At 43.0% G+C, this 287,143-nt stretch overlaps 1 protein-coding gene across 6 annotated transcripts; it reads right to left on the reverse strand.

Annotated features, from left to right (window-relative positions):
* Positions 1–9,032: 9,032 nt before the first annotated feature.
* RRBP1 (ribosome binding protein 1) lies at positions 9,033–214,115 on the reverse strand. 6 transcript variants are annotated; one of them, XM_033935928.1, is made up of 24 exons: positions 213,788–214,114; positions 154,164–155,423; positions 140,149–140,297; positions 135,820–135,942; positions 112,921–113,073; positions 108,775–108,893; positions 106,522–106,675; positions 102,356–102,494; positions 86,099–86,286; positions 79,395–79,441; positions 78,595–78,685; positions 69,206–69,298; positions 63,542–63,634; positions 61,925–62,005; positions 54,316–54,405; positions 40,369–40,461; positions 35,426–35,497; positions 32,067–32,162; positions 30,151–30,234; positions 23,196–23,294; positions 18,584–18,667; positions 12,215–12,313; positions 11,497–11,640; positions 9,033–9,533 (listed from the first exon to the last, which is right to left on the reverse strand). In XM_033935928.1, exons 2-24 carry the CDS (start codon positions 155,401–155,403, stop codon positions 9,495–9,497), a joined length of 3,570 nt encoding a protein of 1,189 aa, XP_033791819.1. In that variant the 5' UTR covers positions 155,404–155,423; positions 213,788–214,114; the 3' UTR covers positions 9,033–9,494. The 6 variants fall into 6 exon arrangements, with proteins under 6 accessions (XP_033791819.1, XP_033791818.1, XP_033791823.1 ...); XM_033935927.1 differs by having other exon boundaries at positions 23,193–23,294; XM_033935932.1 differs by lacking the exon at positions 12,215–12,313 and having other exon boundaries at positions 213,788–214,115.
* Between the last annotated feature and the right edge of the window lie 73,028 nt (positions 214,116–287,143).

A 287,143-nucleotide genomic window follows, 5' to 3' on the forward strand; every position in this document is an offset into this window, starting at 1 on the left:
TAACCCCCATTTATATATCTTTTGTAATCCGTCTTGAACCGCAAGGTAATGGCGGAATAGAAATCTCTAATGTAATGTAATGTAATTGTAAATAATATGAATACTCATTACATTTCTTTCCTGTTCATTGTTATAGATCTCTTTAGTAAAAAATTTTTTAAAAAAGCAAATTATCAGCGCTAATTAGCTTGTTGTTCAATTAAAATGCATGGGCAATTTGGGTACGTGACCAAAATTTTGTGTGCAATTTTTGGCATTTTCTATAGAACTAGGGAGCAAGTCTAAGAGATCCTTTTACACAGGTGTGCTAGCGTTTTTAACGCACGCACCAGATTAGCACGCACTATAGCGTGCTAGCCGAAAATCTATCACCTGCTCAAAAGGAGGTGGTAGCGGCTAGCATGCGTGGCAATATAGCGTGTGCTATTCCGCGTGTTAAGGCCCTAGCGCAGCTTTGTAAAAGGAGCCCTAAATGTAAATAGCGGTTTTCTACAATGATGTGTAAATGCTGTTAGTTATATGAAGATTTGCCACACAAAAAAAACATGTTCTTAAGGTGTTAGCTATGGGACAACGTAATGCATTTCTTGACTAGCTTTGAGAGCAAAAAGCTGTTTCTCGGGTCAGAATAAAAATACAAGTGAATCATTCCAATTATAGGTCTCATTTTACCACACCACATTAGAGGTTTCTACCATTGGCCATCGGGGCAAATGCTCCGATGCTCATAGGAATTCTATGAGCATCGGAACTTTTAACTTGCTGGCCTGTGGTAGAAACCTCTACTGCAGATTTGTAAAAGCCAGCAATAGTCTACAATGTGAAAGGGTTAGATTGATAAATACTAAGACGTTGACAAGCAATACAATTTATGGCTCCTAATGAACTAAAAACGCAGATCTTTGTTCAGTACATTTTTATCAGCTCTAAAGTGCATTTAGAAAAATATTAAGCAGTATTATTAACATCCAGTAGTGGGTATTACAAAATAAGCTTTCATGATAATGGAAAATGCAAATTAATTACCTAATGAAAAACTGGATGACCATAAGCTTGTACAAGTATTTATTCTTGGTCTTTGAACTGGAAGTCTAGCACTGTAAATTTAGTAATATACAAGACCCTGCCATATGACTGCCATCCATGAATACTGTTAAGGAAAGGGGGCACTGAATCAGCAAAAGACATCGTGCATTACAAGGGGGGTGCTGAAAGGTTTTCAGCCGAACCAAGAAAGGAACGATGTGGAGCAATGAAACTTACAAGTTATTCCACATATTCACACCTAAGTTCCACACTTGGCATATTAAATCTGAAGTTTCTGTAACCCTTCCAAAAAAACAACTCTGGTCACTGAAATACTGTTCCACTGCTGCAATCACCTCTTTATCACTCAAAAATTGTTGCCCTTTCAACCTCTTAAGGTTTGGAAACAAAAAATAGATGGAGCAAGATCTGGTGAGTAGAAACATAGAAAATGGTGGCAGAAAAGGGCCATAGCCCATCGAGTCTGCCCATTCCAAGTACCCCCCCCCCCCCTGAATTTACTCCTCTAAAGATCCCACATGAGCATCCCATTTTCTCTTGAAATCCGTCACGCTGCTTGCCTCAATCACCTGCAGTGGGAGTCTGTTCCAATGATCCACCACTCTTTCGGTGAAGAAGTACCCTCTGGAGTCTCCATGAAACTTCCCTCCCCTGATTTTCAGCGGGTGCCCTCTGGTGGTCGAGGGTCCCACGAGACAGAAGATATCCTCTTCCGACTCGATGCGGCCCGTGATGTACTTGAACGTTTCAATCATGTCTCCCCTCTCTCTTCGTTCCTCAAGTGAGTACAGCCGCAATTCTTTTAGTCTTTTTTCGTATGTCAGATCCTTGAGTCCCAAGACCATCCTGGTGGCCATTCGCTGAACCGACTCGATCCTCAGTATGTCCTTACGGTAGTGTGGTCTCCAGAATTGGACACAGTACTCCAAGTGAGGCCGCATTTACCTGGAGTACTGTGTCCAATTCTGGAGACCACACTACCGTAAGGACATACTGAGGATCGAGTAGGGCGGATGGTCTCTGCACTGAGACCCCAGCTGCATCAAAACATCCATTGCTTTTGCCAACCATGTGAGCAGGTGCATTGTCTTGCAAAAAGAGAACTCCTTTCCGCAGCTTCCCTCTCCTTTTTTCTTTCAATGCGTCCTTTAATCGGCACAGCAAGTTACAGTAGTATTCTCCGTTAACTGTTTGGCCCCTTGGAAGATAGTCAGTCATTACAACACCTTCCGGATCCCAAAATACTGTGGCCATGACCTTTCCTGCTGACTTTTGGGTCTTGAATTTCCTTGGCCTTAGCCTGCAACAGATGTCGGACAACCAGCATAAAACAATGTGTGCATTTCTGCTCAAGAACGCTCTGATTAAGATCTGATAAACTTCCCTGACTGATATGAGATAAAAGAGAGTGGCATAATCTTTAAATGATAAAATGCGAGCATTAGATATTTATTGGCCAATGCTGAATGCAAGAACTTTCAATGTTATCAAATTAGGACAAATGGTATTTTGTCACGTTGTGAAAATGTTGATTTAGCTACATATTACACTGCTCCATCCAAATGGGGTGGATGCAATCCCCAGCTGCTATTTCAAAGTGGCATCAGCCAGCCCTCAGGCTGTAGCCCTAGTTGTACGGAAATGTACCATGCTGTTTTGCCATCATATAATAAGATGGTGCAAGAGCCAGAGCCTGTCAGTCCTTTTTCCAAACCGAGATTCAGTAGGGTAGAAGTGACTGGTGATCAGTCCTGCACCATTTGGGCTTCAAAGACCCCTGTGGGTGGGATCTCAGATGTGACCCAATGAGCTTAAAGGTGCCAAAATTGAGGTATAAATGTTTAGAGTAAATTTGGGCAATTTTTATTTTTGAAAGTTTTGTGTACTATTAGGGTCAGTAGAATGGGACCATGCAAATTTTTTCACAGCTTTTCCATGCTCTACAGCCTAAAAACTGCAAGGGTATATGATTTCTGGGGTTAACTACTTTTTTTATAGGCAAATAGTCCTCAATTTTTAAGAGACATAATTAGCCCTTACCTGAGGCTGAAATGTGGTAGGATTATAGAAACATAGAGGCAGACAAAGCCCTAATGGCCCATCTACAGCATCCACTTTCTCCTCCCCTTCCTAGGAAATCCTAATCCTACATGCCGGTCCTAAGTTTTCTTGAATTTAGACAGCCTTTGTCTCCACCACCTATTCCACACATCTAACAATCTTTCCGTAAAAAAGTATTTCTTTATATTACTCCCGAGTCTATCACCTCTTAACTTCATCCTATGCCCTCTCATTTCAGAGCTTCTTTTCAAATGAGAGACTTGTCTCATGTACATTTATGCCACATAGTTATTTAAATGCATCATCTCCTCTTTCTCACCTTTCCTCCAAAGTATATATAGAGATCTTTAAGCCTGTCTACATACACCTTTTGACAAAGACCACCGATCGACTCCATCCTGTTTATATCTTTTTGAAGGTGTGGGCTCCAAAATTGCACACCTACACTTCGCCCTCCGTATTTGCGGTGGATGCGGGCGGAACATAGATGCGAATATGGAAAAACTGCAAATAATTTTTTATATGTTATTTGCGGTTTTGTGTAAACGCCATTGTTTTTACTATTGAAACCCCAAATAACTTTTCAACCTTTGTTTGAAAAAAGCCGCTATTATTACTATTTGTTGTGGTGGGAAGGGGAGAAAAGCTTGCAAGGCTGAGGAGAATGATGATGCACAGGAAAAAAAGAATCAAAGAAGAAAACAGAAAAAAAAACAAAATCACAAATTCAAATGCACAAAAACAAAGTGGGATTGTCCTAATCAGAATGATGTGCACAAATAAAGTGTCAAACTCCCATCTGATGGTTCAAATGCCTTTACTCATCCAAAAACTCATTAACTCATCCAATGACTCAACATGTACATGTTTCGGCCAAACCAGCTGCCTCAGGAGTCTTAAAGAGTCTTCAGCAGGTGTGTCAAGAACAGTACTCGCAGTTGGGAACTATACCAAATGTACTTCAGCTGAAAAGAAACTTTATTTGTGCGCATCATTCTGATTAGAACAATCCCACTCTGTTTTTGTGCGGTAAAAAGAGAAAACATAAATAAAGACAACAGTTCCCAAACCTAAAGGTAGTGAATGCTGAAAGTTGGTGAGAAAGGCTCTCGCTAAGTTTCTAGCTCGCTTTCTCCTAACCAACCCCTAGCTGCACGAGAAGATGAGAAATGTGTGTTTTCCTTCTTGTCACGCCAAATCACTTACAAAGCTGGGAAGCGTAAAGGTAAGGCTTGTTAGCGCAGCAAAAAACATAACTACCTTCCCAACCCCAAGTCTGAAAGGATGTCGGATGATCATGAAGCGGGGGGGGAGGGGGGAGGGGATGGCAGGGCCCCACCGCTTGTACCTGCTATCCACAGTGACTGATCTGCCTGTGTTGGAGTTGCTGGGAAGCAGCGATTTTGAGGCAGAAAGCATGGAAGCAGCGATTTTCAGAGTGAATGTTGGTAAGTTGGAACTTTACTCATGATGTAATTTATGGGGGCGGAGTCAGCATCTGAAAAATCGCAAATAAGCGAAACCGCGACTACAGAGGGAGAAGTGTATTCTAAATGAGATCTCACCAGTCTTATACAGGACCATCAATGCCTCCTTTTTCCTACTGGCTATATACCTCTCCCAATCCAATCCTTTAGTTTTTATACCAAATCATCCTCTTAAAAAGAAGCTCTACTCGGTTTACATAAATAATAATGAAGTACAATCCAAACTCTTCTAGTAGAATTATTTATACAATGTTTTTTTGAAAAAGTATTGTTTTTACAGATTTTCTAAAAGTATAAAGAGAAGAAATCAAGCTGATCTCTACAGGAAGCTCATTTCAGAATGAAGTGAAGGTATACTGTATATAAAGGAATGAGAATTATAGCCTTGTACCTTTAGTCCCTTAAATGAAGGAAAATAAAATTTATACAAGTGAGAAGCTCTTGATCTCACAGTTTGTAAAGCGTTAAAGGAAATGGAATGGAGACCAAAGGCAAAAAATTCCATGTAGAATTTTAAATACTACACTTGCACATTTAAACTGGATTCTGAAATGAACTGGAAGCCAGTGAGGTGCACTCTAACGAGGAGACAGGTTTAAAGGAATGCTAAAGTATTGGCTATACAAAGAGGCTTTCGAGACCTAAATTTTACGAGGCTTTCACTAGCTCAGCCAAATAATGAAACCTTTTATCCCTTTTTGTTTTAACGTTTTTTTGTGCTTCTATTCTATATGCACTATAGTTCCTCCTGTGTTGGTTTCTAGGAACACTTAAATACGTTGGTCTTCCCTACCATACAACTAGGCTCCTTGTCTAAACCGCCTACCAGAAAGTAGATGTAGTTAGGGGTGAATCATGGGCGTGTTTGGCATGTAGGTACCGGTTTTGGACTTAGGTACCGGTATTTAGGCCAAGAGAGCCCCAGCATAAATATTGTGTGCCTGTTAGAGCGCCTACCACTGCCTACGTCCACTTTCAGTGCCACTAGACGCATCTTATAAACTATGCCTAACTTAGGATTGACACTAAACGCTATGTTCCTTGATTCCTATGGTTTAGACACTGTTTATAGAATCAGGGTCAGAGTGACTCTGAATATCTTGGCAGACTACCTCAGCACTATCTGGATAGGAGCATAGGTGGGGCCTGGGCAATCCCAGAATTTATCCAGATAGTAGGGGCTATTTAGTTTGCTACCTCGATATCTTATCTGGAAAACTAAGTATAGAAAAGGGCTGACCTAAGTTATTTGCACAGTAATCTGAATATCTCGTGTTGTCTGGATACAATCGAATGCTAACTGCATTATCTGGATACGGGTGCTGAACATCTAGATATTTTTTGGCAACCACGGCCAGTATTTTAAAGAGACCTTGATCATAATGGCTGAATATTGACTCTAGAGTTCACCTTCTAGCTATTTTTTGTCCTTTGACCGTGGGGTCTTTGGTGAGGTACCAGTGCTATGTGATACCCAGTAATTATCTGCATGCCCCATTGATATAGTTTGTAGGGGGCTTTGCTTAAGCAGTTGTGCCTAACAGTGAGGGTTCATCCATGTTTGTCTGTCTCTCTGTTAGTCCACCTGTCTGTACACATCTGTTTTCATATCTGCAAACAATTATGTTCAGAAGGATGAATTGTCAGGAGGAAACAGTGAATAGCAAGTGCCTGACCATCCAAGCAAGAGGAGCAAGGATGATATAAGGGTATGAACTGGGACCCAACCCCCACCAGCACAGGAGCTGGCCCAGAGTCACTGCCATGGGCAAACAAGAGGGTTGACAGCGGTGATCATTATGCATATCTATAACTTGTACACTTCATGCGATCGATCAGGTTCTATTAAACCCAGAACCATAAGTGAAAATACCTTTCTGGAAAATGTTTGTGAAAATTTTAAGATCACTTGTATCAATATGTGAGACCCAGCTCAGATTAGTTTGGCCCACAGACTTAGATGGAAGCATAATTTGGGCACCCGATATGGGGAGCATGATTGGCAGGCGTTGGAAACTGCTGTGCCTGTTATCCAGGGCACTTTATTCCAGGAAAATGGAGTGAAGATTACATATAGGTGGTTCTTTACTCCTGTTTGATTATATTATGTTTCCTGTGATCTCTTCCCAGTGCTGAAAGTGTGTGTGTGTGTGTGTTGAGGAACTACTGGTCATATTTGGTGGGCTGGTCCTAGGATCTCTTACTTTTCTCTATTTTTTTTATCAACTCTCACCCCAAGGTATTCTGTCCTTTTGATATTTCTTTTCTGCTTATATCCAACATCCATCTTTCTTCTGTGTCCCTATTTGTCACGTCCAATGTCTTCTCTTTGTACCTCTGCCCCTATCCTCCTCCCATTCAGTATCTACCCTCTCAGTCTCCCTAGGATGTAGAGCAGACTCCTACGTGCATAGTACCCATTAACTCCAATTGCTTGTTAGCACTTAACAGACTCTTAATTCCTTATGCCCCTACAAGAATTCTTAGGTCTAACGATCAGCATTTACTTAGTTCTCTCTCAAGGTTATCAATATGTGCCGACAATAACATCTTTTGGCTCCACAGTAATGGCTCCACAACTGTGGAATCTCTCCCTATTCACTTAAGGGAAGAACGCATGTTAGACCGATTTAAGAGTAAGTTGAAATGCTTTCTTTTTAAAGATGCCTTCAACTGCTAGCACTGTCTTGAATCACTCCTTAGGGTCGGCCCTGTGACCTTCTTTCTTATTACATCGCCCTCCCTTTTTGTCTTATTTTCTTTAAAATATTGTATTTCTTTCCCTCTTCCCTCACTATGCAAGTCTAGTTTGTGAATATATGTGGCATGTTTTGTCCCCCTGAAAGTTGTATGGTTTTTAGTTATGTACATCACTTTGAAGTTTGATTAAACAATTCATCAAATTTTAAATAAACTTGGACTAATTAGATTGTGCATACATCTGTGATTCACACCCAAATATGGGTAGGGTTTCCAGATTTCCTCTTTAAAAAAAGGACACCTGCCCCCCCCCCCCCGATCTGCCCCAATCAGCCCCCACACAAACCACTAGTCTCCTTCCTCAAGCTCGGGGCTGTGTCTGGATGTCTACTACTCATGTGCGGATGTTGATGACATATCGCATGCATGTGCATATGCATGTGACATCATCACATTGACATCCATGCCTACTCAGAGGACATCCAGACACGGCCCTGAGCTCGGGCCCCTCAAAACCTGGATAAATTGCCAGGTTTTGGAAATCCTTCTGAGCACCCAGACAGTCCTCTAAAAAGAGGACATGTTCAGGTTTTCCCAGACATCTGGTAAACCTAAATATGGGTGAACTAAACGGAATCTGGGGATTGTTATTCTATAGGGCTTATTTTCATAGGCTTGGCAGAAAAATAGAATGCACTAGATCACTAATAATGCATGATATTCATCTTTTATTAGCGTATCAGTGTCATGGGGGACTTGTAGTCCAACTTTTCCTATAGAAGTCGAGAGGAATATCGTGTTTTATTTTGTCTGGGAAAGTGATTTCATAAATCTTTTCACCAGAAAATTGATGCAAGTATTTAAGGAGGCATAGCCCCCGATGAAACCTAGAGTGAACCGGTTGGGCAGCCGTTGGGCATAAAGATAAGTGCCTTTCCTTTACAGCACTATAAGCACATTATCACTTTTTGAGCCTGTAAAAATAATTAAAAATTAATATATGCAACTCATCTTACCAAGACCGATGAGGAACACATCACCCCTGTAAAGGCACGGAAAATTAATAAGTAGTGCCTTGGGTGTTTGAGGTCTGGTAATAAAATCAACTTGATATGAGTTTGTTCTCCATCCTATTCAAGTTAGTTTAGTGAACATCTCTGAATTTTTCCTTATTCAGTAGATAAGTGCAGTAGATAAAAACCAGGACTTGATGATCCTGAATGAAAAGAAAATCAGTCTCCACCTCTAACACCATTAGACTCTACTCCAGAGGGATATTTATCAATGCTACTCATGTACTTGCAGGGTAATCAATATACATGGATATGAATAAAGGACCACTGAGCTCTTGTAAGAAATGGCTGCGGGACATAAGAAAAAGACTTGTTTTCTGAATTTAGATCCAAAATCCCTGGAATTTATAAATAAAAAATGAGAACACACAAGTTCTGATTATATTTAGTCATACATCATGGTCTACATCACTGTTTTCTTTAAGCTGAGCCGGAGCCTTCTAATTGCATTGGTATCAGTGTGTTTTTCAATCACTAAGGATGGGCAGATTTCCCTGGAGCCCTGCAGAGTTTGCCTGTCTCTAACTATTAAAACTATGATAGTGAAGCAGCACCACCTACTGGCAAGACTGTAGGTAGAAGACTTCCACTTGGCAGAACAGGGGCTTACATTCTCAATATTTCCTCCTCTCCAAAATTTTTTATAAAAATAAGACAACACAACTTTGGCAACAAGATTATTTTAATGGTATCAAAACATCCACCAAGCCACAATAAATTTCCTAGGGGCCATCTGCAATAAGTAGAGGCCATCTTCATTTCAGTTGTGTACCTTTCATTCAGCCTTCCTTTCACTCCAAAAACAAAAAAAATTATAATTGCACTGATCAATGTACGTAAAGTACAAAGTGTTCCCTTTTCACACGATCATGTATTTTGTTAATACATAAGGTAGACATTTGGATCTGGCTTACTGACACAGTCAGAGTTTTCCTAATGGAATGCAGTTTTACAAAACATCATTAAGATTCTTTTAAAAAATTATGCTTCTAATACTTTTTTACAGAAATATTTTGGCTCACAATTGACTTTATTTTTTTTTTAATTTACAGTAAGTCGAGCATATATATAAGGAATGTGTAAGGCATTTATGTCAGTTGAGTACAGGAGTTCATTTCCAAATTAATCAAACCGATGTTCCCTCTTTCATTTCACTATCTTCTTCCTGGAACAGAAATTGCATTTAACTGCATTATATTGATTACTAATCACATTGTTATTAACTGCACCGCTATTCATGATAACATAGATATATAATATAGAAACAAGCTTTAACTTTATTCATAATTAGAAGTGTACAAGTTAGAATTAATTACTATTATTTCTCATTTCTATACTGCTGAAAGGCGTATGCAACACTGTACATTTAGGGGTCCTTTTACTAAGGCGCTTACGCGTCCATTATACTCTATGGATGCATTAGCGTTTAGCGTGCGCTAAATTGGCTAGTGCGCCTTAGTAAAAGAGGGGGTTAATTGTGCACACAATATAAGTGCATGTGGTTTTTCCAGCACTATTTTAACAAGAGGATCTTAAAAATTTATTTAAAATTGGCCTCTTTTCTACATGATTGGAAATTTAATATATGATTTTTTTGATGAGCTATTTTAGAGATGCAAATTATACAAGTTATGATGTGCTTATGATTATTCTTGTATTTCTTGACCAAGGGGCCCTTTTTACAAAGCCACAGTAGTGATGTCCGTGCAGCAAATTGGGTGACAGGTCAAATGCGTGCAAGACAACAACGCGAAGACAAATCAGCAGAAAGATAATTACATTACATTACATTACATTAGTGATTTCTATTCCGCTTGTGCCTTGCGGTTCTAATACCGCGCAAAGACAATAGCGCGAGAGACAATTCAGCGCAAGGATAACTCAGCGCGAGACAATTGAGGGCAATGATAATTTCGCGCAAGACAACTGAGCGCAAGGATAACTCAGCGCAACGATAATTCAGCGTGCCTCAAAATGGCGCGTGGCGAACGAAGGGCATGCGCATGTTCAACACGTTAACACGTGATCACGTCACCACATTATCAGTATGCTCACTTATCTTGCGCCCGTTTGTCCACGCGCTGTTGTCTTGCGCGCATTTGACTATGAACCGCAAATTGGTTGCATCCCTATGGGCTGTGTCGAATTTGCCACTCCGGGATTCACTACCGTGGCTTTGTAAAAGGGGCCCTAATGTTGGTAACTTCTATTTTTTTTTTTTTTTTAATGAAATCAGGTGGAATATAAATCTCAGACTAGTACAGAATAAAAAATGCACCACAAATAATCTTCTCGCACAGCTCTGAATGAATCCAATAGCATAATTAGAAATGTTCCCATCCAGAACTATGTGTTGCACACATTGGGCTTGATTCTGTAAATGGTGCCTAATGGCACTGCTCTACACAGCTGTCAATCAACCATTAGGCGTGCTTTATAGAATCATTCCTAGCGGGGGGGCCTTGACGTACTTAGGTGTCACTAGGCGTCCTTGTGGTAGGTCAGGGTTGTTCTGGCCTAATTTACCAGTGCTTAACTACAATGCCCAGTGACACTAACTCTCTCTTTTACTAAGATGCGCTAGCTGATTTAGTGCGCGCTAAATGCTTCCCCCCCCAAAAAAAAATAGAAGGAAGAAAAAAGAAAAGAAGATTTCTTTAAAGCTTCTGAGCAGTCTGGATGCAGGCTTGCAACCTGGGAAACGTCAGCTCAATTTGGTTTTTTCTGGTCTAGACTAACATTACCAGGGCTAATATCGACAACTGCGAAAGAAACTCTCAAATGTCAAATTCTGAGCCATTTGTCCCTCTATAACAGGGCTGCCCAAGTCCAGTCCTCGAGATCTACTGGCAGGCCAGGTTTTCAGGATACCCACAATGAATATGCATGAGAGATTTGCCTGCACTGCCTTCTTGGTATGGAAATCTCTCTCATGCATGTTCATTATGGATATCCTGAAAACCTGGCCTGCCAGTAGATCTCGAGGACCGGACTTGCAGCCCTGCTCTATAAGATATGGCTATTGACCTATCTTCAAGACTTTACTGAGGTTCAAGAAGACCCAGCCAATCCACAGATGAATCAATTCCTTAAAATTCGTAGAAAGAAAGAAAGAAAGGCAGACATACCGCTTCTTGAAGCTGATTTTGCAAAGTCTGAACGGTTTCCCTCTCCTTAGCCAGCTGCTCCTGGGTCACCTTTAGAAGTTGCTGTAGTTTGGTTGCAGCTTGACCCAAATCTCTTGTTAGCTTCTTTTCTTTGTCAAGCCTCTCCTTCAAAATAATACAAATGATTATCTTCAGGATTCCGAATGAATTCACATTGCAAAAAAAATGTCTCAGTCCATATTTTAAATCTGCATTTTGTAATCTAGAACCTAATTACAGCTTCACGGCTGCACACATATGGACTTCAGACCTGCGACCACTCCAGTATCTCCGAGTTCCCTGCACCTGCTTACCGCCCCCTGCATTCTATCCCAGCAGCTGACCTTAGGTATCCTTTTGAGAATTACTCCCTTTGCAAATAGTGTGTACTATATCCCTTAAGAGTGTGTATTATTATCGACAAACAAGAAAACCACAAAGGGCCCTTTTCTTGACGCAGTTCTACATGAATTAATACCGAGTGTTTATTTATCGGATTAAGGTGTGATAACTGCAAACTCTAAAGCACTTTAGTAAAAGGACTCCAAATTGTCATGCTACTGTTGCTCATTTTTGTTTGTTTACAATTATGACCACATGGGATATGTTGTTGCAAACAATAACCCATCCTTAGACAGAAACTCACAAAAAAATGGGCGAAGCAAAATTCACTTTGCTGCATTCCTAGTTTCAGAATTACCTTAAGCTTTAAAGCCTCTTCTGTGTCAGAAACTGTAGAGTCTCCTGCAGATCTCAACTGCTCCAATTCAGTTTGTAAACTGCATATCATTTTCTGGGACTTTTAATTTTATGCAAAAAGGAGGAAAAAGAGATATTTATTTTGAGATTCAGGACTGCTTTCTTATGTCCAAGGTCAGAAAAGGCCTTTTTCTTTAGCAACTCTCCAGACCAGCATAGGATTAATCCTACAAGCGGGTATATATCTTATCATGACCAGCAGGTAGAGACAGACAAAACTTTGGAACTGTACATATCATGTGACCCCTCCCTAATTACCTCAGTCTTCTCTCAGTCCAGCAGGTGTGATGAGCTGTACCCATCTCCCTTGGTAGAGCTGTTGGAATTTGTTTAGGAATTTTTTTGTCCCTTTTTGTTGTCAGATAGAGCTTGGGTGGACCCTATTTGGGGGTCCGTCTGACCTCAGGAGTGTCAAACCCAGCGGGTCTCGAGTGTGGTCTCTCCCTCCACTTTCCTCCACCTCCCCACATTTTTGTAGAGGTGCCTCAACAGTAAGCCTGACCCCCTGGTAGTAAGGCATATTGTTTAGAGAGCCAGTGGAGTCTGTTCTGAAAAAAAAAAAAAATCCTGAGGTAGTGCCAGTCTGAAGGGTTGCTTTCCCTTTAAATTTGCTGTATTTTTTTCAACTAACCGGCACTTTTTTCTAGTTAGGTTGTGTATGGAGCAATGAGCGCTTCTCAGGGGAAGAAGTGCTCATTTTGCTCCAGACGCGAGGCACTCGCGGTCAGCCTGTGCAAGCGGTGTACAGACCGGTGTGGTACTGGAGCTCCGTCAGCAGTGGCTGCAGGCATCCAGAGCTCTCCGCCGCTAGTGCCTCGCGAGTCGGCTGGGAGCAGTGAGGAAGCCCGGTCTTCAACAACAGTGAACCTTACTTATTAGGGTTCAATTGTACTGTGGCATATGAGCCATCAATTCCATTTATGTATAACTTGTGTAGTTGTCTTTCTTAAAATAAATAAAACAGCATTTTTTAAAACTTATCATTGCATGCAATGCCTCTAGCGTGCCCCAACGGGACCCGTTTCGCAAGTAAGGGCTTTTTCAAGGGTTAAGGAGCTCTTTTCGCAGCGTCCTCACAATTCTGGGGCTAGCAATACTGCACGTGTTAAACACTAATGCCTCCATAGAACTTGCGTATTTTTTGTTTAGCGCGCGCTAAAAACGCTAGTACACCTTAGTAAAAGGAACCCTAAGTTAAGCATCTATGTTGGTTAGGCACCTAACTTTAGGTGGATTTGATAGAATTAGAGTCTTAGTGACATTTTGAATATAAATGTAGGCACTCGGCCCTAGTAAATTTTTAAAAGAGGTCAATTTAGGAGCATAAATCCTTTGCATACCAGGTTCTATACCTGTATGGGCAATACTGGAAGCTGTAATCAATCACTTGGAGCTTTCCTATTCTCACAGAACAAAAAGTTTAATGCATAAGAACATAAGAGTTGCCATACTGGGACAGACTGAAGGTCCATTGAGCCCAGTATCCTGTTTCCAACAGTGGCGAACCATGGTCCCAAGTACCTGGCACAAACCCAAAGAGTAGCAACATTCTAGAGCTGATATTGTGATGTCATAATGCCTCATTCCAGCAATGCCTAAGAGCCAACCTCATCAGTGATATCACAATGGCTTGATTATCCCTATACTTGGCTCACATAAGAGTTGCCATACTGGGACAGACTGAAGGTCCATTGAGCCCAGTATCCTGTTTCCAACAGTGGCCAACCCAGGTCCCAAGAACCTAGCTAGATCCCAAGTAGTAAAATAAATTTTATGCTGCTTATCCTAGGAATAAGCAGTGGATTTCCCCAAACCATGGCCTATGGACTTCCCTTTTAGGAATTTATCCAAACCTTTTTTTAAACCCAGCAACAAATTCCAGATTTTAATTGCACATGTGAATAAATATTTCCAGGAATTGGATCTTTTCAATCAATTGTTGACATTAATTAGTACTGACTGGGATTTGCACACACATCTGCCTGCATGCTATTTTATAACACTGGGTTCCCTACGTCCTGCAGCATGTAACTCACATAGGGGTATGGCCATAGGAAGGGTATGGGTGGATCAGAGGCATTCTGAAAATTTGGGCAGTGTTATAGAATAGAACGGGGTGCACATCCAACTTGCACACCACGATTTACACCAGGTTTCAGCAGGTGTAAGTCCTAGCACCCAAAGTTAGGCCCAGGAATCGGCACTATGTGACATTCTATAAAGAGAAATCAACCTGGAAAGTCCTTTCTAGAACAGAGCTGAGCATCAATTTTTTTTCTGGTGCAGATTTTTGAGTGTGATTTACTGAATCTGTCCCCAAGACACTATTCTGTGCTCTGTTTAGAGAAAAAGAAGATCCTCCTGTACCAACTAATAAAATCATAGATCAATAAAAGGTAGTAGAAAAATACTGTATATACTTGAATATAAACTGAGATTTTTGGGCCCAAAAATGGGGGTTTCGGTATATATTCAAGTTAAACCCATCACACACCCACTGCGGACCTCCACTACTGCCCTGGTGGTCCAGTGGCCCAGGAAGCCGGAGCTGCCGTCAATCCCTCCCTTCTGGCGACTTTGTGCAACTAGCCCGCCCCTCCCCTCACTGTCCCCCTTCATGTCTATCTTAGGTCCCTGGTGGTCCAGTGGTGAGGCAGGCAGGTATGATCCCTTTATACTCCTGCCTGGCCGCCTCCATAGTGAAAAAATGACTTGTCACGAGATCCGGGCAAATTTTGTGAGACTGTGACCAGCTGGACACCTTAGAGGGCACTGCTGTGAACTTTACATAAAGTGTATCAGATGTATATCTCACCATAACCCCCTTATAATTTATGGTGAGCCCCCCCCCCAAAAAAACAACCTACTATACCTACCTGTCTACCACCCCATAACCCTTATGCCTAGAGGTGCACCTATATTTATTTTAAAAATTTCTATACCGTTTACAGCTAAATGGTTAACAGAATGTACATACATAGTTTTAAGAACATAATAAAATAAACATACAAGCAAGCCTTAAAATTCATAGCTAAAAAATACTAACATAACTTTACATAAAAACAGAACTTAAGAGTCATGGCTAAAAATTAATAGCATATCATGGATACAGATTAAGAGCATATCTGTAGATCATAAACAGTTTATCAGGTTTACCAAAAAGAGAGATATGTCTAAAAGAAAGCATCCAAAATCAAACTCGGGGAATAATAATCTAGTATTTGGTGGATCCAAATGATGAACAGTTCAATTATATAAATAACCGATCCCCTCCCTATATGATTTTAGCCTTAATACATTATATGTAAACTAACTTCAGAAGTGCTCAGAACCCACAGGTAAAGAAGCTGCAACTGGGGACACGCCCCAATGGTATAGGAAATGCAACACTGAAGAACGGAAGGAGAAGCAGTAGTCCTCTTGGTTGTCACAAGAAGTGGTGGGTTCTCTGAGGCAGCCCGCGAGGGCGAAATGCGTCAGAACCTGATAGTATCATAGCAGCCAGCTTCATTGATTTCACCAGGCTATGGAATTTTTTTTAGCGTTCGTATGAAATGACTGAAATCTTAAGCATGAATTTCAAGCACTAAGCACTTTATATAAAAGAAGAAAATCACAATAAAATAATATAATAAGAATAATTAAACAGATTTTCAGTGTAGGAGGAAGTGCAGTGATAGACCAAGGGGGTTTGTATTTTGGGGCGTGACCCCGTTTGTGGCTTCTCTACCTGCAGGTTCTGAGCATTTCCGAAGTTAGTTTACATATAATATATATTAAGGTTAAAATCATATAAGGAGGGGATCGGTTATTTATATAATTAAAAGAAAGCATCAACAAATAACTGTGACAATAGAATAGGGTTTTGGTGGACTCACACTTTCCACCATAAATGTAGTGGTTAGAGTGGCTTATGGGCCTGGGTCCTCCTCACTATGGTTCACTGACCCATCCACCAGGTTACTTAAGACACCTCTGTGATGCTTTACTAGGCTTTCCCATACCAAGTCCTGCTGTTCTAGAGACAGGTATGTACTCTTTCATTTATATCTTTGTGAGGTGGGAGGGGGTTAGTGATCACTGGGGGATTGTGGATGGGTCATAACTTAATCCCTCCAATGGTGATTTGTTAAGTTTGGGTTTCTTTGTGGCACTTAGACACTTCTAAAACAGATCTAACCCAAACGTCTAAATTACATCCAGGACATCCTGGGAAAAGTTTGATTATATCACCACAAGATGTCCAAGCCTAACCTGCACAAAGCCGGTCTGTACCACACTCCCTCGACCTGTGGATGCATCTAATATAATAAAATGGTAAGCCGCGCATGCGCACTTCCTAAGCGTGCGTCCGTTTTCTGTGAGCTGTAGCGACCCATAGGAAGTGCGCATGCGCGGCTTACGATCTGGCCTCACGCGAGGCAAGACAACTGCGCGCCCTTCTCTGCTCTCCACCTGCAGAGCGGCGGTTGCCGCCTGTTAGCACACCCTGCCCTCTCCAAGCCTGGACCGCAGCCAGCCAACGATCGCCTCCACAGCGCGGAACAAGTCGACGGCTCTCCCCTCCCGCACCAACCGCTGCCGCTCCTGTTTTAAGCGGCCTGATGAGGTACGCGGCCGGCTGTAGCGAACCTCGCAGGCCGCTCTCCACATGAAGCACGTTCCCTGTGACGCGATCACGTCAGAAGGAACATGCTACCACATGGAGAGCGGCCTGCGAGGTTCAAAACAGCCGCCCATGAACCTAAGCAGGCCGCTTTGAACAGGAACAGGAGCGGCAGCACTCCCCCCTCCTTTCAGCGGCCGGCAAACAACATGGAGGACTGCTTCCGGGAGGAATCGGCTTCCAGCCTCATATCTCAGGCCTGACCAGCGAATCAAAGGGGAGAGGATATGCTGGATGGAGGGAGCAAGACAGATACTGGTTAGAAGACTGAAAATAAAGGGGGAAGAGAGAGAAAGAGAAGATGCTGGAAGGGAGGAGTTAGCAAAAAAACAAACAAACCAAAAAAAACCTCCCAAAAAAACAAACAACTGGAGAAATAGAAGCAGATAGAGATGCAGAAAAATAAATGGAGGAAAACTGAAAGATAAGGTTAAAGTCTGAGATGGATGTAGGAGAGGAAGTGAAGACAGAAATGAGAGAAGAGCCAGATAGACTGCAAACCCTGGTAAGAAAATTGAGAGAAGAGAGCAGAAACTGGAATAAACATGAATAAAATGGCCAGACAATAAAAGTAGAAAAAAAGAATTTTATTTTTAATTTCATTAACAGAAAATGCAGTTTTACTGTAAATTTGCACTGCTTTCTTTTTATATTCCAAAGTGTATAGTGTTTTTTCTCTTTCTCTGGTGTTGAACTGCATATTGCTGGACAGGGGGAGCAGGAAGAGGTGCTGATGGACAGGGGGGAATGAAGGGAGACCTACTGCTGGACAGGGGGAGCAGGAAGAGGTGCTGATGGACGAGGGAGCAGGAAGAGGGGAGAGGTAAAATAAAGGGAAAAGGGCTGCTGTTGGATAAGGTGAGCAGTGATGGGGTGGGGGAGGACACAGGGGAGGTAAAAGGAAGGGAGAATGAACAGGGGGAGCAGACAAGGGGTGGTGGTGGACAGCCAAGGAAAAAAAAAGATAGAAATACAGAAAGCGGCTAAGGAGAGAGAAAAAGAAATAAAGACAGACACACACACACACATAGTCTAGCACCCGTTAATTTAACGGGCTATAAGACTAGTATCTTTATACTTCACCAAATCACTGAATATAGATCCCCCTATCCTCTAGAAGAAAATACAGGGAAGATAAAGAGACAAACATCCAGATATCTAGGATTATATATCTGGGCTGAGTTCTTAGAAATTTCATTAATCTTAATAGCAGCTGTTAAAAGCCATACAGTCAGTGGCGTAGTAAGCTGGGGGTGCCAGCACCTCTCTACCCCCCCCCCCCACACCTGCACTCTCCTTTTCCTGCACTCCCACCACCTCCACGTATCTTTTTTTAAAATCTGCTGCTCGCACCGGTCTAGCTCCCTCTGAAATCACTTCCGGGTCGCGAGGCAAGTAAGTGACATAAGAGGAAAGCCAACACCAGCACAAGCAGCAGACCAGAGAAGCTGCTCACGCTGGCGAAGGGAGGGCACGAGTGAGGTAGGGGAGGTTGTTGTGGAAGAAGCGGTGGGGGGCAGTGAGGAGGGCATAGGGGGATTGGTACAGAAGGAGGGACAATGAGGAGGACACGGGGGCGTCATTGCCCCTCGCTACACCTCTACATACAGTTAAATAAACTCAGAAGCATGTGAAACAGGTTACCTCTTCAAATTCTTCTGCTAACTTCTGCCTCAATGCTTGCTCATCCTCTAGATTTACTTCAGTTTGCTCCATCTGGGATTCCAACTGCATCAACAGAAACACATCAATAGTGTCATGATACATGTCAGGTCGTAATCAGACCGCTAGAAATTCAGATTGTGGAAAGCTCGTAATGTACCAAAAAGAGCGTAATGTTTTTAGAACTTTGCAGCTGACAGGGTATAGAAAGCTGGTATTAAGAGCTTGAAAATTTTTTTTCAGTATATCAGAATATTATTTTTACAGAGAAATGTTATACCAAAACAGAGCATCGAAGCTAACCCAGCTGGGGATAAAACTATTTAGTTATGCAGATGATTTTACGATTATCATCCCATTCACCAATTCTGTCTCCGAAACTATTCCCAAAGCTTCAGAAGCTATAAACATGATGGAACAATGGAAGACAAACTTTAGGCTCAAACTTAATTCAGATAAAACGACTTTTTTCATTGCTTCACCACATCCACTTGACATTAAATCACCCCTCTGTATCAATAACCTTAGTTACCCTATCCAGCCCTCCATAAAGATACTAGGTGTAACTCTGGATCAATGCCTAACCATGAAAGACCAAGTAGATTCCTTAATCAGAAAGGGATTTTCACTCTCTGGAAACTCAGATCCCTTAAAGTTTATTTTGTTACATCGGTTTTTAGAATCCTAGTCCAATCCCTCGTACTAAGTCTGCTTGACTACTGTAACATCGCCTATTTGGCAATTTCCCAAAAAAATATGCAACTCCTACAACTGTTGCAGAATGCGGCAGTCAGACTAATCTTTGGACTAAAAAAATTTGACCACGTGACACCCTACTACCGGCAGCTACATTGGCTGCCGATGAAGGCACGCGTAAAGTTCAAATTTGCCTGTTCTGCTTTAAAGCATTACACGGACTTGCCCCCAAATACATTACTGACCTTTTCTCCTTCTCAACCAACAGACACAAGAGAAGTTCACATTCCAACTTCGTTTCCCCCCCAGTGAGAGGTTGCAAACTGAAAAAACACCATGAATTCCTTCTCTCACACCAAGCAGCATCATGGGGTAAAGACCTAGAACAATTACTTTCGCCTTCTACTTATGAGGTATTTAGGAAACGTCTAAAAACACACCTGTTCCTAAAACATCTTGACAACTGATCCACTTATCTCTTTCCTCTCAATAGCGACCTACTGTCCTTTTGATCACTTTTCTCCTCAACAATGAATTTCCTGTCTAATTACTTCTCTTTCTTCTTCCCCTCTTGAAGTCAGTCAATTTGTACCTTTGCTTAATCTTTTGTAAACCGCATAGAACTTCACGGTATTGCGGTATATAAGCTGTTATTATTATTATTATTATCATTGGGTAGCTATTTTTAATTTTTCTTTTGGGGGGAAAGTAAGGGAAGAGGAATTTGGCACAGAGGTTTCCAGCTGCTCCTTTTTAAGGGTTGAATGTCAGCACTTAAGCAGCCAAGTGCTGACTATGCCCCCAACACAGCCAACTTTGAATTAGGCACTAAAGCCTGGAATCTATAAACGGCGCTGCTTTTAAAACAGGTGCCTTAAATGTAGGCCAGCATGTTATGGGTCTACATTTAAGGTGCCTGTCTTGTGCCTAGGGAAGCACCTAGCATTGCATAACAATGCCTAAGGCCACTTCTGGCATAAACCATATCCACACAGGCCTGTAGGCACGCAAACAGCGCCTTCAATCTAGGCACCATTTGCTGTATTTGGGGGGTTTTTTTAAGCGTGTGTCCCAATTGGTTAGATGGCGGTTGAACACCTTCCTCTGCCTAACTTTGGGACGCCATTACTAGAATCCAGGCCTAACTGCAAACTTCAATGGCACTTAAAACGGTTAAGTGCCACCGAAAATTGGCGGCTAGCTCAAACCAAGTGATTTTAACTGGCCAGCAGCAGGCTAAATCGACCAGGAAAGTTCACCAGTAAGTGTGTAGATTAGTGTATTTTATAAACAATACAAGACTTGCAAACTCCTCCAGCATTTTGGTCAGACTGCAACCCTGCCTTGGCCTACAATAAAAGCATGCACCTTCTTGCCATCCTGCATGCTATTTTATAATTTATGTACATATCACTACATATATTTAATTTTAATTAATTTAATTTAATTCTTATATACCGCTAATAACCATGAGGTTTCTAAGCGGTTTACAAAAATGATGCAAAAATTGCCCCCTGTTGTAAAATGACTGTGACTCTTTCCTATTTAAGGGATTATGAATGCAGCCAATGTCTTCCCAGCCAATCCAGGGAACAGACGACGTGACCCAAGCATCACATCTAGGTCCTCTGCATGATAATGGAAAGCATTTGCCACTTGCGTGTTCATTATGTTAATCCACATTTTAACTTAAAGCAAAAACATATGGTTTCAGTGAAACATGGTTTTGCAGAAGTCGATGCAATAAAACATAAGTTTAAAAAATGTGCATTAAAATTTAACACCAAAAAAGGTTTACTCGAGATGCAGCAAATAAATAGCATCAAATGCATCAACCTGAGTTTAAAAAAGTGTGCTAATGGAAAACATGGCAAAAATACATGAAAAACAAAGTAAACTAAGCTTATATCACTTTTCTTTTTTTTTTTTTTTTTTAAATTAGAAGGTCAGCCAACAATGATAATAAAGTCCTTAAATATTTTTCTAACCTCTGTGATAAGATAAGAGGTGCAAGTAAGTCTAACTTACTCCTACAATCACTGAACTGAAGAACCCAGATATCTCATGATCCAACCTGTGTCCCCTGAGTTAAAAGGACTCTGCCTGACGTTCCTCAGTCAAAGACCCTCTATTCTGGAAGTCCAAACACCCACCCACTGACATCTGACACCTAACTACTCTCCATCAACCTACCTACACCTCACTCAACTACTAATTCACCTCTTCCTCACATAACTGCCTCCACCCACTCTCTAACCCAAGTCCAGGTAGTTAGTAAGTGGGTGGACTTAGGTGGATTAATAGATGGGTGAGGGCAATAGGTTAAATAGGGAATAGATAGGTTGTGGAGAATCAATGATTGAGTGGGAAGGTCAGTAGGCATACAGATTGAAGGGTCCAAGGGCAGCATCCCTCCGACATACAGATCCTGGAGTACAGGGTGTCGGTCTTGGAGACCCCAAAGAGCTTTAGGTTGGAAATTTAACTCCTGCATCAGCAATGCTGTAAAGTTAACTCGCATTTCTGGAGCTATTTTAGAACCTGGGGTGCCTGGGTAGGGTGGTCTACCACCAACTTGGGAGACCTAACTCCAGAAATATGGTATCCAGAACTCCAGGTCTAGAATGATTCTGGTTCAGTACCACAGCCTAACAATAACCCCTGAAGTGTGTGTTAACCTTGGCTCACCTTAAATTTCCAATGCTATAATAGTTTGAGTTTTTAGGATCTTAACATATCTCCTTGTAGTGAAATGTAATAGTCAGAACCGGCCCCACCACAAAATAAACCTAGGCAGAACTGGGCGTCAGAATTGGGGGGGAGGGGGAGGGAGCAAAGACTGGCATGATGAACATACTTAAAACATTTAATCCCTCTTCTACGAAACTGCGATAGCAGTTTCTAGCACAGAGAGCCACGCTGAATGGTCCGCGCTGCTCTCGACGCTCATTGAGTTCCTACGAGTGTCGGAAGCAGCGCGGGCCATTCAGCAAACTGCTATCACAGTTTCGTAGAAGAGGAGGTTAGTTGCAGGCCCAGCACATAATGCATGAGATCAGTGCCAGGAAGTGCCGACTCCACAGCCATGCAATTAGAACGTGCTCACGGTGCCAACCTTAAGGAGGAGGTGAAAGAAGAGCAAATAAGTCTGGGTGAACATTGTCAATGGTATGGACAGAAAACTGCTTTGCACAAGGTGTCCAATAGCCTTGCACTGACTCTGGTAATAATTAACCCCTCCATTTCAACGGGATTTGCATGGAGATGTGCCAGTCTTAGCACATATTCAACTATGACTACATTTTTCTCATAACAAAAGGTGCTTAAAACACAATGTTCAAAGGTGTACTAAGCTTAATGCTGTTTATTACACTAGCCTGCAAGAAAACGTCATGAATTTTAAACTCCAGTAGCTAGTTTTCTTAAAAGATATCCTCATAATTGCAAAATTAACAAATTATGAGTATTAAAATTAATTTTCCTGTTGTGCAGTCTATTTTTTTTTTTTTTTTTTATTCAACTGTTACTTTAAAGGTATCATTGACAGTCTGCTAAAAATAGTTTTTGCTATTTATAGTATATAATACAACTATTTAAATATAGTTGAGACATATGAATACTACAAAAGGAACACTGCCCCTTTAAGGCTAGATCTCCTTTCCTGTCCTTTCACCGTCATGTCAATAAGCGCACAGGCAATTCTGGGAAGTCAGTTTGCTTAAGGTTTAGTATTTTCATTCTGCCGATTTGGATTAAATAGTTGAAAGTTCAGCATGCACACATACCACAAAACTGGTTAAAAGGGTGCATCATTAGATACAATGAGAAAGGACACGGCTGTGAGACAAAGAAAACATGTTAAGGAGGCATGCCCACGTGCACAGATTTGTCTCACCACCCTAAGCTTGCCCGGCTCGTGCTCAGTTCGGTCAGTGTGTGACCCAACTGCTTCTCCATCATGCACATGGTTCTTCATTTCACCCAACTGCTGCCTGACCTGAAACAGGGACCAGCAAGTCTTGCTCAGTGCACAAAATGGTTTTGGGATATATCCAACTTTTCACTGAAAGAGATGGTGTACAACATCTTGCGCAGTGGTGTCAGAGAACAAGAGGTAAAGGGAAAAAAAAAACAACAACATTCGGCAGTTCAACTAATTATTACAAACCACACAACTGTTTCAGCTATGGCTCATATCACATCATGGGCTGGAGAGACCAGGCATAAAGATCCCTCTGTTCAAGGAAACACAGGATACTTATCACAGAAAATCAAAAGTGATTTACAAACCCCCTCTTTTACTAAGGTGCGCTAAGCGTTTTCACGTGCGCTAAATATACGCGGGTGCTAAATGCTAATGCGCCCATTGTAAGTCTATGGCCGCGTTAGCGGGCGCTAAAACGGCTAGCGCACCTTAGTGAAAGGGGGCCATAATTAACAAAACTGGTTTTGTAAAGTGTTGGTGATTTAAGTACTGGAATTCTGATCAGGAGTCAATCACTAAACCATAAAACAAATTAAAAAGTGAAAGAAAAATAAATGAATTTTTACTGCAGTACTTGTAACTATGGGCTCCTTGCACTAAGCCGCGTTAGGACATTAACGCGTGGAATAGCGCGCACTAAATGCTAACGCCAGCATTGAGATGGCGCTAGTTCTAGCCACGTAGCGCGGGTGCAGAGCGCGCTAAAATGCGTGTGCTAAAAATGCTAACGCAGCTTAGTAAAAGGAGTCCTATGAATTTGTAACTACAGTGGAACCTTGGTTTGGCGAATAACCCAGTTTGCGAGTGTTTTGCAAGATGAGCAAAACACATAGCAAACTTTTGTCTCGCAAACCGAGCATGTTCCGATACACGAGCACCCTCCCCCCCTCCCGCGAGAACCGGCATCGCAACCCCTCCCCCCCGCGAGAACCGCATCGCACCCCCGTGCTGAAAGCGGCATCCACCCGCCCTTCCTCCCAAACATGCTCCCTACCCCATCTGCTGCTTGTGTGAGTGAAAGAAAGCTCCCGCCTCTTGCCTGGGCTAGGCCTTGAGCATCTGTGCATGCTCAAGGCCTTCTGGCTCTCGTTCTCTCTGAGATCTCGTTCTCTCTGAGAGAACGAGAACCAGAAGGCCTTGAGCATGTGCAGATGTTCAAGGTCCAGCCCAGGCAAGAGGCGGGAGCTTTCTTTCACTCGGACAAGCAGCAGATGGGGTAAGGAGCATGTTTGGGAGGAAGGGCGGGCGGATGCCGCTTCCAGCACGGGGGTGCAATGCGGTTCTCACGGGGGAGGGGGGAGGGGGGTGTTTGCGATGCCGGTTTGAGGGGTGCAATGCCAGTTAGAGCGGGAGGGAGGGGGTGATGGAGCAGCGCCGGTAGCCTTGGGGAGGGGAAGAGGAGGAAGTAGAACGAATCAAAGCGAGTTTCCATTCATTCCTATGGGGAAACTCGCTTTCCCTATATAATTTCTTTAATCATTTTTTCATATTACAACAAGTGTATCAGAAAAATTTATATGATCTTATAAATACACACTTGATTTACCTTCATGACCACTTTAAGTACAACATATCATATTTATACACATATTTTATAATGTTCTAAATAATATGTAATTCATTTAATATGTATGACCAATATAAATAAAATAACCCCCCCTCCCAATCCCTCCCTACCTATTTCAGAAAATCTAACCTAATCCTTTAAAATGTATTAATTAATTCATACATATTGTAAGATAAATAAAATAATACCCACACACATCCCCATTTAACAAATATCTTATTATGGGAAAATGTTATTAATCATTACAAAAATCTGGAAATGGCCTCCAAATCTTCAGAAATTTACCAAAATAACCTTTCTGTGTTGCTATTGTGCGCTCCATTTTATATATATGGCATACCGAATTCCACCAAAAATTATAACTTAATCTGTCATAATTTTTCCAGTTACATGTTATTTGTTGAATTGCTACTCCAGTTAATATGAATAAAAGTTTATTATTATGTGACGAAATTTGACTTTTTGCTCTCATTGTTGTACCAAATAAAATAGTTGGGAAACTCGCTTTGATATACGAGTAACTTGATTTACGAGCATGCTTCTGGAACGAATTATAATGTAGTCCGCCCTTGAAATGAATAGGTGAAGGCGGAATAGAAAACCTGATTAACGTAACATATTCAAAATCACTTATGTGGTCAGTATTGATTGCTAGCTCCCTAAATGCATTTCTAGAGAATAGAAACATTTCTTTTGTATCAGTTATTATGGGCACAAGATTTTAAAAAAATAAATAAATAAATAAAAGCTGAGTAAATTTTGTGCTTAATTTTCAGCCAAACTTATGAGCCTAAGTTTTCAGCTGAACATTCATCTTAACTTAGGAGTTTAAAAGGTATCTGATCAATATTCAAAACAATTTAACTGGCCAAAAATAGCCACCAACAGGTTAATTCACTTGTTCAGGGCTATCTGCTAATTTTCAGCAGCACTTAGGGCCCTTTTTACAAAGCCATGGTAGCAATGCCGCTGCAATAAATGCACCAAAGCCCATTCAATTCTTTTGGGCTTCAGCACATTTACCGCGGCAGCATCACTACCGCAGCTTTGTAAAAGAGGCACTTAACTGGTTATCACTAATGAAAATTAGCAGTTAAGAGGGAATTCTATAAGCGGCGCCAGTTTCGGCAGTCACCAATAGTATGTCACTCACAAACCGGTGGCAATTATAGAATTTTTTTTTTTTTTAACACTAGTGCCTTAAACAATACCAAAGTGCATACTGAAATATAATTAGCTGCAGCAGGAACTTCAGAATACCAGCAGAATAATGTTAACTCCCGCTGGCTGGACTCCTCATTGATCCTTATGCTGTATTATATCAATTTCTAAATATTCTGCTTCCCTGAATGGAAAACTCTTAATACTCAATATAGTTTGGAGTTCCTATGTTTCCAGGCTGATTTCATGGGACACCTAGCCGCACAGTGGTATAAATTATTATCTGGATTTTTAAATAAAAAGCCAAAAACTGATCTGAGAGACATTTGGAGCATTGAAATTAAGCATAATATTTCTGCTTCTCAATGGCCACGTATTTGGTCTTGGAGAATGAGATGTACAGTGTCTGCATCTATGAGACAAACTTGGTTCTTTTTGTTACATAGAGCTTTTTGGACCCCAGTTAGGTTACAAAAGTTGGATAGCTCTAAATCTAATAGATGCTGGCACTGTAATCTAGAAGTGGGGACATTGGATCATCTAATTTTTTATTGCCCCCGCATTAGGAATTTTTGGAATTCAATTTGGTCTCAAATAAATTGCTTATTGGAAAATCATGTGGAAATATCTGTGGAAATATGATAACTGATCTGTTCGGTATGTCTATGAGGAAAAAAAAGTCAATTATCAGCACATAACAATAAGCTTTTGATGATAATGACGGGTGTTGCTATACAACATATTACTAACAACTGGAAAAATTATAGTAATCTCAATTATAAGTTTTGGTGGAATTCCCTGTCTCATATTTACAAGATGGAAAGAGCAATTACAATACAGAAAGGAAGTTATAAAAATTTTTTAAAGATATGGAGACCGATGGTTGATTTTTGTAGTGAATAGGCATCATTTTTCTTTGATAATATACATAACATACATAGGGGGTGGGGGGATTGGAAGATAAGATGTAGCGAAATTGAAATTTTGAAGGAATATGATAGTTTTAATGATTGTATAGAAAGATGGGAGGGGGGAGAGTTTTTAATTAATTTACATATTAAGAATATAATGTATGATGTTCAAGTGTTATATGATAGTATTTCATGTTGTTCTTTTTGTGCACTTGATGTAAGTTTGAAAAAGAATAAAGAAATAAAAATAAAAAAATTTCTAAATATTCTTTATTTTATATGTGACTTTTTTTAAAAAAATTTCAAATATAATACTTCCAGATGATTTCTGAACAAAATTGTTATTCGTAATAAATTACTTAGCCTTGCAATGACACCTGTAGCTAATATTTCAGTATGCACTTTGGTATTAAGTTAATCTATGGTTCCTTGTAAGACTGATGTGCTAAAGAACTAAATAAGGAATGATCTGTTAAATGTAGGCCAGCATTTTAGAAGCCTACATTTAAGGCACCAGTGTCGCGCTTACAGAAGCGTCTATGGGCACCTAAGGACGCCTAAGGTCACTTCTGGCACAAACCACGCTCATGCCGGCACTTACGCACCCCTAAGCCCTTCTGTAAGTGCGACACTGGTGCCTTAAATGAAGGCACCATTTGAACCTCTATATTTTTGAAGATGTGCTTCTGGATTGGTTGGTTAGCTGGTGGTAGGGTGCCCTATCACTGGCTAACCTTTGGCATACCTTCAAGAATTTCCCCCTTAATGCCTAAGTGAAAATTACTATTCTGGGGGCTTTCCGGGTTTGGAGTCGGTGGTTGGTCAGTTAAGTGTCGATATTCAGGACTTAACTGGCTATGATAACCGCAAAACTGGGACTGCACAAATCACAGTCATATCTTTATGTGGTAACCCATAACTGCTTAAATCCTGAATATTGATTTAATTGGCTATTTGTTAGCTGGCTCTGCATAAACTGGATATTCAGTCCCAAAGCCTGGACATGAAAATAACACTGGCAATGGTCAGCAAAATGCTCGCGCCTTATGATGAAGACCACGCACCATTTTAGTAACCTTCCTCCAGACCAACTCCATCTTTTTATATCTTTTTGAAGGTGCGGTCACCAGAATTCTACACAATATTCTAAATGAGGTCTCACCAGATTCTTATACAGGGGCAGCAATATCTCCTTTTCCCTACTGGTCACACCTCTTCCTATGTACCCAAGCATCCTTCTAGCCTTCGCCGTCCCCTTTTCAACCTGTTTTGCCACCTGGTCCCATGAAGAGGAAGTTATATCAGAGGGAGGGCTCAGGGTCAGCATGAGCAAAGGGGAGGAGCTCCTGATCATTGCTGGTGAAGAACGGAAGACTTTAAGCGGTACCATGGAGGAGTGCATGTAAGAGACACCATCACCGGGGTAGGGGGGAGGGAAGGGTTTAATATCATTCTATCAGCAACCATTTTATATTTTATCTTTTTATTGGTTGTTAGGATCTCATTTCATATGTCAATATTATATATGGTCTATTACTGGTTTTATTATTGGTTTATGGTCATAAGTTTACATCGTGTTGTATCTTTATATTTTTCATTTTTTTTTTTTTTTTTTTTAATCTTTATTCCTTTTTATTTCTTTCAACAAGTGTACAGTATTATTACAATTAATTTACATAACACACTTGGCATTCTTAAACAATATTATTATACATGTTTTTATTCCCCCCCACCTCCCACCCTTTTCCATATCAATAAAATATTCCTTCCAAATTTATATATAATTATACATCCCTTTTTGATAATACAATTAATCTGACATGAAATCTGTCCCTCCCCCCATCCTTCTTCCTCAAACACTTTAAACATTTTATTATACCCAGTAATGCACAACAATAAATATCCCATCCTATTACATATATCTCCTTATTTTTCATAACAACATCTTTCCAATATTTTTCCCTCCCTATCCCTCCCATCCCATCCCATTTCTATATATTATCCCCTAAGGAAAAAGAATAAACTTTACTCGTTATAATATTCAATTAATGGCCTCCACACCTCTTGAAATCTTTTAAAATACCCCCTCTGTATCGCAAAAAATCTTTCCATCTTATACATATGACAAACTGAGTTCCACCAAAAATTACAATTCAATCTAGAACAGTCTTTCCAATTAGTTGTTATCTGTTGAATTCCCACTCCCGTAAGAATCAACAATATAGTTACTTATCTTCATTTTTTTATGGTATGTCCCAACCTTTTTCACCATGTTAGGTGCATCTTTTTTACCAAACTCCTATGGGTACTTATTCCTTTGGAAATTTCTCAATTTTCCATTTTGTGTCACGTTCTTTTTTCACTAATTTTTTATAGTGTTTTATTGTTTAATGTTATCATTTTCCTTATATTGTTTTTGAACTTACCTTGATGTTTATCTTACTTTGCATGTCTTCTTACTATTTCACATACCCTCTTTCTTGTCATTCACGTCACTTGACCACAAGCCTTAGTAGCAAGGCATAATAACACCATCTTGTTATTTTTCGCTTTTTATAAGAGTTTACAAGAGTTTTTAATGTTTTTTGTATTGTATTTGTATTTATTAGGACCCCTGACGAAGGTTTGTCCGAAACACGGACCGTGTCGGGTCCCTTGATTGGTAAAAGGGTTTTATTTTACTTATTTGCATTTTAATTTTGGTACAATAAATTTTTGCCTGCATCTTGTACACAGTCTGCAGTTTTGTTTGTTTCTCCTGCTTGGTTTTTTTCTGCAGACAAAGTTGGACTTTCTCCTTTGTTTTGTGGCCCCATAAAATATTCAGCTAGGACCTGCATAAGAACGCCAGGGATCTTAAAGGTAAACGCAGCAAGGCTTAAAGGGGGTAGAGGTGGGGATTCTAGTTCCCTTTGCAGGAAGAGTAGGGATCGGAAGGAAGGAGGGGGCTAAGGATTCTTGGGGGAGGGCAAGAGGGAGCGTCCCACTGATCTTTTATTTTTGAGGGGTTTTTCAGGAAGGAGGAAGACTATGGTTGCTTTAGGCTGGTATCAAAAAATATAAAAGGAACCAAAATCTCCACGAGATCAAAACAAAAAGTCCAGAAAGTAGAGGAAAAAACTATGGAAAACAACCGAGGATGCGTTGATAAAGACTCAAAGTGATGAGTAGTTCTACCAATGAATCTTTATTGATACATTTTAGCATGTACAGATAAAGTGGACGTTACCAATGCAAGCTCTTTGCTTTGCTTCTGTGCTTCAGTTTGGGCTGCATCCAGCTGTTCTTGTGATTCTGATAAAAGCTGTCGCAACTTAAAAACAAAATATACAGATTGGTCAATTATGACACTTTGAACACAAATTATGAATTGCGAGGGTGGTTTGAAAAGCTTGATAAATTTCCATAAGATGGAGCCCCAGTCCATTAAGTCATCAATGCCGTCAATGAGTATTTTGCAGAGTTTTATAAAACCTATTTTTCCAATGGGATGAAAAAAATCGGAAACTCACTGGACTAAGGGCTCCTTTTACAAAGGTGCGCTAAGCGTTTTAGCTCGCGCTAACCATGTGCCAAACGCTAACGCGTGCATGTTAGTCTATGGACATGTTAGCGGTCAGCGTGCTAAAACGCATAGCGCACCTTAGTAAAACCGGGGAAAAGTGTATAACTCTTGATGGAGGCTAGGTTGTTTAACTTGCTTTTTTACCAAACTTTTCAAACCACCCTCGTAGCTAAGAAAAAAAACTAAACATTTTTGCTAATGTATTTTCAAAGGTCATAATAAATGTTTAAACAATTGCAATGCTGCATAGCAAATACCCTTTCCATTTTATAAATATGGCACACTGAGTTCCACCAAAAAGTATAATTTAGTTTAGTATGATCTTTCCAATTCCCTGTAATCTGCTGAATGGTAACCCCTGTTAATATTAATAGAAGTTTATTATTATTAGCTGAAATTGGGCTTTTAAATCTCATTGAAGTACCAAATGAAAGGGCAACATGATTTTCTTTTTTTTTATGAGCAACTTGAGAATTTTTATTTAATTTTTTTGTTTTTTTTTTGTTTTAAGTTTTTTATTGATTTTTTTACATATCAACAAGTGTTATAAATTTTCCATACATTTATCTTAACAATACACTTGATATCTCTATAATGTATTTTATATAAACCATATTTTATATTATTTTTCTTATGAATTTATATAACATATATATTGTAATGATTTTATCAATTATTATTTAATTATGAACCCTTTTCCCTCCCTTTATCACATTAATTTCTCATAGGACTATCATTCATTCATTATGATATATTTTTTTATAATGTATAATAAAGAGAATAAATTCTTTACCCCTTCCCTCCCTCCCTTCTTTAACCATTATCTTATTATTATGATTTTCTAACAATGAATTAATTTGGGGCCAAATTAACTTCCAAAAGGCATTTATATAGGGACAAAAAAAAAATATCAAATGATCTAATGTCCCAGCTTCTAAACCACAATGCCAGCATCTATTGGATCTTGAACTATCTAATTTCTGTAAACAAACTGGGGTCCATAAAGCTCTATGCAAAAAAAAAAAAACAACCAAGTCTGTTTCATAGATGCTGCCCTTGTAGTTTTTATTCTCCAAGACCAAAAACGTGGCCATTGAGAGGCAGAAATCTGGTGCCCAAGCTCAATGCTCCAAATATCCCTAAGAACAGTTTTTTGTTTTTTATTCAAATATCCATATAACAATTTATGCCAATTATAATAAGTTTAAAAAGATTTGGGAGCCATTGACTATTTATTCTAGTGATCAGACATCTTAAACACCTGAATATTGAATAAGATAAAGAGGGGTGGGATTATGATTGATAATAATTGATATATGTTAAGTATTAGTATATGGGTGGAAGGGGTGGGTCTTTATAAATATTTATTTGGAGTAATACAAACAAGAATGTCAAGTGATTCATTAATGTATTTCTGAATGATTATTATACACTTGTTGAAATTTCTGAAAATGAAGGTGGTATAAAACTGGTAGTTTAGAATACTATCAAGTTTACAGTTGATATTGATTGAATAATCACCTTAAAACCACATAGAATAGTTGTGCACGGTATGCCAACAAATTACACAGCACACTTACAATTTCAACCTCTTTGGAGTAATTCTGGCATTCAGAAGTAGCAGAATTCATCTGAGTTTCCAGCTGGGCTTCCATGAGGGAAATGTATTCTTTTAACTAAAAATGGAAAAATTTAATTGTACAGAAAATTTAACAATACAGAGAAGATATTTTGCAGCTTATCTGTTTAAAAATCACTCTAAAGCATGCCCTCAGTTAATAATGAAAGTCGTTTTACTCTGTCCCTCCTGTGCATGTAGTTCCATATCGGGCATGATTCTACCTGTTTCAGGGAGAGGTATTCTTGGAGACTGGGTTAAGGCAGGGTCTGGAACTGAATATTTACACAATGTGTGAGTGTAAGTTTAGTCAGGAAAAGTATCCACAAGTCGCTACCGCCTCCTTTTAAGCAGGCGGTAATTTTTCGGCTAGTGCACGCTATAGCATACATGCGCTAAAAACGCTAGCGCACCTTTGTAAAAGGAGCCCAAAAACTATCTAGCTTATCAAGTCTGCCCATCCACACCAACTATTAAGCTCTATAATTCCTTGTTCTCCCCTCAGGCCTAGATTCTAAAAAAACAAACAATAAGAGTTATGCTTAAAAATGGATACCCCTGGGAGGGAGGGCTAGTCTTGAGTGGGCAGACTTGTTGGTCCGCTGGCCCTTATCTGCCGTCATACTCTATGTTTCTAAGTAAGTACAATTGATGTAATATTGTGTACTTGATGTAAGATGAAAAATGAATAAAATAAAATAAAAATAAAAAAAACAAACAAAAAATGCACTAAAAAATGTCAGGCTGCTATCGTAGCCATTCTGGTAGCGAATTTTAAAAAACGAGTCATTTTCCAAAAAACGCTCATGTAAATGAGGTTGGCGGAAAATAGAGAAGACTCACTAAATTTGCATGTGCCCATCCCAGGATGCACCGGGGAAGGGGAAAGCCCATGTTGAAGAGGCAGGCCAGCTAGCCGGAGGAAGTAGGCATCCCTCCAGTCAACCATCTAATTCAAGGTAAGTTTAAGTTTATTAGGATTTTTATATACCGCCTATCAAGGTTATCTAAGCGGTTTTACAATCAGGTACTCAGGCATTTTCCCTATCTGTCCCGGTGGGCTCACAATCTATCTAACATACCTGGGGCTATGGAGGATTAAGTGACTTGCTCAGGATCACAAGGAGCAGCGCAGGGTTTGAACCCACAACCCCAGGGTTCAGAGGCTGTAGCTTTAATCACTGCACCACACACTCTTCTATACTGGGGAGAAGGGTCGGAGGCAGAGGGGGGGATGTTGTGCGTCAGCGGGAGAGAATGGGCATCTCTCCCGCTGCTGGGGGGGAGGGGTCATTTGGCAGCAGGGATGCTAGCGCCAGCATCGGCTCTCCCTCTGAGATCACTTCCAGGTCCCGCGTCTAAGAAGTAATGGCAGAGGGAGAATCAACGCGGACAATGAGTTTGTGATTCTGCTCACGCCGGGAAAGTTAAAAGAGGTACAGGGTAGGGAAGGGGTGAACGCCCCCAGCAGGGAAGGAGCAGGGCAGTAGAGAAGAGGGTGGGATAGAGGTGCCAACATCCTGGGCGCCTCTCATCCTCGTTACGCCACCGATTCTAATGGCTTTTGCCATCATCTTTTCTACCTCTTTGGCCACTTTAAAATCATCACATACAATCACATTTAAGTCATGCTCTCTTTCATGGGCAGACGTAATTAACACCCTTCACTATTCCACACCATTGGTTTTTGCAGTCAACATAAGTGACCCTGCGTTTTTTTAGCATTAGATCTTAGCCGAATTCTAGATCCCTCCTCATGTTTGCCAAACCTTCCAAGGTTTCTACCCTATTGCAGATTTTGGTATCATCTGCAAAGAGGCAAAGCTTAGCCAACAGCCCTTCAGCAATATCGCTTACAAAAATATTATAAAGAGACATAGTAACATAGTAGATGACGGCAGATAAAGACCCGAATGGTCCATCCAGGCTGCCCAACCTGATTCAATTTAAATTTTTTCTTCTTAGCTATTTCTGGGCAAGAATCCAAAGCTCTACCCGGTACTGTGCTTGGGTTCCAACTGCCGAAATATCCGTTAAAACCTACTCCAGCCCATCCTCCCTCAAACGGCCATATACAGACATAGACCGTGCAAGTCTGCCCAGTACTGGCCTTAGTTCAATATTTAATATTATTTTCTGATTCTAGATCCTCTGTGTTCATCCTTGTGGCAGAGCGCTAATAGCCACTTAAAGATTTGCCCTCTCATATGCATGCATGAAAGGAGGCGCTGGAAAAGCAAGCACCTATTTTATGCCATACTTGTATAAGCATTCCCAGAGGCAAAGAATGGATGATACTGGGGCACGATGCACTTATGCATGTATCTCTAAAAAATAAATAAAACGCATACATAACCACTGATTCTTACTGGCATAAACCCACAAAGATACACCTGCCTCAAAGCAGCAGTTACTTTTCTTTTAAAGCCCTGCAAAGTCCGTGGAGAGAAAAATACATGCATACTTTCACCAGTATAAGCAGTGACAAAATTATCTGCCACCTACCGTATTTGCCGGCGTAGAAGACGACTTTTCAGTACCTTAAAATCCTCCCCAAAGTCGGGGGTCGTCTTATACGCCGGGTACTGTTTACATGCCCTTACTTTACATTAGAGAGCTGCACGGGGACGCCCCTAGGGTCGCGGGGATCCCGTGGGGACGCCCCCTAGGGTCGCGGGGATCCCATGGGGACGCCTCCGAGGGTCGCGGGGCTGGATGTACTCAGTCTTCTGGATGTACGCGGCTCTTCTTCTCCCTACCTTCTCTGCTTGCAGCACAGAGCCGAACGGAAGTCTTCCCGACGTCAGCGCTGACGTCGGAGGGGAGGGAGGGCTTAAACAAAGCCCTCCCTCCCTCCGACGTCAGCGCTGATGTCGGGAAGACTTCCGTTCGGCTCTGTGCTGCAGGCAGGGCAGATAAGGAGAAGGAAAGTAGCCTCGCGGTTCGAGTGGCTACCAAGGGAGAGGAGCGGGGCGTAAGCAGGTAAGAAGCTGTAAGAAGGTAATTTAGATTCGCGGTTAAGGGCAGGGAGGTTTGTCGGACCGGGGCTGTTGTCGGTCGGTCGGGGAAGTGCCACAAAAGTAAGGGGACCTGGCCGGCTGTGCTGCACCCGGGGCGGTAGAGAAGGTGTGCGGAAGAAGGGGTAGTCTTATACGGCGAGTATATAACAAACTCTATATTTTAACTGTAAAAGTTGGGGGGTCGTCTTATACGCCCAGTCGTCTTATATGCCGGCAAATACGGTACTCACAAGATCAAACAGCAATTTTAATTATGGAGCATACAAAATCACAGTGTATAAGGAAGATTAAGCAGACATGCCTGTTCTGTGGTATGGAGATCCGACTTTAACTTCTCAACTGTTTCTTCCATCGATTTCACCTCCAGATTGGACTAAGAAAATAAGCATTGGAAGAAAAATTATTCAGCCATTTGAAACCGCTTTGAATGCAAAGCATTCCCCATTTATTTATTTATTCAATTTTCTATGCCGTTCTCCCAGGGGAGCTCAGAACGGTTTACATGCATTTATTCAGGTACTCAAGCAGTTTTCCCTCTCTATCCCAGTGGGCTCACCATCTATTTAACGTACCTGGGGCAATGGGGAGATTAAGTGACTTGCCCAGGGTCACAAGGAGCAGCGTGGGTTTGAACCCACAACCTCAGGGTGCTGAGGCTGTAGCTTTTAACCACTGCGCCACACTGGTGATATTTTCTATATCCTTGGATCAACTAAAAGTAATTCCACATAGATGGAGAAAGCCTATGGCCTTCTTTTACTAAGGTGCGCTAACCGATTAGCGAGCACTAAGTGCTAACGCGTGCATGTTAGTCTTTGGACGCGTTAGCGATTAGCGCGTGCTAATCGGTTAGCGTACCTTAGTAAAAGAGGGGGTATGTTACGGCTTCTTGCACATTTTGAGTCACTAGAAGTAGATTTCCCATCCATGGATACAAAAAAGGGCTTTGAAATGTGACACTATTCTTATGTTTTATGAAGACTTATTATACCGCTCTAGCATATCACAGACCAAAGCGGTTTGCAATACCAATAATTTATGAAAGGAACTCCATTTCAGATAAGAAAGATAGACACAGGATGCATATATCATAATAAGTATTCAAGAAGGATGAAAATAAAGGTTATGGGCGCCTTTTATCAGCGGCAACACCATTCAGTTTGCAGATTTCTTCTTATTTGGTAAGTCCCTTTAGATTTGTTTTTTATACTAGCCACCTTTTAGGCTCACAGAGTTTCTTAAATAGATTTTTTATAAGATTTTTAAAAAAATATATCTTGTGTTTCTGATTCGCTGTTTAAGGTACCACGTTAAGCAAAAGGTTATTGATAGGTAACCTCAGATTTTTAAACCTTCAAACCACTCTCTTCCGCTTGGGCTCACAATATTTTATATTCATGTTTTAAACTCATGCACCAAATGGGCGTTTGTTTTGTTCTGTTTCATTTGCTTTCAAGCATACACTTACACCGGATATTTCCTTTTTTTTTAAATCATTTTTAAACTTACATCAAGTGTACAGTAAATATCAACCAAATATAATACAACATCACTTGAAAAATTTTCAATAACACCAAGAAGATTTAACCCCCACCCTCTCGCAAATTCATATACAACTAATATATACCACATGAAAATAATATCTTACAACAATCATCTATATATTCTTAATGGAAAAACAAGAAATCTCCCCCCCCCCCAAATCCACATGTGTATTAAGATTGGGAAAAGTGTAACTTATTCATTACTATAATTTAATAATGGTCCCCACACATCCTTAAATTTATTATAATAACCTTATTTCCAATGCTCCTCAGTGGTATGTAGACACAATGGGCACTTGGTATATTCATAATCAAATTTTTTTACTCCATATTCGTTTTTATTTTCCCGTTGATATTTCTTATTTCATTTAACTTTATTTTCCATTTTTATAGTATTCCTTTTGGTTGTATTATCTGTAATCTGGCGCCATCTACTGGGCTGGTTTGGTTTTACTTTGTTTTTTGCTTTCATGGTCTTTTATCTTTCATGTTTTCTTATACATTCATCACTTGTCTATTTAACTTTTTTCTGTTTAACATATATGGTCTTTCAGTTTTATGATACCTTGTTTCTTTTTAAAATATTAATGTGAATCTGTATGATTTTATCATATCATTATGAATCTGTATATTTTCTATTTTACTTTGGATGACAACTTACACATATTTCTGTATTCAGTCCTTTCATGATCCATCCAAACCATTTATTTTGTACATATTTTATTATGTGTGTAGATACATTTTTCTGCTTCACTGACACACCCCTGAGGAAGGCTTTCATAGCCGATACACAGACCGTGTTGGGGTCCAGCACATAAAAGGATTGAAAGACTCTGTTATGTCTGTACTGTTTTATGTAGATGTTATGTATGTATTAATTATTTATATAGTTTTAATAAATTGATTGTCCCTGAAGTTGGTTGACTGTGTCCCTTCCCCTTTCCTTTTTGGGAAGCAATTAGCACAACCAGGTTTAAAAAAGGTTTGGACAAATTCCTGGAGGAAAGGTCCATAAACTCTTATTATTGAAAGATCTGGAAAAAGTCACTGCTAATCCCTGAGATTAAGCACAATGGGATCTATCTGCTCGTAAGATATGTCAACTGGCTGCTATCAGAAACATGATACTGGGCTTGATGAACCCTTGGTCTGGACCTACGTTCTTAATTGTTCTGATCAGTTTATAAAACATGTAAAATAAAATACATAAAAATCAGTGGTGTACCAGGCTGGGCAGGAACCCAGGGTGGAGTGCAACACCCCCCCCCCTCCCTCTCCCGACCAGAGTACTTCATCCTGGAACAAGAAGTTTATGTCAGAGGGGGCAGGGCTGGTGGAGCCTATAGCCACACGCAGGCAGACTGCAGAACTGTGACTGCTCCAGCACCCCCAAGCATCCCGAACCTGGGACGGACTACCCTCTCCCATCCCACCTTTGGTACGCCACTGATTAAAATTATTTACGAGAGATTTTTTACTTATTTTCAAATTTGTATGTCATCCCTCCCAAGCAGCTACAGACTGGTGAACAATCAAAGCAATAAATAGCAGTGATTGTCTGTATAGATGGATGGATTGATGGATTACCTGAATCAGTTCTCACTATTACACGAAACCCAGTCTGGTTTCAGACCGTTGTTTAGTACTGAGACAGTGATTGCAGCGATTCTAGAATTCCTACGTAACTTATTCAGCAAAGGTCATAAAGCCTTAATCATGCAATTCGACATGAGCTCGGCCTTCGACTTGGTAGACCACGAAAAGTTACTACAATGCTTAGACGCAATTGGCATTGGAGGCGAGGTGCTGAACTGGTTCCGAGGATTCCTCACGACTCGCACCTATCAAGTTCGCTTCAACTGCAATCTCTCTAAAACATGGAGAAACCCATCAGGCGTACCACAGGGGTCCCCACTATCCCCACTACTCTTCAATGTCTATATAGCTTCACTAGGTACGCAGCTGTCCCAACGAGGTATCAAAGTATTCAGTTACGCAGATGACTTCACAATCATCATCCCATTCATTGCGTCTCCCTCCGAAATCACCCCCAAAGCAACTGAAGCGCTAAACATGATGGAACAATGGACCACAGATTACAAATTGAAGCTCAATTCGGATAAAACTAAATTCTTTATAGCCTCGCCACAAACGCATAACATGACAAAATCTCTACACATTAACAATCTTGACTACCCCATTCAATCAACGATGAAGGTCCTAGGAGTAATACTAGACCAAAGTCTAACCATGAAAGACCATATAAACTCCCTAATCAAAAGAGGGTTTTTCACTCTCTGGAAACTTAGATCCATCAAGGCGTACTTCCACACTTCAGCTTTCAGAATTCTAGTACAATCCTTAATACTGAGCCATCTGGATTATTGTAACATCACCCATCTGACAATCCCCCAGAAGCAAAAGAAAAGACTACAACTGATACAAAATGCAGCAGTCAGGATGATTTTCGGGCTAAAAAAATCCGACCACATAACCCCTTCCTACAGACTCCTACACTGGCTGCCGATGGAGGCACGCACGAAGTTCAAACTAGGATGTCTCTGCTTCAAAGTACTAAATGGGCTAACCCCTAAATACATCACAGACCTCTTCTCATTCCCAACCAACAGACACGAAAGAAAAACACACCTGAAATTTGTCTCCCCACCGGCCAGAGGATGCAAATATAAAAGATATCATCAACAACTGCTATCGTATCAAGCAGCAACATGGGGTAAAGACCTAGAAAAACTAATTGCACACACGAACAATTATGGAGAATTTAGGAAACACCTAAAAACTTACCTGTTCCTGAAATACCTAGACAACGAACCAGGCCATCAACCCCCCTTGTAACATCATCATATACCAGAACTTGTAAAATGTTAACCCTAACCCTACACACAAACTGTTGGTACTATTATTAATGATGACATTATCAGATGCACACTGTTATTCTCTTCAATTCGTTGTATGTACAGCTCTATTCATTGTATCTACAGCTATTATTTATTGTATTTACAGTTTCTATTTAATGTAAACCGCCTAGAAGTCGCAAGATTGCTGGCGGTATATAAGAATAAAGTTATTATTATTATTATTATTATTATAGGTCACATAACTAAAAAGAAGGCAAATTTTGGATGGTATAAAAATGGGTGGGAATGAAATGTCCTCTCTGACTGCTACCCCTCTCCCCCTACTCTTTCTCCTCCCTTCCCATTGTCCCCCCTCTGTCCCTTCCCCTTGAGCCCCTACTCCCACTCTCTAGCCTATCTCTTTGCATTGGCTCCCCCCTACCCACTCAACTTAAAATATAAATACATGAGCCAGTGGGGATTCCCATGGCACACCAGCTGAAGTCCAGAACTCCCTGCTGCCTAGCTTCTGGAGCCACTGACACTGGCACACTGCACATGCTCAATTTATGTCTATACGTGAAAACTGAGCAGGCATGCTGTAGTGAAAGGCATTGGCAGCTCAAGAATGCTGCTGCCAACAGCCGAGCTAGGCAGCAGGGAATTCTGGGCACATTTGAAGGAGGCATTCAGCTGGCATGGCATGAGAATCCCTGCCAGTTGTCACTCAGGCCCATCCATAGTTACGCCACTGGTCCATTGTCATACTGTACTCTTAATAATACATTAATTAACTTCATGCCTTGGATGACAAAGATAACCAAATATGTTCTTTCCCATACCTTCTGTAGTTCTTCCTCGGTTGTAGCTAATTTAGCTTTCCAAACATGTTCCTCCTCCTCTACACTCTTCTGGAGGTCTTTTAGCATGCCTTCCTACAATCCACAAAACAAAGTAATGTTTAGAACAATCTAGATTCAAGAGCTTTTAAAATCCCATCATACAGTAGTAGGTTACAGTCAGCTACTCTCAGGACAGTATTAACCTTTTGGTAGGTCCCCACTGTAAAATAGCCACATTTTAAATTTCCATAAACAGGACACCACATGGTTCTGTCTGCACAGGAAATCTGGCAGGGAAGGAAGCAGGGGAAATTAGAAACATCCTGTTAAACTAGGGTTACCAGATTTTCCCTTGGGGGAAAAAAAAAAAAAAAAAAGGCCATGGGGCCACACCACCTTCAGCCCCAGGTCCCGCCCCATTCCCACCACAGCCTTTCCTCGTTCCACTCCCCAACCCCAGCCCCACACAAACCTTGTCTCTTCAAGGCCGCATCTGGAGGGCATCTGCGCAGTGACATCACATGTGCATGACATCAGCGCGTCACATCTGCTCTCAAACGTTTTTCAAAACCCGGACAAAGTGTCGGGTTTTCAAAAGCTATCCGAACACCTGGGCAGTCCTTTAAAAAGAGGGCATGTCCGGGTAAATCCGGATGTCTGGTAACCCTATGTCCATCTCTTGAAGATTTGGAGGACAAATAAGAACATAAGAGCTCATGGAAAAACTCCCAGATTGGTTGTGGTTAGAATGGCAACTCATGTCTCCTATACATCTATGCCATGTTTTCAGTATCAAAATGCCTAGGTACTGTAAAGATAACAGAATATTAGTTGATACATGGAAAAAACACTGAGATATGTAAGTAATTTAACAACTATTCCAATTCACAAATCTACAAATGAATCTATATGGCTGAACTCCAAGATTCAAATTGGCGGAGAAAAGCTTGTCTGGAAGCATTGGATGATAGCAGGAATACGTTTATTGGATTATGTTATCCCTAATGGTAAACTGCTTGAGTTTTCACAGTTGCAACATAAATATGGCCTCAATAAATCAGAAAGTTTTAGATGACCTATAAAATAGGTTATATTTGATTGCATATGTTATGGCAGGGGTGAGTGGGACGGGATTATATTTTATGGATAAATGTTTAAATATGATAGAAATTCAAGTGATGTATTTAATTTCAACTGTCATTTATTGATACACTTATTGTAAGATATAAAATAAATAAAGAATTTAAAAAAAAAAAAAGAAAGTTTTAGATGGTTGCAACTGAAGCAGGCCATTCAGGCGGGGTTCCCTGAGTGGAAAAACCTTAATAATCAATATAGTATGGAGTCCTTATGTTGTCAGGCGGACTTTCTGGGTCAGCAGGCTGCCCAGTGGTATAAATTGCTGACTGGATTTATTAAAAAGAAACCAAACACTGGTCTGAGACACATTTGGAGCATTGAGATCAAGCATCAAATTTCTGCATCTCAATGACCACAAATTTGGACTTGGAGGATGAGGTGTACAGTGTCAGCATCTATGAGACAAACATGGTTTTTTCTGTTACATAGAGCATTATGGACCCCCTGTTCGGTTACAAAAATTGGATAGCTCTAAGTCTAATAAATGTTGGCACTGTCATCTCGAAGCAGGGACTTTAGATCATTTATTATTCTATTATTCATTTATTATGACTTTTTGGAAATCAATTTGGGACCAAATTAATTGTTTATTAGAAAACCCAATGGCATTTTCATATGATACTGTATTATTTGGTATGTCAATGAGAGCAAAGAGTCAGATATCATCAAATAATAACAAGCTATTTACTCATAATGACTGGGGTTGCCATTCAACAAATTACTTATAACTGGAAGAACTGGAATAGACTAAATTATAATTTTTGGTGGAATTCATTATGTCATATGTATAAAATGGAAAGAGTAATAGCAACTCAGCGAGGATATATTAGGAAATTTTTTTTACAAATCTTTATTCATTTTGCATCATATAACAAGTGTAACAATAAATAACAGTTAAAATTGAATAAAACACTTGTAACTTTATCATATTCAGCATTAAACATTATAATTTTAACCCAATCCCTCCCAACCCAACCATAATCTATGCATTCACAAAACTCCTACATAAAGCACAGTTACTTACCGTAACAGGTGTTATCCAGGGACAGCAGGCAGATATTCTTGACTGATGGGTGACGGCACCGACGGAGCCCCGGTACGGACACTTTTAGAGTGATTGCACTCTAAGAACTTGGAAAGTTCTGGTAGGCCGCACCGCGCACGCGCGAGTGCCTTCCCGCCCGACAGAGGCGCGCGGTCCCCAGTTATGATAAGCCAGCTAAGAAGCCAACCCAGGGAGGTGGGTGGGACGCAAGAATATCTGCCTGCTGTCCCTGGATAACACCTGTTACGGTAAGTAACTGTGCTTTATCCCAGGACAAGCAGGCAGCTATTCTTGACTGATGGGTGACCTCCAAGCTAACAAAAAGAGGGATGGAGGGAAGGTTGGCCATTAGGAAAATAAATTTTGCAAAACAGATTGGCCGAAGTGTCCATCCCGTCTGGAGAATGCATCCAGACAATAATGAGATGTGAAAGTATGAACTGAGGACCAAGTGGCAGCCTTGCAGATTTCCTCAATGGGCGTGGACCGGAGGAAAGCAACAGACGCTGCCATAGCTCGGACTTTATGGGCTGTTACCGAACCTTCCAGTGTCAGTCCGGTCTGAGCATAACAGAATGAAATGCACGCTGCCAGCCAATTAGACAACGTACGTTTAGAAACAGGACGTCCTAATTTATTCGGATCAAAAGACAGAAACAGCTGAGGAGCTGATCTGTGGGGTTTTGTGCGCTCAAGATAGTAAGCAAGAGCCCTCTTACAGTCCAAAGTATGCAGAGCCTGTTCTCCAGAATGAGTGTGAGGTTTTGGAAAGAAGACAGGCAGAACAATGGATTGGTTGAGATGGAATTCAGAGACAACCTTAGGGAGAAACTTTGGATGAGTACGCAGAACCACCTTGTCGTGATGAAAGACCGTAAAAGGTGGATCTGCAACTAGTGCATGTAGCTCACTGACCCTCCTGGCAGAGGTGAGGGCGATGAGAAAAAGTACCTTCCAAGTGAGAAACTTGAAAGTGGCAGTAGCCAAAGGTTCAAATGGAGGCTTCATTAAGACGGAAAGAACCACATTAAGATCCCAGATAACAGGAGGTGTTTTAAGCGGTGGTTTAACATTGAAAAGACCCCGCATGAACCTGGACACCAGGGGATGAGCTGAGAGGAGCTTTCCATGGACTGGCTCATGAAATGCCGCAATAGCACTTAAGTGGACTCTGACAGAAGAAGACTTGAGGCCAGAGTCAGATAAAGAAAGGAGATAATCCAATAAAGTTTCCACTGCAAGGGAAGTGGGATTATGTTGACGGAGGAAACACCAGGAAGAGAAACGTGTCCACTTCTGATGGTAACATTGCAGAGTGGCAGGTTTCCTGGAGGCATCCAGAATTGAACGAACAGGCTGAGATAAAAGTGTATCATGGGAAGTCAGCCCGAGAGATACCAAGCTGTCAGGTGCAGAGACTGGAGGTTGGGATGTAGAAGGGTCCCCTGCTGTTGTGTAAGCAGAGAAGGAAACCCTGGTAGGGCTCCCTGGAACTGAGTTGAAGTAGAAGGGAGAACCAATGTTGCCTGGGCCACCTTGGAGCAATCAGAATCATGGTGGCTCGTTCCCTCTTGAGCTTGAACAAGGTTCTCAGAATGAGAGGCAGAGGAGGGAAAGCATATAGAAACAGATTGGACCAGTCGAGGAGAAATGCATCTGCTGCCAGACGGTGAGGAGTGTAGAGTCTGGAGCAGAAGAGGGGCAGTTGGTGATTGAGAGGGGCTGCAAAGAGGTCTATCTGAGGAGTGCCCCACTGAGTGAAGATGGACTGCAGAGTGAGAGGATCGAGTGACCACTCGTGAGGTTGGAGAACTCTGCTGAGTTTGTCCGCCAAACAATTCTGTTTTCCCTGAATGTAGATAGCCTTCAGGAATAGATGGTGATTTATGGCCCAAGTCCAGATCTTCTGGGCTTCCTGGCACAAGAGGCGAGAGCCCGTCCCACCTTGCTTGTTGATGTAGTACATCGCCACCTGATTGTCTGTGCACAGCAAGAGAACTTGAGGAAAGAGGAGATGTTGGAAGGCCTTGAGGGCATAAAACATCGCTCTGAGTTCCAGGAAATTGATTTGATGTTTCTTTTCCTGGGGTGTCCAAAGACCCTGAGTTTGGAACTCGTTCAAATGAGCCCCCCAGGCATAAGGGGAGGCGTCGGTAGTAATAACCAGTTGATGAGGAGGTAGATGGAACAGAAGACCTCTGGATAGATTTGAGGATATCAACCACCATTGTAGAGACTGACGAAGAGATGATGTTACAGATATGTGTCGTGAGCAGGGATCCATCGCTTGGGACCACTGGTTGGCTAGGGTCCATTGAGGGGTGCGTAGGTGAAGACGTGCAAAAGGGGCGACATGAACTGTAGACGCCATGTGACCCAAGAGAACCATCATGCGCTTGGCAGAGATGGACGTCTGCAGAAGTACCTGTTGACATAGAAATTGAAGCATGAGAAGACGGTTGGAGGGTAGGAACGCTCTCATTAGGACTGTGTCTAGAACTGCTCCAATGAATTGAAGATTCTGAGAGGGAATGAGATGAGATTTGGGTAGATTGATCTCGAATCCCAGCAAACGGAGAAACAGAATGGTCTGGTTGGTGGCCGTGAGAACTGTCTGAGGCGCATCGGCCTTGATCAACCAATCGTCCAGATAAGGAAACACCTGAAGGTGGTGGGTACGAAGAAAAGCAGCTACCACAATCAGGCATTTGGTGAACACTCTTGGAGAGGAGGCAAGACCGAAGGGCAGAACCTTGTACTGGTAGTGACAACGATTGATCATGAAGCAGAGATACTTCCTGGATGCTAGATCGATCGGTATGTGAGTGTATGCTTCTTTGAGTTCGAGGGAGCATAGCCAGTCGCCTTGATTGAGAAGGGGGTAAAGAGTGGCCAGAGACAACATTTTGAATTTCTCTTTGACCAAGCATTTGTTGAGGTCCCGAAGATCTAGAATAGGTCTGAGATCTCCTGTTTTTTTGGGGACCAGGAAATAACGTGAATAGAATCCCTGCCCCTTTTGATCTAGAGGAACTTCCTCTATGGCGTTCAGAAGGAGGAGGGATTGAACTTCCTGAAGAAGGAGGGAGGACTGAGGAGAGTTCAAAGCAGACTCTTTTGGAATACTTTGGCCCGGAAGAGTGCGAAAGTTGAGAGAGTAGCCGTGGCGGATGATGTTGAGGACCCACTGGTCCGAGGTGATGGATTCCCAACGGCTGATGAAGAGAGTAAGGCGTCCTCCTATGGGCTGTGGAAGATGGGTAGCAGGATGGAGACTGGCTATGTCCTGGAGAACTAAGTCAAAAGGGTTGAGTGGATTTTTGTGAAGGGGGAGGCTTCACCTGTTGTTGCTGCTGTGCTGGTCTAGCAGCTGGTCTCTGTTGTTGTCGCTGACGTCTGGGTTGTTGCTGAGCTTGTGGCAAAGGGCGAGCAACAAATCGACGTTGGTAGGCCGACTGTTGGCGAAAAGGCCTGGAAGGTGGGGTTTTCTTTTTGGTTTTGAGGAGAGTATCCCACCTAGTTTCATGTGCCGACAACTTTTGAGTGGTGGAGTCCATGGATTCTCCAAACAGCTCATCCCCCAGGCACGGTGTATTAGCTAGTCGATCTTGATGATTGACATCTAGTTCTGACACTCTGAGCCACGCCAGTCGACGCATAGCCACCGACATAGCTGTAGCCCGAGAGGTCAGCTCAAAGGTGTCACAGATCGACCTGACCATGAACTTCCTAAGCTGCAACAGTGATGAAGTAGTGCGGCGAAAAGCAGATTTTTTACGGTCAGGGAGGTACTTCTCAAAAGTAGTGAGATCTTGAATTAGATGTTTAAGATAAAAGGAGAAGTGGAATGCATAATTCCCTGACCTGTTGGCTAACATGGCATTTTGGTATAGCCGTTTGCCAAATTTGTCCATGGCCTTTCCCTCTCTGCCAGGAGGGACTGAGGCGTACACACTAGCTCCTGTGGATTTTTTCAGAGTGGATTCAACCAAGAGGGACTCATGTGGGAGCTGTGGTTTGTCAAACCCAGGAATTGGGATGACTTTATATAAGGAGTCCAATTTGCGAGGTGCTCCAGGAATAGTCAAGGGTGTCTCCAAATTCTTGTAAAAGGTCTCTCTCAAGATATCATGGAGGGGTAGCTTGAGATATTCCTTTGGAGGTTGGTCAAAATCCAGTGCTTCAAGAAAAGCTTTGGATTTTTTCGACTCAGCCTCCAAGGGGATAGAGAGAGAGTCACACATCTCTTTTAAAAAGGATGAGAATGAAGATACATCTGGTCTAGAGGATGGATCTAAAGTAGAAGGATCCTCATCACCAGATGAACATTCCCCTTCAGAGAGCATAGGGTCCTCTGAATCACCCCACAGATCAGGATCTCGAATTTGAAAACTGCGTCGAGAATCTGGAGTGGAGGGATCAAGGTGTCGGGACTTGCGCACCGATTTTCCTGATCTCATAGAGACGGTACCGGGAGATTGCCGTTGCACCGGTGCCGCAGTCTGAACAGCCTGATGCTGAGCAGTCGACTCTGGTGCTAGGACTGGCATGGAAGTAGACTGTGTCAACTTGCTTCGTCGGGACAGGGAGGGCAAAATGGGAGGTGGGGTAGCATTATATACTAAAGATGACATTAAGGTCACCAGAATCACAGATGTACAGTACACTGGGGAATCCCTTTGGGTAAATTTGGCCAGAGGGAAGGACAAATGCCTATATCTTGGCGTGGTATACAGACCCCCAAAACAACAAGAAGACCTAGATTTGGAATTAATCGGAGATATAGAGAATATCACCTTGCGGGGGGACACAGTATTGGTAGGTGACTTCAACATGCCCGATGTGGATTGGGTCACGCTTTCCTCTGCTTCCGGCAGCAGCAGGAAGCTATTAAACTCTTTGAATGGAGCAGGACTCAGGCAACTGGTAATTGAGCCAACAAGGGATCAGGCAATTTTGGACCTGGTACTTACCAACGGAGAAAGTATCACAGAGGTCTCGGTGGGTGAAACTTTGGCCTCCAGTGACCACAATATGATTTGGTTCAATCTCAGGAAAGGTTTCACGAAATCTACCACATTGACCAAGGTTCTCAAGTTCAAGGACACAAATTTCCAGGACATGGGAGACTTCGTTCACCAGGCGCTACAAACCCAAGCAGATACCGACAGCGTGGAAGAAATGTGGTCAACTTTGAAAACCACCATACAGGAAGCAACAAACCGCTATGTTAAATCAGTAAGCAAACGAAGTAGGAACAACAAGCCACAGTGGTTCTCTATGGAGATCTCAGACCTCATCAAAGAGAAGAAAAAAGCATTCATCTCTTACAAACAATCAGGGACACAGGACTCCAGAGTAGATTATCTGACCAAATCAAGAGCCGTCAAAGCGGCAGTTAGAGAGGCCAAATTCCGCATGGAGGAGTCTCTAGCAAAGAATATCCAGAAGGGAGATAAATCCTTCTTCAGGTATATTAGTGACAGGAAAAAGAACTCAGGCGGGATAGTACGACTCAGAAAACCAGACGGAGACCATGTGGAGACGGACTCGGAAAAGGCCCAACTGTTAAATGAATACTTCTGTTCAGTCTTCACCCGCGAGGTGCCGGGAATCGGCCCTCAACCACATACAAGGATTAAATCAGTAGACCCGTTTAGTAATTTCAAATTTACACCCAGCAGCGTCTACTGCGAGCTGTCAAAAATCAAGGTCAACAAGGCAATGGGGCCTGACAACCTACACCCTAGGGTACTCAGGGAGTTGGGAGATGTCTTGGCGGAACCACTATCCGCGCTCTTTAATCTCTCCCTTAGTACAGGTAACGTCCCGATGGACTGGAAGACGGCTAACGTCATTCCACTACACAAGAAAGGCTCCAGGGTGGATATGGCAAACTACAGACCAGTGAGTCTCACTTCAATAGTGAGCAAACTAATGGAAACCCTAATCAAACACCAAATGGATAGGATCATGGACGAGGAGAATCTGCGGGATCCCCGCCAACATGGATTTACTAAGGGGAGATCGTGCCAATCCAACCTGATCGGCTTCTTTGACTGGGTGACGAGGAAGCTGGATGTTGGTGAGTCCCTGGACATCGTCTATCTGGATTTCAGCAAAGCATTTGATAGCGTGCCACACCGCAGGTTGCTGAACAAGATGAGTTCTTTAGGTTTGGGCGACACTTTAACAAAATGGGTTGGGAACTGGCTTGGAGGTAGGCTTCAGAGGGTGATGGTGAATGGCACTCCCTCCGAGATGTCGGAGGTGATAAGTGGAGTGCCACAGGGCTCCGTCCTAGGCCCGATCTTGTTCAACATCTATATAAGAGACCTGACAGAAGGGCTTCGAGGTAAAATAACATTGTTTGCCGATGATGCCAAACTGTGCAATGTAGTGAGCAAAAGCACAACAGACAAAAAAGCAATGACAGACGATATGGTGCATGACTTACTGCTGCTGGAGCACTGGTCTAGGTCCTGGCAACTCAGTTTCAATGCCAAAAAATGCAAAGTCATGCACCTGGGAAGCCAGAATCCATGCAAGATCTACACCCTAAATGGCGAGATCCTGACAAGAACTGTAGCAGAAAGAGACTTGGGAGTGATTGTCAGGGAAGACATGAAGTCGGCAAACCAAGTGGAGCAAGCTTCATCCAAAGCAAGGCAAATCATAGGTTGCATACGCAGGAGTTTCATCAGCCGTAAACCTGAAGTCATTATGCCACTATATAGATCCATGGTGAGACCGCACCTGGAGTACTGTGTGCAATTCTGGAGGCCGCATTACCGCAAGGATGTGCTGAGACTGGAGTCGGTCCAGAGAATGGCCACCAGGATGGTCTCGGGACTCAGGGAGCTCCCGTACGAGGAGCGGTTGGGGAATTTGCAGCTCTACTCACTCGAGGAGCGTCGAGAGAGGGGAGACATGATCGAGACATTCAAATATCTCACGGGCCGCATCAAGGTGGAAGAAGACATCTTCTTCTTCAAGGGTCCCGCGGCAACAAGGGGTCATTCGTGGAAAATCAGGGGCGGGAAACTGCACAGTGACACTAGGAAGTTCTTCTTCACTGAAAGGGTGGTTGATCGCTGGAATAGTCTTCCACTTCGGGTTATTGAGGCCACCAGTGTGGCGGATTTTAAGGCCAGATGGGATAGACATGTGGGATCTATCCGCAAAGATAGATAGTGAGGATCACTGGGGTGGGCAGACTTGATGGGCCTTGGCCCTTATCTGCCGTCTATTTCTATGTTTCTATGTTTCTATGTGTCGGTGCCGACAAAGAGGAAGCCGAGAGCATAGGCTGTGTAACTATCGGCATCGATGGCTCAGACCGGACCGGTACCGGAAGGTTCGGTACCAGGAGTGCAGGAAGGATTTGTTTTAGCTGAGTTTCCAATTGCACTTGTAAGACGGCAGCAATGCGCTCGTCTAAAGTAGGCACCGGTACCGCTTTTCTCTTCTGCGGTACCTTTGGTGCCGCTCTACACTCCGAAGAGGAACCCGATGTCGAGGGGCTTACCTCTATCGGTGCGGAGCGCTTCCGTGGGCGCCTCGCGGTCGGCAGGATTGGGCTCTCTGCTACTTTGACCGGAGGACGCTCCAGCGGGGAAGGCTTCTTAGCCGGCTTACCTGACTGGTGCGGCGTCGACGAGACGGGTGCCGACTGCGTCGGGATCGAAGTAGGGACCGGTGCCGCCATGTCCGACATGTCGGTACCGAATAATAACCGTTGCTGAATTTGACGGTTTTTTAGGGTTCTTTTTTGAAGAGTGGCACAGCGTGTGCAGGTGGATGCCCGATGGTCAGGTCCGAGGCACTGCAAACACCAGTTGTGCGGGTCAGAGTTAGAAATAGGCCTCGCGCACCGCTGGCACTTTTTAAAGCCGGGTTGGGGGGGGCATGAACGTAAACACGGCTTCTGCCAAATCGAAGGCCGAGGCCTCGATGGTGGCAGCAGGCCCCGCCGGGCAAAACGAAAAAATAATAAGAAAACCAAAATTCGGTTTTGTTTTTTTTTTTAAAAGAAAAGAAATAAATAAAAAGAGGGAAACAATATTTCCCAAGAAGTTTACGCGAGCGGGAAGGCGAAAAAATAGAAAAAGTTCAACAGCCGTTGAAACGTGCGTCTTCTTGGCTCCGCGGAAACAAGAAAACTGGGGACCGCGCGCCTCTGTCGGGCGGGAAGGCACTCGCGCGTGCGCGGTGCGGCCTACCAGAACTTTCCAAGTTCTTAGAGTGCAATCACTCTAAAAGTGTCCGTACCGGGGCTCCGTCGGTGCCGTCACCCATCAGTCAAGAATAGCTGCCTGCTTGTCCTGGGATAATATTCGTTATTATTGGTCTAAATATTAATAAAATTTCAAGATGTGTTGGAGCCATTAACAAAATTTTGTAATGATTAGATGTTACTTTTCCCTTAATTTTTATAGTTCATTTTTCAGGGAGGGGGGGATTTTAAGTATAACATCTTATAAAAAGTAATATAATTACTTGTTATGAAGGGGTGAGAAGGGAGGAAGATATAATTTTATGATTGGTATTATTGCTGAATATTAAGTGATAGTCTCAATGTGCAAATGTGTTTATGCATTATCACACTTATTGTACGTATAAAAATAAATAAAGATTTACAGATGTAAGAACATAAGAATTTCCAATCTGGGACAGACCAAAGGTCCATTAAGTCCAGTATCCTGTTTTCAACAGTGGCCAACCCAGGTCCCAAGTATGTAGCTAGATCCCAAATAGTAAAACAGTGAGTGGGGTAGGGACAGCAGACAAACCTTTTATTATGCACCCCCCACCACCCCAAATACATAAAACTTCTCTTTCTGCCAGCAGATGACTTAACAGGGAAAAAACATGCCTACTTTCCTTTATAGAATAGGCTCCTACTAGGTACCCTTTTGGGTGATGGAGGGAGTAATTCTCAAAAAGTTGCCCAATGTTAGGCACTGGGATGATATACACTGAACACGGATCCTATAATGGTAACTGCATACACCACTGCTGTTGTAGAATACCAGGGTAAGTTTACAGTTATACACCTAACCTTAGCCATCAGCAATTATGACAGTCAAATGGCTGGTGTAAATGCTCACACCTAACAGTAGGCAGGAAGGCATGTAACTTCAGGTGTTCTATAACTTATGTTCACAACTGCTGAACATGCCCTGATCTCTCCATACCTCACCCATGTAGCTGAACACTGTGGAATTTACATCTTGGTCTTGGAGGATGAGGTGTACAGCATCAGCATTTATGAGACAAACTTGGGGTTTTTTTTGTTGTATCGTTCTATTTGGACCCCGGTTAGATTGAATAAGTTGGATAATTCTAGGTCTAATAGATGCTGGCACTGTCATCTAGACATAGGAACATTGGATCATTTACTGTTTTATTGTCCTATGATACTGAGTTTTTGGAAGTCGATTTGGGGACATATTAATATTTTAGAGTCTGCGATCCCTTTGACTTATGAAGTAGTGATATGTGGAACTGTGTTGCATGTTAAGGACCCCTTAGATAAATATAAAGGACCTCTCTTCTTAATTATGACAGGGACAGCTGTACAGTTGATTATGTGCAACTGGGAAAAATTGGAACTGTCTTAATTTTACGTTCTGGTGGGCAAATTTATGTTTAATATATAAATATGAAAAAAGAAATTCTGATTTCTCAGGGAACACAAAAATTTTCAAATTAATATGGGGCCCATTGATGTCTTTTGTATTATTATAGTTTTAATTTTTGCCAACATATTAATTGCAAATCCGGGGGGGGGTGGATATATGTTTAAATGATTCTCTGATTTATGATCTTTTCTGGGGTGGTTGGGAGGGGGTATTTTTGTTGGGTTTTGATAAACTGTTTCTGAATGGTTATAAGTGCTTAATTCTCATGGTTATGATATGTATGTTATAATGCACTTTTTGTAAGAACTGAAAATTTAATAAAGAATTAACAGGAATTTGCATCCTCAATCTGGAATTTGCATCCTCGATTTACAGAAGACTGACTAATGGCAACCCAATCTTTTCCATTAGAGTAACTATTAACCACTCTGGATAATGTTCCATGAGGTCAGGCAGGATCCAGTACATACCCTGACACAGAATATAGGCCTGATGAGACCTATAGAAATTTGGAAAATTTACCCCTCCCGCCTCATTTGATTTTTGTAAGGATACTAAAGCTATTCTAGCAGTTTTGCCCATCCAAATAAATTTGATAAGAATACTATTCAATTTTTTGTAAAAAGAACTTTGAAAATAAATTGGTAACATTTCCATTTGATAACACACCACAGGCAAAATCATCATTTTCACTGTTTGAATTCTCCCCCACCAAGATAAATGTAACAGATTCCATTGCTCACACATTTCTGTAACCTTTAACAATAAATATTTTTCATTTATTTTCATTGTTTCTTCCAGTGACTTATAAATCCATATTCCTAAATATTTTATACCCTCTTCTTTCCAAAGAAAATGGAACTGATCAAACAATCCTTTTTGAGAATGTATATTAAGCGGAAGGATTTCTGATTTATTCCAATTTATTTTATATCCTGAAAACTTTCCAAATCTTTTGATCAAGTCCAATAAATGTGGAATAGTAGATTCAGGATTTCTCAAATGAAGCAAAATATCATCTGCATATGCAGAAACTTTGTATTCCCGACCAGCATAAGGAATACCCCAAATCTCCTCTGCTTGTTGAATAGCCAATAATAAAAGTTTCAATGCAATATCAAATAACAGAGGAGATAAGGGACATCCCTGCCTGACTCCCCTCTCCAGACGAAAACCATCTGAAAAAGAATTATTTATATACAATCTGGCCAAAGCTTTGATCATTTGCATAAATCCAGTACCCACTCCAAACCAATCCATTCCTTGGTACATAAAAGTCCATTCTACACAATCAAATGCCTTCTTCGCATCCAAATATACAGAGAAGGCTTGATCCTCCATGGATTTTGTTAATGTCAACATATGAAGAGCCATGGCACAGGGGTATTCGGCCAGGCAAGAGGGAGTAAAAATCCCTCCTGCCATTTTTGCTGCCAGGGGGGAAGGGGGGTCGCGGTGCCAGTTCATGAGAGGGTCATGGCCTACAAGATCCTACATGGCATCCTTCCTGCCGTTATCCCTCTATCCTGGAACTCCCCAACCCCTACTTCCTCCAGATCCTCCCAAATTTTTAAACTATCCTTCCCTTCCATAAAAGGTATTTCCCATGTAGGCAAACTTGGGTCATCCCTCCCCTTTAGAATCACTGAGATCTGGAATAACCTCACCTCCCCTCTCCGAACCTCAAGCTCCCTCCAACTCTTCCGCAAACACCTAAAAACCTGGCTATTCTCAAAACTGTAACACTTCCCCCCTCTTAGGTCTCTCACCTTCCCCCTTTACACCTAACTCTTTAATCTCTCCACTGTAGTTCCTCTCTCATCTTTCTTCCTGTAAACCGTGCCGAGCTCCGCATTCGTGGAGATGGTGCGGTATATAAACCCAAGGTTTAGTTTAGTTTAGTCATTGGGAAGAGCCATCAGCGTGGAGGGCTGTGCCATTAAAAAAAAAAAAAGAAGCCCTAACAGCAGTGACAGGAGGCTGCTGTCTGTCACTGGTGTTAGGGCTCTGCGCATGTTGTCAATCGCTCACTGTGTGACTGATCTGTCGGGTTTGCATGAAAATGATTTACACCTCTCTAAAATGTACTAATAATGTGCAAATCTGCAGTAAACGCACCGTTTCTGCCAGGATGGTTCTGTACTGATCACATTCAGCTTGTAAAGTGCTCTGCACTTCCTCTGCTTCTTTTAATCTCAACGGCAAATCCTACAAAGAGGAAACAAGTAGAAACCAGCATTAAACAATCGCAGGAAAAAATATCTGCTACAAATACAGAACATGAAACTAAGTCAAGATGTAATATACAGTTTGAAAGACAAATTTTGTATGTGGCAAGATATTCTCTTTTACTTTTTACTACAAAGTAAAGCTCATCTTGTCTATCTAGTCACCTTTACCTTATCTCTGGCTTTATCCTTGCTTCCCTGATTCTAGTTACTAGTTTTGCCCACCTCAACATCCACTAGCCAGTCTTATGAAATGGCTACTAGGAATGATTACTGCTTAAATGACAGACCAGCTAATAGTTGGATTATTGAAACAAGTTTCAAGTTTAAGTTTCAAGTTTATTAAAATTTTTGATTAATCGTTTAATCTTGCTTCAAAGCAATGTACATACATAAAAGAAAATATTTTAAATTACAACTTTAAAATAAAATTGCATTTTTTTAAAAAAAATTAACAATAAAACATTAATTAATATATTACCATTAAATAAAAGAACTGTATACAAATTAACAAACATGAATGAAGGGAAAAAGGGGAAATGAAATACAATTTATAATAGAAAAGAAGGTAGGGAAAAACATAAGGATGGGAGTTCAAAAAAAATGTCGAAAGCAGCATTATTGAATTCCGTTTCCGTTTTAAATCTTTATTCATTTTTTGTGTTACAACAAGTGTTACAAATAAACTCAATAGAAACTTGAATACACACTTGACTAACTCATATATTAATATCAATTTTAACATTAATATAATAATCCCCTATCCCTCCCTCCTTCCCAACCAATAATACATAAATCAACTTTATTGTATATTCTTTAAATATTAATTTAGTATGTAATAATCAAAATTAAAAAGCCCACCCCATTCCCCTCTTTTCAAATATCTTATCATGGGAAAAGTTGATTTTTCATTAGAGAAATCATGTTAACGGTCTTCAGATATTTCCAAATTTTATTTATAGGAAAAATTATCATTCCTTACAGAAATCTGTTAATGGTCCCCATATTTTTTGAAATTTATTCATGTATCCTTTGTGTGTTGCAATAGCGAGTTCCATTTTGTATATGTGGCATACCGAATTCCACCAGAACATATAATTCAATCTATCATGTTGTTTCCAATTGGATGTGATTTGTTGTATTGCAATTCCAGTTAAAATAAATAAAAGTTTGTTATTACTTGATGAAATTTGGCTTTTTGCTCTCATGGTTGTTCCAAATAATATAGTATCATATGTCAAGGCTACCGGATTTTCTAACATTCTATTAATTTGGGGCCAAATTGATTTCCAGAATGATAGGATAAATGGACAAAAGAATAAAAGATGGTCTAATGTCCCAATTTCAATATGACAATGCCAGCATCTATTAGATCTTGAACTATCTATTTTTTGTAAACGAACAGGGGTCCAAAAAGCTCTATGTAGAAGAAAAAACCAAGTTTGTCTCATAGATGCTGACACCGTACATTTTAGCCTCCAAGACCAAAGTCGTGGCCATTGAGATGCACTAATTTGGTGCTTTATCTCAATGCTCCAAATGTCTCTAAGACCATTTTTTGGTTTTTTATTTATATATCCGGATATTAATTTATACCACTGTGCGGCTTTATGACCTATTGAGTCCATCTGGAAACATAAGAATTCCAAACTGTGATATTTAGCGAGGTCTTTCCATTCAGGGAACCCTTTCTGAATAGATTGCTTCAATTGCAACCATTTAAAATATTGTGTTTTATTAAGACCAAATTTCTGTTGCAATTGTGAAAACTCCAGCAATTTATCATTTTTTATTACATCATCCAAAGTACCTGCTATCATGCCTGCTATCATCCAATGTTTCCAGATGACTTTAAAACCGCCAATTTTGATCTTGGGGTTTAGCCATATAGTTTGATTGGTTGATTTACTAATTGGAATTTGAGTAAGATTACTTATGTATTTTAAAGTTTTCCAGGTATCCATAAATATTTTATGATCTTTGTATAATCTTGGCAATTTGATACTAACTACATGATTAAGACGTAATGGAAACATAAGCCTCCATTCCAGCCAAAACCAGTCTGGAATATTATCTGTGGGTTCTGGGAGGATCCAATACATACCATGACGTAGGATATAGGCTTGATGATACCTATAAAAGTTGGGAAAATTTACCCCTCCCTCCTTAATTGGTTTTTGCAATGACACTAGAGCAATTCTTGGTTTTTTATCAAGCCATATAAATTTTGTCAAAATCCTATTTATTTTTGTATAAAACGAATCTTGAAAGAAAACTGGTATCATCCCCATTTGGTAATATACTACAGGTAAAATCATCATTTTTACAGTTTGTACTCTTCCCCACCAAGATAAATGCAAAGGATTCCATTGCTCACACATTTCTATTACTTTTTGTAATAAACATTTTTCATTAATTTTCATTGTTTCATCTACTGTTTTTGTTATCAAAATTCCAAGGTATTTAATATATTCTTCTTTCCAAACAAAAGGGAATGTATCAAATAAACCTTTTGTACAGTGTATATTTAGTGAAAGAATCTCTGATTTATTCCAATTAATTTTATATCCTGAAAAATTTCCAAATTTCTCAATCAGTTCAAGTAGATGTGGAATGGTGGATTCTGGATTCTTCAAATATAGTAATAAATCATCTGCATAAGCAGATATCTTATATTCTTTATCTGAATGAGGTATACCCTGTATCTCCTTTGCTTGTTGGATGGCTAATATTAAGGGTTCTAAAACAATATCAAACAGCAAAGGGGATAAGGGACATCCTTGTCTAACTCCTCTCTGTAAATTAAATTTTTCTGAAAACGTATTATTAATATATAATCTAGCAGAAGGGGAGCTATACAGTGTTTGTATCATTTGTATAAATCCAGGACCTATACCAAACCATTCCATTGCCTGATACATAAAAGGCCATTCTACTCTATCAAAGGCCTTTTCTGCATCTAATGAAATTGCAAAAGTAGGTTCATTCATTTTCTTTGTTAAATATAACATATGGAATGTTAATCTGGTATTGTGAGATGAATGTCTTTGAGCAACGAATCCTGTTTGATGCATACCTATTATATGGGGGAGAGCTTTAGCTAATCTTAGCGCAAGTATTTTTGCTAATAATTTTCCATCTACATTTATTAAAGATATTGGTCTATAGTTTGAGACCAAAGTGGGATCTTTATTAGACTTTGGCAAAACAATAGTTAAAGATTCTGCTATAGTGCCTTTAATACAACCTTTATTGAGTTGATATTGATAAAGATTTAATAAATAGGGTAATAAAAAATTTTGAAATGTTTTATAAAATTCCACTGTATATCCATCACCACCTGGAGCGGATCCAACTCTAAGGGATTTCAAAGCTGTTCCTAATTCTTTTAGTGATATTGGTTCTTCTAAACTTCGTTTTATATGTTCAGGAATTTTTGGACCCTCTAACATTTTTAAAAATTCAGAACCATCTTTTTCTTTATTTAAATAATTTTCGGAAGAATAAAGAGATTTATAAAATTTTAGGAATTGTTTTAAAATAGGTTCAATTTGTGTATATGTATTTCCATTTTCATCTTTTATAGCTATTAATTTTGTTTTCCTTTTTTTCGCTTTAAGATAATTTGCCAATATTCTTCCTGACTTATTTGAATTACCATAATACAACGTTTGCTGAGAAAATAAATCTTTCCTAATCATCTTAGATGAGATCTTATTATATTTACCTTTTAATTTTAATAATTCTTGTTGAATAGAATATTCCCATTTTTCTATAAGTTTTGATTCTAAATTTTTAATCTCTTTTTCTAAGATTAAAAATTGTTTTTTAATTTGTTTTTTAAGAAAAGCCGAATAAGAAATTATTTGTCCTCTAATTGATGCCTTAAAAGCGTCCCATAAAGTTTCTCTGTTAATCTCATCTTTATCATTTATTTGAAAAAATTCTTTCATTTTTGTTAGAAGATTTTCACAAAAATTTGGATCAGCCAACAGTGTATTATCTAATTTCCAAATTGGTCTGTTATTATTTTGATCTGTAGTTTTAATTTTGATCCATACTCCACCATGATCAGATAAAATAATAGGATCAATGGCTGCTTGTGTCACTTGATGTGCAAGATGATTTGAAGTAAAGATATAATCTATTCTTGAGAAGGAATTATGAACATGAGAACAGAAAGAAAATTCCCGACCATCAAAATGAAGTATTCTCCATATATCTGTTAAATCGCAAGATTGAATCAAATTATCTAGTCCCATAGATTTCATAATTCTACTTGGGTTTTTATCTAATAAAGGATCCATTACAGCATTGAAATCCCCTGCTACTATAAGATTTGAAGTAGCCAGTGGTATGATCAGTTGTTGAAGAGTTTTAAAGAATTCATTTTGGTTCGAATTAGGGGCGTATATATTAATTAACGTCATGGTAGTATTTCCCATATTCATTTCCACCATTATCCATCTTCCATGAATATCTGAAGCTTTTAGTTTGAATGAAGCAGAGCATTTTTTATTAACTAAAATAGCAACACCTGCTTTTTTCCCTATAGCTGGTGAGAAAAAACAGTGTTTGACCCAACCTCCTTCTAGCTTATTAGATTCTATATGTGAGAGGTGGGTCTCTTGTATAAGGCATATATCTGCATCTTGCCTTTTTAAAAATGATAGTGCTTTTTTCCTTTTTATCATATGATTTAGACCGTTAGCATTATTGAATTCAATGGAAGAACTTGTTAATCAAATGCATCTTTAAAAAGGAATGTTTTAAACCCTGACTTTAGTGGAAAAGTGAAGGATTCCCTCTGAAGCAGAATATCTGGCTCAAAATATAGACATGTCAGGTATTGTGAGAGTGGATCTTTGGACCGGAGATAAACAACAAAAACCGGATATAGAGAATTTTGCTTTTGAAGTCGTTTTTTTGTTTGTTTTGTGGCTGAACTTTGATTAAAACAGGATTTCAAGAGGAACTGGAGAAAAAAATACAACAATAAAAAACTGGTATCCTCACTTTCTGTTTTGTGCATTCCCCTTCATAGCTCTGGAGCACTGATTGCCCTGCAGCTTCTGAGGTAAATGCCCCAATAAGTGTTTATTTACTGAAATGAGCTGAATGCACAAAATAGAAAGGGGCTCGTAATCGAAAGAGAAAAACGTCCATAAACCGGCCTAAGTCGGCACTTGGACGAACATTGTCAAAATACGTCCAAGTGCCGATAATAAAAATGGGTTTTGGACCTATTTCTAAACAACCTAGGCTTTCATAGTGCCGCTGAACGACCAAAGCTAAACGGGGTGTTTCAGGAGGAGTGTCAAGGGCGGGACGTGAGTTGGGCGGGACGTGGGTCGGCTTAGACTTAGTCGTACTGCATGTATAACTGAAAGTTATACAGCACAGGATCGACGGAACTTGGACGTTGTGACTTAGACCATTTAAAACATGGTCTAAGTCACAAAAACCCACCTAAAGTGACCAGATAAGCACTGCAAACACATAATACAGACCCCCACACACTACCCCAATGATCAATGACCCTCCCCCACCTCCGTAAATATATTAATCACAACTTGAAAATTGTGCCTCCAGAACATCATCACCTGGTAGCCTGGCATAGGAAAGCCTAGTCATGCTGTACAGAGGCGTCTTAAGCCATCTTGGGGGCTGGTTAGAGCCGTCATCCCATAATATTCTTCTTCACTCATTAGTAATTTCGCAATTGGACTATTGTTAATTCTTTATATCACAGAATCACTCAAAAAGAACTTCGAAGATTACAAATTATCCAAAACACTGCTGTCAAATTAATATATAAAGCAAAAAATGTCAACCATGCCATGCCCCTTCTAATAAAATCACATTGGTTACCAATTACCCACACAATTACCTATAAAATCTTATTGCTTACATTCAAAATGAATGTAGGCTTTATTGATAGATTACTTGTCCCCTATTGCTCTTCAAGAACACTATGGACATCGTGTACCTGGACATCGTGTACCTGGACTTTAGCAAAGCATTCGATAGCGTACCACACCGCAGGTTACTGAGCAAGATGAGTTCTATAGGATTAGGTAACACATTGACGAAATGGGTTGGGAGCTGGCTTGGAGGTAGGCTCCAAAGGGTGGTGGTGAACGGCACCCCCTCCAAAATGACGGAGGTGATTAGTGGAGTACCACAGGGCTCAGTCTTGGGCCCAATCCTATTCAACATCTTTATAAGAGACTTGGCAGAAGGGCTTCGAGGTAAAATAACATTATTCACCGATGACGCCAAACTGAGTAATGTAGTGGGCAAATGCACAACAGACGAAGATTCAGTGCCCGACAACATGATGCACGACCTACTCCTACTGGAGCGATGGTCTAGGACATGGCAACTCAACTTCAATGCCAAAAAATGCAAAGTTATGCACCTGGGCAGCCAGAATCCATGCAAGTCTTATACCCTTAATGGCGAGATCCTAGCAAAAACGGTAGCAGAACGAGACTTGGGGGTAATCGTCAGTGAGGACATGAAGTCTGCCAATCAAGTGGAGCAGGCTTCGTCCAAGGCAAGACAAATCATGGGCTGCATACAAAGGGGTTTCATCAGTCGTAAGGCGGAAGTCATTATGCCATTGTATAGATCCATGGTGAGGCCCCACCTGGAATACTGTGTGCAATTCTGGAGGCCGCATTATCGCAAGGATGTGCTGAGACTGGAGTCGGTGCAAAGAATGGCCACCCGGATGGTCTCGGGACTCAAGGATCTACCATACGAAAAACGGCTTGACAAATTACAGCTATACTCGCTCGAGGAGCGCAGAAAGAGGGGGGACATGATCGAGACGTTCAAGTATCTTACGGGCCGCATCGAGGCGGAGGAAGATATCTTCTTTTTCAAGGGTCCCACGACAACAAGAGGGCATCCGTTGAAAATCAGGGGCGGGAAACTATGAGGTGACACCAGGAAATTCTTTTTCACTGAAAGAGTGGTTGATCGCTGGAATAGTCTTCCACTACAGGTGATTGAGGCCAGCAGCGTGCCTGATTTTAAGACCAAATGGGATCGGCACATGGGATCTATTCACAGGGCAAAGGTAGGGGAGGGACATTAAGGTGGGCAGACTAGATGGGCCGTGGGCCCTTATCTGCCGTCTATTTCTATGTTTCTATGATCCAGCAATTGATCCCTCTTACATGTTCCATCCTTATGACACCTATTTTATGACACCACCCAAAAACGTATCTTTTCAGTTACTGCTCCTACCCACTGGAATTCACTACCACTTTACTTAAGAGAGGAAGAAAACCTAGATAAATTTAAAACAAACTTTAAAACATTTTTATTTAGGGATGCTTATGATTTGTGATAACCTCTCCTCCCTAGACCACCAACTCCCCCGAAAATCTAAATAAGAAAGACATTTTAAGATTTACGTGTTGGCCTTCTAGGAACTGGCACAGAATTCCTCATAAATATTGGCTCTCGTGGTCTTATAGGTTACTTACAGAGGTCTCTGTTTTAGTGTCCTGCTGGTTTAGTGTTCTCAAGGTCTTTTCCCTGAATTCTTGCAACCACTCACTGTATACCTGGGATTAAAACATGCAAATGAGTGATTTATCATATTGAAAACAACTTTAAAATTGCAGAGCTGACTATTCACAACTGAAAGGGCTTCAAAGGCCAAACAAACCATAGGCAGGCCACAAGACCAACCCAGTAGTTTCCCATGGATCAGAGGTAGTAGATATATAGGATGAGTGAATATCTTTCCATGGTATCAAAGCGCATGCTACCCAATAGTCAAAGTAATTTAACCATTCAGAAGAAGCTCCTGCCTGGTTAAATCGCTTGCTGCCAGCTAACCGCTGATATTTGGCAGCACTTAACTGGACAGTGCAATCGAATATCACCATGGGTAGAACCTGGGAAAAGCCTGGAAGGAGCCGGTACTTAACCCGTTAGCAGTGATATTTAGACTGCTAATCAGTTAAGTAAGCGGCTAAAGTTAAGACAGCATTAAACTGTCCTGCTTCTAGATAGTAGCAAGAGGAGATCTGGGTGTCCCCATCCCGATCCCCTCTTCCTCTTCCCCTTCCTCTCAAGGCCTGGCCTGAGCTCCCTCCCAAAGTCAATTATCAGCCCATCTCAGTCCCCCTCTTTCTTTCCGAAGGCAATGATCTGCTCGGCCCAAGCCCCCACTTCCCACAACACAGGTCCCCCAGACCTACCTAGTGGTCTAGGGGCTCCCGGAAGCAGGAGTTATGCCCACGTGCTCCTGCCCTTCGCAGGTCTTATCTCAAAATAGATTCTGCAACTTCTAGTGGCAGTCTCACAGTACTTATCTCCCCTATGCTTCTCCCATCAAGCAAGCCCCTCTTCTCTGTACCCTTCTCTTACACTGCCAACTCTAGACTCCGTCCCTTCTTTCTTGTGGCACCGTATGCCTGGAACAGGTTGCCTGAATCAATACGTCATGCTCCCTCCCTAGCAGCGTTCAAATCCAAACTAAAAGCCCACTTTTTTGAATCTGTTTTCAACTCCTAACTCCCACTCACTGCTGTCAGATACCTATACCCACTGTATCATTTCCTCTACCATAATCTCCACCACCCTGAAATGTCCTGTCTAAATTAGATTGTAAGGACAATAGAACAACAGATGATCCAATGTCCCTATTTCAAGATGACAGTGCCAGCATCTGTTAGATTTAGAACTATCTACCTTCTGCAATCGAGCCGGGGTCCAAAAAGTCCCATGCAGCAAGAAAAACCAAGTTTGTTTCATTGATGCTGACGCTGTACATCTCATTCTCCAAGACCAATTTTCTGGCCATTGAGTAGCAGAAATTTGTTGCTTAATCTCAATGCTCCAAATATCTTTTAGAGAAGTTTTTGTTTTTTTATTCATAAATTCAGGTATTAATTTATACCGCTTGGCTGCCTGATGTCCTAAGAAATCTGTCTGGAAGCATAGGCTCAACAAACTATACTGATTTTTAAATTTCATGATGAGACATATGGCACCAATTTTTTATGAGAAATTGTCCATTTAGTTAATAAAGTCTAGAGCTACTCCACATGCACTTTGTGAAAAAGAGCTGTAATACGTGATTTTTACAATACCTCCTGTGATACCACAGTGACTTCTGGAAAGAGAGACTGTAATGTTTCCTTGGTTTGTGTTTCCATTGCATTCAACTGCTGAGCTGCTTCTTCCTGAATAAAGAAAACAATTCAAAATTATGCTATTATACAATACCATGTCCTGATATTCAGAATGATTATGCTATTATACAATACATGGCCTGATATTCAGAGCGATTTAAGCAAGCCAGAGAGGCTCTGGCCCACTTAAATCGCCAATCGGCAATCAACTGCCAATATTCAGCAGGATGGGGAGGGGTAGTAGGGGGCAGAGGGCAGTAGGGGGCAGGGGCAGAGAAGAGAGGCACCGGCAGTGCTATAGAATATCAGTTCTGACTGGCCCCAAAGTGGCCACTGGTTGCGCTGCTGGGGAGTTGCTGGCACTTATGCAGGCGCCTGCAATATTTAGCCAGGGCCCACATAAGATATGCAGGTGAATTTAGGACAGCTCAAAAGCTGTCTTAAATTCAGCCGCTTATCTTATGTGGGCCCTGGCTGAATAGTGCCAGACCCGTGATTTATTTTTTTTTTTTTTCCAAATCTTTATTCATTTTTACATCTCACAACAAGTGTACAATAATATAACAATTGATTCATATAGATCACTTGAAAATCTTTTCTATTATCATCATAAATACATAGATTTAAGTCCCTCCCCCACTTTCCCCTTCCACCAATAATATAATTCAAGTATATTATACATATATTATATTCAAAGATACTGAAAAACCAATAATATAACTATACATCCCCCCTTTTCCATTCTTATAACATACTTTTTGTGCAAAAACGGTGTCTAATCATTACAAAATGTTGTCAATGGCCCCCAAATCTTTTTAAAATTAATAAAGTTCCCTTTTTGTATGGCAATTATTCTTTCCATTTTATATATATGGCACAGTGAGTTCCACCAAAAGATATAATTAAGTCTGGTGTAATCTTTCCAATTGCTGGTGATATGCTGAATGGAAACTCCTGTCATTATTAATAAAAGTTTGTTATTATCTGATGAAATTTGACTTTTTATTCTCATAGATGTTCCAAATAAAACTGTGTCATACAAAAGAGCTACATGGTTTTCTAATAAACAATTAATTTGAGACCAAATTGAATTCCAAAAGGCCATGATGCAGGGGCAGAAAAATATTAAATGATCAAGAGTCCCTGCTTCCAGATTACAGTGCCAACATCTATTAGACTTAGAGCTATCTAACTTTTGTAACCTAACTGGGGTCCAAAAAGCTCTATGTAACAAAAAGAACCAAGTTTGTCTCATAGATGCAGACACTGTACATCTCATTCTCCAAGACCAAATTCGTGGCCATTGAGATGCAGAAATTTGATGCTTAATCTCAAGGCTCCAAATGTCTCTAAGACCAGTCTTTGGTTTTTTATTCATATAGCCAGATATCAATTTATACCACTTTGCGGCTAGGTATCCTAAAAAATCCGCCTGAAAGCACAAGAATTCCAGACTATACTGACTATTGAGAATTTTCCATTCAGGGAACCCTTCCTGCTTTAGCTGCAACCATTTAAAACTTTGTGATTTGTTTAGACCATATTTATGTTGCAACTGTGAAAAATCAAGCAGTTTACCATTGGAAATAACATACATCATTTAAAGTTCGTATGCCTGCAATAATCCATTGCTTCCAGACGATTTTAAAACCACCAATTTTGATCTTGGAGTTTAGCCAAATAGATTGATTTAATGATTTATGTATTGGGTTAGGTCAGGGGTGTCCAATGTCGGTCCTCGAGGGCCGCAATCCAGTCGGGTTTTCAGGATTTCCCCAATGAATATGCATGCACTGCTTTCAATGCATATTCATTGGGGAAATCCTGAAAACCCGACTGGATTGCGGCCCTCGAGGACCGACATTGGACACCCCTGGGTTAGGTGATAAATTGCTAACAAAACCTAATGTTTTCCATGTGTCAATCAATATTCTATTCTCTTTATATTTTCTAGGCATTTTTATACTGAAAAGATGAAATAAATGTAAAGGAAACATGAGTCGCCATTCCAGATACAACCAATCTGGGATGTTTTCCATGAGCTCTGGGAGGAACCCGTGGTTTTTTTTTTTTAATTTTTAAACCACACCCCCTCCTCCTCCCCCAGCGATGCCTCCTACCTTCTCCCTTTTCTCATGCCCATTCCCTCTCAATGTGTAGGTAGACCCACCCCTGGCCTACCTACATACCTGGTGGTCAAGCAGGGGGTCTTTGGGAGCATGAGCACAGCCCCCTCGCTCCTGCCCCTCACAGTGGCCTTTCAAAATGGCTGTTGTGACCTCTTACAGCAGCTAGTACCATGAGGGAGCTATTCTCCTGCCTCCGAAGACCTTGCTTGACTACCAGGTATGTAGGTAGGCCCAGTGGAGGCCTATCTACACATTGGCAAAGGGTGGGAAGGTGGGTGATCATTTGCACAGGGAGAGGAAGGAGGGAGGAGGCATTGTTGGGGGGAGGGGCACTGGATAGAGGGTGTACAAGGGTTTTTTTGATTTTATTTTAAAGAAAACAAAAAATACTTAAGTGGGCCCCAGCCTGATATTCAGCCAAGACCTGCATAACTCTTCAGTGGCCCCAGCTGAATATCAATTGGACCCTCATAAGCTCCAGGCGTCCAGGCCACCCGGAATTATGCCCTGATATTCAGTGCCAGTGCCTGGACATGGGCTGGCACTGAATACCAGGGAATAATTTAGCTAGCGATGATCAGCGTTTAAAAAAAAATGCTGATCACCACCAGCTGAATATCAGGGATAGTGAATTTATGGTCTGGTATTCAAAAGCACTTAAATGGATAAGTGGCCTTTCCAAGCCTTATCTCTGAACTTTCAGACTGATCAACACAATCTGCATAGCACCTGAGCAGAAAGTGGATGTTCTGTTTAACTCTACGGATAATCGGCAATATGGATAGTCAGGTCAGAAAACAGGCCATCCTAACTTAAACTGCATAGCTATCCAGACAGCTGCTAATTATGGCCACTGTTCCCTTCATTCTATACCAGTCGCCTAAATTTAAGCACTATTTGCATGCTTAAATTTACAGAATACTATCATTCACGCAGGTAAATGTACATTGATGACGTAAATGGCAGTAGTGGATTTAATCACTACTTTGTATTTATGCACTCAATTGGTAAAGCATGTAAATGCTAGGCAGACCTCTATGGTCTGTGTCCTGAAATCGGCAAGGACATCTCAAGACTATATGTGTATATGTTGGGCAGACTAGAATCCCGTGGGATTCCCGTCATCCCCGTTCCCGTGCAGCTCTCTACTCGGGGGCCCGTTCCAGCAGGGCACCTGACACTGTCTTCGCTCCTCCCCCATTCCAGCAGGGGAGAGCCGACGGAGGAGGGCTGCAGTCCGGCCATCGGACCAACGGTTGGCTCGGGGGCCCGTTCAAGCTGGACTTCAGTTTTGACTGTTTTGATTTTATTTTCACTTCTTTTTAGTTTATGATATATTTTTTAATCTCACTTATTGTTTTACCACTTATTTTGTTTTATTTTATCATTCAAATTTCATTTAAATTTCCCCAGAATTCTATTGCTTCAACGGTTCTCCCTCTGCATCTATTCTTATCTCCCCTCTTTTTAACCTTTCAAATTCCTTTAGATCATTGTAATCTTATTAGTATGTTTATTTTCTTATTTTTCTCCTCTATCTCTATTTTCTTTCTTTATTACTCTTCTAATTGTCATTTTTCCTGGTACTTTAGTTAGATTGTGAGCCTTCGGGACAGTAAGGGAATTTCTAAGTACCTATCTTACTTATAATTTTAATGCACCAATATATTCATTGTAACCCGTTCTGGGCTCTTTAGGGAGGATGGGCTAAAAAATTGAATAAATAAATAAATAAATGGACCACGCAAGTCTCTGTCTGCCATCATCTACTACGTCACTCTCAGGGGAATTCTATGTATGGTACTGAACATTAGGTGCTATTTCCACGCCACATTTTTGGCAAGGAAAAACATTCTTTTTTTTTTTTTTTTCAAACAATTAGAATACAATATCACTTGAAAATCTACCATATCATACAACAAAAAGATATAACCCCCCACCCCCTCCCACTTCCATATACAACAAAAAATATACCACATGAATATAATATCTTATCATTCATATATATTATTAATAGAAATCCAACCCCCCCCCATTCTTATATGTGGGGGGGTTGGATTTCTATTAAGGAAAAACATTCTAATGGATGCAAAAATGGGGCAGAAGTGGCAGATCCGCAAGAAAACACACCTATGCACAAATTTATCTAACAGCGCCCAGAGTTTCCATGCGAATCTGCAAAGGTAATATGACTATGGGAGGGGCAAGAGAGGACTGCGAGCATTTCTTTAAAATGTGCACAGTATTATAGGATAGTGTGGATCTGCATCTAACTTACGTACCAGGATTTACACTTGGTTTCGGTTGGTGTAACCCCTCACACCCACAGTTGAGCACACTACTTGCTATTCTATAAAGGGTCGAAATCAAAGATGTCCAACAGAAGAGAAGGCCCACAAAGAAATCAATGGTCAAAGAACTAGGGCTGGGCAACAGTCTTCCCAAATGAGGAGAACCCAGGAGAATCAGTAAAAGCATTGATTTATTATATGCATCCACAAAGATGTAGACCCAACATGGCACCGTGTTTCGGCTTTTTTTATTTTTATTTATTTTAGATATTTATATACCGCCTATCAAAGTTATCTAAGTGGTTTACAATCAGGTACTCAAACATTTTTCCCCCCATCTGCACCTGTGGGCTCACAATCTATCTAATGTACCTGGAGCAATAGAGGATCGAGTGACTTGCCCAAAGATTTTTTAAAAACTGCAGCGCCGGAAAAGATCTACAAGGTATTTTTTCATGTTTGCTGGTGATATTATTTATGACATCTCTGCTCAGAGCGGTTTTGACCCCTGAGGCAGGCGTACCATATGCCGAAACACGGTGCCGTGTCGGGTCTACATCTTTGTGGATTTAGATAACAAATCTATGCTTTTGCTGATTCTCCTCATTTGGAAAGACTGTCGTCCAACCCCACTTTTTGTCCGTATTCTATAAAGGGTGCCAATCTCAGGATACCAAGAATAGAACGCCATTCAGTGTCAATTTTTTTCAGTGCTGAATTTTGAGCACTATTTACTGAATTCAGCCCTATGTTATTATGCGAGGGGGCATTGACAGGGGAGGGGCTTAGGCAAACCCTAGACTTTGGTTAACATTTATACAGGCTGCTACAGAATACTGTAAGTTACATGCCACATTTAGAAGCAACTATTTATACCAGCTATAGACCTTGTGTAAATGTGTGCACTTTATAGTCAGTTTACGCCAGTATCTATAAGAACACTTCCATGCATAGAATAGGCTTGCAACCTGTGGAAATTTGGTGCCTGAATTTTGGCAACCTGGGACAGAATTGCCATCCATACTGTAAAATTCACCACTGAATAGGTATACTCTGCTATCTTTGCTTCTCATTTAACAACACTGAAGATAAATGGAAATTTAAATGCCCCGGATGGTGGTTAAATACTGACTCAATAGATTTTGCAGTCATGAGTTTCAAACACAAATCTTCACGCAATACCAAGAGGTAAAACAGCATACCTTAATTTTCATGAAGGAATTCAATTTCTCCTCACACGATTTCTCAGCTAAACGCAATGCCTCCATAGCTTGCCAATTTTTCTCACGAAGATCCTGTTGAAAACAAGGGATTGTCTTTTAGTGAAATGCGTAGGGATAGTTGAGACAATAAATAAGGTGGCTGTCATGAGGTGTGTGTGAGTATGCGGGTTGTTTTCTATTCCCTCTCTTGACTACACATTAAAAAGCAGATTTTGGATAGGGCATCTGTAAGAAGTAAATGGGATATCCAAATTGGGAGGTAAACGATTTCCTGGCTATTTCATAAAAGGACTGCTAAATCGCCCCAACACATTTCTATGGGAGAAACAGTTCCAATAGCTGCATCATTCAAACTCTATAACATAGTAACTAAGGAACTGTACCTTTTAAATTGCTCTCCCTTCTCATTTTCTACCCCAATCACAAACACACACAAAGACAACACGGATATAAAACACATGCAAGCACACACATATAAAAAGACAAAAAACACACGTACACTTCTCCCTCCATATTCACCTTGATAGGGGATTAACAAAACTGCAAATATAGAAAAACCATGAATAACTTTTTCAGATGTTATTCGCTGTTTTCTATCAAAAGCCATCGTGAATATGGTGAAACCGCGAATAGCATGGCGGAAGATCTGGCCTGTTCCTGAAGGAGAGGTAAAACACGGTAAAGCACAGTTACTTACCGTAACAGGTGTTATCCAGGGACAGCAGGCAGATATTCTTAACGCATGGGTGACGTCACCGACGGAGCCCCAGTACGGACCTTTTTAAGAAAGTTCTAGTTGGCCGCACCGCGCATGCGCGAGTGCCTTCCCGCCCGACGGAGGAGAGCGTGGTCCCCAGTTAAGATAAGCCAGCTAAGAAGCCAACCCGGGGAGGAGGGTGGGACGTAAGAATATCTGCCTGCTGTCCCTGGATAACACCTGTTACGGTAAGTAACTGTGCTTTATCCCAGGACAAGCAGGCAGCATATTCTTAACGCATGGGTGACCTCCAAGCTAACAGAGAGGGAGGAGGGATGGTTGGCCATTAGGAAAATCAATTTTGTAACACAGATTGGCCGAAGTGTCCATCCCGTCTGGAGAAGGCATCCAGACAGTAGTGAGTAGTGAACGTGTGAACTGAGGACCAAGTGGCAGCCTTGCAGATTTCCTCGATGGGCGTGGAACGGAGGAAAGCCACAGAAGCAGCCATAGCTCTGACCCTGTGGGCCGTGACAGCACCTTCCAGTGAGAGACCGGCCCGAGCGTAACAGAACGCAATACAGGCAGCAAGCCAGTTGGAAAGCGTCCGTTTAGAGACAGGACGACCTAGACGGTTAGGATCGAAGGTCAGAAAGAGCTGAGGGGACGAGCGGTGAGCCCTGGTACGGTCAAAATAGTATGCAAGGGCACGCTTACAATCCAGCGTGTGCAACGCCTGTTCCCCAGGATGAGAATGGGGTTTAGGGAAAAAGACAGGCAACACAATGGACTGGTTGAGGTGAAAACCCGAGACCACCTTGGGAAGGAATTTAGGATGGGTACGCAGAACCACCTTGTCATGGTGAAAAACAGTGAACGGTGGATCGGCGACCAGTGCATGCATCTCACTAACCCTCCTGGCAGAGGTGATGGCAATGAGGAAAAGCACCTTCCATGTTAGAAGTTTGAGCGAAGTTGTGGCAAGAGGCTCAAAAGGGGGATTTCATGAGGGCTGATAAAACCACATTCAGGTCCCAGACGACAGGAGGAGGCTTCAGAGGTGGTTTGACATTGAAGAGGCCTCTCATGAACCGGGAAACCAGTGGATGAGCCGTGAGAGGTTTTCCGAGGATAGGCTCATGAAACGCAGTGATGGCACTGAGGTGGACTCTGATTGAGGTAGACTTGAAGCCAGCGTCGGACAGAGAGAGCAAATAGTCCAGTACAGTTTCCACCGCTAATGAGGTGGGATCGTGATGATGCAGTAGACACCAAGAGGAGAACCTGGTCCACTTCTGACGGTAACATTGGAGGGTGGCCGGTTTCCTGGAGGCATCCAAAATGCGACGGACAGGCTGAGACAGATTCTCTGGAGAGGTCAGCCCGAGAGAAACCAAGCTGTCAGGTGGAGCGAAGACAAGATTGGGATGCAGTAGAGACTGACAGTGCTGCGTAAGTAGAGTAGGAAACACAGGAAGAGGAATGGGCTCCCTGGAGCTGAGCTGAAGCAGGAGGGAGAACCAGTGTTGGCGAGGCCACCAAGGAGCGATGAGAATCATGGTGGCCCTGTCCCTGCGGAGTTTGGATAACGTCCGCAACATCAGAGGTAGTGGAGGAAAGGCATAGAGGAACCGATCCGTCCAGTCGAGCAGGAATGCATCTGGGGTCAGACGATGAGGAGAGAAGAGTCTGGAACAGAACTGGGGTAGCTGATGGTTGTGAGGCGCTGCAAAGAGGTCCACCTGCGGAGTGCCCCAGCGAGCAAAGATGGAGTGGAGTGTTGAAGGGTCCAGAGTCCACTCGTGAGGTTGAAGGATGCGGCTGAGATTGTCGGCCAGGGAGTTCTGTTCGCCCTGGATATAGACAGCCTTGAGGAAGAGATTGCGGGCCGTGGCCCAGGTCCAGATGCTGAGAGCCTCCTGACAAAGGAGGCGAGATACGGTGCCGCCTTGCTTGTTTATGTAGTACATGGCGACTTGATTGTCTGTGCACAGGAGAAGGACCTGAGGGCAGAGAAGGTGCTGGAAGGCCTTGAGAGCATAGAACATGGCTCTGAGTTCCAGGAAATTGATGTGATGTTGACACTCCTGAGGGTTCCAGAGTCCCTGGGTGCGTAGATCTCCCAGGTGAGCTCCCCACGCATAGGGGGAGGCATCCATGGTTATGATCATGGAGTGAGGGGGTAGATGAAAGAGTAGACCCCTGGAAAGATTTGAGGAGTTCAACCATCATTGAAGAGATTGCTGAAGAGACGATGTCACAGAGATGGGATGAGAAAGAAGATCCGTGGTCTGTGACCATTGGTTGGCAAGAGTCCACTGAGGTGTCCTGAGGTGGAGTCGCGCCAGAGGAAGCACATGGACCGTCGAGGCCATGTGGCCCAGGAGGACCATCATCTGTCGGACAGGAATGGAGTGATGAAGGAGCACCTGACGACAGAGGTGGAGCAGGGTCCGTTGACGGTCGGAGGGGAGAAACGCCCTCATTAGTGTGGTGTCGAGAACTGCTCCAATGAACTGAAGTCGCTGTGTGGGAAGCAGATGCGACTTGGGGTAGTTGATCTCGAACCCCAGGAGATGGAGGAAAGAGATGGTGTGATGAGTGGCTTGTAGCACAAGTAGAGACGTAGGTGCTTTAACCAACCAATCGTCCAAGTAGGGGAACACCTGGAGGTTGTGAGACCTGAGGAAGGCCGCCACCACAATAAGGAACTTGGTGAACACCCTGGGCGATGAAGCGAGGCCAAAAGGTAGCACTTTGTACTGATAGTGACATTGCTGTATCTGAAACTGTAGGTAGCGACGTGAAGTCGGATTGATTGGGATGTGAGTGTAGGCCTCTTTGAGGTCCAGGGAACAAAGCCAGTCGTGTTGAGAGAGAAAAGGGTAAAGCGTGGCAAGGGAGAGCATTCTGAACTTCTCCTTGACCAGACACTTGTTGAGGTCCCTGAGATCGAGGATGGGACGAAGGTCTCCTGTCTTCTTGGGAACCAGGAAGTAGCGGGAGTAGAATCCCTGACCCCTTTGGTCCGGAGCCACCTCTTCGATGGCATTGAGAAGAAGGAGGGATTGGACCTCCCTCAGGAGGAGGGGGGTTTGGGAGGAGTGAGAAGCAGACTCTACGGGAGGATTGTCTGGTGGAAGAGTCTGGAAGTTGAGAGAGTAGCCGTGGCGAATGATGTTGAGGACCCATTGGTCTGATGTGATGACCTCCCAACGGCTGAGGAAGATTTGGAGGCGACCTCCGATAGGCTGAGGAAGAGGCAATGATGATGGGAGACTGGCTATGCCCTGGAGGAAAAAGTCAAAAGGGCTGAGATGGTTTTGACGGAGGGAGAGGCTTGGCAGGTTGGTGAGACTGTGAGCGAGCCTGAGATTGATGCTGTTGACGAGGTCGGCGAGGCTGCTGTTGAGGCGGGTTGAGAGGTCTGGCCGAGAACCTGCGCTGGTATGAAGACTGCTGTCTGTAGGTGCGAGCAGGTGGAGTCTTCTTTTTAGGTTTAATCAGAGTGTCCCACCTGGTCTCATGTGCTGAGAGTTTCTGGGTTGTTGAGTCCAGGGACTCTCCGAAGAGTTCATCACCCAGACAAGGTGCGTTAGCCAGGTGGTCCTGATGGTTAATGTCCAGGTCAGAGACTCTCAGCCATGCCAAACGTCGCATGGCCACCGCCATGGCAGATGCGCGAGAGGTCAGCTCAAATGAGTCGTAGATGGAGCGAACCATGAATTTCCTGAGTTGGAGGAGGCTGGAAATATGTTGCTGGAAAAGAGGGACCTTACGTTCAGGAAGGTATTTCTGTAAGGAGGATAGCTATTGCACCAGATGCTTCATGTAGAAGGAGAAGTGGAAGGTGTAGTTGTTGGCTGTAGTGGCTAACATGGCATTTTGGAAAAGGCGCTTACCAAATTTATCCATGGTTTTTCCCTCTCTGCCAGGAGGGGTGGAGGCATATACACTGGAACCCTGAGATTTTTTCAAAGTAGATTCCACCAGGAGGGACTCGTGGGGCAATTGAGGTTTATCAAACCCTGGGATTGGAATAACCCGGTACAGGCTATCCAATTTATGAGGGGCTCCAGGAACCGTGAGGGGAGCTTCCCAGTTTTTATAGAAAGTTTCCCGTAAGACGTCGTGGACGGGCAACTTCAGAAATTCTTTGGGAGGTTGCTCAAAGTCTAGGGCATCGAGGAAAGCCTGAGACTTTTTAGAGTCGGACTCTAAGGGAATGGAAAGAGCTGCTGACATCTCCCTAAGGAATTTGGAGAAAGAGGACTGCTCTGGTTTGGAGACGGTGTCGGTCATGGAGGGTTCTTCGTCGGTTGACGAAGCGTCCTCCTCGGTACCGTGAGGGGAGTCTTCCCACAAATCTGGGTCCCTAACGTCGGGGTGCGTACGTTTGGACATCGGTGTGGAGGGCTCGGCATGGCGGGTCTTTGAAAGAGATTTGCCTGAGCGCACCGAGGCGGTACCGGGTGAGGAAGACTGATGTCGTTCCTGGGACCGGACAGGGTCGGCAGCATCACGGGTATGTACTGTAGGTGTTTCTGCCAAGAGCACCGGCATGGAAGTATTAATCGGTACCGAGGGGGTCGACACCGATGGGACAGTGTGAGGCTCGGACCGGTCCCGTACCGGAAGGTGCGGTGCCAGCAACACCGGCAACAGTTGTTGGAGCTGTTGTTGCAGCTGCTCCTGTAACTGTGTTTGGAGTATGGCCGCGATGCGGTCGTCCAGGGGAGGCACCGGTACCGCTTTTTTCTTCTTCGGTACCATAGGTGCCGCTCTACGCTCCGGCGATGAGGAGGTCGATGATGAGGCACTCACCGAGATCAGAGCGGAGCGTTTGCGGGGCCGGTGCGGTGCCAGGAGGGCCGGTGTCGCAACCGTGGCAGGAGGGCGCTCAAGGGAAGTTGGAGGCTTCTTAGCCGGCTTACCTGGGCCCAACGACCCCGAGGAAGGGTCCGGTGGTGTTGATGTCGTCGGTGCCGACTTTTGTGGTGCCGTCGACGTCGCAGCCGGTTCCATGGCAGATCCGGTACCAAACAAAATATTTTGCTGGATCTGCCGATTTTTCAAAGTACGCTTTTTAAGCGTAGCACAGCGGGTGCAGGTGTCAGCCCGATGCTCTGGACCCAAGCACTGGAGGCACCAATTGTGTGGGTCGGTGAGGGAGATCGGGCGTGCACACCGCTGGCACTTCTTAAAACCCGGTTGAGGGGGCATGAATGGAAACACGGCCTCCGCAAAATCGAACCCGGAGGCCTGTATGGTGGCAACAGGCCCCGCCGGGGCCGGCCTGAAAAAATAAGGAAAACTTGACGAGTTTTTATTTTTTTTTTTTGAAAACAAAAATAAAGGGAATCCGATAAGAAAAAAGGAAAAAAAGTGAAAAAATACGCGAGCGGGAAGGCAAAAATTAGTTTTTCATCGGCTGTTGAAAACACATGCGTCTTCTTCGCTCCGCGGAAATGAAGAAACTGGGGACCACGCTCTCCTCCGTCGGGCGGGAAGGCACTCGCGCATGCGCAGTGCGGCCAACTAGAACTTTCTAGTTAAAAAGGTCCGTACCGGGGCTCCGTCGGTGACGTCACCCATGCGTTAAGAATATGCTGCCTGCTTGTCCTGGGATAAAGAAAGTGCTGGGAATCAGCGATTTTCTTGTAAACGCTTGGAATCAGCAATTTCTCTATGCAAGCTGATGTAATTTGGTGGGAGGAGCCAGCAAATTAAAAACCGTGAATAATCGAAAGCGCTAATGCTTAAACTGCGAATACGGAGGGAGAGGTGTATATCTACAAAAATGCATACATACAAAATAAAGTTACACACAAACACACAGAGGTTTTGGAAAGAATTCTATGAGCACGCTCTGCTTGGTTTCCCCACTTGTTGAAAATATGAATAGTTCTGCGGGAAACAAACATGTGATGCCCTAAATGTACAGTGGTAGCAAGCATTTTATTAATAGCATAAAGTAAGGTAATGGCATGACACACAAGAAAAACTGGAACTAAAGTCAGTTTATTTCATCAGCATCTAGTTCAGAGTATCACAAACTGTGTGTCACAGCACACCAGTGTGCCTCCTGAGATTTCAGGTATGCTGCGATACACTGGCGAGGAAGAGAGTTGCCCACGCGGCAAGAGACACATCCTGTAGGAAGTCAGCCGGCGCAGATGATTCTCCTCCTGGCTGGCGTCTCTCCTCCTCTTCCCGCACCTCTCCGATCCCTCCACCAAAGCGGGTAGCGGCCAGATGGGCCTCCACGAATTTCCTGGTGCCTTCCGGCCAGGGCACTTGATTTAGGGCTCCTTTTACAAAGGTGCGTTAGGGCCTTAAAGTGCAGAATAGCACACGCTAAAATGCCTCGCGCGCTAGCTGCTACCGCCTCCTTTTAAGCAAGCGGTAGTTTTTTGGCTAGCGTGCGCTAAAAACGCTGGTGCACCTTCGTAAAATGAGCCCTTAGTATGCTGCCGGCCGGAAAGTTTGCGAGACACTGATCTAGTGGCACACATAGAAAGACCTGACACGGCCGTGTTTTGGCAATACCTATACCTGCGTGAGGGTCAAATCTCTAGAGATCTATAAATGACAAACAGCACTAGAGGTGTTTCACTAAATACAATGCCCAATGGTATAAAATTCCAAATATGAAGCCTTAGATGAGAAATGTAGGGTTTAGAGTACAAACACTCAAGGCTCGCAATACTGAGATCAGCTCAATATTCTACAAAAGAACATCAACATTTAATGGTTTCTACATACAGGCACCAAAGCTTACCCAGTTCTATAAATTGGCACCTGCATTCAAGCACCCCTTGTATGTGTAAACGTACAAAATATTAGCACTTTTCTATTCCCGATACAGTATTCCCCTGAAATTTGCGGGGATTCCGTTCCAGGAACCCCTGCAAATTTCGAAAACCTGCAAATACGTTTTTTAGGCAGGGGAGACAGGAGAGGGCAGCTGGAGAGGCAGGAAAGAGCAGCCGAAGCGCCGGCAAGTGAAGGAAATCACTCGCTGTATGCTCCAACTGCTTCTTCCTGTACTAAAGTTGGGCCTCACCAATCAAGAGCTGCTTTGACACGCAGCTCCCCATTGGTAAGGCCTGACTATAGTACAGGAAGAGGTGGTCGGAGCATACAGCGAGTGATTTCCTTCACTCGCCGGTGCTCCGGCTGCCCTCTCCTGCCTCTCCAGCTGCCCTCTCCTGCCTCTCCTGTCCGGTCATTCGCGGTCGGAAAATACCATGAATGACCAGGACCGTGAACCGCAGACCGCAAATTTGCGGGTGAGCACTGTGTATCTTTTTTGAGATAAAGCAAACAGAACTGAACACAATACGCAAGGTGAGATTGGACCATGGAGCAATAGAGAGGGAGTATAATATTCTTGGTCTTATTTACCTTCCCTTTTCTATTAATTTCTAGCATCCTGTTTGCTTTTTTGGTCATCACCACACGTTAGGTGGAAGGTTGCCGTGCACTCTCTTCGATGACACCTAGATCTTTTTCTTGAGTGCTGACCCCTAGGGTGGACCCTAGCATCTGGTAACAGCATTACTTACAGCTGGAAAGGAGGTTCCCCTTTTGAGGAGTCCTTGCTGAATCAATTGAATAAAGAGATAAGCTGATAATATCTCCATAGGACAGTTGTATTGAAACTGATGTTGCTGTGCAGAGAAGGGAGAGTCTTGTTCAGTGACTGCAGAGCAAACGTTTGCAGAGACTACGCAAAGGACACTGCCATGCAATCATGATCATGAGGAAAGCTTTGCTGTCCATGGGCAGGGCCACTGCAGTGAGAATACAAAGGTTATGAGGAAGCCAACTGTGCAAAAAGTCATCATCTGCCAACATTCCACACACCCTTGTGTTAGTGAAGCCTTATGTCAACTGACTTGAGAACCTCCGGATCAAACGCCATGTACCGTGTTTCCCTGAAAATAAGACACTGTCTTATATTAATTTTGGGCCCAAAAAATGCACTAGGTCTTATTTACGACGAAACAATGTCCAATCACAAACCCACAGCATCTTTCTATCCCTGCCGACCCTTCCAGCTCTCCCTCCCCACGCCAACTGTGAGACCGACATACCATTACCTTCTTCCAAATGGCAGCATCGCAGTAGCAATCTAAACAGGCTGCTTCGAGCCTTCTATAGCCAGGGCGTTGCTTGTGCTGCGTTGCTAATGACATCATTAGTGATGCGGCAGAGGAATGCCCCGGCAGAAGGCATGAAGCAGCGCGTTTAGATTGCTGCCGCGACGCTGACATTTGGAAGAAGGTAATGGTATGTCGGTCTCGCGGTCGGTGTGGGGAGGGAGCGATGGAAGGGGAGGGAGTGATGGAAGGGTCGGCAGGGGAGAGGGTGCGGGGAAAGTGCTGCTGCCTGTGAGTCTAGCGCTAAACTAGGGCTTATTTTCGGGGTTGGTCTTATTTTCGGGGAAACACGGTAATGCTCTTCTGCAGCCAGACCTCTCGGGCCTCTGCACAGATGGGAGATATTTGCCCAAAGCTGTGCTCTAAGCTAAGCAGAGATGGATGAGATGCCCATATGACTTGGGTAGTCTGATGTAGTACATTAGTAATAAAGGACAATTTTAGAAGACAAGGAATTAAAGAAACAAAATATTGTTAGTTGTTTTTTTTTTAATATAATTGCTTACATTGTTTTTAATCCTTTGCTGCTCAGTGGTATCTTTCAGGCCCATCACTTCTTTTTCTAGTAAGGAGACCTGTGAATCCTTCTCTTCAAATCTGAAAAGGAAGAAGGTGCGATAGTGATTTCATCACCATCTCCAGTGCAAAAGTTATTCCAATTCTGCCTCCATCATTTGTCACCATCTGAAAACACTGGACTACTTCTGTTCATTAGTATAAAGCAATTTCTGCACTGCAGCAAAAGTTTTAATACATCTGTCATATAAAGTGTGGGGGGGGAAAACCCACCTTTCTCTGATACACATCTACAGCCTTGGTTCTATTTAAAGAAATCATGGCTGTTATACAAGAATGTTTTGGTGCAGGGAATGAACTCCACAAGCCTTAGTTGCACATTAAGGCAACAATATAATAACTGTGCTCTAATGCCACATGATGAGATCTGATTCTATAATGGCATCTGGTGCTCAGATTCTATTATACACTTCTCCCTCCAAATTCGTGTGCAGGAAAGTTCTTGGTCCACCTCTACTCCTGTGTTTGTGTGTGTGTGGGGGGGGGTCTCATCCATTTGTATACCACCTTATGTGCACACTTATATAATAGTGCATAGGCACCCTGCTAGCACTTTTGTGAGAAAGTATACCCTTATACTAATAATTCTGTAAATTTACAAATGCAGGGGGGCACACAAACACAGGCATTCAGTTCTTTAATGCCCCTTATTTTTTCTAAAACATGCCACCCATAAACAGATAGCCCAAACAGAGAGCACTGTCGGTTCCATTAATTTCATCCTTCCCACCTTGCTTGGAGCTGTGTAATTTCTGCTTCTTTTGCGTCTACCGTTGCCTGAAATTGAAGAAAAAAAAAAAAAACCCAAAATAAGTATTTGCACTGACAAAATGACAAGTTGTGATTTTTCTGAGGTAATCTGTGAAACATCATATTATATGACAGCTTTAAGCAAGCAAACTATTTAGTTAGGCTAGCTCTGTTGCCTGGCCACAGCACAGTGAGCTGTAGTACACGATTTAATGAGAGTCTCTTATTCTTCAGGACTATTAGAATTTGGGCCCATTTCAGAAGCAATGCACTCAAGATTTCAGAGAAGAAGAGAGAAGCTGTTGTTACTGTGGTGAAGGTTAACATTCAGTGGTTAGTTTATGAAGCTGGAACCTAAGGACAGTACAGGGCAGAGTTCTACGGTCTATGACCCGGTAATATCAAAGAAAGTGAAACTACTAGGGAGACTGCATGGACCATTCAGATCTTTATCTGGTGTCATTTCACATCATTTACGATGTTATTTGCCCTCCAGCCTTTAGCCAGTGAGCAAAACTAGGGGCTAGATTTTCAAAACACCGTGTAAAAAAACAATGGGCTGCTCTCATAGCAATTTTAAAAAAGCAAGTCATTCTCCAAAAAACGCTCATGCAAATGAAGTTGTCAGAGAGTAGCGAAGACTCCTTAAATTAGCATGTGCCCATCGATAGTTATAGTAATGGGCTCATGTGCAGAATAAACGAGAAAAAAAACCAACACAACAGCCCAACTGACACCCAGCCCCTACAGCGGGAGAGATGCCCAATGTCACCCGCCACCAACCAAGACTCCCCCCTCGTCAGCAGGAGAGTTGCCCACATTCTTCCACTGCCACGCACCCTCCCACCCACCCCCACCCCCGGTGTCTCCAACGACCTACGCCCTCTCCCCCTTACCTTATTTTCAAATGGCTGGCCAGATAGATGCCTACTTCCTCCAGCCAGGGGTCCCGCCTCTTCAAAATGGCAGGCCTTATCCTCCCAGGTGCATCCTATGTGTCTGGGTCAGAGCCTTAGGTCCCTCCCCAGAAGCCCAGGTTGTTTAAGGCCCCTCCTATGGGTGAGGCCTAATGTATCTGGGCCAATCAGAGCCTTAGGTCCCTCCCTGTATGCAACCAGGGCTTTGATTGGCCCAAACACATATGCCCCCCCACCCCATAGAAGGGGCCTTAAACAACCTGGGCTAATCAAAGCCTCAGGCCCGGGAGGAGAAGGCCCACCATTTTGAAGAGGTGGGCCTGATGGCTGGAGGGAGTAGGCATCCCTCCAGCCAGCCATCTGAAAATAAGATAAGGAGGAGAGGGCAAGGGTCATTGGAGGCACGGGGGGTTGCACAGAGGAGGGGGAGCGTGGGCAACTCTCTCGCTGCTGAGGTGGGTTTGGGGGATGTTGGTTGATGTTGGGAGACGTTGAGCATCTCTCACGCTGCCTGGGGGGGTGTCGGTTGGGCGGGAGAGACTGGTCATCTCTCTCGCTGCCAACAGGGGCTATATTACACATGCTCAAGAAGCATGCATTTACTACTCCCACTAAAAAATAAATTGACTACAATTTAGGATTCTTCATGTAATTTTTTATTTTTTCCATTAGCCACAGTCAAAACACACACCACAAGATGCACTTTTAATAGTGCTGTCACTATACTGGCACCCCTAGACCAGTTGCTGATTTTTGTCACCGAAAGCCGATGCCGCTCTTGAAGAATGGCTCGGCGATTTTTTAAGAATCAACCGGAGTGCTCATTCCATTATTGAAGAGCCCATTTGCATGACAGTGTCAGAGACTGCTAGAAAGGTTGATAAAGACCGAGATAAGCCAAATCCGCTGCTAAAGTGCATGCAGGCTAAACTGTCAGAAACCAATATTGCGACCGCATCAAAGTTTTGAGAATCTGGGCCGAGGTCACTCAATCCCCCTCTGCTGATGGGGTGTTAATTTATAACAAAGTGCACAGCATAACAGTCATTAGCAGTACTGTCCTTGAAAACCAAAATTAAAGTATTTCTGCATTAACTATGCTCATTGTTTTCGTTTGCAGCGCAAAAAGAAGGGCTGGACAGGAAAATACAAAAAAACCAACAAAAAATCTTTCCTCTTCTCTAATCACAGAAGAACATAAGAAGTGCCATCTCTGGATCAGACCTACGGTCCATCAAGTTCGGCGATCCGCACACACGGAGGCCCTCCCAGATGTACACCTGGCATAATTTGTAGTCAAATAATCTCACTACACTTTCGACCTGGTTTACAGCACAGCACAACTACTCATGAAAGATCAGCAGAGTCCACAAAGAGAAGTACTAAACATTCCACAGGCATAGAGTTCCAGAACAAGGCAGAAAAACCCACAATTCGCACATCAGCAACGCTTCTTCTGTGAAAATTATTAAGAGGAGGGAACCACCATGTTTGATCGAGGAGTTGATTTGAGAGATTGACTGTGACTTCACATCCTGAGGCAGCTTATAATTAGCGAAACGCTGGTCACCGTCGATGTGCGGTGTCTTTCTGTTTACTCAATAGAATTTGGCTTTTCAAATCATTTTCAGATCATAGGGGTCCTGATACAAGGCAGAGTATATTCCACTTGCATTGCACAAGGCTTTTCTCTATTGAAATATTATTGAGGAGGTTTTTTATGCCAGTGACTTTATTACACCCTGTAAAACTCCACCTGTTTTCAACCTGAGTTTCTCGGTTTGGTGGAGGGGGGGATCTGAGGCTTTTTCCTCCTCTTAATAATTTTCACAGAAGAAGCGTTGCTGATGTGTGAATTGTGGGTTTGTGGGAATTGTGGAATGTTTAGTACTTCTCTTTGTGGACTCTGCTGATCTTTCATGAGTAGTTGTGCTGTGCTGTGCACCAGGTCGAAAGTGTAGTGAGATTATATTGTTTGGTTTTTCGAGGGGCTTGTGTTGTGTTTGATAATTTGTAGTCACCCATATCCTTCTATGCCCCTCATAAGGAGATGTGCATCTAGTTTGCTTTTAAATCCTAGGACGGTCGATTCCGCAATAACCTCGTCAGGGAAAGCATTCCAGGTGTCCACCACTCTCTGCGTGAAGCAGAACTTCCTGATATTCGTCCTGAACTTGTTCCCCCTCAGCTTCATTCCGTGTCTTCTTGTCCGTGTCAAAATGAACAATGTAAACAGTTTTTTCTGTTCTATTTTGTCGATTCCTTTCAGTATTTTGAAGGTCTCGATCATATCCCCTCGCAGTCTCCTCTTCTCAAGGGAGAACAATCCCAGTCTCATAAGTCGATCCTCGTATTCCAGTTTCTCCATACCCATTACTAGCTTTGTTGCTCGCCTCTGCACCCTCTCCAGCAGTTTTATATCCTTCTTTAGGTTGGGAGACCAGTGTTGGACGCAGTATTCCAAGTGGGGTCTGACCATTGCTCTATAAAGCGGCATTATAACCCTCTCCGATCTACTCGTGATTCCCTTCTTTATCATGCCCAACATTCTACTTGCTTTCTTTGCTGCCGCCGCACATCGTACTACGGCTTCAGGGTCCTATCTATCAGTACACCCAGGTCCTTTTCTTGTTTGCTCTTACCCAGAAGGGAGGAAGCTCCATAATTGAAGGGCTTCATTTTTAAAAATCCGTATTTCTTGCTGAGGCCCATTTTGCTCTTTTCAATTGAGAAGTCATTAATCTGAAATATGGCAAAGACCTCAAAACTTTAGTTAGTTTTTACACCTACCATAGACCTGGCATAAATGAGGGTGCCTATATGTAACACACAAGCCCTGCCTAAGCTCATCCATGGAAATACCTCTTACAAATATATGCTATGCCATTTGAATACCTATTTATAGAATACTACTTAGGCGCCCAAATGACATTTTCATGGGTAAGTATACACGAGGAGGGCCATTTTCAAAAAGGACCTCTAAGTCCAATTTGGACAGTTCCTGCTAAAAGTCCAAAGTCAGAATCACAGAAACATCTATTTTCAAAAATCAAATCACTAGACATCAAAAATATATATATCTTTTTTCTGAAAATCATCTGCTTGGATGTCTAGGTCATAGAAACATAGAAATAGACGGCAGATAAGGGCCACGGCCCATCTAGTCTGCCCACCCCAATGACCCTCCCCATAGAAACTTAACTTTATACCCCATTTTTGACCAAAGACACGTCTAAGTTGAAAACATCCAAATCCAGACTATTTGGACATGGGAGGGACCAGCATTGTGATGCAATGGCCACAAAAACATGCCAACAGAGCAGCGGGACACCCTAACAGGGCACTGCTGTTAACAGTGGTAGAGTAAAGGGAGCAAGCAGACTTCCCTGGATGTCGTCTTCTTGGGGGGTGCCAGTGCCTCTCCTCCTCTCCGCTCCCCCCACATACCTCTTGAAATGTTTGCCGACGTGAGCAGCGTCTTCCACTTGCTACTCGCCCCAGCCTCGGCTCCCTTGTGTCACTTCCTGGTCACAGGAGAGCGCTCAAGTGGGGAGAAGAGTGGGGGGGGGAGCGCTTAAGTGATAGGGAAGAGAGGGGAGGCACACAGCGCAACAATGAGGGGTGCCACTGCTATGCCACTGGCTGTGAACGTCACATAAAGAGTGCCAGAAGTACATCTCGCTATATACCCCTTATAATTTATTTTGAGCCCTCCAAAACGCCCCAAACCCACCTGTCTAACACAATAGCCCTGATGGCTACAGATGGCACCTACATGGCTGTAAAGTAGGGTTTTGGTGGGTTCTAGTGGGCTCACACTTTCCATCATAAATATAATGGTTAGAGTGGTTCACTAGCTCATCCACTGGATTAAGATGTTCTACTAGGTTTTCCCATACTCTTTTTCATTCATATTTTTTTGGGGCAGGTGGGGGCAAGAAAGGATTAGTGAGCAGTAAGGGAGTGTGGGGGATGTTATACTTTTAATACATCCAATGGTCATCTGGTCAGTTTGGATGAATTTCAAAGCCATTTACACTGGAAAACTGTGATTTACAGGTATAAATTAGCTGCTTGAAAATTGCTCTCCTACAATAACAGAAAAAGTATCAGCATTCTTCCACATCGCCATATTTATGGGCAGGTATTCCCCAGAAAGTGTTTTAAGTGGGACTGAAAAATAGCCCACACAGACTGCATTTTGAAGTCTACAGGCCCGATATCCAGAGCGATTTAAGCGGACTAGAGAGTCTCTGGTTCACTTAAATCACCTGTCACAAGAAGACCCAAGATTCCACAGGGAAAGAAGAACAACTCCAAAACAAACGAGACTATGGAAACTCAATGTTCTCGGACCTTGGTTGTAATTTATTCAAAATTTTCTTGATGACAGCAATAAAAACAGTAGAAATTTCATCCACATATATCTAAAGAGGACCTAACATGGGCAGTGTTTCGGCTGAACACGCCTTCATCAGGGATCCTAGGGTATGAATTGCAAAAAAATGTGTAAGTCTAAGTACGTATGTCTAAATACTGAGAATAAATGGTGTCCAATAATATGTGAACTACAAAAAACCGTGTGCGCATGTGATGGTGGAGAGGCAAGACCATGTAATAAAAATGCTAAAAAACCTTGGTGTCCATGTTGGTAATTTGTGAATAGTGAACAATTGTGCGTCAGAATGCATACGTGATAGAGAAGACATGGTGTCCGTGTTGACAAATTGTGAATGGAAATGAAAGAGAATACATAAGGATATAACCAGTCAGCACCAAACTCAAAATTGGCTATTAATTGAATATTATAATGATTAAGGTTTATTCTTTTTCCTTAGGGGATAATTTGTAAAAATGGGGGGGAGGCGGGGTGGGGGGATAGGATAATCTAATTAAACAGTGGTATATTTTAACTGATTAATGGATATAAGAAACATGATATATAGGTATGAGTAGAAAAGAAAAGGGGGTAAATTTATTAGAAATATGTTGTTATGAAATATTAGGGAATATATGTAATATGATGAGAAATATTTGTTGTGCATTAATTTATATAATAAAATGAACATGGAGTTTGAGGAAGAAAGGGTGGAGGGAGGGATAAGATAATGTAAGATTACTTGTATTATGAAAGAGGGATGTCTAAGTATGTATATGTTTGGATAGAATATTTTGTTGATATGGGAGGGGATGGGAGGTGGGTGGAGGGAATTAAAACATATATAATAATATTGTTTAAGAATGACAAGTGAGTTATGTGAATTACTTGTAATAATATTGTACACTTGTTGAAAGAAATAAAAAGGAATAAAGATGAAAAAAAAAAAAATTGGCTATTATTGAGGCAATCTGGGAGTGGAGTTGGCACTTGGCTGATTAAGTGCTGATAGTCAGCTCTTAACTGGCCAAGGTAACTGAATAAATAGGGCCACATAAAAGTTAAGTCCTACGGTGTTCCACTACCAGTTGAGTGTTGAATATCACAGTCAACCGGCTATGCTTTAGCCCAGAAGCCCAGAGATGGCCTGCCATTGAATTTCCAGGCAAAAAACAGGGACAATCAGCAAAACCATCCCATAAATGTTAGCACCCACTTTATACAATTACTCTCCCAAGTTAATGTGCGTGTTTAATTTCGGCATTTAAAAAAAAAAATTTAAAAAAAAGAGAGAGAGAAAAGCACATCAAGATTTGAACAACTAAACAAGCTACTTCTGTGGTTTGTGCTTATTTATGGCAACACAATCCTAACAGTTTTATAGCTGACCTGCAGTTCTTTGGACTTTTCCACCTCATTACCCTGGCTTGCATCCAGAAGAAACTCAATCGATTTAATTCTCTCTGCCAACTGTAGGTTTTCGTCATTCGTCTGTGCCAGCTTTTCTTTGAGACTAGTCAGATCTTCAGATTTCTGCTTCACTTCAGCTTCAGAGGACATTAGTTTTGTCTGTAGATCTGTATGGAAAACAAAGCATATGATTTTTTAAAAATTCATAAATCAGATTTTAAACACTGTTCGAGAGGGTAAAATATGAGAAAATGATCCGAATGCTCAGAGACAATAAAGTGAAGGCAAAATACATGCCAACTGGCAGCACTAATAGAGACCGTACTCTCTCAGAGCTCAAAAGAAATAAAAGGTATTACATGCATACATGCGACTTCCTGCGCAGCATCTGCATTACTGCTCTTCGGTCTGATTTTACAGCTTAACTCCTTAGGAAGGAGGTGAGGTACGCGAGTCTGATTTATTCTGATGCGTAAGAAGAACCCCTAGTACACATAAGCAGCTTTGCCTTCTCTACCGACAAGCAAGAAGAAATCATCCACACTAGTAGGGAATTCCAACCTTGTCTTTTCAGTATTAAACTGAAGTCTTAAGAAGATATAGCGCTCCCTAGCGCCACCTTGTCCCAGTCACACAGAAACAGATCAAGTGTCACAGTGGTTTGTTGGTAAAAGTTGGAATCCCCTAGATCAGGGGTAGGGAACTCTGGTCCTCAAGAGCCATATTCCAGTCGGTTTTTCAGGATTTCCCCAATGAATATGCATTGAAAGAAGTGCATGCAAATAGATCTCATGCATATTCAATGGGGAAATCCTGAAAACCCGACTGGAATACGGCTCTCGAGGACCGGAGTTCCCTACCCCTGCCCTAGATCACGGCCCACTTTCACTAATCTGCTACTGAGTTTTTAAAGAACTTCCGGGTGCATATAAGTTACCTAATGAAACACCAGTAAGAAGGAGCCCATCACAACAGTTTATAATTACAATGAACAATTTTTATTGCACATCAAAAATATGTATCAGGAATTCTTAGATAAATCTTGCTTCAAAAGAACATTTCACAATTAAAGTGCACTGAAATATATTTTTTAAATAGTCAAAAAACACTTAGGGGTCTTTTTATTAAGCTGCGGTAGGTGTTTAACGCACGTTAAACCGTCTGCCATGCTAGCCGCTAATGCCTGCATTGAGCAGGCGTTAGTTGTTTAGCCGGCCGCGGGGGTTAGCGCGTGATGAAATGTCCGATGCGCTAACCCCGCTAGCGCGGCTTGATAAAAGGACCCCTTAAAATTGAATATATAAATGTTTCAATTTGAAATTATAATTAAAAATTACATTAAAAACACAATAAAATATGTGCAAATGCAAAATTATTCCTTGATTAAACCCCCTGAAGTTACTGTTGATGCTTTATGGGATTTAATGGCTAATTTGGGGAAAATCTTTGCGCCCTCAAATTCAGGGCCTGTTTTACAAAGCTTTGCTAGCAGCTGCTGCGCGGTAACGGTCCCAAAGCTCATAGAGATTTAAAGGGCTTCGGGGCTGTTGCCGTGCGGCAGCCGCTAACGCGGCTTTGTAAAACAGGCCCTCAGTGTCTGGAAGGAAGAATTAAAAAACAAGAAGAATTGAAAGAATTAAAAGTTGAAATGGGATCTTTAAAACCTCGGTTGGATAAATATGATAAGGACTTAAGTGAGATACATCAAACTCAGAATGTTATAATTAAGGATAATGTGAACTTGAGGAGAAAGATAGAGATAGTGGAGAACAACGCTCGAAATAATAATTTATGGCTCCTGAACTTTCTTAAGGTGTTTACCGTAACAACAAGGGAGATATTAAAAATATATTTCCTGGAAGTATTTTCAGTTCCAGAGGAATCAATTCTTCCTTTATCTCAGGTTTATTATTTACCAATTAAAGGGCCACAAGACCAGCAAATTCCTAATCAAAATCGAGAACAGTTACATATTTCAACTATTTTGGAGACCTCTGATAAAGAGGCAGCTAAATCTTCAGCATTAGTGGTTTCGGTGGCACTTTTTTTACAGGTAAAATGTGGATTTTGAAAATGTTCTTCAAAAACAGACATAAGGAGTTTCTGGGTTTTAAGATCCAGATATTCCCAGATGTTTCACAGGACACTCAAAAGCGAAGCCGTCAGTTTTTGCTTTTGAAACCAGGAGTTATAGGGAGATTTTTTATTTGAGATATCCAAGCAAATGTATAGTGAGATATCAATCTTTGAAATATATATTTTTTGAACCTTCTCATCTAACTGCTTTGCTCTCCATGAAATGCCTTGAGGGAGCATGACGTTTGAGGATTGATATTTTCTGGAACCAGGTGCTATAATTTCCTCTTTATTTTTTCTAGTTAATCCAGTATTACCTTTATAATTTCCACTTTATGTAATCTTGGATCTATTATTGTGGACTTGAGTGATTAGTCTATAATTTTTTTCATATTTTTGTTTTTCCTAAAATATATAAGACTTTATCAATCTTTTCTGTACACGATTTATGTGTGATAATATAATTGAAACTTGATAAATAAAAACGGGGTTTTTTTTAAAACCACAATAAAATCTTAAAATGTGCAACACTTCACAATAAAGTGCTGATAAACTCTAAAGTGCAAATAATTTCTCTCTCTTCCCTCCCCAGGCTCCAGCCAGTAGCCTACTAAGGAAAGGGACCTCAAATAAGTATTGTCTCAAGTATTCCTCTTATTTTAACAATAACTGTTTCTCTTAAATTCTGTTGCTTTGTGTAATGTGGTTTTTTCCTTTTACAAACACAACAAAGGAGACCCCTGTTCACAGGTAAGCACACTTCTCCCTCCATATTCGCTGTGATAGGGGATTAACAGAACTGCAAATACTGAAAAAACGCGAATAACTTTTTTATATTTATTTGCTGTTTTCTATTAAAAACCGTCGTGAATATGGTGAAACCGCGAATAACATGGTGGGAGACCTGGCCTGTTCCTGAAGGAGAGGCAAAAACACAGTGAAGAAAGTGCTGCGAATCAGCGATTTTCTCTGTAAACGCTTGGAATCAGCAATTTCTCTATGCAAGCAGAAGTAACTTGGGGGGAGGAGCCAGCAAGCTAAAAACCGTGAATAATCGAAGCCACGAATGCTGAAACCGCGAATACGGAGGAAGAAGTGTACTCTTTTATTCTCTGTGTCCTTTTTAGTTTAATTTCTCTTCCAATTCAATGTGTCTAGTTCTGTGTTGTTCTGTTCTCCCTTGCAGGAATCAAACTCTTTTTCAAAAGTAATGGCTTTCCCAAATAGGTAAGTATTTGGTTCAAAACAAATTGGATGTGCACTCCAATAAATTTTTTTTTTTTTTTTAAACCTTGTTTCTTTGGGCCCTCGCTGCTCTCTTGCATAGGGGACCTTGGATGAATTCCGGCGGTTTAGCCTGTACGCAGTTTAGCGGCGGATTATCAAAACGGATTATCTCTCTCTTTAGCAAGGTTTCCAGCAGTCTCTGACACTGATATGAAAATGAGCTCTTCAACACTGAAATGAGTCCTCGAGTGGATTCTTAAAAAATTCATTTTCAAAAAGCAGCGTCCAGGGGTGCCAGTCAATGTCAGAGACTGCTAGAAAGCCCCTGTGTTGTGATGCAGCAGGAGAGATGCCCATTCTCTCTGATACATCACAACACCCCTTCCCTGCAGCAGCAGCAAACACCCCCCAATGGAATGGCAGCAACACCCTCTCCCCCATAACGGTGGCAACACTCCCCCTCTGCAACGGGAGAGATGCCCACACTCTCCCGTTACCCTAAAATCCCCAACGTGACCCCCACTGCAGCGGGAGAGATGTCCACATTCTCCTGCTCTCCTAAAATCCCCACTGCAACCCGACCCAACCCGGTCACCCCTCCCCCTTCCCAAACCGCAGTGGGAGAGATGCCCACTCTCCCCTGTTGGCAATTGACACCTCTCTCCCTTACCTCAAAATAGATGACCTGGAGGGATGCGGTCTCCCTCCACCCAGCTGCCTGTGTTGTCTAAAATAGCCCTTCCCCTCCCATGTTCATCTTAGGATGCATCCTGGAGGGTCCTGAGGCTATGATTGGCCCAAGTTGTTTAAGCCTCCTCCCATGGGAGGGGTTTTATACAACCTGGGCCAATAAGAGCCTCAGGCCCCTCCCCAGATTCACTGGGAAGAGGCCTAAGGCTCTGTGGCTCAGATGCCTAAGGCCCCTCCTATGGGGTGTCCAGGCCAATTAGAGTGTTAGGCCCCTTCCCGGTGCATTCAGGGAGGGGCCCAAGGCTCTGATTGGCCAAAATTGTTTAAGGCCCCTCCCATAGGAGCCTCAGACCTCTCCAGAAATCCTAAGATGCATCGGGGAGGGGAAGGCCCATTTTAGACGATGCCCTCCAACCCAGCCAGCTGATTAACCGTTCCCCTTAACTGTATCCATGACATCCTCTTTGTCTGTCTTGCCTGTTTAGATTGTAAGCTCTTTTGAGCAGGGACTGTTTTTTTACTCTTTGTGACTCTGTACAGCAATGTGTGCATCTGGTAGCGCTATAGAAATAATTAACAGTAGTAGTAGTAAATTTTTTCCAAATTGACTATTATATCTCAAGATCCAAAAACCTTTACTCACAGCACCAAGTCAAGTAACATCCACTCAGCACTGGAACAAAACCCAACTGACAAAACGTTTCTCTTGGAATTCACACCTACACACAGTTCTATAGAACTCACTCAAACTACATGCACACACAGCACACTTATGTATGGCTTAAGGAGCCTACCTGCACCCCAAAAAACACCCCAGAGAAAGTTTCTAACTTTTAAAAATAATTCAAGGGACTACAATTTAGCAACAGTCCCAAAAACAACATGTCTGCAGCTTTTCTCTCTCCCTGTCTCTCTCCCTCATGCACTGGCTCGAGAAGAGCAGTTTCAGCTCACTTCTGGCCTCCTCCCCTGCTGCTGGGGCCATCAGTCAATGAGAAGGCGTAATTTTCACGCCTCTCTCAGGCTGCCTTTAACCCCTAATTGTCCTGCTGCAGACATTTAATGCAAGTGCATGATAAGCGTGCACATGGCCCTATAATTTGTGGCCATTTGGGCCAATAAGCAAATCCCCCTGGACCCTGGCTTCCACTTGCCAGAGTCCCAACACTAAAATGACACCTCTGTGACTTTCTGGAGTCCCCTTTTTGCTCTTCCCAGCCCCGAATAGCCAAGCAAACCCCTGCAAATCCCATGCTGCCACAGCCTTCCCCGTTGGGCACCTAACACGGCCCAAAGGACCCCGGACCTGCACAGCTCACCTTACCCTGCTGGGAGCTGGCCACCACCTGACCTGGTTCCTGGTAGGTCGCAGCCATTGGCACCACTTCTTCGGGCCTTCCCTGGCCCATTTCTGCTCTTCCCAGCGCTAGTATGCAGCTGGGCTCGCTCCCATGCCTCTTCTTCAGGCCCTCTGGCACTGCCTGAAGATCTTTGGTGCCGGATGCATCAGATGGCGGCCGGCACTAAAACACATGCCATAACCGCCAAGAACGCGCTGCCTGCTTCCTCTCTCTTCCCGGTGGCTATGTAGGAACTAAAGAAAAAAAAAATTCCGCGGCTGCTAAGAATGCTCCTGCCATTGGGTCTTGCCTTTAGACCATGGCAGGCAGGACCCCCAAAGACTTCGGGTCACAGTGAGGCCCCAAAGAAGAAAAGAAAAAAATAAACAAAAAAAAAAACCCCAAAAAAACAATGGGCCTAGCAGCCCATCAGGTGGGTTCTTTTTTTTTTTTTTTTTTTTTTTAAATCTCTTTAACCTCTTGTTACAAAGACAATCTATGGATAAAGATGGGGGGTGGGGGGTTTGACCATTAACTGAAAGATCAAAGACAGTATTCATCTGAGACTCATTATCCAGGCATTAATGAGAAGAGAAGGCACAGACTGAGGTCCATTTTGTAGCCTTACAAATTTCTTCCATTGTAACTGAGGTGATGTGGACAACTGATGAAGCCATAGCCCTAGCTTGATGTGTTTTAACTATATCGTGGTAATATTCTTTTCTGTTGGCATGCAGCTTCAGAAGGAAGGTAGGAAGAACTAAGGGCCAATTTGTGCGAAACACTACAACTACTGTAGATTAACCATCCCCTAAACTGTATTCCCCATCCTGGCATCCTGTTTGTCTGTCTCGTCTGTCACGAGACCACGGGAACTCACAGCAGCCATTTTTGTTTGCAGCTCAGCTCATGGTAGGAAGATCGCTCCTGCCCCGCTTCACCACTAGACCACCAGATTTTAAAAAGTAAGCAAGTGGAGAGGCCCGGGAGGCGGGGTGGGTCAGCAAGATGAAAAACCATGAATAATCGAAGTCACAACTACTGAACCCGCGAATATTCAACTCTGTTCCCTGTTCTGCAGGATGTATATAAAACTCTGTAACCCGTGTGTAATTCTGCAACTCGTATTATGCGTGTAACTCTGTAATCTCTTCTGAGCTCTTCTGAGAGGATGGGCTATAAAAACCAAATAAAGAAATAAATAAAAATCCTCTTGTAGTGATTCAGCCAATCTGGGTAATTCTTTGTACTACATGTGCAAATTTAGACTAAACCCATGGCTGGACTTATCAGTGAAAGACCATGTTTTTTGCACTTGGCTCTGCTTTTCAGCTGCTATTGACTTAAGCAAATGAGGCCCCACATCCCTTCACAACCCGACCCAGACTAAATCTTTGAACATTTACTCATGTTCTTTTCATGACTTCACCAAAGCAGAAAGACTGAAATCATGGAAAAAAGACGGCTGTATCTGTCTGCTGGCAAGGAAACAGGCTACTGAGTTTTGAAATACTATAGTATTAAACAAGCATATTTAATTTAAGCTGTTTCTCCTACACCTGAACATCATTCAATGGGAATCGATGACATATAAAGCACTCGGGAACTACAGGGGTCACTTTTTTGAAATGGAAACAAACCAGATTTAAGAAATAATTAAAGCACATCAGTGAAAGAGTAAGCATGAGAGACAAAAACAAGAAATCCGTGAAAAAAAAAAAAATTAATTAAAAAAAAATAAAAATATATATATATATATATATATATACACACACATATATATACACACCACACACACAGTATCATATAGGTATATTTTTATTTCTATGGTTGCAATGGCATAGTACGGGGGGGAGGGGGGACGGACCACCCGGGCACTGTCTTGGTGTGGGTGCTGGCACCTCTCCACACCCCCATGCCACGCTCGTGCCTTCCCTTCTCCGCCCCCCCGTACCTCTTTAAAATATTTGCCATTGCGAGCGACTACTCTAAAATGCTGCTAGCACCGGCCTGGCTCCCTGTGAAATCACTTCCGGGTCGCGGGGCCAGGAAGTGACATCAGAGGGAAAGCCAAAGCCAGCACAAGCAGCAGGCAGAAGCCGCTCGCGCTGGTGATGAGGGAGGGGGTAGAAAGGGAGGGCGCAAGTATGGCGTGGGGGTGAGGAAGGAACGGAGGGGGTGGAGAGGAGGAAGCAGAAGGGTGCCACTGCCCCGGATGCCTCCTACTCACGCTACATCACTGTAGGGTTGTAACATCTATTACATGAAGCTCTATTTTACAAATATATAATTAAATATTACAGATGATTTTTTTTTCTCTATAGAAAATTAAGCAAGTCATAGGGTTAGTTTAGCTGGTGACTACAGGAACTATCCAATGGCAAGGCAGATTGAATAAAGATCAGTGCCATCACAATGCATTCTGAACTACCAGAAATTCCAACTGAACCGAATGGATCTGTTTCTCTAGGGAAAATAAAAGTAAAAACCGGAATCTGAGAATCAGGGATGGAGAGAACAAATAGCAACTGTGAGCCAAGGTTCCCTAGGTGCTCTGCTACCTTTGGCATAGGTTGAATGAAACTGGATAAATAGTTTGAAAGTTATTCAGCATGCAGGAAACCACAATGGTTTTAAAAGGCCAGTTTCCAGACACTGGAAACTAAGCTAAAGCCGAGAATCAAGTTTCAAGTTTATTAATAAAATTTGATAAATCGCCTATTCGAATCACTAAGCGATGTACAAATCAAAAATATAGTAAGATAAAAGAGGTAAACATTTAACAATATTCTTATGTCGTAAACAAACATGAGATTGGGAAGGAAAGGATAAAAGTTACAATTTTCAATTGGGGTAGAAGAAGGGAAAAAACAAAAGGAAAAGGGAAGTAAGCCACAGCATTCTTAGGAATCTAACTCTACTTTTAAATATTGAAAGCGTCTTTAAATAAATAGGATTTTAAAAGTTTTTTAAATGTTCTAAACACTAAAGTGACATTTTATTGTCAAATATATTTTATTGAGCCCAACAAGAACAGCAAACAGAGAACACAGTAAAAAGCAAAACCAGCTCAGAGTTTCAACAATTACCAAACCAACCTTCACCGCCCCCACCCCCTCCCCCAGTCCTCCCTCAAGCCACTGTGGGGAAAAGCTACCCAAAAGGAGAGAGGAAAACAAACATGCATCTCGCGACAAGGATCCGAGTAACATGACAAGAACAACAAATTAACAGTTCAGCAAGCGACTGCGAGCCGCTGGTGTCATTGTATTCCAAAAGGGTTCCAGGGTGCGTTGAAATGCTCGCCCGGGCGATGAGGAGAAATCCTGCACTCCCACATCAGGAGCGTGATCAGGCGCCAGCGCCAGAGAGAATAATCAGGAGCCTCCACCTCCAACCACTTGATCAAGATGCGCTTCAGAACAATCAATACAGTCCACCGGAGAAAAGCTGCCGCCCCAGGTCGTCGGGGATGAAAACGAAGAGAATGTTGTACAGTAATGTTCCAAGTACGGTCCGCCAAGAGAAAAATAGTATCCCAAAAGGTTTGAATGGAGAGGCAGGTCATTGGAACAAGCTTCCAGTGCAGGTGATCGAGGCAGACAGCGTGCCTGACTTTAAGAATAGCACAGTTACTTACCGTAACAGGTGTTATCCAGGGACAGCAGGCAGATATTCTTAATGCATGGGTGACGTCACCGACGGAGCCCCGGTACGGACATTTTTCACTAGAAAGTTCTAGTTGGCCGCACCGCGCATGCGCGAGTGCCTTCCCGCCCGACGGAGGAGTGCGTGATTCCCAGTTAAGATAAGCCAGCTAAGAAGGCAACCCGGGGAGGTGGGTGGGTCGTAAGAATATCTGCCTGCTGTCCCTGGATAACACCTGTTACGGTAAGTAACTGTGCTTTATCCCAGGACAAGCAGGCAGCATATTCTTAACGCATGGGTGACCTCCAAGCTAACAGAGAGGGAGGAGGGATGGTTGGCCATTAGGAAAATAAATTGTGTAATACAGATTGGCCGAAGTGCCCATCCTGTCTGGAGAAGGTATCCAGACAGTAGTGAGTAGTGAATGTGTGAACTGAGGACCAAGTGGCAGCCTTGCAGATTTCCTCGATGGGCGTGGAACGGAGGAAAGCCACAGAAGCAGCCATAGCTCTGACCCTGTGGGCCGTGACAGCACCTTCCCGTGAGAGACCGGCCCGAGCATAACAGAACGCAATGCAGGCAGCAAGCCAGTTGGAAAGCGTCCGTTTGGAGACAGGATGACCTAGACGGTTAGGGTCGAAGGACAAAAGGAGCTGAGGAGATGAGCGGTGAGCCCTGGTACAGTCAAGGTAGTAAGCAAGGGCACGCTTACAGTCCAGCGTGTGCAACGCCTGTTCCCAAGGATGAGAATGGGGCTTAGGGAAAAAGACAGGCAACACAATGGACTGGTTGAGATGAAAGTCCGAGACCACCTTGGGAAGGAATTTAGGATGGGTACGCAGAACCACCTTGTCATAGTGAAAAACAGTGAAAGGTGGGTCGGCAACCAGTGCATGCAGCTCACTAACCCTCCTGGCAGAGGTGATGGCAATGAGGAAAAGCACCTTCCATGTAAGAAATTTGAGTGAAGTTGTGGCAAGAGGCTCAAACGGAGGTTTCATGAGTGCTGATAAAACCACATTCAGGTCCCAGACGACTGGAGGAGGCTTCAGAGGTGGTTTGACATTGAAGAGGCCTCTCATGAACCGGGAAACCAGGGGATGAGCCGTAAGAGGTTTTCCGAGGATAGGCTCATGGAACGCAGTGATGGCACTGAGGTGGACTCTGATTGAGGTCGACTTGAGGCCAGCGTCGGAGAGAGAGAGCAAATAGTCCAGTACGGTTTCCACCGCCAATGAGGTGGGATCGTGATGATGAAGCAGACACCAAGAGGAGAACCGGGTCCACTTCTGATGGTAACATTGGAGGGTGGCCGGTTTCCTGGAGGCATCCAGAATACGACGGACAGGCTGAGACAGATTCTCTGGAGAGGTCAGCCCAAGAGAAACCAAGCTGTCAGGTGGAGCGAGAACAGATTGGGATGCAGTAGAGACTGATGCTGCTGTGTAAGTAGAGTAGGAAATACAGGAAGAGGAATGGGCTCCCTGGAGCTGAGCTGGAGCAGGAGGGAGAACCAGTGTTGGCGAGGCCACCGAGGGGCGATGAGAATCATGGTGGCTTTGTCCCTGCGGAGTTTGAATAACGTCCGCAACATCAGAGGCAGTGGAGGAAAGGCATAGAGGAACCGATCCGTCCAGTCGAGCAGGAATGCATCCGGGGCCAGACGATGAGGAGAGAAGAGTCTGGAACAGAACTGGGGCAGCTGATGGTTGTGAGGAGCTGCAAAGAGGTCCACCTGAGGGGTGCTCCACTGAGCAAAGATGGAGCGGAGGGTGGGGGGATCCAGAGTCCACTCGTGAGGTTGAAGGATGTGGCTGAGATTGTCGGCCAGGGAGTTCTGTTCGCCCTGGATATAGACAGCCTTGAGGAAGAGACTGCGGGCCGTGGCCCAGGTCCAGAAGCGGATGGCCTCCTGACAGAGGAGGGGAGATCCGGTGCCGCCTTGCTTGTTTATGTAGTACATGGCGACTTGGTTATCTGTGCACAGGAGAAGAACCTGAGGGTAGAGAAGGTGCTGGAAGGCCTTGAGGGCATAGAACATGGCCCTGAGTTCCAGGAAATTGATGTGATGTTGACGCTCCTGAGGGGTCCAGAGTCCCTGAGTGCGAAGTTCTCCCAGGTGAGCTCCCCATGCATAGGGGGAGGCATCTGTGGTTATGATCATGGAGTGAGGGGGTAGATGAAAGAGTAGACCCCTGGAAAGATTGGATGAGTTCAACCACCATTGAAGAGATTGCTGAAGAGACGATGTCACAGAGATGGGATGAGAAAGAGGATCGGTGGTCTGTGACCATTGGTTGGCTAGAGTCCATTGAGGTGTCCTGAGGTGGAGTCGCGCCAGAGGAAGCACATGGACCGTCGAAGCCATGTGGCCCAGGAGGACCATCATCTGCCGAGCTGGAATGGAGTGATGAAGGAGCAACTGGCGGCAGAGGTGGAGCAGGGTCCGTTGGCGGTCGGAGGGGAGAAACGCCCTCATGAGAGTGGTGTCGAGAACGGCTCCAATGAACTGAAGTCACTGTGTGGGAAGCAGATGCGACTTGGGGTAGTTGATCTCGAACCCCAGGAGATGGAGGAAGGAGATGGTGTACTGAGTGGCTTGTAGCACAAGTGGAGACGTAGGTGCTTTTACCAACCAATCGTCCAAGTAGGGGAACACCTGGAGGTTGTGAGACCTGAGAAAGGCCGCCACCACAATAAGGCACTTGGTGAACACCCTGGGCGATGAAGCGAGGCCAAAGGGTAGCACCTTGTACTGATAGTGGCGGTGCTGTATCTGAAATCGGAGGTAGCGACGTGAATTCAGATGGATTGGAATGTGAGTGTAGGCCTCTTTGAGGTCCAGGGAACATAGCCAGTCGTGTTGAGAGAGAAGAGGATAAAGCGTGGCCAGGGAGAGCATTCTGAACTTTTCCTTGACCAGACACTTGTTGAGGTCCCGGAGATCGAGGATGGGACGAAGGTCTCCTGTCTTCTTGGGAACCAGGAAGTAGTGGGCATAGAATCCCTGACCCCTTTGGTCTGTGGGAACCTCTTCGATGGCATTGAGGAGAAGGAGGGATTGGACCTCCCTTAGGAGGAGAAGTGACTGGGAGGAGTGGGACGCAGACTCTATAGGAGGGTTGTCTGGTGGAAGAGTCTGGAAGTTGAGAGAGTAGCCGTGGCGGATGATGTTGAGGACCCATAGGTCTGATGTGATGACCTCCCAACGGTTGAGGAAGAGTTGGAGACGTCCTCCGATTGGCTGAGGAAGAGGTAATGATGGTGGAAGACTGGCTATGCCCTGGAAAAAGGAGTCAAAAGGGCTGAGATGGTTTTGAAGGAGGAAGAGGCTTGGCAGGTTGGTGAGATTGAGAGCGAGCCTGAGTGTGTTGTTGTTGACGAGGTCTGCGAAGCTGCTGTTGGGGCGGGTTGAGAGGCCTGGCCGAGAACCTGCGCTGGTAAGAGGACTGTGGTCTATAAGGACGAGCAGGTGGAGCCTTCTTTTTAGGTTTTACCAGAGTGTCTCTCATCTGGTCTCATGTGCTGAGAGCTTCTGGGTGGTCGAATCCAGGGACTCCCCAAAAAGTTCGTCCCCAAGACAGGGTGCGTTAGCTAGGCGGTCTTGGTGGTTGATGTCAAGATCAGATACCCTCAACCAGGCCAGACGTCGCATGGCAACAGCTATGGCAGACGCTCGGGAGGTCAGCTCAAAAGAATCATAAATAGAGCGCACCATGAATTTCCGCAGTTGAAGGAGGCTGGAAATTTGTTGTTGAAAGAGTGGAACTTTGCGTTCAGGGATGTATTTTTGTAGGGCGGATAGTTGTTGTACGAGATACTTCATATAAAATGAGAAGTGAAATGTGTAATTATTCGCCCTGTTGGCTAGCATGGCATTTTGATAAAGGCGTTTGCCAAACTTATCCATCGTTTTGCCTTCTCTGCCAGGAGGGGTGGAGGCATAAACACTGGAGCCCTGAGTTTTCTTTAATGTAGATTCAACTAGGAGAGACTCATGGGGCAATTGAGGTTTGTCAAAACCCGGAATTGGGATGACCCTGTATAGGCTGTCAAGCTTACGAGGAGCTCCGGGGACAGTGAGTGGATTTTCCCAATTTTTATAAAAAGTTTCCCGCAGTATGTCATGGACGGGTAACTTGAGGAACTCTTTGGGAGGTTGTTCAAAGTCTAAGGCCTCCAGAAAGGCCTGGGACTTTTTGGAGTCGGACTCTAAAGGAATAGAAAGAGCCGCCGACATCTCCCTGAGGAATTTGGTGAAAGAGGATTGCTCAGGCTTGGAAGTGGTATCGGGCACTGAGGGTTCCTCTTCTGTGGATGATGCGTCCTCCTCGGTACCGGGTGGGGATTCTTCCCATAAGTCCGGGTCCCTGATATCAGTGTGCGCACACCGAGATGTCGGGGTGGAAGGCTCGGTGTGGCGGGTCTTAGAAAGAGACTTGCCAGAGCGCATGGAGACGGTACCAGGAGAGGAAGACCGGTGTCGACCCCGGTCCCGGGAAGAGCGATGCCATTCTGGGTCCCGGGGAGACCGGTGCCCTTCCTGGTCCCGAGGAGGATCGACTTCAGAGCGGGTCTGTACCACAGGACGAGAACGGAGTCGTTCAGCCGAGAGGATTGGCATGGAAGTGTTGAGTGGCACCGAGGGGGTGGACACCGGTGGGATGGTGCGAGGCTCGGGCCGGTCTGGTACCGAAAGAAGTGGTGCCAATAGGGTCGGTAGCAGGTGCTGGAGTTGTTGCTGCAGCTGTTCCTGCAATTTGTCTTGGAGTATGGCCGCGATGCGGTCATCCAGGGGTGGCACCGGTACCGCTTTTTTCTTTTTCGGTTCCATAGGTGCTGCTCCACGCCCCGGCGATGAGGAGGCCGATGACGAGGCACTCACCGAGATCGGGGCGGAGCGTTTGCGGGGTCGGCGTGAGGCCGGGAGGACCGGCGTAGCCACTGTGGCAGGTGGGCGCTCAAGGGAGGTGGAAGGCTTCTTAGCCGGCTTACCTGGTGCCAGTGACCCCGAGGAAGGATCGGGCATCGTCGAAGTGGTCGGTGCCGTCTTTTGCGGTACCGTCGACGTCGCGGCAGTTTCCATAGCAGATCCGGTACCGAAAAGGATGTTCTGCTGGATCTGCCGATTTTTTAAGGTGCGTTTCTTAAGAGTGGCACAGCGGGTGCAGGTGTCAGCCCGATGCTCTGGACCCAAACACTGTAGGCACCAATTGTGTGGGTCAGTGAGAGAGATCGGGCGTGCACACCGCTGGCACTTCTTAAAGCCCAGTTGAGGGGACATGAAGGGAAACACGGCCTCCGCAAAATCAAAGCCGGAGGCTTGTATGATGGCAACAGGCCCTGCCGGGGCTGGCCTGAAAAATAAAGAAAAAACAAAGTTGTGTTTTTTTGGTTTTTTTTTACTATTTAGAACGGAAAAAGAAACCCGAAGGGAAAAAGAGAAAAAACAAGAAAATAACGCGAGCGGGAAGGCAAAAAGGAAGTTTTCAACGGCCGTTGAAACCACATGCGTCTTCTTCGCTCCGCGGAAACGAAGAAACTGGGGACCACGTACTCCTCTGTCGGGCGGGAAGGCACTCGCGCATGCGCGGTGCGGCCAACTAGAACTTTCTAGTGAAAAATGTCCGTACCGGGGATCCGTCGGTGACGTCACCCATGCGTTAAGAATATGCTGCCTGCTTGTCCTGGGATAAAAATGGGATACCCATGTGGGATCCCTACGAGGGTCAAGATAAGGAAATTGGGTCATTAGGGCATAGACAGGGGGTGGGTAAGCAGACTTGATGGGCTGTAGCCCTTTTCTGCCGTCATCTTCTATGTTTCTATGTCCAGAACATGTGCCCCAATCCAGCTTCAGGGTCACTGCAGCGATGACAGGCAGCAGAGGTTCGAATCCCTGCCAGGTGGGCTCGCTTAGGAGATATGTACAAGCGTAGAACCAATTTATAATGCTGTTAAAAGTGACATTTTATAATCAGGTGGTATTCTGAAGCTGCTAGCTTCAACTTCTGGCTCAGTTACTAAAGCCTTAAAGTGCTCCCAGCCTATGAATCTGAACCATATGAGCAAGCTGAATATTTCTTAGATGTGGCACCATTCAGAAACGTAAAAGCAGCAAATTAAAGAGCAGTATTAGGATTTAAGAGAAACATAGCAAATGTTGAAAATTTAACAAGATAAAAGCATTTTTTTTTTCTGTGAGTAAGCTAAGGGAATGAAATAAACAAATGTTCAACTCCCTCTTCATGTTTGCTGCTACCAGACCCTAGAATTACAGAATGACATGGGGACAAATTTTTCCCTGTCCCTGAAGGAACTCAATCTCCCCATCCTGTCCTGGTGACCCTTGGCGATTTATATAATCCGTTTTTTCTACTATATATTTTTTGTGACATACTTTTCTTCCCTTTTCTACCATGGACCCCTGATGAAGGTTGTCCGAAACACGGACCGTGTTGGGTCCCCTGCTTGGCAAAAAGGTTTTTAGATATAATTTGGTTGTCACAATAAATTTTGCCTACACCGTTGTACATATCTGCAGTTTTGGTTTGCTTATTCCGATTGGTTTTTTTTACTGCAGACGAAGTTGGAATTCCCTTCTCCCTTTGAGTTTTGGCGCTGCTCCTGTCCCTGTCCCATTTCTGTAAGCTCTGCCTTAACTGCACAAGCCTCGAACACTTATGGTTTTAAAGTGTTTGAGGCTTGGGCAGATGAGGATAGAGCTTGCAGGAATGGGGCAAGGACAGGAAAAGAACTCGCCAGGACGGGAAAATGAGTTCCCCTCGGGGACAGGGAAAAATTTGTCCCCGTGTCACTCTCTACCTAGAATGGCCTTCCAGCACCCTTAAGAACAGAACTTAATTACCTCACCATTAGAAAACTACTTAAATATCTATCTGTTCAGTAACTTTGCCTCTTGGTGTTTTTCTCTCCTCTTATGCTTTTATTGAATTACTTATTATTCCCTCTTCCTTCGTTTATCTGCACCTGTTATGTATTTTAATAATTGTTCGTTCGTTCCTTTTCATAGGTACTACAGTTAGATTGTGAGACTATTAGGACAGGGAGGGAAATTACTTAAAGTACCTGATTAGATTTTTGGCCATTGTATAAGTCAATTTGTATTTGTTTTCTTGAAAACCGCTTCGAAGCTAGCGTGATGATATAGCGGTATATAAACTCTGCATTAAAATTAAATTATATGGCACCCCATCGCTGCCTTTACAAGTTAGTGTACAGGTAATAAACTCACCAACAACGATTTGCTGATCTCCTTTGGATTTCTCTGCTTCGGCCAACAATGTTTTGCAACTGCTTTGGGATTTACGGAGCTCTTCGCCCATTTCATCTAGTCTCTTCTTAAAGCTTTCCTCAGTTTCTTGTTGTGATACCTGCACGAAAAGAAAGAACCTGGATTCATTCAGGAGTCTTGTTACACTTCCCCCTCCCCATTCGCGGTTTCGGTAATCGCGATTTCACATATTTGCAATTTTGGGGGGGAGGGGGAAAAAAAAAGACCATCGTTAAGTCTTCCTCCCGGCATCCTGGCCTTACCTGGTGGTCTAGCGGGCTTTTGGTGCAGGAGCGATCTTCCTACACTCCTGCCCCGTGCAGATCGCCATTAGGAAATAGCTGTAGGGAGTTCCCGTCATAGTCTCAAGAGACTACGGGAACTCACAGCAGCCATTTCCTAATGGCGATCTGCAGGGGGCAGGAGCGTAGGAAGATCGCTCCTGCCCCGAAAGCCCGCTAGACCACCAGGTAAGGCCGGGAAGGCGGGAGGGAGGCAGGGGTGGGTCAGAGCCGGATATTTGCGGTTTTTCACCATTCACGGTCCGGCTCTGCCCCTATCCCCCGCGAATCCGGAGGGAAAAGTGTATACACCAATGCACTAAATATTTTAAGTACTTAAAGAAATAAAGAGCATGAAGTTGCAATGGCGTACCTAGGGTATTTGACACCCAGGACCAATCATTTTTAACACCCACCCCCATACAAAAAAATATTTTTAGTAATTTTATTTAGTAGTTTTATATCCCATCCTCCCCAGAGAGCTCAGAACGGATTACAGTTTAACACTGTGTTACAATATAACATTACATAGGGTTACAACATCTCCAACCCCATGCCCACACTGTGGTATAAATAAAATACACAAAAAAGACTTTTCCTCTCTCTTTTAGGTCCTAGTTCATGCTTGCTGTCTAACACTAGCTCTTGCAAGATATACATTTCAAATCTGACATATTGTAATCACAAAACAGAAAACACAATTATTTTTTTCTACCTTTTGTTGTCTGGTCATTTGATTATTCAAATCATGATGGTCCCAGGCTCTGGTTTCTGTTTGTTATCTGTTTACTCACTCACCAGGATCTCCTGCCTATCTAATGCTCCCCAGTCAAGGAGACTGGTGTTCGTGAGAAGCACGGTCCACTGAGGCTGATCCAGACTCACTCCCTGCACCAGATTAGAAGAATGGAGCCACCAATGGAGACTGCGATGAACCAACCCCCGAAGAGGAACGGGAGAGTCCAGATCGTGCAACTGGGGCAACCACCGCATCAGCAGAGCATACTGAAGCGGGCACATGTGAGCCCGGGCCAACTGAACCACTTCCAGGGAAGCCACCACTGACCCTAAGACCTGGAGAAAATCCTGTGCCCGAGGATACTGGGAAGCTATCAGAAGGCGAATCTGAAACTGCAATTTGACCACTCGGGCCTCCAGCACAAAGACCTTCCCCAAGCTGGTCTCGAAGAGAACCCTAAGGTACTACATGTGCTGATATGGCACCAACTGGCTCTTGGACAGGTTGACTACACATCACAGTGACTGCAGAAATTCCACAACATGAGCCGTAACTCGGGAGCTTTCCTGAATGGACTTTGCTCGGATCAACCAGTCATCCAGATAGGGGTGAACCAGAATGCTCTTTTTGCGCAAGGCCGCCACCATGACCACAATAATATTGGTGAACGTCCACGGAGCCATAGCCAGTCCAAAAGGAAGAGCACAAAACTGATAGGGCCATCCCAAGATCGCAAAGCAAAGGAACCGCTGATGGGAGGCGCAAATCAGAACATGCAAGTAAGCCTCCATCAGATTGAGAAAGGTTAGGAATTCCCCCAGCTGAACCATCAAAATGACCGATCTCAGGGGCTCCATGCGAAAAGACGGAACTCGGAAAGCCCTGTTGACCCCCTTCAGATCCAAGATGGGCCGAAAAGTCCCCTCTCGGGCACCACAAAGTAAATAGAATACCAGCCAGTTCAACACTCTTGATGAGGCACTGGAACTACCACTTTGAGGTTTAGCAACCTTTGAAGCGTCTGGCAAAAAGCCCGCTTCTTCCATGCTGCCTGACAAGGAGAAGCAAAAAAGTCTCTAATCGCACTCTTGGGGCTCAACTATGCAAGCTCTTACCCCCCTACTACATGCCTAAAATTGTTCTTTACTTCGATTGCATTGTATTTCTAGCTGCTATACTTATAGGGCCTCTCGATTGCCATGCTACGAGGCTCAGCCCCCAAAACATGTATTCATTCTTCCATGCGGTTCATAAAAATTATCCCTCTGTTGCTGTCCTTACAGTTCATACAAATCATCCCTCTGTTGCTGCTCTTCCCTTTAATCTGTTGTTCTGTACATCTTATATGTGAATTTGCATCTTTGTTGCCCATCATTTGCCATGCTTCTATGCTCAGTACCTAAAACATGTACATAGAATTTCTACTATTGCTTTTCCTCCTTAAATTTGTTGTTCTGTATATCTGCTGTATGTGAAGTTGTAATCTTGTTGCTAAACACCTACTGTGTATGTAAACTTGTAACCCATTCTGGGCTCTTTTGCGAGGACGAGCTAGAAATTTGACTAAATAAATAAATATATAAATCTGGCAAAGAGCGGAAAAATTCCAGAGCACAACCGTCCTGAATCACCTCCAGGACCCACTGATCCATCGTGATCTCAGCCCACCTCTGGGAAAAATCCCGTAACCGGGCTTCCACCGTTGCCAGGGGAGGTGCCAGCAAGGAGTCGTTGGACAGGGCGGGTGGTGGGGGAACCAGCGGAGGGATCACGTGCCGCCGATGGGCCCCCCAAAAGGACTGCACGCACTGAAAGAAACTGCCTTGGGGAGACCCAGCAGCAGGAAAAGACACTGCCCCTTGACCAGGGAGGTATGTGCAGAAATCACGTAAATGCCCCCAAGCAACACCACCCCGTGCAGGCAGGCATGCATCTTCAGGAAGACGGGGCACCTTAGAGTCTGTTAAAGTCTGAACCAACTTATCCAAATCCTCGCCAAACATGAATACAGGATGTCTAATACACGAATACAGGATGTCCGGGGCAGTACTTGGAGAGACCCCCCAAGAAAGAGACTTGGGAGTACTGGTCGACAAGTCGATGAAGCCGTCCGCGCAATGCAAAAAGGGTGAACAGAATGCTAGGAATGATTAAGAAGGGGATCACGAACAGATCGGAGAAGGCTGTCATGCCGCTGTACCGGGCCATGGTACGCCCCCACCTGGAATACTGCGTCCAGCACTGGTCGCCGTACATGAAGGACATGGTACTACTCAAAAGGGACCAGAGAAGAGCGACTAAGATGGTAAAGGAGCTGGATGAGTTGCCGTACAGCGAGAGATTAGAGAAACTGGGCCTCTTCTCCCTTGAAAAGAGGAGACTGAGAGGGAACATGATCGAAACATTTAAGATAATGAAGGGAATAGACTTAGTAGATAAGGACAGGTTGTTCACCCTCTCCAAGGTAGGGAGAACGAGAGGGCACTCTCTAAAGTTGAAAGGGGATAGATTCCATACAAACGTAAGGAAGTTCTTTTTCACCTGGTGGAAAACTGGAACGCTCTTCCGGAGGCTGTTACAGGGGAAAACACCCTCCAGGGATTTAAGGCAAAGTTGGACGGGTTCCTGTTGAACCAGAATGTATGCAGGTAGGGCTGGTCTCGGGGCACTGGTCTTTGACCTGGGGGCCACCGCGGGAGCGGACTGCTGGGCACGATGGATCACTGGTCTGACCCAGCAGCGGCAAATTCTTATGTTCTTATATTCTATGAGCGCCTTAGCATACGCAAACCTTTAGCATGCGCTAAATCTGTTAGCGTGCCTTACTAAAAGGACCCCTATTGCAGTTATCAATTCTGTGTTATCAGCCAGCTCTAAATTTAATGCGTGTTAACTAAGGCAAGCACTCCCCGACGTCCTTTTCCCACCTCCACCCAACATTATCAAAAAATTCCATGTTAGGTATTTAACATGGGATCTGACAAGCATTAGCAGTTTATCAAGAACATTAGCCGTATTTTTTGTTGTTGTTTTTTACTAAGTAGCTTCATAAATAGAAACTTTAATCCAGTGGAATCTCTGGGCCTCGCCGAGTGCGTCTTGCTGACCTGGATCTGATTAACCTGCTTTTCATAGGCTGCAACCTTTACATCCAGGCTCTTTCTCGCCCACTCTTCCTGCTGCAGAGTTTCAGACTTTTCGGCCAGTTCTTTGGTTAGCCTGCTGCACTCCTGTCGCAGTTTGGCCAGTTCAGCATTTTGCCTAGAAATCAATCGTTGCATTAGTATTATAGCTGAATAGATCTAGATCATTAAGATCAGAGGGAAAGATACGACTATCAACAGATGGATTAGCAAATGCACACTATGCTAACATGAGAACGATTATAACATCAGTTGAAGGTGCTTTATTATGGAACAATCTAACAGGATAGCTGAGGTTGCTTTCGGATATTCAAAAATTTAAGAAACTATTGAAAACAACTTTGTTTGTGGAGGCATTCCCTGGATTGAGCTAGGATCTTGATTGAAAATGTTTTAGATATGTTTGTTTACTTATTTGTATGTTGGTTATAAGATGATTATGTTTGTAGTTTTGCAAACCGCTTAGATTTAGGCAGGTTAGAAAATTATTAAATAAAATATACAATACAGTCTAGTGGCATTCTCCATTCTGATTTCTCTCCTGGAAGCCGGGATACATGAAGTGTGTTTCTTTCCAGGGAGTATACTGAACTATGCAGCAAATAAAGGATTAAAACATTGGCTACAAATTAATTTAAAATAAAAAGGGCATGATTATATCTATATAGCTGAATCTATAGCTACTGTATATAATACACAGAAATACATATTTTTATATATACTTGTATAGATAGATATACTTAAACACACATATGCATAGATATAGAAGCCTATTTACAAAAAAAGTGCTGACTCATGTTGCTTTACATTAATGCACTTAAGCCCTGTCAATCATCTGCTAGGCGCTGTTTCTAGAATCGTGCCTAGCTGCACCTAAGCACTCTTAGGCGTCAGTAGACATTGAAAGCTTAGGCGCACTGCCATTTAGGCCAGGGTTTTCTTGGCCTACGTGTGCGCCTAAGTCAAACCATGCCCAAGATCTGCCCAGAATACATCCCTAAGCATATCTAGTTGCTGGTAGGCATCTTGGTGTAAGTATCTGCCAAGTTAGATGCCTATCGGCTAATTAATGCATTTTAACAGCACTCTCATTTAGCAGCACCAATTAAGCCAATTAAGTTAGGCACCTAGATCAGCTAATTTTAAGCGTCATTTATAGAATCTGAGTCTTAGAGCCTGATATTTAAAGGATTTATGCTCCTAACTTTGGCCCCCTTTTATCAAGTTGCGGAGGGGGGGAGGGGGGTATCGCCGGCTGCTCCAATAAAAGCTGTGACACTCATAGAATTCCTACGAGCGTCGGAGCTTTTACCGCAGTGACCGGCGATAAAAAAAGCCCCAACATGACTTGATAAAAGGGGGCCTTTGAGACTTATGCTCCTAAATTGGCCTCTTTGAAAATTTGCCGGGGTTGAGTGCCTAACCTCCCCCCCCCCCCCGAGCGCTAAATGCTCCAACGCTGCTCTAATGCTCAAAGAATTCCTATGAGAGTCAGATCATTTAGCATCCCGGGCAGGCATATATTACAAAAACCTTTAGCATTTGAAAATAGCTATCAAGTAAGTGGGCAATGGCTCTCAAATCTATACAGGCAGTTGCAAAATTACCCCCAAACAATAAAAGGTAAGGGCAGTTCCTGCGCCATTTCCATGATGGTTTCTTGGAAGACTATTAATGGGGTGGTTTGTCATTGCCTTCCATAGTCATCTTTACTAGAGAATGACACGGTGACAAAATTCATCACCGACCCCGTCCCCGCGGATAACCGCGGGAAATAATCCCATGTCATTTTCTAGTGTCTATTTCAACCTCAGTCCTTCTATACCAGCATTCTTCAAAGCAAAGCTTGCGGGTCAGTGGTTGTGGCCATTCATACTCTGATTCTTCCCTCTCTCCTTAAAGAATGACATGAAGATGGTTTCCCGCGGTTATCCGCGGGGACGGGAACGGTGATGAATTTTGTCACCGTGTCATTCTCTGATCTTTACCCCCAGCTGAGAACAGGCACTCATTTACCAAACAAAAAGTGAATGGATGGCTGAACTAGCTACCCGACAGATATCCCAGTGCGAGATTTGAACTCAGGTCAAGAGCACAGTAGGCAAACTTAGCCAAGAGACTTTATAAACAGCTTACAGCACATCAACAGTGAAAAATCAAGTGTGCTTCATTTTCTAGTTAAGATACTGGAAGTAAAAAAAAAAAGTCTCGTCTTACTTGCTCTCCATCTGACTGGTGGCTTGGTTTAGTGCATCTCTTAGAATGGAATTCTCCTGCTGGAGGCGGGCAAGTTGGGCAATAGGACCATTCTCAAGTTGCTCTTGCAGAGTTCGTATCTGAGAGAAAGAACAGGCAAGCACTGATACTTATAACCATATATAACAAAGCCATACCATGGTTAAAGTATCTGCAGAGAAAAGCGAGTGTGTTTTGTTTTGACTGTTTACAGAACTGGTGGGAAACTGAAACATTCAGAGAGAAACTGGACAGAAATAAAAAGTAAATCTCTACAGGTACCAACTTTGAAGTTCTGTAAATCTTGAAATCAGGTTAGACCAGTGGTCTCAAACTCAAACCCTTTGCAGGGCCACATTTTGGATTTGTAGGTACTTGGAGGGCCCCAGAAAAAATAGTTAATGTCTTATTAAAGAAATTACAATTTTGCATGAGGTAAAACTCTTTAGAAACATAGAAACATAGAAAAAAGCAGCAGAAAAGGGCTATAAGCCCACCAAGTCTGCCCATTCCAAGTATCCCTTTTGGCTAAGTCTTAATAATAATATTGTAATTTAGAGCTAAAGAGACATATGATCAAGAAACTGTTTTAGTTTACTTTTGTGATTACGATAAATATACTGAGGGCCTCAAAATTGTACCTGGCGGGCCACATGTGGCCCCTGGGCCACGAGTTTGAGACCATTGGGTTAGAAGGATTAGCAGAGAGGAGGTAGCTTAGTGGTTAGAATTAGTGGTGTAGCTAGGACTAAACAGGTCCCAGGTGGAAAAATTAAATGTGCTCTCATAACACCATCTCTCTCCCAAAGTAGTGGGGATGTGTGAGATAGGGGAGGAGAGTTAACCCCCTTCAGAGCTCCAGTAAACAAACTGTGCAAAAACAAGAGGTGATCTATATTATTAGATGCCCGTGTGCAAAGCTTTATGTTGGTCAGACCTCTCGGGCTTTTAAAACGAGGGTAACAGAACATCGCTCTTGTATAGCTAGAGCAAGGTTAGAAGCCCCGTTGGTTCAGCACTACATAGATAAACATCATACTTTCCCTGAGTTATGCTGCTGAGTGTTAGAACATGAAGTCCCTTCAGTGAGGGGAGGGGGTTTTAAACAGCTTCTTCAGCGTATTGAACAGAGATGGGTTTTTTCTTTGCAGACCTGAGACCCAATAGCAGTTTGGAGTGGAGATCATTCTTCTGAGTAATATCAGCAATATAACCATATTTTTATATATTTTTGATATACAGTACTCCCCCGATATTTGGGGGGGTTCATTCCAGGAACCCCGTGAATCTTGAAAAACCACAAATACGTTTTTTTGTGGGACAGACTGGACAGGGCAGCAGGAGAGGCAGGAGAGAGCAGCTGGAGTGCCGGCGAGTGAAAGAAATCACTCTTGGTATGCTCCAACCACCTCTTCCTGTACTAAAGTTTGGACTCACCAATCAGGAGCTGCGTGTCAAAGCAGCTCCTGATTGGTGAGGCCCGATTTTAGTACAGGAAGAGGCGGTCGGAGCATACAGCGAGTGATTTCCTTCACTCGCCGGCGCTCCGGCTGCCCTCTCCTGCCTCTCCAGCTGTCCTCTCCTGGTCAGTGGTTCGCAGTTGGAAAATACCGTGAATAACCGGGACCGCGAATTTGCAGGGGAGCACTGTATTCCATTTAAATGTGATGGCATCACTATATGGCCATGTGTTGACATTTGGATATTTAAGCTGGTAGGTACGCCGAGGGGCCATTTTATAATAGTTGTGAAGCGGATCAGTCGACACTGTAAGCGATGTTTTTTGGAGTTTTTGAATTTTGTTGCTTTGTAATAGTAATAAGATGTTTTTTGCTTAAATTTTTTAGCATTTCCCTGAAGAAGCGGACAGCGAAACAGGGGGCCCTGTTGGAAATGGACATTTGAGAAGACACTGCGGTTCTGGTTTAACCGCTTTTCTATATTAAAAGCATTGGCTTCATTTTAGCGATTTTTTCTGCTTCAAAGTAAGTCCAGCACTAGGAAACTTCTAAAAAAATAAGTGGGCATGTTTTTTGGGCATCTGTCATAACTTAATTGTGGAAAACTGCACTTTAGACACTTTATGAGACTATGAACTATGCACTTTATGATGATGAAATGTTTTGTTTAGACAGTTGCCCTTTGGAGTTTTTTAGACCGAGGATGTGTCTCCCTGCAGGAAAGTCTATGTGGAGAGATTGGTTTATTTCAACCCCTATTAGACACTGAGGTCTTTTCTCCAATTTTTCTGCCATTTGGATGTAGTACATAGTGCTGTGAATAATATTGGATGTTTTTTGTTATTGAGTGACTATTTATTAGCATCCTTACTTGAAGTTTGTTTTTGTTTTTTTAAATATTTCAAATAAACCTTTTTAATTTATCAGTCAATCTTGTTCACAGAAGCTTTTTTTTAATTTTTCCTGGGGGGAAATAGAGGGAACCCACTTGTTACCATTTCTTTTCCCCAGGTGGAGGCGCCAAGCGCTAACCGAGTGAGGGACTGAAGGAGAATGCCTTCGGTGGACACCAGCCAGGTCAGACCCTAGAGCGAGAGCAGCCCTGAAGGAGGCATTACAAGTGTTTTTCTGCTCCCCAACCACAGCATCCTCCAGAGTCCCTGTGGCTGGCTGGGAGAAGCTGCAATGTAAATACATCTGTCTGCACCCTGTCCTGCCAGGGCCTTTCCTTTGCTGTCCCGCCTCCTGTGACATCACTTCCCATTGGCAGAAGCAGCAGAGGAGAAGCACTGGTGGGGCTAGGCTTGTGGGTCCCTCTATCAGTTATACCAGGATTCTGGAGGACCACATAGGGGGTAGGGGGAAGAGGCCACAAGCATTAGCTGGACTAACGGTGGAGGGAGGTATTAGGAAGGGAACAAAGAAGAGACAAGCAGAATGGAGAGCAGAGGGCAGCAAGTGGCCCTTGGCATTTTGCCAGGCTTGCTCAGTGGTAACTACCCCCTGGTTAGAACTATGGTCTGAGGATGAGAGAAGCCTGGGTTTACCACTGCTGCTACCTACATTCTTTGTGACCTTAGGGATGTCACTTTCAGGGTAATAAACCATAATAGTGTACCCATATATAGATGCTGAAAGAGTTCTTACTAGGTTCCTATTCTATCAAGAAACATAGGTGTCTCATATATCTCTGTAGGCTTTCTTTGAAGTAGTCTCTCCTTTTTTGATTGATTCATTACCATTAGTGATTTTAAACATCCACTTCTTCTCTGATCACAGTTACCAACAAGCTTCAGATTTCCATACAATTCTCTCAGATTCTGATCCCCTGAGGCCTGAACCTATCAGGCAATTGATGACATTTTATCTAAGCTTTCCAAAATCACTGAGTAGATTAACAGAAAATAAACTGAAATTTAATCCATCTAAAACTGTTGCATCAATTATTAGGAGTTAATTGCCATTTATTAGCTTGCTAAATAATTAAGTTGTGCATGCAAATTGGCTGTGTGCACCGATTTGCACACACAACTTAGGATGCCATATAGTGGGCGTAGCGAGGGTAGGAGGCGCCCCACCCTCTTCTCTGCTCCCGCTCTTTCCCTGCCCCCCCCCCCCCCCACTACACAAATGACTTCTCTTCCCCCCCTACCTCTAACTCTTCACCAGTGTGAGCAGCATCTCCAACCTGCTCCCGTGCCAACCTTGGCTCTCCCTTTGACGTCACTTCAGGAAGTGACCTCAGAGGGACAGCTAAGGCCATCACAAGCAGCAGATTGGAGATGCTGTTTATGCCAGTGAAGAGCTAAAGGGGTATAGGGAGCAGAGAGGTGCTGGTGCCCCCACCAAGACAGTGTCCAGAGTGGTCCACTCTCCTCTTACTATGCCACTGATGCCATATATAGAATTTGGGCCTAAGCGTGAACGATATTAGAATCAACTTTGCACAGTTGTGCCAAGGCTTCCCGCTGCATATTATCCCACCGAACCAACACATTTGTACCCTTATGGACCATCTTCAAAGAATATAATACCAGATGGAGAGGCCTTGGAATGCAAAATCTCAAAAGTCATCCCAATCTCTTTTTGACAACAGGACTAAATTTCAGAAGAATGTTTCCAAGAGTCCAATGGCAGACCCAGTCAATAGAAGTATGGACTTCCCTACCTTTCCTTGCAGCTGCTGTACTTCGTTCACATGATCCTGATAGCTGGTTTGCATTCGAGTCTGCACAGCATTAATCTCCTGCTCCCGGGCCAAGAGCTGCTCCTTCAGCTTGGTTTCGACCCCAGAAGCTCTCGATTTCTCAATTACGAGCTCCTGAAAACATAAACAGTTTTCACTTTGCAGTTTTCTCTTATCAAGCAGCATTATGGGGGCAAAGATCTGGGAAAATTACTTATGCATGCAAATAACTATGGGGAATTTAGGAAACACCTAAAAACATATCTATTCCTGAAATATTTAGGAAGCTGATCTGCACAATCTCTCCCACAACAACTGATCTCTAAAACTGTTAGTCACTAATCTCTAACTTTGTTAGTTCTACTCAATTTGTAGCATTTTTTAATCATTGTAAACCGCATAGAACTTCACGGTCCTACGGTATATAAACTATTATTATTATTAATATTTTCAAGATACGCATGTATCTACTTGAATAAAAGTACTGCATAGTTGCCCTCACAGTGGTTTATAATGTGTAAATACCCTACGCAAAGCATGTAAACAGGTATTTTAAAAAGCCACTGTTTGCACAGGTAGATCCATAGAACACAGGGAATATATTTGGTTGAGTCAGAAAAATATGAGCTAATTTCTAATTTTACAATAGCAATACCTATATACTGTAGAAAAAAATATAGACACTGGCATTGTCACCTGCTCCCAGGCAGGCCTGTCAGATAACATTGGAACCTGGGGTTTACCCCAATAACAGAGAAGATAGTTATGCTTATAACTGACTATGTTTAATACTTGGGGTTGTCAGTCTACTATAACAGATGTTTCCTCCCCCCACACACATACTTTGAGAGTGGCATTTTGTGGCACTGTCCCAAGAAAAGTAATAGGTGGGACTAAGCTGGAGGAGTTGGGTCAAGCCAAAACCAGAAATTTCTGCTGGAATCCAATCAAAGTCTCTGCCAGCTTGCCTGACACTGCTGCCTGGATGACCTACCATCATCTAAAACTGAACATGGCTAAGACGGAGCTTCTTATCTTTTCCTCTTAAACTCACCTTTCCTCTTCTCCCATTCTTTATTCCTCTGGATAACACTCTCATCCGCCTTATCTCTTCAGTTTATAACAGTGGGGTGCTCTCTCTTTCTTTCTCTGAACATATCCAACAGATTATTAAAACCTATCCTTTCTCGATAAAATTTACTAAAATTCATCCCTTCCTTTCTGAGCGCATTGCCAAAGCCCTTATCCACATTCATCACCTCCCTCTTAAGAACACTGAAATCTGCTTCTCACATGCCTCCCACTGAACATCTTTCTCCCCGTGACCCCATCAATCTATTCAAAATTCTGCTCAATTTCTTGCCTGGCAACACTCACATAACCCCTCTCAAGTCACTTCTTTGGCTTCCTATCAATTTCCATTTCACTCGGAGAATAGTTAAGCTCTGGAACGCATTGCCAGAGGATGTAATAAGAGCGGTTAATGTAGCTGGTTTTAAAAAAGGTTTGGACAAGTTCCTGGAGGAAAAGTCCATAGTGTGCTGCTGAGACAGACATGGGGGAAACCACTGCTTGGGGTTTTGCCAGGTACTTGTGATTTGGATTAGCCTTTGTGAAGACGGGATATTGAACTAGATGGACCACTGGTCTGATCCAGTAAGGTTCTTATGTTCCTTACACATACAGTCTGCAGCTCCTCAGCATCTCTCCTGTCTCATCTCTCCCTACACCTCTCCCTGACTGGAAACTCTGTTCATCTGGTAAGTCATTCTTATCCGTACCCTTCTCCACTGCCAACTCTGGACTCCATTCCTTCCATCTTTCTGCACTGTACACCTAGAATATTCTTGAGTCAGTATGTCATGCTCCGTCTCTGACCCTATTCAAACCCAAGCTAAAAGCCCACCTTTTTTTGTGGCTGTTTTTAAATCTTAACACCTTACTCACCTGTTTAATACCCATGTTGTTTTAAATGAAACACCTAATTTGTCCTGATTCTCTAATTTGAATAGATTGTAAAGCTCCGTCCAGCAGGGATTGTCTCTTGTATGTTTATATACAGTGCTGTATATGTTTCATGGTGTTACAGAAATGATAAGCAGTAGTGGTAGTAAGCATTGTGTTTTATGATCAAGAGGAGGGAGAGAAGTCTCCAGTCACCCACAAAAGAGAGGGAAAGGAATTGGGGCTCCTGAAAAATCAGGGAATAGGTGGTGACCTTTGGAGAGATGAATCAGTTATATAAATTCAGGTAACAGTTTTATTGATGAGCATTTTACTGAATTTTTACAGGGTTGATATTCAAACAAATTAAATAGCTAGGAGATGCTCCTGGTCATCTAGATCAGTAGTTCCCAGCCCTAATGAATATGCATGGAGCAGATTTGCATGCCTGGCACCTCCATTATATGCAGATCTCTCTCATGCATATTCATTAGGGCTATCCTGAAAACCCGACTGGCCTGGGGGTCCTCCAGGACAGGGTTGGGAACCACTGATCTAGATCACTTGTCCAGGGCTAACAAGCCATATTCAATGCACTTAGCTAGATAATGTTAGATAGTGCCTAAACTGAAACTGGCTATTTTGTGGGTGGTCTGGGTGGGGCGGAGATGGCACTTATGCAGTTTAGTACTGACATTCATCGCTTAACTGCATAAATAAGATTGCATAAAACGCAGTCCTATCTTTATGAATTTCACTTTTTGCAGTCAAGTGCTGAATAGGCGTTAGCCAGCCGCACATTTCCACATATTCAATGGCGGTGTCCAGACGTGACCCAACACTGAATATCTGAGCATAAAGCCAGTGGTAGCCACAAAAACGTTGATCACCACTAGCTGAATATCTACCTCTTACCCTAGCCCTTTATTGTTTTAAAAAAAGGTATGTTTCTGTCCACCCTTGACATCTTCCACAGAAAAAAAAGGGACCCAAATAAAGGAGCCCCTAACTCTGGACTTAGTTGAGACAATGCCCCAAAACTTTGGATATCTTCATTAGGGGTCTCTGGAAAAATGTCATTAATTTCTGAAATGATTGAGCGGTGAGCTCTGGCCACTTGACATGGAATGCCCAAACATAACATACAGTGCATAAAGTTACTCATCTCTTTCTCCCATATTCTGTTCCCGTGTCGCATCTAAATCTTACAAATACTGCAGCATTCTTGCGATTTTCCCTAAAATGTTAGAGATCCTTGAGCTAACTGACCTGGGATTGTTATATGATGCACTTTGGCCACTAAGGCGCAACTAGGATTACCATATTAAAAAAATAGAAAACCTCAGACACATGACCCCCGCCCCAGTCCTGCCTAGTTCCGCCTCCAGCCCTGCCTGGTTCCGCCCTCCAGCTCCACCCCCAGAAAGCCTCCTCTCTTTGCAATGAGCTCCAGCAGCGTCTGGAGGGCCTGGAGCATGAGCAGATGCGTGTGACATCATCCACGCATGCTCAGAGACCCTCCAGATGCAGCCAGAGCTTGTCTTTCCAAAACCCAGACAAATGCCGGGTTTTGGAAAGTCCATCTGGGAGCTCTAAAAAGAGGACGTGTCTGGGTTTTTCCAGACGTCTGGCAACCCTAGGTACAACTCAATTATTACTAAAAAGGCTTCAATCAATCATTGCTAAACACTGCTGCTTGATTTCTTTGTGGAGCACGAAGATTTGACAGGATTGCGCCATAACTCTTAAAATTACACTAGTTGCCTATACAATAGAAGATACAATTTAAGATCCTTTCCTTAGCGTGCAAAGCCTTATATACTGGAATTACATCTTATTTACCTGTAGTGACAATACCATATGACCCAAGACAATACAATCATTTAATGATCACCATTTGGTTTGTAGTGCTCAATTTCATGCAACTTTTCTGTCAACAAGACATTCCATTTTCTTTCTTTTTTTGGTTCCTAGATTGGGGAGTGAAGTATCATTACATCTTCAAGCTAAGTAGACTAGTTTTATCTGGCATTCGGGATTCAGATGTCTAGACCTTGAGACTAGGTGTGACCTCTGTTACCCAGTTTACTTTTAAAATTTCATCTTTTGATTGTGCATTTCCCACAAGAGAATCACTACTGCGGCTTTGTAAAAGAGGCCCTAAATTTAAATTTAATATCTTAGATCTATTGTTTTAGGATTATATAAGTTTTTGTGCTGTTTGTGTATTTTTATTTCTGTTGTAATCAACGATTGGTTCTTATTGATTATTGTAATCTGCTTTTAAATGTTTTGGTTAAGGAGACAAAAAATAAAATTACATTAAATTAAAACATGGGTTATTGGGTTAACCATAGTAAAATACTGCTATAAAATCAATTGGGAAATGTTGCTTCTCACAATGTGTGGAAGAGGATAGGAGCTAATTGATGACAAAACTCTAGCACTGAAATAAAAATATGAGAATTGTGGCTACTCTGACCGCAAGAAAAAATGTCAGGCGTGCACCAATACCACCATGTCCAATGGAAAAAAACAGTAGGCCCAGTAAGAAATTATGTGAAGCACATTTCTAAGATCATAGTGGTGGGGCCCATATTTGTGATAGGATATATAGCTATGTTTCCATTCACTTATATTATGATCCCCATAAACTAAGCTTCAATTTACCACAAGGATAATAAGGAGAATTTTTTTCCCTTTCTTCTTAAAAGGTACTTGAGGCTACTTTCCCAATTACTTTCTTAACATCTCCACTATACATCGGCTAATGTAGTATAATACTGCCCGCTATTTTAAATATGACACAATCTGCCTTACCTAGCTCAGCAAGTTAGGATGTACTTTAAAGGATTTTAGAGGTCGCTTTAAAACTTCTCCACTCGTATGTAGCAGCATGCACTTGTAGGCCGTATATCAGGGGCATAGCTATGAGTGAATGTGAGAGGACTTGGGCACATTCACTTTTACTTTCGGCCCCCCACCAACAGCGGTGCACCATTTGTGTAGCTTATGGAGATTCATAAGCCCCACCGGCTGAAGACTCAGCAGCCCGCTGATCCCTTTAGAAAAATGTGGCAATCAGTGGCAGCACTCGAAGCCACCTTCGAATCCGGTGTGCCAAAAATCTGCAAGAGGGAAGAGATCTACTGTAGGCAGTGGTCAATCTGTGGAATAAACTACGCTCTTTAAGACAGATTAATAGTTATTACGTATTTAGGAGGTTGGTTAAATCGTTATCTATTTAAACTTTGTTACCTCAACAAATAAATTAATGCTAAATCAATCTTAAGTCAAAATGTTATACAGTAATTATAACTTGGGAGACTGGCCCAATTTGCTTGTGACTCCACTCTGAGCCGCTGCTGGGTTAAGCGGAATAGAAGCGATCGTGTTAGGTTGGTTTAGGTTAGAGCTTCCATCTTATTTTATGTTCATGTTTATTCAAGTGCTTGATATACCGCCATTTCTGGTAAACAGATCAAAGCAGTTTACAAAATTATAGGTCAATTATGCTTAGGTGCAGAACGAGCCAGTTTTAAAAAAAATCATCAAAATCACAGGTTTTCTTTTACTAAGCCACGGTAGAAGTTTCTACCATGGCCCAGGGTACTAACCCCCTCTTTTACGAAACTGTGATAGCAATTTCTAGCATGGGGAGCTGCACTGAATGGCCTGCGCTACTCCTGACGCTCATAGGAACTCAATGAGCTTCGGGAGCAGCACGGGCCATTCAGCGCAGCTCCCCACACTAGAAACCGCTATCGCAATTTTGTAAAAGGAGGCCTAAATGTTCCGATGCTGCGCCAACGCTCATAGGAATTCTATAAGCATAAGAGCATTTAGCACTCCGGGCCTCAGTAGAAACCTCTACTACAGCTTAGTATAAAATAAAAGGGGGGGAGAGGGATAAATAAATCTTAAAATGGCAATAATGAGAAGTTAGGGCTCAATCATTCTACAGAGTTAATCAAAGAGGAAAAAAAAATAGTTAAAATCTTAAAATCTTGCAACATCTGTAAGTGTGATCAGGCAGCCCTGATTCGACCTGATGGGGCAGACAAATTCCAAAGGATAATTGGAAAAAAATGTGTCTTAAGCAGAGATTTAAATCGAATAAAGGACAGTTCAGACCAAGTGAATTACAGCAAATCATTTCATAGTTTCAGAGCTAGGGAAAAAAGTTGAATTTCTGTTTGATTCATAGTGAGCATTTTTTTTTAGAGGGAAAAGGACAAGGCATTGATAGAGCACTGATAGAGCGGCATTTGTAGAGTGGTGAGTGAGGTTTGGGCTATATGGAATTGTCAATGAGCATAATGTAAAGGAGTACCTAGGTACACAGATTTGTGGGTGTTATAGAGAAAAAAAAATGCAAGATCCCATTTCTTCGCTCTGCAAAGGAAACGGGCAGCGGAATTTTGCAGGGTCTGCAAACAATGTAATTGAGATTTAGAAGTACCACAATAAACAGAATTACGAGGGAGTGCTGAAAAGTTCTCAGCCCATCCAAGAAGAGAAAGATGTGGATATGGTTCAATCAGTGACCTGAAACAATGTCAAAACATAGAATTTTGCTCCTGAAAATTGGCACTTAATAAAATAAGATAACACTCTTTTGAGCTACAGTGGCAAAATAACGCTCAGAATTTAGGAAGTTAGTTAGTCGGGCTGAGAACTTTTCAGCACTCCCTCGTACAGTAATCTAGGCAAGAAATTATGAGTAAGAATATAAAGTGACCAAAAATCTTAAATAATAAAATGCTAACCCGCGCATGCGCACTCGCGACGCATGTTCCCTGATCCCTTTTCTGTCGGGATGTGGCCGCACGAGTGCGCATGCGCGCTTACTAGGTCACTGTCAGAAGACGAACCGTCACAGAGGGAGTGAACACTGAGACCTGCCGTCCCTCAAACGTAAGTCTCCTCCTTTGCCCGACTCCAGCCACTGCTCCTCACCAGTCCTGCCTTCGGTCCTGTCCCTGTTAAACCGGCTGCCAATAACAAAGCCAGATGCCATGGGTTCTTCCCTTTTGCCAAATTGCTAAAGGCTCTGCCGGTCTCAATCCTGTCCATCTCTGAAGTTACTTCCTGATTTTGAGGGGCGGGATCGAGACTGGCAAAGCCTATAGCGATTTAGCAAGAGGGAAAGCCCCCGTTATGTCTGGCTTCGTTATTGCCAACCGGTTTAGTGGGACCGAGACAGGACCGAAGGCAGGGCTGCTCACAATCCAGATGTACTCAGCACTCCCCCCGGTTCATAGACAATGGCGCGAAAGACAAAGGCGCGCGCCAACAACTGAGCGCAAGATGGAGGCGCGCGCCGAAGAAAATTACAGGTCTTAGGGGCTTTGAAGGGGGGTTTTGTTGGGGAACCCGGCACGCGCCTCCGCGCTGCGCTCAATTGTCTGGGCGCGCCTTTGTCCCGGCGCGCTTTTGACCTGACACCCTCCCCCCTCCTTCCAGCGGCCAGCAAACAACATGGAGGACTGCTTCCGGGAGGAATCGGCTTCCAGCCTTATATGTCAGGCCTGACTCGCGACTCCATTGGAAGAAGCAAGGAGTAAAAGGTGATGGGCAGAGAGAGAGATGAGGTGTTGGAGGAAAGAGGGGAGAGGATATGCTGTATGGAGGGAGCAAGACAGATACTGGTTAGAAGACTGAAAATAAAGGGGGAAGAGAGAGAAAGAGAAGATGCTGGAAGGGAGGAGTTAGCAAAAAAAAAAAGAAAAAAAACTCCCCAAAAAACAAACAACTGGAGAAATAGAAGCAGATAGAGATGCAGAAAAATAAATGGAGGAAAACTGAAAGATAAGGTTAAAGTCAGAGATGGATGTAGGAGAGGAAGTGAAGACAGAAATGAGAGAAGAGCCAGATAGACTGCAAACCCTGGTAAGAAAATTGAGAGAAGAGAGCAGAAACTGGGATAAACATGAATAAAATGGCCAGACAATAAAAGTAGACTGCTTTCTTTTTATATTCCAAAGTGTATAGTGTTTTTTCTCTTTCTCTGCTGTTGAACTGCATATTGCTGGACAGGGGGGGGAATGAAGGGAAGCCTAATGCTGGACAGGGGGAGCAGGAAGAGGTGCTGATGGACGAGGGAACAGGAAGAGGGGAGAGGTAAAATAAAGGGAAAAGGACTGCTGTTGGATAAGGTGAGCAGTGATGGGGTGGGGGAGGACACAGGGGAGGTAAAAGGAAGGGAGAATGAAGGGAGGGAGCAGACAAGGGGTGGTGGTGGACAGCCAAGGAAAAAAAATAAAGAAAGATAGAAATACAGAAAGCGGCTAAGGAGACAGAAAAAGAAATAAAGACAGACACACACACATATATTCTAGCACCCGTTAATTTAACGGGCTATAAGACTAGTCTAGAATATTATGAATGGAATGAAGATGGTGAAGAGAAAGATAACCCCACTTAAGCCCTGTTATGCTAGTATTCTGTAAAGGAAAGTAGACTCCTACAAGTCAGGTACCCTCTGGGTGCCTACTTGAATATATAGACACAGTTTTATAATTACACTCCACATACTTTGGGGGCCACAGATTATGTGCCACAAGAGTATTGCACAAGGTACACTGGGCGCTGCACAGGTCCTAGGTAGGAGATAGCAGAGCAAGGCACTGGGGGACAAGAGATAGGATCAGAAGTGGTTGAGAGTATGAAAGAGGAATGGCTGGGGACAGTGTTACCAATCAGAGCACAAATTTCAGTGATTTAAGGCGGCAAGAAGTGTTTTGCCCAGGCTTTCTGAGAAATGTCCTCCCTTAAAACAACATTGATTCACAGCCACATTAACCAAAAAGGTGTTTCAAGGACACATTTAGGATGGAAGGACAAAGGTTTGCATATAAATTTTCATGTGTACTTTTCCAGAAAAATATACCCACGGAAAGGGCATGTATAAGTGATTGTGCACAGGGATGGACTTAGGAATAGAGAATACAGGCACATGCCTAGGGAGCGAAATTCTGAAGAAAACACTAAACCGGGGCTTGGAATCTCCCACTTTTTAATCTCTGGGAGACTTCTCTCCTTACCAGCTCTCTGCCTACGGATGCTGAAATCTTAAATCTTGTTGTCACTCATGTAAACTCTATCCCCTCAGCATGTTTCAAAGATGTGTGTATGCTGTCTTTCAAAATCAATGCAAAGCCAGTAGGTAAAACACAAACTCTGTCTCAATACAGATAGTCTAATTACTCCTTCCATGTATAACTGAGGGACCTAATTACTTCTCGCCTCTGAACTGCCTCATTACATCAAATTTAACGTGACTAGAACATAAGAAAACATTGTGTACTGAAAACAAGGTGGTACTGAATCACTTTAATGAAAATTTCATTTTCACATATCTACTATTGAGGGATTCCTGTAGCCATCTTTGCCTCCAATACACTAGGTAGCTTTGACTGACCAGAGAGATACTTGGCTGCTTTGCCATTTAGAGCTGGCTTATATGATTCAGTGGTTAATACTGGTTTTAGGCCCTGCTCTTAGCTCAACTGCAGCAGATGTAGCCATACTGCCTGAGAGTTCCCCATGATCATAACACCCTGTTCTGGCTCACACTTAAAATGCAATTACAGTTTTCAGTATATCTCATGTTTCAATGTGACAGGACATTTTAAATCCTGGTGTCCTTTATATTATACTTTTTTTTTTTTTTAGGACTGGAGACCTGCTCCCTTTTATCATTTTGGCCTGGCAACTCTTCAAGGAGAGTAAATATGTTCCAACAGATAAGGCATTTAAAATAACATACTGCAAAATTCAACAAGAATGTGCATGAACCATCTTGGATCTTCTTGATGATATGGTCTACTCCATTTCTGTTATAACTTCAAACCAGGGCTGATGTTATCCCAGGGAATGCTCTCTCTAAAGGGCATGTGCACTTTTTTTTTTGCATGTGTGAGCGTCAAGTTCTAAAAATTAACAATTTTTTATCTCAGTATTAGCAATGCATTTCTGTATATAAAATACAAAGGTTCAAAGAAGAGCAACCAAGATGATAAAGGAGATGGAACTCTTCTCGTATGAGGAAAGACTAAAAAGGTTAGGGGCCCTTCAGCTTGGAAAAGAGACAGCCGAGGGGAAATATGATTAAAGTCTACAAAATCCTGAATGGTGTAGAACGTGGACAAGTAGATCAATTTTTTATTCCTTCAAAAATCACAAAGACTAGGGGACACTCAATGAAGTTACAGGGAAATACTTTTAAAACTAATAGGAGGAAATATTTTTTCACTCAGAGAAAAGATAAGCTTTGGAACGTTTTGCCAGAGGTTGTGGTAAGAGCGTAGTTAGTTTTAAGAAAGGTTTGGACAATTTCCTGGAGGAAAAGTCCATAGTCTGTTATTGAGACAGACATGGGGAAGCCACTGCTTGCCCTGGATCGGTAGCATGGAATGTTGCTTCTTCGGTTCTTGCCAGGTACTAGGGATCTGGATTGGCCACCATGAAGACAGGCTACTGGGCTAGATGAACCATTGGTCTGATTCAGTAAGTCTATTCTTATATAATGATTGATTTAGTTTAGTTTCATTCAATTTTTATAGGTTACTTTTGTTTGAAAATCGGGTTGGATCAATATTTTTGTAAGCAACCATGTAAAATATACGAGCAACTACTGATGTGCTCCACTTAGAGGGAATGTAGGTCCCAGGCAGGAATTTGGAAAGGAACCCCATCTCCTTAGGAATCCCCTATAGCATGGGAGCCAAGGGCAGCTGTCCTGTTTTCAGCCCCCTAACACCAGCCTTGCTCATCACATTCTCCTTCCGACTTCCCTGCTCTTCTGGGTCTCTTATCCAAGTTCCTTCCTATGTGGCAAATGAGTTTCTGTGTTTTTACAAAAAAAATAAAAATAAAAATAAAAAAAACACTGTTTACATGTTTAATGTTCAGGTCTACCAGATGTTTCTGCCAATAAAATCGGCTGATCTATTGGTGTTCAGTGCATTTGGCTGAACTTCATCCTGTTTCATTTATTACACAGACATTCTACAATCTGCATAATTTTATAAATCGTATCTGCTGCCATGCATTCCTCTCAATCTCACAGGAGGACGGACAGCTTCCCATACAACTGCAGTCTGCCAGGCTACAGGATGATGTATAGAAAGCCATGTAGGGTTAGATGTGCTCGCCACAGAGATGGACTAATGCTGGATATACAGCAGCATGCACAGAAAAATAGCTGAGCCATCAAAAGTCTGAAACTGAGTATGCATGGCACCAATTCACAAAGCCAGAGCAGGTATGGTTGGAACCTCAATGAATGGTGCTATTCAGAGTCAGCCCTACTACTAGGTAAACTATGCAGTAACCTAAGTAATAAGAGCCATCTGGGTGCAGGAGCCTGGCATCCTGTTTCCAGTTAGAAGTTGACCAAAACTGCTTTTTCTCCTAGGACAAGCAGGATGAGTCAGCCACATATGGGTGTTGTCCCTATTGGGAGCTGTTGGGACAACATCCATATGTGGCTGACTATCCTGCTGTCCACGGAGAACCTACATTACAGGTAGGTAACTACACTTTTCTGTTTAGGCCAAAACCAAACTTGCCATAGAAACTATCTGAAAGCTTTCGGCCAAAACCAAACTGCAGCTGAAATTCATCACCTGGTTTCGGCTGAAGCCGAAACCGAAACCTCGGGATTTGTTATGTTAATTTGAACCAGTGAGGGCAACTGGGGATTGTCAGAGATTGCAGTCTGCATCCCTCTGCTAAACTTACTTTATTCAAACCAGAATATAATTTAAGTAATGAAAGATTGTATTTTACCTCTAAGCAAAACAAGGGTATAGTTGGAAGTTGGTTTGAGGGGGGAGGGATTCATTTCTTCGACTGGGTGACCAGAGAGTTGGATCAAGTGAGAGCACTAGATAAGATCCTTTCTACACCCTTCAACGGTAAAAGAGAATCGCTTTTAAGAAGCGACACCCCTTCCCTATTTGTTCTCCCCCCTCCCTTCTTACCTCCCTCTTATTTTTATTTTGACTTCGATGTAATTTGAATTTTCCTCTCCCCCAGTACCTTTTGTATCAGTTTTGTCCATATCTTTGTCTTGGTCTTGTCATTATATTGCCCCATTTTACTTTTTCTTTTCTTTTTTTTTTTTTAAATCTCCAATTTTAGCAATTATAAACCGTCCAGATATTTGTTTGATGGTCGGTATATTAAACTGTAAATACACATGGAAACATGTGGTGTATGTATATAGTTCTAGCAAAGCCTCACACAGCTCTGCATAGATGCCTTATAAATAAACTGAGTACCCTTGATTTGGACCCTAAAGCGACAGACTGGATTAGGAACTTGTCGAGAAGAAGGTGACAGAGGGTGGTGGTAAATGAAGCCCACTCTGAAGGAAGATACATTACTAGTGTTGTGCTTCGAGGTTTGCTTCTAGGACTGCTTGCTTTTAACATTTTTATAAGCGATATTGTAAAAGGGCTGTCCGCTTCTTTGTAGATGATACCATAACCTGCAATAGGGTAGACATCCCTGATGGTGTGTTTGCTGCTCTTGTATAACCAAATCCCAGATGTTAGATTACACTTTAGCAGAAGTTCAACTCCCCCCTGCTGATGCACACACAGATAATCCTCATAATTTCTGAGATTATGCTTTATTGAGTTAAATATATCACAAGTACTTACAGTAGATGAATTTCTCAGAAAATAGATGGACAGATCTCCTCCAGATACAGCTTCCTTATTCCAGTATGATACTGAGGCAGTGAGGCTTGGAGAGCAGGGGGGGGAGAGGCAAAGGCAGATACTGAAATGATCCAGGTTCCGGAGAAAATAGAAGGATAATTCTTGCATGAAAACAAATGGTCCTCTAATCAAAGAGGGACATCAGAGTGTCATCTAAGCTGTCATGCAGCCATGGACCATGCAGCTGGACCATGTAGCCAGAAGGGTCCTTCAGCAGAGCTCCAGCATAACTGAAACAAAACAAAGGGTCTTCTGGGAACCCACCCAGGTAAGGGGAGGGGGTGTGAGAGAGGCCAGTCAGAGCTGAGATTAGCTCTAGGTGACCGAGGAAAGGATGCACCTTGAATGACCTTATCAGGCAGAGGTCAGAAATGGCCAGGAAACAAGAGGAAAGACAAAGAATCAAGCTTAGCTGAGAGAGAAGAGGTCTTGCAGAATAAAGACCAAGAGAAACACAGCTTATAAAGGCAAGCAGGGCAACTAATATCTCTCATACTATATTGCCCATAATGCTTATCTCACATGTTCTGGCAGGAAATGACTACAGAAGTAAGGTCTTAAGACAATACCGAATTACTGGTTCCGGAGAAAATAGAAGGATAATTCTTGCATGAAAATAAATGGTCCTCTAATCAAAGAGGGACATCAGAGTGTCATCTAGGCTGCAAGAGGCATAACAGTGTGGTTTATATGAAGAGGGAGCTAGCAAAGTTTGAAGAATGGTCCAGAATTTGGCAGCTAAGATTTACTGTAATGTTAAAATACGCAGGGTCAAGCATTTGGATTACAAAACCCACAGGAGTAGTACAGTTTAAGGGATGAAATACTTTTATGTATAAAAGAGGAGTGGGAATTGGGTGTGATCATATGTGATGATCTCAAAGAAGCCAGCAGGCAAAAAAAAAGGTGATGGTAAAAGTCACAAGGATGCTTGAGTGCATAGGGAGAGCAGCAGCTATTAGGAAAACGGCAGTGATAACAACTTTGCATAAGACTCTGGTGAGACTTCATTTAGAAAATTGTGTATGGAGGCGGAGCTTACCTAAGATTGCAGCTTGATGTCTTCACAGAGACACTGTCACAGTCTTTTTTATAAATATTTTCCTCGTTTGCCTAAATGGTGAAGAGAAAATCGAAGATGCGGGTTTTCCCAGAGGAGCCTGTTGCTGCACAGACCAGATCGATGGATGTTTTTGTGGAGCGCAGCTCCCGAACACAACAACCGGAAGATGTTACCTCAGCTGGACAGAGCACGCAAGCTGAGGCGCGCAAATTCTCCTTTGAGGGTGCCACACTATCCCCGGAAGAGCGAAGCCCACCGATTCATTCTGAAGCGTCAGAAGAGCTGTCGGTGGAGGAACCGACTCGGGACATCCTCTTGCCGGCCCAGCAGGGTGGGAAGGTCGACCCTGAGTGGATGCAGGAGGAGTTATCTTCATCATTGTTGCAGTTGGCGGGAGGACTGCAACAAGCTCAAACTCAAGTAATTTTGGTGATTACTCCTGTGGCTACAGGTACTGCGGTATCTACTCTGGGTCCCAGAACTGAGTTTGTTCCCTTACAGAGGCCTAAGGTATTCAATATGGAGTCTATTTGGGAAGCTAAATCTAATTTAAAAAATCTCAATGGGAAATCAAATGGAGCAACTCTCCTCAAAGTGTACTATGGTGCTTTCTGAAAATCTGGAAGTAAAGACTAGAGTATTAAGTCTGGAAAATAAATCGGATGATATTGAAACTACAGTAAAAACTTTGGGAACACAAGCTTTGACTTGGGTCAAATATAGTGCAAATTTGCACTTTAAACAAGAAATGGTGGAAAATTTCACCAGGTAGGTGTAATCTTCGGATCATTAATTTTCCAAGACTTTTTTTCGATAACTGCAATAGTTATGTTTAAAAGAAATTTGAATGAAGTTCTGAAGGTACCGGAGGTTTCATAACTTCCCCTCTCCAAAATATACAACAGTGTTCCCCCGGTCGTTCACGGTCGGCGGTTCGCGGTCCCGGTCATTCACGGTATTTTCCGATCTCGAACCACCATCAAGGAGAGGACAGCTGGAAAGGCAGGAGAGAGCAGCTGGAGCGCCGGCGAGTGCAGGAAATCATTCGCTGTATGCTCTGACCACCTCTTCCTGCACTAAGTCGGGCCTTATCCAATCAGGAGCTGCTTTGACACGCAGCTCTTGATTGGTAAGGCCCGACTTAGTGCAGGAAGAGGCGGTCGGAGCATACAGCGAGTGATTTCCTTCACTCACCGGCACTCTAGCTGCTCTCTCCTGTCTCTCCCACTGCCCTCTCCAGTCTCCCCCATGAAAAGCTGTATTCACGGTTTTTCAAGATTCGTGGAGGTTCCTGGAACGGAACCGCAACGAATTTCGGGGGAGCACTATATTTACTTAGAAGAATAAAGTCTCAAAGTCCTAATCAGCAGAATTTATCTGCTTAGTTTGGACCTATCTAATTTCTTGGAGAGGTCGGATACTGAGGCGCAGGTTTCTGCCACATTGTTGGTACAATTTGTTATTGATTCTGATAGGGAATGGATGCTTAAACTGTTTTTTAAATATAAAGATGTTCCCTTTTTGTCTAATGTTATAAGAATGTATCCAGATGTGTCTCGTCCTACTCAGAAGAGAAGGAAACAATTTCTTGTTTTGAAACCTCAGGCACTTCAGTTAGGTGCAACCTTTGTCCTGAGATACCGTTGTTAAGTGTGTTTTGGTATTTAAAGAAAACAGATATGTTTTGTTTGTTTTTTTCAATTAAGATTATTAGCAATTGCGAAAAGGACATACAGCCAAAGGGACAAAGAGGAACAGTGTAAAACAATCAAACAATTGTCTCAGCAAGCAGTAGAACAGGCAATCAGTAAGAGAGAGGACAATATACCTTCAGTCAGATGCCCATCACAATTGACATTTTAGGTAAGAAACCCCCAACCGCAGTCAACCATCCTCAAGTCGCAACAAGCACTCACCAGGCACACAGCCACTCATACCCCCCATACAACCATGCAGCTACCCTAGGAAAAAACGGCACCAGCCCCAGAAAGGAGTCAGTGCAGAGGAGCTTGGGCAGCAGTTGCCTGGCCCGAACACATGAGCAAGGCCCTTCGCCAAAGAGCCAGGTAACACCGATGTGCTATGAGCCCCGACCTAGGGGCACGCTGTACTTCATAGTGGCCCACCTCAGCCAAGCGAGCAAGCTACTGCGTGTAAGAGGCCACCATGTCAGCCACCCAATGCTGCAACAGGAGCTTCTTCGCCACCAAGACAGCCATGTAGAGAACTTTCCGCTGAGGCAGCGTGAGCCCTGCCTCAAGCAAACCACGCTGATCCCCCAGCAGCAATAAACCATAATCCCAGGGCACAGCGCGTTGAACAAAGCGCTCCAAAAATGAAAGTACGTGCAGCAGGAGCTCGGAGGCAGGACATTCCAAAAAATGGTGAGTGAAGAGCGGTGACATTTAGTGCAAACCTCCCCCTTCCACAGGCCCATACGTGCCCCCTGCACCCTGGAGATATAAGCTCGGTGCAAGATTTTAAACTGCATCTCCCGGAAATCCGTGGAGCCCCCCCAAAGCATGAACAGTGGCAAAAAGATCAAGAAAGGTCTTCCGATCGTAGGTGACAGCAAGGTCTGATTGCCACTGGGAAGCCAATCTATCAGTAGAGCCCAGGGCCGAAGCGTTCTTCAAAATGTGGTACCAGGTGGTCAACTTGTTCAGTGAGGGAGTCACCTGAAAAATATTGGGTATCCAGGATACCACAGAGCCAAGCATCCTCCCATCTATGACCAAGGGACTGGTAGTAATGGCGGACTTGAAGGTAAGCCCAGAAATGGATTGGGGGCAGGTGCCAATGGGACTGTAGCTGGGCAAATGAAGGAAACTGGCCACCCCCCACAGTAAGAAGATCCTGAAGTGATCTGCACCCTCTCTGCTCCCACATCTGAAACCAGGGATGTCCCACGCCCGGGGAAAAGGTAACATTACCATGCAGCTGTAACAAGGGGGAAGCCGCCGGGGTCCTCCCTTGACAACTACGCCACCAGCACCACGCACAACGCAAGGGTTGTAAAAAAGCAAATTTAGGCCCTCCCCTCCCCCCCCCCCCCGCCCGGGACCACCGTCATAAATGCATGAAGAAGGGACAGGACGGAGTGAGAGGAACATCAGGACTCCACCCATCCCCGAGGAGAGTATTTATAACAACCCAACAAGCCTTCGTGAATAAACCGGAACAAAACTGTCAATTTGTAAAGGCGAAGATCAGGAAGATTCAAGCCTCCCCGGGACTTATCCAAGGTCAAAGTGGCATAACTAATTTGAGCTCGCTTATGGCGCCAAATGAAAGAGGAAACATCCGCATATCCTTGTCCGTGACCCAAAGGGGTACCATCTGCAACGGGTACAAGAGCTTGGGTAAGAGTACCAACTTAGTCAAAGCCACCTGACCCCAGATGCCAAGCGGAAGTTCCCTCCATTTATCACACAAGCTCTTGATCGCATCCATGTGGCGCCGCACATTATATTGGTACAGAAGCGTAAGATTGGTGCTTAAATAAACACTAAGGTATCGCATTGGCCCCCACACCGGTGGTATCTCCAGGCCAGCATGCCAGGCCTCCAACTTAGTGGATCGCAATGGGAGAAGTTCAGATTTATCACAGTTGACTCGGAGGCTAGAAACATCCCCAAACGAGCGAACAATAGCCAACGCCCGCCCCAAGTCTTGCCAAGGACGGTCAATATAGAGAAGAATATCATCAGCAAATAAATTGATGCAACTCTCCTGCTCCTCAATGCGGATACCTCAGATATTGGGGTCCAATCAGAGTTTAGCTGCTAAAGGTTCCATGGCTAACACAAAAAGCAATGGGGATAGCGGGCAGCCCTGGCACGTTCCCCTGCCCAAGTCAAAAGGATCCATAAATCAGCCATTCACCAAGAGGTGTGCCTGTGGCCGGATATATAAGCTACAAATCCAATCATGAATAGTGTCCTCCACACCAAACTGCCGCAAGACCCAGAATAGATACTGCCAAGAATGCTGTCAAATGCTTTTTCCATATCCAGGCCAACAATAGCCAATTCACCCTCCGTTTCTCGCCGAGAATGGAGAGCCATCAAAGCATGAGCAATGTTCATAGACGTGTACCGACCTGGTACAAACCTGGCCTGATTTTCATAGATCAAGAGGCAGAAAAATGTTCAGCCGAGCCACCAAAATGGCTGCAAACAACTTGGCATCTTGATTAAGAAGAGAGATAGGGCGATAGGACCCCACCTGGGCAGGGTACTTGCCAGGTTTAGGCAGAAGAATCACATGGGCAAGATTGGGAAGTCCCAAGGCCCCGTGTCGCGTTCAACACATTGAATGTCCTCGCCAACATGGGAGATATCTGATCCGTCAGAATCTTGTAGTACTCGGAGCCAAACCCGTCAGGACCCGGAGCTTTAGTGAGTTTGAGCCTTTTGATGCCCAGCTGCACTTCCCCAGGGTCAATAGGCTGATTCAGGGACCCCAATTGGTCAGCCATCAGCTTAGGAAGTGGCAGCCCCTGAAAAAAAAGCATCTCTATCCGAATCCAAACAGGCCTGGTGAGCGTAAAGGGACTCATAAAAGTAAACAAATTGCTGCCGTATCTGCCTCTCTTGAGTATAACGAATACTCTGCTTGTCCTGAATAGACAGTATGACCTGTTGTTTCCTAGGCAGTCACACCAAATTGGCCAACAGTCTGCCTGTCTTCCCACCCGAGGCGTACAATCTATGTCGGTGAAAATAGACATCTCGAGCAGCTCTCTGCGTCAATAGAGCATCAAGCTGTCGCCTAACGTCCAGCAAGCGCAGAGGGAAGCACAGTGCCTCGCTCGCAGCTGGTGGAGTTTCCCGGATAGGGCCATTAATTCCGCATCTTGTTTCTTCCACTTACATGAGAGATAAGCTATAATGAACCCATGCAAAACCGCCTTGGAGGCCTCCCAAAAGGTCACCGGATCCACATCCACAGTGCTATTATGGTGGCTGTAGTCCAACCATTGCTCTCGGATGTACTTCTGGAATTCTAGATCTCTGTACAGGTAGCACGGAAATTTCCAGTGGCGCTCATGCACGTCTGGCGTAATCAGAATTTCCATGACAAGCGGGGAGTGATCAGACAAAGGAACTTCCCTCTATGGTGAGCTCCGCCACCTTAGGGAGAAGAGAGGGCGAAACCAACAAGTAATCTAACCAGGCATAGACATTGTGTGGGTGAGAGTAGAACGTATAGTTATGTTCCGTGGAATGTAGGATCCTCCACATATCCAATAGGTGCAAGTGGCTAAGCAAAAAAATTTACCCCCTTGGCACCATGGTCTCCTGCCCTCGCCTTCGGCGGATTGCAGTCAAGAACAGGATCAGCCATTGTATTGAAGTCTCCACCCACAATTGGTTGGCAATCGGGGTACATGGCTATCTTGGCGAGCAAATTGCAGAGTAACCATTTTTGTCCCCACAATTCCCCAAGTGCTAAGACATATCTGCCCTCCTGATCCTGGAGGACCTGATGGAGATGGAAAGGCAATTGTTTATGAACCAGTATGGGAACTCCTCTTTTCCTAGTACCAAAGTAGGAGAAACAGACCTCGCCCATCCAGTCCCTTCGGAGCTTGAGGTGTTCAACAGCAGAAAGATGAGTTTCTTGCACAAAGGCAATATCCATCTGTCTCTTCTGGAGCCAGGTCCACATTCAAAGTAGCTATGGTCAACTTAGTCATTCACAGAAATACCTTCTGATATAGAAGTAGATAACAAAACTTCCTAAGTGCCTAGGCAGCCCCCCAGCACAAATAACGATGCCCATGGTCCAAAACGGCAGACCCAAGCAGCAAACAAATGGCCAGAATAGCTCCAAGATAGATAGCAGCACAGCGCATATACACCCCCCACTCCCCACAGTCACACCAGCTCCCAAACACACCAACCAGACTCCTCACACACAAACCAAAGCATACACCCCTGCCCCTCCCCCTAAGGAAAGCAGCCCCAGAGACCCTCCCAAAACCCCAAACCCATATAAAAGAGAGAACCCCAAAAACAAAAAGAAACTGCGCTTCCAAATACCGGAGCAAGCTAAAACTTGGGGCGTAGCCCCCGCAGACCTAGTCTCACAGTGAAAAAGGGTACCACTGCAGGAATGGAAACTACAGTCCTCAGGCTGACAGCAAAACTGGCCAACCAAAAGACGTCCCAGCCAAGATATTGGTACAGTTCTCCGAGCAGGCCTCAGACTTCCATGGAGGATTGGCGAAGTCCAGAGTTTGCAGAGGGAGCAGCTGGTCACCGGAGTCCAAGTGGGGGCCGAGCAGACCAATCCCCACACCAAACCTTTAGGACGGGAGCTACCAATGGGCAGGAAGTGCCAACAATCAACCAAAAACAGGCAGCACTCAAGAGGGCGAGACCCGGGCCTCAAGATCAATCAGCTGGATCCCCAGCAGGCACTCCACCCACAGTCAGTTCTAGCAGGGAGTCCAGATAATGTTGTGCTGCCAGTTTGTCCACAAAGGTCTGAGATTTCCCTTCCCGCCAGACAAGAAAGGACGCTGGGTAGACCAGTGCAAAGCATACTCCCTGGTGGTGTAACGATGTGCATATGGACGCCATTTCCCTGTGCAGCGAGGCCACATTGAGAGAATAGGCTAGGTGGTCAACTTTCCAATATGCCTGGAGAAGGTGCTTCTTGTCCCTCCAATTGAGATAGCGAGCAATCGCTGTACGGGATCCCCATTCTATGCGCTCGCTCGCAGATGAATCCGGTGGCCGGGCAGTCCAGACCCAATTGACTCAGGAGCCAAAGTTGAAAAAAATGATATAATTCCTACTCCGAGCACAGTACTGGAAGGCCCACCACACACAAGTTATTCCGGCGCTGCTGATTCTCCTGCTCGTCCAGCCTGTCGGTGAGAGTAGCTACCTGGGTCTGCAATCCCACCATCCGAGCATGCACCTGCAGTGCCACGTTCTCCCCATCCGAGACTTGCTGTTCCACCGCAGCTATATGACTGGCCTGGACGTCAAACCGCTCGTTAATGCCATCCACTAATGATTGCAATTTGTGGAGGCAATCCTCCAGAGCCGCAGTGACCATTCGGGAGATTTCTTGCGCCTATTCACCGAGGTTTGCAGGTGCGGGAACAGGCGACACCACCATCTTAGGTGCAGAAGGAACAGGTTTAGTTTTCAGCGTCTTTGACGGTTTTGTCGGCATGCCACGGAAGAAGCACAATGACGGACAGTACACCCCGTACCAGTGTTTGGGGAGGGGAAACCCAAGTCAGCAGCAAATTAGCCGGTCTTAAAGCCGATAAAGAGACCGCGGGTCGCAGAACCCAGCAGCACTCATCTGTTCAAGGCAAACGCATCACCGGCGGCCAACAAATATGTTTTTTACGAACCACAGCAATTATCTAAATTTATTTCAGCCAAAGGACATTGTACCACTACTTCATGAGTTATGTTGCAGCCAGTAAGGAAAAGTTTGAAAGCCTTCCAGAAGCCTCATCTTTATTTTTCTTTTTTAGAATTTGTTGATGTTAAATTTCAGCTCCGTCCCCATGTATGGTGGACTAACGATAACCTGCTGTTTAAATTTTTCCTGAAAAATTATGAAAAGGTAATGGATTCATTACATAGATATATTTCTGTTTGCAAGGTGTTTTTTCTTTTTTTTGACTTGTAAGATTGTCAGGTCCTCGATACACTACAGAGGCAGAGATAGCACTAAAGGCTGCCTCTCTGACTGGCAGGGCCCCCCCTTGCCACATCCCACTAGAGAGGAAACAGGAAGTAATGTCAGCAAGTGTGGGGGGGCACCGCAAATGGAAGCCTTCATGGCCGGCATCAACAGCAGAAATGAATCACTGCAGGTGCTGGGATGCATGTAAGGTATACCAAAGGAGGGATATGGTTGAGGGATAGGAGATGTTGGATTGAAGAAGGAAAGAATGGTTGTGTTTAAAAATCTTCTATTTTTTAAATCTGGGATGCTTAGGGAAGGGGTGGGGGGCGGCGAGTATATGGAATGGCTCATCCAAAATACTGGATGCTTTGATTTTTGAGCATGGAGTTTCCCTTTAAATTCACTCATTTTATTGTCCAAGAACAGAAACTTTCTATGAAAAATAGCCTCAGACACTTTGCTTCTTTTAGTCCTGCCTTCCTGGAAAACTTGAATTCTGCTACAAGTGGGAGACATGGATGACATAACCAAGTAGGTCATATGGTAAGATACAAAATTAGAAATTGTAAATGTTATATTATGTTATGTTCTATTATATAGAATATTTTGGACTCCAGTAAGACTGCAAGTAGGGACACTGGATCATCTTTTATTTTATTGTTCATTGATACTTAATTTATGGAAATCAATTTGGGGAAAAATTAATTTTGTTTTAGGTGTCTCTATTCCGTTGTCATATGATGTGATTGTATTTGGGACATCTTTAAAACCTAAAAGTTCAATTGACAAAAATAAGGATAGACTTCTTATAATGACTTGGGTGGCCATACAACTAATCACTAGAAATTGGAAAAATTGGGATCAACTAAATTTTAGTTTTTGGTGGGAAACACTTCCCCCTCTTCTGCAAAGCCGCGCTAGTGGCTGCCACGCAGTAACGGCCCCGAAAACCATAGAGATTTAAAGCGCTCCAGGGCTGCTGCCGCGTGGCTTTGTAGAAGAGGGGGTTTGTGTATATTACCATTATGAAAGAATGTTAGTGGAGCAATCTGGGAAAATTAGGACTTTTAAAGAAATTTGGAGTCATTTGTTAAGCACCTTAATGTTTAGTAATTCACCTACCGGATTCGGTCTTGTGTTCCATACGCATCCAGGAAGGAGGGGAGGGTGGAGAGGGATGGGTAAATTGTTTCGGTAATTTGCAAGTTTGTAAGTGCTGTTTGTTGAATTTTTGATTGTATAAATGTTGCACTTTTTATATGCTTAATATACTCAATAAAATATTTTTTTTAACAATGAAAGTGTAAATGTTGCTTCACGCATTGTACTGTTTTGCTGCTCAACTGCAGATTGCATCTAACTGAAAGAAGTTAGTAAAGGCAAAGAAGATGAGAATAATCTAGGTAGCCCGGGGTGAGTGGAGAAATAATAGGAACTCCTCTATAACCCTTCCAAAAATCAAATTGTAAAGTCTACCTTACTAAGCTCTCTTAATTTGTTTTTGGCAGCAGTGGCATCCTCATGCTCAGCAGCCAGTTGCTTTTCCTTCTCCTCCAGTTGGCGTTTTAGAATGGTCACTGGGTCACCTTTCTGAGTAGCCTAGACAGGAAAAAAAAAAAAACAACCAAGAAATGTTGTTAAACAGCCATGTATGTTATGCAAAGTCAGTCAAAATTTGCTAATGCTCAGAACTAGCTATGGTAAGTACAAATCGGATGATACTCAGCCAGTGGTAGCCACTATTTTTATGTCTGCCGTTGGCTATATTCCTGGATATTCAATACTAGGCTAAGTCCAGGTACTGACATTGAATATCAAATTGTATGTTGGCCTCTAAAATTTATGCAATATTCAGCCCTTACCCATATAAGTTAAATTGTTTAAAGATATCTGCTTAGCAGTAGTTAAGGACTGAATAGCAGCACTTAACCACATAAGTACCAACTCCGCCCCTGGAACACCCACAAGTTAGCTGCTTTCAGCTCAGGCACTAACCATGAATATTCAGCAGCACTAACTAGTTAAATGCCGCAGAATATTCGCTGTTAGCCATAGACACGTGATTTAAAGGGCCAGAAGCTTCTCTGGGATGTTTAAATTGCTTTGAATATTGGGTGGAAACAGGGCGAAGAGTGTGGCACAGTGGTTAAAGCTACAGCCTCAGCACCCTGAGGTTGTGGGTTCAAACCCATGCTGCTCCTTGTGACCCTGGGCAATTCACTTAATCCCCCCATCGCTCCAGTTACATTGGATAGATTGTGAGCCCACTGTGACAGACAGGGAAAAATGCTTGAGTACCTGAATAAATTCATGTAAAACCATTCCAAGCTCCCCTGGGAGAACAGTATAGAAAACTGAATAAAGCAAAGCCCATGGCTCCAAGGCAAATAGCACTTGGGCCCTATTTCACATCCTCTGTGTATTTAAAGGCTCATTGAGGAGTATAAGCATCAGTGCTTCCCAATACAACAAAGGAATTGCATTCCATGGCATTTGAACAGTACTGGGAAAAGGATTGTGACTTGTTTACCGCCTTTTTGGAGTTTTACAACCACACTGAAAGTGGTTTGCATACAGGACTTCAAGCATTTTCCCTATCTGTCGCTATCTAATGTACCTGGGGCAGTGGAGGATTAAGTGACTTGCCCAGGGGCAGAAGGAGCAGAACGGGGTCTGAACCCACAACCTCAGGATGCTGAGGCTGTAACTCTAATCACTATGCCACAAGCACACAGGAAAGAGAAGATAAAAATAAAAATTGTGCAGGCAAAATTTCAAACGTGAACAGAGTAATTTTGGAACAGGTCACCTCAGCTGGGTATCCAAATGAGAACCTATTTAGAAACCTACTTATGCATCTTTACAAAACAGTCTCTACAAAGTACAGAAATGTCCCTGGGTACAGTAGGTGGATATATGTGTATTTTATAATCTGGGCCAGATTCTATAAATAGTGCCCCCCCAAAAAAAAAAAAAAAAACACTGAGAGAACTATTCTATAAACAGCACTCCGAGTTGGGCACCATTTATAAATTGGCACGTAGCGTCGGAATCTGTGCCCAACTTCTGGCACAAGGATTTATACCAACTGAAACTAAATTAGGCGCGGACCCCCAAATTCTATAAAACTGCGTGCATCTTTCGTGAACGGCCCTAAACCCCCCAAGCTCCTCTCGTAGCCACACCCCCTTTTCAGTTACTGGCTAAGAGATTTGCACACGCATCTTTATAGAAGAGCGCGTAGCAAGAGGCATGTGTAAATCCAAATTGTCGCCAATTAACACCAAGAATTGATTGTTGGCGTCCAATTACTAGCACCAACAATAATTCCATATGCAAATTTGGGCACCCCCCAAATCTGCACAGCCAGTTTCAAGTGCCATAATATATACACTCTGGGGGGGTACGCGTGTAAATTTTGAATCCACTCACACTGCTCAAAATCTTCCTCCAAACGTGCCTACATATGGGTCACGTAAAAGCATGCACCTTCTTGGCACCAGAAGCGTAGCCAGTGGGATAGTTTTATAAAAGCCCTTTTATGTGTGTAAAACAGGGTTTATGCATGAAAATCCTTTGTAAAAAAATAGACTCCATCAAGGTTAGAAGGAGAACAAAAATGCATCATACACAGCAAAAATGAAGTGATTTGATTCCACTGGAATGTTGATATTTCCTGAACCTTCCATCTAGCAATACAGCCAAAATGGGAGCCAAAGGAATACGGCTCCCCAAATCCAGTTTGGGAGGAATGCCGAGGACAGTGCTTATGAGGACCCTCCACTAAAATGTGGTTAGATGCAATAAAACCTCGAGACACAACATTCTAAATAACAGGAAGAGTATACAAGTATCCCAGTGCTTAATATCTAAACCAGAACCACGAGGATCCTCCACCACATACAATTTACAGAGCCATAAGACAGGCAACAAAAGCCAAAGGAAGTGCATTGAAACAGCCCAACACCCAACATGTTTATTTAAATGGGGCACAGCTAGTTTAAAACAGAGCTCTTTTGACTCTTAAGTTAAATCAGGCCTCGGCAAATTTTCTTATGATCTAGGAGCTAGTTTAAAAATCTCGAACGACTGGAATTATTTATTTACGCACATTTATAAATCACACATTCATAATGTGCCCAATGTGTTGCACATCAAACTGTTTATTACAGAAGCAGGGAAGGAGGGAATAGGAGACTGGCTTTTTTTTCCATTGCTAACCCATCTGCAGCATATGTGGTAATGGAAAGAGGTTTTAGGATGCAGTTGCCGAGGCAATGGGAGAGAAGCTAAAGCCCCCAGCAGCTGAGGGTTTAACCCTTCCCCATTTTTCATCAAACTGCTCTCAGCAGTCGCAGCCTAAAGTTCCTCTGCATCACCTACTCCAGCCACCCCATCAGCAGCCTTGGGGTCATAACCCAGCCCCCAACAGTAGCTTCACTATCTTTCCTCTTTCCCCCACAACAGTAGACTCTTTCGACCTCTCCCCCTCCCCTTCATGCAGAAGCCTCACAATCTATCCCCTCCCCCCATTCAGAATAAGCTCAAGTTTCAAGTTTAATTAAAAAAAAAAAAAAAAATTATTGCACGCCAATCATAGAACTCTCCTCTTTCCTTCCTCCCCCACTCCTACCGAAATAGAAGAACTAGATTTAAAATTTTTGAATAGATCCTAGCGACAGGGCTGTTGGACAATCTCCTCCCCAGTAACAATTCTCCTAATGGACTGCTTCTGTTGCTCCAAATCTCCTCCTTATTAGCAAGGTTCCATGTGAAGTGCCTTTTCAGGATGGACCCCCCTCCCCAACTTACTCTCTCTTGCATGCACTTCCTGTCCCCCAGCAATACTTCCCCCCACACATACTTCTATTTCCATCCCTGCTCCTGGCACACAAAAACACATTCCCCATGGCTCTCTCTCTGCCTCCTCTCAGCACACTCTCTCAAACCCTCCTTCTCCAGAACACATCCTCACAGCTCTCTCTCAGTCACCCCCACCCCCCCAAACCCTTCCCATAGCACATACCCTATAGCTTTTTCTTGGTGGCCATCCCCCATAACTGAATCCTTCCATACATCTCTCCAGTTTTCTCTCTCCTCCATCTGCACATACCTCTCTTGCACCCAAGTATATTTGGCTCTCCAACCCCCCCCCAACTCCTGCAACACACAGACACCTAGCTCTCTCTCCTTCTCCCCCTAACCCTAGGGCATAAAGAGCTGCATGAGAACAGGACTGATTCCCAGATTCCTGGGAAATCCTGTCTTCAAACACCCTCATGCCTGCACCAAGCTGACGTTAGATTTTAGTGGTAAAAGTGGCTTTGTTTTGTGTGCTGTTTTCCGAGCATTGGGAGGAAATAGGGTTTGATTACATTTGCATGCTATTTGCGCTGATCTTTGGTGGGCACACTGTCAACCATGCTACAGCTCTCTGAGCATTCTGCGCTCACTAACACCAGTGCTAATTACCTCTAGTGCAGGCATTAGCTTTTGAAAATCTCCCTGTGAGTTTTTACCAGCCACCCAGGCAAGTAAACTTATTAGAAGAATGAAGGTATCAGATCCACTACACTGTCAGAATTGCTAGATGTTAGAGGTCCCTCTGCATCCCTTCTAATCACAAGAAAAGAGAAAGGAAATCCGAGCTACTTTGTGAATTCCAGCAAGTGGCCTTAGTCACAATCCTCTGTGTGCCAGGAACATCCAAAGGATTGAACTGTTTATCACCTCTGCAGGACTTCAGTGTTGCTAACTCGAGATTACACAGAGAGCTGCTAAATGGATGAATGCAATGTACATTACCGTATGCCAGGTATCCTGGATAATGCCTGCTTTTTCAGTCAAGATCTCAACTAGCTTTTGGGCCTCTCCTTCACTGAACACCATGCTCCTTATAGTAGAAACCAAGGTCTTGTAAGGAAGGTAGAGTGGGCCATCAGAATCTGTAACAACTGAAGAAGAAAAACACACTTATATCCCATTGTACAGTGAAATCAGTGTACAACAGATGCAGTATTTAAGAGGGCCAGAAATCGCCTATAGACCGAAGACCTAAAATAAGTAATATTTTCACGAATAGAGGCAATGTGCAAAAACAACCAAGCAAACATGCCAATGGGAAAAAAAAAATAATCAAAATTTGGGCATTTTATGTTTTTGTCATGCATTGTTCCCTTTCAGAAAGAATGTGCAAATTTTGGCCTTTCTCTATAGCAAGTGTTCATGTATATTTGGCTATATATGAAAATTTATTTAAATTCACAAGTAATGAGCTGCTCTGAAGCAATCCATTAATTATGAATTTGGCTGACAGGCAGGGCAAAATAGGCTTTGCAGGCCCACTTTTGCGAAACAAGTGAGATACAGTTTGGGGGTTTTTTTGTCAGATGCCTTGTAGTTCATTTTTGCGTAAAGGTTCGCTATACAATTAGCCCCAAATTCTACATATGGTGCCTAAATAATTGGCACCAATCAGAAGGGCACTTAGCATGATTCTATAAAAAGCATGTGCCATGTATACAATTGTACTTAGCAGCACAAGGTGTCACTAACATTTTGCCACATCCATTTAGGCCAAGAAAAGCCAGGCCTAAATACCTGCACCTAAGTTGTGCATTGATCAGGTATATTCTATAACAGTACGCTTGACTTTTAGGAACACCCACACTCCTGTCCATGCCCTCTTTTGAGATTCATGCACTAGACCTGGCGCAGACCACTTTATTGGAATGTGCTCACAAAGTTGTGTGTGTCAATTCTAATTAGTTCCAATTAGCATTAATTATTAGGTGTTAATTGTCAATTACTGGCATTAATTGGATTGCAAAATAATTATTTATTCAGTTTTCTATACCTGTTCTCCCAAGGGAGCTCAGAATGGTTTACATGAATTTATTCAGGTACTCAAGCATTTTTCCCTGTCCGTCCCGGTGGGCTCACAATCTATTTAATGTACTTGGGGCAATGGGGGGGATTAAGTGACTTACCCAGGGTCACAAGGAGCAGCGTGGATTTCAACCCACAACCTCAGGGTGCTGAGGTTGCTATAACCATTGCGCCACACTCTCCCCTAAGTTGTATGCGCAAATTGGCCATGTGCACCGATTTGCACACACAACTTTGGGTACCATGCATAGCACTTGGGCCTTAATTTGCATCCATAGCAAACCTTGCTGCGAACAAGCTGCCAATCCACAGCAACTCTTTAGGTTTGTACATCAGCCGTAAGGCACACAAATGGCCAAATATCTGAAGTAGAGAATGACACGGTGAAAAAATTGGTCCCCGTCACCGCCCCGTCACCGTCTCACCATCCTCTGCACCGCCCCGTCACCGCCATTCCATTCACCGCCCCGTCACCGCCACTGCCATCCCATTCACCGCCCCGTCACCGCCACTGCAACCCCATTCACCGCCCCGTCACCGTCACCGTCGCATACATAAAAGCCTCAAACGGGTACGATTTTATATAATTTTCTTTATTTACGTTTAAAGGAAACATTCTGTAAAACTTTAAAACTTTAAAACTTTGTTTAATATTACTTAAAAACTATACAAAAACAAATAATTGTGTATTCTAAATTGCAAAAACAAACCAACCCCCAAACCGTAAAATAAAGCTACGGGACATAGAAAAGTCTTGCACGTACATATTTAGCCACAATAAGTGTGGGAACCATACAGTGATATATGGGCAAATGCATTCATGCATGCGCACGTAAACTTGGGTGCATCTGAATAGACAGGAGACGCTTCTCAAGTTTACATTCTTTATTTGAACAGGAGCAAGGCCTAGTATGAACTACGGCGCTGGACAGTCCGGAAATTAACTTTCTCTCACCCTCTTAATCCCCAGCCTCTACACGTTTCCATACTAATCACCCCTCTTCAATCCAGATCCTCCCTCCCCCTAGGTCTAGCATCTCTCCCTCCCTCATTCCATGCTACTCGGTCCACCATGTCTCTCCCTGCCCCCCGTTTGCAGCCCGGTATCTCTCCCTCGTTATCTAACTCCCCACATCCTACCTTCGTACTCTTCGCTGTCACCGACAACTCCTACACCTCGCCTAAAACCCAACCTCGAAGACGTCCCGCACCGACGTCCCGCCCTCCTCTGACGCAGCTTCGCCTCCCGCCCTCCCCCCCCCTCTGACGGAACTTCCTGTTTCCGGGAGGGCGGGCGCGGCAGAGGGAAAGCTCCGGGGCCGTCGCAGGTACCTGTATAAATTGCTGTTTGCTGCCGGCGATCTCGAAAACAAGTTCGGAGGTAGGGCTGGTGGGGGTTGAGATGGAGGGGGGGATGTGGTGCTATGGGGGGGGGAGGAAGAGCGAGAGAAAGAAAGGGAAAGGGAGTCCCGGGTCCTTGGGGGGGGGTGCTCGGAGCGTGAGGGCAACCGAATGTGTCGGGACTTGGCGTCTCTGGGGAAAATGTGTACTCGGCGGAGAAATCTAACACCCGTTCACGAACACAGTGAAACACGGGTAAATAGCGGTTCTTAGAAGGGGGGACATTGGCCTGCGGGGACAAATCTATTCACCGTTTCCGCGGTCGGTGAATGGCCTTGTCTCCGTCGCCGCAGCGACTGCTAGTTTTCTTCCCCGTTTTCGGCGGTGACCCGCGGCTTAAATGCGGTGGCCGCGGGTAAACCGCCACCGTGTCATTCTCTAATCTGAAGCACTTTTTCTGTGGCAGGTTTCCTCATTCTCTAAACCAAGATACTTTAGTCAGGTGTCTCATCTTGATTTACCGTACTTTTCTGCAGAACTGTTTACACAACTCTAATATCACCAGATGGAACACAGAGTGTTTCACAGCCAGTGGTTTTGCAATACTTTCCATTCAGTGTTTCCAGTCCACCATTCCAATGAGCTATTTACTACTCTGCCAAATCTTACCACGCAGAAGAGTCTAACAAACTGCTGTACAGACCACATAAATGCACTTTTAAAAATCCATAATGTTCCTACTTATAAACGTAGCCATTTTAATTGTAAAGGGGTTAATTTTCAATGGGATTAGGCTCCTAGCTTTAGAGAACATTGACTAAAGCTGCTCTCGTAAATGGGTCCAGCGGGTTTTTACATGGGCCTTTCCTGTGCTAAGCTCATTTCTAGCCCTGCCATCAAAAAGGTCTTTTCTCTATTTGTTTTAGTTCTGGTCATACACTAATGCTGGTATTAAGACAAACTGCTGCGGGAGTGCATACCATCTCCTATTTAGAATGCACTAAAGCAGTGGTTCCCAACTCTGTCCTGGAGGACACCAGCTCTAATGAATATGCATGGGGCTGATTTGCCTGCCTGTCACCTCCATTATATGCAAATCTCTCTCATGCATATTCATTAGGGCTATCCCAAAAACCAGACTGGCTGGTAGTCCTCCGGGACAGTGTTAGGAACCACTGCACTAAAGTGCTTCCACATTACATTCTCCCCCCCTCTCCAGGTAGGGAGAAAAGAAAGTCAGAAGTCAGTGACTGTTTAAGCATGAATGAACAATACTTTTTTTTTTATATATAAATCTTTATTGATTTTTAAACTTTGACAGTGCAATACAATTACTTGAGCATAAACATTTCATAAAACGCACTATTAAATACACAATTTATACATAAAACAATCATTTTTTCCCCTCCTCTCAGTTATTAATACAAGAAGACATATGTGATTACAATATTATAATTAAGAAATTTTAATCATCAAAATACATTTCCCTCCCCCCACCTTTTAAAGTGGACTCTTCTGATTTTCATGCTGGAGTCTCAGGAATCACAAGTCAGGACTCTTGAACTCTTCAGCTGTTCCTTTATGAGATTGGAGTTTGGGCGAGCGGCGATTGATGGGTTTGGTTTATCATTGGGAAACATTCAAGATCTGTATAATTTATCTGAAGATTTATGTTGGTAAAAAAATTGGGGGAGGTTTGTTTTCTTACTGTAAAAGTTGATGATGGTTGCTCACACTGTGGTTATGTTTAAAACGGTTTTTGTATCTTTTGACTGTCATCAATTTAAAAAATGTTTTAAATTGAAGTGGACTCAAATGTCAACTGAATTTCTGGCAAGTACAAACTGCAGAATTTGGGACTACCATTTCTTTACCCAAATTTTAATGCACAAAGCAGCAGATGTCCCCATGAGTGTCACAGAGTTTGTAATGAAACATTTTGTTCCACTTTTTGAGTTTGTGAGTCGTGTCAATTTGAAAAATAAAAAAAAGAGCTTTATACCGACACTTTCTCATTTTCAAGGCTCCAAGGGTTGTCAAGGTGCCCCAAGATTTTAATGCAAACTTTATGGTACGTTCTTCTGCAAATGCATAGTCATTATTCAACAGCATTCTAAAACTTTCCATTCCTCCTCCGCCTACCCCCCCACCCCAACCCCCTATGGCCAGTTCCATCAAAAGCCATGTTGGCAACAAGCTTGCACCAGTATATGCAATTGATCCCATATGGAGCACATTCAATAAATCTTCTTGTTGATGGTATGCCAAAGACTCTTCTAGATCAATGCATGCCAAACAATTTTGCTGACAAAATCTACTCTTCTAATGGTAGAATTTATATTTCGCTGGGAACATTTAATCTACAGATGCTCTTCAGAATTGGTCAGGGCTACAGGATTGACAGCAGACTCAGTTATATGGATGGAAAACGCTCTTTTTGGGATTTAGTTCTCTGACTCTCTTCCCATTTTTTTTCTTAACTGAGAGATGAAAAAGCTTCAGCAACTACAGTATGACCGTAGGCAACTCAATCTTACTTGGATTTGAGCTGAGAAGAGTTATAGATAGCTTAGATTGTAATGTATACTGTCAGCAGGGAGGAGTATCCTAATGTTTAGTACAGAGGGTTGAGAACCTGGAATACTAGGTTCAATTGAAGAGTCTAAGGAGAGGAGGGATTTTTTTATGCCTATGAAATTATTACCCTTTCTTTTTTAAAAAAAAAAAAAAAAAGTTTTTTATTGACAATGTAGCCAAAGCCAGAACAATAATCAAAATTCGTAATATAATGTTATACAAGTATAGTGCAAACAGTACTAACAGTCCAAGGAAGGGAACAGTAAACAATCCAGAGGAATCTGCAAAACCATACCCGCCAGCGGAATACCCGCAGAATATAATAGCAGGTCTGGGAGCAGACTCCATGGAACAACTAACAATATAGCAGAGATCCCTGAGTTTATGCTCCTGATGGGGTTCTGAGGCTTTTTCCTCCTTTTTTCACACAAATACAGTATTCCCCCCGCGAATTCAAGGTTCACGGACCTGGTCATTCACAGTGTTCTCCGACTGCCTCTTCCTGTACTAAAGTCGGGTTCACCAATCAGGAGCTGCGTGTCAAAGCAGCTCCTGATTGGTGAAGCTCGACTTTAATACAGGAAGAGGCAGTCGGAGCATACCACGAATGATTTCCTTCACTCGTCGGCGCTCTAGCTGCCCTTTCCTGCCTCTCCAGGTGAAAAACCATATCTGCGTTTTTTCGATATTCGTGAGGGGTTCCTGGAACGGAACCCCCGCGAATATCGGGGGAGTACTGTATTATCAATGAGAAATAGTTTGCACATATTTTAGAAGTGGAACTGGGTTCAATTCCCATTGTAGTTCCTTGGCAAGACATTTAATCCGCCATTGCCACAGACACAAACTTTAGATTGTAAACCCCCTTCCCCATACCTTTTTATCATCAGCGGGAGCAGTCACAAAGCACCTGTTCACATCGGCTTCGGTGCGCTCTCTGACATCGTTTCCTAGGCGCAAGTCCCAGAAGTGACGTCGGAGAGAGCGCCGAAGCGAGCAGATATTTCGTGGCTGCTTGCGCTGAAGTTAAAAAGGTACGGGGGGAAAGGAAGGGGCGTGCAGCAAGGGGAGGAGTAGGAAAGGGGGATAGAGAGCAGGAGGAGTGCCAGCAACCTGAGGAAGACTGCGCTCGGGGCGGCCCGCAACCTTTACCTTACTACACTTCAAACTAAATTTTCCCTCTGTTCAACATATATGTCATATATGAGTCTATTTGAGTCTACTTTTGCATATCAAGGGCTTAAAATTTGGAATAGTTTGCCACTTCAATTAAGACAATTAGATTCATATTACAATTTTCACAAACAGCTGAAAACTTACTTTTATTACAATGCTTTTTAATTGTGCTACACCCGCTATTGCTTTATTTTTCCTAATGTAGTTCCCTAGTATTATGAAGGATAATTGTTCTGAGATCCACACTGAAGCTTTGTTGAAACTTGTGAGATATTACATAGTATAGTTTAATATAGTACAGTTACATGCATATCTGCTCTGTGCCCCTACTCTACAACCTGTATTCCTAATGCACCATGCAAGCAACACTTAAGGGGGCGGGGCATGGGCATTCCCAGAATTTAGGCAAGGAGTCAGTGGCGGAGCAAGGGTGAGAAGCACCCCTCCCCCACCAGCTGCTTCCCCGCCCCCTCCTGCCACGCGCGCATACCCCTTCCACGTACTCCTGTCCAAGCAAACAGTCTGATCATGCCAGCATCAGTTCTCCCTCTGACATCACTTCCTGGGCATGGGTCCAGGAAGTGACATCAGAGGAAGAGCCGATGCTGGCGCGAGCAGCAGATTGGGATTGCTACTCACCCTGTGAATATCAAAGAGGTTTGAGGGGGGAAGGAGTGCACACGTGGTAGGGGGGAAGGAGTGGGGGGACAGAGAGGACGATGGGTACCGGCACGCACATCAAGACAGCGCCTGGGGCGAAACCCCCCCCCCCTATTATGCCACTGCATGGAATTATGGAATACTTCCATTTCCATACCTGACAGTAATTAGGCATGATTGCTTTGGCAGATGTAAATGCTCTCGCTGAAAGTTGGGCACAAAACAGACTTAAGTTGGCATTCTGTATAGACAGCTCTGTGTAGAATTGCCCTTACAGAATTCATGCTTCGGGCATATTATCCCAGCACCTAAATGTGGGCACCCAAGGCAGAATCTACCCCTGGATGCATACGTTCAAACTTTTGGTGCCCTGCTTGAAGATGACCCTTGGTCATTTCTAGTGGATACCAGAAAAACACGCGCTAGCCTTCAATCCCTTCAAGGATGGATTGTCAGGTCAAACAGAAATAATGCTTGGCAGAAGCCTCTCTCCGATCAGAGGCCACTGCATTGTTCTTTCTTCACATGAATGAACAGTAACTGGAATAAGACCTACCACTCCCAAACAGTCTGCTGAAGTGTGACATAACAATGATGAATTTTCCAAATACTACAATGAGCTTCTCTGACTTTAAAAAAAAAAAAAAGCAGCTTTGTGGCATCAAGTTTTATCACAAAGATGCAGCAAATTCCAAATTGCATCAGAGCGGCCCCAAAAGTCTTCTTTGCTCATTCATTTATACCTTCGTTGGCATACACATCTCATTAGAATTTTTAGACAAACACTTTTATTTTTATTTTTGATTACTTAAGTGCTATGAGCTGGGTTACACATTACATAGTCTTTGCATTTTATCCACCCAAGCAGCCTTTACTGCACAGCGTTGCACACAGAAATCAATTCCCTGATGAGAACGACAAGTTTATTTTTGACTACAGGGCTGACTGAATCATTATTCAAACCACTGGAAAAAGCATGGGTAGCCTTTGTGCTGTCTGCAATTTCCGCTAGCTGGGTAAATCCTGGGCCTGGGCTGAGAGCTTGTTTGCTATGCACGCCACGAGATTACTTTTGTTTATTGAAACCTAGGAAAGTAATTGTTAAACTGCATTACCTATGGAGGTTTTTCTGCCTATGAAGTTACCAGCTCTCCCTAGTGATAGGCGGATTTCCGCCCCGATGGGGATCTGAGGCTTTTCCTCAGTTTTTGAATTAACACATTAGCTCTTGCTCCGTATCATTAATGCACAGCGTTTTGTTTATATTAGATGTTTGATTCGTATGCTGTGGGGATGTATGAGAAGCGTCATCCCCCCCCTTCCTTTGTTTTCTCCTCACCCTCTTTATCACCCTTTTTAATTTATTTTATCTTGATGTATGTTACTCTTGCCTAACCCTTGATCCTCTTGTTTCTGTACATTTATATCTTATCTACTGAACATTTATATATATTTTTTATTTTTTATCTTCTTTTAAAAATGTATAGTATTGTAAACCATCTAGGTACAATGAGAGGACATAGGTTGAAGTTAAGAGGCGATAGGCTCCTGAGTAATCTGAGGAAATACTTTTTTACGGAACGGGTGGTAGATGCGTGGAACAGTCTCCCGGAAGAGGTGGTGGAAACAGAGACTGTGTCTGAATTCAAGAGGGCCTAGGATAGGCACGTGGGATCTCTCGGAGAGAGAAAGAGATAATGGTTACTGCGGATGGGCAGACTAGATGGGCCATTTGGCCTTGATCTGCCATCATGTTTTATGGGCTCCTTTTACTAAGGTGTGCTAGCGTTTTTAGCACACGCAGCAGATTAGCGCGTGCTAACCTCACGCTACGCGGCTAAAAGTAATGCCAGCTCAATGCTGGCGTTAGCGTCTAGCGTGCACGGCATGCCCTAACACAGCTTAGTAAAAGGAGCCCTATGTTGCCAAGTTAATAGACGGTATATCAAATATAGAATAAACTTGGAAACTATACATACATATGTTGAGTAAATCCTGGTTCACCCAGACTCTAGTCTTCCTGGATTTTCAAGAGCACTTTGCTATTTAAGTGCCACAGAAAACCCAGGGATCACCCACTCAATGTGATTTAACCAGACAGGAGCCTGACATGCCAGCACAGTAATGAATTTCATGGCACCCATTAACAGTTACTGTGCATTCATCACAAGCTAATCTCCTAATTCAGGGGTAGGGAACTCTGATCCTCGAGAGCTGTATTCCAGTCAGGTTTTCAGGATTTCCCCAATGAATATGCATGAGATCTATTTTCATGCACTGCTTTCAATGCATATTCATTGGGGAAATCCTGAAAACCTGACTGGAATACGGCTCTCGAGGACCGGAGTTCCCTACCCCTGCCCTAATTCTATATATGGTGCTAAAACTGCACATGCAAATTTGGGCGCATGAACAACTTAATTGCATAACGAGCTGCTGAGGCCCCCGAGTCTATAAATCGGCATTATTTGTTATGCTGCTGCTACTGTTTAAAGTCATTCAAGACGATCTGCCAAAGGCAGTCGGTGTTCTGAAATCTACATATACGCCCTCTCGATCGCTTAGGTTGGAGTCGCAATATTTGTTGGGAATTCCTTCATTGAAGTTGGTCACCATACATTCGAGAATTTTTACCCCCTCTTTTACTAAGGCGCGCTAAACCATTAGTGCGCACGCTAAACACTAATGCATCCATAGACTAACATGCACGCGTTAGCATTTAGCGCGTGCTAATGGGTTAGTGCACCTTAGCAAAAGAGGGCCTTAGGGCTCCTTTTACGAAGGTGCGTTAGGATATTTAGCACGTGGTAGCCAAAAATCTACCGCCTGCTGAAAAGGAGGTGGTAGCGGCCTGCATGCTCGGAAATTTAACGCGTGCGTGTTAAGGCCCTAGCGCACCTTCGTAAAAGGAGCCCTTAGTGTTGCTGGACTGTGTATATGGAATGCTTTACCTATTAATATTCGTCAGATTCCAGTGCTATTATCCTTCCGCAAGGCGTTGAAGGCTTATTTTTTCCAGAAAGCTTTTGGAAATGGAGATGTGTTCAACTGAGCTGTTGAATCATTAGCTTTTGCTTTTTTATATATATGATTTTAGCTTTTTTTTTAAAGAAATTGTGTTGTTTTATGTTTGTGTATTGATTGTGCATGTACTTTTGTAACCCAGATAGATTGTTTGGATATGTGGGATAAAAGTGTTTTTAAATAAATAAAATTAATTTGTTTTTAATAACTGACAGCTTCATGAGATCTTGGATTAGTATTTTCCAAGTATGTAAAAGTTTTTATACTTACCAGAAACTTAGGGCTCCTTTTACGAAGGTGCGCTAGCGGTTTTAGCGCACGGACCAGATTAGCGCTCTAGCCGAAAATCTACCACCTGCTCAAAAGGAGGCGGTAGCGGCTAGCGCACGCGCCTTTGTAAAAGGAGCCCTTATTTTTAACAAGAGACTCGTCACTTTGCAAATGAAAGTGGTTTTAATTGTGTTGAAACTTTAACTTTATATAGTTTTTTAGTGTTGTTTTTTTTATGAGATTGTTGGTTTAGGAGATAGTCTCTTGTTTAAAAGAATAGGTCTAATTGAATATAATCTCTAAAATTTCTGATGCTTTTCTTTTTTTAATTCTTTATTCATTTTCATAACTTACATCAAGTATATCAACAATTTTAACTTAAATACATCACTTGAAATTCTACAATTATTCATATTAAATAGAAATATCCCTTTCCCTCCCATCTTTTCAACATCTCCTAAAGCTTATATCATATAATAAAGTCCCCTCTCCCCCCCTCCCCCACCCCATTCTTTCATTTGTACAAATCAGGGAAAATAATACTTATTCATTGCAATAATTTGTTAATGGCTCCCACACATCTTGAAATTTATTAAAATTTCCTTTCTGAATAACTAATGTTCTTTCCATTTTATAAATACATTTTAAAAAACTTCTGATGCTACAGCAGCTGTATTTAATCTCCTACACAGCATGTAGGAGATTAAATACTCTATACTTGACTGGCAACAACTTGGTAAGCTACATGTTATTTTATTCCTGTTTAAACTGAGGTTCTACTCATTGATTTCTGCAAAGTTGGACACTATTGCAGACTGGCTAATGGCAAATATGCTCAAGGTTAACTCTCAAAAGACAGCAGTGCTGTTTTTCTCTTCAAAGAATTTACCTGAAAATACTTCACATTTCACTATGAAAGGAGTCCCCGTACAATTCTACTCTAAAACCAAAAATCTGGTTGTAGCAATTGGTATTTTAGGAGTCCAATGAGAACAGAATTGCAATAATCAAGTTTGCTCAAAACAAGAGAAGGTATTAGAATACAGAATGAACTTTGTTGAAGAAATGAACGAATGGATCGAATTTGGCAGAGAGCAAAGAAAGATGAGGAAACCAACTTAGAAGTGCGTGAATGAAAGCTTAGCTATTGTTACACCCAGAATTTTGGTTTTAGATGAGAATTGTACGGGGACTCCTTTCATAGTGAAATGTGAAGTATTTTCAGGTAAATTCTTTGAAGAGAAAAGCAACACTACTATCTTTTGAGAGTTAACCTTGAGTATATTTGCCATTAGCCAATCAGCAATAGTGTCCAGCTTTGCAGAAATCAATGAGTAGGACAAGTGAGAAAGTGTATCTAAGGGCAAAATAAGCTGAATGTCATCAGCATATATGTAAAATATACAGCCTAGAGACTGTAGAATGAGAGTGAGCAGCGCAAGAAAAATGTTGAACAATGTTGGACCTAAAATGGAACCCTGCGGTTCTCCTGATTTCATCTCTCTCCCTCTCCTGTTTTCAGACCAAGTTTCCAAGCTTATTAGAGATTTGATTAAACGCCTATCAAATACTAAGCGTTTTACAACAATAAAATAAAGGAGAAGGCAAATTTTAAAAAACAAGATTAAGGGCTCCTTTTACAAAGATGTGTTAGGGCCTTAACGCGCAGAATAGCGCACGCTAAAATGCCCCGCGCGCTAGCCGCTACCGCCTCCTCTTGAGCAGGTGGTAGTTTTTTGGCTAGCGCGCACATCTTTGTAAAAGGAGCCCTAAAATTATAAAAACATGGACAAACACAGAATGAAACATACAGCAAACAAAAAGGAGACAGAGGAGAACTATATTAAGAAATAATAATAATAATTTATTCTTATGTGCCAAAGCCATAATAGTTCAAGGCGGTTTACAACAAGAAGTACTGGACAATCAGTAGAAAATACAACGAATAAAAATGAAATTAAACAGAAATACATTAAGGGCTCCTTTTACTAAGGTGCGCTAGCGTTTTTAGCGCACGCAGATTAGCGCGCGCTAACCCCCAGCTACGCAGCTAGAACTAACACCAGCTCAATACTGGCATTAGCGTCTAGCGCGCGCTACTCCGCGCGTTAATGCCCTAACGCACCTTAGTAAAAGGAGCCCTAAGAGAGAAGAATGAAGTTAAAAACCGATAAAACCTTATGATATAAATCGATCAAACAGCTGCGTTTTTTCCAATTTTCTAAAAGTATAATAAGAAGAAACGGGTTTAAATAAGGTGGCCAGCCAGTTATTCATTATGCCTGCTTGAAAGGCAAGAGTTCTATCCAAGAATCTTTTATATCGACAGAATTTTACTGTCGGGTAAGTAAACAAATGGGAGCAGTCCAGAGAAAAGTGCAAGACCAGGTACTCAGGTGCCATACCAAAAAGTGATTTAAAACAAATGCAATCAAATTTAAAAAGAACTCTTGCCTCCATCCAGTCCCCCCTCAGTCCAGCATATGCCCCTCCCTTTGTGTACTTCTAATAGCTACCATACCAGGGAGCCTCCCAAAGGCCGGCATGTCTCCTCCTTTTCTCCACCATCATCCAGCGTCCCCCTGGCCTCCCAGTCTCATTTTAAAAACTAATTACGGCCTATGGAGGATCGCTGGTGCACTTTCCCTCTGCCGCGGTCTGCCCCAGACCAAAACAGGGACGTTAGGTCAGAGGAGGGGCGGGACAACAAGAAAGGGAAAGTGCACCAGTGATCCTCCACAGTTCGTAACTAGTTTTTAAAGTGAGACTGGGAGGCGAATTGGGCAGCACTAGCTCGCGGGTCCAGCGGGTTCAGACAGCTTCCTTCCCTCCCTGCTGCTGGCACAAACTTTGCAGAGTGAGCCATCGAACGCAGGCTTGTTCGACGATGCTTGTGGCTTTCCCTCTGCAGGGCTGCTTCTTATAGCGCAACTTCCTTTCTTTGTGAACAAAGGAAGTTGCATTACAAAGAAGAGTCCCGCAGAGGGAAGGCCATGAGCACAGTCCAACTGCCCTGTGTAGAGATCGTCTCGCTCTGCAAGGTGTGTGCCAGTGGCAGGGAGGAAGGGAAGCCAGCTGGAGCCACCAGACCCACGAGCGGGGGTGGGTGGGCTGGAGCTGTTGGACCCACGAGCAAGGAGGGGCTGGGCTGGAGCCGCCAGACCTGCGATGGTGAGATATCGGGAACCTGTGATGGGTGGGGTTCCCCGCAGTGCCAATCTTTTCACCGCTCGGCAGTTTTATTGGTTAGCTACTGGAACGGATCACCATATCATGCTCTACTAAAAACCTCTTGCACGGTTTTGTAAAAAGGTGGGGGGGAGGGTCTAGGTGTCTACATCAGCTAGGTATGTCAATCTAGATGACTCACTTCCGGCACCATTTATAGAATTGGGGCTAATTGTCAATAATTAAAATTTATGTACACCTGTGTTATAAAGCTGTGTGTCAATTTTGACGGCCATGGGCAGATCAGGGGCATTCCAGGACTTTGCATGCAGTGTTACAGAATTAGGCAGATCCATGCTAATTTAGGCACGAGGATTTACACCAGGTTTCAGTTGGTGTAAATCCTTGTGCCAAATTCCGGAGCCAAATGCTATTCTATAAACGGTGCCCAATTTGGAGCACCGTTTCTAAAATAGCTCTCAGCACTTTTTTTTTCAGCGTCATATATAGAATTTAGTCCTAACTGCTTAGCACACTTTAGTAAAAGAGCCCCTGCATACAGTACATGCATTAACATACAAACATGCATTACCAACCATACATGTAATATACTGCAGGACTCATTTTCTGAAGCGAGACCTGTAATAATATAGCACACTTGGGTAAAACTAGATCTTAGTGAAAAAATACCAGTTTACAAAACTCAAAATGCTTACTTGGCTCGGCCTTTTTCTTTGCTACATTCTTCTTCTTAGCAGCCACCTCTTGTTTCAGCTCATCCACATTTAGGACAACTTCTGCTTTCTTCATAGGCAAAGAATTTGCTACTGGTTTGCTTGGCTGCACTCCAACTGGGGAGGCAGCGATGATGGGCACTTCTTTGGCTATGACCTCCGAAACAGGCGAAGGATTTGAGGCAGCCGTCTGTGACAATGACACAGCTGGAGCAGGAGCTGGTTCAGCCTTGGTAACTTTCTTCTCCTTCTTTCTCTTGTCTTTAGGGGACGGGGCAGCCTTCTCTGGAGCTTCTTTAGGGGATGGGACAGCCTTCTCGGGAGCTGCTCTAGGGGACGGGACAGCCTTCTCAGGAGCTGCTCTAGGGGACGGGGCAGCCTTCTCGGGAGCTGCTCTAGAGGACGGGGCAGCCTTCTCGGGAGCTGCTCTAGAGGACGGGGCAGCCTTCTCGGGAGCTGCTCTAGAGGACGGGGCAGCCTTCTCGGGAGCTGCTCTAGAGGACGGGGCAGCCTTCTCGGGAGCTGCTCTAGAGGACGGGGCGGCCTTCTCGGGAGCTGCTCTAGAGGACGGGGCGGCCTTCTCGGGAGCTGCTCTAGAGGACGGGGCGGCCTTCTCGGGAGCTGCTCTAGAGGACGGGGCGGCCTTCTCGGGAGCTGCTCTAGGGGACGGGACAGCCTTCTCGGAAGCTGCTCTAGGGGACGGGGCAACCTTCTCGGGAACTGCTCTAGGGGACGAGGCAGCCTTCTCGGGAGCTGTTCTAGGGGACGGGGCAGCTTTCTCGGGAGCTGTTCTAGGGGACGGGGCAGCCTTCTCGGGAGCTGTTCTAGGGGACGGGGCAGCCTTCTCGGGAGCTGTTCTAGGGGACGGGGCAGCCTTCTCGGGAGCTGGTGCAGAAATTGCCACAAAGGTAGGTTCCGTAACGAGCGATTCTGCAACCAAAGAAACTTCAGCGTCAGCTGGTTCTTGTTCTGGTATTTTCTCATTAGGCTTATCCTCTTTTTTCTTGGCTTTTCCTTTCTTCTCAATGGGTTTTTCTTTCTTTTTCTTCTCAACCTTTTGTTGTTGACTCTTCTCAAACTGCTTCCGTTGCTTTGCTAGGGCTTCTTCATAAGATGTCTCCTTCATTGAGAAAGTAGACACCAAAAAGATTCCAATGGCAGAGATGACCATGAAGCTACCAAAGACCATAACACCCACTGTCTGAGGATCATACAAATCCATTGTTGCTTACTGTGTTCTACCTGCAAAACACATATAAATAATTATGCCAAATCATACAACTTCTTTGAAGTCATTTTTACTGTTCTGAAAAAATAGTGTTACTTTGGTTACTAAAACTGAATAATGTCAGGTAACAGGAAAGGTAATTGGTTGTCATCATTCACATACACTCAATTCACAGCAGCTACTTTAACTGGACAGTTTTGATGCAAAGCTGCTGGGGAGAATTCTACTATAATTTAAACAGAGCTGTGCTCTAGTAAGATAAAATGAGAACTTAATAGACTAAACCAGGGGTGTCCAACCTGCGGCGTGAAGTATTTTATGCAGCCCCGGTCGAGGGCAACGCAGTGTTTTCCTCTGCTGCCCCCGGGTGTTTACCGTCTTGCCGGCTTGCTCCTCTGTCTTGCTGCAGCATTTGCGCGGCCTCAGAAAAAAAATTTTTCGGCCAAAGCGGTCCAGGGAAGCCAAAAGGTTGGACACCCTTGGACTAAACAGTGCCCTACTGCCTCTAAAATTAATTACAGCTCAGTAAAACAATATAATATACCTAGCAATTTAAGCACAGTGTAAACAATAACAGATAAGGGCCGAGTGGCTCAAGTTGTCTTCCTGACACTTTCAGTAAAGCAACTTAAATTCCCAAAAGACAGATGTCCAGGAAAACCTAGATATGTCCTCTTTTTAGAGGACTGTCTGGGTGCCTGAAAAAATTTCCAAAACCCAGTTTTGGAAGGCCCCAAGCTCAGGACCGTGTCTGGAGGCCCTCTGCGCATGTGTGGACGCTGACTCAATGATGTCATACACATGCACACATGTGCATGATGTCATCGTGTCAAATGTCCACGCACATGCAGAAGCCCTCCAGACCTCGGGAAAGGAGATGGGAGGTTTGGCTGGGGAAGGAAAGGGGTGGAGCAGGGCCAGGTATGCTCTTTTTTTTTTAAGAGAAAACCTTGCCCTATTATCAACTCAGGGTTAACCCCATGGATACTTGGAAGTCTTGTCAAGCACTGTTCAGGCCTTACCTAGACCTGTACCTGTGCGTGCAAATCCTTCTTATGCATATTCATTAGGGATATTCTGAAAAACAAATTACCGGTAGATAGATGATAGTGTAGTTACAACTTGAGAAACACTGGCTAGTACCACATTCAGCCCAACTGTCTGACTGGCTATGAATTCAAACACATAAATACAGTTTGCAACTAACTACAATATCACTTGTGCATCCATTTCACAGCTCTCATTGTTTGTCTCCATGGCATCTTAGAAACCACCACTACCAAGCTGGCCAGACAGCTTGGGGGCAATGCTGTATGCTGCCACACAGTGAACATAGGCTGGATTCCTATATCAAGTCTTCCATTTCCCAAGTCAGAGTTGGGAAGGCTGCAGCATCCAGAGCCCCTGAAGGAGAAGTACTCTCAATCGTTACTCAAAAGTGGTACTTTTTGGCCAGATAAGCTCATACAATGCACACAGCTCTAAAGGGAGCTGTAGCCTATAGCCCCTGATAAAGGACTGTCACTATGACTTGTCCAGATGAAGGATTATGAAACAGACAAAAATATAACTCATCTGACCTACTAAGAACATAAGAGTTGTCCTACTGGGTCAGAATGATGATCTGTCTAGCCCAGTATCATGTTTCCAACATTGACCAGTCCAGGCTACAAGTTCCTGACAGAGTCCCAAAAAATGGCAAGATTCCATACTACTTAATCCCAAATGCAGTGGCTTTCCATGTCTACCTTAACAATTTATGGACTTTTTCCTCCATTAAAAGGTGTGAGCTAAATCCATATAAATAAAAAGAAATTAAGAAAAAAAAAAGAGATAGATCACTGGAGAAGGACATCATGCAATCGGATGGCTGGGCACGTTGAAAACAACCATGGGGATAACGCTGGAAGACCTTTCCGGACTAGTACAAAACTAATTTCTTTTTAGATCTACAATTCATCAAGTCACTAGGACTCATACACGAGTCAATGGCACCTAACAACAGTCTCAAACACTCAAGGCATTCTAGGCCCATCTGAAAAGAATTCCATGAACCATGATCTGCATACTTTCCCCGCTTGTCTAGCCAACAAATGCATTCTCTCCTGAATTAAACTGAAGCTAAATAGAGGGGCAGTCATTATTCAAAAATATCTTTCAACTATCAATGATGTAGCACAAGTTACATTGATCACGTACTCAATAGCTGGGAAATAATTAACAGATCAGATGAAAAAAATGCTTTTCTGATGTAATGAAATGAAGGTGTTTCTTGAAGGATTTGGATCTTGAAGATAAGTTTCACTTGTAGGCAATAAACCAGCATGCATGCACTTACACAGTTAATAAAAAATCTTGGGCAATTTTAAGCAAATAGTATATCATATTTCTTCTACATTGAATAGTTGCTGAACACAGGTATAGATGAATGATCATGCAGATATACAGTTCAAATTTCAGAAGACTTGAATGATAAAGGAAAGGGATTGCCTTTTTGTGGTCATACAACCACACTCAAAGCGGTTTATAGACAGGTACTTCAAACATTTTTCCTATCAGCCCGGTGGGCTCACAATCGACAGTATCTAATGCAGTGTTTCTCAGTTCGGTCCTGGAGTACCCCCTTGGCAGTCAGGTTTTCAGGATATCCACATTGAATTTGCATGAACTTGATTTGCATACATTGCCTCCATTATATGCAAATATCTTTCATGCATATTCATTGTGGATATCTTGAAAACCTGACTGGCAAGGGGGTACTCCAGGACCGAGTTGAGAAACACTGATCTAATGTACCTGGGGCAGTGGAGGATTAAGTGACTTGCCCAGGATCACAGGGAACAGTGCAGGGTTTGAACCCACAGCCTCAGGGTGTTGAGGCTGTAACTCTAACCACTGTGCCACATTCTCAAGGCCCATGGTCACTGCAGGGCACATACAAGTGTAATCCAAGTCCTGCTCATACAGTCCTGGATGCCGGCCAAGCTCTTTGTTAGGCACTTGATTTATAAAAAGTGTTATAACTGATGAGCAGGGCACGGGCTTGGATAATATAGTCTATTCTGCTTCAGCCATTCCCAGCATCTTTATGTATTTTTCATTTTCTTCAGATGATTGTGTTTAAAATGCCTTCTATAGTTTAATGGGAAGAGTTTAAGAGCTTAAAGGGCTTATTACTAAAGAATGCTTATTATTAATGATAACAGACATATTTAACACCCTTTAGTCCATCTCCCTCCCCCTGTGAAGGAAGAATTTATTAAAAGATATCAGGCCCTTAGGGGGAAATGCTATAAGAGAGGCACTTAAAGTTAGGCACCTAAATTAATTAATAAATTGGTTTTAATTATGCAAGGAAAACCCCCCCCAAAAAGCAAAGGAGAAGGGGTCCGACACAATGTCCCCCAGCCAATGTAAAGCCAATCGAGACTCTTGCCCATTTAATTATGCAAGCTCATAATTGAAAAAAAATAAAAATCGGGTGATAATTATAGTCATAGGCTTAAGTTTCCCTCTTCCTCCCCACCCTCCAAAAAAGGTTTATAGATGCTTCCAACGTCTTTGTCTCTCAGCCAAATCTTCAAAGATCTTCAAGACCTTAGATCCTCCACCTCAGTTATTCCTGCCATGAAAGTTCCATAATTTAAAAAAAAAATGGACCATATAACCTGCTGCTCTTTACCCTCCCCCCCCACCCCAAGTTCTAAATTCTGGAAGAAGGGGGATTGTAAGGGCTTGAAATCTTTTTAAACCTCAGGGGTGGGGAGTTAATGCTAAAGTGGTTTGCTTTAGTGACGGGGCATTAACACGAATACTAATACACCAGTGAAAATAGTTAAGATGGATAGCCAACGTGGGAGAAAGTGGTCCAAGAGAATTAACAGGTACATTTACTTGCCAATGCTCTCATTGATAGCTGACTCCGCCCACTTTCCTGACATTCCTTCTCTGTTCCCAGTCAGTAATTAAACTCAACTGCCTGAGGCAAGTTGTGCTTCCTTGAGTAAGCAGGTTGTACTCCTTGGGCAAGTTCTCTGGGGCAACTCAAATTTTTGTACATCTCATTCCTTCTCTATTGCTTTTCCATTCCTGTCATTATACCTGCATAACATTCCATGTTGTTGTTGGAGGGCTCTTCGATTCCACCCCTCTGGAGCAACTGCCCCCTCTCTTTACATCGCCTTTCTGCCAGGACTGAGGCAACGATTCTCATTGACTGCTCCTCAAGTTGCTCCACTTCTTCTTGCTTATCTTATGTCTCTGCTGTCTCTAATGCCATTCCTTCCACTTCTCAATGGCATGGTGACAGAATTTGTCACCATCCCCGTCCCTTTAGATAACCATGGGAAACCAACCCATGTCATTCTTTAGTCTCTCTCTCAACCTCAGCCTTCTATACCAACATTCTTCAATGCAAGGCTCTGATTCTTATGAGCAAATTATAGGATAATGAAGTCACTGTGACATCACTGATGTGATTGGCTCTTAGTCTCTGGTATTCAGAGCAGATATTGTGATGTCATAATGCCTCATTCCACCAGTCCCCGTCATTCTTTAGTGTCTATCTCAACCTCAGTCCTTCTACACCAGCATTCTTCAGTGCAAGGCTTGAGGGTCAGTGGTTGTGTCCATTCATACTCTGATTCTTCCCTCTCTCCTTAAAGAATGACATGGGGCTGGTTTCCCGTGGTTCTCCGCGGGGATGGTGACAAATTCTGTCACCGTGTCATTCTCTGCTTCTCACTTTACCCCTTTTCTTATCTGCAGATTGCTGAAAAGAAAAACTTTAGCCATTTTGTACTTATTGTAGATCACTCCTGCACCTATCCTGTGCCTTAATTAAACTTGGCTTATAAGGGGTGAAGAAGCAATTTTTAATCAATGTTCCCACCCCCCTGCTACTCTTTTTCAGCCTTCTGTCTCCCACTCTGGCAGCAGTATGGCTCTTTTTTTCCCTCTTCTGTTTCAATTTGTGAAATTTCTACTGATTTCTTATAAGAACATAAGAAGAACATAAGAAGTTGCCCCCGCTGAGTCAGACCAGAGGTCCATCTTGCTCAGCGGTCTGCTCCCGCGGCGGCCCATCAGGCCTAGTGCCTGAACAGTGGTCCCTAATTAATTTTGTAACTTACCTCTAATCCCATCCCTATAATCTACCTTTACTCTTATCTGTACCCCTCAATCCCTTTGTCTTCCAAGTACCTATCCAAAGCTTCTTTGAACCCCTGTAGCGTGCTCCTGTTTATCACATCCTCTGGTAGCGCGTTCCATGTATCCACCACCCTCTGTGTGAAAAAGAACTTCCTGGCGTTTGTTCTAAACCTCTCCCCTTTCAATTTCTCTGATTGCCCCCTTGTACTTATTGATCCTCTTAATTTGAAAAATCTGTCCCTGTCTATTTTTTCTATGCCCTTCATGATCTTGAAGGTTTCTATCATGTCTCCTCTAAGTCTCCGCTTTTCCAGGGAGAAAAGCCCTAGCTTTTTCAGTCTGTCAGTATATGAGAGGTCCTCCATGCCCTTTATTAGCTTAGTTGCTCTTCTCTGGACCCTCTCAAGTACCTCCATGTCCTTCTTGAGGTACGGCGACCAGAACTGAACACAGTACTCCAGGTGCGGGCGCACCATAGCACGATACAGTGGCAGGATGACTTTCTTTGTCCTGGTCGTGATACCCTTCTTAATGATAACCAAGAGCTTCTTCTTGTGAAAATTAATTTTCATATCACTTTTTATGTGCTTCTTGTTTGCTCCCACCCCCCTCCAGCCTTTGATACAGGGTCTTAAGACTGCTTAATTCAATCCATTTCTAAAGTGGTGACCCTATATTCTAATTTGCTTATTCTTAGTGATTTCAATTTTCATTAGGACAATCCCTCCCATACCTATGATAAGGCTTTTTTCTTTCTTCTGTTGGATCTCTCTCTGACACAAGTGACTATTCTGACCCATCAAGCAAGTCATACCTTTGACTTAGTTATTTCTTCTTCTCTTTCATATTTCTCTTTTATGCCGTTTCCATGGTCAGATCATTTCATAATTTCTTTCAAGCTTCAGCATTTGAATGGTCTGGTTTCTGATTTTGTTCATCCTTCCTCCACTGTCTATTATTAGACCCTTCCTAAAGTCAATCCCTCCGCTATTCCCTCTCTATTCTTTCTTATCCTCTGATTTTATGGATTTACCCTTGGATTCTCAGACCCGTATCTATAACTCAGTCTTCAAATCTGTTCTCCCCCACCCCACCCACCAATTTCATCTCAGGTCACTACTAATTCTAAATATGGCTCAAGTTTTTCACATGCAAAATGGTTCCTCTTGAGTGTCTCTCTGTTACATTATCAAACTCAACATGCTGAGACTGGAGGAAGCAAAAGGAGTGCCACATCTCTTAACTTTAATAAAAACATCTATAATTTCTATCACTTTCAAATAAAACAAAAAAGGCCTGTTACTGTTTGCAAACTCAGAAAGCTGTGAATAGGCCAAAGAAGCTTTTTTCAGTCTTCCAAGGTCTCACCTCGACTAGTAACACCACCAGCTGTTCCTTGTTATCTGATGATTTTGCAATTTTTTTTAGCCTCCAGATTTCCCAGCTTCATGCTCAACAATTGTCCTCTTCTTCCATTGTTGCCTCCACTCCTTCTAACCTATCTTTACCTGCTGATTTATGATCATCTCCTGATCCCCATTTTCTAACTTAGTTCTAATGCACTATTTGTCTTCTTTCCCTACTCTTACCTTGACCTTTTTTACTAAGCAAGTATGCATTTCTCGATCTACGATTTCTGTACTTGATCCCTTTCCATCTTCTTGGATCTCCAATCCCCATCACTGTTTCCTATCTTATATTTTTTGAATGGTCTGTAACAATCTTTCTTTGGAACTAGTTCTCCTTTCCTGGAAACATGCAATTGTATGTCCACTAATCAAGAAAGCTTCCCTCAATCCTGCCGCTCCATCCAGCTACCATCCTATTTCCAAACTCCCTTACCTTTCTAAAATCACTGAACGTATTGTTTCCAAACAGCACTCAGACTTTACCAAAATCATCCTTGGACCTCATCAATCAGGTTTTCGCCCTAAACACAGTTGTGAGATGTTTTAGGTTATCCTTCTGAATTTTCTTCAGTCATCTCTTGATAAGGGCAATAAAGTAATGCTTGTTTCATTAGATTTCATTTCTGAATTTGATCTTGTGGACCACACAATTCTTCTCACTCGTCTTTGGGATCATGGCATTTCAGGCTCTGTTCTCTCTTGGTTTACTTCTTTCCTAACTGATCGCTTTTTCAGCTTTTCCTACTCATTATCTTGATCTGTACTTCTTTTACTTGTGGTGTTCCTCAGATTCTGAACTTGCTTCTCTTCTTTTCAACATTTTTAAAGTCCTTTAGCCTCCTTAATTCAAGAACATGTTATCAAACCTTTTTTTATGCTGATGACATTTTATTAATCCATGAAACTGCCACTACCACTGATCTCTCTCTTCTTACTTCTGTGCTATACTCAAGCCTCCTCCTGGCTTTCTGACAACTGTCTTCTGCTTAATCTTTCAAAGTCTCTCACCTTCTGGATCACTGGGAAGAGCCCAACTCCAAATCTATCACTAACCCTGTTGAATGCCCCCCTGTCACTCTGGTCGCCCACTTTAGGTACTTGGGAATTATCCTAGATCAACAACTCTCTATTGATCACCATATCTCTGCCTTATCAAAATCTTGTTTCTTCACCTTGAGATTGTTCAGATCCATTCATTCTTTTCTTGATCAGGCTTCTCAAAAACCTATCCTGTATGTTCTTCTCATGTCCAAACTAGACTATTGCAATAGTGTTTTTTTCAGGACTTCCCCGTATCAGCTTCATAGACTACAAACTATTCAAAATATCACCATTCGTATTCTTTCACATGCCACCCATTTTGATAGAATTACTCCTTTATATATTCAGCATCATTGGCTTCCTATTGCTTGCAATATCCAATTTAAGATTCTTATGCTCACTTTCAAATCTATTCCTTCATATGAGGGTCATTTCATAAATAATGCACACTATTTTTTTTTTTTATTTACATGCAGTGTTCTCCCCAGACATTTTTTCCAGCTGGGTGGCATGAAAAAGTAGCCGGGTGGGGCGCGATGGGAAAATTTGTTGGTGGGGAAAATTAACCCCCTCTTTTACTAAGGTGCGCCAACATTTTTAGCACGCGCAAACTCCTGCGCTACACAGGAAAACTAACGCCAGCTCAATGCTGGCATTAGTGTCTAGCGCGTGTGGTAATTCTGTGTGCGCTAAGCACACGCTAAAACTATTTTCGCAACTTAGTAAAAGAAGCCCTAAATGTGTACTATTTTTATTAATTAATTATTATTATTTTCCAATGCTCAATAGGACTTCCTTTAAGGTTTGACACTTGTGCCAGAATATTTTTACTTAATTTAAGAAGCATCCAATGCTAGAAGGGAATAATTAGATATTTGCCCTCTTTCAAATGGTATAGAGCAGGGATCTCAAAGTCCCTCCTTGAGGGCCGCAATCAAGTCGGGTTTTCAGGATTTCCCCAATGAATATGCATTGAAAGCAGTGCATGCACATAGATCTCATTCATATTCATTGGGGAAATCCTGAAAACCCGACTGGATTGCAGCCCTCAAGGAGGGACTTTGAGACCCCTGGTATAGAGGTTTAAAAAAGGGAAAGGCGTTAATGAAGTCATTAGGTTCAATTTAGCCATTTATTTCTGCATGAATTTAAACAACTAAAAAAAAAAGATAAATATAGCTCATCCAGTCATACAAGAATGGCTCTACAGCAGGAGTGCCCACACTTTTTGGGCTTGTGAGCTACTTTTAAAATAACCAAGTCAAAATGATCTACCAACAATAAAATTTTAAAAAACACAAAGCACACTGTACGCAGAGAAAATGTTAATTATCATTTATATTCCGCGAGTTTTCAAAGAGGTCAAGGCAGATGACTTTATGCAATGTCACCTCAGGAACAACTGTACAAAAATAAACAAATATACCCCCTCCCTTTTTACTAAACCACAATAGCGGTTTTTAGCGCAGGGAGATGTGTTGAATGCCCTGCACTGCTCTCGATGCTCATAGGCTCCCTGCGCTAAAAACCGCTATTGCGGTTTAGTATAAGTGGGCCATAGTGCAAAATATAGACTGCAGATATAAATTCTCAAAATGGACACATTTTGATCACTAAATTGAAAATAAAATCATTTTTCCTACCTTTTTGTCTGGTGATTTCATGAGTCTCTGGTTGCACTTCCTTCTTCTGACTGTAAATCCAATATTTATTTATTTCTGCCCCTTCCCTTTTCTGTCTCTCTTTCTTTCTCTCTCCCTCCTGACTGCCTGTTTCTCTCTCCCCCTGCCCCCTCTTTATTTCTGCCTTTCTTTCTCTCTCCCCCTATCCCCCCCAAGCCATCACGCCAATTTCTCCACTTCCCCCATTCTTTCCCTACCCCCTAAGCCACCACGCCGATTTCTCCCTGCTGCTTCCCTGAGCTAGGCCAGGCATGTACAAGCGCCGGACTCACAAGACTTTATCTCAATTCTAACGTCGGAGAGGAAGTTCCAGGCCAGCCAGGCAGTGATTGGCTGGCCCAGAACTACCTCACTGACGTCAGAATTGACGTCAGAGGTGAAGTCTTGTGAGTCTGGCGCCTGTCCTGGCTCGGGGAGGCAGGAAGAAAAAGATTGCAAAGGCAAAGCAATCGACTCACATTGCCTTTGTGATCTACTGGTTGATCGCGATCGACCATTTGGGCACCCCTGCTGTTATGGTATCCTGTCCTGACCTGAGGAAAGGGGTTTAGTCCCAAAAAAACTGCCTTATTTCAATTTCCTATTTATAAACTTTAATTAATACAGTTACAATACTATTTGATTCTATGTAAAGCAACAAAAAAATTGTTTTTTCTACCTTTTGTCGTTTCTGCTTTAATTATCTTCTCTTCAGCGTTTATCCTCGCTCCCTTCCATGCAACATCTGTCCTCTCTTTGCCCCTTCCACCCAGCCTTTGCCCTCTCTCTCTCTCTACCCCTTCCATCTACTGTCCACCCTCTCTCTGCCCCTTGCATTCTCTGTCCACCCTCTCTCTGCCCTTTCCATCCAGTGTCCGCCCTTTTTCTGTTCTATATGGCATCTTCCCTCTTTCTATGTCCCTTCAATAAACTGTATATCCTGTGCCCTTTCTCTCCTTTGTACATGATTCATTTCAGTTTCACCCCTCCCCTATGCTCTGGCATCTTTCTCTTCTCCTTTTCTTCCTTTCTTCCCACTCCACCCCATGGTCTGGCATCTCTATCTCCTTCCCTTCTCTTCCCCATGCCCTAGCATCTCCCTCCTCCCCCATATGCGCTGACATCTCTCCCCCCCCCCATGGTCTGGTAGCTCCTTTCCTTTCCCTCCCTCCCATGGTCTTGGCATCTCTTGCCTCTCCTCTCCCTTCCCTAATCTTCCTTCTCCCCTCTCTCTCCCCAATTAGGTGCTGCTGCAGCAGCACTTCTCATCCCCCTCCCCCTCCTCAATTGGTTGCTGCTGCTGCACTTTTCTTCCCCTCCCCAATTGCGTGCAGCAGCAGCTTTTTTCTTCCCCCCCAAATTGGGTGCACCAGCTTTTCTCTTCCCCCTCCCCCCAAAAAAAATTGGGTCAGCAGCAACATTTCTCTTCCCTTCCCCCCAAAATGGGTGCAGCAGCAGAATATTTTTCTTCCCCCTCCCCTCCCCTATTCGGTGTAGCAACAACATTTCTCTTCCCATCCTTCCCAGCTCACAAACCCGGTAGTCGCTAGGCAAGTTGTAAGCTTCCCTCCATCGCTGACCTATCTTTCATAGATCAGCGATGGAGGGAAGCTTACAACTTGCTGCTTTTACTTGCTTCGGGCCTTCCTCTTTGCCGGGTCCTGCCTACTTTCTGTTTTCGTGAAGGCAGAACCCGGCAGTGAGGAAGGCCCGAAGCAAGTAAAAGCAGTAAGTTGTAAGCTTCCCTCTAGGGCTCTGTGTGCGTGCTGGCTTCCCTTCTCTCCGAAACTGGAAGTTGCGTCCCATGGGGGGGAGGGAAGAGAAGGGAAGCCGGCATGCACACAGAGCCCCGGAGGGAAGCTTACAACTTACTGCTTTTACTTACTTTGGGCCTTCTTCGCTGCCAGGTCCTGCCTTCACAGGAACAGAAATTAGGCAGGACCCGGCAACAGGAAGGCCCGAAGCAAGTAAAAGCATGCTGGCAAAAAAAAAAAAAAAAAGGCAGGCGTCAAACAAAATTTTCGGCGGCGAGTCAGCCCGGGAAGGAGCATCGGCGGCAGCAGCAGCAGGATTAGCTGGGCGGTCATCTAAATCAGCCGGGCGCAGTGCCCGGCTGTAAGGCCCTGAGGAGAACACTGTACATGTTTTATTTTTTTTTCAAGTATTTCTTTACAATCCTTCAATATAGTCTCCCTGCTTTGCAATGACTGAGTCCCAACATCCGGGAAGCTTCATTATTCTATCCAAGATACTGTTTTAGTTCAGTTGCCGAATGGCTCGGGAACCAGCGGAAGAAAGCTCTTCCAGAGATGCAAAACGATGTCCATGCATAAGTTGTTTCAACTTTGGAAAAAGGTAAAAGTCTGGTGGTCTCATGTCTGGACTTTAGGGAGCATGAGGTAACACCTCCCAGCCGTATTCGTGTAGTTTTTCAATGACATTTACTATGTACGGGCAAGCTTTAAAGTGGAGCAAAACTTCACATCGTGATGCTAGCTTCTCTTCTGCCGATCATTTCTTCAGGGCTCTTAAATGTTAACAACGCTTAAGAGTCTACAGATCATGAAACATTGGCCATCATCGGCTTTATATTAATTCAGTGAGGAAGCCGAAGAGAAGCTAGAATCACGATGTGAAGTTTTGCTCCACTTTAAAGCAAAGATAAGTACTGCTTGCTTTTGGACCATCTTTTAAGTCATCACTAAGGGGTTGTTTTGCCTATGATAGATGACTGGAGAGGAAATTAAAGAGCAATTTAAGCTCCCCTTCATAGCTCCAGAGCTTCTGAGGCGTTTTTCCCCAGTTTGTATGTATTTTTATAGTTCATTCAAAGTATGTCCAGTGACCACAAGGGGTTAAGCTTTAGAGCATTTATGCTACCAGTGCAAATTTACTACTGGAGTTACAGTAACTGATGGATTTCTAGAATATGTTATGTAATATCGCCCAGGTCAGTGGTCGGCAAACTGTGGCGGCTCTTAGCCACTTGAGTGCGGCTCACGGCTCATATAGAGCAGGGGTGCCCAACCTGCCAAGCCACCGCCATCGGGGAACAGGCCGCTGCCGAGTTCTGAGCTCCCCCTGTTTCCCTTCCGAGAGAGAGAGAGAGACACACACACAGAAAGAAAGGGGGCATGGAGAGAGAGTGAAAGAAAAAGTTGGGGAGAGGAAGCAAAAAGTTGGGCTGAAAGAAGGGAAGAAATATTGAATGCACAGTCAGAAGTATAAAGTGCAACCAAAGACTCATGAAATCACCAGACAACAAAGGTAGAAAAATGATTTTATGTTCAATTTAGTGATCAAAATTTGTCCGTTTTGAGAATTTATATATGCTGTCTATATTTTGCACTATGACCCCCTTTTACTAAACCGCAATAGCGGTTTTTAGCGCAGGGAGCCTATGAGCATCGAGAGCAGCGCAGTGCATTCAGAACAGCTCCCTGCACTAAAAACCATTATCGAGGGTTAGTAAAAAGGGAGGGGATATATTTGTCTATTTTTGAATAGTTGTTACTGAGGTGACATTGCATAAAGTCATCTGCCTTGACCTCTTTGAAAACCCACGGAATATAAATGATAATTAACATTTTCTCTGCGTACAGTGTGCTTTGGGTTTTTAAAATTTTATTTTTGGTAGATCATTTTGACTTGGCCACGAAGGTAAGGGGGAGGGAGGGGAGCCGCTGGAAGACATCTAGTAATCCTTGCAGGCTTGACTGTGCAGGGAATTATTTTTGTAAAATCATGTTTTGTTATGTGACTGACATTATTTAGACTTTAATTTCTATGAATGAATAGAATGAAAATTATATAAAATTGCTTGCTTTATGTGCGTGCGCAGAAGGGAGGTGGAGAGAGTGGGCTAAGGATGCTGAAGGGAAATGGGGAAGAGAGAGTGGGGAGAAGACGCCGATTTCTAATTGACCATTGTACAGAATATTGTTTCTTTTTATACTTTAATATAATAAGTTCAGTATAAAACTATTTGAGGCTTGTGTAGATTGGATCAGATGGTTTGCAGGGATGGGGACTGAGCTCATGGGGACGGGGCAGGAACAGAGACAAATTTTTCCTCTTGTCATTCTCTAGGCTCTGCCATGAATAGATTTCGACTACGTGCGGGCGAGCGGGGTGTCAGTTGGGTTGACATAGCCATCATAGCATAAGCGGACATGGAGTATGGCTCTCAAAAAAATCTTAATCGTACTGCTGATTTTGGCTCTTTTGACTGAGTTTGTCTACCACTGGCCTAGGTACATGTATAAATGCCAAAATTAGCATTAATGTGTGTTAAATGCTAGTATTCTATAACCTATGCATGTATTTGGTGATTAACATTATGTGTCAGCTTATAGAATTGTCCTTTAGTGTGTGAATTAGCGTGTGCTTCCATGCTTGCGCTGGGAAAATTAAAAGGGTAAAGGGCGAGGGAAGGGGCGTGTGCGGTAGGGGGAAAAGGGAAGGAGCGGGGGCTGGAGAAGAGGGCAGGGGGAGGTGCTACCGTCCTGGGCGCCAGTCACCCTTGCTACTCCACTGGAGCAAGGGGTGCAGAAGGAACAGGATGGGGGGGTGGAGAGGCGGGCAAGAGCATGTGGTGGAGCCACCGCCCCAGGCACCTCCTACCCTCGCTATGCCACTGAAAGAATATGCTTGTATTTTCCTGATTTGACAATGTATGAAGGTATAGTATCCAAGTATGCATCTGAGAAGAAGACCCATGACCTTGATGTTGTTTATGTTATATGTGAGGTTGCGGGCGATTTTGGATTTGTGGGAGTATTTTAATGTGTGTCTGTTTAAATTTATTTTATTTATTTAAAATATTTATATCCCGCAAATCCAACAATGCTAAGCGGGTTCCAAAATTGCATACATAAAAAAAAAAAAAAAAAAAAAGACAAAACACAGAAAAAATACAAAATCTATGTAACAAGAGCTAAAAAAAACTACACACAGAATCAACAAATCTAAAATATCATAAAAAGAAGAGAGAGAAAAAAACAAAACAAAAGCAGATCATATAACTAAAAAAGATATTCAATGAACGTCTTTTTTTACTGTAAACCACCTAGGATTTTAGGCGGGTAATAAACAGTTTTAAATAAATAAATAAATCTTCCCTGTGTGCTATTCTACAACACTGCATTTCTAAATTGTCGCGTATGCAACCCCAAAGAGGGCATGGCCTTAGAAGAGGCACAGGCGGATCAGAGGCGTTCCCCAAATTTAGGCGCAATGTTACAGAATAAGGGAGTTATGCTCCCAACTTGCGTGCCAGGATTTATGCCAGGTTTCAGCCGGTGTAGGTTCTCGTACTCAGTTGGGTGTGAGAATCTGCGCTCAGCGCTGTTCTATAAAGGGTGCTCAGCCTGCTGCTCCCTAGAATAGTGCTTTGTGTGGATTCTTCCTAGCGCCTAAGCACCATTTATTGAATCCGGCCCTAACTGTTTTCCATACTTTACTAAAAGGGCCCTCAAGTTTAGAATAGGAGGTTATAATATAAAGAGATGTCAGCAGAAAAGTGATTTTGTTAAAAATGCGCACTGCTAAACCAGCCTAGGAAAACAGAACTGGCCATTTAAATACCTTATCCATTCTAAATATTTAACATTCCACCTCCTTATCCAAAAGGCTTTATGAGGCTCAATGGGATTCCCATCAAAAAGATCATTCCAGAATTAGGTATTTCTTCTCTCATTATCTTGGATTGTACTTTGGCTAAAATAACTCCTTTTTCCAAAACTGTTATTCCCACTACAAATGTTGGCCTAAAAAGATCTTTTAAAAAATGTATATTTCTAAATCTCTGCATCTATTAAATACTGTGGAGGCAAGCCAAGCTAGAATCAACAGTAGGAAAGGTTGTATAGCTTTCCCGGATTTTTTTTATTTTTTTTTATATATATAGCTTGGCTTGTCAGCTGCAATATGCATCTGACTGGTATCAAAACACTCTGAACTTAATCCTGATGAAAAAAAAACAGATGGCGTTGAACTCTTTGGAGCAAATTTGTTTGCATGCCAAGTGGAATCTGCTGGTTAAGACAATAATTTTGATAAGGATCAGGATTAGGAATAAACTAGGTCTCAGTTCACTCTTGACACCATTTCTTTCACTGATGGACAATAGAAAGCTGGGCCTGTTTTCAATAGATCTTTCTCAAAATGTTATAGGAGCCCTTTTACTTAAGTGCTGTCGTTTTTGCACTTACTCCATGTTCTTTTTATGTGTGTGTGTGTTCAAAAGTTTTATTGGTATATAACAATACAAGACAAAGGGCTCCTTTTACTAAGGTGCGCTAGCGTTTTTAGCACACGCAGGAAATTACCGCGCGCTACGCTTCTAGAACCAACGCCAGCTCAATGCTGACGTTAAGGTCTAGCACGCGCTATTCTGGGCGTTAAAGCCCTAGCGTACCTTAGTAAAAGGAGCCCAAAATGTCATGTAAAGAAAACAAACAGAAAGAACGACAATAGGAGGAATACAAGACAAACGTTCAATGTCCGAGTATAGGAAAGACAATCAATAACATTAAGTAAGGTCTACAATGTATGGTAAAGAAGCATCAATCAGGAAGAATAATATGTAATCCAACAGAAAATATAAAATGCACAATATTCTCCCACAGAAACAGAAGAAACAACAATAAGAGTTGGTAATGGTGAGAAACAGGATGGCATACCGATAAGAATGTGAGGTTAAATGAAATGCTGAAGATATCAGAGTGAGTGTAGAGCGCAATATTCTAGTATGGGGTCCCATATGTCATGAAATTTATTCAAGGATCCAAACTTTTCAGCATGGATGCGTTCATATTTAACAACAATAGAAACATTGGACCACCAAGCAGAGTAGGTAGCAGAAGCAAAAGGCTTCCAATTTGATAGGATTACTTTGAGTGCCATTAGAATTAAGCCATGTAACAATAGGATCTGAGGTCTGGAAATGCAGCAATGAAGAGCTCCCGTCTAAAAAATAATGACAGCAAAAGATAAGGGTTGGTGGATATTAAGGATCTCTTCCACTGCCTTCGATTTGTCCCCAGAAATTCTGCAGCAGAGGACACTCAAAGAACATGTACCTAAACGAACCCTCCATAACGTTGCAAGACCAACATTTATCCTGATATTGAGGTCCAAGTTTAGAAATCCGGCGGGGTATCCAAAAAGCTCTATTCATAATACAGTAAGCAGTTTGCATCATGGAGGAAGAATGGAGGGACCGGGCAGCGGACAACCAAGTTTCAGACCAGACCATATGTCATCATCAAATGTCATGTTTAAATCTTTGTGCCAAGCCTCTCTCAAGGATAAGTCAGGCGAGAATTTGTATTGCTGAAATAATTTGTACCAGTTGGAAGCTTCGTGTCGTTTGAAAGCGATCTTGTCACAGTGACAGAGGAATGAAGGGTATAACTGACAAGACTTATCTGGAAGTAAATCCTTTTTAATAGAATGAGTAAGCTGAAGCCATCAGAAAAATTGTGATGTGGAAGGCTATAGGTTCTGCAGATTGTGTCAACATAGCGCTCAAAATTTAGAGCCTGTAATTACGAGGGGGCATGAACATGGGAGGGGATTGGGCAGTTCAGGAGGCATACGCAGCACTTTCACACTAAGATTCTAGAATACTGTCAGTTACACGTGCAACTGCAACATGTAGTTACCGTCATTTAAGGTGACTAGATTTTTGTCTTGCAAATCTGGGACACCTGGGCGAGTCAGGTGGGGTGGGGCAGGGCCAGATGGGTGGAGTGTTTCAGCTTGGCGGAAAGATAGCGTGGTCCTGGGCTGAGGGAATAAGGCGCAACCCGGAGTGGCTCACCGCATATATCAAAGAAGTTGTATTAAGGAGTCTGAGAAATACATTGGAGGAAATATTTGCATTGACTGTTCTTTAAAGTTTTACTATCTGGTAAGTACCGTATTTTTTGCTCCATAAGACGCACTTTTTCCATCCCCAAAAATCAGGGCTGTGGAGTTGGAGTCGAGGAGTCGGAGTCGGAGGAAATTTCAGGTACCTGGAGTCGGAGTCAGAAGTACAAAAAACTGAGGAGTCTGAGTCGGAACATTTATCTACCGACTCCATTTTTGAACTTGGCATACCAATCACGAGCGATTCTTTCAGCTATAGCACCCACTATATACACAGCACAAATGATGCGAGCAGCTTCTGCGGCCTTAGAACCTTGATTAAAAGCAAAAAGAAGGTGGTGTCGAAAATGCTCATTTCTCTCAACTTGACATTCCATTTTAACTATCTGAAAATTAACCAGTGCTGTGGAGTCGGAGTCGGAGGAAATTTCGGGTACTTGGAGTCGGAGTCTGAAGTACAAAAAACTGAGGAATCGGAGTTGGAACATTTATCTACCGACTCCACAGCCTGGTGGAAATAAGGGTGCGTCTTATGGAGCGAATACCCAACCCCCCCCCCTACCTTTTTTTTCATCGTCACCCTCCCTCGCTAGATGCAGCTGCCTGCCTGGTCCCGGCAAGCAGTGACAGCTGATGCGGTTTGCTGCTCAAGTCCTCTTCTTTCCCTTGCAGGCAGGCAGGTGCCCCCCTCCCCATATTACCTCTTTTTTTCATTATCACCCTCACTCGCTAGACACGGCTGCCTGCATGGTACCAGCAAGCAGTGATGGCTGATGCGGCTCAACTCTTCTTTTCCCTTGCAGCGGAGCGGCACACAGGACTGCTTGCCTCAGGAATAAGAAAATACATTGTATACATGAAGTGCTACTGAAAAAAAGCTGCAGTTAAATCCAAACACCTCCCCCCCCCCCTTCTCCTCCCTGTCAAAGTATCCACAGTCATCAGTGAGATGGGATTTATTATTAAAGGAGCTTTGTATTCAGGAGTCTGCACTTCTATACAACAGTGACCTCTACAACTCATCACTAGCAGAATCAACAGCATTTGTGGAGCCACTAAAGTATTCCCCCATTCCCACTGCATGGTCTTTTCTTCCTGGAGCACCATCTTCTGCCAGGAGGTCTACACTACCCTGAAATGAAGGACAAACAGAGGCAAAGAAGCAAAGAGTAGACCACCAGAAGTAAAAACACTGGTCGAATAAAAGCATTCACAGCAAAATCGGTTTTGCAACAGATTGTAGAGCTAACAACCCTTCTTTAAAATGTGATTTTGGAAGCAATTGTCAAAACACCAATTTTTCTTCATATCCTTGATGTAGGTCCCACTGAAAAGCATCCATGTTGTGTTTTTGTTTTTATTGCTGTAATTAAATTGACTTACAGAGTGGTTGTGAATGGTTTTACTGGATAGGTGTTTCACTTCTGATGGTCCTCTGCTTCACTACCCTGAAAAGAGACATTTTAAGGGGCAGTATCCTCTTCCTATCCTACCAAAAGATGGAAAATGAAGGAAAAAACAGTATAGAATCATAGAAAAGCCAAAAATTTGTCCCTTACCTTGCAATTCAATAATGGATCAATTTCTGTTATCATCTGGTTACAGGACACGCTAAACACCCTTTTGTGAGCAGTCTTCTTTTAATATTTAGCAATACAAAAGCTCTTGAGCTGGAAACACAGAACAACAGTAACTGTTTTCAGAACGCATCAGATGGTGTTACGTGTGACTTGGCCTTCTTGCAACCGTGCAGCTGTTTAAACTGAATAAAACCCAAAGGGCCATCAAATCCAATTTTTTCCAATTGCTTAACAACTCTCACTACATGACAAGTCCAATGAAGGCAAAGACACACACACACACCCCTACACAATTTCCTTCTAAAACCCGACGTGCAACATACAACCAAAAATTTCCGACCTTAAGATACGTCAATTAGGTTAAGTTTAACTACACGATCATTCTTTTCCAATCTTCTTTTCATACAAAAACTGGTCCAAGACACTATTGTTTATCCCCCCTACCCCGCCACTGTAACAGTCAATGCTATTAGCAGCTAAGACTATGCCAACTTAACTTACAGCTACTGACAACTCAGAATAATTTTTTCCTCTCTTTCTCCCAAGCAAATAACAAGAAACAGTGCTCTGTCAGTATGATGCGACACACTGCAGTGATGCTTTTATGCACACACGCTCTGCCTTTAATTTTGTAGTGTAATGGGCCATTGCAATAGCTTCTTGCAAGTATCGATCCCTGTGGAAGCAGAAAAATATCATTAAGAGCTAAATTAGCCTGCCGCTTGGTGTGAGAATGCCTGAATGAGGCTCAAGGCACATTCACAGCCGCCTTCCATTGATCACTATTTTTTTCCCCATTATTTTAACAAGGAAAACAATGGAAAGACAGTGTATCTTTCTCAACAGGTTTTACTATCAGTCAAGCTGGTGAAACAAATTGGGGTAGCTTCTACAAAGGATGTCAAAAATAAAGACTCTAAGGCCACAATTCTATAAACGGTGCCTAACATATAGGGGCCAAGGAACGTGGCACACAGGACATGGCAATCATGAGTTAGGCGCCATTTATAGAAATCACACCTAGTGATGCTTAAATTGGATTTAGGCGCCCCCCCCCCCCCTATTTATGCCAGGGTTTTCTTGACCTAAACACTGGTACCTAAGTCCAATTTAGGTGCCTACACGTAAAATATGCCCATAATACGCTAACGATCTGCCCTCAACCACACCCACTTTCTGGTAGGCACCTTGGACTATGCACCTAACCAAAATGGTAAGCCCCTACCACCCAATTAATTTTAATTTAAGCCAATTGAGCCAATTAAGTTTATCGGTGCCAATTTAGCTAATTAAATAATTGTTAGGGACATAGATCAGCTAGTCGGACCTATCTAGGCACCTGTCTTTAAGCATCTTTTATAGAATCTAGACTTAAGCACCAATTCTGTGATGGCCAAACATAAAATTGTCATTACAAAATAGGGTATAAATTGGCATGTGCATGCCTACCTTTAGGTATGAGCACTTACACCATGTGAAAGGCTGCTATAAAAGCTAGTGCCTCAAGTTGGCAGGTGTGCCTATAAGTGATAGCATTCTATGTGCAACTGCAAGACAAGACCATTATCCACCCATATGCATGCCCCAGTTATAGTTGAGCGCTATAGCAGTTTGGAGTTAAACATCATATAAGGTGTTTTTCTCCTTATAGAGTATTTAGGCCCCTCCCAGTGCATCCCAGGATGCATCATGCAGGGGCAGGGCACCGCCATTTTACAAAGGTGGGCCCTGAGGCAGAAGGAATAGGTATCCATCCTGCCATTCGTCTGATAAAAAGCTACAGGGAGGGTACACAGTCAGGTAGAAAGGTCATTGAACTGGGGGGGCATGTTTTTATGGATGGCTCAGCAGGAACGGTGGAAAAGGCGGCCATTTTTGAGAGTTTGGGGAGGCTCAGGGGCAGTAGGGGTTGAGGTTCTCTGGACATACACACAAGAGTTGAGCCTACTACATAGCTCTTATGGGCATGTCCCAGGAAATTCCAACCCTTTAGTACTCAATGCTCAAAACTAACAACATGTATATAACTTGCATGCCGTCAGTGTTGAGCATTGGTTGCTAAAATCAGACCAGTGTTTCTCTGGCACTGTAACTTTACAGCATCAGAACACTGTGCATCTGCCCTTAAATTGGATATCAATAGGTCTGAAGCAGAAACACAAAACTAACAAGTGCGGAAGTTGTATCTGTCTGCCTTATGTGCCAACAGACTCAAGACAACATAATAATAATATAGGGTTGATATTCAAAAGTGTTTAACCAGGCAATGCTGCTAAATATCTCCTCTGACCACCAAAGCACTAACGTTTTACTAACCTGCTGTAAACGCTGGCACGCGCTTACCATACACTAAAAAGGCTAACCGCAGGATGTACACTGATGTCCTGCATTAAATTTGCCAATTTGCACATGCATATCACGACTGTCTCATTTTGGTCATATCATCAGAAGAGAGAGATCACTAGAGAAGGCCATCAATGTTTGGGAAGATTGAAGGAACCAGGCGAAGAGGGTGACCTTCAATCAGACGGCTGGACACATTGAAAACAACCATGGGGATGAGGCTGGAGGACCTTTCCGGACTAGCACAAAACCGATTTCTTTTTAGACCCGCAATTCATCAAGTTGCTAGGACTTGAGTGCGAGTCGATGGCACCTAACAACAACCTCATGCGCTAAAAAAATATTATTTTCTTGGAAGTGGGCATTTCAGCGCTAATCAGCACATGAGACATTGTTGCATGCTAATTGATTAGTGCAGGTGCCCTTACCACCTACAAAATAGGTGGTGGTGGGGACTCATGAAGTAAGAGTTTTAACGGCCGCATACTAATTCAGAAAATGGGAAAATCAGCCACTTTCCAACTGCGGCAAAAGTGTCCTCAGTGCATGTGAAAGACCTGTGTAAGGGGATGCACTTAGGCCACTTTTGCCACAGCTTTGGTAATAGGGTTCCTTGTGGGGGGGGGGGGGGGTAGAAGCATGGGCTCTCAATATCGGTAGGTACCCAGTTAACATTCCGGTTGCTGCACTAACCCAGATATTCAATGCCAGAGGCAGAAAATGCCCCAGCACTCAGTGTTGTATAGTAACTAAGTAACTGTAACTAATTAAGTGGTCCTTTTACTAAGGTGTGCTAAACGATTTATCGCACGCTAAATGCTAAGATGCCCATAGGAATATAATGGATGTCTCAGCATTTAGCGTGCCTTAATAAAAGGACTCCTAGGTAAAAGTTTTGTTACTTTTACTTGTAAATAAGTACAGGATATTTGTTACTTTTACTGAAGTAATAATTTCACTAATTTTCGCTACTTTTACCTAATTACATCTGATGCTTGCAGTTAAAAGTGGAAGCAAGGTATAAAAAATAATTCCTCAGTAAACCAAATGAAACAGCAAAACCTGGAACAGGATTTTGCTACTGTAATCCTCTTCACACAAACAGTGCATCATCTCATCTTAAATTTTGCTGTTCAGTGAATATAGCCTATGAGAACGGTGAAGTTATCCGAGTTTGTTGAACTGGTTTACTGGTCTTCAGCCAAACAGAACAGTGATGAGTTGGGTCACTTTGGAGTGGAGATAAAACTAAAGCTGATAGCAATTCTTGGTGAACAGATACGTCTCTACCACAACAGACATCTGGGCATCCAATGGAAAATTTTACATTCTGATGGCTGCCCACTAGATCGATAGTCTTTAGAGAGGAGGTCTGCTTGTCTGGCCCCAGGACTGAAGTAGTCCCACACATATGGGATTCTTGCAGCAGCCCTCTTAACTGTAACCATGACATCCTGTCTTGCCTGTTTAGATTGTAAGCTCTTCCGAGCAGGGACTGTTTTCTTGTTCTTTGTGACTCTGTGCAGCGCTGCGTGCGTCTGGTAGTGCTATAGAAATAATTAATAGTAGTGGTAGTAGTAGTTTTTCAAATATATTCAAATAAAGTTTACATCAGATGAAAAATTATTAGGACAACAATTATTCCAACTTTGTGAAAGCCTTCTCTGTAACTGGCCAGTATAATCACGATAAAGAAGATGAAGATGTAAGTGATGAATTAGACCAGACTGCTTCTAATGTAGATGATGACAATGGTGTTGATAAAGTATTCTTCCTATAGAGAAGTGTTTCACATAGAAATTCCCTTGATCAATATCTGCAGACCCAGTCAAAAGACATCAGTAATAGTGCATGCAGCCTGGCCTGATTTGAAGGAACTTTTTCATCAGACTGAGCAATCCACTTTCTGCCAGTGCAATTGTTGAACACCTTTTTAGCTGTACACTTCTCCCTCCGTATTCGCGGTTTCAGCATTTGCAGTTTTGAATATTCATGGTTTTTAGCTTGCTGGCTCCTCCCCCAAATTACATCAGCTTGCATAGAGAAATCGCTGATTCCAAGGATTTAAAGAAGAAGAAAAAAAAAAATCGCTGATTCCTAGCACTTTCTTCACCGTGTTTTGCCTCTCCTTCAGGAACAGGCCAGGTCTCCCACCATGTTATTTGCGGTTTCACCATATTCACGATGATTTTTAATAGAAAATAGTTATTCGTGGTTTTTCTGTATTTGTGGTTCTGTTAATCCCCTACCACAGCAAATACGGAGGGAGAAGTATACTGGTTTAAGAACTCAGAAGCACACTTGCATGAGTGATAGTCATTTTCACAATTTAGTTGTACCAAAAGCAAAGTGGATTGAACTGTAGAGCAATAAAGTTGTTGGGATAAAAATGTTAACAGTAGTTACAATCATTGTAACATAACATATTGGCAGATTTCTAGACCGCATAACCATTAGTTCAATGCATTTAACAAAAGATTATGCTATGGGAAAATACAAAGATAATGTTATGCGCAGAAATTTAGCTAGCCAAAAATTTGGAGAAAAGAAAAGTCTTCAAAAGTTTTCTATAATGTTTATAAGCTATAGGGCTCCTTTTACTAAGATGTGTTAGGGCATTGACGTGCGGAATAGCGCGCGCTAGACCTTAACGCCAGCATTGAGCTGGCATTAGTTTTAGCCGCGTCGCGCACGGTAATATCCTGCGTGCGCTAAAAACGCTAGCGCACCTTAGTAAAAGGAGCCCAAAGATCTAATCAATAATGGACGGAAATCCTTGTCATAAGAAGCAGCCTGATAAGAAAGACAATGCCCATGGTGTTTCTTCCTTTTGCAGCCCTTTGCTGAAGGGAACGTAAATAGGGCATGAGATTTTCTACTCCTCTCATGTGTCATGATAACAAATCTATCAACAAGATATAAAGGAGCAACACCAAAAGCTACTTTGTAATATAAGCATCTCAACTTGAAAATCACCCGGGCCTCCATTGGGAGCCAATTCAACTCACAATAATAAGGAGTGACATGATCGTACTTCTTCAGGCCATAAATCATTCTTACAGCTTTTACTTTTTACTCACAAAGTCTTATATTAGGCAATAACTTTTTTTTACTTTTTAATTTATGTAATTTTTTAAATGTGTACTTTTACTTAAAAATATGTTTATTTTTTTACTTAAGTTCTTTGAACAACACTTCCGGCACTGAATATCCAATGTTAATTTAGGTCACGGCTGTAAGCGGCTTACAAAACCATTTACTCCCATGGCCTGAACCTTGACCTCACAATTGCTGATGCTGATTCCTCTGGCCATTAAATATGTCCTTCTTAAATAATTTTCATACATTTTAAATGCATCCTTTTCACAATATTAAATACTCAGGTAAGCTGGCCTTTTATATTATAGCTGTTGTGGAAACGACAGGAATAAAATTTCTGACTCTGCACAAAGACACACAAGGGCCTCAGCTTTCCACTGATTAGCTTTATTTCCCACAAAAACAGGTCTGCCTCCAGACAAAAAAGCAATTTTCTGAATGAGCAATTGTCTGCTGCCATCCTTCTGAAGCTACCTTTGATGCCAAAATAAAATCACAATCTGGGAGAAAGCGCTGATTAATATAGACCATCAAAAAAACCCAAATGCAGCATTTACGACTTATGCTACATCATCACATTTAGCTTTAAGTAGCTCTCTGAATGTGGTGGTTAAAAACCTCTCTCCCTAAATATCAGAAAAGGCTCTTAAGAGAATCTGTTACTGGTAACATTAAGGTTTCAAACATAGTAGAATATTTTATCCAAACCTAACACCAATGAAACTTAAACACAGTCATCTCCAGGGGAAATGTCCTAGCATCTGATTTCACTGCCAGGATCCTGACAAATCTCTGAGGCAGGAAAAGAGGAAATATTACCACCATCTAATCACAGAGAAGTAAACGAGCTGGTTCATAGACAAAATCGCGCGAGACAACGGCGCGCTGACAACTGAGCGCAGACAAGTGAGCGCAAGGTTGACGGCGCGCCGAAGAAAAGCACTATTTTAAAGGGTTCCGACGGGGGGTGTTGGTGGGGAACCCCCCTATTTTACTTAACAGACATCGCACTGGCATTGTGGGGGGGCTTGGGGGGTTGTAACCCCCCTCATTATACTTGAAACCGAACTTTTTGCCTGTTTTTTAGGGAAAAAGTTCAGTTTTAAGTATAATGTGGGGGGTTACAACCCCCCACAACGCCAGCGCAATGTCTGTTAAGTAAAGTGGGGGGTTCCCCCCCACACCCCCTGTCGGAGCCCTTTAAAATAGTGCTTTTCTATGGCGCGCCGTCAACCTTGCGCTCAGTTGTCGGCGCGCTGTTGTCTCGCGCGATTTAGTCCCGTCACCAAACGAGCTACAAGTGCCTAGCAGTCACACATAATCATTGAGAAGTGAGAACTTGATTCACCACAAATCTTTTTTGTACTCTAGAAGACGAATAATGAGAAATAACTTGAGTTCTCTTGAATATCAACTGTACTGAAAAAGGACATATTTGAATGAGTCAAATCTGATCTGAGTACATAAGAATAGCTCTACTGGGTCAGACCAAAGGTCCATCTAGCCCAGTAGCCCATCTTCACGGTGGCCAATCTAGGTCACTAGTACCTGGCAAAAACCCAAAGAGTAGCAACACTCCATGCTACCGACCCAGGGCAAGTAGTGGCTTCCCCCATGATTGTCTCAATAACAGACCATGGACTTTTCCTCCAAAAAAATTGTCCAAACCTTTCTTAAAACCAGCTACGTTAACTGCAGTATCAGGCTCAAAGTTCAACTGGATGGTCCAACAAAAGTAATGTTTAATGTCACTAGACCAACTTTGGAGTGTATTACCTTTATTCTTGTGACCAGAACTGTTTATTCAATCATTTAAGAGTCACTTCAAATCATATTTAAAGATGCACCTGAAGTTTGAAGAATATTTATGCATTGGGGTGGTTCTGACCAATTCTGGATCATATAGACACATTTACACTTCCTAGACTTTTATTTGAGGATGATGTAATTTCCTATTTATAAATGAAATTTTAATTCTATCATGAAGGTATGTAACTGTTGGTGTATCAAAATTAAATAAATTTGGAAACTATAATAAAAAGGCAAAGAGAGGGTAATCATGTAATGAATTCCATCCACTGCTGTCTACACATGTCCAGAGTTTAAACAACAGGACTAATGTGTAAAACATGTTTTCCATATTTTCAAAAAGTTTAGGGTCTGCTGGATACTTATTGTCAGAATGTTGTATAAATTGAATGAAACCGGGCTTGTTGGTGCCTTGTTAGAAACATAGAAACATCATGGCAGATAAAGGCCAAATGGTCCATCCAGTCTGCCCATCTGCAGTAACCATTATCTCTTCCTCTCTCTAAGAGACCCTACGTGCCTATCGCATGCCTTCTTGAATTCATACACAGTCTCTGTCTCCACCACTTCTTCTGGGAGACTGTTCCACGCATCTACCATCCTTTCCGTAAAAAAGTATTTCCTTAGATTACTCCCGAGCCTATCACCTCCTAACTTCATCCTAAGCCCTCTCATTTCAGAGCTTCCTTTCAAATGAAAGACTCAACTCATGTGTATTTACGCCACGTAGGTATTTAAACGTCTCTATCATATCTCCCCTCTCCCTCTTTTCCTCTGAAGTATACATATTGAGATCTTTAAGTCTGTCCTCATACACCTTATGACGAAGACCATGCACTATTTTAGTAGCCTTCCTCTGGACCAACTCAGTCCTTTTTATATCTTTTTGAAGGTGCAGTCTCCAGAATTGTATGCAATATTCTAAATGAGGTCCCACCAGAGTCTTATATAGGGGCAACAATACCTCCTTTTTCCTACTGCCCATACCTCTTCCTATGCACCATTCTTCAAGCTTTGTTCATGGTATCATCCGCAAAGATACAAATCTAACTTAACCTTGAGACACAACACTCAGAAACTTCACCATTCTCTGTTTTAAAAGTGTTTCCATTAATTTGCTTACCACAGAAGTCAGACTTACTGGTCTGTGATTCCCTACTTCTTTCTTACTTCCACTTTTGTGTAGAGCAGTGTCTCTCAAACATTTTTAGCTCTGGCACATTAAACGGAGCAAAAGTTTTTCACGGCATACTAAACGGAACAAATGCTTTTCGTGGCACATTATAACTGAAATTACAAAATTGCAAAACCAATAAAAAATTAAATTTGAGAGTTATTTATTTAAAGTTCTTTAAGCTATGTATTGGTAATTGTAACAATGGTGAAACTAAAGTAGATAGAATAGAATTGCTAATCAATGCGATAGATGTGCTTGTTTTTGCATGCAAATTAACTCAAAACACGACTGATAGTTGACAGTCATTCTCTTTTTTTTCGATTTAATTTCTGTCAGAGCTGAAAATCCAAGTTCACAAAGATAAGAAGATCCGGTAACAAAATCGTGATTGCTTTGTTACTCAAGTTAGGATAACTACTGCATAAAAATAAAACTGAAATTACTTGCTGTTAGTTTTCGAGGACCAATCATGTCAAAGAATAATGCTTGTCTGAGCGGTTGTATCCTTACCCACACAGACGCTTATAACATTGACAGACTTGTGTATGCAATGTATATGTCATCTATTCTAGTGTATACTTATGAAGGGCATTTAAAAAAATAAAGTAAAATTCTGGAATCTCTTGTGGCACACCTGGAATCTCTTTGGGGCACACCACTCTGCCGTGGCACACAGTTTAAGAGACACTGGTGTAGAGGGACCACATCTGCCCTTCTTCAGTCCTCCAGTACTACTCTCAACTCTTGAGAAGCATTGAAAAGATCAGTCAGTGGAGCCAACAGAACTTCCCTAAGTTCCTTCAGCACCTTTGGATGTACACCATCGCTTTGTCTACCTTTAACTTAGCTAGCTCCTCATGAACACAATCCTCTGAAAATCGATCAGGGTCTACCACTACTCCATCCCTATTTGTGTTTATCTTCTGCAGTCCTGCTTCCGGCGCTTCAGCCGTGAACACAGAACAGAAATATTTGTTAAGCAATTCAGCCTTTTCTTTATTAGATTCTACATATTTTTCTCCTTCACTTTTGAGTCTCACAATGCCACAATGCCACAATGTCTTCCTATCACTGATATATCTAAAAAATGTCTTGTCTCCCCATTTTACCCTATCAGCTATTTTTTCTTCAATTTGTATCTTTGCTTTCCTAACTACTCCACCAGACTCTCTTAACTTTTCCAGATATTTTTGCCTGTCTTCCTCTTTCTGCGATTTTTTGTAGTTTATGAAAGCTAATCACCTCTTATTCCTTACTTTCTCAACTACTATTTTTGAGAATCAAAACGGCCTTCTTTTCTTCTTACTTTTACTTACTTGCCTCACAAAAAGGTCTGTCACCTTTAAAATAACTATAACTCCTTTCAGTTTTGCCCACCGCATTTCCACTCCTTCCAGACATTTCCATACAGACAATAATTCCTGGAAGTAAACCCCCGTCCGAACAAAGTCTAGATACTTTACTTTGTATGAGCCCTCTCTACACCTGTCTCAATATTATACCGTACCAAGCAGTGATCACTGGATGCCAGATGATCATCCACTGTAACATCAGAAACACTTTTCCCATTTGTGACATCTTGGCCCAACATCTTAGCCCAAATATCAGCCCTTTGTTATAGATTGTCTTCATTAAACATACAGAGTATTCCCCATTTACAGAAAATTTTTAGGACTTCCAAATCTGCAACTGTTCCACATGAACCCTTGCCATCGCATCTTCTAAAACAATATATGTTATTCTTGTCATACTTATGCAATTTTATTACCATCTCCCTTGAGTTCAGTGTTCCTTATAGTTGGAAAATTGCATAAAGTGCTGTTTATGTACCTGAAAACAAAACACCCAAAACTCCCCATATCCGATGTTCTGAATTTTCATCCTATTTCAAACTTACCTTTTATGTCATAATTAATAGACCAGGTTAACACACTGATTAATTATACCTTTTTCTAGAAAACACTAACTATTCACCCTTGTCAAATGGACTTTTGAGCCCATCACAGTACGAAGACTCCCTTACTAGGCACCATGTTATACATCTATGCACAAAATGGTAATTTCTTGGCTCCTTAGGGCTTTCATCAGCATATGATCTTGCTAACCATACCATTCTTTTAAACAGATTTTCAGATATAGATATTGCAGATACTGCATACTCCCAGTTTCACTCATATCTATCCAGGAAGTCCAATATTGTGTTGTGGAATAATAAATATTCCTCACCATACTACCGGAATTTGTCTTATGGAGTCCCAAAGCATTCCATATTAGCACCTACAGTATACTAAATAATATTTTTCTGTTTTCCTTAGCTTTGCTAATGCAAAATTTGGACTTTACATCCTTCATTTATGTAGACATCCAAATTCTAAGCACTCCGGATCCTTCTGATGTACAGAATATTCTCAATATAAATTCCAAGATAGACAGGTTGTTCACCCTCTCCAAGATGAGAGGGCACTCTCTAAAGTTAAAAGGGGATAGATTCCATACAAACGTATGGAAATTCTTCTTCACCCAGAGAGTGGTGGAAAACTGGAACGCTCTTCCGGAGGCTGTTAGAGAGGAAAACACTCTCCAGGGATTCAGTATAAAGTTAGACAAGTTCCTGCTGAACTAGAACATACGCAGGTAAAGCTAATGTCAGTTAGGGCACTGGTCTTTGACCTAAGGGCCGCCGCGTGGGTGGACTGCTGGGCACGATGGACCATTGGTCTGACCTAGCAGCGGCAATTCTTATGTTCTTATTAAGTATAATTTTCAGCTGGCATGTGGAACACAAACTTATATTAAATCCTGCCAAGACTAAGGCTATTTGGTTTTTTGTAAAGCAGAGAAAACAATAGAACTTGCAGAATCCCTGAATCTATTAAGGGTCACTTTGGACTTCAAACTGACTTTTTGACACCCCCCCCCCACACACACTTCCTTCCTTCCAAATATCAATCCATCCCTTAGTAATAAGTCAACTGGATTATTGTAACTCTCATTTCCAAGATTTACCAGGAGGCAGAGTTGAATAAAAGTAGACGATGCCTTCTACACAACTTGCAATTCGAGGTGAATAACCCACTGATTCAAGACTCATATGCCTTTTGCTCTAGAAACTGTCTTATAATCAGTGTTCTCCCCAGGGCCTTTCAGCCGGGCGCTACGCCCGGCTAATTTAGATGACCGCCCGGCTGTCATCTATCGCAAATCCTGCTGCTGCCGCCGCCGCTCAACATTAAAAAAAACACCTCTCACCGGCTTGAAGATGCGAACTCAGTGATTTGTATTTATTTCACAGGCAGCTTCGGGGCTCTAATGTGTGCTGTGCCGGCTTCCCTTCTCTTCCCTCCGAAACCGGAAGTTCTGGGGGAGGGGGGAAAGAGAAGGGAAGCCTGTGAAATAAATACAAATCACTGCCGATAAGCACGGGACGGCACATCAGAAGCCGATCTGAAAGGCAGTCCTCAGGTTGCCTCCAGTTTTGCTCGGGAGGGTTACTGAGCTATTTTGCTGTTTTTTTTTTTTACAAGCTCTGTCCTCTGATTGGGTATGTTTCCCTGTCTCCAGAAAGCAGAATAATCCTTCTGTTAAGTGTAAACAACACCTCCCACAAAGCTGCTGATAATGCCTCTGCTCAGATCGTGTGGCTGCAGTGAATCTGGGACGACTCTGGGAGGAAAAAAAAGGTGTCAGTTCCCTTCAGTTCCGGCAAGCAGAGTGATCAAGACCACGTGGGGGGTTTCTGCCTCGGGAAAGTTTAGTTTTTGGTTTGTAATGTCATTTTTTTTCTTGAGAGGGAGCAGAGTCCCAGTTGTGCCTCTGCCACTTGAATTTCCTGGCGAAGGAAGGGGGTCAGTTTCTCTGATCTTTCCTAAGTCACAGCAAAAGCCCATCGAGCCCCAAAAGAGGCAGGACAGCAAGTCATTATTAATCAGTTGTATGCATCTTTGGGTAGCAAAGAGAGTTTTCTCACTGGGTTCCTACCTTTGCTGTCTGGTGATTTCATGAGTCTCTGGTTGCGTTTCCTTCTGTCTGTGTATCCTTTCATTTCTTTCTTTCTGCACTCAGGCCCAACAATTATCCCTTTCTATTCCCTCCCTCTTTCCTTCCCATGTCTTTAGTGTCCCCAGTGCTTCCTTTCCAAGTCCTTAGTGCCTCTTCCTATGTCTTTAGTGCCCCCAGTGCCTCCATCTCATGCCTTTAGTGCCCCCAGTGCCTCCTTCCCATGTCCTTAGTGCCCCCAGTACCTCATTCCCATGTCCTTAGTGCCCCGTGCCTCCTTCCCATGTCCTTAGTGCCCCTTCCTATGTCAAATAGCTGTTTGCTATTTGAACTGCAGTGCTTAAGGTGTGCAGCTCAGAAGAGAGGTGTTTTTTTTGTGGGTTTAGAAAAAATCATATCCCTTACAATACAGGGAAAAAATATTGGCAAATCATCAGAAGAGAGCTGCTACTTGAAGCTCCTACAATGGTATAATTTTGAAGTGCAGGGATTTTCATGCTGTGCATTGTGCACAGATGTTGGTATGAGTTAATGATTGTGCAAACTGGGCTATGTGCACGGCTGCTGTTTCCAAGTCCTGCAAGAAGGTAGAGTTGTAGTTCCATGACAGAAATCGAGTTTCATGGGGCTGCAAGATCCTCGTTTTACCCAGTCCTCTAGGTTTGTGTGTTGTCACTATGCATGTCATATTTTTTGTGGTGTTTTGGGGGACACTAGTGACTAATTATAATAATAATAATAATAATTTTATTCTTATATACCGCCAAAGCCATGAAAGTTCAAGGCGGTTTACAACAAGAAGCGCTGGACAATCAGCGAAGAGGTCACAATTCAAAGTCGTCAATACAATCTTGCATAATGGAAGAAATGGAAAGCTATAGAGTTCTTAAGGTTCTCAAAGTCATTAATGCAATCTTACATAATGGAAGAAGTGGAAAGCTATTTAGATCTTAAGGTTACTGGTTGAATTAGCAGAGGTATAAAAATTCTTAGTTTACAAATCGATTGAACAAACTCGTTTTTACCAATTTTCTAAAATTGAGGTAGGTTGAGGAGTTTGTGATGATGTTAGTCAGCCAATCGTTCCATTTGCCTGCCTGGAAGGCAAGGGTTCTGTCCAGTAATCTTTTGTAGTGGCAGGCCTTTATTGTCGGATAGGTGAATTATACTATTCTTGGGTCTCTTTTTGGTATCAAACCAAGTTGTTCTTGCCCTAGATGGAAACACCAGGAATGGTCTGTCATAGGAAAGGAAGGGTCAGAGAGAGGATGGACAGTGGATGCAAGGGTCAGAGAGAGGGTGGAGAGTAGATGGAAGGGGTAGAGAGCGAGAGGGCAGAGGCTGGGTAGAAGGGGCAAAGAGAGATGATAGATGTTGCATGGAAGGGAGTGAAGACAAATGTTGAATAGAAAGAAGAGAGTGAAGAGAAGATGATTAAAGCAGAAACGACAAAAGATAGAAAAAAAAAATTGTTGCTCTATGTAGAATCAAGTAGTATTGTAACTATTGATTAAAGTTTATATATAGGAAATGGAAATAAGGCAGTTTTTTGAGACTAAACCCCTTTCCTCAGGTCAGGACAGGATACCATAACAGCTTTAAACTGTACTGTCTTGAAGAAAGATTTGGTCTCTGAAAGCTAATTGAAAAATGGATTAGTCCAATAAAATGGTATTTTCTTATTTCTCATTATTTGTTTTATTTCTATTTGTTAATTTGTAAAGTGGTGATTGTTATATATCAGTTTTTTCAAATTTACATCTACTGTCTTTATATTTTGCACAGTAATAGGGACATGTGTCACTGTTTCTGTGGTGTTGCATTGTATGCAGTCTGATTTCTTGGTTCAGTTTAACTTTTGTCTACATATTTCTAGTTTTAGTTTGTGATTATTTCATATTGGGCGAGGGTGTATCTGTTCTGTGTGTATAAAAAGGACATGGCTTTCTGTTAGCAATGACTGTACAGGATCAATTGACTGACTGTGCAGGATCTGGCTTTAGTTTTACAATGTGTGTGTTGGTGTTCTAGTGCTCACTGCAGTGTTTAAGATGCTGCCTTTTCCTAGGTGCACCCTTGTTGTGTGACTCATGGATTATTACTAAAAATATTTTTTTTATATAGAGAAGAGTTTAAAAAAAATGATCAGCGCTGGGTATACTAGGTACGCCACAGGATTTAATGACCCTATTCTTACTTTACTGTTACACACCCACTATAAAGAATTAAATTAAAGTTGTATTAATAAGCAGCTTTCAAATGACATTATAAGCAAATAAAAATAAAATATTTTTAATACATTGCTAATTAATACCTGCATCTTTACCTAAACTGTTTTGCCCTAGCTCTCACTTTGATCTTAATCTGCTACTTTATTATTTTGCTTTAGTGCAATCACACAGGTCTCCTTCAAGGCTCAGTAACACCTCTCCATAAATTATGTGGAAGAGGTCTGGAAGTGGGGATCGCATCTATTTCATATCCTCAGTGAAACCTCAGGAAGAAACCTAGTGATCAAAACATTATTAGAGGTGCTGTAGAGTTGTTTCTTGTATGACTGGGTGAGCTATATTTATCTTTTTTTTTCTCAGTTGTTTAAATTCATACAGAAATAAATGGCTAAATTGAACCCAATGACTTCATTAACGCATTTCCCTTTTTTAAACCTCTATACCATTTGAAAGAGGGTGCATATCTAATTATTCACTTCTAGAATTGGATACTTCTTAAATTTAGTAAAAATATTCTGGCACAAGTGTCAAACCTTAAAAAAGGAAGTCATATTGAGCATTAGAAAACAATAATAATTAACTAATAAAAATAGTACACATTTAGGGCTCATTTTACAAAGGTACGCTAGCGTTTTTAGCGCACGCACCGGATTACCGTGCGCTATCTGAAAAACTACCACCTGCTCAAGAGGAGGCAGTAGCAGCTAGCACACGGGGCATTTTAGCGTACTCTATTCCGCTCGTTAAGGCCCTAACACACCTTTGTAAAAGGAGCCCTTAATTTTCCCCAAACAAATTTCCTCACCCCACCCGGCTACTTTTTCATGCCACCCGGCTGGAAAAAATTTCTGGGGAGAACACTGCTTATAATAATAATTTTCTTTTTATATACCACCTAACCAAAAACGGTTTTAGGCGGTTTACAACAAATAAGCACAAGTCATACAGTGGAGAGTACAATTTAAAAGGAAAAAACAATTCAAAACAATACAAAAAGAATTGGTCCTACAGTAGAAAATATGCTTGAAATATACAAATCATTTAGAACTTTTAAGAGTCGCATAACCGGCCCCGCGAGCACTTTTTGGACATTATATCATTGCATCACCGAAACCTAAAGGACTGACCGCTTTTATTGCAAGGGTGATGCTCCTTGGTAAGAAAGCTATTTTGATTAACTGGTTGACCCCGGAACCACCGTCTATTGCCCAATGGAGATCGTTGCTGATTATACATGCCTCCCTGGAGCATAGACAAATTGGTGACCTGGATTCTAAGCCTTGACAGCGCTTTTGCTCTATCTGGGAACACTTTTGGATGGACCTTACTCCTCGTGCCCGCAGTAGACTTTTGAACTTATGATTTTCCTTTTCTCTCTCTCCTTGTTGCTCTTGATTTGCTGATGGTATATGGGTTTGTGAGACTGGGGGGGGGGAGGTTGGGGTAACGGTATATTTTGTGCACATTATTGAGAACTCTGTTGTTCGTCTTTGTATTGTTTGCTAGCACTTTATTGAAAACTTTAATAAAAATATTTACACATAAGAGTCACATAAACCAAACTGGGTTTGCAAACTTCAGTGAGCTGGTACAAGAGGATAGGGATGAAGAAAAGTTACAACACATGACTAGGCTCCTCTTCCCTCCACCCATGTTGGAGAAAAATTATGCCAAAAATATTATTTGCTAAAGAAACAGGAAGAACAAGGCCATGTTACTTATTAAACACACACAAACTTATTTTCTATATGAACGAACATTTTGAAAACATATTTCAGAAGTCACAAGATATAATTTAATTTGAAATTAAAAAAAAAAAAATCACTTGCATTATCTATTTTTCTCCATCTCTCCCACCTCCACATGCCTCTCTTCTCTGCCTCCATCACCACCTTTCTCACACTGTGCAGCTTAATTTCAAATAGGGTTACAAGATGTCTGGGAAAACCCGGACATGTGTTTTTAAAGGACTATTCAGGTACCCAGAGGAATTTCCAAAACTCCGCAGTTTGTCCGGGTTTTAGAAGGGCCCAAACTCGGGACCATGTCTGGTACTGCACTGAATGCAGGCACTAACACTGCTACCCAAATCTCTTAAAGCATTATGGTAAGACTGCAAACTAGATCCAGATTCACAGGACAGGGTTGATCCAATCCTGGGTTTACCCCACTACATACGGAGACTTGTATTTCTGATTTCCCCATTGCATTCCTTATGAAAAGCAAGACTACAGGTCCCAGCAAGCTTTGGGGTAAACACAGGGCTAGATCAACCCTGTCCTGTGAATCTGGATCCAGTTGACAGCCTTGCATAAAGGTGATGGGCTTACCCTGCCAGTCCTCACTCCAAAACCCTTACACTTCCCCAAAAATGTGGTTGCTGAATGGGGCAGTAGCAATCCTCACTTCCTCCTAACCTATGGCCACCAATTTGCAAACTGTCTTCTGACCCCTAATTTCCTCCCCCCCCCCAAAAAAAAAAAAAAAAAAGATAGAAGAAATAAAATCAAATAAACAAGGGGGGAAAACATGAGGAGCATGGCTCTAATGTTTTGTATGCAAGTGCGATAATATATTTAATCAAAAGATTTCATAAGGATATCTGCTGATCCACCCCCTTCTGACATCACTTCTTTGTTCCAGAGCAGAGTCAGCAGCTGCAGGGAGGTGCAGCAAGGTCCCGCGATGACTGCGTTTAAGTTTACAGCAGCTGAAGCAGGTTCGAAAAGCATACATCAGCAGTGGGGAGTGAGGGGGCAAGATACTGGATGGCATTGGGGTGGAGGGCAATGTTCCCTTTAAGCTGTGCAGATGCGTGACCACACACTTCTCTTCAGAGCCCAGTGCAGCAACGGCTGCCACACACGAGAACAGCACTTCCTGCCACCAGGATGTATCTGGGAGCAAGTCAAGCAACTACTTCCTGCAGTATAGATAACTCCCTCCCCCCTCGATCACGTAGGATCCATCTCTGCAGCTCTTTTGGGCAGCCAGCAATGCGAGTGAACACATGCTGCCTTCGGCAGCCCAGAAGCTTTCTCTCTGCTACTGCTTCCTGTTGCCTGTCCTCTCATAGGCAGGAAGCAGTAGCTGAGGGAATGCTTCAGGGCTGCCAAAAGTAGCGTGTTCACTTATGCTGCCGGCTACCCGAAGGATGAAAGAACAGCTGCCTTACCAAATCCCAATGAGGGGAAGAACACAGGGAGGGGTCATTAGAGAAATGCTGGATGCTGGACCGAGGGAATGCAGAAGGAAAAAAGAAAGATGCTAGACCTCTGGAAGGGGAGGACAGAAATGCCAGACCATGGTAGGGAATAGGGGGAGGAGGAAAGACAAGGAGATACCAGACCACAAGAAAGAAGAAAATGAAGAAAAGAGATGGACTACTGGAGGGGGAGGGAAGGAAAGAGAGAGATGCCAGACTAGGGAAGGGAAGGAGGAGAGAAAGGTAGGGGGAGGGAGATGAGAAGGACAAAGAGATGCCAGACCATAAAGAGGAAGGATGGGAGAGCGATTGAGGGTAGATTGGGGGAAGGAGAGGAGAAAGATGTCACACCACTTTAAGTGGGAGGATATGTGGAGGTGTCCTAATTTATTCCTCAGTTAGAATACACATTTTTGTGGAAATCTTTTGATTCACGAGAAAATCAAGGAAAATTTTTGTTGTTTACCTGCAATTACATCACTTTCTTTTCCAGACATAAATTAAAAAAAGATTTGACATCGATATGTGAACATTTCTTAAGAAACAACTGAATATTTCATGGGGTGTCCTATTTTTTCACATGACTGTACATCCCAGTCATGGTTCTCCATGAACTACAACTCTGTGATCGCCACTAAATCCGACTCATCCTCTTCCATCACAGTCTTTAGATCCAGAATCTTGTTTACCATATTTCGAGTATTAGTATAAACTGCTTTCCAGATATCACCCCACTTTCTCCATTTGTGCAGAGGTATTTAGTGAATAGTAGAAAAAAGTGGAATTGTCCAATAAGAAAAGGTGCACAAAATAATAGTGTCTTTTAACTCATCTGGTTAATCTGGTAATTCTTTATTCTTCCAAAAATACTCGACCCGACATGTACATGTTTCGGCCCTAAGGCCTGCGTCAGGAGTCTTGGAGATCTTTGGGTATATATAACCACGAGTATGGACCACTTTAGAATACCATTTGTGTCAGAACGCCGTCGTGTCGCTACTTGCACACGCCAATCACGATCAAATGGGGTCAAGCAAGTCTTTTTTGCCATTGTGCAAGACTTGCTTGACCCCATTTGATCGTGATTGGCGTGTGCAAGTAGCGACACGACGGCGTTCTGACACAAATGGTATTCTAAAGTGGTCCATACTCGTGGTTATATATACCCAAAGATCTCCAAGACTCCTGACGCAGGCCTTAGGGCCGAAACATGTACATGTCGGGTCGAGTATTTTTGGAAGAATAAAGAATTACCAGATTAACCAGATGAGTTAAAAGACACTATTATTTTGTGCACCTTTTCTTATTGGACAATTCCACTTTTTTCTACTATTCTGTTCCCTGTGGATTTGTTTCCCCTGTGTTTTGCGCGAGGTATTTAGTGATTCACTTACATGAGGGCTTTGATCACCCTGACCCAATGATTCTAGTTTAAAGCCCACTTGAGTAGGTTAGCTAGACTGCTGCTGAAGACATAAAAATAGCCTTACTGGATCATTCCAATGGTCCATCCAGCCCAGTATCCCGTCTTCACAGAGGCCAATCCAAATCACAAGTACCTGGCTAAAACTAAAATAGTAGCAGCATTCCATACCACCGATTCAGGGCAAGCAGTGGCTTCTCCCATGTCTATCTCAACAGCAGTTTATGGACTTTTCCTCCAGGAACTTCTCCAAATCTTTTTTTTTTTTAACTAGCTACATTAATTGCTCTTACCACTTTATTTATTTATTTATTTGGTTTGTTTTATGTCCCATCTTCCCCCAATAGCTCAGAACAGTTCTTCCCTTTTTTGATAGATGTACACCATCCCGGTTCATAGACAACGGCGCGAAAGACAAAAGCGCGCGCCGACAATTGAGCACAGCGCGCGCCGCCGCACCACTCTAAATTACAGTTTTTAGGGGCTCCGACGGGGGGTTTTGTTGGGGAACCCCCCCAGTTTACTTAATAGACATCGCGCCGGCGTTATGGGGGGTTTGGGGGGTTGTAACCCTCCACATTTTACTGTAAACTGAACTTTTTCCCTAAAAACAGGGAAAAAGTGAAGTTTTCAGTAAAATGTGGGGGGTTACAATCCCCCACACCCCCCACAACGCGGCGCAATGTCTATTAAGTAAAGTGGGGGGGTTCCCCCCCACGCCCCCCCCGTCGGAGCGCTAAAAACAGTAATTTAGAGCGGCGTTGCGGCGCGCCTTTGTCCCGGCACGCTTTTGACCTGACACCCACCATCCCTGCTCAGCAGCCCTTGAAAAATCATCTCATGGTCCAGAAAGATGAAACGCTCTCGACACCATCTACGAATTCACACATTCATCTCCAGGATGCAAGCTTTTCTGCCCAGGCCTTTACCCTTGACAGGGGAGGATCGAAGAGAATACCACCTGTGCACCTGACTGCTTCACCTTCTCTCCCAGAGCCACAAAGCCACTTTTGATATATTCGGTGGGGTACTTAACAGTATCATTAGTGCCAACATGGATGAGCAGCACTGGATAATAGTCATTAGGCTTGATGAGTCTCGGTAAGTTCTCCGTAACTTGCCGGAGTTTGGCACCACATGTGATTAACAACAGAAGGAAGCTTTAAGAATTGTTTGGCTAATATGAATGATATGTTCAACCTTTTAAGTCTATCACGCCCATAATTAGAAAATTCGTGCAAAATATCATTGGTTCCCTGAAGCAGGAACGAAACGTGGCATGTCGGAACCTGCAAGCTATAAGTTAAATTTGCTGTTCAGATTTAAATCATAAACGTACACAAGCAAGTAGTTTAGCCCGAGTGGCACATAATCTTAAAAATTTGAACAACTGAATTCTTCTTAATAATCTCTTAAATATGCAATGACTGGGCGGTGAGGCATTAGTGTCGGGGTTTTTGCCTCCATGACTCTGAGCATAAAATTTACTAACAGTTGATGCATTTTTTTTGATACAGTATATTTTGAATACCATTAAGAGTGATTACTTCTTTGGATTTAGGAGTTTGGCACCAGGCAGACAACATCATACTTCCTGGTCTGCAGATGGACATCTCTGTACCCCTCAGAAGGGAATCACCAACACCACTACCTTACGCCTCCTAGTGGTCACGAATCCAGTAACTTTGAGGATTTCTTTCTAAGTTTATGAATACATCTTGCTTTGTGAGCATGTCTGCGAGTGTATCTCTGTATCTGTTTCTTTGCAGGTGGGCAGGTGTATCTCTATTGAATCTATGTAGGTTTGTGACCAGGAGAGTAGGCAAGCAGTTTGAAAGGAGCAATTCCCCGACTAATATTTTCAGCATGTGAAAATGCCTAAGCTGCAGAGCCTGGAACTGCTTCTCCCATATAAATACACTGGATTGTTTCTTGGGGGGGGGGGGGGTGACTTTATTTCTCCAGAACTACCAGTCCAATCTGACCCATCCACAAATCCCAGTTTATCTTTTCACTGCTTTTAATTCCACATCAAATTTTCAGTTAGTTTGCTCTCAGACATCCCCCATCGTATAATTTCTCTCTAACATCTGTTGGGTTGAAAAAAATAAAAAAGAAGACACAGCCTGAAAAGCAAATATTTGCAGTTCATAGCAGGAGGAGGAACTACAAATGGTATTCTGTTAAAACTCCCCATTCTGACCACAGACTGGTCTACAAATCCTGATCTACCCACAGCACTTTTGTTCACCTTCACCAGTCCTCAATCCTAATATATTTTCTCCTGCTTGAGGCTGGCAAAAGTCCAGGACACAGCGGGACTTTCAGTTCCCATGGGAGCCTTTTGTGGCATAGTGGTTAGAGCTGCAGCCTCAGCACCCTGAAGTTGTGGGTTCAAATCCCATTCTGCTCGTTGTGACCCTGGGCAAGTCATCTAATCCTATTCCCAAAATTGAGGAATTCTGACTTACTCCTTCACTCAAAACACATTTTTTTTCAAGCTTTGCTACAAATTCACATTTGGCTCAAACACATTTGATATTTTATTAATTTATCAAAAGCTACAGAAAACCTACTGTAGAGGGATCCTTACAGGAGGAAAAGCCTCAGACTCTAACCTGTCATTGCTCATTAGCATTCAAGCAGGCATAACTCGGAGCTACCTCATTGGCTAAAAAAAAAAACCCTCCTCCATTCGTTCCTCCAATTTTATATATATCAATTTAATTTATCAAGGGTTGTGGGGTTTTGAATAAATTGTCCCTTGAATTTGTGGGTGTGGAGTGTGTGAGTCACTTAATTAGATAGTGTAAGCCCACCGGGACAGATAGGGAAAAATACTTGATTACCTGAATGTAAACCACTTCCCCCCTCTTTTACGAAGGTGCGCTAACCGATTAACGCATGCTAAACGCTAACGCGTCCATAGATTAACATGCATGCGTTAGCGTTTAGCGTGCGCTAATCAATTAGCACACCTTCGTAAAAGAGGGCCTTAGGCTATAAGTGGTATATAAATACTAAAATAAATAAGAAAGCTAGCTTTAAACGACCCTCTTCCTTTATCAGGTAACACCCATAACAACCCTTTAATAATCAACAGTTTGAATAAAACTCCTACCCCCTCCCCTTTATTCTGTTCTTCTTTTTTGTTTTCTCTCCTTTACTATACCTTATTGTAGTTCACCCTTAGTCCTTTTGTGCCATGTTAGTCCGTTCTGTCTTTTTATCTAATCTAATCTAATCCTTAGGTTTGTATACCGCATCAGCTCGACGCGGTTTACAGTAGGAGAAATAGGAAGGAACTACACCAGAGGGTTAGAGGTAGAAGTGTGAAGAAAATTTAGAGGACTTGGGATGCCAAGATATAAGAGTTTCCTTGATTCCTAAGTTGGAGGGAGACTTACATTTTTTGAGAAAAGCCAGGTTTTCAGATGTTTGCGGAAAACTTGGAGAGCGCTCAAGTTCCAAAGATGGGAGGTAAGGTTGTTCCAGAGCTCAGTGATTTTGAAGTGGAGGGAGGTCCCTAGCTTTCCTGTGTGGGAAATGCCTTTTAGCGAGAGGAAGGATAGTTTTAATTTGTGGGAGGATCTGGTGGTATTAGGGTTTGAGGAATTCCAAGAAAGAGGGATAAAGTATGCATTTTTGTTGAGTACCCCCTGATTTTAAATTGTTTGTATCATCGCTTAGTATTACGATAAGCGATATATCAAATAACCATTAAACTTGAAACTTTACAAAACCATCTCTTTTGAAACACTGCATATAATTTTTCATGCAATGGTAGCTTCTAAGGGACAGAGCCACTTTTCCCAACAGGGTTGCTGCTTTTTGAAAAAAATTGCCTTAACCTAGATAAAAAGGTACACTTTACGCTGAAGTTTGTATATACCTTAGAGTTTCATTCAAGCTCGATATATCGCGTAACCATCCTAAGAAGTTTACATAATAATTTAAAAAGGGAGGAGGGGATCTGACAATACAATCAAAATCTAAAATGACAACAGGGGAAACTTTACATGGTACAAAAGGAAGCGGGTAGGATTACAATGTTCAATAAAATAATAAATCAATGGGAAGAGAAAACCAAAAGGGAATGTTGAGTTTCCGAGATCTTGCTCCTAGTCTATACCTCAAAGGCGTCTTTAAAAAAAAGGTTTTAAGATTGGATTTGAATTTGTAATATTGGTTTTTTGTCTCATTAATGGGAGCTACTACCAAGAAGATTGTTTTATGGGTAGTATCATACACCAACTGACGAATAGATGAAATTGAAAGAAGGTATTGATGCGACGATCGAAGTGCTCTGGGGGTTCTATATGGAATAAGCAGCTTATCAATGAATGCTGCAGAGTTCTTTGTTATTACCTTGAATCTAAGGAAAAGTCATTTGAAAGTGATCCGGTGTGATATAGGTAACCAATGAGCTTTTTGCAGAAGAGGGGTAACGCGATCATATTTATTTTGCATTAAAGATCATTTTTATTGCTGTGTTTTGCACTATCTAATGCCTTCTGATTTCTTTTAGTGCAATTCCTTGGTAGAGAGAATTGCAAATAATCTAAGTGTGAAATTACGCAAGCGAGTGAATAAGAATATTAAGAGATTTAAAGTCCAGAAGTGATGAAGGGACTGAATCATTCTGTTTAAAAAAGCATTTCTGAACAGAACTCACTTGTTAATAGGTAGGAAGAGAGACGTTCAAGCTGAGACGTCCACAATTTGCTATCTGTCTATCTTATAAGAGGCAGGATGAATGTGACGCCTTGTGTAAAACAAATATTTATTTATTTTTCTATACAGTTCAGAATGGTTTACATGATACTCAAGCATTTTCCCTATAAAGCCGTGGGGAAAACACGTGCATTTGTTGACACCATTCCCCTAATTCCATATATAGTGCTCAAAATTGGGTGTGCGCCCAAAGTGTGCATGCAATTTAATTGTTTAACGAACCAATTAGCACCAGTAACTGGGCACTAAATCAGTTATTGTTGCTAATTGACAATCACTGAAATTAACACGTGCATCTTTATAGCCATTTATCTATAACGATGTACATGCAAATTTTTCTACACAAATCCAAACAGGGAGTATGGCCATGGGCGGGTCGGGGAGGGGGGGTTCTAGGATTTGTGTGCAGTGTTACAGAATTCAGGGGATCCATGCCTAATTTAGGCATAGAGATTTACATCAAAGTTCAGTTGGTGTAAATCCTCATGTACAAAATTGAGGGCGGATTCTGGGGGTTAAGTGCTATTCTGTAAATGGCATCAAGCTTTGGTTGCCATTTATAGAATTGTGCTTAACGTGTTATTTTTGTGGCACCATTTACAGAATTCAATCCCATAAGGCAGCAATTTTACAAGAAAACACATTCCAAACCACACTGGCATCACTCACAGCTTTGCACATGTGAACAGCAGGATTTGCTGGTAACAACTAGAACAGGGGAGGGCTGTCATTCGGGGGGGGGGGAAGGGGTGCAAACAGGACAGCTGCCCTGGGTCCCACAGCTCCAGGGAGCTCCCATGGGACGGGATGTCCTTCCCTTCTCCCCACCCCCTTCACCTTTTAAAATGCAAAGGGGTTGCAGACATGGCAGCAATTCTATAGTGCTGCTCCTCTGCTGCAGTCCGCCTAAGTGGAAACAGGAGGTTGCATCAGAGGAGGCAGAACAGTGCAGCAGAAGCCGCGTGCAGTGTTACAGAATCTCTGCCACGCTGGTGACCTCTTTAAAAGATGAGGGAGGCTTGAGAAGGGAAGGATATTCCAGTCCATGGGGACCCCAGGAGCAGCTGATTTTTAAATGAATGGAGGGATGTCGGATGGGAGGGTATTTGGTAGGTGGGGAAATCAGGGAGGGGGCAGAAAGGAAAGAAACTGGGGGCCCGCCTCCTTAATTTCTGCTCTCGGCCCCAGTAAGTCCTGCGGTCTCAATATTGGCTCCACAGAGTTTCGGCATAGGAATAAGCAATAGCAAATGAATTCTGCCTTGATGAACGAAATGAATCGCATAGCTGAAAACTGACTAAAAAAAAAAAATGAACCAAGTTTTGGAAAAAAGTGTCCTTTCAATCGCTGCTTCTACACATATTCCAATTTACACATGTAAATGACCTTTTCACACGAGCAAACTTTCCAAAATCACCTCCTATCGGTTGTATCCTATGCTGAGCTTTTCCTAGGTTTATATTCACAGCTGTATTCTATCCCTGTTTTTCAGTCATATTCTCACACGTTCAGCCTTTCTTTCTGCATACAAACCCAGCAGCCCTGTACTGTATATTTTAGAGGCAATTTCACATGAGTGGGTTCTACATACTTAAAAAGGAAGTGCAGAAAAGTTAGCACTTCCTTAAAAAGTTACATGACCTGGGCATAGTTGCACCCCTTTTATCAAGCTACATTAGGGTTTTATATCGCCAGATGCTGCACTAAAAGCTCCAACGCTCATAGAATTCCTAAGCTATTTGTTGATGCTTATTTCTAATACGGTATGATAATTATTCCTCTCAAACTTAACTACAGCTGATGAGTATTTGTTGAAAGTATTGTTAAGGGTATTTTTTTTTTTTTCCTTTTTGTGTCAATAGCTATATGTGTGATGATTTTGGATTGCTTTGTTTTAGTGTATGTGTATTTTTATGTATGTTATTTTGGAAACCGCCGAGACTTTTGGCGGTAAAATTTTTTTTTTTAAATAAAAGGGGGCCATAGTGATCGTTTCACTAAGCTGCGGCAAACACTACCACAGCTTAAAATGGCTTATTACAGAATGCGCTCAGGCGTCCTGAGGTAGTTTTGTGATCTGCGCATGCAAACCTTGTGCTAAAACATATGTATTTTTTTTTTATTTTATCACAAAGGGGTGTGTCTTGGAACAGAAAGTGGGCGTTTCTGCATTAATCAGTTAGCACAGCTACATTGCTACACACCAGCTGATTAGCATGCAAACCCTTACCACCTGCAAAACAGGTGTTGGTGAGGGCTCACACACTAATTTTTTTTTTTAAGGGTCACATGCTAAGGGCAACATTAGTACAAGGTAAAAAAGTAATGGATATAGTTACGGTATATCTGTTTGAAAACTTCAATATCCTGTACAGAAAAATACAGGGAAAGACCTCAAAGACCCAAGTGTTGAAATGCTCAATACAAACAGTTTCATGGGGCTGTGAACATCATGATTGGTCAAGAAACCCCTGTTTTTAACTTTTTATTTCTATATTTGTATATTCACTTATTTATTCAAACTTTATAGTAAGTTTTTGTTTGTTTTTTTAACTTAATTGGAAAAAAAAAACATATAAATTAGGTCATTTTACTGCTGCAGTTAACATGGCTTTAGCATGCAGAAAAAACCCACATAGGGGCGAGCTAAAGCCACTTTTACTGCAGCTTAGTAAAAGGACCCCATACAATATAAAACATAAAGGGTAGTCTGTGGGCAAAACATAGCTCCGTTGAGTATTTTAATAGCTTTTAAGGACTAAATGTTCTGCACTTTTATGAGTGTGAATTAGCACAGTATGGCATTAGCATGTGCTTGATCCCCCTTACCTTCACGGCACGTTTTAAGTTTACAGAGTAACTTGCTCAAGCCGCCAGAGCCTGCCTGCAGTCGCGTGCGTCTGTGGGCGGAAGCTTCTCCTCTGACGCAACTTCCGGCAGCTTGAGCAAGTTTCTCGGTAAACTTAAAATGCGCCGCTGAGGTAAGGGGGAGGGAGATGCTCAGACTGCGTAAGGAGTGCTGAAGAGCGGTGGTGGCGAGAGGGAAGATGGTGGAAAGGAAAGTAACAGACGCTGGAGGGGAGTGGGGAAGACAGAGAGTGGGGAGAAGACGCTGAAGGGAAATGGGGAAGACAGAGTGGGGATAAGACGTTGAAGGGAAATGGTGAACAGAGAGTGAGGAGAAGAAGTTGAAGGGAAGAAGATAGAGATGCCAGACTATGGGAGAGCGGAGGGAAGAAGATGGGTGCCAGACCAATTGGGGTGGGGGTGAAGGGATAGTAACACAGCAAATGGAAGACGCAGAAAGAAGACAGACAGTGGATGGAAGGAATTGAATGAGAAGATGAGGAAAGCGGAAACCAGGCAACAAAGGTAGAAAAAAAAATTCTATTTCTTTTCTTTTTGCTTTAGGATAAAATAATATTAGTTGTGTTGATAAAAATTTATAAACAAAGCCCTGGCAGCTGAACATCTCTTTCTCTAGTTCAGCAGCCAGAACTTTGATTTATAAGGAAGGAATAAGCTAAATATTGCAGTACTGACTGACTGACTGGATGCTGCAGGGATAGTAGTCATGGGGACGAGGTGATGGTCGCGGGGACGGGGACAAATTTTTTTCCCCATGTCATTCTCTACTCTGCAGCTCTTCAGTATCTCTCCTCTCTCATCTTCACCCACATTTCCCCCCCCCCCACTCTGCTCATCAGAAAAGTCTCTCTTATCTGTACCCTTCTCCTCTACAGCCAACCAGACTCCCTTCCTTCTATCTTGCTGCACCATAAGCCTGGAACAAACTGGCTGACTCGATATGTCAAATTCCGTCTCTGGCAGTATTCAAATCCAGACTGAAAGCCCACTTCTTTGAAGATGCTTTCAATTCCAAACACCAACCTACCTTCTAAGCACCAATATCTGTCTTATTATTCCCTCTATAATTCCCCTACCTGAGCACTATGTATTGATGTACCTTCTTGTCCAGTTTATCTGTCTTCACTAGATTGTAAGCTCTTTGAGCAGGGACTAGAAGCACTATAGAAATGAATAATAGTACCATTTATACTAAAATATAAACAGGTTTTTTGGGCCAAAAAATATGACCCAAAAATGGGGGTCTTTGCTTATATTTGAGTCTACTACCGTAGTTTAAAAAAAATGTCCAAATTTAAGCCTACCGGGCTGTGGGGAATGGAGTTGAGAGTCAGGTCCGACATGCAAGGCAGGCAGCTGATTCCTTTTGGCAGCAACCGTGGCAGTTCTCCATGCTGTTTGCTGGCTTCTGGGAGGAGGGGGAGTGAGGAGTCAGTGGGGCATCCGGACTGTGAGCAGTCCTACCTTCGGTCCTGTCCCGGTCCGGGTCCTGCTAAACCAACTGGCTATAATAACAAAGTCAGATGCCACGGGGGCCTTCCCTCTTACCAAATCACTAAAGGATCTGCCGGTCTCGGTCCCGCCCCACCCCTCTGAAGTTACTTCCTGATTTTTAGGGGCGGGATAGAGACCTTGGTTTATATTCGGATCGGTTTATATTCAAGTACATACGGTAGTCATTAATTGGAAACCTTTTACTGTGTATTTTTATATTGGGTTTCTTTGATCTGCACCTTGTGCAGATAAAAGACTTCATCAGTATCATCAGTTCCAGTTTTTATTCTTGTATTTGCTCTGCTGTTTTTTGTGTGGAGTTTCTGTGGTGGACGTTTTGCTTGTTTTCTGTTTTTGATGTAGGTGTCATTGCAAACACAAATTGGGCGCAGGCATTTAGGCCCAAAAAACCCTGGCATAAATAGGGTGTTCCTAAATGTTAGGATGCCTAGCGGCACTTAGGTGGCACTAAGCGCAATTTTACACCGTGGGTAGAATCACGCTTATATAGAATCGCGCTAGTCAGTGCTGATTTCTTTAGGCGCCATATACAGAATTTGGGTCTTAGTGCCCGCTATAATTAGCGTAGAGTACTTACTGCATGCTGTCACTAAGGCAATTAGCAGGGTTGCACATACATCCATGCTATATATAGGTCGCCCAAATCTGGGCACTCAAGACAGATGTGCATGTAAATTAATTAGTTAATGAGCTAATAACAATTATTATTTATTTAGAAAAATTTTTCACCGCTTAAAGCCTAAGCAGCGTACAACATAAACATACACAATCATGGACACACACATACTCAATGCTAACATTACTGTTAATTGGCATTAATTTGGATTTACTTATGGATCTGCCTACAGGCCTTTCTATAATTCTGCACACTACTACTACTACTATTAAATTATTTCTATTTAGCGCTACCACACCCAAAGTATCTCGTGTCAACCCAAAAGGGGACATAGCCAAGGATTGGTCAGAGGCAATCCGAAAATCTAGGCGCAGTGTTACAGAACTCATGGATTACGTGCTCAGCATGCATGACAGGATTCACATCAGGTTTCAGCAGGCGTAAGTCCTCTTGCCCAAAGCATTAACCACTATTCTACAAAGAACATTTTGTGCAAAGCACCCTTTATAGAATAAAAGTTTAGCACAGATCTTTCCATCACCTAAATGTGGGCGCCATTTACTGAATCCAGCCCTTACTGCCTCCTATCCATGCTAATTGCAAATAAATTTAATGTGCTGTAAAGAATCTTGGCACCTGGGTTGGCCACTATTGGAAACAGGATACTGGGCTTGATGAACCTTCAGTCTGTCCCACTATGGTAACTCTTACGTTTCCGTATGGTAACTCAGGAGACATGCTGGCATGCTCCAACCAGTGCATTGCCTTTTTACTTCCTGTGCATAAGTGCATTAAATTTTGCTGCTAAAGGTTCCTTTTTAACTAAGTTGCATTAAAATATGGACTTAGTGCATTTTAATTTGGGACTTTTTCCTAGAGAATGAATGGCACGATAACAGAATTTATCACCATCCCCATCCCTGCAGATAAATGTGGGAAACCATCCCCATGTCATTTTTTAAGGAGAGAGGGAAGACTCAGAGTATGAGTGGGCACAACCACTGATCCTCAAGCCTTGTTTTGAAGAATGCTACTGTAGAAGGCCTGAGGTTGAGATAGACACTAGAGAATGACACGGTGACAAAATTAATCACCGTTCCCGTCCCCACGGATAACCGTGGGAAACCATCTTCATGTCATTCTTTAAGGAGAGAGGGAAGAATCGGAGTATAATTGGGCACAACCACTGACCCGCAAGCTTTGCTTTCAAGAATGCTGGTGTAGAAGGATTGAAGTTGAGATAGACACTACAGAATGACAGTCTCTGGTATCCAGAGCAGATATTGTGATGTCATAATGCCTCATTCCACCAGTGCCTAAGAGCCAATCACATCAGTGATGTCACAATGGCTTCATTATCCTTGGCTCCCATAAGAATCAGAGTATGAATGGCCACAACCACTGACCCACAAGCTTTCCTTTGAAGAATGCTGGTGTAGAAGGACTGAGGTTGAAATAGACACTAGAAAATGACATGGGATTATTTCCCGCGGTTATCCATGGGGACGGGAACGGTGATGAATTTTGTCAACGTGTCATTCTTTAATAGACACTAAATAACAATACGGGATGGTTTCCCATGGTTATCCGCGGGGGTGGGGACAAATTCTATCACCATGTCATTCTAACGTGGTATGCGCTCAGCCCATTTCTAACATAACAGTATTGTAGGCATTTTTCAATTATGTATTTTTCAGGTGGTGCGCTAATATTCGTTTTAATGTGGTTACCTGAGAAAAAATTATCGGTACATCAGGAGCATTTACCATTATCTATTTAGGAAGCACTAAGGCCCCGATTCTGTAAACGTGCGCCTAACTTTAGGTGTGGTTTAGGTGTCTGATTTTAAGCGGATGAGCGATTTAAGGGTCTTAACAAGCGTTACTTGGGACTTAGACGGAGTTAGGCGTCAGATAGGCGTTTTCAGAACAAAGACGCGACATAGACGCAAGTTTAGGGAAAAGTCGCGTCTAAATTTGTAGACGTGAGCGATACATGGACGTGGTTAGGGATAGACAATACATAGACGCTAGTTGGACTATAGACCGGGTCTAAACATCATGGAAAATTTAGGCGAAGGAAAAGCTGGTCCAAGAGTGGTGTTGTTTCATTTCAATTCAGTTTCAGCTTTCATAGCCGGCAACTTCCTATAGACACAAGTTAGGCGTGCTTTCCGCTTCCGCAATAATATTTCCTATAGTGAGTTCAAATATGGGGTTTTTTTTCTTCTTTCTCCCTCCTAATAGATTTAATAAGCCACCATATCAATAGAGTACATCAATATGAACATATTGCATGGAAAACATAGTACTTTTCTGCCCAAACAGTAATATGATTTACTTTTTACACCACCTTTGGCTTTCCTGCTTAAAAAGAACCCCCTTTTTTCTCAACAAACAGTGCTGCAATCAGCTCTTTCTTGAGAGCAAAGAAAGAACATGAAAAAGATATCATTATTGCACACATTACTTCATTTCTTAGCACTTAAAAATAGAAAAACCAGATACAGACCTTAACATGCATTTTCCCTCATTGCAAAATGGGGCTGTGCAGCTTCAGAAAGCTGACCTCATTGTGAGATCAACAAGGTGCACCTTCAAGATAGTATGCCACAATTAAAAGATGTGCTGGGTGTTGAACTCACAACTTCTGTATGATCAACCCAGAATTTTAACACATTGAACTACAACAGCTTCTACTCAGGTAGAGCTCACCACCCTGTCATATCATAGTTCACTGACCTGCCTATGTATCATCTGATTAGCTATCATATCACAATCACTGCAAAGAAAGCATTTCTGGCTCACCAAGTTAATGCGCCTTGTTCCACCTTGTCCATCTTCTCAAGCTCACTGGTTCAAATCCACCTTCTCTAATTTTAACAGCTTCCTATTAGCTGTCATAAGAGGGTCTAGATCAGGGGTGTCAAAGTCCCTCCTCGAGGGCCGTAATTCATTCGGGTTTTCAGGATTTCCCCAATGAATGCATGAGATCTATTAGCATACAATGAAAGCAGTGCATGCAAATAGATCTCATGCATATTTATTGGAGAAATCCTGAAAACCCGACTGGATTGCGGCCCTCGAGGAGGGACTTTGACACCCCTGGTCTACATGGTGGACTTTGCCATTTTTATCAGCACATTTCCTTTTCCAGGCAAACTTATTTTCTCCTTCCCATGGCTAGGACATCCTAAGCTGTCATGGGAGGAAACTTATCTGACAGAAAGATGCCATTTGTGGCCCACTAAGTTAATGTACCTTGTTGCACCCTGTCCATCTTCTGAAGCTCCCCGGTTCAAATCCCACCCTCACCTTTGCTCATTTTAACAGCATCCTAACAGCTCTCATAAGTGGTGGACTTTGCTGTTTTTCATCAGCATTCTGCAGTTTACAGGCACAGGTGCATCAGATACATTCATCTTCTCTCTGCTACAAGCCATTGTGGTAGGAATGTATTTCCTTCTATGCAAAATCCGCACAGGGCAACAGGTATAACAGTTTACTTAAAACTTCAGAGGGCTTGGACAGGTATTAAAGGAAGGTACATGTTTTTGAGATGTACCCTAGAGACATTCCTGTTGGTATATTCAGCTTGGCTGGTTGTGGTTTCATGCTTCAGGAGTGTGTGTTGGGGTGGGGGATGGGGTTTAGGATGAGAGAGAACAGGCTGCTTTAAGACATCTGAGAATTGCTGCAGATCGTTTTAAAGATCAACTGAAATATATTTAAACAAAGGAATGGCCAAAGAGTTTGAAGGGTTTCTGGTAGAAATATGAATACAAATATTTGCTAACCGCACTCAAGACTTGAACCCCTGACGTATGGAAGATAAAAGCAGCTCTTTAAGGCATAGAGCTATAGAGGGAACTTCGTTTAGAAGTTGGCAACAGAGCCTCTACAGACTAAGCAGATGACAAATGGCTTCTAGTAAAAGCTTTGAGAAGGGGAGGAATTGATTAAAAGTCAATACAGGTGTGTTTGCCCAAACCACACCTAAAGCACGCCTAATCAGATTTGAAAGTTTTCTGGTGGGAAGTCCAAACAATGCCTATGACGTCAGATGCTACTTAGGCATGCTTAGTATAAGAAGGTCCATCAGAGCAGTGTTTTCTCTTTTAGGACTCCTATTCTGTGTTATTGGACTTATGCTGATTTCTGAGACTTTACTTTTCTTGATTATCTTTTAACCTTTTCATTCCTATATCTGCCACAACTCTCTCCATTTCACAGGACCATTAGCAGCTATAGTAATTTGCAATTTTGATGTTTGTCTAACCTTTTTCATCTTTCCAGGAACAAATCTAGGTGAGAATGATATATTGCAAGCTACTTAGGTGTCTTTATTAGATAAAAGCTCATGCAGAACTAATTTCTTCTTTGTGACTCCCATTCTGTGTTATTGCTTATGGTGATTCTCCATTAACTTTTTCTCCCCCTGATATCTGCCACAACTCTCTCCATTCCACAGGGTCATTAGCAGGTCTGAGAATTAGTGATGATAAAAATTGGTTCTAGGAGTGTCAGTTGGAAAAAAATCCATGCTATTTGAAACTTTGATGCCAGCAAAATGAATATGCAAGTTACATGAATATGTTGGGAAGATGGAAGCAGTGCTTTTCCTCATAGAGCTAAAGGTAAATCTTTTTAGAGTCATAATTGATAGGCATCCTTATTATAAAAAAGAAACAGTGTTTTTTTGCTTCTGTTCATTCTAGCTGTTATTCTGAGACTGTGGTGTGACATATTCTCCCAAGACTTCTGTTTGTTATTTTTGCCACAGATGTCTGTCTTAACTTTTTCTCCTGATTTCAGGCTCCCAGAGTGGCTAATGACTCCCCTTGTGTTTCCCAGAGGCCAGAGCAGGTCTGTTCAAACTGGGTTCAGCACAACAGCTTGCACCTGGCCAAAGCTCAAATCTCAAAACTGAAAGAATAGGTAAGAATGATGTCCTGCAACCTTTCTTTGCCCTTGTGATTAATTATATACATTTTCACAATATTAACATGTTTCATGCTTTTTTTTCCTTCAGAAGAGTGTAGTTATAGAAGATTTTCTGAGAAAACAGTCAATTGGTGAGTTTTAGACTTTTATAAAGGTGCACTAAATCCATGCATGCGCTAACTACTAACGCGTGCATAGGATAACATGCAAGCGTTAAGTTTTACCGTGTGCTTAAGTGGCACCATTTAGGCGCCATTAGCTTGTGCTAAAGGTTAACGAATGCATGCTATCCTATGGACGCGTTCGTAGTTAGTGCATGCGTGGATTTAGCGCACCTTTACAAAAGACAGCCTAAAACTCACCAATCAACTCTTAATTTGTCTCAATCCATCTTCCTTTTTCTTCAACCTGCCTTCTCCTACCAGGAGCAGATTATGGGACCTTACCAATTCTACCACAGTAACAATTTGGACCTAGGAGTGGCTTACTCTGCATACCTGTCATCCATCTCATCGATACCTGATATTACACTTGCATGCTGCTTTCCTGGACTGTGCAATAAAAATCTTATACCATTTTTCACCTCGTGCTTATTCATATTGAGTAGCAGCCGGGCATTAGTGTTTCCTTAATAAGCACCACTTCAGATACTTGGTCACATTGACCTTTGTCTATCTAGTGTTCCATGAGGCCCAGGCTGCAAAAAGGGGGGAGGGAGTGGCAAACAGGGTAGCTGGCATGTCTCCTGCTTCACAGCCTGCAACCAGCATAAAATTTGAGAACATGAGATTAGATGAGAGGTGGAAAGGATGAACCAGGTGCCTTTAACTTGCTGGCTTCTTTCAGTCAGTTTCCTACACTGGCAGCTTGAGTTATGCTAAACTACAGCAGATTCGGCATGCTTCGGGCACTCCGTTACAGAGCCGCAAGCACGCCAATGCTACTGCCCAAACGACGCCTAAACGGAACAGTATAATCCAATTAGAATTGCTAGGATTTTATGGCTGATTCTGTAGCACAGCGGTTAGAATAAAGGTTGGGGTGTGAGCCTGGTCTGGGTTCGACTCCCTCATGTCCTACAGCTGACAAAATACTCATTTTAATAAAAATGACAAGCTACAGACCAATCACATCTAATTTTCATCTCAAACAGCACAACATTAGCAATACTAGAAACAATCTATTCCAAAAGTTGAGTTTGCATTCGATAAAAACAGCAATATTTGAATCCATGTCACAGTTATTGAACCCTACCTGAGATTCTGGCTTTTGAGACAATGAAAGCAGTGCTTTAAGCCATTGAGCTACGTCTTTTGTCTCAGCTAACTGTGAAATGATAGCTAAGCAGATTTTACCTTAGCAGATCACTGCTATGATATGACAGGGGAGTCAGAGAAACTGGAGTGGAAGGTGGTGTAGCTCAATGAGTAAAAGCGCTATACTGATCTTCCAGAGGTTATGAGTTCATCTTTTACTTGTGGCATTCTACTTTGCAGGTGCACTTTGATGATGTTACAATGAGGTCATCATTGTGCAGCTGCATACCTCCATTTGCAATGAACTAGAAGCCACATTCAGGTCTGTTCTGTGTTTTACTCTGTTTTTAAGCTTGGCCAATTGAAGTTATGGGCTTTCTGTTTGCTTTGAAGAATGAGCTGATTGTACCAATGTTTCATGAGAAAAAGTGTTATTTAGAGCAAGGAATCGCTTCTAAAAACCTCTCTCAAATAATGTCTGTGGGATGCCCAGAGAAAGCTGATTGGATGACCTAAATAGCATGTATCATGCTAAAGCCTTTCTGGAGCTTAAACCACGTTTATGTAAAGCCTATACGATGCTCAAAAGTCCTATGCTTTACACTTCTTATAGGAGCTAATGATACCATTGCTATACAAGTTTCTGTGTAGCACAGGAGTGAAGCTTCCCCCTTCCATGCTGATGTTTCCAGTTCACCTCCCACTCAGTACCTCTCAGTCAAACAGTAATCTTGTACTTATCCTTTTAAACATGGCATACTTTATGACTTTTTTTGTTTCTATACTGTTGAAGTATACAATTCTGAAATAATGAAGAAAAAGGATATGACAGGAAAGTGAGATCTACCTTGTTCTGTCTCCTAGCAGAATTAACTGCCATTCACTAACTATAAGGAGTAATATAATCAAATCAGAATTGCTATTATTGTCTAGCACAGCGGATTAGAGTGAAGGTTAGCGTGTAAGCACGTCACATTTTTTCAGCATGCACACTGATGTTCCCAGATCAACTCCCACTGAAACTAACATATTATAAATATCCTTTTAAACATAGTATACTGTGTTTTTATTATCCTTTTAATGATGGTATACTTTGGGTTAATTATGTTAAAGCTTACAGTCCTGAAATAATGATAACAAATCAGTAAAAACCACCTTTTTTATATATAACATCTTAGGGATGTCTATATTAGGAAATTAATTTTTAATGAACATCGGACGTCCATCCGGTGCCCAAGTAACGCTGATTGGCACTTGTGCCGCAACAACATCTAAAGCACGCCTAAAACTAGATGTAGTTTGTAGAAACATGGCCAAAATGTTCTGGTTTTAACGCTACATTAACTGGTTGCCATGCGCACTCAAGTGGCATAGCATGGGGGAGGCAGACCATCCCAGGTACTGACATGACAGGAGTGCTTGCATCACTTCTTCAAATCTTCACCAGCAGCGAGCAGGCTGTCCTACACGCTGCTCGAACCGGCCTCATCTCTCACTCTGATGTCACTTCCTATTCACAGGACCAGAAAATGGTGTCAAAAGGAACGCTCAGCCTACTTACTGCCAACGAAGATATGAAGAGGTACCGGAGGAGGGGGGGGGGGGAAGAAGCAGCGATGACAGGCACCAACCTCTCTCGCTACACCACTACATGCACTTATGAGAATGCACTAGCTGGATAATGCTTTCATGCCCATTCCCCTACCATGAAACACCTCCTCATTAAAAAAAAAAATTATAAAAATAAATAAATTAGTGCATATTGAGTGGCAAATTACCACAAAATATGGGGTATGGGGTAAGCCTCCTTCCCCCACCCCCACATTAAGCACTCAAACGCTTTGCGCAAATTAGTAAAAGAATCCCAAAGTGTAATAAGTGTTTCTTAGTGGCTGAACTTAAAGTCCATGTACTGCAGCAGAGTTTGAGAAGAAATCCTGCTGCATGACCCCTAACCAAAGACTAAAATTAATTAGAAGAGTGAACAGATGAAGGAACAACTCTGGATAATTGCAAGTGAAAACTGGAAGCACCACGTCCCATCCGTCCACTCACCCACCCTCATTTGTAGGTACTGCCAGGTTAAACAAGCACACAAGAGTGCAAGCTTTCTGATGCAATATAGGTCAATATGTACAGACAGACAATGTTTGTGCAACCCTTTGCAAAAGCAATACTAGATTCCGTTCACTTTCACCACTGGTCAGGTATAGATCCTGGACGTCATTCCTCATTCCTGACTACAAAATTAATGATAGCAGCCAGAAAGAATTTCACATGGTTAGCATCTGCACAGCACTGATCTCATTAGCTGACATAAGTTTCCGATAAAGGTTCATCTTATTGTGTCATCACGGTAGGACCCTGAGGATGCGCCAGCGCCCGGGCAAGGTTTACACACAACATTCCTCTGTCCCCTAGCCTAGATGAAACCCTTCAGGGTTTATTTAGTCCAGCTTTCCTTAGACATTTCAGAACCAGTGTCTGTTGCCCAGTGCTTTTAATACTCAAATCACCCCCCAACATCGCATCGGTCAAAAGTGCGAGGGGACTTAAAGCAGGGGTGTCAAAGTCCCTCCTTGAGGGCCACAATCCAGTTGGGTTTTCAGGATTTCCCCAATGAATATGCATGAGATCTATTTGCATGCACTGCTTTCGTTTTATGCTAATAGATCTCATGCATAGTCATTGGGGAAATCGTGAAAACCCAACTGGATTGCGGCCCTCGAGGAGGGACTTTGACACCCCTGACTTAAAGGAACAGCGATCAGAGTGGATTCATAAGTAATGAGATTCCTGTGCGCATCGCCCTTTCATAATCATAGACAAGGGGGGGGGGGGATCACCTTTCCTTGGCAGACCTCCCAGGGCCATTTTTATTACTTTCATTCCATGTTGTTAAAGCCCCTGCACAGCCTGCAAACTAAACTAACAAATAAAAAAGCCAGATCACCCTTGCCTCTGGCATTTTTTATCTCTATTGCACACCATATACCAGGGGTCTACTCTCAAAGTCCCTCCTTGAGGGCCGCAATCCAGTCGAGTTTTCAGGATTTCCCCAATGAACATGCATGAAATCTATGTGCATGCACTGCTTTCAATGCATATTCATTGGGGGAAATCCTGAAAACCCGACTGGATTGCGGCCCTCAAGGAGGGACTTTGAGATCCCTGCGCATATACAGTGTTTCAGCTATCACTTTCTTAAATGAATCATCTCTCCAACGCGTACTGCACAGTCCCGTGTGTACTTAGCCGTCTGCGAAGAGGTCTGAATTCGAATCTGGGACCGGCTTTTGGCAGAGGCTGATCAGCCTGCGTGGGTTTTGGAGACGTGTCTCTCCGAAATCAAGCCAGCGAATCAGATGGTTTCGGCGCACAGCCCCGTTATTATTAGGCTGGGAAATGTGAACACGTAGCCGTTCCTGGAATCTTAAAAAAAAAACAAAAAACCAACCCATGGGGGGGGGGGGGGGGAGGATAAATGGCCCAGAAAGTCTCCCATTCATTGAGAAATGGTGCACATGTTATTTTCACCTTCTTTTCCAAACTCTTTATTAATACATATCCTGCTTTTCGAAATAACACCGCTTGTCTTCCTATAGAGTTTTCCTCACGATCGCCTAGTCAAAGAAAAAGAAGTCTTAACTGTCTTTTAGCACAGGAAAATAAATCCCATTCTGTATTTGGATTTGACTTTTTAGTGCAGGACATGCTACACGTCCGGGCTTTGCATGTGCTTAAAAAGCAACGAAAAAGCTAAGCCCAGCACTACAGCAGACGTCTGAGCTTATTAAAGAAAAGCCTGACATCAAGGAAACGCAGAGCATAGGCAAATCTACAACATTAGAAAGAGTTTCAGTGGAACAATGTCAACTTGGCTCATATGATTAACCCCTTTAGGTTTTACGGCTCGGAATGAACTGCAGAGACACTATCAATGCTACTTTTACGGGGGAGGGGAGGGGGAAGAATAATAATTCTCATAGGATCGGATAATTAATAACGCCAATACGCCCGGGGGGGGGGGTTAATGCACTGCACATTTTGAGCACCATCTATACTGCTACGGCTGAAAACTATTCGCCCCCCCCCCAAAAAAAAAAAAAAAAGTCTGCTTCATCATTCGCGTCCACATACATTCCAAGTCACTTTTCTGTCTTTTGAATCAGCAAATCTTAGTATAGGGGCTTTGACGTAAATCAAACTCTTCCTCAAAGCAAATTACAAGTTTATCAGGGGGGAGGGGAGGGGGGGAAATGTGGCAGTAAATCTGCCGTGCAACACGACGCAGCGAATCCTCTGGAGCCTGGAAGTTTTGCACTTCGGATGGCGGTAGGAGCTCCAGGTCGGAGATCCTCTCCTCTCCCGGAGCTCCGTCCATCTGCAGGATCAAAGACTTTCCCAGCGAACACGAAAAGCACGGTGTCTACGCTTCCTTCTTACCTGCAGGGGTTACGATCCGGCAAAACGCTACGGACAGGGGGGGGGCAGCCGATGCCAAGGAGCCAAAGTTTGAAGTACAACAGCTGGCAGCCGCAGCCTGCAAACCCCACCGGCTCTGCGCTGTCTCCGCTCTTTTCTGTGGAGTCGTGGCACTTTGCTCTTTTTTTTTTTTTTTTTTTTTCCACCCCCCATTTTGCTTAAAGCTTTATTGAGCCACTTGTGACAGACAAGAACACAGTATGCGAGAGGAAGCTTAATGGCTGGAGGCAAATCGCTCCGCCGCGCTGTCTGTAAAGTGCCGGTTCAGCTGTTGGTTTTCCCCTGATCTAAAGGAAGAGGATTTTCTCAGGCACGGCGTCATTTTATAGTGGCTATATGAAAGGACAAGGGTCAACGCAGCCTTAAAAAAAAAATGCTGGGGACTCGCCTGGAGGAGTCTGCTAGTTATATAGCGCTTTGGTCTCAAGTCTTCTGCACACATTCCAACCGTATGATTCACTACAGAGGGCGATTTGCTCCTTTTTTTCAGACTTTTGCAGACTTCAGGATGGAATTTCTCATTCCCGGTGGCCTGTAGGTTCTACTGCGCAGAACTGACATTTCCAGCATCAACTCCTGACAGATTTCTCCTCTATTACGTTTCAAAACTGTACAATGTTGGCTAGATTCTTCAGAAAATATCAGCTTGTCCCATTCGTGGCTGTATTGCTTCATATTTGACTTTCTCTTATAAGTTGGGGGGGGGGGTTCTCTTTTTCTATGTCATGTACTATCAGTGACGTCTCTATCACAGGGTGATGTGGCAACAAATGCAACCCCCACCCTCCTCCGAAATCTCAACGGTGGATACCTCTGACCTTTCCCTCGTGTAATTAAAAATAAATAGCTCCTGCCGCCATCCACCCCCCTTTGAGACGAGATACAAAATGAGAGAACTAGTGTTTAAAGGAATGTGCTTCTTTGCAAGTCACTTTATCTACCTCCTTTTTACCTCCCTGCCCCGCCCATATTCTATAATCTTATGCAAATTGTAGCACTTAGGGCACAAAGTTACATACAGGTTATATGAGGGGCCGCTGAAAAGTTCTCAGCCCAACCAATAAAGCTAGGGTAGTGTCCATCGAGGCCTATACACAATCCAGCGATTTTCCACTTTTTTCATTCCATATTTTTCCAACAGAACATAAAAAATGGAAAATCACTGGCCTAAGTGTATAACCCGCAACGGAGAATGCCCCAGCTTTGCTGGTTGGGCTGAGCAGGGCCGGTTTTAGACATGCTGCCCCCCCCCCAAAAAAATAAAATAAATTAGTTGTGTGGCTATGCCACTGAATAGAATTGACGTTGGAGGTGAAGTCTTGTGGGTCCTGTGCTTGTACGCCTGGCCTGGCTCGGGGAGGCAGGAAGAACAAGATCGCAAAGGCAACGCGATCAACTCGCATTGCCTTTGCGATTTATTGGGTCTTTTAGAATTTTTGAACTATTGTCTTAGATCACGTCAAATAGCAAAGATAAAACTATGGTTTGCCAAGAAGGGCGCATGTGGGGGCGGGAAGATAAAATTCTGGATCACAGCTATGATTGTGATATTTATTTATTTCATACCATTATTCCCGATTGACCACCTGTCCAAAATGGTTTACAATATGCAATTTCATTAAAAATTTTAAAATAAAATGACAGATACAACACATAGATTCTACCCCCCTGGATCACTGTAGACGGCCTCAGACTTTCCACAGTCTGCCAGAGCTCATTCAGATCGCACAATCTCCCCCCCCCCCCCTCCCCACCACCACCACCACCCCACCTCCCTTTTACAAAACCGTAGCATTTTTAGTACCGGCTGTGGCGGTAACAGATCTGATGCTCATAAGAATTCTATGGTTTGCCAAGAAGGACAAAGAGGGGTGCAGCTGGCACTAAAAACTGCACTACAGGGGGGAGTCTCTGAACAAAGAAACATCCAGGTCTTTATTTTTTTCTGAAGGCCCAGTACCTTTCCTCCAACCTCCACAATAGTGGTCCAGATATTGAACAAGTCCATCCAGATCCCACCATCTACAGTAACTCTCTGAAGAAAGAAACATCCAGGTCTTTACTTTCTTCCTGAAGGCCCAGTTTCTTCCTTCCAACCTGAGTTCCACAGTAGTGGTCCAGATGTTGAAAAGGCCCATAAAGACCCTACCGACTACAGTAACTCTCTGAAGAAAGAAACATCCAGGTCTCTACTTTCTTCCTGAAGGCCAATACCTTTTCTCCAACCTGAGTTCAAACATAGTAGCCCAGATGTTGAAAAAGCCATTACTCTAACCCAGAACCCTCATGATATTGGAATAATGAGAGAAAGAGAAGATTCAACAATGAATATTGAATAACGTATATTGAAAATGGACTGAGAATTGTGGAATATTTTATATTGAACTTCAAAAAAAAAAAGGACTCATGATGAAGAGTGGTGTGGAATTAAGTACATTTTCTACATTTTGCACTGATGGTCTACAAAATTTTGTTTTTCTATAGTGATTGTTTTTCTATAGTGAGAACTATTTTGGTTGAGTAAAAGGGATTTATTGATAGTTCTTTTAGCTGTAGCTTTTATTTAAGGCCATGAGGTTCTTGGTACATACTTAGGAATTGTCAGAACAGAAAATACACAAAAAGTGAGTGGAGTATACGAGACAGGAAAAAGGAATTGGAAATGTAGATCTGGGGGAGGGAGTGGGCAGCAACCGAAAAAGAAGGGCAATTAGAGAGTAAAGTGATTGCTCTTTGCTGCTCCAGGCTCACTCCAACGCCAGAGTTACCATATGGCTCTAGAAAAAGGAGGACGGTTTGAGACATCTGGGTTTTACTTCCATTGAAAGCTTTGGAAGGAAAACCCGGATGTCTCAATTCGTCCTCCTTTTTCTGGAGCCATATGGTAACCCTGGGTTGCTTTCAATGGAAGTAAAACCCAGATATGTCAATCCATTCTGTTTTTTTCTGGAGCCAAATGGTAACCCTACTCCAGGGGTGTCAAAGTCCCTCCTCGAGGGCCGCAATCCAGTCGGGTTTTCAGGATTTCCCCAATGAATATGCATGAGATCTATTTGCATGCATTGCTTTCATTGTATGCTAATATATCTCATGCATATTCATTGGGGAAATCCTGAAAACCCGACTGGACTGCGGCCCTCGACGAGGGACTTTGACACCCCTGTCCTACTCCATGGAGGCTTCTTGGAAGAGAGATACCTGAGCAGAATTCCCCTGCTACTCTGGAGTATGAAAAGAAGTGGTGGAACTGCGTTCCAGGTTGTTCCCCCAGAAATTAAGCCCTGATACAAGCCAGAGAAGGAGTGATCGGAAAGAGGAAGTGGTAGTTTTACAGTGTTTTCCAATAAATACCTGTCATAAGTGGGGGTCGTTTACTAAAGATGAGTGCAAGTTATCTGCAGCATGGCCCTTAGGAATAGCATGCCCTAATGTTTAATAAAAAGACCCCCATAATTCGTTGTTTTGCTTCAGGAGTGTTATCAGTTTTCATCAGTTAAAACCTAAGGGCCCTTTTTACAAAGCAATTCTATTCCTATGGGCTTTGGTATATTTACCGCAGCAGCATCACTTTTGCGGCTTTGTAAAAGGGGCCCTAAATTTAGAAGCCCTAAACATAAACAAGCACCCCACCAGCAAGAAACAAACTGGCAAATTTTCTAATAGTAGCCTACTATAGTTTGTGATTTTTCTATTCTATCTACCAGTCTCTTGAAATCTACAACTGCTATCTAATCTTCCACTTTATACCCCACCTTATTAACTGTTTTCCCCACTTAGCTGGTAAAAAATATGAAACAGAAACAAAATGAACTAGATGCATGCTGATTCTGAAAATATTAGTCTTGGCATCTTTAACACAAACCATAATTCTTACAACAATAGCAGCTATTATGACAGCACAGTCAGAAGTCACAAGCTGCTATTGGTCGGTGCCTGGTACATCTCTCAGCACAATAGTACAGGGGATGAATGAGTGCCTCACATCTAGACAGATGTGAGAAGGGCAGTGACAAAAATATTTTACCATATGAGAAGCTTTTGGTAATTGTGTCATTCAGTTAGTGCTGCCCTTTCTAGAGAAGTCCCAGGGAAAAGACAGACCTATAACCCTGCCCACTATCCATGTCCCAGAGAGCAACCTCTGTTTTCACCCAGAGCTAAAGGAGTCCACTTTCTGGGACATGCACATGTAGATTTTAAAATAACAACCGTGTCAAAACATTATTGCTCCTCCCCTTCCACCAACATGTCCTGAAAATTCAGTATAGATAGGACTCCAAACACAAATGAGGAGGCCATATCAGGCTAAGGATGCACAAAGACTTGAAACAGTTCAGAGGAAGGTGACAAAAATGGTATGGAGCTTGGTATAGGAATTGACTGGGGCTTTGGTCCATTTGCCGTGGGAGAATCGCTACCATGGCTTTGTAAAAGGGTCCCTTAAGGCTTGGATTCCATCATCTATCTTTATACGGATCCTCATGTTTGTCCCTTTTTGAATTCTGTATTTTTGACTCCACTACCTCCACTTTCAAGGTATACCAGGCATTCACCACCCCACTCCATGAAAAAAAAAGTTTCCTCATGTCACTCTAAGTCTACCATCCTGCAACCTCAATCCAAGATCCCTAATTTTCCCTCTTCCTTGAAGATTTGTTTCTATATCAATACCTTTCAAATAATTAAAGTGTATTCCATTTTTTCCGTCCAACATTACATTATACATTCCACTCAAACAGCTTTGACTTTCATCCCCAAGTTCTCTGATGCTGTTCCCCACCTCTAGAATGGGTATAGTTGATGCTCTAACTGTTCACAGAGCAGATATACATGGATAGCAGATAGCATCTGCTATAGCAGTGTATCGCAAACTGTGTGCCATCTGAGATTCCAGGTGTGCTATGAGACGCCTAGGAGGAGGAGAGGCACTGGCTGACTGCCTACAGGACGTGTCTCTCGCAGCAAGAGGCACATCCTGTAGACAGTTAGCCAGTGCCTCTCCTCTCCGCGCGTCTTCCCTTCCAGCTTCCCCCATTGGCGGCTCAGGGCCTGTCTGGAGTGCCTTCGCATTGCGTTGACGTCGTTGACATCTGCGCACTTCCAGATGCCTTGAGCCATGGCCACCACATTTAGTGTGTTGTGGCTTGGCAAATTTTGCAAGACACTGTACTATAGGATCTACAGGAGTGCCCCTGTATTTTCTGGCACATACAGCAAGAGCAGCCATTTTAGAGACACACACATTGAAAAAACTGAACGACATGAGCCAGGCACTTACAAGTGGAAGTGGCGATTTCCCAACATTCCACCTTCATGCCTAGCTGTCCCAAACTGTAAAGCTAGACGTGTAAGTGCTGCCAATTAAAATAGTGAGTCACTGTTATAAACTGTTTTCATTTTGAAGGTGGACATGAAATGCATGGGATTAAGAAGAATTAGTCCCTTAATCCTTTGTGTAAAGCTTTAGCTGAAATCCACACTTTCTAAAAATCTATGCATGTCTTGAGCTGGTATGAATCCTGATGTGGAAAGTTTTCATTTTGAAATTGGAATTAACATGTGTATGCAATATTTACATGTAGATGTGTTTCTAATATAACGGCTATAGTGTCACAGAAATTTGTGGCCTAATGCTGCTCTACACTGCTTCTTGCTGTGGCTATGATAAAAATGATGCTGTGGTGCTCCCAGGGGACTGGCAGATAAAGGTAGGATGTAAGTAAGAGCATTCAAGCTCCTCCTGCTCACAGTACTGCTTGCCAGTGTACCTACTCTTTTCCTTGCTGCAGAGCCAGCCTTACCAACTGTGGGACCCATTCAATCTGGTAGGTCTCCTTGTCTCTAATCTCTCCTTGCCCCCTCACCCTTCACACACACACACATATATCTAGACATAGATACACGCCGTTTTGAGTAATCAGGGCCTTCAGCCTCTCCCACTGCATCCCAAGATGCATTGGGAGGGGGAAACCTCATCTTTTGCAACATATAACGCTGTAGGCAAGAGTGAGTGAGCTTCCCTCCTGCCATTTGCTCTTCAAAAGGGCTGGGGGATGTGGGGTGGGACGGAGATGTCAGGGAGATTCAGGGGGAGGGGTGTAGGCTGTGTGGCTCAGCTGATCATGGTAGGGCGAATCCTCATCAGCTGAGCCACCAGGAATCCCTAAAACTGGCTCAGCTGATGGGGATTCCTCTGCTGTGATCAGCTGATGGGAAGCCTATGGGTTTTGGGGGGTTTTTTTCCGCTATTTGGGTGGTGAGAGGGGATCATGAACACTGGAGGAGTAAGGGGGGCTCATGCCTTAAATCCTCCAATAGTCTTCTTGTCAGTTTGTGTACTTTTGTGGCAGTTAGACGCAACTCAAACAGGTCTAACTGCTGGCGTCTAAGTTCCCTCTAGGAAAGCTTTGATTATGGCTGGGGTACGACCAGGTTGAAGCCTGCCCGATTCCTGCCCATAACCACACCTCCTAACATGCCTCTTTGCTCTCTGGATGCACAGCAGTTTAGCAGTGCTGCTGCACATTCAGAAAGATGTTTTTTATTATCAGCACTTGGATGTCCCTGCTATTAAGACATCCAATTGCCGACTTAGGCTGGTTTCCTCATGAGAGGCTCCTGAGAAAATTGAAGAGTCATGAGGTAGGAGGCAAAGTTCAGTTGTGGATTAGGAATTGGTTATCAGGTAGAAAACAGAGGTAGAGTTAAATGGTCTTTTTTCTCAACAGAGGAGAGTAAACAGTGGAATGCCACAGGGATCTGTACTGGGACCAGTGCTATTTAACTTATTTAAAAATGATCTTGAAATTGAAACAACGAATGAAGTGATTAAATTGGCAGGTGACACTAAACTGTTCAAAGTTGTTAAAACGCATGCGGATTATTAAAATTTGCAGGCAGAACTTAGGAAATTGGAAAACTGGGCGTCCATATGTCAAGATGAAATTTAATGTGGACAAATGCAAAATGATGCACATTGGTAAGAACAGCCCAAATCATTGTTACCAGATGCTAAGGTCCAAGAAATAGATCTGGGTGCCATTGAAAACAATGCAATGAAACTTCTACTCAATGTGCCCACACAGCCTAAAAAGCAAACAAGATGCTAGGAATTATTAAAATAGGGATGGTTAATAAGACTAAGGCCTGGAACTGTCACAAGGCCAACCAGAAAAAGTGTCACAAGGCGGTAAGAGACGCCAAAAAGGTCTACGAGGAAAAAATAGCATGAGAAGCCAAAAACTTTAAGCCCTTTTTTAGATATATAAAAGGGGAAAAACCAGCAAGAGAGGCAGTAAGCCCTCTCGACGACCAAGGAAGAAAAGGGTGCATCAAGAAAGACAAACAGATTGCAGATAGGCTAAATTCATTCTTTGCCTCGGTCTTTACCAATGAGGACACTGCAACAATGCCCGAAACAGGAAGGATATTCGAGGGAGAAATAGAAGAATGCCTCACCACAGTGAACGTGGATTTGGATTTGGACCAAATATACTACCAAATTGACAAGCTAAAAAGTGACAAATCTCCTGAGCCAGATGGAATTCACCCGAGAGTGCTAAAGGAGCTTAAAGTCGAAATTAGAGAACTATTGCAAACCCTAGCTAACATGTCAATTAGAACCGGGAAAATACCAGACGATTGGAAGATAGCAAATGTCATCCCAATCTTCAAACAAGGATCTAGGGGAGAACCGGGCAACTATAGACCTGTGAGTCTTACGTCGGTTCCTGGGAAGACGGTTGAAGCACTAATCAAGGACAGCATAAAACAGTACCTGGAAAATAACGACCTGATGAGAGCCAGTCAACACGGCTTCAGGAAGGGGAAGTCATGTTTGATGAATTTACTTCAATTTTTTGAGAAGGTGAACAAACAAATCGATAGCGGAGACCCGGGGATATAATATACTTGGACTTCCAGAAAGCGTTCGACAAGGTTCCGCACGCAAGGCTTCTGAGGAAACTACAAAGCTTTGGAATAGAAGGGGACATACTAAGATGGATAGGCAAATGGCTAGAGAACAGATTGCAGAGGGTCAGCGTAAATGGGAAGTTCTCGGACTGGGAGATGGTGACAAGCGGTGTGCCCCAGGGCTCGGTTCTCGGGCCCATCTTATTCAATATCTTCATAAATGACCTGGAAGAGGGAACAACAAGCAATATTATCAAGTTTGCAGATGACACAAAACTAGGTCAGGCAGTTGGGACACAAAAGGACAGTGAAGAACTGCAGAAGGATTTGAACCAGCTGGAAAAATGGGCGGAAATGTGTCAGATGAAGTTTAATATAGAAAAATGCAAAGTAATGCACCTGGGCAGGAAAAACAAGGAGCATGAATATAAAATGTTAGGTGTATCTTTGGGCAAGAGCGAACAAGAAAGAGACCTGGGGGTACTGATAGACAGGACCCTGAAGCCGTCGGCATGTTGGGCATGATAAAGAAGGGGATCATGAGCAGATCGGTGGACGTCATAATGCCGCTTTACAGAGCGATGGTCAGACCACACTTGGAATACTGTATCCAACACTGGTCTCCCTATCTAAAGAAGGATATAATCCTATTGGAGAGGGTACAGAGGAGGGCCACGAAACTAGTAAAAGGTATGGAGAATCTGAGCTACAAGGAACGACTCAGAAAACTGGGTTTGTTCACCCTCGAAAAGAGAAGACTGCGAGGGGATATGATAGAGACTTTTAAAATACTAAAAGGATTCAACAAAATAGAGCAAGAAACATCATTATTCACATTGTCAAATGTGACACGGACAAGAGGTCATGAACTGAAACTGAGGGGCATCAGGCCCAGGACAAATGTCAGGAAGTTCTGTTTCACACAGCGAGTGGTGGATGCTTGGAATGCTCTCCTGGAGGAGGTTGTGATGGAGACCACCATTCTGGGATTCAAATTGGATTAAATTGGATGCACACTTTCTTGCAAATCACATTGAGGGATACGGGTTAACAAGGTCTTCATCAGGGAACACCTAGCTTAGCCTCCGCGTGTGCGGGTCGCCAGTCTAGATGGACCTAAGGTCTGATCCGGTGAAGGCATTTCTTATGTTCTTATGTTATAATGCCGCTGCATCGCTCCATGGTGCAACCTCACCTGGAGTACTGTGTTCAATTCTGGTCGTCTTATCTCAAGAAAGATATAGCGGCACTAGAAAAGTTCAAAGAAGAGTGACCATGATGATAAAGGGGATGGAACTCTTCTCATATGAGGAAAGATTAAAAAGGTTAGGGCTTTTCATCTTGGAAAAGAGATAGCCGAGAGGGGATATGTGTGAAGTCTACAAAATTCTGAGTGGTGTAGAATGGGTACAAGTGGATCAATTTTTTTTACTCCTTTTAGTTTCCCCCATAGTGGGCTAGCTGAATAATGAATGATCATTTTCAAAATTTAATAACCCAAACTACAACAATTCTGATGGGACATGTTATATAATGGCAGAATTCATTTAAAAGGGGACTCTTGAGTGATAAATTGTGCTGTCCTTCCAAAACAACCACACAGTCTAGTACATTAGCAGAGTCAGGTGTATACTTCGTTCTCCACCCTTCAGATCATCCCAACTATAGTGGACAGAGATGGTGTCACCTGTGAATCTGCAGCAACCTCCCATGCAAGTTTCCACGCATTATCTGTACAAATCGGGAGAAGGAGAGCTGCATCCCACTCTAACTTACCAAAAAACCTACTTTACTACTACTACTATTAATGATTTCTATAACGCTGCCAGACGCACAGAGTCACAAAGAAGAAGAAAAAACAGTCCCTGCTTGAAAGAGCTTACAATCTAAACAGTCTGTACTGACAAATAGGTGACATCTGCAAGCATAAGGGCTATTAGGGAGGTATACAGCTGGGTACAGTAGGTTGTAGGTGAGTTTGGGAGGGCTCACCATACAATGTAAGGGGGTGATGGTGAGATGTTTAATGTGAAGTTCGCTGCAGTGCCCCACTGCTCCGCTGGGATGTCTGTGTGACCAGTCTGCTAAGAATACTGGCCCCTCCTACGTCCCAATGGCTGGTTTTTGTGCATTTTTTATTTGGATTCTTTTTTTCCCCCAAAACGGTTCAAAATGATAGACGCACTAAGGAGAAACACATCTAGGAAATGGCCATTAAAAAAAAAAAAGAAGACATATTTCTGGTTTGAAAATGGTCATTTTCTCTACTGAATTTCTGGATGTTTTTTTCCAAAATGTCCAAAATAGGATTTAGACGTCATATTGGAAATGCCCCTCCATGACTACTACTAAGCTTTTCTTTTACAAATGTATTTTTTTTTCCTTTTCACAATTTTATTGTTGTAAACCTACTCTGAAAGCCTATTAATGGGTGGTTGAATTTTAATAAACTTAAAAGGCAGCTTAAATTGATTCTGAATCAGGTGTTTTGAAGATGAGCAAGCAGAAGCAATTAAAGTACACATGTAGGATGGAGCGGAGCCTTGAGCAATTTTAAAATTTATACAGCAGAGCTTGAACAAAATTCTAGGTTCCTTAGATAGCTAGTGAAATTGACAGTATATTGGTGTTACCATCTCATATTAGTGAGATAATTAACCCCCTCCTTTACAAAGCTGCGCAAGAGTTTTTAACGCTGGCCGCGGCAGTAACAACTCAGACACTCATATGAGGCTTGGCTAATTTCCTAAAAGAGAAGTCCATAGGCCATTATTGAGATGACTTTGGGAAATCCACTGCTTATTCCTAGGATAAGCAGCATAGTATCTGTTTTGCTACTTGGGATCTAGCTAGGTACTTGGGACCTGGGTTGGCCACTGTTAGAAACAAGATACTGGACCTTTGGCAATTCTTATGTTCTTATGTATTGTATTTACTGAAGGAATAGATCAATCCCAGGGCGATATGTTTGCAATCTTCTATTGATATAATTTGAGCATTCCAAGTATATTATGTTGTAATAATCAAGTTTGGATAATGAAAGACTAGACTAGTTTGCATTTTTCTTGTAGTATAAGGCTCCTGACACGCCTTAACTTGCAAAGTAACAAAAAACAATTATTAGTTAAAAATATAATTGAGATTCCAACGTTAAATTGCAATCAAGAGTCACATCAAGTACTGTGGGCTCCTTTTACTAAGGTGCGTTAGGGCCATAACGCGCGGAATAGCACGCGCTAAATTGCCACGTTCGCTAGACCTTAATGCCAGCATTGAGCTGGCATTATTCTAGAAGCGTACCGCGCGGTTTAGCATGCGGTAATTTCGTGCATGCACTAAAAACGCTAGCACACCTTAGTAAAAGGAGCCCTGTATCTTTAGAATAATTTCCACTTTGAAAGATGTTTTATCTATAATAATAAAACTATCCTAATGTGATAAATGTTTTCATCCTATAGGCAAAAATTCTTACGTTTTCTTTGTTTAATTTTAAATAAGTATCTGGCATCCCTTTCTCAGTCAAAGAAATGCAAAATTGTATCTTTTGGATTTGATCTTGTCATCTATGGACGACTGACATGTTAAGTGACAATTACTGGAAAAGTGAGATATTTACTATAAAAGCCATACCAGAGCAGGGGCTTTGCTCAGCTGTGGCAAACCCATAGATCGAGCAAGAGTGTAAGCTTTTAAACGATGATAAAATCAGTGCTTTTTAGAGAATGCTTATTAAGGATGCAGTGACTTTTTACCTAAGAACTGTTTTAAAAATGTTAATTTTCCTGGATTGGTTCCAGCTTCTTGAAATATGTAAGATGTTACCTGCGTTGAGCTGAGAAGATATTATATAGGATGCAAGAATTAAAATTGTATTTTTATTTATTTATTTATATGGCCAAAGTCTATCTGCTTCCCAGTGGTCAAAAGCACAGCGTAAGCATAGAGTGATATACCCCAAAAAGGAGAGCATATTACAGAGCTCAAAATCATTATACGGCTCAAAAAGACACAAACATCAGTAATGTTCCTTCATTTATGGTAAGCAGTTCAAGCCTCAGTTTCAGGGTCAAGGGTTCAAACTGAGCAAGACAACACCTGACAATTACTAATTATCACGCATACTCCTACAGTATATTTCAAGTATAATTACAGTATATATTAATTGTGCCACTGTAGCTCTGACACCAAAATCTACTTATTACATGGTTAGTGGCTTTGCATCAAAAGCAGAAATCTGCACAGCACAGGCCTTTGGTAAAAGGTCATAATAATGTTAAGCAATACTGTACCAATTTCTTCATGTCTTATGTTAATTCAAACTTTATCCATGTAGGTACTGCACAATTAATTCATAAATTTTCATATCAAATCACAGTAGGCTCAAGTTCCAAGCCCCATACGAGGGACCACTGAAAAGTTCTCAGCCCAGCCAATAAAGTTGGGGCAGTCTCCATCAAGGGCTATACACTTACCCCCTCCCCACCCCCCCCACCCCTTTTTACAAAACCTTGCAACAGGTTTTTAGCGCTGGCTAGCAGGCTGAATGCTCGGTGCTGCTCCGACGCTCATAGGACCTCTATGACCATTGGAACAGCACAAAGCATTCAGCGTGCTGGTCGGCACTAAAAACCTCTTGCACAGTTTTGTAAAGGAAGGAAGGGGATTAGTCCAGCGGTTTTCCACTTTTTTCGTTCCATATTTTTCCGACAGAACAAAAAAGTGGAAAAATCACTGGACTAGGATATAGCTCTCGATGGAGACTGCCTCAGCTTTGTTGGCTGGGCTGAGAACTTTTCAGTGGCATCCTCGTAACTAATTTCCCTCATTCCCTCCTCTTGGCCACAGGCTAGAAAAAGCCCAATAGCCATCTAGGGTACTTAGACTCAATCATCTGTTGGTAACCTTTAAATTTAGGCCACATCTGATACAAAGAGCAAAAACATTTCAAGAGACAGTAGGAAAGGAAGATACACAACACTATTCCAATAAAGGGGTAAAGAAAAAGGCCACGTAAGATCTAGTAAGCCAAGAAAACCAAGGATCCCCAGAAGGCGAGTGACGTGAGAAGACGGGTCTCAGAAATCAGCAAGATGATGTTCAATCAAAGAGCTCTGGTCAGAGAGGTTCAAGCAACACATACCCATAATGGTATCTGAGGAGAAGATAGTTAAGAACAAGATGATTTTTGCAGGCAGAGTCCAGTTCTTTGAACAAAGCTTCAATAAAGGAAGAGGTTATATTGAGAGAACTGGCAAGGGTACAAGTCAGCTGTGTTAGCTAGAACTCAGCTAATGAAACAGCCTTGGTTCAGGAAAGCTGGTTGACTTTATTATCACAGTCAGGAGAGAAAGCATCCATAGATCTTGTATGTTGAATAAGGTTTAAGCAGTGTCTCTCAAACTGTATGTCATGGCACAGTGGTATACCCAGGACAGGATTAATTCATCGAGGGCCCCTAGGCACCCAAGTACACTGGGCCCCCTGCCCCGCCCCACCCCACCATGTGCCCAGGTGGAAACAGGAAGCTGCATCAGAGGGAAGCTTTGGGCAAGCAGCACCACTTGCACAATTACAGTTCCCATTGCCTTTCTTACCTGCATTGCTTGCTTGTCTTACTTTCCGTCGATGGGGTGGGGGGATCCCATGTTGCCGATCGATGCTGGAGGGGCCCATCGCCATTTAGAAAAAACAATGCTGATGCCCTCCTTCATCGGGCCCCCCTGACCATTTTGGGCCCTAGGCATGTGCCTACTCGGCCTATTGCTTAATCCTGCCCTGGGTATACCCCGAAGAGATTCCGGGTGTGCCACGATAAATTCCAGAATTGTACTTTATTTTTAAAAATTCCCTTCATATGTTTACACTAGAATAGATGACGTGTACATCACAGATGCAAGAGTTTGTCAATGTTATGAGCATCTGTGTGTGTAAAGATACAACCACCCAAACAAGCATCATTCTTTGACATGATTGGTCCTTGAAAACTAATGGTAAGTAATTTTAGTTTTATTTTTTATGCAGTAGTTATCCTAACTTGAGCAACAAAGCAATCAAGGGATTGTTACCATTAGGATCTTTGTGAACTTGGATTTTCAGCTCTGACATAAATTATATATATATATAAAAAAGAGAACAATTGCAGATGGCGAATGATGAAATGCGTGTTTGCTTGTCAACTATCAAGCCACGTTTTGAGTTAATTTGAACTCAATAACAAACCCATCCATCCCATTTATTAGCAATTCTATTCTATCAACTTCAGTTTCACAATTGTTACAATTGCTCATACAGAGCTTAAAGAACTTTAAATAAATAACTCTCAAATTTAATTTTTTGTTGGTTTTTGCAATTTTATCATTTCAATTATAATGTGCGGCGAAAAACATATGCTCTGTTTAGTGTGCCGGAACTAAAACAAGTTTAAGAGACACTGGTTTACAGGTAAAGGGTTCCAGGGAAACAGAGCATTTGTAGTCAAACAAGGACCATCAGAGTCATTAGCAGGAATATAGAAGTAAGCAACATGTCCACGTAGAGTCAACCAAGGGATGAATACATTTTTTGTATAAGCAAAGGAAACAAGAAACAGAAGAACAATACATGTTAAATCAAAATTGTTGATGAGGACGCCTTTGCAATGACCGACTGTGTTAACAAAGGTGAACACTTCCTTATTCAAACATCTTATTCTCTTTTTTATTTATTTATAACTTTTCATTATTACATACCAAGTAATACACTTGTACAGAAAGTGAGATAGTAAGAATACAAGTTCATATAGTGTAAAACACATTACACCTTAGTACAATTGCAAAAAGAAATGAAAAAAACATTTACTAGCTCACTTAAGTCCTCAACCTGTGATTCCAAGATTACACATAGGCGAAGAAATAAAAGGGAAAATACAACAATATAGCAAGATAAGCTACAGATAGTGCTGAGGTAGGAGCGGCTTCATTAACTATTGAGCACTTGATTTTCCTTCATCTAGTCGGGACATTGCCAAAAAAGCACTTAATTGTTGAGGTTCAAAGAAAACATATTTAACTGAACAGTGAGAGGGGCCTAAGGCCCTGATTGGCTCAAAATTGCAAAGGCTGGGAGACCTTAAACGGTGTCAACCTCTGAAATTATTGACCATGTCCACAACCTGATTTGGGCAGATCAGTGAATATTGGCTAAAACAATTGCTGAGACACTACAGATATCCAGGGAACGTTTTGGGTGCATAATTCACGAGTAGCTGGGTATGCAAAAGCTGTCAGCCAAGTGAGTGCCCAAATGTTTGAATGCTGATGAGAAACGTTGAGTAGATACTTCCAAGTTGATTTTGCAGGATTTTCTTGTCCTAATTTACCGGCGCCTAACATTGACACCTACTGATGCCTAAGGCAATCCATGTCCAAACTCCTCCCCTAACCACAACTGCTTTTTAGGTAGGCACCTCGGTTTAGATGTCTACATGGCACCTACAGAGTTAGGCATCTACCTGAAAATTAATTTTTAAAATTGTTTTTTTAATGGTACAGTTCAATTAACAGTACCAATTGAGCTGAGATTATATTCAGGCATCTTTATATCTATAGGTTCTGTCTTTGGTTTTATATCTATAGGTTCTGTCTTTGGACAAGTTCCTGGAGGACAAGTCCATAGCCTGCTGTTGAGACAGACAAGGGTTGGTAGCATTTGGGATTTTGCCAGGTACTTGTAACTTGGTTGGCCTCCATGAAGACGGAATACTGGGCTAGATAGACCATTGGTCTGTCCCAATAAGGTTATCCTTATGTTCTTATGTTCTATGCAGTCTATTAAAATGTTTGGTTGTGTACTGTGTTGGCATTGTAATATAATATACCATGCCATACCTTCTATTGTTATTTGAATATTTTTACTGCTTTACTTGTCTATTGTTTATGTTGAATTATTCTTGATGTATACTGCCTTGAGTGAATTTTTTAAAAGGCGGTAAATAAATCCTAATAAATAAATAAATAAAACCCCAAACAAAACTAAAAATTCCCATGATCGACAAGGGAAATTTATTTATTCATTTTTATAGCCCGCCCTTCCCAGGAACCCAGAATGAGTTACAAGGTTACATACACAAAGTTTTCAGGAACAGAGATACGTACATTACAGAGTCAATAACACGCTACAGGATCAAAACGCAAAGCTATAGGATCAATAACTTACAACTTATAGAGAATGTGACTAAGAACATACACTTTGCAGACTCTATGAAAATAAATCATAGAGTCATGAATGGGTATTAACATATTTGCAGTGAATGGTAGAAGAACTGGCTAGCAGGCACAGGTGTTCTGAGGTAAGGTACGTTGAAGCAAGGTCTGTCAAAGTTTGAGACCAGAATTGATCCGGTCCACGAAAAGAAGCGTCTTTACTGATTTCACTGCACAACAATTTTTTGGTTAAGTCTTGATTCCTGAAAAGTTTTTGGTGATTATGACAGGTACCAACTTGGTATGCTCAAATATGGTTTTGGTTTTACTGCATCACGTAAGAACTATGAGAAATAGACATTTTTATGTTTACTGACAATAAAATATATAGTCAAGTTTACGTTTCGCACAAGCGACTAAATGAAACAGAATTAAAAGTGTTTTGCTCCCGAGTTTCTTTTATATTCAGTGTCTGGTGCATCACGTTGTAGCATCCAACAATAGTCGGCAAGCATTGACGGATTCCAATTGCCCTGGTATCGTTTCTCCATCGTAGCTATGTCTTGATGAAACCTTTCACCGTGCTCGTCACTCACAGCACCGAGATTTGCGGGGAAGAAGTCCAAGTGTGAATGGAGGAAATGAATCTTGAGTGACATATTGCACTTCATTCTCTTGTATGCTTTGAGAAGTTTGTCTACCAGCTGAATGTAGTTTGGGGCTCTGTAATTGCCCAGAAAATTGTCAACAACGTCTTTCAAGGCTTTCCAGCCAATTTTTTCCGGCCCAACTAACAGATCTTCAAATCGCTTGTCACTCATAACATGTCTGATCTGGGGGCCAACAAAAATACCCTCTTTGATCTTGGCATCAGTTATTCTTGGGAACATCTGTCTTAAATAACGAAAACCTTCCCCTTCCTTGTTCATTGCTTTCACAAAATTCTTCATGAGTCCCAGTTTAATGTGAAGAGGAGGCAAAAATATCTTTGTCGGGTCAACAAGCGATTCATGTGCTACATTTTTCTGTCCTGGAACTAACTTTTTACGGAGTGGCCAGTTCTTTCTAGAATAGTGCGACTCTCTGTCTCGGCTGTCCCATTCGCAGATGAAACAGCAGTACTTTGTATAGCCAAGCTGCAGTCCTAGTAACAGAGCAACGACTTTGAGGTCTCCACAGATATTCCAGTTATACCTGGTATACTGGACATACTTTAGTAACATTTCCATATTCTCATATGTTTCTTTCATATGTGCTGCATAGCCAACAGGTACTGAAGGATAAACGTTGCCATTGTGCAACAGAACAGCTTTCAGGCTTAACATTGACGAATCAATGAAAAGACGCCACTCTTCCGGGTTGTGATCACAACCAAAGACCGAGAACAATCCTTCAATGTCACAACAGAAACAGAGACTGTCGACTTGTGCAAAAAATTTGGTTATATCATGATGCCGGTCTCGAAACACAGAAATTTTCGTACCTGGTGATAGCAAACACCATTCCTGCAGTCTCGAACCTAGCAGCTCAGCTTTTGCTTTTGACAGACCCAAATCTCTGACCAAATCGTTCAATTCGGACTGTGTTATCAGATGTGGATCGCCTGATGAGGATGGTTCAAAATCCGGGTCAATGTCACTGTTAGAACCCTGCACTGCAGTTTCTTCATCTGGTTCGTCTAAGGTCCAATCCTCTGGTGGTTTCGGAACTGGAAGACTGTCATCATGTGGCATGGGTCTCATTGCTGAAGGCAGATTAGGATATTCAATTGACTTCTTGTTTTTGGCAGAGAAACCAGACACATTAGTCAAACAGAAATAACAGTCCGTCACATGGTCTTTCTGTTCTCGCCATATCATCGGAACAGCAAATGGCATCGTCTTTCGAGTACCTCTGAGCCAGGCTCTCAGACTAACAGCACATGTCGCACAGCAAATGTGAGGCGCCCATTGCTTGTCTTGATCACCTATTTTGCAGCCAAAATACAGATGATAGGCTTTCTTTACAAGGGCAGTCATCGAACGTCTCTGAGGCGTAAGTGTATATTCCCCACAGATATAGCAGAATGTGTCGCGGCTGTTACGACACCGACGAGACATATTGCCCGACACCAAAACGTCTATAGCATCAAGCTTACTTACTGTTATATTGCTACAGCTACTATACTACTATACTTTACTATACTGATACTATATACACACACGGACTATCTATATTAACCAAATGAGCAGGATCGGTGTATGGAAGCCACCATTATAGCATGGTGAGACAGCGCAAGCTCGTTCAGACCTGCCCAGACATGCCCAGGATGTCATCTTCCATAAAACAGCTTCCAACCTGGCTAGATTTTATGCATGGACATACCCAGGCGGCACAAACCGTTGTTGATAAGACACTTATGGGAGAAAAAATTGTTTGCATCCAAATATAAGAAAAAATCACGACAAAATTGAAGATTTCTCTGAAATGGTACGTGATGGGTAATTTTTGATATAATATTCATGATCAGCACCCAAAATTCTATAAGAAACACCCAGCAGTGTTCAGGAAGCAAAAACTTTGTTGTGCAGTGTTTCCGGAAGGTCAGTAGGTTATCAATTGCCCTAATGGCAGGAGGGAGTTGATTCCATACTGATATGATATGAAATGACATGATTTGAAATCAAATGTTTTGGACTGTGCACCCCTAATAAGAGGGGGTGCTGAAAGGTTCTCAGGCCAACCAAGAAGAGAATGGCATGGATAAGGTTTAATTAGTGATGATTCATTCCTTAAGCTGTCCAGAGCTCCCCACTCAACCATCTCAGAAATTGGCTGGGACCTCTAATGAAGTTTTTGGGTATAGTCTCAACTAGGTCCAGAGTTAGGGGCCCCTTTATTGGGGCCCCATTTTTATATCCACGGAAGATGTTGAGTGGGGCCCTCCTTGAAATTGGGCCAGTTGACATGCAATTACCCATATCTCATTTCTGCAAATTAGCACTTAATGAAATAAGACAACACTCTTTTCAGCTACTGTGGCAAAATAGGAAGTTGGTCGCTTGGGCTGAGAACTTTTCAGCACCTCCTCATACATATACTCAAGATATCTGCACACTGTGCTCAGCAAATGAGTGCAAATTTCCAGTGTATAGTCTTGGGTGCTCAAGAAAAAGACTGAACAGAACAGATGTGTCATTAGTTAATGTAAACAGTGTTTAGCAAAGTATACACTCTATTGGTGGTCTGTCAAAATAATAGTTTTATGCTGGCGTTTTTATATGACCGCTTTTACATAAATCTAGTTTGAGGCAGTGATAAAGTGTCATGGTATGTCATTGCATTTTCAAACAGTCTGTGTAAAATGTGTGAAATACTACCTTGTGTGAGGAAGGTGGGGGAATGATAATAACAGCACTTAACACATCTTCAGAAGTTCATAACTCATAAAATACTGCAAAACATGCACCCTTAGCTTAAGAAATATGAGGCATCATTTTCTATGCAATTTTCAGAAGGTCATGTGATACTCTAACTTAGCAACAAGCATTAGAACTAAATTAATCCACCTAATAGCAGCATTTCTATTACAGTTAATGCCTTACGTTCTCCACTAACAGATTTTGGGGTTTTTTTTAATGCAAATAAAATTATTTGTATGAGTATTATAGGATGCTGATTAAATGATGCAATTATTTCTCCATTCAGGCTACACCTCTCTATGCCTTTGTTTAAGGTTGTAGCTGCTGCTTTACTGTTAATGGAGGGATGGAGGGCAGGAAGCTTGATGGAGGATGGGAAGTTTGATGGAGTAGGAGGAGGTGGATGAGAGGAAGAAAGCTGTTCCCATACTCTCCTTGGACACCCATCTCAGACAAGTTCTCTGTGTGCCACTGACGCAGCCTCGCCCACTCAAAGCCACTCTGTATACCTGACACTCTTTTCCCTGTCCCTCTGAACACTCCAGTGCACCCCCGACACCCTCCTCAGATGCCCTCCTCAATCGCATCTTGACTGTGCAGCTGACACTCCTCTCCATGATCCCTTATGCATATATCCATCCCACTCCCTATACACATATTCCTACACATACCATGTCACCATTTACATTTAGGGCTCCTTTTACAAAGGAGCGTTAGGGCCTTAATGCGTGGAATAGCTTGCACTAAAATGCCCCGCGCGCTAGCCGCTACCGCCGCCTCTTGAGCAGGCGGTAGTTTTTCGGTTAGCATGCGCTAATCCGGTGCGTGTGCTAAAAACGCCAGCGCACCTTTGTAAAAGGATCTCTTAAATTAACATCGATCTAGAATGGAATTCCTTTTTGTATTAGAACAATGGGTTCTTTTCAATTGTTTCATATGAAAACATCCTTATTTGCACAATATTTAAGTGAGCATTCCAGATGATCCAATATTCTTTAGGAATTAATTTGAACCTCATCTTGTATTTGGTTAGTCCCATATTATTAAGAATATTCACCTTCTTCCGCATTTTTTTGGTATCTAATAGACTTTTTTGTTACTCTTTGACTTTTGTTAGCCGAGTCGAGTTCCTTTTGATGACGACCCAAGTCTTAGATTAGATGCCATGTCACCACTGTGCCCTGACATATACAAGCGCAACCCATAGTACATACCTCTACATATGAAGGGGAAGGGAGATCGAGTCGTCCCCCTTCACTGCACCGGAGGAGCAACGCGTTCGGCGGTTTGCCCCGCCCCCAGCAGCCACTTCGGCACCTGGCCTGCTTTTCCAGCCCTCTTAAGGGCTTTGCAGACCGGGCCATTTTTCCCTGTTCCAGCACAGTGAAGGGGAAGGGAGATCGAGTCGTCCCCCTTCACTGCACCGGAGGAGCAACGCGTTCGGCGGTTTGCCCCGCCCCCAGCAGCCACTTCGGCACCTGGCCTGCTTTTCCAGCCCTCTTAAGGGCTTTGCAGACCGGGCCATTTTTCCCTGTTCCAGCACAGTGAAGGGGAAGGGAGATCGAGTCGTCCCCCTTCACTGCACCGGAGGAGCAACGCGTTCGGCGGTTTGCCCCGCCCCCAGCAGCCACTTCGGCACCTGGCCTGCTTTTCCAGCCCTCTTAAGGGCTTTGCAGACCGGGCCATTTTTCCCTGTTCCAGCACAGTGAAGGGGAAGGGAGATCGAGTCGTCCCCCTTCACTGCACCGGAGGAGCAACGCGTTCGGCGGTTTGCCCCGCCCCCAGCAGCCACTTCGGCACCTGGCCTGCTTTTCCAGCCCTCTTAACCCTTTCCGCCCCCCCTCGGCGAATACCTTTTCTTCCAGCGAGACACCACTACCACAGCCCAAACCAGAGACATACCAGAACCAAAGAATCTCCCTCTCCACAAACAAAATGGAACATTACATATTCAAAACCACACTTGCCATCCTAATACTTTCACTACTCATTTCCAACTGGCAAACCACAGGATATCACCTATCACCCATCCCAATTCTGACAACAACCTACAGGCAACCACAACCACCCAGAAAAATCCACAACACAAGAACCCTAACATCCTGCCCACTGACCAGCCAAGACCACATTCCCACCACCTGGGGAAAAAGACCTCCACTAAAGCACAAGACCACTACTCAAAAACAACTCACACCACCAAAAAATATCCTCTACCTTAATTGCAATCCTAATTCCAACACAAAATATACCTCGTTAACCTGTGCCTACATGAATATAAGATCAATTAGCCCAAAAGCAAACCTAATCAAAGACTGGCTGACTGAAGAACAACTAAGCTGTCTCTTCCTAGCCGAAACCTGGCTAACATCAAATTCGGACCCATGCATAACCGAATTCTGCCCCAAAGGGTACAAATTAGAGCTGGTTTGTCGAGAAAACAAACGAGGGGGAGGACTAGCTATTCTAGTACAAAACAACCTCAACCTAAAAGTTCTACACAAACACTCAACCCCTCACTTAGACCTTCTTGCATGCCAACTCTCCGACAACACACTCACAGACACCCTGAACTGTCTATTATGCTACATCACTCCAGGAAAATGGAACACCTCAAAACTTGAACTCGAAGAATTCATATTCCAGAACTCTCTAACCTCCACATACAATTTGCTCCTAGGAGACATCAATCTCCACCTCGAGGACCACACATCCAAACAAGTAGACGATATACTCTCGTACCTCGACGCCCTATCCTACCAGATCCTCAATCCTGAACCCACGCACGAAAAAGGCCACCAACTTGATATAGCAGCATTCACGTCTCATAACCTCCACACCCCAAAAATTCATATCACCAATGGTACCTGGCATCCCTCTCTTTGGTCAGACCACCACAAATACACTTTCACCATCAACTGGCCTCAAAATAACACAAAACCCAAGCCACAAAAAACAACCTTCAAATCTAGACAGAAAATTGAGCCTGCCACATTCTGGGATAAAGTTGACCCTATAATCGCCCCCATCGACCCAACTGACTTCGTAAATCACTGGCGCATCCTAAGTGAAACAACCTTGAACGAGCTAGCCCCTGAAAAAACCAAACATAGAACCTGCAGATCCTCAGACAAGTGGTTCGACTCCGAACTCCTCCTACAAAAAAGGCACTGCAGACAACTTGAAAGATCTTGGAAAAAAAAAAAAAAATGATCAAACCAAATCCGCTTGGAGAACCCAAATCAAACTATACAACATCAAACTAAAAGAAAAGCGCAAAACATACTACTCTAAACTAATTGGCACAAACACCTCTGACACAAAAACACTCTTCAACTTAGTAAAACAACTTACGGACACAAACCCATTCCTTGCCACTCAAGGCAATAAACCACCAACAACTTCTCAACTAGCAGAACACTTCAAACACAAGATCACTACAATCAGAAATACCCTCAACAACTCAACCACCAAACTCTACGAGATAATAACCCCCACAACGGAAGAAGCCATATCTGCAGACAGAACATGGACCACATTCCCAACTCTACAATGGTCTGATTTGAACCGACTATACAAAAAATACAGCCACGCCTCATGCGACTTGAACTACTGCCCATCGTATCTGCTAACAAATGCCTCCCTTAAATTCAAAACCAACCTCATGCAATGGATTCAAAGCACTCTCATAGAAGGTCAATTCCCACAAGATCTTGGAGAGATCATAATCACACCCCTACTGAAAGATCAAAAAGGCCCTATAGACGCTCCTACCAACTACAGACCTATCGCTTCGATCCCATTATATGTCAAACTGATTGAAGGACTTGTGGCTCAATACCTCACCAACTACCTATTTGACCATAATATACTTCACTCCTCTCAATCAGGATTTAGATCTCACCACAGCACGGAAACACTACTAGCAACACTACTAGACATAGCCCGACAACACCTCAGTAAAGGACACAGGATTCTAATTATTCAACTGGATCTTTCCGCCGCCTTCGATCTAGTCGATCACACCATATTACTCCAGATACTTGATGCAATCGGGATCTCAGGGGTGGTTTACAATTGGTTCCAAGGATTCCTTAAAACAAGAACGTACAGAGTTAAGACAAACAACACGAAATCTAACTCATGGTCAAATCCATGCGGAGTCCCGCAGGGGTCACCACTATCGCCCATTATATTCAATCTCTTCATCTCCTCCCTCGGCACCACTCTAGACAACCTAAATGTAACATCATTCAGCTACGCAGATGACATAACTATTCTCCTCCCCTTTGAAATCCAAGATCACACCTCAACAGGACACCTGGAAATAATTCTGGATGAAGTAGAAAAATGGATGACAAACCACAAACTGAAACTAAACTCGGACAAAACCAAATTCCTAATGCTTGAAACGGACAAAAACCCATCCATAACAGACCTAGAAATTAAAGCAACCAAATACCCAATCCAGACCTCACTCAGAATCTTGGGAGTGCTGATAGACAGAAGCTGCACTATGCAGACCCAGATCAACAAAACTACCCAAAAAGCATTCTTCACAATGCGCAACTTAAGAAAAATAAGGAAATTCTTTGACAAAGAACACTACAGGATAATTGTACAATCCCTGGTACTAGGTCTCGTGGACTACTGCAATATCCTTTATCTACCATGCCCCACAAACATGATCAAAAAACTTCAAACCGTTCAGAACACAGCCCTTAGACTAATTTACTCACTCGGAAAATTTGACCACATCACCAATGCCTACCTAGACTCACACTGGCTACCGATTCGAGCCAGAATTCAATTCAAACTATACTGTCTACTCTTCAAAGTAATTAACGGTACTGCACCCACCTACCTAAATGACCGCCTAAACCGTAACCTTCCAACCAGAACAAGAAGAACACTGACATCATTCACATACCCACCACTCAAGGGTACTCACCGCAAAAAGCTTTATGATAGCCTCCTGGCAACACATGCTGCAAAACTCGAACCTTCCATCACCAGATTGTTAACCACAACATCAGACCTCAAGACATTCCGTAAAGAAATCAAAACACTGCTGTTCAAAAAATATATACAATCTACCTAACCTCCCTCACCCCATCCCCCAAGAAACCAAAACACTGCCGTCCAAAACATCTTCCGATGTTATTAAGTCTTTACTATCATTCTGTTATTAAGTCTCTATCCTCAAACTGTATTCTCTATTGTCATGTACCATCCTGGAAATGTCCAGTTCTCTTCTTATGTAATCCGCTTTGAACCGCAGGGTACAAGCGGAATAAAAATCACTAATGTAATGTAATGTAATATCCTTACTGTCTCAGATATCCATTATGCATTCCACATGTAGACATTCCTCAGTCTCACACCTACAAATTCTTGCCTGATGCCAACTCACACACTACCCTTAGCCTTGATAATATGTATATTTATTTATTCAATTTTCTATACTGTTCTCCCCAGGGAGCTCAGAACAGTTTACATAAATTTATTCAGGTACTCAAGCATTTTTCCCTGTCTGTCCCGGTAGGCTCGCAATCTATCTAATGTACCTGGGGCAGTGGGGGGTTTAAGTGACTTGTCCAGGGTCACAAGGAGCAGCGAGGGTTTGAACCCACAACCTGTAGCATCACATACTCCTACAAACTATCTGCTCCAGACACCCTGTCAATTTCCTCACATTTTTCCCCCTCTCTCTGACAGGAGCTCTGAAGAAAAGCACTGGGCTTGAGAACCTGCAAAATTTGGAGTGCCAAAATACCCCTCCCTGGATATGGTAAAGGAGCTTGCTCAATATTGTAAGTGCTCAGCACCCACTGGCACCCACAAAGCTGGCTCTTATGGCTACAGAACCCCATCTTAATTACTTTGCCCAGGGCCCATTCATTCCTTGCTAAGCTATTGTGGTACATAATACATACAGTTCTTACCAATGATTTTAAGGGCACCCATATAACAAAAAATATAGTTTTCATATTCTGAATTACCGTACTAGTTGTTGAAGTGACACATTTCAGAACTGTGTTTCTCTCTTCAGTGATATAAGGCTTGATTTATAACAGGGTACTATGTGAGAAGTCCAAAACATTGTCTAACATAGGCATCTCTGTGCCTTTATAAAATAGGCTTCCAGAAAAAGTTCTAATAATGCACAAATGCCAAATTACACACTTTCACCTATTTCAGTGCTGGTATAACTCTGTGTGGGTACTGTACACTAGAGAATGACAAGGGGACCGTTTACCGCGGTAAACCGTTGTCACTGCGGTAAATCTTAGACCATCATAAATCCGTTGCTCTATTTTCTTTAGATATTTCTGCAGCTTTCGACACAATAGACCATGACCTACTCCTTAACCGGTTAGAATCAATAGGAATAAACGACCATGTACTCACCTGGTTAACTTCATACCCTGCCAACCGTACTTCATTAGTTAGGTTCAACAATGAACTTTCGAAAGCCTACTTTTCTTCTTTCGGAATTCCACAAGGTTCCATTCTTTCCCCTCTCCTGTTTAACATTTTTCTTTCTCCATTAATAAGCATCTGTCAGTCAATCGGTTTCACGCCTTTCTCTTATGCTGATGATATTCAACTTATTCACCCATTAGATCCAGAAAATATCAATGATATAGCATCGATCAATAAAAAGCTTGAAATTATTCAAAACTGGCTTAATCTAAATAAACTGGCTTTAAACATAAAAAAGACCAAAACAATGCTTTTCACTTGGAAAAAGGACACGGACTTGAAGACCCTATTTGTCCTCAATAATACTCCTTTACATTTAGTTTCCATTCTAAAAATTCTCGGAGTTGTAATTGACGATAAATTGCTTTATCATGAACATATTTCCAACATAGTTAAGACTATGCATGATCCGATCAACTACCAAATTTCTTAGCCCCAATTCAATCAAAATACTGATCCACTCTTTGATCATAGCAAAAATAGATTATTGCAACGCACTCTTACTCAACATTTCCCAAAAAGAAAAAAGAAGATTACAGACCATACAAAATACAGCGATCAAGTTAATATACAATGCCGAGAAATATGATCATGTTACGCCTCTGATGACCGACGCCCATTGGCTCCCAATCAACCATCGTGTACCCTTTAAGGTCATGCTACTTATATTCAAAACCCTAACTTTTAATGAACCTCAATTTATATCTAAAATGTTAATCCCCCATAACACTTTACGTCCACTTCGCTCATCATTTCAAAATCTCTTATCCGTCCCTTCCTTAAAAATAGTAGGTACAAGAAGATCAGACATGTTTTCCATAATCTGCCCGCAATTGTGGAATTCCATGCCACAATATATTAAAAACGAAAAAGATATTATACTTTTTAAAAAATCACTAAAATCTTATCTTTTTAAAGAGGCTTTTAACATTTAATCTTATTATAAAATATGCTCTAGTTTCAACCCCCTCAATTTCCTTTTGCCTTGATTGTTTATTTCTTCTGACAAAATTGTAACTTTTCCTCCTTTCCTTCCGTCTCACGTCTGTATTTTATTGAAGAATTTTTGTTAGTTTGTTTGTTGTTATACGACTTATGCTTTTATTAAATGTTGTTCATCGCTTAGTAATTCAAATAGGCGTTTCATCAAATGCTAATAAAAACTTTGAAACTTTGAACTTTGATTTGCAACTGGTTTACCGCAGGAATGGGAACAAGACCTTTCACCACCCATGGAAGTGGTGAAAAGTCTTGCTCCTGTGGTTAAAAAAAAATTGTGCCCATGTCAGACTTGGCATCTCCTCCCCAACTCTTCTTGTGCCTATTTTACCTTCAGGAGCCAGCTGTGCCACGATGAAGACAGAAGGAACCCAGTGATGTACCAAAGGGGGCGGTCCGCCCCGGGTGCACGCTCCAAGGGGGTGCACAGCCGGCTGGATCTGGAACCTCCCGCACTGCTGCAAATGGCACCTCAGCGTAGCTGCTGTACTTAGAGCAGAGTCAGCAGCCACGCTGAAGTGAACAAAGGTCCCGCGATGACCGCGCCGTCTACTGCCACTATTCCAAAAGAGGTAAGTGACGTGGGGGGGGGACCGTCAGCCGCAGTCATTGCGGGATCTTGCTGCAACTAACTGCATCTGCCAGCCCAGCCCCCTCCGACATCACTTACCTCTTCCATCCGGAGCAGAAGCAGTCATCGTGGGACCTTTGGGATGGAGAAAGAAAGGAGCATTGTAGAGTGGTGAAAGGAGGTCAGGGTGGCATGGAAGGGTGTGGAGGGTGAGAAAGGGAATCAGGGTGATATGGAATCATGCTAAAGGGTGACAAAGGGGGGTCAGGGTAGTATGGAATCATGGTAAAGGGTGACAAAGGGGGGTCAGGGTGGTATGGAATCATGGTGAAGGGTGACAAAGGGGGTCAGGGTGGTATGGAACGGTGTGAAGGGTGACAAAGGGGGGGTCAGGGTGGTATGGAATCATGGTGAAGGGTGACAAAGGGGCAGATGATGATGGAATTGCAGGGAAAGAGACATAAGGGGAAAAGATACTGCATGGAATTGGGTTGGAGGGAGAGAAAGGGGGCAGATGCTGATGGAAGTGGGGGGAAGGGAGAGGAGATAGTGAAATGCCAGACCATGTGGGTGTGGGAGAGGGAAGGGAAGAAGAAGAGAGGAGAAATGCCAGACCATTGGAGGAGGGAAGGGAGGAAGATGGATGCCAGACTAATGGGGGTGAAGGGAGAAATGGAAGGGGGATGCATAAAGTTTCTAGAACAGGAATAGAAAGAGAGAAGATGCCACATAGAAGGGGCAGAAAGAGGGTAGACAGTAGATGAAAGGAAGAGAGTGACAAAAAGATGAGGAAAGCCGAAACCTGAGAAGACAAGGTAGAAAAAAATTCTATTTATTTTTTAATTTTTTGCTTTAGGTGAGATGCATCGCTGTTTCTGTGATGTTGCATTGTATGCAGAGTCCAGCTTCTTGGTGCTTCAGTTTAACCTTTGTCTACGTATTTTTATTCTATCTCCCCATTTACAAAACTGTAGAACGTTTTTTTAGCGTTGGCATCTGAGCTGTTACCACCGTGGCTAAAAACCACATTACAGTTTTGTAAAAGGGGGAAGAGTTACCGTAGTTTGTGATTACATACTAGGTGAAGGTGTTTTCTGTGTTCTGTGTGTTCGAAAAGACATGGTTTTCTGTTAGGATTGACTATGTAGGATTGATCTGTACAGTCTGGCTTGTTTAGTTTTACAATGGGTTTATTGATGTACTGCTCACTGCAGTATGTAAGATGCTGCCTTTTCCTAGATATTCATGTGTGACGTGTGAATTGTTACTAAAAATCATGTTTTTCATACAGATGGGGGGGTGTCAAAAAATGATGGGCCCCGGGTGTCACATATGCTAGGTATGCCACTGAAGGAACCCAGAACTAATGCCTTAGACCAATGTGATTTGAAGAATAAAATTACTAGATAACAAAAGGTAGAAAAAAATTATTTAATACGTTGTGATTAGAATATTTCATATTTGAAATATGTATCCTGCTAGAGCTAGTATTAGACATAATTGGGAACTGCAAAGCCTAGGCTGTGCTTCTTAGCTTCCAACTGACATAGGGCTCTCTCTCTGACCAGGGGGCAGTTTCCCTAGTTGCTCTCCCCTAACACTATTCCTGCCATGTGTGACTGAAGTATTCTGTTAGCTTGATTTTTCTATGTAGCATTCTGTAGTAATCTGGTTTGTTCAGTTTTCACAATAGTGAAAGGAATATTTATGAAAGGGAGGGGAGACAGGGATTTTGTTGATCCTTGCTCTGTATTATTTGTGTTTATAAAATGGCAATTGTACAGAATAGTCTCTTTATCTACTTTAATAAAATAAGTTCAGTATAAAATCATAATTATTTGAGGCTTGTGCAGGTGGGATCTAACAGTTTCCAGGACGGGGGCGGGGACTGAGCTTGCGGGGACGGGGCAGGGACGGGGATGAGTTCACAGGGACGGGGCGGGAATGGTGATAAATTTTTTTCCCCGTGTCTACTGTACACTATTGTATTCAGTTTTCTGCGTGTTTTATAGAATGCATGCACAACTTGCAACTCCACGTACCTCCCAAACTGTGTCCCCAAGGAATGCCTAGGAACACAGACAATTTATAAAATTACCCCCACAATGGTTAAAATTAGCCAGCAAGATATTTTAGAGTCCATATTTTCTTAGTCCATGTACAGTACACCATATCTCATTGGGAAGCAACCAGCATCATTGTCATTTTAAAATGATCTGATGCAAAGTATAGTCCACAAAAAAAGAAAACCAAAAACCCAACAAAACCAAAGAAGAAACGAATGTGCCACAGAGAACAAAACTAGCAGCAAAAAGTAATGGGAACCCCAAAATAGGCACATGAAAAAGGTGACGAGGTCCAGTTGAATCCAATTATGGTAATTCACATGCAGGACCCAACACAAGCTGTGATTCGGCTAAAAGCCTTCATCAGGAGTCCAAATCAGAATATCCCAAAGACATATATCCTCACTGTGCAGCTGACACTCCTCTCCTTGATCCCATATCCTTATACAAGTTATTGATTCTATAGCTTTTTTGTTTTGATCCTGTAGCATGTTATTGACTCTGAAAACTTTGTGTATGTATCCTTGTAACCCATTCTGGGCTCCTGTGGAGGACGGGCTATATAAATAAATAAATAAAAATGAAACAGAGGGAAGAGCTTGTTCAAGACTATACTGTATTACATGCATCGATGTGCATATAGGAGTCATGGGGATTTCATTATTTTATTTGTATACTATGGTAATTTAATGTGGTGACTAAAAGTTCTGTGAAGTTACAGACTGATGATTCTCTACCAATCTGTGGTGTTTCCTGTTCTGGATCTTGAAGATTGACTGCCCATTTGTTTTTTGGGAATATTCTAACCATTTGCATATAGTCAGTGCATAATTGTTAGCGCCTACTGTCTAGAACAGGGGTGGATAACTCAGGTCCTCGACGGCCGGAATCCAGTCAGGTTTTCAGGATTTCCCCAATGAATATGCATTGAAAGCAGTGCATGCAAATAGATCTCATGCATATTCATTGGGGAAATCCTGAAAACCCGACTGCATTCCGGCCCTCGAGGACCGGAGTTGCCCACCCCTGGACTAGAATTACCTCCTTTGCCCCACTATCCCACCAATTAGATGTTTTCTCATTTCTTTTCTTTTTAAAAATTATTTATTTATTCAAATTTAGAACTATATAACCAGCAATAAAACTTGTCTATAGATCAGTGGTTCCCAACCCTGTCCTGGAGGAACACCAGGCCAATTGGGTTTTCAGGCTAGCCCTAATGAATATGCATGAAGCAAATTTGCATGCCTATCACTTCCATCATATGCAAATCTCTCTCATGCATATTCATTAGGGCTAGCCTGAAAACCCGATTGGCCTGGTGTTCCTCCAGGACAGGGTTGGGAATCACTGCTATAGATAAACAGAGTCCAAACATATCAGGAAATACAAAACTCCAAAGATATGCAATTCAAAAGAAAATTTTTATATAAAGGACTCTTCCTTAGACCATCATAATTAAGAAGGGGCCAATAATCAGGAGATAGAAGAAACAGAATATACTGGCATGAAAGGCCAATACTTGACTTTCTTGAATCAATTACATACCATCTAAGCATTAATCCTGGAGAAATTCTTAATCCTGGGAAATTCTTAATCCTCCATTGCCCCAGGTATAAAAAATGTAAGATTGTGAGTTCACTAGGTACAAAGAAACTATCTGTATGTAATATATGATTGCTTTGATTGTATCACGGAAAGATGGTCTATAAAAAGATTCTAATAATCGTTTAAAAAATATTTAGGTTTTATTTTATAATAAGACATTTGGAGGGGCATTTTTATAAGTCTTCCAAATTTGAATTAGGATGTTTTGCTCATTAAATCCCCCCCCAAAACAATGTTTCATCTTAGGGTCCATTTTCAAACAGGAAAAACATCTGGGTTTCTCTTTCAAAAGTGATCACTGTTATGTTCAGATGCAGATATGTCATACTTGATGTATTTTGTGATGTTGGCCTGCTCTTCAATGGCCCTGTTATATCATACCTGTTCTTGTTCTCTAATGCTGGCTACTTGTTGGTTTTTTTTGAAACTCCAATAAATATATTTGAACTCAAAAGTGATCCAAAGATGGACGTTTTTTGCACAGCATCTACCAAATTCTTTATATGTTGCTGAAAAATTAGCACCGAAAAAAAACGAGCACTAAGCACCGTTCTACAATATAGAGGGTGCTCTGATTTGGGCACGGCTTGTAGAATAATGCCAGCACCAGGATCTGAGCCTTACTTTTAAGCATGAGGATTTACACTAGCTGAAACCTGGTATTAGTCCCTGCACCAAAATTAGGCATGGATCTGGTGTATTCTGTAACACTGTGTGCCAATCCATGGAACATCTATGACTTGCCTATACCCCTCCCATGGCCAGGCCCCCTAATTGGATCTGCGCACAAGAACTTATATGTGCATCTTTATAAAATAGCACATAACATAATGCACACATAAATTCTAATTATTGCCAATTAGCGTCAATAATTGCTTATTAATACCCAAATCACGTGAATCATGGGAGTGAGGAGAGTGAGACACATAGAAGAAAGTAGTTAGATTAAAGAGAGAGAAAAAAAACCAACTTTCTATCAAAAAGCTATTCTCCCATCCTCTAGGGCAGGGATGTCAAAGTCCCTTCTTGAGGGCCGCAGTCCAGTCAGGTTTTCAGGATTTCCCCAATGAATATGCATGAGATCTATTTGCATGCACTGCTTTCATTGTATACTAATAGATCTCATGCATATTCATTGGGGAAATCCTGAAAACCCGACTGGATTGCGGCGGATTCAAACAGGCAAAGTTTAACTTTAATTCAAGTTCCCCCGACCTTGATAAAGATTATATTACATTACATTACTGATTTCTATTCCGCCTCAACCTTGCAGTTCTGGGCGGATTACAAAAGAGACAACTGGACATTTCCAGGATAATTAGAGAGAATTCTGGTCATTTCCAGGAGAAGTTACAAGAGTAACGGAGCTGTATATTTCAAGAGCTACAAGATGCTGTACAAATAGGAAATAGTGCAGATCCAGTATATATACCGTTAGGGAAGCAGTTGACATGCTTGAGGCTAAAGAGAAGGGAACTGGTGAAGGGGGGAGGAGGGGGGAGTTGCGTTGAGGGGGGTCCGGTTTGGGTTAAGCCATCTGTATAAATTTTTTGAATAGGTGGGTTTTGATTTCTTTGCGAAAATATTTGTAGTCATTTGTTGTTATCAACAAACACATCGGGAAGAGGAATACTCAGCCACAAAGCTAAATTATAAATTAAAGTACTATAAAATTAAGAAATAGACAAAGTAATTGAAAAATAATAAGTTATGAAATATAAATTAGCAATGCTATATCGGGAATAATGAAGAATAACACCACCAGGAGTATATTGACTCAGGTGGAGATCTGAACTCCCTTATAGATTTCAGCATTATATGTTCTACTATCATTGAATGAAATAAGAAGTTGAATGATGGTATATGCATTGCCATTGTGAAGATTTTTGTGAATTTAATTTGAATCTATGAACTTTTGAAAGATGGTTCAGCATAGCCCAGCATATCACTGCTCCCAGAACAGCCCATCACGCCCTCAACAGTAAACACGGCTTTTTTATTCTGCTATCCATCTTTGTCCATGCATATCCATTGGGGAAATCCTGAAAAGCCCAAGTGGATTCTGGCCCTCGAGGACCGGGAGTTGCTCATGTCTGGTCTAGGGGGTCCGGATTTTACTAAAGTAAAATCTGGTAACCCTACCCTCTTTCTACCTCACCTGGTGTCCTAAATGCTCTGATGCTGCTTCGATGCTTATAGGAATTCTATGAGCGTTTGAAACAAAGTTGGAGCATTTAGCGCTCTAGGCCACAGTTGAAACCTCTACCGTGGCTTAGTAAAAGGAGACCTATGTGTCTCCCACAGCCTGGTTAGTACTAGCAAATCTTCCCCACAGTCAATGTAGAAAAAAAAAAAATAAGCATGAGGGATTTCAACAGCAGTAGAAAATATGCAAATAAAAGTGGCTGTATATAGGTCTATTAGATTAGTTGTCAAAAAATGATGGATTTTCCGCTCACAAAAAGTTAATGCTGTGGGTCAACAAAACTACACCAACCTCCAGGATTTCCTGCCAAATGTAAGAGCTTTCTTTTCAAGGTAAGAATGGTAGAGAGCCACTTGAGTTTCAAATATTGTGCTTGATCAAGTAGGCACTTCTACCTGGCTGAACACTCACACCTTCCTTTATTTTGCCAGGAAATTGTCTTTTAAAACCTATGAAAAAAGTAAAAGGTCATTGAATTGTGAAAAGCAGGTCTTGCTTCAAGGCTGATGAACGGGCACCGGGCTGCAATATCCCATTTATAAAAGTATTTCTTTCTGTTGATAGAGAATCTATTATTATTATATTATTTATTGACCAGGTATCTGGAACCGCTCTGCATTGCCGGTATGGGCCAAACATTGAGTTATGAAACCAAGAAATGGCACTACTAGTGTTTGATTCATAAATCTTTACAGTAAAGCGAATTCCTCTGACCTCCTCTAAACACACCAGCGATATAAAGGCTTCAAGGCAGGTGAGTGCCAGTGGTGAGCTTGTACCCTTCATATTATGCATATTGAAACAGGAAAGCAAACAGTGAAAGTTACTGCAAAGCAGGAGATTATTTATTCCTACTGATATAGAATGTCATTTGCTTCAAATATCTCCATTTATATCACCTGGCTAGTGCTTGCATTTTTATAATCTATTTATTTGGTTTTATATCCTGTCCTCCCAGAAGCGCTCAGAACAGGTTACAAGGTTATTCTAGGACTGTCTTCAGTGACTATACATAAGAACATAAGCAATGCCTCTGCTGGGTCAGACCTGAGGTCCAACGTGCCCAGCAGCCCGCTCACGCGGCGGCCCCAACAGGTCCAGGACCTGTGCAGTGATCCTCTATTTATACCCTTCTATCCCCCTTTCCAGCAGAAAATTGTCCAATCCTTTCTTAAACCCCAATACCGTACTCTGCCCTTTACGTCCTCTGGAAGCGCATTCCAGGTGTCCACCACACGCTGGGTAAAGAAGAACTTCCTAGCATTTGTTTTGAATCTGTCCCCTTTCAGTTTTTCCGAATGCCCTCTTGTTCTTTTATTTTTTTGAAAGTTTGAAGAATCTGTCCCTCTCTACTCTCTCTATGCCCTTCATGATCTTATAAGTCTCTATCATATCTTCTCTAAGTCTCCTCTTCTCCAGGGAAAAGAGACCCAGTTTCTCCAATCTCTCGGCATATGAAAGGTTTTCCATCCCTTTTATCAGACGTGTCGCTCTCCTCTGAACCCTCTCGAGTAGCGCCATATCTTTCTTAAGGTACGGCGACCAATATTGGACGCAGTATTCCAGATGCGGGCACACCATCACCCGATACAGGGCAGGATAACTTCTTTCGTCCTGGTTGTAATACCCTTCTTGATTATACCTAGCATTCTATTCGCTTTCTTAGCAGCCGCTGCGCACTGTGCCATCGGCTTCATTGTCATGTCCACCATTACCCCCAAGTCCCTTTCTGGGGTACTCTCATTCAATAACATCCCTCCCATCGTATATTTGTACCTCGGGTTTCTGCTTCCCACATGCAATACTTTACATTTCGCAACGTTGCACTTCATCTGCCATCTCGTCACCCATTCCCCTAGTTTGTTCAAGTCCCTTTACAATTCTTTGCAGTCCTCTTTAGTCCGAGTTCCACTAAATAGTTTGGTGTCGTCCACAAATTTTATTATCTCACACTTTGTGCCTGTTTCTAGATCATTTATGAATATATTAAATAGCAACGGCCCAAGCACCGAGCCCTGCGGAAAATAATACATATTCAAGAAAATAATGCTCTGAGTAGGGTTACCAGACGTCAAGATAACCCTGGACATGTCCTCCTTTTCAAGGACGTGACCGGGAGTCTGAATGGCTTTTCAAAACCCGGCACTTTCTCCGGTTTTGAAAAGCTTCCAGCTAGCAGCGACGTCAGGAAGGTATCTGCGCATGCAAGTGATATCAGCGCGTATGCGCAGATGCCCTCCCGACAAGCGAACATGTTGAGGAGGCGGAGCTGGGGGCAGAATGGGGCATGACTTGAGTGGAAGAGGGCAAGGCAGGGTGGAACTGAGCGAGACTGGGGGGGGCGGGGCCATGGGGTCCAGATTTTTGTTCTGGAAAATCTGGTAACCCTAGTTCTGAGTCTGTTAACAGTATAAAAACTCAGGAGTAAATATTCAGAATAATTTAACCAAGCAGGAGGAATGTTAATGTACTTCTGAAAACCCAGTGTAATCAAACAGCACTATCCAGGCCCTGATTCTACAAACATGCCTAACTCCTAGGCACTGTTGAGCGCGATTGTCAATCATCCACTAGGTGCTATTTGTGGAATCGCACCGGTAGGTGTTGAAACTTTAGGTGCATTGCCATTTAGGCTGGAGTTTGCTTAGCCTAAATGAGTGAGCCTAAGTCAAACCACGCCCAAAATCCACTTCAAATTTGTTGGTAGGTGCCCCAGAGTAGATGCTAATTAATTTTTTTAATGGCTCTTTCAATTATCTGTGTTGATTAAGCCAATCAAGAAAATTAAGCAAGGAACCTAGATCAGCTAGGCATGCCTAACTTCAGATGTCATTTATAGAATCTGGGCCTCAGTGCTTGGAGATTCTGGGGCGGCATTAGGGCAGTACTGGAATTGATCCAGTTAACAGATATTCAGTCCACTGGCCAGGCAGGTGTTTGAATAAAGTTAGAACAGCAAAAAAGCTGTTTAAATTTAATGTGAATTGGGGGAGGGAGAGAGAGAGAGATAAAATGCTTACCCGGGGCACTCAGGCATTAGAGCCCTGTTGTGTAAGCTGCCAGTTCTGAAAGGAGCCAGCAGTGGAAAGGAAGATGTGGGAGTAGCAGCACTTTTGGACCCGGAAGTGCTTGGGCCCACAAGTCACAGTTGCACTCTGGGCCATGGAATTGAAGGAGCAGCAGGCAGGAAACACCAGTAGGCTTGGTACTCACCAGTGCCACCAGGAAGGAGGCAGGGAACAACAGCACAGAGAGGACTTTGAGAGTTGGTACAGCTAAAAATGCATGAATAGCACATGTGAGCAAGTAGAGCAGCAGAAAAAAAAAAGGTGTGGATTGACACAAGAAAGTGCACATTAGAGAAGGGAGCAAGGACCCAGATGTGGCACATAAAAGGAGTACGCACACCTGGAAGGAAAAAAAGGCACACTGGCAAAGCAGGAAGGAGCTGAGCAAGAGCTCTGAGAACTTCAGGCAGCAGCAGAGCCAGCCCAGCAAGTGCCAGGGGTCCTGTTAAGGTAAAGCAGGGGTAGGAGATGGACAGCAGGAAAAAAAAGCCATGTTTACTGTTGAGGGTGTGATGGGCTATTCTGGGTATGCTGGGTACAATGACTGGCGAAGTTATTGTGTGAGAGAAAAGTATACCTAGAGAGAAACTTGGTTTGAGTGCTTGCATCCAAGGTCTGATCTAAGAAGTTTGGTGTCAGGTCAAAAGGGCGCCGGGACAAAGGCGCGCGCAGACAATTGAGCGCAGCGCAGAGGCGCGCGCTGCACAAAATTACTGTTTTTAGGGCTCCGACGGGGGGGGGATAGAGATCGCTCCGCGTTGTGGGGGCATTGTGGGGGGTTTGGGGGGTAACTTGTAACCCCCCACATTTTACTGAAAACTTCACTTTTTCCCTGTTTTTAGGGAAAAAGTTAAGTTTACAGTAAAATGTGGAGGGTTACAACCCACCAAACCCCCCACAACGCCGGTGCGATCTCTTAAGTAAACTGGGGGGGCTCCCCAACAAAAACCCCCGTCAGAGCCCCTAAAAACTGTAATTTTCTTTGGTGCGCGCCTCCGTCTTGAGCTCAGTTGTCGGCGCGCGCCTTTGTCTTTCGCGGGGTTGTCTATGAACCAAGAAGTTTGCTTTTGGGTGTAACTTGTGATTTTTTAGATGTGAACATAAGAAAGACTGCTACAGCAAGAGCTAGGGGCATGTGCTGGGAGGGTTAGATAGGATCTCTTTCAATTATTTTGTTTTGTTAATTAGCCCAAGGAGACATTGGCCTAGGGTCGAGCAAACACAGAGAATAGTGAACCAGTGTTTTCCTTTTCTGAGTTTTTTGAGGTAGGATAGTAGGTGTTCCTGAGTTCCTGAAACAGTGAACTGACTCTGACTTCAGAGTTGAGATCTGCATGGGAACAGGGATTGTGTGAATCCCGCTGATCCCCCGCAGGGATCCCCCTCCCCCCAGCTCTACGGAGCTTCTGCAGGGATCCCCACCCAGGTTTATGGACTCCCACAGGGATCCCCCCAGGCTCACGGGACTCCCACGGGGATGGAAACCGGGGTTCCTGAGGCCTGGAAAGAGAATTAGTAGAAGATAGACAAAAGCAGAAACTGGGACAAGATGATGGAAAAACAAAATGTCCCACCAGCTACAGCAAGACAGATGTTCATTTTGAGGGATGCTAAGCTCAAAGTGGGAGGCCCAGCCCCCCTCTCATGGTTATGCCACCAATTGTGTTTAGTACAAAATGAAGTACTTGCTAAGTTTGTTTTTGGGGTTTCCAGTTCAGTCTTGGCATATTTTTCTTATGCAATAATTGTCCTGAAAGTGCCTCTCTTAATTCTGCTTTACATGATTTTGATGCTGTATTGTTTGATTCTTTACACATTGCTGCATTAAAAAACATTTGTGGGTCTTGGAAGGACCTCTCACAAGTTACAGAGGGTGGAACCAGATTTGTTTGTCTATAGATATGAGCTTTATATTGCCAAAAAATCCAACTCTTATTTCTTTTAACAAGAAATGGTCGACCCTACAGTCATATGACCTAATGTCTATTCTAATTCTTTCCAGTGATGTATGCATCTCTTATTTCTGTCCACTGTTATTTGTTTATATTGCATTTTATTGTTGGTTTAAATAAACTAAGACTTACAAAAAAAAAAAAAAATCAAAACTGTCAGAAGTAATTGCTGCTTTTTATGGGGACAGGTAACTTTTATGGGCTGATGGGCAGGGACAGAGGAGATTCCTCATGGGGACAGAGGGGATTCCTCATGGGGATGGGCGGGGACGGAGGGGATTCTGGTGGGGATGGGTGGGAACAGGTGGGATACTGGTGGGGATGGGTGGGGACTAGTGCTGCCCGATTCACGATTCGAATCGGTTCACCGATTCACATCGGTTGAATCAATTCGAATCGATTCAAAACAAAAAAAAAGTTGGCTTCCCAATTCGGCTGACCTCCTCCCTCGCCCCCTAAAGCAGGAGCGGCAGCGCTGCTCTTGCAGGCCAGCCGCTGCCGCACCTGCTTTAGAGGGCGAGGGGGGGAGGGTCAGTCAGGAAGTGCTGCTGTTGGCTTCCCGCCCTGGTGTCCGGTTTCCCCCCCTCCCCCCGGCGTCCGTTTCCATCCCCTGGCGTTCGGCTTCCCCCCTGGCCTCCCCTCACCGTTTACCTTAAAGATAAGCCTGCAGACAAGATTGCTGTTTCCTCCGCCGCGATCCTGCCTCTGACATTAGAGGAGGGGCGGGACCGCAGCAGAGGAAACAGCTCCAAAGCAGTGCAAAGATCGCTAGCATCGTAATCTTGTATGCAGGCAGCTTCTTTAAGGTAAACGGTGCAGGGAGGCCAGGGGGGGAAGCCGGACACCAGTGGGAGGCCAGGGGAACATGCAGGCCTTCTGGGGAGGGGTATGAGCAGTCCTTCAGGGTGGGGGGTGGGACAGGCCTTCAGAGGGGATGGGCAGGCAGGTCTTCAGGGGGGACAGGCAAGCAGGCCTTCAGGGGTGGGATGCAGGCTTTTAAGGAGGGGACAGGCCTTCAAGGGGGGAGATAGGCCTTCAAGGGGGAGGGACAGACCTTTAGGGGGAGGTGCAGGCCTTCAGGGGGGAAAGACCTTCAAGGGGAGACAGGCAGGCAGGCCTTTGGGGGGATACAGGTCTTCAAGGGGGACAGGCAGGCCTTCAGGGGTGGGATGCAGACCTTTAAGAGGGGGACAGGCCTTTAAGGGGGGACGACAAGTCTTCAAGGGGGAAACAGGCCTTCAGGGATGGTGGCACAGGTCTTCAGGGGGGACAGGCAGGCCTTTAGGGGTGGGGTGCAGGCCTTCAAGGGGAGGTGCAGGCCTTCAGGGGGGGACAGACCTTCAGGGAAGGGGGGCCCTGGTGTAGAAGTACACAGAGGGAGGGAGGGAGGGGGGTTCAAAGTGACGTGCATATGCCGAACTTTGGGGGGAAAGAAATAATGGGTCTGAAAATAGAGGAGAGGGAGAGAGATGATGGACAATGGGATTTATGGAGGGAAGGAACAGAAAGGGAGAGAAGTTGGACACAAGGGATGGTGTGGAGGGGGGGATAGAGATACTGGATAAGAGGGTAGTTGGGAAAAGAAAGGGAGAGATAGTGGACCCTGGAGTGGTGGGGAAGGAGGGAGAGATGCTGGATGAAAGGGTAGTTAAGAAAATGTGGATCTGTGGTTAGAGACAAAAAAAGGAAAGATGCCAGACATCCGGGGGAGAGAAGGGAAATGGAAGGGGAGGACAGAGTAGGCAGATGGATGGTTAGCATGCAGAAAGAAGAAAGAAGAAGACCCTAGCAAGCAAGTTATCAGAAGACAACCAGAGCCTGAGACCAACAAGATTTGTATAATGACCAGACAACAAAAGGTAGAAAAACTAATTTTATTTTCTGTTTTGTGATTACAATATGTCAGATTTGAAACATGTATCCTGCCAGAGCTGGTGTTAGACCGCAAACATGAGCTAGGATTTAACAGAGAGAGGAAAAGTCCTGATCAACGCTTTGCCCGGCCCAGAGTCTGAGAACTTCTACCCCGGAATCCCATCATCCATCAGCCCGGCTTTTCTCCAGAGCTTCTCGCCGGTGTCGCACAATCCGTGCACTGTGATGAATGCTGCAGCAGTAGCAAAGCAGGGGTCCCCTGTCAGCCCCAGCTCCAGCGGCACCAACACACTCCAACAACAGCACCGGCGGCTTTTCCGCAGTCACCATAGGCCTCATCTGGGGCAGTCTCCTTGGAGCAGCCGTTCATGGTAGCGGCTGGAGCACGGGCAGTGTGTCGTGGGGAGGAATGCATGGAAGAGACCATCGCAGAGGAGGAGACATGGGCATCCTGAGACTATCAACCAAATCTCTTCTCTGAAGAAGCCCTTTTTCTGGGAACATCATTGCTCCTCCAAAACTTACTTGCTCCACTTCATCACTGACGCTGAAACCGTGGTTTGAAGACAATGTTTTATTTTTATTTTTCTTTCCAGTTTATGAATTATTTTTAATATTCATTGTTTTGCCACTTGTTTTGTTTTATTTCTATCATTTAAATTTCTCCAGAATTCTATTGTTCAACGGTTCCTCCCTTCTGCATCTATTCCTTTCTCTCCTCTCTTCTACCTTCCAAAGTACTTTAGATCAATGTAGTCTTGTTAGAATGTTTATTTTCTTATTTTTTCCTCTATCTCTATTTTTCACTTCTTTATTACTCTCCAGGTACTTTAGTTAGATTGTGAGCCTTCGGCACAGTAAGGGAATTTCTAAGTACCTTTCTTACTTATAATTTTAATGTATGTTTTCTGTAAACCGCTTAGAACCTAACAGATTAGCAGTATATAAGAAATAAATTACATTACATTACATTATTTTGTTTACACTACAGCGCCAGTGTGGTTAGGAGAAGGCAAAGGGGGTGAAGAGGCTATAAAATAAACCCACCAGGATGTTTGGAAAAAAACACCCAATTGGGCAGGAAAATCGAATCGAATCGAAAAACCAATTCAATAGGCTGAATCGAATCGAATCAAAATTTTTTTTCCTGAATCGGGCAGCACTAGTGGGGACGGTGGGATTTCTGTCCCGCGCAACTCTCTACTTCAAAGGAGGCTTGGCTGTGAGGAAACTTAAGGTAACCACCACAAGAAAGCAGTAAGCTAATGAAGATTGCATAATAAAGTCATATCACTTTGTGCATACATATGCTAAAGAAAAAAAACAAAACACCTCAGGACTTACCAACTTACCTGAGTAAAATCCAGGTGAAAGAACGCACTAAAACCTGTAAAAAGAATGTCTAAGATTTGAGAGTTGAAATTATACTAAGATGAATGAATATTTTGTTTGTCAGCCTTACATGATTGTTAGCATGTGAGATGGCTAAACCATAGTGTTGGCAAAGGACTCTGAAATATTATATTAATCTGACCCTGGGCATGTTAGTGCAAATAGAATGAATAAGCCCCGCCACACACACCACACACACCGAATCCATATATCTTGCGTATCTAGCAAGCTTGGATTTCTCAAGAAGTTATAACTTAAATGGAACAAAAGATGTCAGACACAATGATTACATCTAATATTCCTACAAGTGTCACACCTTTCTTATCAATTGCGGGCTATTGTAAGCATCAACCTTACTAAATTATAAGAAATTATTGAAGACAGAGTTATTTAGACGTTGTGATTAGCGAGCAGTTGATTTGCAGATTTGTTGTATAGTATGTGTAACATTTTATTGTCTGTATTTTAATTATGAATGTAATTATGTAACTTGCACAGAACTAGAGGATGGCACAGAAATATACTGGTAAATATGTACTTATAAATGCAGACAAGCCCTCCTCCTCCCTCTCTTGCTCTGGACTCTCTCTCTGCCTCTTCTCTTCTCCCCTACCTCACAATCAGACACATACACATATTCATTCAGGTAAACCACATGCTCTCTTGTTTTCCTATACACACACAGAAACAGCTCTATAACAAAATATCTTTCTGTACATTAGTAACAAGCATATGTATGGTGTATCTTTCTTCTACCGCTGTAATAACAAGTCTATTCCTATGAAATATATTTATATGCAACCTTCTGGCCTTCTCCTTCCTGGTGCATCCTAGGATGCACCATGGAGAGGCCTAAGGCCGTTACCATAGGAGGGGTCTAAGGCCCTTACCATAGGAGGGGCCTTAGACACCTGGGCCAATCAGGGCCTTAGACCCCTTCCCATTACATCCTGGGATATACTAGGAGGGGTCAATGCGAGTCCTTCGCCCCTCCCAGTGTATCCTAGGATGCACCGGGAAGGGGATCTAAGGCCTAAGTGCCTAAGGCCTCTCCTATAGGAAGGTCCTTAGACGCCTGGGCAAAACATGACCTTAGGCCCCTCCCCAGTGCATTACAGGATGCACTGGGAAGGAGAAGGCCCACCATTGTGAAGAGGGCCTGTAGGCAGGAGGGTGTAGGCATCCCTCCAGCCAGCCATACTACAAAAGGTACAGGGGGCTCAGGGCTTGGGGGATGTCAGGGTAAGGAGTTCAGGAGTATCGGTGGATGGGAGGTCATGGTTTGGTGGGGTTTGAGGGTGTTGGAGTGGGGGGTTCCATAGTACTAAAGGACTGTTATTTTAAAATGGCATTCGAGATAATTCCTTTATAGCTCTATTTTACTTTGGTTAATATAAGGATTTAAATTTTTTTTTTCCCTTTCCCTTTTGTTGTTTTTCTTCCTTTTTTACCTATAACATATTGTAAATCTTCTCTTTGCCATTTTCCCCATTTGTGTTTGTCTGGGGGGCGGGTTGTGGTTTTATCTTGTTTGTGTTTATTGATTTTTGAAATGTCACCCTTGCTTTTATTGTTGTAAACCGTTTTGATTTAACTTTTTCTGTTAATTGCAGTATATCACATAAAGTAGCTGTAACTGTACAGTGAAGAAAATGGGAAATTAAATCATATATGTCACAATGCTAGTACTAAACATCTCTATCAGGCCAGTTTTCAAAATATGGTTGAGCACCTAACATAGAAGGGCCATTGTAGTCAGCTAAATTAAGGCAATTTTCAGCTGAAAGCATCCTAAATCTAGCTGGCTACAAATTGCCTGGAATAAAGTTCGCCAGCCTATGAGCTTATAAACGTAACTGATATGCTGAACTTGAGTGCTAGTTGGCTAAGTTCTCTCCCATCTGTAGCGAATAACATTTCCATCCCTCCCTCTCACCTGCTTGAAACAAAATAACCTACTGGGCCCACAGCCCCTCTTCCTCTCATTGTATCCAGGGAGGGGTAATTTGTGTTGGGTCTGACACCTCCAATCATTTGAATTGTTTGCACCTATAAGACAGGGGCATAGGCAGACACCCAATTTTAGTTGGGCCTGCTCCCAAAGTGGGTGAACATAAGAAGCCTGTCCCCCACATGGCATCTCTCCCTATCCTCTACCCAGGTGATCAGGAGTCTCTTAATTCCACTCCTCCAGCATCTGGTACTTTTTTTTTTATAATTCTTTATTTATAACACTAGCAAATACAAACCAGAAAAATACAACAAAGCAGTTCACTCAAACAATGTCACCACATATAAGATAGCAACCCACTATTCACTACCTCCTTCCCAGAGTCCATCAAGAAACCTCACATATCTCTATAATCCCCTCTAATACTACTAATAATCTCCCTCCCCCCACCCCCCAAGAGACAGCCAAAGTTCACCAAAACATACAGTGCCATTCCCCTCCCCCTACCCGTAGGAGGCTGGTCATACAAATATTGTAACAATAACATATCCAAAACTGACCCCAACAATGCCATCTTCAGTCTTCAGTGCAAATATCTACACTCCCCTCCATCTCTAAATATCTGCTCCATATATCGACAAATTGCTGCCATCTGCGTGTCAGCAAAGCAGATTGTCTATACCGCTCGCACACCACCCCAATTTTTCCTTCATAAGTATCAATGTGGGCACCTTAAGGCTCTTCCAGTGATAGGCCAGAACCAACCTGGCTGCCGTGAAAGCCAGAAGGGCCAGTTTGTCCTGAATGCCTTCCACTCCCCCAGATATCACCCCCAATAATGCAGTCTCTGCCCTCACTACCACCGAAGTCTGGAGAAGTTGACTCACATAAGTCCTTTAGCTCTTCGCTGACAGCAAGCAATGATTTATATCTGCTGCTGGTAACAACCTCAAGCCTTCCCTCTGATGAGACTTCCTGATTCTGTGAATAGGAAGTTGCATCAGAGGAAAGACTCGAAGCTGGCACAAGCAGGGCGTATGAGTCACTGCTTGCTGCTGGCAAAGAACTAAAGTACTTAAAAGGTACCAGGGGATTGGAGTATGGAATTAAGAGACCTCCAATCACCTGAGAGGGGTTCTCTTAACTGCTGGGTGGGCCTGAGTTCAAAGTGAAGCCTGGGCTTACCCAGCCACTGCTATGTTGACAACACAGGCTTAACTTTGCTATATGCTCATTCTGTGCCTAGACTTGCTTGCGACACAAACTGTAACTTAGATCAGTTCCTTGTATCTGGTTTAACTGTACAAACAACTTGCCTTGAGTTTATTTATCCCAATGGACTCTATACCACCCATCTTGTCCCCATCTATAGATGTGCATTTGGCCCCTGACTATATAATAAGCTGTATTTTAGAAAAGCATTAGCATATCTATGTTGTTTGAATGTTCTAATGAGTGCTTATTGGATATTTCATAAGTATTATCCTGTCATTGTATTATATTGTATCTTTGTTGTTTGAATGTCAGTGCTGTTAAATATGTATATTTTTGATACTGTTTCAGAGTTGTAATGTTATTTTCAATCTTCTGATTTCAAGTTTACCCGAAGAGTCAGCTTTATATAATATTGATTTTATGTTATATACAGGTATGTTTTATAAGGAAACTGTCTAGGTATAGACAGTATATAAATTTTAAAAATAAATACAATTATTGTATTTATTTTTGGTCATTTTTTATTGTTATGCTGTTAACAAAATTGTGGTTTTTTAAAATGTTGAACTGTACTTCGGTACATTGCCTTGGGTGAATGTGTTCATAAAGGTGGCTAATAAATCCCAATAAATAAACTTTGCTTATTTGGTATCTAGGTTCCTCTGGTGAAAATCCATGCCACACAGCTAAATTGCTGTGCCAGATCAGGTCCCTCCCATTTTTTAGGTGCCTACCTCCTAAAGTTAGGCATATAGGGCTTGATTCTGCAAAGGTCGCTGAACGCTAGGCGCAAGTGCCTAGATCACGCCTACCAGTGCCTACCTTAAGTGTTTTAATTGGTATGAAAATTGGTTGCACCATTAAAAACCAATTAAAAACACATTTTAAAAAAATTAGATACCCTCTGGGACCAGAGCCTGGGTCCATGGCACCTAGCGGCACCTAGTGGTGTTGAAGCCAAGAAGTGGGTGTGTTTAGGGGGGGTGACCTGTCAAATGCACGCAGGACATTGGCGTGCTGACAATCCTGCCCCGACATTTGCGTGAAAGGCAAATGCGTGCCACCCCCTATGCCTTCCTGTTAGCGCTCTGGAGGGTTGGGGGAACCCCCAACACACTCGCACTCCCATTGAGGGGGGATGGGGGAACCCCCCACTACACTTAAAACTTCCGCTCTCCTCCTGAAGCCTTCCTATTTCCACTCTTCTGCTCTAAAGGGGAGTATGGGGGGAACCCCCACCCTGCAATCACGCTCTTGCTCAGGGGGATGCCAACATTGGAGATTGCCATTAACCCCCCCCCCCACACACACACACACACTACACTTACAATTGCACCCCAAAAATCCTGCTTCCTTCATGCGTGCACTTGTCAGTGCACACATTTGATGGAGCGGAATTGCTAGGGTGCAATTGTGCTGTGCGCTATTGATGGTGTACCGTTTAGGGGCAGTGCCAGATTTCAGCATCACTAGGTGCCATTGGCGATGATTCTACAAGGTCCCTGGGTGCCAGAAATTTAGGCCTGTAAAACCCTGGCCTACATTTCTGGCATATAGGGTTCTGGCTACCTGCAATTCTGTAAGCAGCGCCTGTCCATGATAGATACATGGCAGGCACCTGTTTTACAGGCACCTGCTATGCAGTGGTGTAGTAAGGGGGGCAAGGGGGGCAGTACACTCTGGGTACCATGTTGGTGGGGGTACCAACCCCCCTCCTCCTCTCCACCCCCGCCTCTTCCCATTCCTCCCCTCCATGCACGTGCCCTCCCTTCCCTTCCCCCATACCTCTAGTTGAAGAAGTTCACGGTGGTCAACAACGTGCTCCTTGCGACCCCGTTGGCTCACCCTCTGATATCACTTCCTGTGCACGGCACCTGGAAGTGACATCAGCGGGAGAATCGACGGGGTCACGAGGAGCATGTTGTTGACCGCCGCAAGCAACAAGTTCAACTAGAGGTACGGGGGAAAGGAAAGAGAGGCACACACAGCAGCCGGGATCGGGGAAGGAGTGGGGGGCGGAGATGAGGGCATGGGAGGGGTGCTAGGGTGCCTCTCACCTTCGCTACGCAACTGCTGCCATGTCAGGCACCACTTACAGAATCAGGCCCATAAATCCTTTAAAAATTCACTCCTGTGAGCCTAAGAACCATATCAGTGTTGACTGTAAAGCTGGCTGTTGTTTCTATTGTAATTGTTCTTATTATATAAAACTAAAATATATTTGAATATCCAAAATAATACTGTACGCCAAACTTTGCTTCTAATATTTAGCTATCACCCCTGGAGGAAATCTCAGCTATTGCACAATAGTGACACCTAATGGCCAGACAAAGGTTGCACATAAGCTGGTTTCCAAAAAGACCCCCCCCCCCCCCAGCCTGTCATCCCTAGCTAAGGACTATAGCTGCAGTGGCTGGGAAGGATAGGGAAAGATGGTTTTAAGCTGGTGATTTTTTTAAAACAGGCTCAGGAAGGAAGAAGGAAGCATTTCTGAAGAAAATCGGACCATTGGATCTAAATTAGTACTTCCAACTCCCGAGACACGCTGAATTTCAAATCCCCCAGTCACTAACGATTGAAGCTGAAACTCCAGTAAGACTGGAACTGCCTCTGGGGTCATGGTTGAGCTGAACAACACTGGTGGAGTAGTCATCCCCGCTGCTTCCTGCAGCGCCGTCAGCGTCCCAGACAACATCCCAGGGCGTGGGGGAACTCCCGAACCAGCTGGGCTCAGCCAAACTTCACTGTCCGATATCGAGGTCAACCTCCCTCAATCTGCAGAAGCGCCCTGTACAATTGACACAGCATAAGTTGTAATTGCTGTCTGGCGCATTAGCAATGTGGCAGAGGAGGCAGGAAGACCACCCCTCTGTTTTCCTCTACACTTCGGCATAATATGAAGCCATGCAGAAAAAGGAAAGAATTTAATTGTTATTCTGCCGGCTTAGCAGGAGCCTCCTGCTATACGACTTGCTCCGTTGCCATCTTGAATCTCGTAAGTCTGACTTCTGTGGTAAGCAAATTAATGGAAACATTTTTTAAACAGAGAATAGTCAAGTTTATGGAATCCTGTGGATTACAGGACTGGAGGCAACATGGATTCACTAGAGATAGGTCTTGTCAGACAAATCTGATCAATTTCTTTGACTGGGTGACCAGAGAATTGGATAGAGGATGTGCACTAGATGTGGTGTATTTAGATTTTAGCAAAGCCTTTGACAGTGTTCCACACAGACGTTTAATAAATAAACAGTGCCCTCGGGATGGGTTGCAAAGTGACAGGTTGGGTCAAGAACTGGTTGAGTGGAAGGCGACAGAGGGTAGTGATCAATGGAATCTCTTGGAGGAAAGGGATGTTACCAGTGGTGTGCATCAAGGTTCTGTTCTTGGACCTGTTCTTTGTAACATTTTTATAAACGATATTGCTGAAGGGTTGTTGGGTAAGATTTGCCTCTTTGCGGATGATACCAAAATCTGCAATAGAGTAGACACACCAGATGGTGTGAATAACATGAAGAAAGACCTGGCGAAGCTTGAAGAATGGTCTGAAATTTGACAGCTAAAATTTAATGCTAAGAAATGCAAGGTCAATGGTGAATATCTGGAATGACCTTCCTTCTGATATTAGAACCTTGCCTCATTGACTCGTTTTAGAAAAACCTTGAAAACATATCTGTTTATGAAATATCTTATAGAAATAGATAACTGATAGAACACTCAGTTGATAACTGAATGTTGATATGTACTGATTCTTCCATTTTTATTGTTCACTAGCTGAAGCCCCGGCGTTGCACGGGTATTTAATTATAGCAATAACACTGTAAATGGATTCAAATAAAGATACTTTATAATAGTGAATGAAATTATTTTTTTACAGCTTTATAAAAAGTACAATATTCAAATTATAATGTGAAATATTTGACAAAATGAATACAATACAACAAACACAAAACTTGATTATAAACAACATTTTTAATTTTACTTCCAGGAGCAAGAACATATAAATTCTTGGGTGAAGAGACCCCCAGAACATATCACCCCAGGTAGTGAGGGATCTGCATACCAAGTTTCGTTCAAATCGGTCAAGCCGGTTTTGATTTACCTTGAGAATGGCAGCTGTTTACATTTTTTCCATTGACATGAATGGGTGAAATATGATTTTCTGTTTGTAGCTCCGCCCACGTGTGCAGGTGGGCCGCGAGACCCCCAGAACATATCACCCCAGGTAGTGAGGGATCTGCATACCAAGTTTCGTTCAAATCGGTCAAGCCGTTTTTGAAGTACTGTGAGAATGGCAGCTTTTTACTTGTTTTCCATTGACATGAATGGGTGAAATCTGATGTTCTGTTTGTAGCTCCGCCCAAGTGTGCAGGTGGGCCGAGAGACCCCCAGAACATATCACCCCAGGTAGTTGGAATTACTGTGAGAATAGCAGCTTTTTACATTTTTTCCATTGACATGAATGGGTGAAATCTGATTTTATGTTTGTAGCTCCGCCCACATGTGCAGGTGGGCCGCGAGACCCCCAGAACATATCACCCCAGGTAGTGAGGGATCTGCATACCAAGTTTCGTTCAAATCGGTCAAGCCGTTTTTGAAGTACTGTGAGAATGGCAGCTTTTTACATTTTTTCCATTGACATGAATGGGTGAAATCTGATTTTCTGTTTGTAGCTCCGCCCACGTGTGCAGGAGGGCCGCGAGACCCCCAGAACATATCAGCCCAGGTAGTGAGGGACCTGCATACAAAGTTTCGTTCAAATCGGTCAAGCCGTTTTTGAATTACAGTGAGAATGGCAGCTTTTAACATTTTTTCCATTGACATGAATGGGTGAAATCTGATTTTATGTTTGTAGCTCCGCCCACGTGTGCAGGTGGGCCGCGAGACCCCCAGAACATATCATCCCAGGTAGTGAGGGATCTGCATACCAAGTTTCGTTCAAATCGGTCAAGCCGTTTTTGCGTGATCACGGCACATACATACATACACACATACATACCTCCGATTTTATATATATAGATTATGAATCCTTAACACTATGTTTTGTTAACCGGGTTGAGTCCCTTTGGGGAATAATCTGGTATATAAGATCAAGGATTAGATTAGATTAGGGAACGGTACAGTTCAGGGAGTGAAGAATTTATGTGCATGACAGAAGAGCGGGACTTGGGTATGATTGTATGTGATGATCTTAAGGTGGCCAAACAGGTTGAAAAGGTGACAGCAAAAGCTAGAAGGATGCTTGGCTGCATAGGGAGAGGTATGGCCAGTAGGAAAAAGGAGGTATTGATGCCCCTGTATAAGACTTTGGTGCAACCTCATTTATAATATTGTGTACAATTCTCGAGGCCGCATCTTCAAAAAGATATAAAAAGGATGGAGTCGGTCCAGAGGAAGGCTACTAAAATGATATGTGGTCTTCATCATAAGGTGTATGGGGACAGACTTAAAGATCTCAATCTGTGTACTTTGGAGGAAAGGCATGAGGGGGGGAGATATGATAGAGACGTTTAAATACCTACATAATGTAAATGCGCATGAGTCAAGTCTCTTTCATTTGAAAGGAAACTGCAATGAGAGGGCATAGGATGAAGTTAAGAGGTTGTAGGCTCCGGAGTAATCTAAGGAAATATTTTTTTACAGAAAAGGTGGTAGATGCATGGAACAGTCTCCCAGAAGAGGTGGTGGAGACAGAGATTGTGTCTGAATTCAAAAGGGCCTGGGATAGGCATATGGGATCTCTCAGAGAGAGAAAGAGATAATGGTTACTGCGGATGGGCAGACTAGATGGGCCATTTGGCCTTTATCTGCCATCATGTTTCTATTAAGTATTCTCTGAGTGAAAAAATATTTCCTCCTATTGGTTTTAAAAGTATTTCCCTGTAACTTCATCGAGTGCCCCTAGTCTTTGTAATTTTTGACGGAGTGAAAAATCGATCCACATGAACCTGTTCTACTCCATTCAGGATTTTGTAGCTTTTTTTTTTTGAATATATTTTTATTGTAGGAACCAATCACAAGAGATACAATCAGCAACCAAGCCAAAAGGGAATAACACTATAAAAACAATAATCAGATAGGCAATACAGCTAGGCAAGAGATCAAGCAATCAAACAAAGCTCTCTCATGAAAGTCCACAATTTTCAATTTTTAAACAGAACAGCAAGAAAACAGATCTCCCTCCCTCCCACCGCCCCAAATCCACCCACCCCCACCCCCTTGCATCCTTAGAAACCGACCCAGCTTAGAACGAGTTCCAGCACTCCAGATAAGCCACTGATTGCCAGCTAGTGGCACCCTTCTTGCGTTGCCTTTCCCAGACCGCCATCTGGGATATACTAGCTCTCCATTGTTGGAACGTAGGGCACACACTTCCCACCCAGTGCTGCAGAATTAGCTTCTTAACGAGCCCTAGAGCCACCAGCACAAAGCGTTGCAGAGGCGCACTAATACCAGCCTCAGTCAGGGGACCCGTGACACCAAGCAGCAGAGTCTTATACGACCATTCCAGGGAGCGCCCCAAAACATCCTCCACCTCTCGAAGTACACGCACCCACAGCGATCCCACCAAAGAGCATTCCAAAAAGTGATGCACCAGCGTCCCCTTAAGAGCAGGGCACCGGGTACAAAAGGCATCAGGCCACAGGCCCATAGCATGTCCGACGCAGCTGGTTATATACGCCCTATGCAAGATCTTAAGATGAATTTCATGTAAAGCAACGTTAGGAGTCGCCCCCGCACTATCCACAAAACACTGAGAGAACTCATCGGATTTTGTAGCTTTAATCATATATCCCCTCAGCCGTCTCTTTTCCAAGCTGAAGAGCCCTAACCTTCTTAGTCTTTCCTCATACGAGAGGAGTTCCATCCCCTTTATCATTTTGCTCACTCTTCTTTGAACCTTTTATAGTGCCGCTATATCTTTTTTGAGATAAGGAGACCGGAATTGAATGAATATTCCAGATGAGGTCACACCATGGAGTGATACAGGGGCATTATAACATTCTTAGAGTTGTTAACCATCCCTTTTTTAATAATTCACATGAGATGAGTCTTTTTCATTTGAAAGGAAGCTCCAGAATGAGAGAGCATAGGATGAAGTTAAGAGGTGATAGGCTCAGGAGGAATCTAAGGAAATACTTTTCATAGAAAGGGCGTTAGATGCATGGAATAGTCTGCTGGTACAGGTTGTGGAGACATAGACTTTATTTGAATTCAAGAAAGCGTGGGACAGGCACATGGGATTTTTTAGGGAGGAAGAGATGATGGATGCTGCGCATGGGCATATTGGATGGGCCATTAGGCCTTTATCTGCCATATTGTTTCTATGTAACCTGTAGGGTTATCAGAAGGCTCCAGGACGCCAGGGATAGGCCAAGCCATTCCTAGTGTGAATGGGACTCATGGTATGCATAAACTTGTAATTCTGATATTCTTGGAGAACTAAGGAGAATCTGAACTACAAGTCCATGTGTGCTATGGATCCTGTCCAATTCAGGACTGGTTAAACCAGGACTAACTCACTTTCTGGCAAACTTTGACACCATATGCTCACAGCAGACTGTTGAATGGCTAATCTACCTATTTACTGGATGAATTGATTGCAGCATAAGAGATGCCTTTGTTGTGTTTTGGTTGGGGGAGGGAGGGGGGTAGTTAGAGAACTGGATGTTAGTTCTGAAACCACAGCTGTATTATCTGTTTTTTCTTTGTATGGTTGTTATTAAAAATGAATAAAAACATTTAAACATAAACCAGGACTAACTCAACCTGCCCTGCTCTTACTTTCAGCATGCGATATGAGCTTGACCCTGACATGCATTATCTTCTTATAACATTTGGATCTTGCTTTTAATGTAGAGTGGCTAAATTTCCCAGTTCCAGGCTGGAGACTTTTTGGCCCGTACTGGTTTTCAACTTACATCCCAAAGCAATGTGGGATTTGTAGTGTCTGATCTGACCCATTGAAATCAGTACTGCAAGTCCCATGATGCACCAGGATGGGTTGGTCAGAAATCCAGAACTGTCCATAAAATCTCCAGCCTAGAAAACTGGGTGACTTGACATCTCTGTTAATGTTTTATTCCAAACCAGTGAAAAACTAGAAGATATAAAATGTAGAAAAATAAAAAAAAGAATAAGGCCAAAAGGAGAAGTAGCAGAACTGAGAGAGACAGATAGATATTTACAGATCTGCTCACGTTGCTGCTCTAAATTCTGAAAGTGCAGTAGATTCATTTCCTTTTTCAGCTCTTGCTCCCTGGACGTGCTTAGCTTTTGTCATCTGCCTGACACTTTAATCACTGGTTGGTCGGTTGGTTTTGGAACAGCCCCATATGCAAACATCTGCCTTCCGGCCAGGACCTCTGCATCCTGGTAGAAGAGGCACAGGGTGGGAAGGCTACAACAGGCTGCCCTTGATTCCTTTTTTGCTGTGTCAAAAGTTTGAGCAATTAACTTTGGAGGATGGGAGGGGGAGGGAAGAGAAGACTGTCTCTTTAAACTTACTACTGTGTATTTCTGAGATCTGGCAAGGCATATGCTAACAGTGTAGATCAGCAAAATCCATATTTATAGGTCTAATTTTTTATTATTATTATTCAAGTGGAGGTATTAAGCACCTCTGTACATGTTTCTCTCTCACTAAGCGTGACTCCATACACTAATACTACTATTAATGATTTCTATGGCGCTATCAGACGTATGCAGCACTGTACAGAGTCACGAAGAAGACAGTCTCTGCACGAAAGAGCTTACAATCTAACAAACAGGATGTCATGAGTACAGTTAAGGGGAACGGTTAATCTGCTGGCTGGGTTGGTGTACAGTGGCGAGTAAATTTATGGATTGAAGTCTGTATCAAGAAAGGTGGGTTTTCAGTCTGCTTTTAAACAAGGGAAGGGGCTTGGCGGGCAAACTCAGGTAATTTATTCCAGGCAAAGGGGGCAGCTAGATGAAAGGAACGAAGTCTGGAACTGGCAGTGGAGGAGAAGGGTACAACTAAGAGCGGCTTATCTGAGGAACGGAGCTCTCTGGGAGGTGTATGAGGAGAGATATTGAGGGGCAGCAGAATGAACACACTTGTAGGTCAGCAATAGGAGCTTGAACTGTACGCGCAAGCAGATAGGGAGCCAGTGAAGTAATTTAAGGAGAGGGGTGACTTGAGGGTAGCGAGGTTGGTAGAAGATGAGTCGTACAGCAGAGTTTTGCACAGATTGCAGGGGGTAGAGGCGGCACTACGGGAGACCAGTTAGAAGTAGATTGCAGTAATCTAAGCATGAGGTTACGAGAGCCTGGACAAGGGTCTGGGTAGTGTGTTCAGAGAGAAAGGGGCAAATTATGGTGATGTTGTAGAGAGAGAAGCGGCAAGCCTTAGCAGTTTGTTGGATGTGCGTAGAAAATGAGAGGTCGGAATCAAAGATGACTCCAAGGTTGCGGGCAGAGGAGACTGGAACCACAACAGTATTATTTACCAAGATGGAGAATGGAGGAGGAGGAGCAGAGAGTTTAGGAGGAAAGAGGAACAGCTCAGTCTTGGACATGTTTAGTTTCTGATGATGACAGGACATCCAGGCAGCAATGTCAGTCAAACAGGCAGAGACTTTTTCTTGGACTTAGTAGTTAATTTTATTGACTTTTTTTTTTTTTTCCTTCCACCTCCATGCCAACTCATCATGACCTTTCCCACTATGCAGGGCTGGTGTTAAGCATGCTGGGGCCCAGAGCAGAACTTTTTCAAAAGGGGACCCCCATAGCCCGCCAGCAAGCTCCTTCAGGTTTAGGAGAGGCTTGCTTGGGACCCCTTAGAGCAGGGCTTGACAAAAATTCTTAGGATCTAGGAGCCAGCCCAAAAATCCAAGTTTCCAAATTTATTAAAATTTGATATACTACTTATATATTGTCTAAGCGGTGTACATAATTTAAAAAGCTAAAATATAAAATTGCTCTGGGTATCACAATGACAAGGACATACAAACATGGTCAAGGAGAGGTGGGAGAAGAAATACAGTATTAGATAGGAAAGAAAGACAATAAAAGAGAAACACAAAAAGGGGGGGGGGGAATTAGAGTTCTGTCTGGTAGGAAATGCTTATGGCGATATTAACAATCAAAAGCATCCTTAAACAGAAATGTTTTCAAGTTTGATTTAAATTTAGAAAGAGAGGAATCTTCACGGAGATGGGATGGCACATTCCATAGCGTTGGAGCCGTAACAGAGAAAATTGATTTTCTGGTCATATCATAAACGATATGGCGGGTTGAAGGGATCTCTAGTAAGTTATGGTTGCTGGAACGTAAGGATCTCAGGGAATATATGGAGTGAGATATCTGCAACGACTAGAATTGTTATTCATTTATGCCTATTTATAAATTGCAACTTCATAATGTGGTCAAGATGATGCACAGCAAGTTGTTGAAAACAGTAGCAGGAAAGGAGCAGAGAGGAGGCATCTGCCCTTCCCTTCACTCACCCACCTACAGCCTACCATCCATGGTGCAGCCTCAGCCTGCACACTTTGGACTCAGGCCTATCACCTAGCAGAACATCTACGATATAGCTAGTGGAAATACCAAAGACCCACCAGCTAAAAAAGTCCTGAGCTCTCTTACCATATACGGTACCTTTTTAAGAGCTGATCAGTAATGTCCCTCTATGTTCCTATCCCACCCCTTTTCCACCATTGCCCTGTGTTTTAGGCAACATGGTGACCTAGCACTTGGGGTTTGTTGAGCTCTGCCTTAGAACATGTGGATCCAGGGCAACTGCCCTGTGTGCACTCCCCTAATGCCAGCCATGTCACCATGCCCAGCATTTTCAACTGGTGAAAAAGCTGCATGTGGCTCGCGAGTCACAGGTTGCCGACCCCTGGCCTAAGGTGTAAGCAAAGATTGAGCACATAGATAGATAAGACAGAGTAACAGGAGTAAGAAAATAAGAGGACTAACTTAAAGAAGTTGCACATGACAGCCTGTGTATGTGTACACTTCCCCCTCCCTATTCGCAGTTTCGATGTTCGCAGTTTCGATTATCCACATTTTTTCCCCAGCCCCCCCCTTCAGAATCACTTGTTGGCATCGAAAAAAACGGCCCCGGGACTTGGAGAGAGGCGATCAGAGGTGGCATGGGGGCGATCAGAGGTGGCATAGGGCAATCGGAGGTAGCGTGGGGCAATCGGAGCATGGACCTTAACTGGTGGTCTAGTGGTGACGCGGGGCAGGAGCGATATTCCTACACTCCTGCCCCGTGCAGAGCCGTGCTGTGAGTTCCTGTGGTCTCACAAGACTACAATAGGGAGTTCTCCGTAGTAGTCTCGTGAGACCACAGGAACTGAGCAGCACGGCTCTGCACGAAGCAGGAATGTAGGAAGATCGCTTCTGCCCCGCATCACTGCTAGACCACCAGGTAAGGTACAGGGGGGTTCAGAGCCGGCCAAAAGTTATTCGCAATTTTTCTCTATTCACGGGCCGGCTCTGCCCCTAACCCCCCGTGAATAGGGAGGGAAAAGTGTATACGGCCTGGTTGAAGAGTCAAGCTTTCAACTGCTTCCTAAAGTAGAGATAGTCTTGTGTTAAGTGAAGTCTTTTAGGAAGTGAATTCCAGAGTGTGGGACGCCACTCTGGAGAAGGCTCACTGGCAGGTATCACATCATGTGATGTCCTTTGGGGAGGGTGTGATTAGGGATACTCCCTGGGAGGACCTTAGTAACCTTGGAGCAGGGTTACCATATGGCTCCAGAATAAAAGAGGATGGATCGAAACATCCATGTTTTACTTCCATTCAAAATAACCTGCTGTTGCTATTCCCACTAATTGTTTCTTTATTTGCTAAAGTGTTCTGTGAAGAGTATCATCTTTATTCCTTTTTTTTAACTTTTTGGTGTCCTTTTCTAGTTTTAATTCCCTCGGAAGGGATTTCCACCACATTGGGGCCATCAACGAGAACATTCTTTTCCTGATGCTTTTGTATTTGATGTCTCTGAAGGAAGGTATTTCCAGTAGGTATTCTAGGCTCGAGCGTAGGGCATGAGTCGGATTATGGTTGTCTATTCTGTTTGCTAGGTTTTGCGGTTCTGAAAGATGAATGATTTTGTGCGTCAGCAACATGATCTTGAATTTCACTCTGCTTTCAATTGGGAGCCAGTGAAACTCTAACAGCGGAACCTGGATAGGCCCGCGCCCTAAACACACCCATTCACCTATGCTCCACCACCCCTTTCCTTCCCAACACAAAACACACAAACTCTACATATGGTGAAAATTAGCCGCAGCCCTGTTTATTGCAAATTACACATTAAATATATAAACAGCATATTAACATCATAACACAAAATTCCCGAGCTACCTTGATCAAAAGTTATAGCCCCCAACCCCGCCATGCTAGCAAGGATCTGAGGGGTGGCATGTCCCCCACATGCCCTATTCTCCAGGGTCATCTTACCCACCAGGCACGGCTCCCAGCCAGCCCATCGCTCATCCTCTGATGAGCCCAGCAGCCAGTAGCTCGGGATACCGCCACCAGGCTTTTAATGCCATTACAGCCCCACCCCCCCAACCAATGAAAAGAGCTGTGGCTAAGATAACGCCAAAATTTCACAACCCGTCGCAAAATCGTCCAGTAGCAAATCCCAGCCCACGTCAGACAAGTGCACCCGATCCCTCGTGAATAATCCCAAACATAAAACATCCACCTACCCATGTCTGATTTGAAACCCACCCATAGACTCCACCCACTGCCCAATCTTCCGGTTAACTTTGCACAACCCCCTGGTCTACCTCCGGGACACCAGCCAGCATGGTCGGGGGATAATATCCGACCACGCCAGCGTCGTGGCAGAGAACCATTCCATAACCACCCGAAGATTGCCCTGAATAGTGTCAATCAAATGCTTCCCCATCTGGGTATCCACGTCGTTGCCATCCAGATGCAGCAGCAACACATCCAGTCAGCGAGAGCGATGTCGCAAGTCCGCTAGCAGCGGTAACAGCTGATGCCAGCGCATGCCCCATTGATCTCACCAGGAAATGCGCATATCCAAACGCTGAAGACCCAGGTGCTGGCCTCCGGGCCGGATCACAACGCGCTCCCCTGCCCAGTGGACAAAGGAGTGCCCGTCAATCCACACCACACAAAGCCGCCATACTGCATCTGCAAGGCAAACCCAGAAATCAACCCCAACCCCAGAAGAAAATGCCGTGTTATTAGGTGTCACAGCATAGCATGTAACAACCCCCGCCAACCACCCTTACCTCCCTTTAAACTAGTAACCCCTACATAGCATCCCCAACAGAACCACCATGTCCATGGCCATCCTGACCCAGGCTCTGGGCCGCCTCTCTAGAGCAAATATGCCCCCGATGACCAGCGCCCCAATTGCTGTATCCTCTCCCCTGGCACCCCAGCCATAAAGCACTCATGGCCGCCCATATCCAAAATGAATGAGTGCCATATCGCACTGGCTCATCCCTGCACCTGCGCAAACCAACTGCAACACGGCCAAGAATTTATACCGCGTGAGAGACGCCCCATCCACATGTAACAACAAGGCCAGCCCAACCGAGGACGAACCACTATGTAGGCAGACAGCGCCACCATGGGGTACGTAACACTGTCCCCGATCCTATGCAAGCTGGTCCATCTTGGATCTGGCAATATATAAGCGAATGGAGCTTTCCCCACACTAAACATGCTGTCAATAGGTAAAGCGAGAGAGAGCAATACAGTTCCTCACCCCTGGTACGTGCCAAGCCCTGATGTACAAATTGAGCTGCAGACAACGCAATACTATCTCTCGCATCAACGTGTTAACCTGCAAGCACCACGCAGCCTGCCGATTGACCACCTCCACCACCCCCATATTGTCACACCAGAAGACCAAGCACTTATTGCATAACCCAGGGGTAGGCAATTCCGGTCCTCGAGAGCCGGAGCCAGGTCAGGTTTTCAGGATATCCACAATGAATATGTGTGAGATGCAAATCTCCTTGAAATGCAAATCTATCTCATGCATATTTATTGTGGATATCCTGAAAACCTGACCTGGCTCCGGCTCTCAAGGACCGGAATTGCCTACCCCTGGCATAACTGTGCAGGCCTCAGCTCGCATGCCACCAACAGCGGGAAGAGCTCCAGTAAAGTCACATTCCATGTAACTCTGCACTGCTGCCATTCAGCCAGCCATTGCGCAGTGCACCAATCCCCTTGACAGTAAAGTCCGAAACCCGTACCCCCTGCCGTGTCTGATTGCAACTCCAAATCCCAGTTAGACAGCTCAGGCTGCTGAATCGGAAGTGTCCCATTGAAATGTCTAAGGAAAAGGGCACACATCCGCAGATCAGCCCGCACACCCGCAAAGATGTGAACAAAGTGCCTCTGGTCCCACACACCCGAGGTGGCCACCACAAGCCATCTCGCAAAGGCCCAACCCATCGACAGAACCCGACAAGCGAAGTTAAGTGACCCTAACAGTGATTGAACATCCCTCAGAGTAGCCTTTTGGGACTCAGTCACCTGTGATATCAGCACCAACAGCTGCCGCACCTTACCCCGTGGCAACCTGGTGACCATCGCCATGGTATCGAGCTCGATACCCAAGAATGTAAGCACCATGGAAGGTCCTTCCAATTTGTCTGCCACCAAAGGAATCTCAAATTCCGAGGCCACGCTTTCAAAAGTGGCCTTCAACCTGAGACACATAGCAGAGTCCGCCGTCCCAACAAAAAGAAAATCATCCAGATAGTGCATGACAGAATTCACCCACGCTTTCTGCACTATGACCCAGTGCAAGAAGGAACTGAACATTTCGAAGTAAGCGCAAGAAATGGAGCAGCCCATCGGCAAACAACGATTGTAATAGAATTCACCCTCAAACCGAAAGCCCAGCAACGGTTAAGAGGATGGACGGACCGGCAACAGTCGGAAAGCGGACTTGATGTCCACCTTGACCAGAAGCGCACCGCGCCCAGCCCTCAAAATAAGCCGGAGCACGCAATCATAAGATGAATAGCGCACTGCACAGAGGTTTCGCGACCCAGGGGCCAAGACAGGTTGTGAATTAACCGGAACTTCCCAGGATCCTTCTTCGGAATGATTGCCAATTGGGAGACCATCATCTCCGAGAACGGATGCACCCTAAAAGGCCCTGCAATTCGCCCCTTCCTAATCTCATCCTGCAATTTGGAATGAACCACATCCCGGAGTCTAGCTACCGATGAGGCATTAGGAGCCTGAACATGGACTACCGGTTTCTCATACGGGATAACAAAACCCTCCCCAAAACCCTTCTCTAAAACCGCCACTGCCCTCTGATCCCCATGCCCGCGTAACCATGGCTGAAGGGCCTCCACCCTGATTGGGGTGGGCACCTTCAAGGCACCCCACCTCTGTGAGCGCTACCAATGTCAGAGCACCCCTATCCTGGCCCTCCTGCAAAGTCTGCGCACCCGCCGCTCTCGTCTGTGATCGAGAGGAAGAGGAAGACAAAGAAGAGGTGGAGGTTACAGAGGAAGAAGATGAAGAAGAGGAGGAATCCCTATCCCTATGTCTGCGCTTTCCCTTTACCTTCTTCCTATCCCTATGGGCCCCCCCCCCCAACAGCAGCCCCTAGGGCCATATTACCTTTGTATTGCGCTCCTCCAGCAGTGTCAACTCCCACCTGTTGCTCCCATAGAGGCACCATCTGCAGCAGCCACCATATTAAGACACCGCCGTCCAGTCTCCACTGACACGACTCCTCCCCCAGTGGCACCATCCGCAGCAACCACCAGACTAGAACCCCGCCATCTCAACTCCTCCAGCACTCCGCGTCGCCTCTCTGGAACGGTGTGCTCCACTCTGGGATGTACAAGCCACATCCACTGCTTCTTGTCTCATCGGGAAACCACTGAAATCCTGTGAAGAAAAATCCAGACAGGGAACAGCAACCTGCACAGCACCAATTGAATGAAAACTGGTGGGCCACCCGGAACCCCCTACTTCCACCAACCCGCTGGACCCCGGACTCTGCCAACCCCCCTGCCCCACACCCTGGAAAAGGCGGACCTCCCATTGGCCAGGACGCTGGACCCCAACTATCACCCCATGGTCCCACAGCCCAGGGCGGCCAAAAGTTAGGGGAAACCAGGGGCTGCCACTCACCCAGTGGCTGAGCAGCAACACCCTCACTATGTTCCCCCTCTGGTACTCCAGCACCCCTAACACCAGCACTCACCCTCCCCCCTTGGGCAGCCTGCATCTCAACTGGCACACTCCCCACTGCAGCACAGGCCTCAGGTCCTACCACTCCAGGTACCTCTTCTGCCGCTGCTACGGGGCTCTCATGTGCCGGCACTAACACTCTCCCCCGTCCTCTCAGGCCTGCTCCACCCCCTCCGCCCCTGTGGGCCACCCCATCAGTCCAGACCACAGGCCAGCTTCAAGAGCGAGTGCATCGCAGGCCACAGCGTGTGAATGCCACTGCGGCAGCAATCACTCCCAAGCAGGCTCCACACTCATCGGCGCCTCCTCCTCCTCAAAAGAATCCCCTGCAGTGAAGGGCATCTCTGCTAGGCCCTGCACTCGCTGCCATCTGCCCGCCAACCGACACTGCACACACCACCAGAAAAAGCCACCTCGGAGGACCAGGTAAACCCTGAATCCTCCCAAGCCCTGGCTTTTAAGGCCCCCCTTCCCCCCCCCCGATGCCCTCCTCAGCTGCGGCCCGCCAATAGCAGGTCTTTCTCCTGCCTCCAGACCTCCAACCAGCCCCGCGCCTATGATAGGCTACCACGCAGGCCTCCCAGATCCGCGTTAGGTTTGCCCATCGAGACGGGCTCTCGGGCTACCTATTTCAGTAGCGGAGCAGTACTCATCTGCTTCGATTTTCCCAGCAGAAATCTGGCTGCAGAGAATGCATCATAGTAATCCAGTCTTGATGTTATCATGGCATGCATGACTAAGACAAGACTTGCCTTCTCAATGCACGGAGAGAGGCAGCATAGCTGCCGTATATGATAAAACATCTCTTGAAGGTTGCTTGAACTTGGGGGATTAGAGTAAGTATTGAATCTAGTTGTATTCCAAGATTACCTTTAATGCTCTTATATAATAGAATTATTGTAGGCAATTTGGGGAGGGGCATATTTGATTTGAGTTTTGTGCCATTCCCCCCTCCCCCCCACAGTGTGTTTCTACATTTCTATGGATGCAGCTTTACAACGCAACCTCTTATTAACCAAACAGAATCAGGAGGCCACCCTTGTGAAGCCAGAACAACTTCAAGAGTAAAATGTGCTTGAAAGATCATTTCTAAACAAAGACTGTATTAGCCTTCCTTTTAACTTTAACAGGTAGAGGCTAAACCGCAAAGCTATAGTTTTACCACTGTAGTCACAGGTTGGGGTGGGTGGGATGCAGAGAGGCTTGAATTCTCACCCACGTGCTAGAAACAACTTCTTCAAGCAATTACACACTTGAGCAGTGAAACAGAGAAAAAGCACCCCAAGCAGTCTGAAGAGTCTATAAGTGGCACATGGAGAGGGAAATTTTCCACACGATGAAACAGCTGCAAAACTCTAAGCATGACAACAGCACTTACCACCATGATCATTTTATTCTATCACTTAACCCTTTGTTGCCCCTGCGTATAATATGTAAATCTAGGGTTACCAGACGTCTGGGGAAACCCAGACATGTCCTCTTTTTAGAGGACATTCCAGCGTCCTGGACGGACTTTCCAAAACCCGGCAGTTTGTCCGGATTTTGGAAAGCCCCGACGAGCTCTGGCCGTATCTGGAGAGCATCTGAGCATGCACGGATGATGTCACATACATCCGCACATGCTCCAGGCCCTCCAGACGTGGCCGGAGTTTGTCAGGGGCCCAGATTTTGCACCGACAAACCATGTATATTTTTTAAAATATCCTCATTTTGAGCCTTCTCACCTAACTAACATTTTGATCGATAAAACTTCTCTGGCATATCTTGTTCTATGACTGATTTTTATTGGTCTTCATTTAGAACACGTAGCTGGTTTTAGAGCAGGATGTGCTTCAAAGAGGCCTTTCCTTAGTTTTCAAAAAACATAGTCTGCTAGGTCCTGAAGGAAGGAAATTGTAGCGGCAGACACGATCAGAGATAGATAAAAACTTTATTATAATAGATGAAATAAACCGCTGCCCGTGTCGGGGGCACTTGCACACACAAGTGCTGCATGTACACATGTGGAGGGGTTAAGCTCCTTCTCTGGCCCTATTCAAATCCAGGCACAAATCTTGCCTTTTGTGGTGGCTGCTTTAAACGCTTAACCCCTTATTCACCTGTTCTATACCTATGTATTCCGACAAATGAAGCCCCCTTAAGCTCTCATTTGTCCTGTTGTCTGTCTTGAATAAAATGTAAGCTCTGTTGAGCAGGGACTGTTCCTTACATGTTTGTGTACAGCACTGCCTATGTCTTTTAGAGCTCATTGGTCTGCATGTAAAGTATAGTAGTCTATATGGTAAATGATCATAACATGAAGGTGGGTGCACACACGGATGGGTCTGGGTAGAGCGTAGGCAGAGTGCGCTGCTCTGCCTATACAGTCCGTTCTCGTTATTCATAGTAGTATGGTTTGTGAAAATCTTCACAAATCGAGAATACTGTAATGAAATGCTGAGTCTATGGGAAAATAGAGGTTAAATTCCAGCCATCCACATTGCACCTCAAAACTGCGGAAAGTAAACAGTGGATCCTAGTGGGAGAATAGGGTTAGGCTCCTGCATGGGACAGCACTTGTCGTACCTGTAATTCAGTCTCTGGACGCAAAGCCTGACCACGAGGTGAAAGTGAAAGGAAAAAAAGCTAGTTTTGTGAGCGCCGGTCCACAAATATGCAAACACAGCGGCGCGAATGGGAATATTGGTTGCAACTGATGCATCTGCGGATACATGAATTTCTGCATTGTGAATGTGTGGATAATAAGGACTGCACATTAGTGCAATCTGCCTATGCATCATCGAAACCCCATCTGTGTGCACACCTGCCTTCATTATATGGTCATTTACCCCCCCCCCCAAACGGTTTACATAATTTACATACATAAAATTATTTTAAAAACTATAATAAAACAAGCACACATACAATCCTCTAAGATCATATCTGCAAACTAACACCAAAGCTTATATAAAAAGATCATGAATACATACTGGTGAAAATTATGTGCAGAAATTTGTGTGTACTTATTGGAGTGTGCAATTTAACTGAATAACAATTCAGTTCAAGAACTTATATCTCTCTACCATTCAGTTTGATTTGGTGTGGATTACAAAAAGACAAAACCCTTAAAGCACAGCCCATCTTCCAATTGTTTATTGGGCATATCCTCAATGTGGTGGACATTTCCAAATGCATTCTCTTCACCTGTTGAGAAATGCCTTGTCTTTCAAGCATGTGGCTCTTCCTCCCATGATCCATCCTCTTCCCCCTTTCTGTCATGAACTTGGAAAGAGAGATAGAGCGTAGCAGAAAAAAAGCCAGAATGATGATGAGGGCCACCTTAGAAACATAGAAACATGATGGCAGATAAAGGCCAAATGGTCCATCCAGCCTGCCCATCCGCAGCAACCATTATCTCTCCCTCTTTCTAAGAGATCGCACGTGCCTATCCCAGGCTTTCTTGAAATCAGACAGTCTCTTGTCTCCACCACCTCTTCCAGGAAGCTGTTCCACGCATCTACCACCCTTTCTGTAAAAAAAGTATTTCCTTAGATTACTCCTGAGCCTATCATCTCTTAACTTCATCCTATGCCCTCTCATTGCAGAGCTTCCTTTCCTCCAAAGTATACGGTTCATAGACAAAAGCGCGCGACAACAAAGGCGTGCCGACAACCCAGCGCAGACAACTGAGCGCAAGGCGGAAGCGCGCCAAAGAAAAACAATATTTTAAGGGGCTCCGACGGGGGGTGTTGGTGGGGAGCCCCCCTACTTTACTTAACAGAGATCGCACTGGCGTTGTGGGGGGGTTTGGGGGGTTGTAACCCCCCTCATTTACTAGAAACTTAACTTTTTCCCTCTTTTTTAGGGAAAAAGTGAAGTTTTCAGTATAATGTGGGGGGTTACATCCCCCCAAACCCCCCACAATGCCGGCGCGATCTCTGTTAAGTAAAGTGAAGGGGTTCCCCCACACACACACCCCGTTGGAGCCCTTTAAAATACACGCCTTTGTCGTCGCACGCTTTTGACCTGTCACCCATGTTTTAGGCCACCTATACTAGTATTTTATAAAGAAAAGTGGGTGTCTTCTTTTAATAATCTTGAAAAAGGAGCAGTTTTGCTGCCTTAAACAAGGTGCTAAATTCTAAAATGACCCTGCATGGTGGCAAAAACTGTCACTTACACATGTAACTGCAATACAAAGCTCTAAGGGGCTCATATACTAAAGCATAGCACGTGCTAATTCCGTCCGAGTGCATTAAACTCTAAGAAGCCCATTTTATACCTATGCAATGACATAGTAAGTGGGAGGTGGACTGCTCCGGGTGCTGTTTTGGTGGGGCGTCGGCACCTTTCCTCCTCTCCATCCCCCCACTCCTTCCCCACCAAACACCTCAATTCCTCCCCACCCCCACCCCATCGTACCTCTAGCTTTTCAGGGCACGAGCAGCAGCTCTAACCTGCTCCTTGTGCCAGCCTTGGAGCTCCCCTCTGATGTCACTTCCGGGTCCCGCAACTAGGAAGTGATGTAAAAAGGAGAGCTAGCATGGACAGCAAGTTAGAGATGCTTTTTGCGCCAGGGAAACAAAACAGATATGGGGGAAGAGAAGGGAAGCGCACGTGGCAGGGTGGGGACGGAGCCGGAGGTGGAGAAGAGGTTGAGGGAGTGCCACCACCCCAGGCATCTCCCATCCTCACTACGCCATTGTACCTATGGGCTTCTTAGCATTTATCGCGTGCTAATGGAATAAGCACACACTAAGCCTTAGTAAAAAGGACCCCAAGTAATGATTTTGTTTCTATAGTGGCTGTTCCTGCGGTACTGCGGTTCCTGCTACACTTTCCTTTAATGATCTCAACTCTCTGGAAAAAAAAATGTTTTTTTTAGTCTTCACATGTTGAGGAAAATGAGATCCTGCTTCCGCCAACAACATTTTGCTGTCCTTGTACAATCAATCATTCTTTCCAGACTGGACTATTGCAATTCCATCTATCTAAGTCTAACCATGAAAAATCTTCAAAGACTTCAGCGGTTCCAGAACACTGCGGCTAGGTTGATCTTCGCAAAAAGCAAATTTGACCATGTTTCCCCGCTTTTGTCAAAACTTCACTGGCTTCCGGTGATTTCTAGGATTCACTTTAAATGTACCTGCCTAATTTTCAAGATCCTACATGGCATTCTTCCTTACCTAATTCCACTATCCTGGAATTCTTCGAGACCTGACACTACCAGATCCGCCACAAACTCAAACTATCTTTCCCCTCGTTAAAAGGCATCATGTATGCAGGTAAATTAGGGAAATCCCTTTTCTTCAAATTCACTGAGCTTTGGAATAACCTCCCTGCGGAACCTAGGCTCATTCCAATTATTCCGAAAGCATCTGAAAACCTGGCTTTTCTCCAAAACGTAAAGCTATCTATTTAAAATGTAAAGCTAGCTATCCTCTTCATAACCTCTAGTTTCTTATTATGTCCTTCCCTCATTTATTGAATTATCTGTAAACCGTGCCGAGCTCTATCTTTATGGAGATGATGCGGTATACAAACTTAAGGTTTAGTTTAGTTTAGTTTAGTTTACATGCTCAATTATTTATCAGCTGATTACCAGTAATGAATGATTTTATTTATTTGGATTTAACTCGCACCTTTTTTCTGTAGTAGCTGAAGCTGAGTCACATTTAGGTACACCAGGTATATTCCATTTCCTGTCCCTGGAAGTCTCACAGTCTAAGTTTGTACCTGAGGCAATAGAGGATAAGTGACTTGCCCAAGATCATAAGGTTTTTAAACTGGTGTTTTTCAGCACTCTTGAATATTAGTTCTCTAGATATTCTTTTGATAGTGCAATGTCCAATTCTTTTTCCTCTTTTGCCCCTGATTCTCCAACTCTCATCTTTTCTTCAGTGGTCTTTCAGTCTTTCGACTCTCCTCACCCCTGGGGGTCAGAATAGTGCAGACTGTGAGCTCTGCCATAGCGCCGAGCGATCCAATCCCTCATTTTATTCTTAAGGAATTTCTTATTGCTTTCCTTCCTCAATTACCTTAATTACGTGCTATAGTCACAGCTTGCCTCAGAAATGACATATTTCCTTTGGCATGGAAACTAGCAATTATTCAACCCTGATTAAGAGACCAAAAGCTGATCCCACAAATACATCTAACTTCAGCCCACTTCAAATTTACCATTTATTTCTGAAGTGGTTTGAAAAGCTTGCTGTAGCCCAGTTTTCACCATATTTGGATACAACGCCTTATGTTTGTTCAACTCATTATTATGAGCACGCTCTCCTTACACCTGTGGGTTATATTCAGACTAATTTAGATAAAGGCAAAACATCCTTCTAATCTCATGGACATGTCTCTGCAGTTTCAATTCTGTGAACCATTCCATCTTCCTCCAGATATTTTTAGACTTCTGTGTCTCAAGTACTACATTGAAAACCTTGCATCCAGGACCTCTCAAAACCATCCAAATCAGCAGAGTTATTACATGCAATGTCTGGTTCCATTCCTAATTAGGTCATAGTAAATGCCTAGGTAGTAATATCTTCTTTAAAATGTAATACAATATCCCAAAGGATCACTATTCAAATAAAAATCTCTAATCCATGTCAAAAGACCATTTATAAGAAATATTTAAAAGAGATCTTCTGTTTGTTTTGATCAAGCAAGAATTCTTAACTAGCACCCAAGGGAAAGAAGCATCAGAATTTCGATTGGAAAGTGATCACGGGGCCTCTTACAGCTCCTACTCTTGTAGTACCCACTTCACCGATCCTCATCAATTGTAATCATCTGCTTCTTCCCCCACCCTTCCTAATATAAATAAGCTTTATTCAAAAAAAGTTCTTTTAAAATTATTTTCTGGATGTCTCAAGGCAATCATATATTGTGAAAATAGTTGAAAATATTCAAAATAATTTATATGAAAAATGTTCCTCAACAATACCACCACCAATTTATAAGGATCCACTTATCTGGTCCGCAAGACCCTAGCACTGTTTGCAATTGAAAACTCCCGACATTGTCACACAGGAACAGCGACGCTGATACAAAACTAAACTAAACTAAACCTTAAGTTTATATACCGCATCATCTCCACGGATGTGGAGCTCGGCACGGTTTACAAGAACTTAAAATATAGGAAGAGAAGGAAAAAAAAGGTTTACATGAACTTATATATAGAAGAGAAGAGTAAGGGGGAGATAGAATTACATTTTAGTGAAAAGCCAGGTTTTCTGTTGCTTGCGGAATAATTGGAGGGAGCCCAGGTATAAAGAACAGCAGTTGCATGGACCTTCCCAGCGTTTCGGTCAAAAGACCTGCCTCGGGGGATTCCACTACAACACACATTTTTCGCTCTTTCACCCACAGCGTTGCATGCTTGTGCTTTCACTTCATCGTGCAAATTGGCCTATTCCATTCCTAATTAGAATGTCATTCATTTAAGGTAAGCTGGTTCCAGTCTGCTTCTGCTCAGCATCGCAGTTCAGTTTTAGGCCCCTTTCTTTTCAATATATTCCTAGCCCCCCTGGCACTACTAATCCAATTATTAGGATTTACACTTTACAAATATGTTGATGACATTCAGCTTCTTACCACTGTTGACTTTTCCAACCCCAATCTGAAGGCAAGTGTTCCCTTATAGCTAATGAAAATTGCAAGCTGACTTTCAAATAGTGGATTTAAAACTGAACCTCTCCAAATTTGTTGAAATTATGTTCCATGGTGCGACTCCACTCCAAACCCTTATTCACTGTTCATTGTTCCTTAATGTTAAACTTCTGGGCAAAGTTACGAGGGGGAGCTGAAAGGTTCTCAGCTCAACCAAGAAGAGAATGATGTGGATATGGTTCAATCAATGATCTGACACCATGTCAAAACATAGAATTTTGTTTCTGCAAATTGGCACTTAGCCAGGGCAGGATTAATTCGTCGAGGGCCCCTAGGCACACAAGTACACTGGGCCCCCTGCCCTCCCCCACCCCACCATGCGCCCAGGCAGAAACAGGAAGCTGCATCAGAGGGAAGCTTTGGGCAAGCAGCACTGCTTGCACAATTACAGTTCCCATTGCCTTTTTTACCCACGTTGCTTGCTTGTCTTACTTTCTGTCATCGATGGGAGGGGGGGGGGCGTTGCTGATCGGGGTGGGGCCCGCATTGCCGATTGGGGGGCCCGCAGTGCCAATCGATGCTGGAGGGGCCCATCGCCATTTGGAAAAAACAATGTTGATGCCCTCCTTCATTTCGGGCCCTAGGCAAGTGCCTACTTGGCCTATTGGTTAATCCTGCTCTGCACTTAACAAAAAATAACACACAGAATTTAGGAAGTTGGTTGGTTGGCCTGAGAACTTTTCAGCACCCCTTCTTAAATAGGTATCTAATGTCTAAGGTACATGTTTCCAAACTCATGAAGAAATTCTTCTATATCTTGATACAATTACATAACATCCTCTCAATTTTAAATCATGACACACTATGGACTCCTTTTACTAAGGTGCGCTAGGGCTTTAACGCGTGGAATAGCACGCGCTACATTGCCCCGCGCTAGACCTTAATGCCAGCATTGAGCGGGCGTTAGTTCTAGAAGCATAGCACACGATGTAGTGCGTGGTAATTTCCTGCGTGCGCTAAAAACAGACGCACCTTAGTAAAAGTGGAATATTTTATAAACTTTGATGGGATAAAAAAAGGATTAATGTGATCATAGTTTATGGCTCCAAAGAGCGCCTCTGATATTTACTTTTTTTTAAAGTTTCAAAGCCCCAAACTATGAATTGCAGTAATATCCTTCAACAAAGAGTTTTCTCTACTCTTTGTTGAAGGATATTACAGCAATTCACAGTTTGGGGCTTTGAAACTTTTTTTTTTTTTAAATCTTTATTCATTTTCAAACTTACAATAAGTGTGTCAATATGTTGAAACAGATTAACAATAAATATATCACCTAATAATCATCAATAGTACAAATGATATGCTCTTACCACCCACCCTACCCCCCTTTCTTATTATATAATCAAATACCTTGTACAATATGTAATAATAAAATTATCCCCCCTCCCCCCTCATAATTGAACCTGTAAATTCAAGGGGGGAAAAATGTCATCTAATCAGTACAATATTTTGTTAATGGCTCCCACACATCTTGAAATTTCCTAAAACATCCTCATTGTATTGCAATAAATCTTTCCATTTTATAAATATGACATAAGGAATTCCACCAGAAATTCTTTGAAACTTAAAAAAAATATATATATCAGAGGCGCTCTTTGGAGCCACAAACTATGATCACATTAATCCCTTTTTTTCCCATCAAAGTTTATAAAATATATCATGACATTTCTTTATAATGAACAACAAGATTATTATAGTAGAATTTGACTGCTACAAGCATAATAATAATAAAAATAATTTATTTTCTTGTATACTGCCCCACCAGCAGTTCTAGGCGGTTCACAACAGAAGAACTGAAATATTTCAGTTAAAAAATACAATTTCAAAAGCACAACTATTATAACTACATCCATTAAATACAGCATCAGATAAAAAGTACATTTAAAATACAGAGCCTAATAAAAAAAATACCTTCTTAAATATCAACATTCTTGTTATCAAATAGGTATGATGTTAACAATTACCTTTGGGGATAAGTCTGAATGGGATTTGCTACCTGGGGGTGGTTGTTCAAAGAGAAGATTTCTAAGAACAGATCTAAAGGACTTTCTAAAAATAGCTAGATGCTCATGAATAGTTAAAATAGGAAACAAAAATCTTTTAAAAGTTTCCTTAAGAGAGCAGGGCTTTCTATTTAGAGAAGTGACAGCTGTGTTCATTTTAGGAAATTATAGATTTTCAACTCATTGGTACAATTTATGGGTTTGGCTCTTGTTTCAGAATACCAAGAATGAAAATTAAAGTATAAAGAAGGTACAATTTAAATTCTGGCAACCAAGTGATAGATAGTACAACAGCCTGAAAACAGCAATATTACAACTTTTAGATAAGAAGGAAATAAAATGCAGTGTTTTTCATAGATGGGCCCTACTTATAAGTTTGCATGCAAAGGCCCAGCCTCCAAACATACCCAGCTGTCGGACATTCAAAGTGATAATCAGACTTCAAGACTGTGAATTATATGAAGAGCAGAGGATAAAAATGCAGGCTTACTTACAAAGCTGAGATTTCAGCATATTGCTGACAGTAATAGAGCATGATCTGAAACATCTTTAGGCCAGTAGAGTTGCTAATTTTGCAAAAGATGAGGGGACAGGATCTGAGAGGGATCTGGATTTGAAACCATGTGCTCAGAAAATCCACAATGCAAGTGAATTGGAGTTGCTGATAAAGATGTGTGTATATATATGCATTTGGATGAACAATTTATAACTGTGTATTAAAATAACAATGTTCTTTGTTCGAGTGTATTATCTTCCACAAAATCAACAAATTCAAGAAAAACAGTTGGAAAGTAAAAATCAACAGCAGGCACCACTTGATGTTACAAATCTTCTAGAAGTTTCTGACATGACAGCAGCTACTCCATCAACATTATTGTTAACGGTTGCTTTGTTATCAGACAAGGAATGGATCCTCAAAATGTTTTTCAGATTTAAGGAGTTCCTGGGCTATAAGATTGAGATTTTTCCAGATGTTTCAAAGGAAACACAAACAATGAGGCAACAATTTTTGATTTTGAGATCAGCTGTAACTGAAATAGGTGGTATATTTTACCTTAGATTTCCATGCAAGTACATAATAAGATACCAGTCATTTAAATGTGTTTTCCTAGAACCTTCTCGTTTATCCAATTTTTTATCCCTTAAACACCTTGGGAAAGAAGAAAGAGTAACACCCTCAAAAGAATGAAAATTCTCGATCAGCTACAACTTAAGGATTTCCTAAGTTCCTTTCCACTTAATTATTTTGTCACTTTTTTTTTTATTAATCTTTATTCATTTTTAAACTCACAATAAGTCTAACATATATTACAATCATTTTATACTTTAATATCACTTAATATATCATCAAATTCTAACTTGCATCAAATATCCCCCCTCCCTTATACCCAACAATTATTCCTAAGCAAAAGAAATCATAAAATATTAAGCCAGGGAAAAGTAGGAGAGATTATGGTTTATGCCCAAGGGGGAAGAGGAGAGGTGGGTATGTCTGGATAGGGAGAACTTGAGATAAATAGAACTGGGGATCTTGGCAGAAATCAGGGAGAGAATGGATTGCAGCACAGAAGGCTGAGGGGAGGAGAGACAGTATTGTAGAGGGCAGAAAGCATGCACTCAGAACAAGGGAACAGACAAGGGCAGAGAAACCTGAGAAGAAGAAGGGGATAAAGCAAAGTTGAGGTAAGAGGAAGAAAGCTGGAGAAGAGCAACCAAGATGATAAAGGGGATGAAACTCCTCATATGAGAGAATATACAGTATAGAAATAAAACAAACAAAAAAAGGAGATAAGGTGACACCTTTTTTTTATTGGACTAACAATGCATTTTTTGATTAGCTTTCAAAGGACTACCTTCAAAAGCTAATCAAAAATGCATTGTTAGTCCCATTAAAAAAGGCATTACCTTATCTTATGCTTTATTTCTATATATTACCTTTAAAAGTGGCCTAGCAAGACTTTCATACCATTTTACACTCATATGAGGAAAGGCTAAAGAGGTTAGGGCTGTTTAACTTGGAAAAGAGACGGCTAAGTGGAGATATGATTGAGGTCAACAAAATCCTGAGTGGTGTAGAATGGGCAAAAGTGAATCAATTTTTTATTCCATCAAAAATTACAAAAACTAGGGACACTCAAAGTTACATGGAAATACCTTCAAAAACAATAGGAGAAAATATTTTTTGCACTCAAAAGAATAGTTAAGCTCTGGAACTCATTGCCAGAGGATGTGGTAATAGTGGTTAGAATAGCTGGGTTTAAAAACGGTTTGGACAAGTTCCTAGAGGAAAAGTCCATAGTCTCCTATTAAGACAGACATGAGGGAATTGCTCTGGGTTCGGAAGCATAGAATGTTGCTACTATTTGTTTCTGTCAGGTACTTGTGACCTGGATAGGCCACTGTGGAAACAGGATACTTAGGCTAGATCAGAGGTAGGCAATTCCGGTCCTCGAGAGCCAGAGCCAGGTCAGATTCTCAGCATATCCACAATAAATATGTATGACATAGATTTGCATCTCAAGGAGGCAGTGCATGCAAATTCATCTCATACATATTCATTGTGGACATCCTGAAAATCTGACCTGGCT

Source organism: Geotrypetes seraphini, chromosome 3, assembly GCF_902459505.1.
Source record: "Geotrypetes seraphini chromosome 3, aGeoSer1.1, whole genome shotgun sequence".
Taxonomy (NCBI): Eukaryota; Metazoa; Chordata; class Amphibia; order Gymnophiona; family Dermophiidae; genus Geotrypetes; species Geotrypetes seraphini.

Coding starts and splice junctions, on each gene's coding strand:
- RRBP1 (XM_033935927.1), bottom strand. CDS start 155,403: ATGGATTTGTATGATCCTCAGACAGTGGGTGTTATGGTCTTTGGTAGC. Junction 113,074..135,819: donor AATTAAGAGAGCTTAGTAAG/GTAGACTTTACA, acceptor TTATGTTTTCAG/GAGCTCGTAATTGAGAAATC. Junction 62,006..63,541: donor TCACTGTGGTATCACAGGAG/GTATTGTAAAAA, acceptor TTTTAATCCCAG/GTATACAGTGAGTGGTTGCA.